At 45.5% G+C, this 288,358-nt stretch overlaps 1 protein-coding gene across 2 annotated transcripts; it reads left to right on the forward strand.

The window, feature by feature from the left end:
• The first annotated feature begins 72,761 nt into the window (after positions 1-72,761).
• TSEN34 (tRNA splicing endonuclease subunit 34) lies at positions 72,762-215,867 on the forward strand. Of its 2 annotated transcripts, none has more exons than XM_085616459.1 (5): positions 72,762-72,914; positions 95,798-96,055; positions 124,237-124,453; positions 140,232-140,513; positions 213,428-215,867. In XM_085616459.1, the coding sequence occupies exons 2-5, from the start codon at positions 95,804-95,806 to the stop codon at positions 213,613-213,615; spliced, it is 939 nt and encodes a 312-aa protein (XP_085472585.1). In that variant the 5' UTR covers positions 72,762-72,914; positions 95,798-95,803; the 3' UTR covers positions 213,616-215,867. The 2 variants fall into 2 exon arrangements, with proteins under 2 accessions (XP_085472585.1, XP_085472586.1); XM_085616460.1 differs by having other exon boundaries at positions 72,845-72,914; positions 95,802-96,055.
• The last annotated feature ends 72,491 nt before the right edge of the window (positions 215,868-288,358 follow it).

Genomic DNA, 288,358 nt, shown 5'->3' on the forward strand with positions numbered 1-288,358 from the left:
TCTATTGATGTTTTAGGTAACAAAACTAAACTAGATTTAGAACAAAAAGGGTGATAGATGAATTAGGACTGAATATATATATCATGAATTTGTATCCTGAATCATATTAGTCAGGCAGACATGTAGCTTAGATAACATAGATCACATCTGTTCAAAGTACATACTTTGGTATTCTCATGTGGCAGGTATGATGTTTACATGGCATTAATTACAATTACCTCTTTAGGTGGTGGTGTTAATGAAATGAGAATTGAAATGCTTTTTTAATCTATATTTATCATTTGTATAATTTTATAGCTTGGCCTTTAAAGACCGAAAACTGGTGACACACCCAGGACTGGACTCAGAGTAAATGTTATGCACAGTAAATAAAACATCATTCACATGATTACAAATCAGGTAGCGCTATGTAGAGAATAAGCATAGCAAAGGACAAAAAAGGTGCTCAAAAAAACATTATATCCCTTATCTGGGATGTTCATTCAGTGAGCAGCATACCTATACTCAGAGGGTATGGTGAAACCGCCTCCTATTCAGCATCAAGCTGAGGTAGCAACATGGGACCATGAACTCAAAAGTCAGCAAATTGGGCTTGTGCCACATGTAAATATAATTCAAAGTCAAAACAGCAAAACCTCTTTTAGAATAAGCACATTCCAACTCAATCTGGACTGTTTCCTAGCCCAGGCTAGTCTAAATATAACAGATCTAAGTGAATCAAATAACACTCGGAGCAGCGAGATAGTGATGTTAAATAAGTATAGCACTGAGGGTAGAGCCACAATTTTCCTAATTTTTATGCAACCCAAACGGAAGCTTATTCCATCCAACAACATGCTCCGACAACCAACTTAGCACAGTTCCATAATTATATTTATATATGTACTCAATATATATATATTTTTTTTTTTTTACCTACTGGCAATTTCTAGTAGGTAGTTCTAGTTAGGTTTGCTTTTCCATAGATGGAAAGTTTTTTGGTTTACTAATAACTTTGGCCCCGTTTGATGCCTCTTCGTAAATCTTTCCAAAAACAAAGGCCATCCACCTCAGCTCCCTCCTGGAAAGTTTTGGGGTGATCTGGCAAACGCGGGGGCCGAGAAAAAAGGGGGGTCCCAAGACGTAAAATCTCCATGCGGTTTCCATAGAAAGGTTACAGCAAAACCACTAAACAGAATTACACCAAATTTCGGCAGGCACCTAGATCTTAGTCCGCAGATTGTGCTTTTTGGATTTGGTGTAAATCCGTTCAGTAGTTTTTGAAATATTACGGGCCAAAAATAATTGTATACTTTGGCAGTTGGGCTCGCAAAAGTCCTATGAGCCTCCCAAGAGAGCACAACATCAAAAATGGAGGCCTGTGATTGGTTGAGAGCCCAATTTTTTCCATGACCCTTCACAGTCAATGAGTCATGCAAGAGCGAACAAACTGATTTGCTGGCAGTTAGAATGTTAAAAGTGAGATGGCCACCATTACAGTTTCTGTAAAAAATTGGAGGTGTTGTGGAAACAAAGAAAAAAAGCTATACAATGGCGCAGCAGAAAGGCATGCTGTACCCTTAGATTTAGAGAGGAGGTGTCTAAGAGATAACTACTGTGAAGATAATAAATATATATTGTTTTTAACAAATGTATACGATCTCGCGGGACTCTCACAGGATTGTGAATAGTAAAAAGGAGTACATGAGTTCTCAATACACTCTATTAGTACAAATGCATATTGTGGTCCATGTTTTTGAGAGAAAGTGTGTAAGAGAAGTATTGTGATCATTAGAAGGTTATGTCATTTAAAAAAAAAATGTTACAATATCGCGAGACTCTTGCGGGATTGTGAAATGTAGGAAGGAGTAGGTGATGTTTGAACACACTCTGCTATGAACACTTGTTATTGTATGAATGAATCTTACTGGAGATGGTGTTTATCAAACTCTACTATTTATGCTCATTGTTTTGAGAAGAGTTCTGAGTAGAGTTTAGGCTCATCTAAACACCGTACCAATTACACCCATCATCTGAGCTTGGGGTCTGAAAGGAGAGCCTAGTACCTCGCCACACCCTACTACACAGACTTATCATTACAGAAAGAGGTCTCAGCAGAGAGGCCAGTCCTTCCACACACCCTACTATGCACAACCGTCATCTGAGACAGAGCTCTGAAAGGAGAGGGCAGTCCCTTCCCACGCCCTACTGCCCACAACTGTCATCTGAGAGCGACAGGTCAAAAAGTCAAGGCCAGTCCCTCTACACACCCAACTACGCACACCCATCATTACAGAGAGAGGTCTCAGCAAAGAGGCCAGTCGCTCTACACACTCAAACTACACACACCCGTTATTGCGAGAGTAATGACACCTCAAAAAAAGATTGCTGGTGACATGTCTTGATATCAGAGTTACAATAACTGAGCAAATAAACAATTTCTATTGAATATTTATCTATTTAATACTCACACACGTTACAAAGATTCTGCAAACTGTAAACAATATCCTGTTTTGTTACAATAAAACAAAATCTGTCAGAATGCAATGTTTTCAGGATTATAGCTGTATAAATTGCTATGGCTTACATGTAGCATAGTTCACATTATTAATCAACCGCAGATATATGGGACATCCTCATTGAATATGGTGTTACATCTGTATACAACTATTCAGAGAAAACCAAAATAGTGAATGCCAATTTGAAAATAACTGTGCTACGACGGACAGCTTTTATCTGCATCAAACCCCTGACACACGAAACCTAAATTAAGAAATGAACTTGATATCAGTAGAGAACTGAGTACTGTAAACAGTGCCTACTCTATAGAGAGAGAGAGAGAGTTTACTTTATACCACACTGTTTGCACATACTGAAACTTTCATAGGAAATATACTACAGACTATTAAAAAATATCTACTAGGAACACTGCACACTCTATGCAAAAGCTGTCAAAAAAGACACTATTTGCAAACAACAACCAAGATTTGAAGGTACTAAACATTCTACTACCTGCACCATTCATACTATGGTGAAAACTTTACAGATAGCCCGTCTTCTGAAGCAAAACAAGCACACGCACATAGGTTAGTACCTGGGCACAGTTTTCGATGTTATATAGAATATGTCATGCTAAGACGATTCTCTTCAATAACTCTAGGCTGCTTACAATACTTAGAATGCTGTATGTATTTGCACTATTAAAGATGGATGCCCACCATACACTTGTTTGGGGCCCCGGGGAGCCAGTGGGGCCCAGCCATCAACCCGCATGCAGCGGGAGACGGTTTTGATCCTGGCCGCATGGAGCAGCTAATAATACTGCTCCCTGTGGGTGAGAGCAATATTTTGATCAGTTTATCTGCCTGCTTCAGTGTGGGCGGGCAAACAGATCAAAAGTCTGCTTCCAGCAGGTTGGAGCATTTTTAAAGCTCCTCTCCTCTGGGAGCAGACTTGGTGTTTGCTCTTGTGAGAATAAACAATGCTTCTACCAAGCGGGAGCAAACACATGTTCCCCTACCAGTGAGGGGTGGGCTTCCCAAGACCTATAATGTGTCAGGGAGGAGGGGCCCACTCCCCTTGTTGAAATCGGCCCCAGGGTGGGCTCCCAAGGGCTCATAATTAATTAATGGGGCCCCGGCCACCATTTGATTATTTTTGTTTGCGGCAATTTGTGCCATTTTTTTGTTTTTGGCTCAAGGGGGGAGGGGTGTAACCCTACCCTGTCCCATTATATCTATGTTTTTCACAAGTTCAGGGCAGGGGACTAAGTCCTCAAAAACTGTAATGGCTGCCAGTTACATTTTCCTGATGTTGCTGGCAGTCAATCAGAGCGCTCACTCATGCGAAGCGTATTGGCCCAAGTCAAAAAAGCTCCCTGGACCAATAAGAATGCTCCATTTTTAAATTGGCACTTCCACAAGAGTCTCTTGAGTCTCTAGTGGGCCCAACTGTCCGGATAGCTTTATATTTTTTTAACTTTCATTTCTCAAAACTACTGAACAGATTTACACCAAATCACAAAAAGAACAATCAGTGTACCAAGATCTAGCTTCCTGCCAAATTTTATGTAATTCCGTTCAGCAATTTTGTTGCTGTAGTCTTGTCCAAAGGTGTCTATGGAAAATGCATGGGGATTTTGCACTTGGGGAACCCCCTTTTTTCTCACCCCCCCTTGCTTGATGGATCACCCTGAAACTTTCCATGTAGAAACTAGTCAAAATTTAGCACACTTTTCAGAAAGTTTTATGGAGATTCGTCAAACAAGGCCAAAGTTATTAGCAACAAACAAGAAAACACCATATACATACATATATATATATATATATATATATATCCAAAAGAAACTGCTCCCAAGTAAGGCGCCTCACACTTCGTGCATGTTTTACCTTTTATTGGATGCTTACAAAGGATTCCGTTTAGTCCGTAAAACATTCTTTCAACATGCCTCAAAATTGTCCATACGCGTTTCGGGGGTCTCTGCTCCCTTGATCACTGGAAAAGGCATCTGGGCGACGGCAACAACATTATCAGCACACCTGCGCAATTTAAATAATCCGCCACAGTGGGCATGGCAACAATTGCATCATGGTAGATTGAGTTCTACTTTGTTAGAAATCCATAGTGGTTATGCCGTCATGCCCCTTTAAACTTTGTTTCACATTCCACAGTGGGCAGTTTTTGCGAACACCACGACAATCCTTGTACATAGATAGCATCCAAAGGAGCACGCAGTACCATCAGCGACTCTCATTATTTCTCGCTTTGGCTCAACTCTTTCGCAGCAGGGCACCTCGCGGTCAGAGCCGACCGCTATAAATCCAAAAGAAACTGCTCCCAAGTAAGGCGCCTCACACTTCGTGCATGTTTTACCTTTTATTGGATGCTTACAAAGGATTCCGTTTAGTCCGTAAAACATTCTTTCAACATGCCTCAAAATTGTCCATACGCGTTTCGGGGGTCTCTGCTCCCTTGATCACTGGAAAAGGCATCTGGGCGACGGCAACAACATTATCAGCACACCTGCGCAATTTAAATAATCCGCCACAGTGGGCGTGGCAACAATTGCATCATGGTAGATTGAGTTCTACTTTGTTAGAAATCCATAGTGGTTATGCCGTCATGCCCCTTTAAACTTTGTTTCACATTCCACAGTGGGCAGTTTTTGCGAACACCACGACAATCCTTGTACATAGATAGCATCCAAAGGAGCACGCAGTACCATCAGCGACTCTCATTATTTCTCGCTTTGGCTCAACTCTTTCGCAGCAGGGCACCTCGCGGTCAGAGCCGACCGCTATAAATCCAAAAGAAACTGCTCCCAAGTAAGGCGCCTCACACTTCGTGCATGTTTTACCTTTTATTGGATGCTTACAAAGGATTCCGTTTAGTCCGTAAAACATTCTTTCAACATGCCTCAAAATTGTCCATACGCGTTTCGGGGGTCTCTGCTCCCTTGATCACTGGAAAAGGCATCTGGGCGACGGCAACAACATTATCAGCACACCTGCGCAATTTAAATAATCCGCCACAGTGGGCGTGGCAACAATTGCATCATGGTAGATTGAGTTCTACTTTGTTAGAAATCCATAGTGGTTATGCCGTCATGCCCCTTTAAACTTTGTTTCACATTCCACAGTGGGCAGTTTTTGCGAACACCACGACAATCCTTGTACATAGATAGCATCCAAAGGAGCACGCAGTACCATCAGCGACTCTCATTATTTCTCGCTTTGGCTCAACTCTTTCGCAGCAGGGCACCTCGCGGTCAGAGCCGACCGCTATAAATCCAAAAGAAACTGCTCCCAAGTAAGGCGCCTCACACTTCGTGCATGTTTTACCTTTTATTGGATGCTTACAAAGGATTCCGTTTAGTCCGTAAAACATTCTTTCAACATGCCTCAAAATTGTCCATACACGTTTCGGGGGTCTCTGCTCCCTTGATCACTGGAAAAGGCATCTGGGCGACGGCAACAACATTATCAGCACACCTGCGCAATTTAAATAATCCGCCACAGTGGGCGTGGCAACAATTGCATCATGGTAGATTGAGTTCTACTTTGTTAGAAATCCATAGTGGTTATGCCGTCATGCCCCTTTAAACTTTGTTTCACATTCCACAGTGGGCAGTTTTTGCGAACACCACGACAATCCTTGTACATAGATAGCATCCAAAGGAGCACGCAGTACCATCAGCGACTCTCATTATTTCTCGCTTTGGCTCAACTCTTTCGCAGCAGGGCACCTCGCGGTCAGAGCCGACCGCTATAAATCCAAAAGAAACTGCTCCCAAGTAAGGCGCCTCACACTTCGTGCATGTTTTACCTTTTATTGGATGCTTACAAAGGATTCCGTTTAGTCCGTAAAACATTCTTTCAACATGCCTCAAAATTGTCCATACGCGTTTCGGGGGTCTCTGCTCCCTTGATCACTGGAAAAGGCATCTGGGCGACGGCAACAACATTATCAGCACACCTGCGCAATTTAAATAATCCGCCACAGTGGGCGTGGCAACAATTGCATCATGGTAGATGGCACTTGGTACAAACGCCCACTGTGGCAAGACTTACCTGTCAAGTACTAAACGATGTCACTTCCTGCCGCTAGCTTTCCCGTAGCCAGGCTAGTGAGCAAGAGCGGACAAGCCCGAAACGCGTATAGCGATTGGCGCACTGAAGCTGACACAGCGGTTGTGAATGCTCTGTGGGGCCTCCAATAAATAAGGGATATAAAGCACGCCGTGTGTGGCGCCTTCATTTGGTGAGCAACCTTTCTATGAATATATATATATATAGATAGATATATAGATAGACAGATAGATATATAGACAGATAGACAGACAGACAGACAGACAGACAGACAGACAGACAGACAGACAGACAGACAGACAGACAGACAGACAGACAGACAGACAGACAGATAGATAGATAGATAGATAGATAGATAGATAGATAGATAGATAGATAGATAGGTATCAAATAGCTTAACAAAAGTAGAAAAGCATTTGAAAGGGTATACACCATATAGTAGTTAAAAGTAGTGGACAATTCCCCTGCGGAACAAATCTCATACTCAACTAAAATACAGTTGAAGCACTCATGGGCATACGTTTAGGATTTCTATTGTAGCGGTATAGTGAAAACTGCCTCATTGAGCTCCTCTTTGGCTACAACCATGGACTACCTCACATATGCACTTGTGACCACAACAGAGACATTATTTGAAATAGACCTCAACCTACAACACTCCCAATATCTGCACCATATTTCCCTGCTATGGCTTTATTATCCAGTCATGCCTTGCCTCTGTTTATTTTATCTACATCCTAAATCACTAACATGTCTTTATACTGCTCTTCTCTTCTGTAACTCCCCCAACCCCTTCGCACTTAACCCAGTTGTCATTGTCATCCTTCTCTCACTCAATTTTAAAGGACATTAATCTCATGCTCAAGACCCCTAGTCATCCTAAATACTGTAAAAACTTTTCATAAAGTCATATTTCCCTCTTACCTCTATTGCTCTCAATTGGCTGAGATTCCTATTTAATATTTGTCCTCGCTCCATGACCTCCATGTTTCAAAACTGTTATCATTCTGACACTACTAAACAAACACACTGTGATTCCCCTGTCCCCTTCCTTCTACAGAAGGGTCTTTCAAATGCCCCTTCCAAGACTTGTATACGTCATGGTAACCCAAATTAAATATTCTACACAATATACTTAACGGCCTCCAATCTAGGTTCTGGGATCCCCACTGAAGAGATGGCCATTTCTCATTAGTCTGTATTACGCACTTCATCACAACCAACTATTCTTTATTTTCTTTCTACTTATCTCTATATGGCCTTCAATAATGTTGGTCACTTAACGCTACCTACAATACTCCATTTTAGACCTGGTGTCCTTGGTGTGGTTTCCTCTGTCTTTTTGCCTCTACCGCCTGTATTTTTTACTGTAGGCTGGACTTCGTTTTTGCTGGTTTGTGTACTCTGGGCACTTTGCCACTGCTTACCAGTGCTAAAGTGCAAGTGCTCCATGTGTAAATTGTGATTATGATTGGTAATCCGTGAATGGCATATTTGATTTACAGGTAGGTCCCTAGTAAAGGGCACTGTGTGTGCCCTTGACCAGTAAATCAAGTGCTACTAGTGGGCCTGCAGCACTGGTTGTCCCACCCACAAGAGTAGCAATTGGATGGATTGCAATTGCCTGCAGGTGAATGCCTCAAAAAGTGAGGTTATCCTCTTCTGCAGCAAACCCTCCCTCTGGACACCAGATTGGTGGCCGCCTGAGCTAAACTCACTGCCCATACCCTCTACTAAGGTAAAGAACCTGGGAGTTGTGCTGGACAGTGAGTTTAAAATTTAAAGAGCAAGTTAACAAAATGACAACTGTTTCATTTTGCTACATAAGAATGTAAAAAAAAATCCAAAAGTATCTACCCCCGATCTTTTAAAAACAGTGACCATGGCTTTGGTCCTCACACGGATAGACTACTGTAATAGTCTCTATCTCACCTTGACATCAGACCTTCTGAACAGACTCCAGATTCTGCAGAATGCAGCGGCTCACTTCATTTTTAAAATACCTAAATATGAATCAGCAAGAGAAGCCATCAGAAGACTACACTGGTTGCAGTTAGACAAAGGTGTAAGTTTGAAGCCCTCTGCTTGGCATTTAAGTCTTTGCATGGACTGGGGCCCGACCGGTTTATAAAAAGATTTAAATGGTATATACCGGCAAGAACAATGCGCTCAGGCTCAGCCAGGAACATGGTGGTCCCTCCATTAAAAAGGTCACGTGGGGGGGAGAAGCATTTACAGGACAACAGCAATGCTTTGGAATGATTTCTGACTTTCTCTAAAAACAGCCACTTGTCTTCTCAGTTTCAGGAAGACACTAAAAACGTGGATTTTTACACAGGATAGATAAAGCGTTTTTGCTCCCGTTTACTACAGTGTTTAGCTCTGCTGTCCTTTGATTAGAAGACTACAGCGCTAAGACGCCTTTCGGCATAAGCCGCCCTTTATAAATTAAATTTACATTACATTACAGTACAGTAGCCCCGTAAACTTGTTTCTGACCTGCCATTGTAGTGTCTGTGAGTGCAGTTTTTAAACTGCCATGTCGACCTAGCAAGTCTAAACCTTCCCTTTTTCTACGTCAAATACCCCTAAGGTAGGCCCATGGTAGCCCTATGGGCAAGGTGCAGTGTATGTGAAAGGTAGGACAAGTACTGTTCTGTCTTCCATGTCCTGATTGAATACTGCCAATTCCTTTTTTCACTATTGCAAGGACTATTTCTCCTATAGGTTATCATGGGAGCTACCTTGTAGCATCTTACAAGTGTAGCTTTCAATTGGGAAGAAATAGAGATTTGGCGTTTGGTCTCTCTGAGCTCAGAATTTAAAAACACATATTTTAGTAAAGGCATTTTTTTTAATTGCGTGTTTGAAAATGCCACTTTTAGAAAGTGATTGAATATAATGGGAAACCCAATCTACCCTTGAGGGCTTGGGCAAATCAAATGAACGGGTAAAAGGCGCCTTCAAGGGACTTATTTGAAATACTCTGTTCTATTGCTTTTGATATATATTTTTAACTGCAAGAATTATTGATAAACTCGTCAGAGAGATATTATTCAAATGTATTTTAACTAAGAAATATTTGTATTCCTTGTGAGGACATAAGAACCAATGAACCAATCACAAAACAATAAATATTCAAAACACGGGTATATATAGAAAAAAGTTTTATCTTTTGAAATTTATCAAGGGTACTACACAGTTATACAAACAATGTAACAAGAGGAAAATAAATACAATTGTATAATCCTTCAATGTCACTATTTTAAACACTTCTTCTCATTGTACATTATTTTCCAGAAGAGAGTGTGAATGTCGACGTTTCAGTCTCTATGCATTTGTCCATGAGACCATCTTCAGGACTATCATAAATTTAACACTTGACCCCTGAATGGTGTTTCCAAAGATTCAAGAATTATAGAATACAATTGATACGTATATGTCACATCGATTGTCGTTCTGTAGCTTTTGTTTAAGGTGATACTAATCCGACTGCAGACTGCCGAATTTTCGCTGCACTACAAAACTTAACAGAATAAACTTCTTCAATTGAGAAGTTGCTGGGGACTGGAAATTTAATTACACCGTCCAAAAAGCACCATCTTTTAACGATTATTCACCTTAAACAAAAGCTACAGAACGACGATCGATTTGACATATACGTATCAATTGTCCAAGGGCTTGTGTGCACTTGCCTTCAGTTAAGAAGTCTCAGGGCCATCAAAGACTTTATCTCTAGCACCCCTGAACTCCACTGCTGGGAGTTCTGACCTGCCAAGTGGTGCCAATTCCAGTTCTGGGCCCTTGATGTTGGTTCTGCTGCTTCTGGACTTGAAAATCTATGCATTGCCCTTCCAGCACCGTTTTCCCCGACACAAGCTTGCTGTGTGGTTGAAAAAACAACCCATCACCAGTGTGCGGTGGAAAAATCTGCCACAACCTGAGTCCAGAGCACCGTGTCTCTGACGTCCGAGACCCCTGCACTGACTCTGACACAGGCCTTGCTGTGCGGCTGAAGATAAGATAAGATAATTTTTTTTATTGCACAGTTAATTAAAACTTACAATTTAAGATACACAGCTTTAAAAGAGATACATATCAAAAGTAAAAATTAATTGCCAGGGGTTAAAGTTATGAAGTTCATGTTAATAGTTTACATTTTTGTTATTGTTCGTTAGAGCTGTGGCCCATAAGTTTATGCTCAGAGGCATTGTCTATCTGTTTCTCAGGTTCCTCGTTTTGTGTCTCCTTAATTCTCTCCGCCACTACGTCAAAGTATTTTGTAAATCTGCAGTTTAATTGGGTCTCCTGCAGATTGAAACATACTTTGACTGCGTGTCTACAGGTTCTAATACTTAATCAAAAAAGGGAGAGGGGGACCAGGAGCTGGTTATGGTCCAATGTCCGTGCTCCACTCATGACAGTTAAATCAATGAGGACATTGTTCCCTGTTGGCGGTTTAACAAAAATAGCGATCACCTGCTCAACACAAGTAGAAAGAGAAGAAAGAGTGTAGAGGGAGGGAGGGAGGTAGAAGGGAGATGAAAAGAGGCAAAGAGAAATTTCCCCAGTCTCAAGGATCCAATCCCGAAGGGGAGGTCTCTATGTAGCCTCTAGTTAGCCCTCACACATCCCGAGGGATGTCTTGCTTCATCATTGGGCTTGTTGTTGCTCCTCGTCGGGCCGGCGCTGCAATGCCCGACGGTCCCCCGAAGGGTCTCTTTATCGGAGGTCTTTTAAAGAGAAAAGCCGTAAGGTGAATGCGGGTATTTGGGCAAAAAAACAATAATGGTGGATCCGAGAGGTAAGTGATTGCGTGCGTGCAGGGTGTGTGAATAAAAATGCCTAGGGGTGTCCAGAAAGTAAGTTTTAATATTATGGGGCCCATGGCAAAGTAAAAAGACCAAAAGGTCACAGGGTCACTAATAAGCGCAAGGTGCTATTGTGACTTTAATAAAAGGTCGACATGTTTCACGCCTAATATGCCCGAGCGGGTCAGTGGCGTTTCATCAGGTACATGGCTTCTTTTGAGAATAACCACATCTTCCCAGATACAAACCCATACAAGGACAACATCATTACATGGAAGCGGTACATAGATGACATCTTGATCTTCTGGAAGGGTACCAGATCATCCTGCGAGACCTTCCTGGAATGGGTGAACGGACTGAACCCACACCTTCGATTCACGGGGACTATGAGTGACACCTCTATCCCTTTTCTGGATCTTAAGATCATCCTAGAGGACGGCGCCCTGAGGACCACACTACACAAGAAACCGACGGACTGTAATAGTCTCCTTGACTTTAACAGTCACCACCCTAAGGCCCTTCGGGAGAATCTCCCGTACGGCCAATTCCTGCGCATACGACGGAATTGCACAACCAGTCAGGATTATGAGACCGAAGCAAATCACCTTGAAAAAAACCTCCTGGACAGACATTATCCCAAGAGGTTAGTCAGACACGCAAGAAAAAGAGCCCGTAATAACCATAGGGACACACTTTTGGAAACGAGAATCAAGACACCCAGTGAGTCCATCACATGCGTGACCACTTTTACACCCCAGTCCAACAAAATCAAACAAATCATAAAACGGAATTGGAAGATTTTGAACACCGACACACTGGATCTGGAACTACCACGATTCGCATTCAAAAGAACAACTAACCTACGTGACAGACTGGTCAACACGCGACCATTACAACGTAGACAGGATCCACCTAACACCACATTGTGGAACCTAGCCCCTGTGACAGGCCACTATCCGTGTGGGAACTGCCACGCTTGCTCCACCACTACTCACAGCAAACAACTTACCCTGGAGAACTTTATATGGGAACAACGAGGACACTCCAATTGTAACACCAAGAACTGCGTCTACCTTATCACATGCCCATGTGGTCTTAGGTATGTCGGCATGACCTCACGTCCCATCAAAGTACGCATAAGCGAACACAAGAGCACCATCCGACGGGGACGAACAGCCACGAAGCTCACTAACCATTTTCTTGACCTTGGGCATAACAGCGAACAACTAACATGGACTATACTAGAGTCCAGACCTTTCTGGAATGCCCAAGCCCTCTTGCGCCAAGAACAACGGTGGGTGTCCCGTCTCCGCACTAACACGAAAGAACTCAATGATGAGATACCTTGGGTGGAACTGTAACCAGCCACTTACACATACCTTCTCTCCGTTGGGCACATATCTCAACACTTGTGTCTCTACATGGTCTCTCTGGCTCTTTAATTAGGAGCATTCCAGGGGGAGGAGGATCTCTGGCTCTCCCCTTATTATTTATTATTCCCCCCCCCTTTTCTTAACACAGACCAGTTTGTATAGGGGTATCCAGATTTTATTGTGCACCACACTCTAGGACACGTCCTGTCCAGCTGACTTGGGCACGCCATTCTGTTAACCTTTAGCCAGACCCGGGGCACCACCAGGGAACACGAGCCCTAACAGTCGCACGAGCGCAGACCATCCCTGAGTAGGGCACTGTGTATAATTGATAACGCATGCGCACTCCGCCTGTTTTCAGTTTCCGTTTTGAGCATGCGCACACCTCGGGACACATTCGCCCACGCATGCGTCAGAACCAACACGCGCACTTCCCCTTGTCCTCTCTCTCGAGCAGGAAGTGGTTCACTCCCTTTCTAACGCCTTATATGGAACCCTGTTTGCTACCGGCACTATCTCCAGGCAGCCGCTGGCAGAGGGTAGGTGCTGACTGAGCCGGCCCCCGACGCAACCGTAAGTACTCTCAGGCAGGATCCACAAGGGAGACGCCTGACGACCCTGTATGCGCAGCCCACCCTTACTTAGGGACCCCATCTTTAATCAATCTATACTCTGTTTGGTTTCTTCAGCAAATAGGGCGCAGGCAGCCTCGGCAATACCTAGGAAGCCCCCGTTCAGATACACGAGGGTAAGGACCTGGGTATACTCTTCCAATTACCGGTTGTATTTGTATTTATGTATTCTTGAATGCCCACTTTACACTTACCATTTGGAAACGGACAGATTGTTCGCTTTTGGTCTGAGCTGTCAGGTTCATCTTGACACGTTCCCCTAGAGTTCAGTGGGTCCGTAACCTTGCTCTGTGGACGATTTATACTTATTGACCTCTGTACTAAGATCCATTTTTTGAAGATTATAACTGGCTATGCTCTCTCTTTGTTCACGCACAACGTGCCGTTCATTCTGGCATTGATAATGCCACTTCACAATGTTTTCCTCTATTCTAGCATGTATTTCAATATATATATTTTTTTAACATGTCTGGTCTCCCTCTTACACCGCCCCACAACCCATGGGCAACACTCCACCATCGGGTTAGAAATGTGTGTCTGACACCGATGCTGTACGTCTGACACGTTATCTGTGTATGTTCCTGCTGACATGGTCACGGGTGTGACTGCACAACTATAATGTGAATGGCATTCGGGGGCACAGACAATCCCTTGCTGTGTTCTCTCGTTAAACTGTGACTGATTTTTTGTACCAGTTCTGTCTAAACCATTCATGTGTGTCTGTCACCCCTCCCTCCTCCCTCTATTCCCCTTCCTTCCAAACCCCAACCTTCCCCTTCCCCTCCCTTTTCCCCCCCCCGTTTATTTCCCCCACAGGTTACACTAGCTTGGTACGCTCTTTCTGTCTCTGCTGACTAGGTCACTGTACCCCGCAGCCCCGTACCTCTCTTCAACCTTCCAAAGACGTAGGTTACCTTTCCAATCTCTGGCACCCTCGTCTTCACCGTGCACAACCTTTCACTCTAATTTGGTCCTGATGAAACGCCACTGACCCGCTCGGGCATATTAGGCGTGAAACATGTCGACCTTTTATTAAAGTCACAATAGCACCTTGCGCTTATTAGTGACCCTGTGACCTTTTGGTCTTTTTACTTTGCCAGGGGCCCCATAATATTAAAACTTACTTTCTGGACACCCCTAGGCATTTTTATTCACACACCCTGCACGCACGCAATCACTTACCTCTCGGATCCACCATTATTGTTTTTTTGCCCACATACCCGCATTCACCTTACGGCTTTTCTCTTTAAAAGACCTCCGATAAAGAGACCCTTCGGGGGACCGTCGGGCATTGCAGCGCCGGCCCGACGAGGAGCAACAACAAGCCCAATGATGAAGCAAGACATCCCTCGGGGTGTGTGAGGGCTAACTTGAGGCTACATAGAGTCCTCCCCTTCGGGATTGGATCCTTGAGACTGGGGAAATTTCTCTTTGCCTCTTTTCATCTCCCTTCTACCTCCCTCCCTCCCTCTACACTCTTTCTTCTCTTTCTACTTGTGTTGAGCAGGTGATCGCTATTTTTGTTTCACCGCCAACAGGGAACAATGTCCTCATTGATTTAACTACAGGTTCTAATACCCTTTTGTTTCCATATTGCACGTAATAAGGATCACCTTTTGTCCATTAAGATTGGGCAGATACATATTATGTGGATTAGATCTTCAGGTCCTGTACTCAGAGACGGCAAGTTTTGTCTTCCTGATTCCTTTTCCATGGAGCCAGGTGAGGGAGAATTGGTAGTATACCGAGTCGCAGTTTTAAAAATTTCTCTTTGGTCTTCTGTTTGAATCCGTGGTCCATATACGCTTGAGGCTTTAATGTTTTATAGTCGTTTAGGACTGTCCATCCGTGTGTCCTTTTTGCTAGAGTTTCCTTGTCCTCTAGTAGCGATGTTATTTTTGTAACCTTTGTTACTAGTTTTTTAAAACTTTTGTGATCTACTGGGGTGTTCCAGAGGTCAGACAGTTCGAGTACTTCTAACGATTCCATCAGATACTTCCTTGCGTATGATCGTTCTCGTCGCTGCAGCTCAATCCAAAGGTGGGCGTTTAAAGTGCCTTGCTCTGCATTTCTAATCTTATGCCAGCATTTTATGAAGCTGCCCCTTCTTTCCACTGTCTGTTTTTGGACACCGAACTCCAAACGGATTTGCGCAGGAGATACATATTTGGGCAGCCAAAAGATGGATCTGTAAGTTTTGCTGATCACTCTGTCGAGGGTAAGAGCATCTTTCCCGAGAGTTGATTCGCTCACGTATATTAGCGTCGGTTGAAGGCGAGCTCTCAATACTTGTAGAAGCGGGTCAAGCGTATAGTCTGGCAATATTTTCTTCAAGGGGATCATCGCGAGACAACTCATGGTGCCTTTAGTTGTAACGGCTCTAATTGCGGTTTGGACGAGCCTCTGCTGTCTACTAGGACTCCCAGGTATTTGTAGCACGCTACATGGTCCAGTTTATGTCCGTCCAGGTACCAGCATTTTTCCTGGCCTTCTTATAATTCACAGCCATAGTTTTTGTTTTCTTTAGGTTGATTTTTAATCCATTACGCTGTGAAAATGTACTGGTAGTGTTTAGAAGTTGCTGAAGGCCAATTGGAGTTCGACTTATTAGAACCAGGTCATCGGCATAGAGGAAGTTGGACAGCGTGATATCCCTAAACCGTGGGGCATGCGATTTGGTGCTGTCCAGTTTCCCTGGTAGGTCAGCCAGGAAAAGAATAAACAAAGTAGGGGCTAGGACGCACCCTTGCTTCAGTCCTTTAGAGGTGTTGATTCGCCTGGAGTGGTGCGTCCCGTCTCCCAGCTTAATCTTAACCCAGGTGTTGGTGTGAAGTAAGATTAGCTGCTTCAGGAGGGGTTGCGGTATCCCCCATTTGTCAAGCTTTCGCCAAAGTTTGCCCCGGTCCACATGGTCGAAGGCTGAGCTGTAGTCGATAAAACATAGAAACAGCGAGTTCTTTCCTACTTTGGCCGCGTCTGTCAGCAGAGTTAGTGCCATAACATTGGTGGTAGTTCCTTGTCCTCTGCAGAACCCTGTTTGATTTGCCAGGATTATGTGGTTTGACGCTGCCCAAGATGTCAATTCGTCCAATAGAATGCCAGCATAATACTTTGCTTCTATGTCAAGTAGAGCGATCAACCGATAATTGCAAGGATCACTCCGGTCTCCTTGCTTATGAATTGGGCTTATGGTCGATCCTTGCCAGGATTCTGGGCAGGTTTCTAATTCTTGTATGCCCACAAAGAGCTGTACTAGTGTGTTGCTCCAGAATTCGATGTCCTGCTTAAATATCATCGGTGGTATCCCATTTGGGCCTGGAGCTCCTTCCCTTTTCCCCTTCTTTATTTGAATTTTTATCCGATCCGCTGTTATGTTGATTTTATTCTCTATGATGCTCGTTAATGTGCTGTTTTGCCCCATCAGTCTTCTTTTGGTTGTATTTTCCCGTTGTCCTTTCCTTGGGATTTCTAGACCCTTTTTCAGTCTTTCCTGTTTCATTGACCTTCTAATTGTCTGTTTCTTGTGTTGTCAGGGCTGTGGGGTTACCTTCGTCGGTTTGGTTAAAGTGATTGTGCAGGTAGTCAGCCCAAGCTGCCTCTGATATGTAGGAGTTTCTTCCTTGATGGCCTGGCCGCTGCAAGCTGTGAATTGTTTGCCAAAATTTGGCACTGTTTTTTAGTTTCGAATCGTACTTTATTTTTGCCCAGAATTTGTCATTCGCCTGTCTTTTGATTTCCCACGTTGCCTTTCTTAGGCTTGCTTTTAAACCGCGTAGAGCGTCTTGCAAAGGCCCTTTTTTAGGCTGTGTACGGAGTTGGTTTAAAGTTTGCTTTATATTCCGTTTAATTCTTTTTATCTCCAGCGTGTTTGTCTTACTCGGTAAAGACTTAGGAGTTTTGCCATTGACTGGCCTTAATTTTGTTGCATATTTGGTCCCCAGAGTCTTTGTATACCACTCCCAGGCCTCTATTGGGTTTGCAACCAAATTGCCCTGATGAATAAGCTCCTTCACGTTTAAAGACAGTTCTTCGATGTTATTTTGTTTACATCTTATGCGTTTGAAGTCTGATGTGTATTCGGATCTAGCGCATGCCCTGACTTCCGTGGGGTTATCTCTGGTTAGCCTTAGAACGATTTCTTGTGGCAAATGGTCACTTTGATCACTAACACCCAGCTTAAATGATTTGATGATGTCAAATAGAGGGAGAGTTGCAAATGCATAGTCTAAGTAGGAGGAAATTGATGCCGAATGGTAGGTTGATGCTGGAGGAGTGTCTTCTTTATACCGGCTGAAGGAATCGAAGAAATCACTCGACTGCAGCTGGAAAAATCGATGCAGTGCCTCTTTTACTGCTCCTGCCGCATTGAATCCAGCGCATCCGAATTTCCACGCGTCGCACCTGTGTGCCAAGTTTTCAACACAACACCCACAGCCCGTAACTGTCTTCGGATTTCAGCACATCACTTCTACTTATAGTAAGGAATTGTCTTAACACTTCTCCTGCGTGCAGCAGAATTGACGCCTTGCTTCCCCTGGGACACCATAACCAAAATATTGCTGTGTTTTCCAGTGCCGCTATTCTTTGCAGCTGTTTTCAGATTTGGATTTTGACGCATTAAAGGTACTTTGTGTTAAAATCACCACATCCATAGCGTTCTATGGACAGAATTGCTTAAGCCTTCCAAAAGGGATATCTTTATTCTGTATGTTGGATGTTTGTCGCTTTAGTCTTGTTTGGCTTAGATAAAGATTCTTTATTTTTCTAAACTGGTATGGTATCCGTTTATAGTGTTTTCATTGTGTTCTCTGACCCTCGGTCACAGATCAGCTCTTACCCCGCAGCACCGCCTGACTGTGCTCGGCTTTGGTCCCATTCAAGGCAGGGGTCGAGTCTTCTCCCTGCTGGGTCCTGCTCTTTTTGGATCTTGGCTTGTTTTTTCGCCTGTTCCCCCGCAGCCCATAACGCTGATCCTGCGTTATTTTCCGCCGCATCCCGCCCCGCTCCTGCCTCCCAGCCACAAGCCCCTCCCCCCTCCCCTACTTATATGGCGACCGCTGCGGGGAGCGCAAGCTAGACCCCTGACCCTCGGTCAGAGATCAGCCCTCCCCCCGCAGCTCCACCTGACTGCGCTCGGCTTTGGTCCGATCCAAGGCAGGGTTCGAGTATTCTCCCTGCTGGGGTCCCCCTCTTTTTGGATCGTGGCTTGTTTTTTTTCGCCTGTTCCCCCGGAACCCATAACGCTGATCCTGCGTTATTTTCCTGCTGCATCCCGCCCCGCTCCAGCCTCCCAGGCGCAAGCCCCTCCCCTACTTAAATGGCGACCAAAGGCGCGCCTAAGGCAAGCCCGTCTGTGCTCGTCCGCGCCTGGACCGCGCCCAGCGCCAGACCCCCTGGTCCTTGCGAGAGCCACGACATCGGAAGACGCTACGACGCCAGCTTCCTCCACGGACTCAACACCGGCCGATCATCAAAGTGCTTCCAGGCCAGCCCGACACTCACCCACGGACCCTTCACCTGCCGTAGCTGCAACTTCTCCAGCCGCCGAACACCCGCACGTCCCACCCCACCCGTCAGAGTAGTACACAACCACCTCAGATGCATATTACTCAACACCCTCTCCTTCCACAAGCACGCCATTGAACTCTGGGACCTACTCGACTAAGCCTTCCCAGATGTCGCCTTCCTAACAGAGACCTGGATGAATTCCTCCTCGGCACCAGACATAGCCATAGCCATCCCGGACGGCTACAAGATCATCAGAAGGGACCGCACCAACAGACCAGGAGGAGGAATCGCCATCGTCTACAGGAATACCCTCAGAGTCTCGACCTGCACAACAGACACTTCCATCACTGCCGAACACCTGCACTTCCAGATCCACAGCGATCTCAACACCACCCTCAGAGGTACTCTCGTTTACAGACACCCTGGACACAGTTCATCGAAGCCATCTCCGACATCGTCAGCACGTACGCTCTTGCGTCCGCAGACTACACCCTCCTCTGAGACCTGAATTTCCAGCTCGAGAACGCCGATGACAGCAACTCCGTCGCCCTGCTCGATAACCTCGCCAACCTCGGACTCAAACAGCTCGGTACGACCCCCACACACACCGCCGGACACACGCTTGACCCCATCCTCTCCACCAGCAACCACGTCACCTTCAGCCACACCACCAAACTCCACTGGACCGACCACGACTGCGTCCACTTCACCTTCAAGAAACCCACCACAAACCACCACCCGCAACGGATCCCCTCCCGCAGCTGGAACAAGGTCTCCAAAGACCAGCTCATCGCCGCCCTCGCCCGAGACCCACCAACAGACACCAATGACACTGATGCAGCCGCCAGCAACCTCAGGCAATGGATCAACGACTGCGCCAACACGCTCGCCTGATCAAAAAACCCTCAAACAGGCGCACCGACAGAAAGGCCAGCCGGTTCACCACCGACCTCCAGGAATCCAAGCCGACCTGCCTAAAACTCAAGAGAAAGTGGCGCCACGAAAAGACACCAGACAACCACGCAGCCCTAAATAACGCTAGCCTCAAGCACCACCAACTCATCCGAGCCCCCAAAAGGACCTCCTTCAAGGAACGCATGGACAACAACGCACATAACAGCAAAGAGCTCTTCAACATTGTGATGGAATCCTCCAACCCCAGATCCAACAACATCCCACCGTCGCAAGACCTTTGCGACTCCCTAGCCACCTTCTTTCACCGCAAGATCGTAGACATCCATGGCAGCTTCAAAACCCAGACCCTCCCTACAGCCACCGACACTGCAGACTCACCGCCCCCCAGTCTCACCAACCGCCTGCTCTCCTGGACCCACGTCAACAACGACAACACCATCAAGACCATGAACACTATCCACTCTGGCTCACCATCCGACCCCTGCCCTCACCACATCTTCAACAAAGCAAACCGCATCATCGCACCCCAACTCTGGAAAATCATCAACAGCTCCTTCGAGACCGCCACCTTCCCAGAAAGCTGGAAGCACGCTGAGTTCAACACCCTTCTCAAGAAACCCAGAGCGGACCCAAAGGACCTCAAAAACTTCCGGCCCATCTCCCTTCTTCCGTTCCTGGCGAAAGTCATTGAAAAGATCATCAACAGGCAACTGACCCACTTCCTTGAGGAGAACAACATCCTGGACCAGTCCCAATCCAGATTCCGCAGCAATCACATCACAGAAAACGGCCTTATCGCTGCCATAGACGACATCAGGACCCTACTGGACAACAGCAAAACCATGGCCCTCATCCTCCTGGACCTCTCGACTGCATTCAACACCGTTTGCCACCACACCGTACGCACACGCCTACACGATGCAGGAATACGTGACAAAGCCCTGGACTATACCACCTCCTTCCTCACCGACAGAACCCAGAGGGTCCGCCTCCCCATTCTGTTCTGAAGTCACCAAGATCATCTGCGGCGTGCCCCAAGTATCATCCCTCAGCCCTACCCTTTTCAACGTCTACATGGCACCGCTCGCCAACATCGTCCGCTCACACAACCTCAACATCATCTCCTACGCTGACGACACTCAACTGATCCTTTCACTCACCAATAACCCCACCACTGCCAAAACCAACCTCCATGAAGGAATGAAAGCTGTCGCCAGCTGGATGCAGACCAGCCGCCTGAAACTCAACTCAGACAAGACAGAGGTCCTCATCCTCGGATCCACACCCTCCACCTGGGATGACTCCTGGTCGCAAGCCACCCTGAGAGCCGCTCCCATACCCACCAACCACGCACACAAACTGGGGTTCATCCTGGACTCATCGCTCTAAGTGACCCAGCAAGTCAACGCCGTCTCCTCCTCCTGCTTTAACACCCTCCGCATGCTCTGTAAGATCTACAGATAGATCCCCACTGGAACCAGAAGGATGGTCACACAGGCCCTCGTCAGCAGCAGGCTGGACTACGGCAATGCCCTCTACGCAGGAACAACGGGTAAACTCCAGAAGAGACTCCAACGCATACAGAACACCTCCACATGCCTCATTCTCGACACACCCCGGCACACCCACCTCACTGCCCACCTGAAAGACCTGCACAGGCTCCAAGTCAACAAGAGGATCACCTTAAAGCTCCTCACCCACGCCCACAAAGCACTAAACAACGCCGGTCCAGCATACCTCAACAAACGTCTCACCTTCTACACCCCGAACCGCCAGCTTCGCTCCTGCGACCTTGCCCATGCCACCGTCCTGCGCATCCACAGAACCTACTCCGGCAGCAGATCCTTCTCCTTCCTCGCCACTAAGACATGGAACACCCTCCCCACACAGCTGCGACAAACCCAGGACCTGCTGACTTTCCGGAGACTTCTCAAAACCTGGCTGTTCGGGCAGTAGCTGCACCCCTCCCCCGCTCTGCACCTTGAGACCCTCACGGGTGACTAGTGACCTCTACAAATGGTTGATTGATTGATTAATTGTGTTACTGTGTGTTTTATGTACAAATGCTTTACACATTCCCTCTGAGATAAGCTTGACTGCACGTGTCAAGCTACCAAGAGGCTGAGCAGGGGATACCTTGGGTGTGTAACTTCGTTACCATGACTAAAAAGAAGTGTTCCTACTTGGACAGTGTCCTAACCACTGCCAACTAGGGACCCCCATTTCCAAAACGCCACATCAGCTCCATAGCACTAAAACAGTTGTTCACAATATACTGGTACTACTCATGTGTAACTATGTCGTCTACATGTTGGTATCCATTTAATCTTATTCTTGGGTCCTTCCTCTTTTCCCTGGCACTTTGATACCTCCCCTTTATGCCTTTGTCAGCGCAGAAACATGTGGCCCTGGTGTTGATCATGTCCAGAATGGATTATTCTATTGTCCTACTTCTGGACTCAAATATTAGTACCCAGGCCAAACTTCAGGTAGCACACAAATGCTCTTGCGAGGGCTATTTTGGACATTCCAAAGCGCCAATCAGCCATTGCTGGTTTGCGAGAGCTGCACTGGCTCCCCATCTGTAAGTAGATTAGGTTTAAGGCTATCTGTATAGTGCCCAAGGCCCTTAACTAAGCAAGTCCAGCTGGGATCAGGAATCCATAGGTACACCTGAGGCAGAAATCTCCAGTCAACCCATCATACTCTGGTTAGCATACCTAGATTCTGAAATGGCAGTGGCGTCACTAGGTGGGTACGGGGGGTGCGAACCGCACCAGGTGACACCATCACATGGGGTGACACCAAAATGCTAAATATTACTGTCTGTCTATGATTCTATGTCACTCTGTGAAATTATTCTTATGCATTGTTTCAGCCCAGCGACAGAATGTATAAAAATATCTCTGTTCTGTTAGTTATAAACACAAAAACGTGTTATAGTTTTGTTTTGCGTCAACCCTAGTGACGCCGCTTCTGAGCCTCTGCGTTAAATCACTACATTAATCAGGAGGAACCCGTTACCCGGCCGCCGGCCAAGATTTTTGTCCAATTAGCTATACGACGTCGGCGTTCGGACTTCGACGACATTCTAAACGTCACTCACGTGGCTCCTGGACCCGCCGTTTTCATCAGCCCACTGCCCACGCCCACTACACGTGCTTAAAAAAACACGCTTTGTTTTTGTCGTTGCTGTTGGTGTTTTTAAAGTCGCTGTTTTTTTGATAATAGTTAGCTCAAGGATATATTATATCAATCATGCCACATGGAATACATAAATCAAAGAGGCCAAGTGGATGCTAGCAAAGAAAAGCAAAAAAGGAAAAAAATGAATCACTCTCAGCACTACGTGGATCCATGCTTCAATATGTCAAGAGACCAGATGATGGCCAGGGTTCATCAAAAGACACAGTTCCTCGGCCACCAGTTGATAACACTGATTCTGATGCTAGTGTTGAAATAGAAAAAAATTAAGCAGAAAAATAAGGAAAGGAAATGGAAATTCAAATGGATGAATTTGAAGCAGAAGAGAGAACTGAAAGTGACTCTAACCATGATACTGTAAATGAGATGATGAATTAGGTTAAGGGGGAAAATTGGAATATTTTAGATGATGCTTCTTTTTGGAATATACCAGTTCCAGATCATTTTCGGGTTGTAATCATCAAAAGAGTAAGTGCTTCTTTCCAGAACAAAGATGGCCCTTTCAGAATTGCGACAAGGCAAGATCCAAAAGCAAAAGGAGATGTTCGCCAGCTATCAAAAGAGTGGTTTTACAAGGTGATGCCAAATGGCAAGAAAGTGTTGCGATCATGGATAGTTTACTCACTCGTCAGTGAGAAATTATATTGTTTTTGCTGCCGACTCTTTGCCGCTAATGCTAAATACACGACATCCAAATTTGTGACTGGGTTTCAGATGTGGTGGAAACTGAGCCAGAAAGTGCACAATCATAAGACATCCAAAGAGCACTTACATTGCCTTGAAAAATGGAAAACATTGGCAGCAGGACTTCACAAAACAATTGACGCCGAAAGTATTGCTTTGATGGACATAGAGAAGAAAAAGTGGAGAGACATCTTGCACAGGTTGCTCGATATCACATTGTTTCTTGCCAAGCAGAATCTGGCATTCTGGGGCCACAATGAAGATGAATCTTCATTGAATAAAGGAAACTTTCTTGAAATGGTTGAGATACTTTCTAAATATGACCCAGTGCTGAAAGAGCACCTAATGAGATTAAAGCGAAGCACATGTAAGCTCAAAGCATCAGTATCTTATCTTGCACCAAAAACTCAGAATGAGTTTATACATGTCCTAGCAAATCATGTGAAGGAGAAGTTTGTCATGGATATAAAATCTGCCAGGTATTTTGGGATCATGTTCGATAGCACACCTGACACATCACACACTGACCAAATGTCCGAAGTGATCAGATATGTGAAAATCCAAAATAGGAAAGTTGAAGTAAAGAAGTGTTTCTGGGATGTTTCCCTTTAAAGGGGAAAAAAGCTGTTGATCTCAGTTTTGATATTCTTAAAAATCTGGAAAGTGATGGACTCAACATTATGATGTGCCGCGCTCAAGGTTACGATAATGCTGCCACTATGGCTGGAATCCATGGGGGTGTACAAGCCATTTTGAAAAGAAAGAACAGGAAAGCTATTTTTAATGGATGTGTGGACCATTCGCTTAACTTGTGCGGCCAACACTCTTTTGCTGAAAATGCTTCGTGTGTGACTTTTTTTGGAACTCTTGAGACAATATTTTCCTTCTTTGCAGCTTCCACTCACCGATGGGATATTTTAATGGACCACACTGGAGAAAGAAAAATTCGATGAATGTGTGGCGGCAATTGAAGCTCTATGTGATCCAGATGAAAATTTTGACACAAGAGGTACAGCCCGAGGTCTTTTGCCTGCTGTCTGCAATTTCACGTTTCTGTGCTACCTCTACTTTTGGTGTGATGTACTTGAAGAAGTTAATCTTACACAGCTGTACCTTCAGACTAAGGGCTTAACTCTTGACAAGGTGGTGACAAAGCTAGAGACGCTAAGACTTTTTCTGTACGAGCAGCACAATCATCTAGTGGAGCAGGCAATTGAACAGGCGCTTTTAAAATCAGACCAATATGGAATTTCAGTAGAGAGCAGACCCAGGTTCAAGAAGAGGATGACAGGTGAGAAGACAAGAGATGCTGGACTAGCTCTGCAAGAAGAAAACAAAAGGGCGATGCTTGAGTGTATTGATCGTTTCCATTCTGAACTCCAGATCAGATCAAGAGCCATCAAGGAAGTAGCAGCCATGTTTGAGGCTGTTCAAGCCAAGAGTTTGATATCTGCCACTGAAGAAGAGTTACTGGTGTCCATTCCAAAATTGTCCACTTTCTATGATGAATTATCCGAGGGAGAGCTTTTATTAGAAATACCAAGGCTGAGAAGGCACCTGAAGGCAGAAGAAATTGATCTCGAAGAAGCCAAAGACTGGTCAGTATTTGATGTTTTGAAATTCATAGCTGAATGGGACTTCCTAGAATCTCTCCCATATCTCTCAGTTAGCCTACAATTATTTCTTACGATCTGAGTGTCTGTGGCTTCATGTGAGAGGAGTTTTTCAAAGCTGAAGAATATAAAGAACTATTTGCGATCTACCATGGGACAGTCAAGGCTTTCTGATCTTGCAATATTATCAATTGAAAGTGATTTGGCGAAAGGAGTTGATTTTGATGAAGTAATTAACAAGTTTGCAGCTTTAAAGGCCAGGAAGGGAAAGTTCTGATTAGTCGAGATTTAATGTGACATTGTAATTTGTACTGTTGCATACTATTCTGGCAGTTGCTGATTGTGCAAACCCAATACAGAACGGTTACAACCTTATCTCCTGTAACAGTAAAATTTAAAGTTTAATGTTAAAATAAAAAAGTAACATATTTTCTATGTAGTTCTTACTTCTTAGTTCTTAACTTCTTACAATCTTTTACCTCCGACCTTGAATTCAATTTTTCTTCTACGGCCTTTGTAAATATAGGACCTACATTTACAAACATTACTAAGGATTCTGTATGGTCCCGTTATTTGGCACTGGCGGACTCGGAGGAGGTCCATCATGGGGTAAGTCGTGAGGGGGTGACTCCATGAGTTACCGCACTGGGTGACACCAACCCTAGTGACGCCGCTGGACGGCAGAGCATTCTCCTTGGCTGCAGACAGACTCTGGAATTCCCTCCCCAGTCTCTGACTGTGTTCTAAGGACATCTGCCTTTCAGAGAGGCACTTAATACCATAGCCAGTCTCTACTGTCAGATAACTGGTTGAGCTGCCTGATGTAATATAGCAATCTGCTGTGACTATAGCACCTTGATGCCTCTGGGCAGTTGTAGCGCTCTATAAATGTTATTCAAATCAAATTCCCCTTCCGCTATCAATCTGGGCATACTGATTAACTTCAGCACACACCTTGAAACGTTCATGTCTATTGCTACCAGAGCAACAATATAACTAGTGCTGGATATGTGCAAGATTGGGCATTTCTCCCCTTTCACATAGCCACCTGGTTAATGATTTGTCAAATGATTATCACAATTGAATATGTAACACTCTCCTTTGTTAGCCCAGCATGCTTTTTCACCCAAAAAACGATCACTTTATACATTTCTGACATTGCTCTTTAAGTCAAAACCTCTCCGACATAATCTGCTGCTACGCACCAGCAGAAATCTGTGATCTGCCAACTGAAACTGATTTACCAATCCAGAACAGCCACACCCCACGTCCAGATTCTTTTCTTTCAAATAATAATAATAATAAAGAAGTTTATATAGCGCTTGGTTATACTATCTAGTATGTCCCCACCCTGCATTGCAACAGATAGACAGGTGAGCATAGAGACTGTGCACAGGCAATTCATGAGAGGTGGTTGTGTGAAACACCCACTATAATCAAAATAGAGCACAAGAAAACCGTGTGCTCTGTAATCATGACCTTTTGCTTTCACAGCTAAGTTACAGTATTGTGCAGTATATACATATATTACTGAATTAAACAAATGTTCTACCTTACAACCAAATGTCGGGGGAGGGAAAGGGGGAAGCCTTCAATGTCCTACCTCACCATATAGCATGAAAGTCAAAGCTTGAAAACAAGGAACATGGCTGATCAGTGCACGTGCAGTAATACCTGGCTCCTTTGGTTCCAAGGGCAATACTTATCACTAGGATTGCCGGGCTGCCATTGAGCTCCTAGAATGCAGAATACTTGCCTCACAGCAGGCCTACTTTTCTTTCAGGTCTCAGTAATTGGTCACTGCAGTGTACCAACCAAAATAAAATGAGTCTGCGCTGACGCTCGATTTACATAATGGCACATGAAAAATCTAATCTAATTCACACCTAATAATATTTTGTACATGAATCCATCAAGGACAAATGTGCTTCAAAATGGTACAGGGACAACACACACAGACGTAAGTTCCAAACTGCTGTTTATTAATAACAAAAACACATGGAAAGAAAAATCAAGATAAAAAAGAAAATTGTAAAGAAGTGGTGCAACCTTGAAATATGGGGGACACAGGATACTAGATTAACTGAAAAACAAGGTTCACAATAGCATGGAAATGGTAGCACTTGAAGGCCACAGAAAAGCACCATTAAAAACATCAACAACTCCCACCACCAAAGCCAGGATGGAGGAGCAAGACGTGAACTATGCCAAGCCAAACATCCTGAAAAAAATAGCTTAAACTTTTCAGCAGTGAAATCCATCTAACACATATAGTCAAGAGGATAGGGTAGGGGAGAGGGAGGACTGGGGAAAACACGCAGGGACCACTCAGATAAAGAATGCACAAAGACATAAATACATAAAGGATATCATGAAAAAACTACTCATCGCATAAAATAAAAACATGCTTCATGACCGAAGCAACCAGCATTGGTAGCATTTATTGCTTAGAGGAAGAAAGCAGCAACCACAGCGATTGTGCTGCCTTGAGGTGTTGCCAGTGCCCACCTATAAATAGTTGTGCAGCCCTGGGAGCATCTGACTCCAGCAACAACCACATTGGCATGCACTGTCTTAGCGGTAGTAGCCATTAACATTGTCAGTGTTCACTGGGCTTGGAACAGCCATCATCAACTATAGATTTATGTGCTTTCATGGAAGCATAAACACCAGCTATGTGCATGCTACCATGGGGGCAGTGGTCAGCAAAAGTATGGGCGGGCCTGGGGGCAATAGCTTTAGTGCAGCTCTGGGTGCACCAAAAGCCAGCTAATGCTGTCTCCCGGAGGCAGCTGAAACCAGCAAGTCACTGCTCCGCTTAGGGTAGCAGAAAAGTATTACAGTGTTATAGGCTGCCTTGGGAGCAGGTGTCATTGGTAATGGCAGTACTTGTTGATCCAAGGCAGCAGAAACCATCCATAACTGATTATGCAGGGAGTGACGCGCTGGAGACAGCACTTTCCAGCCATGAGCCATGGCGCCATGTGCTGTCTGGAGAGCATTTGTAACTAGTGATATCTCTGTGTGCATTTGTGAAAGTAGCAATAATCAACATAGTGGTGTGTACTGCCCAGTATAACGAGCATTTAATACCATTGTGGCTTGTGTTACCTTGGAGAAATAACCATCAGCAAAAGAAGTTTTTTTCTGCTCGGGGTGTGGGTGGTCAGTAACCAACCATTATAGAGGATGCTGTCCTGGAGACAGCAACTAACAACAATAGTAATGTGTGCTTACACAGGAGAGACAGCAGATGTATAAATGTTTCCATTGGGGTAGTAGTAGCCTACCTTAGAAGTGTGTGCTTCTCTGGAGGAAGCAGCTGCCAATAATAAAACTGCACGCTTCCCTGTGGATACCTGTCACAAGAAATAGTGGTGTTTGCTCTATGGGCACCAGGGATCAGCCACAGCTGTGTGTGCTGTCTTGGGGTCAGCAATAATCAAGTCACAGTGGTGTGTGATGCCCTGGGAGCAGCTACACCAGCAATAACAGCAAAGGCTGCTCTTAGGTTAGCAGTAAATAGCCACTGTAGTGTGCACTGGTCCCAGGCATAAGGTATCACGATATGTGCAGCCCTGCGGTCACAACTCTCATCAGTAGTAATCTATACTAGGGGTGTGCTGTGCTCTTGAGGCACATGCCACCAGCGACTGCAGTGCTTGCTGCCCTTGACCAACAGTCCTTATCCTTCAGAAAGCTGCCTTGGATGCAGCATCCTCTTACTATAGCAGACATTCTGTTCTGGGTGTGGAACAAGCCATTACAGTGGATGCTGCCATGTAGCAGCAATCATAAGCATCCATGGAAAAAGGTGGTGAAAAGGAGGAAGCAGTGAACTGCCATAGGTTGCATGTATGCTGAGCGAGATACAGCAATAGTTGTGCAAAGTGGTGTGCACTGCGCAAGGGGAAGCGGCACCAGTAATTATTGTGCTTGAGTCATTGGGTTATTACTTACCAGCCATAACAGTACAATAGTAGGAGCAGAAGAACTTTAAAACAAACAAATCAGCTTGAGATCCTAACCAACCTAAAAAACAAAACCGGCAGGGCCTGAAGCCCTATGCCCTGTAACTCCCTGTCCTATACAAAAGCCAGCCCTCAGGTCCCACCAGCCAGTCTACAAGACCCAAGTGCCTTAACCCAGACATCACCAGCCAACCCTGAGAACCCATCTCTTCTCAACTTGAACAGAGTACTCAAGATGCGACTTTGGGCACTTGACATTGAACTCCAGATGTGGCCTCCAGAACTATACAATAATCCACGTGGCCTACATAAGCAGAAATAATATGAAAGATATGACCTCAAGAATTAGAGACAGTAGTCCAGATGTTGGATCTATTACTGGATACAGTACTCTAGAGGAGACCTCCAAATCTGGACATAGTACAAAGGAGGCCTCCACAACTGAAAACCTTTCAAAATGAGCTTCACAATAAAAAGACCACTCCATGTGATGCTTCACCAGAGATGTTTACAGTTTGAGTGTTAACACAACCTCTCACTTCAGCACTTCGAGGGGACATTGCAGATGATAATCTCCCTTTTATCCTGTATTAGTTCCTCTATCGTCTTATATTAGTTGGGACATATCTAATTTACACAGCCCCTTCAGTGTGGCACTCTACTATGGGGCAAAATTCAGGGTATATGCATTCAGAGGATTGGCACTTTTTTTAATTACCAATTCCCAATGGATTGGAGAGAGGTGCTGTGTGGCCTAATTTATAGGCTGTAGGTCAACATTTCTGATCAGAAACAGTATTGTCGACCTTTTTATTTGTACTCTAGGTTTTCGATGCTTATTGGATCAAAGTGCCTTTCTTTTGGGAGGCAGACTGAGAGAGACTCGTTTTCATACCACAACAAGTATGCTGTTTCATTTGGGTGCTGGTACTAAGTTAATTTAGCATTATTAGAAAAAGTGTGATGCTCATATTTAGGTTTGAAGAATTCTTCCTCCTCGACCTTGACTATGTTTAATAGTTCTTAGTAAAAGGTACAGGGAGCAACGCTACCTGTTTAAATGTGTTGCTCTTCTAGGACTGGGAAGGGCGCATAAGGTATGAATCATTTGAATGGACCACTTTCAAAGGAATAACTCCCCTAGCCACAAGGCCTACTTACAATAATGATAAGGGTCTTGGTATACATGGATTCTGTCTTTGTCTACTGAGGCTGTTAACTAAGCACCCTAGTGTTACAAATGGCACGTCTGAACAGGGCGCGGGGTGGGACAGCTTCAGTGGATCTAAAGTCCAGCGTATAGAAGTTCCTTTCCTCCCCCTCCATACTGCTCTTGTTTAACAGCAACAGGAGTCTTTGATCACTCTATTCCAGTATTGTCGCATCCCCAGGGAAATTCTTCCTGTTGATCTCAAGTGGTAATTCACTTAGAGCTTGTGAGGCCAAGACTCCAGCATAAATCATCATATTATCTTCTTTACCTACTCTGTAGGTTTGAGCACTGAATCTATCAACTCCCAAAGGTCCTACTGGCTATCTTTGCAGAACTTCCTCACTGAGTACAATCAGGGGTATATCGGGGAGGGTATTCAAAATAGCAGCACTTTGAGCCAAACAAAACTTTAGGGTCTTTAGCCAGATCGAGTCCTCAGAAGCCATAGTGTGCATATGTTCATTCGCATTCATGGGCTGTTGCACACTCATGATGACGGATTTGAGCATGCCCTACCCTCTTCTCACTGCTTATGCAGGCTCATGATGCTCCACGGCCATTGAGAGCACCTGAGGCCCACTTGGCTCTTTGGTGCAACACGGAGGCTGTCAATGAAGTCAAAGGAGCTGAGGCTGCACAGGATCTGGTAAGGTGGTAATGGCACTGCTAACAATTGCGGCTGCTGGTCCACCTAATAGCTCTCCTCTGTGGCGGCGTAAAGGCATAACTAAAAGGGAAAGAATGCCACATAAAAGTGAAGGCAAAGCATACAGTCTGCACAGCTGCTACAACTGCCGTCTCTGCCACTCAGCTCACCAGTCGCCTAGCAGTGTGAACATCCACTTGGGTTTGAAGATTCCTTAGGAGCATCTAAATTTAAATTTTACTGCAATCAATTCATCAGAGTCCTTAAGTGAAAACTGTCAAAAACTATAAAGGAAGCCTACATTGTATAGCATGGGTTCAGTACAAAAGAATGTGCACAATATGTATCACAAATGGTAACAAACGCGCTTTAGAGTACAATATAAAAACAATACGACACACCTACCTGTATGGGCATTGTTTCGGGGAGGATATTTGAGGGGAAAAGAGAAATGGAAGGTGGGCATCCAGCATACAGTGACTAGGTAAGACATGTTTTTTCTAACTTGTCAAGTGGGTGAGTTAACTGAAAAAGCTGGATCATGTATCACTTCCTCTTTCTTAACTCTTCTTTCTGAGGTACACAAGTACTCGGTACCTTCACAGCACATGGGGCTAATTAGACACATATTCATGGTAATCAGTTTGATGTATAAAGTTGAGTACGGAGGATTTACAGAGAATCCCACACTGAGCAAGGTAAATCACAAATAATTCAGGGAAAGGTAATAGAACACAGGAGACGACTAAGACATCAGTATGGAGTGCAAGAGGGAAAAATTTAAAACGGGGGGCACTCTCACATGTAAATGCAACAAAAATCTAAAATATCTGTCAGCATGGGGAAATGTATAGTGGTAATGTAAAATGACAAAGACAACGAGCATGTGCACATTCACCTAGAGCAATGTAAGAGAAATGGATGAATGAAAATTGGAAGAGAAACTCAGTGGTAGGCAGTAGGGACAGTCAGTTCAGTTATGAAGATAAAGCATCTCAAACCAACTGCATGGTTATGTTGAAGCTTAGCATATTATTACTGAGAAAGTGAATGAAACTCATCGATGAACAGAAAACCAGCCTTAGGATATTAGATTAAACTAAGGGACAATGATCCTGTGAGGTTAAGAATGGGCGCCACATCGACAGGGTTTAAGGAGTGGGACGAGAAGCAATCCACTGTGGGACACTCCTGCTCTGGTACCAGCTGCCCTACACATTTAAGGGGGCCCACCAGTTACCAAAACCTCTCCCTCCTTTCACTATCCCACTAAACACCATAACTTGGGACTTCTTTAGATGAAGAGAGCCGGCGTATTCTATTACAGGATCAGAGGCTTCGGATTATGATTTCCCTTTCTTTACTGAAAATATACAGCAGCCAAAACGAGGTTTTTAACATATAAAGAAAAACTACATTTCCCAAAATGCCATGGTACTGCATCAATAACCATAGAAACTAGCCCTATGACGCTCTTCTTACGAACACTTCCTCTTTCTTTGCTGCTCGCAGCCGAGTTAAGTGCTTTACTATAATTATTCTCGATGACACACTTTATAGTGATTTGTTTTAACTATTTTGTTGTTGTAATCATTTTTTTTTTGGTGTTCATTCGTTACTATTGTCTATAGTTAATGATATATGTGCCAATAATTAACAAGGAATTGCCTGATTACCTCAGCCGCGTCTCAGCGGCAGTGTGGTGGCGAGCGCCATTAGGGCAGTTTCAGCTCACGCCTTAAAAGCTTTGTGAAAAGGCATGGAATGCATCCCCAAGAGCCGGTAGGACCAGCGCGGCCACCTCAGGGGGAAAAGTTTCAGCTAGGACCAAACTGGCCGCACACACAGGCTCTGGATAAGTTACCCCCATCCTCTTCTGGGAACCATCAGTATTCCGTGAATCCAGACCCAATCCCATCTTCCAATAAAGCTCAGGACACCGACACGGGCACTGACACAGACTCTACGGGGCATACCGCATCCCCCAACAAGAAAAAAACAAAGAGGGTGTACTTAGATTCGCCGACTACATCGTTCTTCCAAGTCGCAACTCCGTTCAATTTTAACCCGCAGGACAATGTCCACCCAAGATCCTCGGACTGGGCCTCACCCCCGGAGATAGCGGATTACTTACATCAAAACCTGAGGAGGAATTTTGACAAGGAGGTGTGGAGTAGGTTGAGGTCCGAATGCCCTTGTCTGGACGTCCCCGATATGGTGGCAGACATGCCTGACATCGATCCCAACATGTTAACCTTTTTGAAAAAATTTGCAAAGGACCCCAAAAAAGGCATTGACCATGTGTGGCGCGGTTGCCAGGATAAGCTCCTGGACATCACTGGCCCCCTAGCGAAGATATTGGAAATGGCCTTAGTGGCCAAGGACACAGGTGCTCCAATAGACCCAGAAATCCTCGCAGGATGGACACAGCGCGCCATTTGTTTCCTGGGAAACGTAAACTGTGCCATCTCGACTGAGAACAGGCTGGCCCCCTGGCGGAGGGACTACTTTTTGGCGATATGTTCGTCAAGGACGGCTCCAAGTACGTCGGGACCTTCACTTCCCTGGACAAGGCACAATCAAATATTAAAAAGGTCTTCCAAGCCGGGCGAGGCAGGGGCCGCTGGCCAGGCCGCCAATACCATCAGGGCCCTCCCAGAGGAGGATGCGGTCGGGGTAGAGGGGAGTACCAAGACAGCATGAGAGGTGGCACTTTCTACCCCACGAGATGCGTTAGTCATCGCCGGTACCACCGTGTAGGACAGAGAGGAAACTTTCAACCCCTGATTACATCAGGTAAGAACGACGATTCTATCTCTATGTCCTCTGGGGGGCCGCATTCACCATTTCCGGTCAGTCATTACTCTGGATGCTTGGGTTTTGCAAACGGTACAGGGGTTTCGCATAGATTTCTTTCAAACCCCTATGCAAAACACTTCTTCTCCGCCTTTATTTTTTTCTCAACAAGACGTAATTTTTATAGATCAAGAATTAGGGGACTTGCTGGAGAAACATGCAATAGCTTATTACGACAACAAACCCGAGGGTTTCTGCAGCAACGTCTTCCTAGTTCAGAAGAGAGGTGGGGGCCACAGACTAGTTCTAAACCTGAAAGATTTCAACAAGTTCGTCCTGTACAGGCATTTAATAATGGAGGGGATACACCTTCTAACAGACATTTTGAGGCAAGGAGACTGGATGGTACGTCTAGATCTTAAGGACGCCTACCTAACGGTTCCGCTCTTCCCCCCTCACCGGCACTTCTTGCAGTTCCAATGGCGAGGCAGATGGCTGGAATATTTGGTCCTGCCTTTCGGTCTTTCCTCAGCTCCTTGGTGTTTTACCAAGCTGATGAAGCCAGTGACCACACACCTCTGGGAGCAGGGTATTCATCTAATAATTTATCTGGACAACATTCTGATAATGGCTCCCTCCGTCACTCTAGCAGTCAAACATCTGCAGATGCCAATGCACATGTTAGAGAATTTGGGTTTTGTGATGAAGACAATATCTGTTCTGGTCCCAGCGCAATCACTGGAGTTCTTAGGTTTTGTAATCAATTCTCAGACAGCTCAACTCCAGTTGCCCAAATCCAAATTGAAAGATCTGAAGAAGTAATTGAAGACAACCCTAATCAAACAGGTCATGGGACGATTGCGAGTTTAGTGGGCCTTCTAGCCTCTTCCATACAAGCAATCTTTCCGGGGCCATACATTAGCGGGCCCTTCAACGTCTGAAAATCCAACACCTGCAGAAGGGTCTTTCTTACTCAGACCAAGTTCCACTCACAGACGAGGTCCGAGAAGAAATCAAATGGTGGCTAGCCCACGTGGATGCGTGGAACGTCCGAGCAGTTTTCTGTTCCTGTCCGGAGTTAGTCATAGAATGTGATGCCAGCCGGTCTGGTTAGGGAGCACGATGCGGGGAGATTGCCACTGGGGGCAGATGGTCTCTCCAGGAGTTATCGTTACACATCAACTGTCTCGAGCTCCCGGCGGTATCATTTGTGATTCGCACTCTCTTGCTCAGGAAGGTATCTTGTTGCATCCTCCTGAGGCTGGACAACATCTCTGCGGTGAGATATATAAACAAGCTGGGGGGGTCAAGTTCCCCGATGTTGGCGGAGATCACCAAGGACTTTTGGCATTACTGCCTGGCTCACCAAATAATGGTGATAGCGGAATACCTTTCGGGGCAAGACAACAGAATAGTGGATTGGAACTCCCATCACTTGAAGGATTACAGGGACTGGAAGCTCCATCCGTCTCTCTTTCAAATGTCTCAAGCGACTTGGGGCCCTTACCACATAGACCACTTTGCCTCCAGGGTAAATCGGCAACTAGAGACATTCTTCAGTTGGAGACTGGATCCTCTGGCCAAAGCCACGGATGTCTTCACGCAGGATTGGTCAGAGACACTCAATTATGCATTTCCTCCATTTGTATTAATTCCCAGAGTAACAAACCAAATTGTTCTGCAGAGAGCAGAGATTGTACTAATCACCCCGGCATGGAGGGCCCAGCCCTGGTTTCCAGTTCTGCTGGAACTGACGTGCGACTTCCCTCTTCAACTTCCGTGGTCCCAGATGATGCTCCAGGGCCCACAGGAATAATTGCACCCTCTAGTTCTCTTGGGGCAGCTGTCCCTGATGGCCGGGAGGCTTTCAGGCAACAATGGTCGTTGCCAGGAATTTCAAAAGAGGCTACAAGCTTCATCCAACAGGCCTGGGCTGCCTCTACTAGAAAACGATACTGTTCAGCATGGCGAGCATGGTTGGGTTGGTGCTTGGAGAAGCACCTGGATCCCGTGAAGGCGGACCTCCCACAAATTGTGAATTTTCTATCCAAGAAAGCCGCAGATGGCTTGTCATATAGATCGGTTAACAATTTCCAATCGGCCATCTCGACTGGACATGCGCAGTTAGATAGATAGCTAACCCACCTAAGGCTAAGTATTCTTCTTGATGGGATGTGTCTAAGGTTCTAAATGTATTTGATAATTGGCCTAGAAATGATCTGCTCTCCAGGAAACAACTGCCTGCTAAATTAGCTATGCTTCTTTGTTTATCTGCATGCCGACGTGTCTCTGATGTTAGAGTCTTAGATTTAGATGGTAGGATATTTTTTCCTGAGGGGGTGTCATTTGTAATTTCTGCATGGACCAAGACCTTTTCGAGGCCCATTGATTACAATGCTTTTCCGTTGAATGATAAATTGAGCGTAGTGAAATGTCTCAAACTTTATGAGGAATGTACCCGACCTATCAGACCGGTCGGATGTTCTAGATTGTTGATTGCTTTATAAAAACCTTTTAAGCCTGGTACCTCTGCTACTATTGCCAGGTGGCTCATATATATAATGAGAGAGGCAGGCATTGACACTGGATTGTTTGGAGCACACTCCGTAAGAGGCGCTATGGCTTCAAAATCCTTTATGTTAGGTACCAGTATACATGATATAATGAGAGCAGCTGATTGGTCGTCTAGCTCTACATTTAAACAATTTTACTATAAACCTGTGGGCGATGTTGCTTCTGTGGTTCTAGATAAGCGTTAAACTAGCATAATCCGAAGCCTCCATTCCTGTAATAGAATAAAGAATTTGCTAGCATTCTCGCCAAGAATATTCAATTCTATTAAGGACACTGAGTAGAGGATTATCCTGCCCAAGGTACATTTATTGTTGATAACTGTCATATTTTTTACCCACCCTGAGATTGCTGATCACAGTTATTAGGAGTATGGTTTCTATTTTCAGGTGCAGAACAGAAGGGCGAATAAAGGATCGTTTTGGTCTTCTTGGAAGGCGTATCATAAAGTCATCACCTGCGAAGTCTGCAGTTGGGTCTGTGTTGTTACGGTTCAGGGCCGGACTGGGAACTGAAAGCAGCCCTGGCAAAATTTGCCAGACCAGCCCCCGTCCGGCGCGTAGCGAGCGAGCGCAGCGAGCGTGCCCGACCGCTAGTAGGGGGGTTTCAGGGGGTTCTCCCCCCAAGAAAATTTTGGAAAACAACCGACCAAAATGGTGAATTTTACAGCACATTTTTCATTACATATTCAATTGTATCAACTTTCAAATCACAGTAAATAGTAGATGATGACCTTCAAGAGCACCAGGTTACCCACCCAGTCATATGTACCCATAGACATTCTTTCAGAGAGCACCAAAAATAGGCACAAGTAGTATATCAGAGAGAAGTAAAAGTGAGACCAGCCCCCACATGGTGTGTAGCGAGCAAGCGCAGTGAGCAACCACTACTAGGGGAAGTTTGGGGGGGTTATCTCCTCCTACTCGTTATCTCCTCCTACTTTCTCCCCCCAAATTTCCATTATTCCCCCCTTTCCTTTCCGTCCTCTCCAACATTTCCTGGCTTTAATGGCGTCACTGGGGATTTCGACATATGACACTGGCCTTGTAACCATAACATACAATTATCTCCTTTATCAGTAAAATTTAGTGAACTTGTGCCGTGGGGGGGTGGAGGGGAGGGGGGGGGGAGTCACAGTGGTGGGCATTTAGTGTGGTATGGTAAATCTGGTCCCATTCTCAACAGATCAGTATTACAATTATTCAGAGATAGCAACAAGATTGTTGAGCAGGCAATGCAATACAAACTGATATAGGAATGTTTTGAAAAGTTAGGTAGAAACTACAACGCGGAAGGCTGGTGTTATTTCTACGAGGCTGCGTGTTTTCTGCTACTGTACGGTAATTGTGCCAATCAATGCCTCTTAAGTGATGATTGTGATCTGGCCTCAGGCTCTCCTCCTTACTGCAGCATGATGTTCTATTTATATAATTTTGTAGTGGCAGGCCAAATGGAGTGAGTCAGTGTAAAATTGCTATAGATTTCGCGTATTTGTGTGATTACATATTTGATTGCCGCCTCAGTGAGGTAGCAGTACTTGTGAGATAAAGAACACAGCGTGGAAATAGAAGCCACTGTTTCGGGGGAGGTCACAGATTATCTTGTTGAATCAATGCACTGCTTCAGAATGTACAACCGCATAAAAAGCTGCACCCTATAGAAGTGCGCGATCCCGGCTACTTGGAGAAGTGTCCAATAGCAATTGGTTTCATCATGACAAAGAAGTAATACCTTTCCTGGAAAGGTATTACTTCTTTCCTCCCCTCCAACACTGAAGCGACCAATTTCGGCTTTAACTTGCTGGTGTAGTCACGCCCTGCCCCCCCCCAAAACCTCCCTCACTGCACCCACCAGCACGTCGCTGCTTCACTGAGTGTATGTCTGTTTATGTGTGCCAGGGTCAGGAGGGAGAGTGTTGTTTGGCACATGGCTGCGAAGTGCTAACTCGCTAGCCAAGCGGAACTGATTGGGGCCGTTTCGGTTTCCTCACATAGCAAAAGAGCAGGCCCTAGCAGCAGGAGGCGACTTTCAAAAGAGACACTAGCACTGAACACGTAAGTGCGCATTTTACCAGCGCAAACTCCTTTCTTGTGAAATCCGGCCTGAAATCCGAAAAAAACAAAAAAGGTGGCTCAGATATATAATGAGAGAGGCAGGCATTGACACTGGATTGTTTGGAGCACACTCCGTAAGAGGCGCTATGGCTTCAAAATCCTTTATGTTAGGTACCAGTATACATGATATAATGAGAGCAGCTGATTGGTCGTCTAGCTCTACATTTAAACAATTTTACTATAAACCTGTGGGCGATGTTGCTTCTGTGGTTCTAGATAAGCGTTAAACTAGCATAATCCGAAGCCTCCATTCCTGTAATAGAATAAAGAATTTGCTAGCATTCTCGCCAAGAATATTCAATTCTATTAAGGACACTGAGTAGAGGATTATCCTGCCCAAGGTACATTTATTGTTGATAACTGTCATATTTTTACCCACCCTGAGATTGCTGATCACAGTTATTAGGAGTATGGTTTCTATTTTCAGGTGCAGAACAGAAGGGCGAATAAAGGATCGTTTTGGTCTTCTTGGAAGGCGTATCATAAACTCATCACCTGCGAAGTCTGCAGTTGGGTCTGTGTTGTTACGGTTCAGGGCCGGACTGGGAACTGAAAGCAGCCCTGGCAAAATTTGCCAGACCAGCCCCCGTCCAGCGCGTAGCGAGCGAGCGCAGCGAGCGTGCCCGACCGCTAGTAGGGGGGTTTCAGGGGGTTCTCCCCCCAAGAAAATTTTGGAAAACAACCGACCAAAATGGTGAATTTTACAGCACATTTTTTATTACATATTCAATTGTATCAACTTTCAAATCACAGTAAATAGTAGATGATGACCTTCAAGAGCACCAGGTTACCCACCCAGTCATATGTACCCATAGACATTCTTTCAGAGAGCACCAAAAATAGGCACAAGTAGTAAATCAGAGAGAAGTAAAAGTGAGACCAGCCCCCACATGGTGTGTAGCGAGCAAGCGCAGTGAGCAACCACTACTAGGGGAAGTTTGGGGGGTTATCTCCTCCTACTCGTTATCTCCTCCTACTTTCTCCCCCCAAATTTCCATTATTCCCCCCTTTCCATTCCGTCCTCTCCAACATTTCCTGGCTTTAATGGCGTCACTGGGGATTTCAACATATGACACTGGCCTTGTAACCATAACATACAATTATCTCCTTTATCAGTAAAATTTAGTGAACTTGTGCCGTGGGGGGGTGGAGGGGAGGGGGGGGGAGTCACAGTGGTGGGCATTTAGGGCCTCATGTAGGTAGCCAAATACCGGTCGGTAACGGCCGATTTTCGGTAATTATACCGTTACCGACCGGTATTTTGGCTATTGGTATGTAGGGGGTCAATTTCTGAAATCGGAATTTACCGATTCGGTAAAACTACCGAATCGGTAAAATTACCGAATCGGTAACGTTACCGATGTGGTAATTTTACCGATTCGGTAATTTTACCGAATCGGTAAATTCCGATTTCAGAAATGATATGTAGGGGGAGTGTGTGTGTGTGTTTAGGAGTCGGTATTTACCACCAACTTATAGTTGGTGGTAAATAATTAATGTATGTGTGTATGCATTTTGAAGCGCGTAGCAGTGTGCAATGTGGCATACATACATGCCCTTAGGGCATGTATGTGTGCCACATGTGCACACATGGCCGAATCAGGGGTGCAACAGGGTGTCAATGTGACACCCTGCCACCCTTGCATTTTCTCCACCATTACCGAATCGGTATTTACCGATTCGGTAATGAGGCATACCTTCCCCTCAATGGGAAGGTATGCCTCATTACCGAATCGGTAAATACCGATTCGGTAATTACCGAATTGTAACGAATCGGTAAAAAATACCGACTCATTACCTACATACGAGTTACCACTTCTAAAATACCGATTCGGTAACGTTCGGTATTTTAGAAGTGGTAACTGGTATGCTACCTACATGAGGCCCCTAGTGTGGTATGGTAAATCTGGTCCCATTCTCAACAGATCAGTATTACAATTATTCAGAGATAGCAACAAGATTGTTGAGCAGGCAATGCAATACAAACTGATATAGGAATGTTTTGAAAAGTTAGGTAGAAACTACAACGCGGAAGGCTGGTGTTATTTCTACGAGGCTGCGTGTTTTCTGCTACTGTACGGTAATTGTGCCAATCAATGCCTCTTAAGTGATGATTGTGATCTGGCCTCAGGCTCTCCTCCTTACTGCAGCATGATGTTCTATTTATATAATTTTGTAGTGGCAGGCCAAATGGAGTGAGTCAGTGTAAAATTGCTATAGATTTCGCGTATTTGTGTGATTACATATTTGATTGCCGCCTCAGTGAGGTAGCAGTACTTGTGAGATAAAGAACACAGCGTGGAAATAGAAGCCACTGTTTCGGGGGAGGTCACAGATTATCTTGTTGAATCAATGCACTGCTTCAGAATGTACAACCGCATAAAAAGCTGCACCCTATAGAAGTGCGCGATCCCGGCTACTTGGAGAAGTGTCCAATAGCAATTGGTTTCATCATGACAAAGAAGTAATACCTTTCCTGGAAAGGTATTACTTCTTTCCTCCCCTCCAACACTGAAGCGACCAATTTCGGCTTTAACTTGCTGGTGTAGTCACGCCCTGCCCCCCCCAAAACCTCCCTCACTGCACCCACCAGCACGTCGCTGCTTCACTGAGTGTATGTCTGTTTATGTGTGCCAGGGTCAGGAGGGAGAGTGTTGTTTGGCACATGGCTGCCAAGTGCTAACTCGCTAGCCAAGCGGAACTGATTGGGGCCGTTTCGGTTTCCTCACATAGCAAAAGAGCAGGCCCTAGCAGCAGGAGGCGACTTTCAAAAGAGACACTAGCACTGAACACGTAAGTGCGCATTTTACCAGCGCAAACTCCTTTCTTGTGAAATCCGGCCTGAAATCCGAAAAAACTAAAAAAAATATAGGTCACGATTCATGAACCAACTGAGCCAGCGCTTAGGGAACGCACCGAGGGCGACCTTCAACAGATGGAACTGATACAAGGGCACAAAGGTCCATTAGAGGTCAAAAGTTACATTGAAGAAGATGGTAGCAGCGCTAAGCCCTTTACTCTATAACCTGCACAATAAGATGTTAAATTACAATCCTATATCAGAATCGCGAATGATCCTCGAGCCCATAAGACACTTTTTGTAGGCTAGCTTCAAATTCTGTTCGCATTAGTTGGTGAAAACTTTATTAATAAGAACGTGCACGAGGGGCACACTTTGGAGTGCTTTAATAAAATGCTGCTCTCCCGAGAGATGTCATTTGTCTAGTACTGTTTTTAGGTCTCGCCTGACCCAGCGCATGCGCTGGTCTGGCGAGACTTATGGAGAGGGCTCCAAAAAGTGCTACCAGGCCAGCCTAGAGCTACAGTGCATGTGCGCGGGCACCACTTTTACCGCGATTACTTTCACTTTAGCGGCCGCACGGCCGCTTTGGTGTCTGATCGCGATCACTTTCATTTTGCGGCCGCTTGGCATAGCCAATAGGTCTCGCATCTGGGACCTTATGAGTGTTTAGTTATGCAACTGTTGCATGGTTAAACACTTATAAGGTCCCAAAGGCGAGACCTATTGGCTATGCCAATGCTTGTTATTTAATGTATCCCCATAATGGTAGCGAGAGGAGAATGTTGCTGCAAGGGTGTGGCCCTAAAATAAAGACCATCTTAAAAGAAAAGCAGCTGCCACCTTTGACTTGCCTATGTCTGTGTTTCAATGCAATGCCCTCTTCTATGTTGAGGTCACTCGCCGATATTGTCGATGCGATGCTGAAATTACTGAGATAAGTAAAGGCATGTAAATATTGTGCGCAGCTCATCATCTTGTATCTGTGTGCCTTGAATACGAAGCACACTTCCTGCAGCGAATACAAAATCAGGCACCGTGTTAGCAGCCGGTTAAGGGTGCTTTCTCTCAGCATACTACATCGGTTACTTAGCGTGAATACCGACTGCACAATCACAATGACATCTAGATACAAGAAAAATCCATGTGCACCACACAATAATTTGACACCGAATTGAAACATCTAACCTAATTCAGGAAACAATGCGGACTACACTACAACAACAACAACCACCCTTATGTAAGGATTGAACGCGGCGCTGACCAGGTTGACTGCCACGTGTTGGCAGTATGTTCTGTTAAACTCGGTAATCCACATGGCTCGGACTCCGTCCCAAAAAACCGACTTCACTTACATGTTCAGGACAAAGCCTTTGTCCTGAACATGAGCAAAAAAAGGCCCCCCACCTTAGCCTATGCGGCGCAAGTGCCAGAGCCCAGTGGCAACACCAGGCAGTGGCCAGTGGAAAACAAAACAAAAGGACTCAGTCGTGAAAAAAAAAACACTAGAAAGCCCTGTTGTCTGCTTCAAATATATTTTTCAGCACAAGCCCCAAGTTGGGGCTTGTGCTGAAATATATATTTTAAGCAGACTTGCTGACCCCAAACTTCGCCCCAGTTACAGCCCCCCAAGAGTCAATCAGCACAACAGCGCCACCAAAGGGAGCACAGTCACACGTATCCACAGTGCTGCACTAGCATAGCCAGACTCTCACAGGCACAGGCAGGCACAAGCAGGCCAGGCAGGCAGGCAGCCACCCACCCACCACCACCTCGCTCCGGCAGCAGTGGACTCCGCCGGTGGAAGGAGAAACCAAAGGGTTGCCTGCAAAAGGGGGGTGTAGGTAGCAGGCCCGGCTACAGGAATTTTTGTTTGGGTGTGCCAAAGGTACATTCAGGTGGGCCTCTGCTGGCCCGATTTATCGCTTATATATCTAGCCAGGCCTGCTTCTGGGCCCTCCTTTGATCTCTCCTTAGTCTTACTAGGTACAGTAAAACACACTCTTTTCCAAGTCTCTTTCTAAATGTTATCACTCTCAAAAAGTGCTTTTCTTCCATGTAATGTCCCTTTGATGGGAAGAGGAGGTTTCTAAGGTGGCAGTATCTAGCAAGTGACTCTAGTCGGGCTCCCTCTGTGCGATCCTTAAGGGAGAAACCCTCTTCATTACTACCTCCACCAGACCCATGACTGTGTAGCGCTCTCCCTTACAGACTTGATTATCCACTTTTCTACCACCCCTCTCCATTACACCTTATCTCACAGCTGACCTTGGGACCCAGCCCCATATCAGCCACCATTCAGTTCCACTTTCATTATTCCCAGTAAAAAACAATAGTAAAATCACCTTCAAACTTGAAATACTGAATATAGCAGTAAATATAATCAGCATGAAAGTTAACGTATGCTCCACAGTTGTCCTAATCACCTGACTGTTAATTAAATAAACAAAAAACAGAAAGGCCATGACAGGGCCGGCTTTAGTGCTGGTACAAAAGTCTTTTTGACCTCTTTTTGGACCTCTTTCTCTGTAGATAACTTACCAACCACCCTCCAACAGTGCCCTTCATCTCTCCGTAGTCACTCCCCATCATGGCCTCCTCCTCAGACTCCCTAACTACCACCCTCCACCAGTGCTCCTCATCGCTCCGTAGTTCCCCCAACCCCATGACCCAATCTTCAGATTCCCTCACTGCCACCCTCCACTTGTGCCCCTCATCTCTCTGTAGTTCCCCCCCACCCCATGACCTCCTCCTCAGCTTCCCTCACTGTCATCCTCCACTAGTGCCCCTCATTTCTCTGTAGCCCCCCCACCCCATGACCTCCTCCTCAGATTCCCTCATTGCTCCCTCCACCAGTGCCCCTCATCTGTCTGTAGTTCCCCCCACCCCATGACCTCCTCCTCGGATTTCCTCACTGCCACCCTCCACCAGTGCCCCTCATCTCTCTGTAGTTTCCCCTCCAACCTGTGACCTCCTCCTCGGATTCCCTCACTGCTCCCTCCACCAGCGCCCCTCATCTCTCTGTAGTTTCCCCCACCACCCCGTGACCTCCTCCTCAGCTTCCCTCACTGTCATCCTCCACTAGTGCCCCTCATCTCTCTGTAGTTCCCCCACCTCATGACCTCCTCCTCGGCTTCCCTCACTGCTACTCTCCAATAGTGCCCCTCAGCTCTCTGTAGTTCCCCCCCACCCCGTGACCTGCTCCTCTAACTCCCACACTGCCACCCGCACCCTTCATCTCTCCGTAGCACTCCCCCACCCCATGGCCTCTTCCTGGGATTCCCTCAGTGTCACCCTCCACTAGTGCCCCTCATCTCTCCGTTGCCCCGCTCTCCTATCCATTCCATTTGTTGTATTGCGCTACTCATATGAGTGTAGGGTGTCACAGTACTTTACATAACAGCACACATTATAGAGAGACAATAAATCAGTTTACGCGGAATGTCACATAAGCTAATGAGGATTACAAGGTGTAGAAATCACTTCATCCATTCTGGTGGGCAATATATTTTACGAGGGTTTGGTTGCGAGAAGCACAAACTCAGGATTTAAAGAGTACTCCAGTGGTCAGGGTTGGCTTTACTGATGAAAATGTATAACTGCACAAAAGAACTATTTTTAGTAACATTAGAATAATGAAAGAATGGAGAAGTTCTAACTACATCACAACACAAAAAAGCGAAGTTTGTATGCAGTTCTTTAATGACAGTTCATAGGTCACTGTCTTATGTTATGATAGTAACTTCTGAACTGCAAGTAACTCAATGCTATCTGTGACAGATGTAGTAACCCCCTGACTTATTCCCACAAAATTCCGTTTATCTGCATTTAAGAACTACCAACAGACAATGGTTGCTCTGCAGCAGGATCGTAAATCACAAGTTATCTGAACAGTTTTTATTGTTGTTGTACATCGGTGGCAGATTCACTGCGAGGGCCAAGGAGGCTCATGTTTGGGTGAGCCTGGCCCACCCTCTAGGACCGGGCCTGGTAGGTAGTGGTACTGCTAGCATAGCCGGACTCCTGCTCGCAGGCACAGGCAGGCCTGGCAGCCTGAGCCAGCCACCACCACCACCTCGCTCCGGCACCAGTCGAAGACGCCGGGTTGGCCACCCCCCTGGCCCCTGCTCACGGGAGGCCTGCTCAGTGCTCTAAATGCCTGACTAAATGTCTAAAAATCCACAATCCAGACTGAGGGGCCGCCCAGGGCGCTAGTGCGCTGCGCAGAACCGGCCGGGCCGGGGATCAACAAAAAGGTATAAGTGATAGGCGTTACGTAGGCCATTACATAGGCCAAGGCCCTGGGCCGGGGGAAAGGCCTATACCCTTTGTTTAATCGCGGCCCGGCCCACAGTAGCCATGTTGAATCTATCGTTTCCATCCTGATGATAAATAATTTGCAAAAGACGTCACTGACTCACCTCTGCGGGCGGCGGGCGAGGACGGACGGACAGTCGGTACTAGTGAGGGAGGTACAGGCAGCAGGCAGAGGTTGGAATTAGAAATAAATTATGGGGTGACCGTGCCTTGTTCCCTCAGTCTCTGTCTTCTTAATGACTGGCTGCTGTTCTGGAATGCTCCTCGTCGGGGTCACGACTCACGCGCACTTTTTATTATTGGAACCCCAATGCGCATGTCACCAGTCACCACACGGCCGCCCCCAGGCCCTAAGGTGGGTGAACTGCGACCGCTGGCGCCTGCAGAGATTTCTGCGACTTCGTGCTACGCGCGAGCGCGACCCGACGACCCACCCTCTATTATTAATGCAGGTCTTGCAGGTAATAATAAATGATTGCCGACAGTGGCACAGCCCAGGCAGTGTAGAATCCAGTCCTGATATAGATATAATTGTGCGCGTCGAACCAAAAAATCGGCCCCAGCAACGAAACCGGCCCCCTGCCTCAAAACCGGCCCCCATCCCTGGCAGCCTACCGGGGGATTGCCCGGTGCCCAGCATTGCCAGTCCGGGCCTGTTACTGTTTGCTGTTTTTCGACAAGTTTTAGTTTCTTGGACAAAGGACAATTAGCTCATGGACAATGCCCGTTGAAAGAAGAAGTGTTCGTAAGAAGAGCCTCATTTATACGGCTCGTCTCTACGGTTATTGATGCAGTACCATGGCATTTTAGGAAATGTCGTTTTTCTTTATATGTTAAAAATGTTTTTATTGGCTGCTGTATATTTTCAGTAAAGAAAGGGAAAGCATAATCCTCGCCTCCATGTCCTTAATAGAATTGAAAATTCTTGGTGCAAATGCTAGCAAATTTTTTATTCATCGGTGTTTAAGAACATTAAATACCTGTGTGTTTCCGCTACTTGACGGGGACAAGTGCACTTTTTCCACATGGTATGGGGATGTCCTTTACACAGTACTGGCAGGGATCTGCTCTCTCAGGGGTTATTGGGGGACTAGTGGACAGTCTCCGCCTATTGCATTGTTGGATATTATAGAAGACTTTATGAGAAGTCAAGGACATCACAACACTCTTATTGGAATTGGAACTATACCGGCCAAAAGAAACATGGCCATAGACTGGAATTTTCCGATCCTGCCATCCATGGCCAGCTGGCAATAGATTGTTATATATATAGCTATATATAGATATATATTACCTACTGGCAGTCGCCAGTAGGTAGTTATAGTTAGGACCTTTTATCCATAAGAAAAGCGTTTTTTGATTTGCCAATATCTTTGGCGCCGTTTGACGAATCTTCACAAAATATTCAAAACTAATGGTTCACTCAGGTCAGCTACTGTCTTGAAAGTTTAGGGGCGATTCGTGAAGCGGGGGCCGAGAAAAAAGGGGGGTCCCAAAATGCATTTTCTCCTTGTTAATTTCCATAGGAATTTTGAAACATGCTACAGCCCGAACTGCTAAACGAAATTACATCAAATTTGGCAAAAAGGTCAGTCTTGGTGTAAGCGTGCTTTTTAGGTCTTGCCTGAGCCAGCGCATGTGCTGTCTGGCGAGACCTTTAGTTAGTGGGCTTTTAAAAGTCCTACCACAGCTTTTTGTGTGGCATTCTGCGTGCGATTACGAGCACAGGCACAAGCAGAGGTGCCATCTGGCTTTCCTCTCGCCCTCCCGCACGCGTGCCTCGCTCTGCCTCTCTGTCTTGCTCGCCCCTCCCCCTCCCCACCACAGAGCGCGCAATCACTTTCACTTTCGTGGCCGCGCGGCCGCGTCACTTTCACGGCCGCGCTGTGATTCGAGGAGGCGAAAGTGGTTTAGTTACAGAAACTTAGTATTGGTGTAAAATTAATTTGGCTGCTGTTGTTTTAAGGTCACATGGGCGTAGCTACATTAGGCGCAGTGCACCGGGGCCCAGAGTCATGAGGGGCCCATTGAACCCTCCTGATTGACTAAGGTATTTTACTACTGCAACGGCGAAGGGGCCATTTCCCTGCTTGCCCCAGGCATCTAAGCTACCCTACTGGTTAAGGGATGGAGCAAACTGTATCTGCATCAGGGCAAACATGATCAAATTTCACTTTGTTTTTGCTCTTTTAAGTGGGAAGGGGAGGAAATGCATTTCTCAACTTCTCAGTAAAACTCTGTTCTATATTCGAAGTCGCTGGCAGTTTGATTATTTTACTTTTATTGCATTAGTAGTAAAAACAGAAGAATCCGCTTGTTTTAAGTGTTGTTCATGGAGTAGGTTCTGATACAAAACTAATTTAACACAAATGAGGTTTGTTATCTGAATGGTTGTAAGACATGTTTTCATGTTTACTATACTGTAGAACTGCTTGGGGCAACATTTGTTTGCTCCATTCCCTATTATGTGAACAGCAACGTAGTAAAAACAGGTTTTTGTCTTGTTCTTTTGTACCTGTCCAAAGTTTATATAACAAGATCCAGGCGTCCCAGATACATACTAGCCCCGAAGAATAAGTATTAAAGCATCTTTCCCTTTTCAGATGTGGCTTCACAGTGCAGCCATCGACAGACATAATTTTTGACAGATTACAATAAAGGGGTGCTTTGGCTCCACCCACAGGTTTGTAAGAAGGAGTACATGTTTTGATTGGGTAGAAGTTGAACTTCCATAGAAAAAAGTACTTCCCCCCCCTCCACACAGCTTTCATGGGCAGACACATGGCATTACCTCCTGACAAGCATCAAAAGAATATTGCAAATAATGAGGAGTTTGGAGTTGACTTGTAATATCCTTATGGAGGCCAGGGGGCACTTTATCCCATATAATACATGGTCACACCATCGCCTTTCCCACCAAACAGGGCTTTCAGAGTACTACTTAGACATGGATGCTCAGGCTCCACCTACGTGTAGGTTTCCCTTAATACGGGATTTGATTAGGCCGACTTTGTGTTTTTCTGCTAAAAAAGACTGCTTGTAATGCACTTTTTGGTTTATGGCAAAGTTTATACTGGATACCATAGGACTGAGTTGGTTATGGTGGCAAACCAGGGATCTTGACTATAGGCTTGATCTATTTATTATGAACTGCTATGATAAGGGCACAAGGCCTGAAATATTTTCTGTGAAAAGTATATTCTATCAATTCACACTTAAATGCTGCTTGATTTGACACTCTATTGTAGTCTACAGATAGGTATTTTGTTACATGGAATCTCACACGTTACTGTAGTAGGCAAGGGTTTTGATGTTGGTTACCCTGTTTGATTAACCAAGGCTATAGAAGGTTTGCTTTGTCAGAATCCTTCTTATGCCCTCTTAGGGGAGATAGTATTATGCTTAACCAACTGTACTTTTGAATACCTTTCAAGTTTGAATGAATGTGTGCCTGATGGGTTGCTTTGTGGAAAGCTTTAGGCTCAACGCGTAAGGCCTGTGTTGGTTATGGTGAGAAACTATAGGCTTCATTGGTGCACTGGAAAATGTTATGTCCAGTGCCATAGGTCTGGTGTGCTTATTATGAAACGTTGAGACAAAGTTAGCTGGTCTAGCCTATTTATTGTGACAAGCATTTGTTAGAGCCAGTAAACCGGTAACAGTTGGTCATAACACATTGTGTCTTGTGCGACAGAATGGTATTTATTACCTGTAAACTCCAATATTATCGTAGTAAGCAAGAGTATTGGCTTTGGCCACACACTAACAAACCTCAGGTTTCCACTGTAACTGCTTTTTGGATCCTGTTGTGAGGGGTTTATATTGTTTTGCAAGCTATATTTTTCCACATTTATAATTCTGTAACTGTATGCATGATGGATGCCACTTTATGTGCACTTGAATAGGCTGGTGTTGGGTAAGGTGTAAAGTCAATCGTAATAGATATAGGCTTAGTCGATTCATTTGGAAAAAGCATGCCAGATTTCATAGGTTTATTATGAAACAATAAGGCAGGCCTACTGCCCTTTTCATAATTGTGAAAAGCATTTGTTAAAGCCAATAGGCCTTGTACGGTGGATATCACGCTTAACTGCTGTAGCCCGGTATTTGGTTATGTGATATCTCACCAAATACCATAGAAGGCAAGGGTTTTGTTGATCACTCCTCTGACAGACCCATGGGTTAGAGGAGTTTCACTGTGATAATTCTTGTTACGCTCTTTATTTTGCCAACTGTGATTGTGTACATATTTGTAATTTTGGAAATGAATTGAAGATGGTTATCAGCTTATGCACAGTCAGTAGGCCTGTATTGCTTAAGGTTTCAATCCAGTGGCAAAAGCTATAGACATTATTAGTTCATTGGGAAAAAATGTGTTTGATCCATTGGTTTGATCTGTTTATTAGGAAACACTGTGAAAACCAGTGGGACTGACTTATCTTCTGTATGTATTAATGGCTGTAGGCGTTTAAACGTGGATTGTTATACTGTTATCACACTGCAGGAAGGTATTTTGTTAAATGCAATCTCTCGTATTACTGTAATTGGCAAGGGTTTTGATGTTAACGACTCTAACATACTGTGAGAATAGAAGATATGCGCTATGATAATTCTCTTTGGCACTTTTAGGAGTCATTTTTATTATGAAGTGTTATAACAAAGGCAGTAGTCCTGATTTATTCATTGCAAAACCCTTATGTTAACACCAAAAAGCCTTTAAGGGTGGATTGTTATTGCACTCTATCAAAGCGTTCAAATGTTCATTTTGTTTAATCAAATCAATCTCACATGTTACCTTTTTGAAGGCAAATATTTCGGTGTTGAATACCCTTTTAACCAATCGTATGGGTAGAATAACCACACTGCAATAATTGTTGCTAGAATCTCTTCAGAAGGCTGGCATTGCTGTTTATTAAATTAATATTTTCACTCATTATACAGCCTGAGCCAAAGGGCCAGCCTACTCCAGCTCCCTGAGATGGGACAGCATTTTGTCTAGTAACATGCACAACTGCCCTAAAATGAGTGTGCCTCAGTGCCAAGGCTGGGTGGGCCAGTCTTGAAGTCTTCCAATATCCCCTCTTTTAGATCACCTGTGATTTAGTTTATTCTTTATTTTAATTTTTTACTCTCCAGACAGTGTTAACCGTCTGCTGGTTTGCTGCCATGGTGGGAGGGTGATTGTGACACACTTAGGAAGTTGTATCAAGGAGACCCTTGCATTACATTTTAAGAAGCCACGGAGTGTTTTGGGATAGGTCGAGGGTGGTTCCTGCAATTTGCGAAGCTTACAAAACCAGCCAGTGGGATCTGGGCAGGCTCCCTGGGCACCCCAGATAAATTTACAGGCGCTCTTGGAGATGCTGGATATGGGGTCCTCCAGACATTTGGTCTCCCGGTTCTATGAGGCGGTAAAGATTGATAGGCAAAGGAAGGAGTTTCTTGTGAGACATAGGTGGGTCAGAGTTCTTCCAGAGCCCATGACAAACAAGAAGTGGGGCGTGGTGATGAGGGGGAGGCCCTTGCTTTGAAGTTCTGAATGGAAATATGGGCCCACTTTATTTCCTTCGCTGATGAGCTTATATGCACACTTAACCACTGTACATGTTTGAACCATGTGATTGCTCTAATTACATATGTATGTTTGTTAATTTTTGTATTCTGAAAATCTAAAATAAACATGCAGTATTCTATCCAGCTTTTGGTTTCAAAGGACTAGAAATAGGTTTTGTCTCCAATAGCTCTTCTAAGGAGACCAGGCCAGGAAAAGGTACCATACCTTTCTTTAGTACATAAAAGTGCAAGCCAGAAATTTGGATAGGTGCTCCCCCCCCCTCCAAAAAAAGAGGCCGATGCTCAGCTCACTAACATCTGTACCTTACTGGTAATAATAACCGCATAAGTAGAGATGCTAATTAACCATTTAAACCAATAGTGTCTCAAAGATCTAACACTCATACTGTTATCTGTATATGACACCTAGGTAATGGGTAGGAGGCATACCAGTATTTGTAGCAAGGGTGTTTGCAGATAGCTAAGTTTTCCTATAATAATAATGACATGAAAACGCTCGTCTTCACATGACTTGAGTGATATCTCAATTTGCCTGTGTTTTCCACAGATTTGTTCAAATGAGCACCAAGTCTTGATTTGATTGAGTGGGGGCCCTTAAAGTCTTAATAGTCAATTGGTGACGGGGGGTGAGGGGCTGTCCTTCAGGAATTTATTTTGTACATTGTTTAACTTTTGTTCTATTTAGCATAGCAAATTGTTTTGCATCAAGTGGTATGCAAAAAGAGTATCTGGCATGGATTTGCAGGTAGCGTATACAACCGACTATAACCTGTTCCTTAAAGCCATTTGAGTCGTACTTTGATAAATAGCCAGGTCTTTATTGCGCTTTTGATGTCTAGATGACTGTTGATGATCCTTTATTCTTTTCTGGACAGTGTTAGAAAGTTTGTATATCTGTATGAGATTACCTTCACTATTGCCTGAGGCTTGAGCCGGGCTGCTAGCTTTTAAAAAACGCTCTGATTCAGATTTTAACTTGTTACTGTGATTATCCTTTGTGTCCTACCCCCCCCTGCAAGCAGTCACGGAATTTCGCGCTGCTCGATCTATTTACCGCTCAGGCGATTTAAAATACTGAGCTTACTCTCTGGAGGGAGCGCTGCACTTTCGCTCACCTGCCTCCTTCCCTGGGTGTACAGCCGATTCAGGGCTGACTCAGGAGGGCCACGCTCGAGCAGACGGCGGCGGCCATTTTGGATAGGGACAGTATAAAAACAGTAGAAGGACTTGCTTCGCGAGGAGATTACCTTCACTATTGCCTGAGGCTTGAGCCGGGCTGCTAGCTTTTAAAAAACGCTCTGATTCAGATTTTAACTTGTTACTGTGATTATCCTTTGTGTCCTATCCCCCCCTGCAAGCAGTCACGGAATTTCGCGCTGCTCGATCTATTTACCGCTCAGGCGATTTAAAATACTGAGCTTACTCTCTGGAGGGAGCGCTGCACTTTCGCTCACCTGCCTCCTTCCCTGGGTGTACAGCCGATTCAGGGCTGACTCAGGAGGGCCACGCTCGAGCAGACGGCGGCGGCCATTTTGGATAGGGACAGTATAAAAACAGACGCCCATTGCTTCGCGCAGCGAACGCGCACAGCGGGCGCGCCATAGTCGCGCCGTCGTCCGCGCTAGGCTGGGCTCTGGGCTCTGGCATACCCTTTATTGGTGAGTAAAGCCACTATACCCATCATGACTCTTACATACTCCTCCGAAGAGTTATTTGCGCTATGTGGTGCTCCCAATAATAACTGCTCTACCTACCCTTTCCCGCCTCACAAGTTCAGCTGTCCTCGCTGCAACTTTTCACTAAAAACCCCTACCACATGCAGATCCCTCCAACATCAAGGCAGACGAAAGAGACAGGTATGCTCTAGGACAACTTCCACTCGCCCCCTCTTAAGATTTTGGAGCATAAATTGCCGATCCTTACCACAACATAGATACAATATCCACGATTTTCTAGATCAAAATCAACCTGATGCTATATTCCTGACCGAGACGTGGCTCAGAGACTGCTCGGGCCCGGATGTGGCAGACGCCATTCCCTCTAACTACGCCATTCTTCGTCAGGATAGAGTTTCCGGTAGGGGTGGAGGAATTGCAATTATTTACAAAAATGTATACACTTGTAAATTGGTAGACACCACTCAAAAAGATTGTGAATCAGCCCTTTTTAAATTATCCATTACCCCCCAATTTACGCTGTCAGGGCTACTGGTATACCGTCCCCCTGGGACAGCGAGCCCTTGGATAACATCGTTACCGGACTTCCTAGCCCCAGTACTGCTTAAAGTGCCTAATTTCACAATCTTAGGGGACCTAAACATACATTTAGACGACCATGAGTGCCCTAATAGGAATCAGCTTCTCCCTATTCTGGAAGCTTTTAACCTTCAACTTCTAAACACAGGTCCCACTCATTGTGCTGGTCACTTACTGGACCCGATCCTATCCAACCTGTCCCTAGATTGTTCTCGTGAAGCCCTACAAATCACCTGGTCCGACCACTTAGCTGTCCCCTTCTCTTATGACATGGCTGATACAGTAATAAGACCTGAGGTGGAAACTACGCGGCCAGTTCGGAATTGGGGGAAGATTAACTTGCCAGAACTCAATAAACTACTGATCAAAACACTTCCATGTGTTGAACTACCAACTGCCGCTCTCAATTGCGCCACTGAACTCTGGCTAACCACTGCAGTCAATACAGCGCATCCAATGACATCAAAGCCCGCATTTTCACACCACCCTCCTGCTCCATGGTATTCGGAACAACTTAAAAGCCTCCGCTCACATTGTAAGACCTTGGAGCGTAAATGGAGACAAGGCTATTCTCCTTCACGTAAAGCCACATATAAAGAAGCCTTAAAAAAATACCACTACAGTTGTAAAACTGCTAAAGCAGACTACACAAGGAAAACTGTGACTGATGCACAAAACTGCCCAAAGGTGCTATTCTCTGTTGTCAAAAAATTGACTGGTGCTAACTCGATCCCTCCTCCCCCGGCACTTGATGGCACTCAGTGTCAGTCCTTAGCGGATTACTTCATAGATAAAGTTGATCTTATCTATGAAAATTTCACTACACCTCCAGGTACTATGTACACTGCCCTTGACATAGTCCAAAAATTGGAAAACAATGACACTGATGCAGTAGTCACTACTTGGCAGCCCTTAGACGCCATTTCTTTCCTCTCCTGTTTAAATAGTGTGAGATCGGGCTCCCCACAGGACGCTCTCCCGGCCAAAATATTAAAACAATTAGACCCCCTCACTCATCCCCCCATCATTAAATTACTTAACGCTTCTCTGAGCGAGGCCCATGTCCCACAACCTTGGAAACACGCCATGGTTGTACCGTTATTAAAAAAACAGGGTGCAGATCCTTCAAATCCTGCTAACTTTCGCCCTATATCTTTGTTGCCAATTTTCTCAAAGATATTGGAGAGACATATAAATTCTCAGCTCTCCAAACTGGTTGAAAACACTGGATTTCTCCATCCTTCTCAGTCGGGCTTTCGGCCTAGGCACTCAACCGAGACAGCCCTCCTGGGGGTGACAGAGAGTCTTAGGCACGGTGTCGATCAGAGAAACACCATGGCGCTCATCCTGCTGGATTTGAGCGCAGCTTTCGACACCGTGTCACATTCCATCCTCATTGACTCTCTGAAATCTCTAGGTGTGGCAGGCCAGGCCTTGGCCTGGCTGGCGTCTTTCCTTAGTGACCGAAGCTTCCAAGTGTTTTCTTCTAAAGCTGCCTCCGCCATTTGTCCATCCACCCGCGGCGTCCCCCAGGGCTCAATTCTTAGCCCTTTATTATTTAATATTTATGTTAAACCCTTGGCAACCATAGTCGAACAAGCTGGGCTAACCCTGTTTTCCTACGCAGATGACACCCAGATTGTCTTCTCCTTGTCAGGGAGAGACTAAAACAACATCTCCGCACTCAAGTCGGGCCTCACTCTTGTGGCCGACTGGATGCGGAGAAATTGTCTCAAGCTGAATGGGGAGAAGACCGAGGTGGTCATTCTGGGACAGAACAAACATCTTTGGTGTCCTCGCCATTGGCCCATCGAACTGGGAAATGCGCCTACACCATCTACTGCAGTTCGCAACCCGGGCGTCATTATTGACGACAGGCTAACTATGAGACAACAGGCTACTAAGGCCTCAGCCATCTGCTTTTCAACCTTGCGATGGCTTCACAAGATTTTGTGGATGCTCCCCCTCTCCTCTCGCAGAACTGTAGTCCAGGCACTTGTAACATCACGCCTGGACTATGGCAACATTCTCTACTTGGGCGCAGATAAAGCTACTATACATGTGCTGCAGGTGGTGCAAAATGCGGCCGCGCGCCTGCTAAAGAATGTCCCCAGACGCACCTCAGCCACTGCCGCTTTGCGTGACCTCCATTGGTTGAGCATCCCAGAACGCGTTAAATTCAAGGCACTCTGCTATATGTTCAAGGCTAAGCAGGGTAGCGCCCCAGTATATGTTCAGGGGCTGGTAAAACCCTATAGACCCCTGCGCTCATTAAGGTCATCGGACATTGGCAATTTCACAGTACCAAGATGGAAGCTGGCAAAAATGGGAGGCCGCTCCTTTTCCACTCTTGGTCCTAAATACTGGAACTCCCTCCCATTGGCATTAAAATCTGAGACCAACTTACTCCGCTTCCGTAAGGCTTTGAAGACCCTGCTCTTTACTAAGCGTGACCAATAGTCGGCAGAGGCCTTAAGTCAAGGTGACATTCTCTTTTCTTCTACAGTCTATCCCTGGCGCCGGGAAACCCATTGTGGGTAGCTGTGCGCGGTACAAGCTTAAATAAATAAAATAAATGAAGAACCAGCTCACACGAATGCAGGCTTGTTGAAACTGGAACGATCGGAGTAGGTCAGTTTGGATGAGGGAATTGTCATTTAACTGTACTAATGGAGTTCGAATAGTAATATAATTGGTCATGTCCCATTTATCACTTGTTGTGCAATACACTGGACTTTGAAGGAGATTCTTAGGGCTTGAGGCCAGGGCTTATGTGGTCCCATATGCTCAGGTATAAGACCAATCTGGCTGCAGCTTTCAGGCATCATTGGTGCTTGTTTATTAGATGTCTAGAGAGAGCAGTACAGAGACCATAATGAACACCTGACGGCATTATAGCTAATCATGCCTTTATCCTGTGGGAAATGCCTCTGTATAAAAGGCATTTCAGAGTCTCTTAACACTCATAAGATGGCAGTGTTAATAGACTTGATTAGTTCATTGATTTCATGCGTTATTTTATGTGCTAATGCATGAAAATCTTTGCATGTACAAATGATGCGATGTAATGCACAAATGCTATTAAACATGCTAAAGTCACAGCTTTTGCCTTTGCCAGTGCTGGGGGAAAAAGTAGCAAAAGAAGTGCCTTCTGTGTAGGTTGTCGCATTCAATTATTTTTCTCCTATTTGCAGTGTGTTAATTGCGCATAGTTTGTAGAAGTAAAAATAGTGCTCTTGCTTTCGAATGCAAGTGCTTCCTGGGACCTAGAATGTCAAATTATACGCCAAACAGCCAATAGCCTGTTGAGAGAGAATTAGTCCCTGGTAGGAGCCAAGTCCCATTCTTTATACCTTTTAAAGTATTAGTCAAACCTAAAACAAAACAAATCTTTGTGAACATTACAAAAACGACGGTTTTCCCTCTAGAGAAAGCTGCAGTCCTCTCATGCTAGTCAGAGAACTGGTTTAAGCGGTTTTAATTTTTGGAGGTATATTGCATAAGCGGTTTGGTTGTGCTTGTTATGACCCAGACACACGAAGACTGTTAATGTGTGGTATAAAATAGTAGAGAGTTTCTCTTTTTCACATAAATTCGAATTAGTAATTTCAAGAAAAGCCCTTTGTGAAAGTATGCCAGAACAAAACAGGGTGACAAATTCAAAAATAACAGTTGATGGACAGAATGCAGAACAATGTCATACATTCACCCCAGTACAGAGATCTGGGCCTAAATCCATCGTGTTTTTGCTCACCATGCCATTCCAGTTTGAACCCAGCCAAATGCAAATCAGTCTTGACCCTGTGCCTCATGGGAACAGTCCAGCCCGAACTGCCTAGCCAGGTCCTCCCTGGACTGGAAACAAGCATTCTAGGACCGGTTTCGGGGTTTCACCCCTCTTCAGCCAGGATATCTTCATTCCAGTGGCATGGAGAGAACGGGACCCATGTCTGAGCATACCCGTCCCACTCGGGTTGACAAATGCAAAAACAACAGCTGATGGACAGAATGCAGAACAATGTCATACATTCACCCCAGTACAGAGATCTGGGCCTAAATCCATCGTTTTTTTGCTCACCATGCCATTCCAGTTTGAACCCAGCCATATGCAAATCAGTCTTGACCCTGTGCCTCATGGGAACAGTCCAGCCCCAACTGCCAATCCAGGTCCTCCCTGGACTGCAAAGAAGCATCCTAGGACTGGTTTTGGGGTTTCACCCCTCTTCAGCCAGGGTAGCTTGATTCCTGTGGCATGGAGAGCACAGGACCCACGTCTGAGCATACCCGTTCCACTTGGGGTGACAAATGGAAAAACAACAGTTGATGGACAGAATGCAGAACAATGTCATACATTCACCCCAGTACAGAGATCTGGGCCTAAATCCATAGTTTTTTTGCTCACCATGCCATTCCAGTTTGAACCCAGCCATATGCAAATCAGTCTTGACCCTGTGCCTCATGGAACAGTCCAGCCCGAACTTGATTCTTTGCCTTGATGTTTTTGAAATCCTAAAACTACAGTCATGAACCTTAAAAGGCAGGAGTGAAGTAAGATGCACTTTTTAGGTCCCTTCTGCAGCGTGTTGTTTGGCTAGCCATATTCTGTTCTACAAGGAGCTTGGAACCTGCCCATTGCTTACCATTTGTTGGTGCTTCATTGTCCTTCTTAGTTCTTGCCTCGCAGTTGTCTTCACTTCCTCTTTATTTGCTTGGCACATGGAGCAAGTACTGATTGCTTTCTCTAAACTAGAGTCCTTCAGCTGCCACCGCTTTGATTCAGGTGCTATTTTTTTTCCTTCTTAATCTTGTGTAGCTTCTTTCCCCCCACTCCCCCCCCTTCCGTTGTCCATGGGGCTTATTTCATCCTACCCCAACCTCCTATTGCCAGTGATTTTTCCGTCTCGTTCCAATTCATCCCGTTGTCCATGTTGCTTATTTTTCTCCACACTCCCTTTATCCGTTTTGTTCACCCGCCACAAGACAAAAAAAAAACCTATAAAGCAGCCGTTCCTTGCAGCATCATAGTATTTCTTTCTCCTAACATTTAGCCATGCTGCTTGTACACCATGGCTAAAATACATTAGAAAAGTACCTCTGGATTCGGCAAGAAATTTTGAATTTGCCAGTGCTTGTTATAATCAACCCACCAGTATATTAAATCTAAATGGGAAGCAGTACTTATAACATAGTACATTTTGGCTATGTATTGTCACCAGAGAATTTAATGCTCGGTGTCATGTGGCTTATTTTAGCCACATAGAATCTATCTCTTTTTTTTATCCTGAAAGCAGCAGATACTTGGAAACTATGACCTACTGCAGCTGCTTTCATTTTTACAAAACTCAGTTTTTAAGCATGGGAGCATTATTTTAGCAACACAGAAAATGGCCAGTGTGTGAGAGGAGTATAGTTACATATCTATGCATCTGGGGCTCAGTGCTCTACCCATAATTTTAATACAGCAGGGATTTTTTGGTCCGCTTTCAAGGTATTTGTGCCAATTTTTATTTTTCGATAAAAGGCTTACTTCAGTGTGGTAAGCAAAACAATTGTTACTACTGTTAGAGGTGAGGTTGGTGTAACCTCAACTCTAACACTTTGCTAATGTGTTTTAGGCAAGTAGCACTGTATGATAACTGTCCGTCATTTTATAGGCACTCCTGTTTAACATGCATGTGGCTACAAAATGACACTTTTGTTTTTATTTACCAATCCGATTAGAATTGGTAAATAATAAGTACATCAAAAGCGTTATTTTTTTCTTTGTTTTTTTAAAGAAAATTGATGGATTAGCAGGTTGTGAAGTTCCATGTCTGGTTTGGATTTTCATACAACACTTAGGGTGCATTTCAAAGAGGCCTACCCTGTCACAGGCAAATGTTGGCTGACACTTAGGCAGGATCTTCTCCCCCCCCTAGATAGTCAGGCCTCAATCAAGGTGGGCCTTTTTTTTTATTTTACATTAATGTCTTAGCCGCTTTGACAATTCTGTTGAGTTTCCATTCAACCTTTTGGGCGCACTTCAAAGAAGGGGAATAGAATGGCAAAACAATGTGTGCATATCCACTGTCTGGTTTTTGAAAAACCATTATTTTTCTGCCATACTTCTGTCTCAGAGGTTTATAACCGAACAAACTCAATTTTATTGTTGTATGTGGGAGGACACTAGGATTACAATAGCACCCACTCCACATGCACCACCGACCCTCAGAGCCCACGTTTAGAGTGGCTGAAGACTTCAACCTTTGTGAATGTGCTCAAAGTGGGTAGGGTTAGTCCTGGGAACCTTTACCCTATTGGGTATGGCATCCCCATGGATCATTCCCATCTGCTAGCTTGTGCCAGGCATAAATGTTGTATCTCGTGGGACCCACTTCAGAACACTTCAGGAGCTGTGGAAGATCAGAAGAGGACTAAACCTACTGTCTTGAGACCTGAGAAGAGGCTAGAAGACTGGGCCTGTTCTCCCTCTTGTGCCCAGAACAAAAGTAGACACCAAAGGTTAAAAGGCTGACCCTTCTGTTGAAGCTATGTAGAAACAACAAGCTACAAGAGGCCCTTCTAGCCACTGCTTTGCTGACGAGTGGCAAATGGACCCTCCTGTTGGCCTCTGCCTGCCATCTTCTAAGTGTCTAACCTGAGTTCCCAGGGGGCTGAAGAAGTGTGGGACTATGGTTGATTGTAATTTAAAGGACTATGTCAGAGGTAAACTCTTTGACCACGATGAACCTGGCTAGTGTAACCAACCTGCACTCCATTGCTGTTAGTGTCAGATTGTGCCTAGGTCATATTCTACTGCAACCAATGACTATAATTGGTACTTAGTGCTTCTTGGTGCGATTTGTACTTAAAACTTCAAAAAATTGTTTCTCCGGTTCTCCTTATTGGGTTTTTGTCAGTTTGATGTTCTTTTGTTAAATTTTACACAATTTTTAGGTCTCGCCTAGCGTTGCTCCGCACATGCGCAGCTCGCTCGGCGACATTTATTACATACAAGGACTTTCAGAAGGGGGCTTTAAGCCCGCCCCTCATTTCCATTGCCTGGCGTCACCGTTTATGCTAAACAGTGGCCTGCCATTGGAAAGTAGGGTTTTCTGTAGACGCCCTTTCACCTGCGAGCCGGACTGGCTCGCCTGCTTTGCTGCTGTTGCAAAGCACTTTCTTATCTTTATGGGGCCATGTGTTTCTAATTAGAAACACATGGCCCCATAAAGACAAGAGATCCCCATGCTCCAGCTGCAGCACTTGTCTTCTGAATCAAAATTATTCTAATTTCTCGACTCAATGCAAGAAACGAAGAGAATAAGAATCGATAACATTATCCATCTACCCGCAAAGCACAGAGTATAAATAAAGACGACACACTAGTGAAGGAGAGAAACACAAACTTACTCGATGCTGGCAAGAGAGCCGGTAATTTTATGGAGAAGAGAACAGAAGAACCAGGTTATCATCTTCCAGTAGTCATTGCTCACTCGTGAGAAAGGATGATATTCTCCTCTTAAATTTAAAAAGTACTCTGAGCACCGAGGGCAGCCCCTGTAGGTTAGTTAAAGGCCACGGGCAGAACCTTCAGCCCCAAAGCACCAGACGCCCTTGCTTCTTCAAGCGTTGGGTGGCGTTAACATGCGCATCACATACATGAATCACTGTTTACCTGTGAAGACCACACTAACACTTCACAGCTGTCAGGAGGCATCACTGTGCAGCCCGGGGAGCGAGGCGTCTGCGCATGTTCCTCTTAGTATCGCACAGTGGTGACCTTCAGCAGACAGTGCGTTTCTGCCCCTCCGAGCCGGTGTCTGAAGTACAGTCAGGGTGTTTGCTCGTTCTGTGCCCTCTTCATTTAACAATGCTTTTTTACTGCTCTCCTACCCGTCATCTCGATGGCTCCATCCTCGGAGGCAGGAGAATGGCCTGCGCCGTGGACTAAACTAAGCAGCAGAATCCACAGCTCCGGTGCAGATGTAGATCGTTGCCAGATGTGTGCTGGGCTCTTAAAGGCATTCAGCTGCACCCTGGGTCTCTGTGGTGTGCCAGAAGTTCAACTCGGAGCTAGCTAGGGTGTAATCAGGGAGGAAAACAAACGAGCTGCCTTTTGGACCTCATTCCTCCATCCCGGGGAAGGCAGACCGCAGTTGAGGTAACAGTGCTTCCACACAGCGGTAAAACCAGCTCACCCATGACGCAATGATCACCCGGAGGGACCGCGTCAACCAGACTGGAGGTGGCATCGCCATCGTACACAAGAACACCATCCGCATCTCGACTAACTCCAACGACACCTTCACCACCGCCGAACACCTCCACTTCCAGATACACACCGACCACAAGACGACCCTCAGAGGCACCCCCATCTACAGACCCCCAGGACCGCGCACACAATTCAGCGAAGACATCGCAGACTTCATCAGCCCGCACACCCTCGCCTCCTCCGACTACATCCTCCTAGGGGACCTCAACTTACACTTGGAGAACAACAAGGACAGCAACACCACCACCCTGCTGGACAACCTCGCCAACCTCGGATTCAAGCAACTGGTGAACACCCCCACCCACTACGCAGGCCACACACGCTTGACCCCGTCTTCTCCTCCAGCATGCACATCTCCTTCAGCCACTCCACCAGACTTCACTGGACTGATCACAGCTGCGTCCATTTCAGCTTCAGGAGAAACACGACCCACCACCACCCACAACAGATCCCTCGCCGGAGCTGGAGCAAGATCACCGCCGAGCAGCTCACCACCTCCCTCCGCCAGAACCCCCCGCCAGCACAACGGACCGCAACGAAGCAGCCAGCAACCTCACACAGTGGCTCACCAACTGCGCCGACGACCTCGCACTACTAAGGAACCCTCCCAGCAGGCCCAGAAGCAAGAAAGCCCCCTGGTTCACCAACGAACTCAAGGACTCCAAGAAGAACTGCCGCACCCTCGAGAAAGCCTGGCGCCACGATCAGACTTCAGACAACATGACCGCCCTCAAGCACGCCACCCGCAAGCACCACCAGCTGATCCGCACCACCAAGAAGACAGCATTCAAAGAACGACTGGAAAACAACGCCCACGACAGCAAGGAACTCTTCAGCATCGTCAAAGAGCTCTCCAACCCCAGCGCCGGAAACAACAACATCACTCCCTCGTAAGACCTCTGCGATTCCCTCGCCTCGTTCTTCCACCGCAAGATCGCCGACATACACAACAGCTTCGGCACACCAACCACGCACCCAACCGCCGAACCAATGCCCCCTACCACCACCCTCTGCAACTGGGCCCCGGTCAGCACCGAAGACACCACCCGCACGATGAACACCATCCACTCCGGATCACCCACCGACCCCTGCCTCCACCACGTCTTCAACAAGGCCGACTCCATCATCGCACCCCAACTGCGGGACATCATCAACACCTCCTTCCACACCGCCACCTTTCCGGAGAGCTGGAAGCACGCCGAGCTCAGCGCCCTCCTGAAGAAACCAACAGCGGACCCCACCGACCTCAAGAACTTCCGCCCCATCTCGCTCCTCCCTTTTCATGCCACTATGTATGTGTGGAGATCTGAGGTTGAACTTAAGGAAGTTAAGGGGGGGTGGTCCACACTAGAGAAAAATCAATTCTTGTACCCCAAAAATCATCAGCAATAGACATTGGATAAGTTTCTCCGATGATGATGGCTGCTTGGGGTTAGAGACCGTTCACTGAATGGCTCCTCTTTAAAAACAAAAAAAACAACAACAAAAACCACTACTGCTACAATTTGGCTTAATTTACAAACAGAAACATACTTGCTTTATTATTATTAATATTGCAGGTTGGAAACAAGGCAAATAGGTTTGCATCGCAAATGAGGAAACTTATTTTGTGGTTAAAATGTCTATTCTTTCACTCTCAGAAAAGGGCGCTAAAGTCCCCCCCCCTCCCCCCGACTGCACACCCTGCCATGTCAAACCGATCGTTATATCTTCAAAAATATGACATATCTATTGACAGGGCAATCTCTTATCGAGAACCCGCGTGAGGTATATATGAGTATGACTACTAACACACAACAGAACTACGGCACTTTATAGTTAAGGCTCCCTGTTTTCCATTTTTACAGATAACTACAGACAGAAAACATTCATTTTCTTGTCTGTATTTATTTTAAAATGTGGATAAAAAGGGAAATTGGGTTGCTTTTTGAGTACTTCTAAACACTGTCTGCCAGGCTAATAGATGTGTGGATTGATAGATAAGGGGGTTAAAAATGAAAGGAATTTTAGTAAAGAGGTTTTAACAGCAGTAAATATGCACAAGGTTGATATTGAAATGTGCATATTTTCATATAAGTGCACTGATTTATCTTCTACGGGTGTTCACAGCACTGAAATCTAACAGACATTCAAGCATGAGCGCATATTTATCGGTTAATTAAATGTGGAAATGCACTCATTTCAGCTTAAGTTTTTCCCCAAAACCCAAAATAAATACGGATAAAATTAGCAAAAAATAAATATGGATATATACAGACGGAAATGGCAAAAAAATAAATACCATAAAACCGGGAGCCTATTTATAATGTACATTTAAACGTTCAATAACAACTCTCAGCTCAAGATTTGAAAAAATTTAGAAATACCATAGGCGTGCAAAGTAATGTTTTCAAGTTGTTACCCGACGCCACCGGACATAGCACTTCGAAACAAACTTTCAAAAATGCGATTTACGAAAAGCCGAATCTTCGGGAATACCACCTGCTCAGGACTGAAATAAATGCAGCTCCTCGCGGGCCTGTGCTCCCTTTCACCTGTAAACGCTATATCGGACTGACCGAACTGCGGGCATTAATTACTCATGTTTGACCGCTCAATGTTTTCTCTGTGCTGGCTGGTGCAATCTGAGAAAATCAAATACAAAAGCTCATTCTAAACAAAGCACTTTAAGCAAGGAGTCCACGTGATTCAATTAGCTATTTCACTTTAAAGTTAAAGAAATGTCCGTACGTTTTAGAATTGTATCACACAACAATTTAGTTTCTGGGACCTAAACTGATTTGAACCCCGCCTCTCCTGGAAATCACAACTGGACGCAAAGTTTCCCCAATTTATGTTTTACTTGCAAAATCGACAGCTTAAGGCTAACACTAGCATCACAGACATTAAAAGCGGCTAAGACTAACTACTTCAAGGCACCAGCCAAGGGGTGAGACTCTTCCTTATTTTACGTTTTAATTTTCAAGTCAAGTCAAGTTCCACTTTATTCGATTAATTAAAATCATAAAAGTATTCTACAGCAAAAGTCATACAATTCATATAAAACAGTATTAAACAATTGATAAATTTAAAAAGCAGATTAAAAAGGCATTATTTACATAAAATACGTTACAAATGCACTCAACTATGCGATAAAGATGGATTCAAATGTCTATTGTTCTTCCAGTCTTAGCCTTAATCTCTTGCATCTGACAGATGCGGCCAAAAAACTAGCAGTACAGTACATAATTAATGGAGAGAGCAACATCTGTAGATATAACAATGCAGGCTTATACTGGATAAAACCCAGGTCCTTCAAAATAGATTTTAAATATCTAGTGCGAGGTTCATGATAGAAGGAACAAAAAAACAGAAAGTGGGCATTATCCTGAATAGAGAAACCATCGCATTTGCATGGAGACGATTCCTCAAGCTTGCACCAGTCTTTCTCATCCCACAGTACCGTATAAATTTGGTTAAACCGAAATTTGGATAAAAGCCATCTGTGAAAAGAATTGGTTACCACTGTTAAATAAGGAGCCAGCATACAAGATGAAGTTATCAATACATGGGCCCTCACAGAGGGTTTACATAAATCGTAAGCTTCGCGCTCGGCCATGCGTATTCTAAAGAAATTTGTTTTCACCCACGGCAAGTCAGCTTTACACAGGGCTTCTGGTCTACTAAAAATTTCAGGGCGTCCCAGGAGTGCTGCCGTGGTTTCAATGTAAGACAGCCACTGAATATCCCTCCTGTGATCAAGTTGGAGACAATCTTTAATGATCCGATGATTAAGGCTAAGGTTCGGGTTAAGCCAGACCTTTATCCACATCAAGAGTGGAGCTAGATTGATTATGTCTAGGATGTAGCCCATCCCCAGCTCAAGGTGTACTGAGTGGGTAGCAGTTGACTGGGGTAGACCCAGCAATGAGCGAAGAAATTTATTTTCCTCAGTCTGGATATCTTTAGAATTAACATAACCCCAGACAGCTGCACCATATCTAGCAATTGCGACTGTCTTAGCTTTATAAACGGCCATAATAGCCTCCATAGGTTTCCCCCCCAATCTCTTAGCAAACCCCAGAATTGCAGCATATGAACTTCTTACCGCATTCATTTTAGATGTTAACTGCGGTGTCCAGGTTCCCCTTTGGTCAAAAATCACACCCAAATAGGTAAAGACTTTGACACTAGTGATCACCTCTCCATCACAAAAAAAGGTTTTTTCTTTACGCTTACCACATCCTACTGACATGGTATGTGATTTGTTTTTGTTGATCACCAGGTCGAGACTAGACATGAAATTGCCAAAGGCATCAAGTAGCTTTTGTAAGGCGACTGGAGTCCTAGCTATAAGTACCGCGTCGTCGGCATAGAGGAGCACCGGAATTGGTGCACCCCCCATGCTCGGGAAATCCTTTGTGGCAGACGTTAGGTAGCCCTCCAAAGAGTTCACGTAAAGCGTGAACAACATTGGCGCCAGGATGCATCCCTGGCGGACCCCTCTAGTGGATCTGAAACTCTCGGTACATTTTCCGTCGGTGGTCATTCTGATGCGGGCCCTCAGATCTTTGTGGAGCTCCGCCAGAAAGTGTACCAAGGAACTGTCGAGGCCCATCTTCAGGAGCATTGCCCACAGCTTAGATCTGTTAACAAGATCAAAAGCTGTGGACAGGTCCATGAAACCAAGGAATAAACTGCCCCCTTTTGCTTTGGTGTATTTAGAGAGTATGAGGTGGAGGTTGAGGCATTGGTCCTCAGTACTCCTCCCTGACCTAAAGCCAAATTGTGCCTCGGACAGGATGTTATTCCCCTTAGCCCACGCGGAAATCCTCGCCAGGACAGCCTTGCCTAAAATTTTTACCGAGGAGTCCAAAAGCGATATTGGTCTATAGCATTTTGGATCTCCTCTCTGCCCTTTTTTAAATATTGGGACAATTGTAGCTAAAGACCAGGACTGAGGGAAACCCACTATTGCAGCAGCATTAAAAACTCTAGTTAAAATATTCGCCCAAAACAGCGGATTAGCCCTGAACATGTCTGCTGGCACTCCATCGGGGCCCGGGGCCTTGCGACCTGCTGTCTCCTCTATGGCTCTAAGTACCTCACTGGTTTCAAATCTCACGGGCTCCATGGGGCTCTCATTAGCAGGGATTGTGAAAGGGTCCGGCTCCCTGTTACTGTCATAAATCTTTTCGAAATGGCATAGCCAATCCTCCTCTGGGATATTTACTTCCTGTACTGAGTTTTGAACGCCTGTAAGTAATGGGGAATTTATTATTGTCCAAAACTCAGCGCTGTTTTTTAGAGTGGCTTTATCCCTTAAGTCCTCCCAAGCTTTGCTTTTTAATTCATTTTTACGCAAAGAAGTGGCCGTGTTATAATCCTTTCTTAATCGCGCCACAAGCTCCTTGTCCCTTGGGCGAGTATTGAGGGCTTTTTTAAGGCGGTTATGTGCTTTACTGCAATTTTTATCAAACCAGCCTTTAGCCGGCTTTTGTTTGGCCCCCTGCCCTTTGGCTGAGAGACTGCTAGACACAAACCGGCAAATAACTTCAAAGGAAGATATAATGTCCTTGTGCCCAGCTGACGGAGTGGCACACACAGTTAATTCTTCCGCGACTGAGTTGGATAAAGTTAAGAAAAAAATTTCCGGTACAACCGTCTCCCATTTAAGTCTTCTCCCCTGATCCTTTTCCTTTACAGGCAATATAGTCCGATGGAGAACAACAGATTTTGACAAGAAGGAACTATTCGTTAACACCAATTCCACAGGATTATGATCACTCATAGGCATAGCAATTGCATTATATGAAATCACATAATTAAGGAAACATCTTGAGACAAAAATAAAATCAATTATCGAATCGCTCGCCCTTCCCGTGTAGGTGGCAACCCGTGTACTATTATCATAAAATTCAGGTTCAAATAGCTCATTTTCCTGCAATACATGTTCAAGTGCCCGACCCTTCTGTGTGTGTTCTAAATGAGGGGGGGACACACTGTCTGGCCTGTCTGTTTCCACCAGAACACAATGTGAGCACAAATGAACATTAAAATCACCCATTAAAATGAATCGACACAGAGTGGATTGCTTGTCTCCGTAGAGAATTAAAAAGTCTGATAGCCATTTAAAATACATGGATTCTGGATTGCTATTAGGAGCACTATAACAGTTAACCAAAAGTAGTTTATAACCATCCTCTAAAGTTAACTCCAGAATAATAAAACTATGGGAGGCACAATCTATCGGGATCAATTTGCCTTTTATATTCACCGAAACCAGCATCATAAGACCTCCTTTATTCCGTCCGGCAGGAGAAGGCAAAGAAGGTACAAAATAGGATGTGAAGCCGTCTAACCAGTAGTCACACTCCAAATCCCAAGTCTCTTGCAAAGCGATAATATCGTAGCGCTTTACGAAATTTGCCCAAATGGGGTCTCCCTTCTTGGACCGCAACCCAGCAATGTTCCAAGATAACAGTCTAACCGTGTCCCCTTTATCGATAATGATCTCTGATGAACTGTTCTTGACCGCCTCAGAAGAAGGTACAAGGACCGCTGGTGTTGGGACCGCTGCGGCGGCGTCCTCTGTACCCTCTCCCTCACCCCGTTAATCACAGAGGTCGAGGCCTGAGAGCGCATTAAATCTATTATACGTTGTAATGGGGGGACCAAATGTACTAGGGTTATCACGGCCCTGCAACGAACTTTGATGAGCCCAACTGGACCCCACCGGGGTAAATGGATTTAGTCTTAGTCTGGGCAAGGAGGGAAAATTGGCCTGGTTGTAAAAATACCCAAGCGGGCGGACTCGGATACCGTTACTGTCCTCCAACAGGGATGCTGCCCGTAGGAGGACTGTGGCCACATGTTGTGGGTATTTAAAGTTCACAACCACGCAATCCCCTCTACATGTTTTCCTCGATGGGCCAATCCAGTTCACTCTCCTCGTCGTAATGATATCTCCAACATGTTTAGAAGGGAAACCACATTTAGCACCTAGCCAAGCCACCACTTTGTTTTTAAGAGAATCATGCGCTTCCTCTTGAGGCTCAGAATTACCTGAGCAAAACGTCGGAACATTAGCAAGTACAATGACATAAGGGGCGCAGTCCGGGGGCAAATTAATGGTATTAATGCGCCTGCCTTGTGCGGCATTAGTGTTATATAAGGGGCCAGATCTCTGAAAGCGCCCAGCCTGATCAACATCCAGATCTACTGGTGGGGGATGGGTGGCTGGGGGAACAGTAGGATTGTTAACCGAACGACTAACCAGATCGATCAAAGAAGGTGGGTTGGGGGCTATTGTGGCACTTTTTCCCATGACTTCGGGGCTCGCTAAACTAATTGGAGGGGGTAAGGGGTTCACCTGAGGTAGTTTAGCCAACTGTTGGTCCAATAGACCTCCTAGTCTTTTAAGCTCCGCGTTCGCGGTATCCAATTTGACTGTAAGGCAGTCAATGGAAGCCTTAAGTTTTAGGTCAACAGCCGCCTCTATACGTTTAATTAGCAAACCAAACTGCTCAGGGCTCAGTGTAATACTGGGTTCCTTTGTGATCTCTACATTTGATTTGGATTTAGGGGAGATGTAGCTATCTGGCAGGTGGTTTTCCCCTCTTCTCCTATGGACGGTCTTACCCCCCCTCTTGCATTGCTGCCTTCTGCATGATCTAAAAGGTCTCTTTCCCTTAATTTCTTCCAATACTTCCGCCTCTTCCTCAGAGTCAGAGCATACCTTATCAAGCATTATAGGGTCCATCGTTACAGTATCAGGCTCCCGGTGGATGGAAGCTACTATAATACTGACTGGCTCGGTAGCGTTATGATCACCTAACGTGCAGTCCACGCTTTTTTCGCCCTCTTGGGAATCCTCCAGTGTAGCAGCTCTAGCTGGAGGGGGGACGTAATCTAGAGCGTCTACTTTACCCAAAGAAGCCCTTCTATCATCGTTAATTTTGTTCACCATTTTAACGAAGAAGTTATTCATGGAACCAGCCCCCGTGACCACCTTGTCTTTCTTAGCGCCAGACATAATAGGATATGGGACGTGGTTAAATGTCAGCTTTAACTACAGTCTTGCTGCCTGCAAGGTCTCACAGCCTTAAACCCAGGCTACTCCAGGTAATAATGCGCGGTTTAACTCTCACGAGATCTTGGAACAATTAATATCTCTACTCTTGCATGGCAGTTGTCAGAGATCAAAGAAGTCGCAAGCAGGCAAGAAGATGTAATGCGGACACCGCGGACAGGATCCAGATTACAGCCAATGAACACTATCACTAGCCGACTCCACAGCATCACACATGGAGCAGGGTGTGGGAAACAACAGCAGTACCTGATAAGGGGCAGATGCCCTGATGTCCAATTTCAGAGGGATGGCCCAGCCCTGCCTCCTCCTGCCCCGGACGGCCACAGACGGCCCGCCCTTTGCCCGGGCTTAGCCCGGCGCGGTCCCGCGCGCGTCCCGCGAAGCGGGTCTCCCCGGTCTTTTGAGGTGTCACCTGGCGCTCACAGCGCGTCAGCTGTACGCGCCGCCGCTGGGGCTGCCGGGAGATTGAGTCCCGGGGCGGCGACGCGGTGATTATGCTCCTCTGCTGCTCCAAAGGTCGTTGGCCCCCAAAATGACTCCTGGCGGTGGCGGCGTGAAGCGGGTAATGATTTCCTGCTTTTTTAATTTTAAATGTGTTAAGTTTTATGTCAGACGTTTGTTCCTGCTTCCAATAGTTCAAAGGAAAAAGTATTTTGAAAAGGAAGAATTCTTTTTATTCATTAGTGATTTCCGATAGTGTTACTTTAATATTTTTTTTGTGGGTGGCGGGTGGGAGGAATACATCACTAATACTCGATTGTTTAAAATACAAGAAGAATAGCCAAACTTTCTCACATCTTAATGGCCCGTGCTTGTTAGTATTACGGATTTATACCTCGCATGTGTTATTCGTATTGTTGCCTTTCATTGTAGCTGATTTTATTGGAGCAAGTCGTTGTCAAGCAAACTTTAATATATGCACAAAAAGGTAAAAACAAAGTGTTTACATAAAAAAGAAATACAGATACCCATTAGGTGGTTGATTTGTACAAAGTGAAACCAGAAAACCTGTACTTGCAGCTTAACTTGTGTGATCTTAGGGAAATATGTTATTTCATCAAAACTCAATTTTCTTCATCATTGGCTAATAAAGCAATTTCAAATAAGTGAGTTCAACATACTAGTTATGCAAAACATGTTGTGTTTAATTTAATAAACTGTAATGTTGCTCTATAACAAGCCATTTACAGGGTTTACATGAAAACAGTGTTGTCTTAGTTCACCAATGATTCATGCTTAAAAAGTATCACTTTTAATAAGCATTTCTCAATGTAGTGCTCTATTGTGAAGTATTAATGCCAAAGCGTCCACGTGTCAAAATACTTTTCTGACTTTTGGAGAGGCGTGATCATATTTTACATGAGGTTTATTATACGATTTACATAGCAAATGATTTCAGGGCTCAGCTTGAAGGAGCTCTAAGATCTGAGCCAGACACTTGGCTGGGCTTTGCCTGTTGTTTTGTAAGCTCGCCACCTCTGCCTCCAGCCAGTGTAATTTTTTTTTCATCAACGGGATTTTTGAGGCCATACTTTGAATGTTAAAAAGAAAACTATAAGCCCCACGATGCAACAGAAGCCTGACGTACGTGCCACGCGATTTGGAGTGTAATTTCAGATATTTATGTTTCCCTTGTTTTCATTGCTCGCGAGACGTTGAAATGTCACTCATAATTACACAGAAATTATCAAAATGTCACACATAGCAATCTGTAAACTTGGCAGCTATGGGAGCCACTTAGCGCATATGTGCCCCTATGCACATAAGGGAAGCTTGTGCTGCTGCTTTCCACATTGAACATGTGCATTGCCTTCAGGAAGCTTTGAAAGCTTATTATTGAGAACCTGAAATGTTTTTTCTCCAGCGCTTTCTCTCATTCCCACATTCTTTCCTCGTTATTTCATTCCATCACTGAAATTGTTCATCTCCGTCTTTCCTTTATATCTCTCAATTTCTTAAAACTCGTGTTTTCCTTTCCCTTGGTTCTCGAGGTCAACGTTTAACTTACATTTTATTACTTGTATTTATGAGCCTCAGCATATAGTCCGAAGTTGAAGGCAAAGTAGACAGACTAAATGAATCCCCTCAACGTGTCAGTCATGGAAATCTTGGCTGACGGGTCCGAATAGGAAAGTCAAAGGCTTATTTCCGAAACAGCAGTAGCTACCATCGAAGCGCTGCTGTTTCGGGCTACGCCTGCCGAGGAAGAGTGGAGCGGCACCTCTCCGAGTGTGCACGTCTACAGAGGAACCTACTGAGCTATCCAATAAGCCATAGCTCCAGAGACTGGGATACAAGTTTTAAGTGGAACACAAAATATTACACAACGGCCTGCACCGCAGAAACAAAAGGGCCGGTCTAGCTTGCAACCGGGAACTAGGTCAAACATTACTATCATCATTTGGGGAGACCTAAGGCGATTTGCTCCCTCCCTCTCTCCTCCCGATCCATATCTGCAGACAACGAATACATTGATCAAAGCTTTCTACAATAACCCCATTCTCTCTAAGATATGCAAGTGCAAAACCCACCGACATAAGAGACCGGGTAAGAGGCTCAACTAGAGCCAAATGTCTACTAACAATTTCGGGGGGTGGGGGGTTAATTCTTCCACCAATAGGCAGAGTGGAGATGGAGGGACTCTACGAAGGGGTGAAAAAACAACAAAGCCTCGTTAGCAAGTAAATGGCCATTTAAAGACCTGCGAAGTACTCGGGTGCGGCTACAATAAACCAGTCGACAGAACAAGAAGCTGACACACACGAGTAGACAGTGGTGGGGGGGGGGGCTGAAGCACGTAAGGACTTCACAGCCAATGGGCACTTCGGAATTTAGAATGGCACATCATAATTGGCTAGTGTGCATCCAATACTAGATCTCCTTACATATTTGCAGTCTTGTCCTACCACAAGGCTAGCAGGATACGTTCGGCCGCCTGATTAGTAGTTATGTGCCCCGGAAGTGTTCGTAATATGGAAAACAACATCCGGTAAAAGCTCAGCACGTATGTGACACATTTAAGCAAGGTTAGTGTACGGAACAGACATCTTTTAGAAAGAAATGTATTTATAAATAATAAATGGTACTGTGTGTAAAATTTACATTTTACTCTCTTTAAAGCCGCTTTCTTTGTGTCTAGGTGCTGTCAGTTATAGTATTCCCTGTCTCTTGATTGTTGCAGAATTGTTGTCCTACTTCTATGTTTTAGGTTTTAAAGGACTTGTCTTCCTAGACCTGAGGTTTTCAAACTTTGGGTCTTCAATCTTTATTTATTTATTTATTTATTTATTTTTTATTTATTTAGTGCATTTTTATAAAGCTCTGACATTACCCAAAGGTGTCAGAGCGCTGTACAATAGAGCTAGTTACGTTACAAGAGAAAAGTGGTACAGAATACAACACAAGCATTTGCAATGCAATAGGTCTCGCATTTACACGAGTTTGAGCTATTGGCATTGTAAATGACAATGCCTTTTATTTATGTTTTGGTTTTTAAAACAAATAAAAGGTCATTGTCATTTACAATGCTAATAGCTTAAACTCTCACAAATATGAGACCTATTGCATTGTAAATTATGTGTGTTATGAAAGCTGTCTTTTCTTTTGCAAACCAAACCCTTAATTTATTCTGCCGCTGTAAAGGCAAAAATATGGAGCCTTTTAGTAAAATAAAAAAATTCCAATTTACTGCGTCAGACATATTGGAAGGGCTGGGACAGTGTCAGTGGCACGGGAAGTCCTGCTTAACGTGCAGCTCACTGCCACTGTAAAATACGAACAAATATGGTGGCTTTTAAAACAAGCTTTCATCGCCCACAGAATAAGTACACTAAGGGTGTAGTAGGTTGCAGACTCAGCTCTAGAGTGTGTGCCTAATCAGTGAGATGAATGTGCAGGTGGATGAGTTAGTGAATGTGTGAGTTAAGACCACATTCTTGGTTTGCTGATATTTCACGTCGGCGTCTGAAGAATCCTGCTGCTGTCACTTGGAAAGCCTCCGTTTCTGGTGAATCTTTGGTGTTCCGTATACTAAGAATTAGCCATCACCTAGTCGGTCATTGCAATTTGAACAGCCTCGCCATAGTGTAACTATGCCCTAGACGTACCGATGGTACAATCGTCTTAGAAAGGTTTTTGCATGCATACCAAGCGTTGTGCAATCCCAGGCTTGTGCTGCACCTGTTCAAAATGTATAGGGCCACCAATGTGTATACATTAGACGAGGTGGGGACAACTAAAGAACGGCACATACAAGACATGTGAAAAAGTCATACCTATCCTGATAGGGAGAATGTAGATTAGTTTACAGTGCGAGCTGACCAAGAGAAGGTACACTGTGAAGGGTGCACCAGGGGTGGAGGATTGTGGGGGCTCACTGGTGACATGCTGCGTCAGATTAGTCCTATGTTGATATCAATGATGCAGGCACGCTAGCTTGAGGAAAACCTGCACAGACCTTTCCGGGCCGAAGCTTGAAAGAAACCTCAAAGCCAAGCATGTTTATTTTTACAAAAAGGAATGATCAAAGGCACACGGTGCGAGCATTTAGGTACGTTTCAAAAGCTCGCTATCTGATCAGGAAAATGCTTAAATGCGTTTAATTATTCACACAGCGTGCTCGGCTGGCTACTGCATGCAAATGAGATATGCGTCACTGTTTCCCTTACCAGATCTTGCAAATCAGTGGGGCTCTCAAAGTCCAGCGCACGCGACACTGAAGCACAGCTAAAGGGTAAAGGAGGGAACTGCCTGGGATCGGGTGGGGTTGCACGAGAGAATGCAAGGCTCGGTGCTGCATACTTCCTCTGAAAGGAAACTGCATGCTGTTGCAAGCCCTAGTGGACGGCTCTGGGCTGCAGATCAACAGAAAGTGATATGGGCGTGCAAACTGCGGAAAACAACAGAAAACAAGACTGAGGCGCAAAAGTGAAAGCAGGCTGGCTGGCGAGTGGTGTGCGATGTGCGCGCACCATGACGAGAGAGGAAAGCCATATGGCGCCTCTGCTCGTCATTGTGCGCGTAACCGCACGCCCGTCGCCAGTGCACGCGCCGGTGGCCTGAAGCGCTTCCCCAAAAGTGGATTGCATGGCGGCACGATGCATGTGATTGTGCGCGTGCTCGCCATGCAATCCGCTTTTGGGAGCCCCTTACTAAAGTCTCGCTGAGCGATCGCTTACGCGATAGCCAGGCGAGACCTAAAAATGAAGGGTATACAAACGCGGGCGCATAGTGCCATGCTATGGCTAAGCAAGGCATCGTGCTGATTACAGTCTTTTGACCGGAATAGTATGTTTAGCAATCATGTATTTGACTGCATTTTTAAAAGGTGGTAACTGAACTTAACTGTAATCTCTAAATATGTTTAGGCATATTTGAATATTGACGATTTAATAATTGTGAAAGCTTCTTGGGGGGGTAAGTGGAGGAGAGCGCAATGATTATTTTTTTTTTCTCACACGGGGGCGTGTAGTGACGACCACACACAGTAGAATATAATTTTGTAATATCATTATAACTGGGGTGCATGCAATCGGGGGTGTAAATTACAACAAACATGCAACATTCAGTACCTCCGATACCATTTTTTGCATCACCGGGTTTTCCTCCTATGAGTGGGAATAGTGGAAAGAAGTGCTTTGAAGCGTATATAGATGCCATTGAAGGTGAGGTATTTACTCAAAGAAAGAAGTTTGCTTTATTACACCACTCTTTGGGCACAGAGGCTAGGAGAGTACTAAAGCATTTACCTCCATCTCCTGTGTTGGGGAGGACGATGATGTGGATGAGTATGCGTCAGCAATGAAACTATTGGATTTACGTTTCAAGAAGAATATAAATATAATGGAACGGCATACATTTTATAGACGGCAGCAGTTACCTGGAGAATCTGTGGAAAATTTTGAACGTGATCTTAAAATTTTGCCATCCAAATGCCATTTTAAAGCATTTGACGAGGAAGTGATTCAAGACTAGGTAGTGGAAAAATCCAGCAGTAAGAAAGTGCAAGAAAAATTGTTATCTGTTGATAATCTCTCTTAGGACAAAGCTGTGGAAATTGCGAGTGGTATTGAAGCTACTGTTACATTTATGGAGCAGATGACTGTAAGCTCGCAGGTACATGTTTTTCAGTCTCAGAATAAGACAAAGGAAAAAGGAAAGAAGAAAGTATCCTCATTTGAAGAGAGGAGAAAACCTGTAGAATGCTATCATTGTCGGAGTAAGAACCATTTAGGGAATTATTCTATGTGTCCAGCCATAGACAAAGTGTAAGTGTAAGTGTAAGTGGACTTCATGAAAGTGTGTAGAGCTAAGTGGGACCATGATGGTAAAAAGTATAAAACGGTGGATACAGTTGGAATCAGGCCGGAGCTGGATTGTTCGTCTGATTCAGATGAAGGGAGTGTTGTATTCATGGTGAATGAAGAGAACCAAGCATTGCTTATAGGCAAGGACATATCATCAATGAGTGGTTGTGCTATTAAGAAACTTCATTGTGTGGTTATAGTCAATGGAATTGGTATGCAAATGATAACAGACTCTGGATCCTTATTCACATTGATAGGTGTGGATGAATTGAAGAGATTTTACAACGTACAATTACGTAAGTCTAAGGTGTGACAAGTATCGTATGGTGGCAAGCTATTGATAAGGTGGCGAGTTTGATGCGAAGTTGAATTTTGAAGGGAACAGTGTGGAAGGCACAGTGTATGTAGCAGCAGGAGGTTCAAACTTACTGGGGTGGATGGACCAGAGGAAAATGCTCATCAAGTTAGATCCCAACAGCCATGATCAAGTTGTATTATGCAAGGATGTGGTGGGATTCATATCTGAAAGTAAGTGTACATGGACAGAAGCTTTTCCAGAAGTCTTTTCTAGTCAGTTGGGAAAAATTAAGGTATTCACCCATCAAATTCAGTTGAAATCGGGTGTGAAGCCTGTGGTTCATAAGTCTAGACATGTTCCTCTTGCCATGAAGGAAGAGTTGAATGAAGAAATGGAGAAGTTACGCAAACAGGACATAATGGAAACCATAGAGAGCTTGGATTGGCTTTCACCCTGTAGTTTTAGCAAGGAAACCCTATGGTACTTTGAGTAATTGTATCGACCTGAGGGATCTTAAAAAAAGGATTTGGGTTGATGGACATCCTCTGCCTAACATTACGGAAATGTTGACCATGCTCAAGGGGGCTAACATTTTTACTACACTTGATATGTCATCTGCATACCATCAGATAGTGTTACATAAAGACTCACATCATTTGACATCCTCTGTCACACCCAAGGGTGCGCTTAGATTCAAGCTAATGCCCTTTGGGTTAGCTTCACCCCCAAATGTGTTTCAACGTGCTATTGAGGCAATGCTTAAGGGTGTTGACAAGGTAAAATGCTTCCAGGACGATATACTGGTCTTTGTTGCAGATCAGGTGGAGCACGATAAAAATTTAGCAGTGGTTTTTAGCTATATTAAAAGACATGGGCGTCACTTTAAGTGCGAGCAAGTGCCGATTTGGAGATTCTAGTTTGGATTACCTAGGTCGCAACTTGTCAGATAATGGTGTGGAACCAAAAGAGAGTTTGGTAAAGGCATTAAAGATTTTCCTACACTCCAGAATAAGGATCAATTACAATAATTTTTTGGGATGATAGAAATGTACGCAAAGTTCAAGTTTTAAGTGTGCGGATAGAACGAAACGTTTGAGGGCATTACTAAAGAACAATGTTAGATTTGAGTGGACGGGTGAGGTTGAGAAGGAGTTTTGTGTGATAAAGGATAAAGTGGCAGATGCCATCCCACTTAAACCATTTGACACACATGATCCCAGCATTGTGGTAACGGATGCAAGCAAGTATGGGTTGGGTGCTGTATTAATGCAGTCAAGAAATGTCAAAGATTAGGTCTTGGCATTTGCATCACGTGCATTTAGAGGAGCCGAAGCAACATACTCTGTCATTGAACGTGAAGCCATAGCGTGTTGGTGGGGTTAATTAATTTAGAAGGTATTTGTTAGGTGTGGAATTCACGTTACGCACGGACCGTAAGCCATTGGTCAATCTGTTTTCTACTCGAGCAGCTTGTAAAGCTACTCCTAGGATTGCCAAGTGGCATTAATGGCTACAGGAATTTCAGTTCAAGTTGGAGTATATTCTTGGTACATTAAATATTTTTACTGACTGCTTGTCACAATTGCCCATGATGGTTAGAGGGGAAGAGAACAATAATGATGATTTTTGTGTGGTGGCAAGTACAGTGATCGATGAGAAAGAGTGTATAAAGGAAGAAGAATGGAAAGATGTAGTGAAGCGGGATAAAGTGCTTCAGGAGTTAGTTTGGTGGTTGAGTAAAGGATGACCAAATGAGAAGGTAGCTGATACCCTTAAGGTGTACACAGAAATATTTGAGGAGTTGAGTGTGTCAGAGAGTATTTTGAGATGGGCTAATTTTTTAGTGGTCCCCCAAGGTACGAGAGGGAAGGTATTGATATTGGCTCATGAAGGACATTTAGGGATGAGAGTTATGAAAAGGAGAATTAGGGATACATTTTGGTGGCCCGGATTGGACAGGGAGGTGGAACACTGGGTGAGGGTGTGTAGCGTGTGCTGTGAACGACAAGTCACAGTTTACCGTGCCCAGTCCTGTTGAAGCAGTGCCAGTGCTAAAGAGACCGTGGGTCAAGTTAGACATGGACATCACTGGACCCATGAATATGTTCAAAGAATGTTATAGGTAGGTCCTTGTAGACTATTATTCTTGTTGCTCAGAGGTGGAGTTTGTAAGGTCTGCGAACACAGGAGAAGTGGTGAAATGTTTATATGAGTTGTTTTTGTTTGAAGGAGCCCGGTAAGAATTGGTTACCGATAATGGCGTGCAATTTACGTCAGAGGATTTTAGTAGGTTCATGAATAACTGGGGGTAAAACATGTAACAGCTTCCTTTTATGCTCCTAGGAGTAATGGCATGGTAGAAAGGTGCAATTGTGTAATCAAGGATAAAGTTTCAGTTGTCTTTGGTGAATGGGTTGGAGTGGAGAAAAGAGTTAGAAGATATATGGAGATTGCGTTCAAAGCACCAGTGTAGTTGCAGGAATGTCGCCTTTTGCTCTGCTCAAAGGAAGGGAGGCGGCCAATGAAGTGGTCTGTCCATGGATGAGTAGTTTGGAAGTATCTGTGGAGAAGGTGTGTGTCGAAAAAAAGCAGGCAGATGCTCAAAGGAGATATGTTTCCGAGAAGAGTGTGCAGCGAATATAAGTTAAAGAACATGATTGGTTTAAGAGTTAAATTACCAGGTATAATTACCAAGGGAAATTCAAAATTGTCAGATCCTAAGAAAGTGGTGTGTGTAAAGAAGCATGTGGTCAGAATGGGGGATGGTAAATAGTGGAATTAAGAGAAGTTGGCCTTACAGAAAAGACCATGAGTCACATGCAACATAGATAACTCGATTATAGGTGAGAAACAGCCCACTGGGAATCGTGTGTGAACCAGAACACTGAGGGAAAGGAAAACAGCTGTGTAGTTGCGGGACTATGTAAGATAAACATTATTTGCTCTAAAAGGATCAACGGGAAGAGGTGGTGGTTTTTGTTCTATATTTTAGCGTATAATTGATATATTCAAGAATCTGTATATTAGAAGTGTAGAATTGTTTTAGCATATCAGAAGTATAGAAAATATTTTAGCCCTCTACCAACTTAGAAAATAGGATTGTATTAATTGTTCTGTGTTGTGTTTGTATAGGGGGAAGATGTGCTGGGTCTTGGCTTTGCTCGGGGGTGGAACCCTGTGGGTGGAATTGGGCTGGTGGGTTTGATCTGGAATATAGGGGTGGAATGTATGGCTTAGAATGTGAGACCGTTGTTCTATCACTGGCTGCCCTGCTGGTTGTATCGACCGAAGTTGGATTAAAATGTACCTCATATAACCATCTGGCTCCTGTCATTTCTGAAGAGGCACTCCCTGCACAATGCTTGTCTTTTAATTTCTCTCCTGCCTCCTTTCTCCCTTCTCTTTCTCTCGCCCTCTCTTTGTACCTCTCATTCATCATCGTTCTCCTCACCAGTTTTTTGTTGTCTCACCCACTTTCTTCACTCGTTGCTCCTGCCTCACCCTCACTTGCTGCTTCTCTGCTCATCTGCGTTTGCCACCCTCCCACCACCAGCCCCTCCACAGCCTCTCCTCACTCATTCACAGACCCTTTCATTACGTCTTTATCAGATGCTTTCCTCACTCCTTAACCACCCAACTCCTCACCCTCTGTATCCCCCTACTCAGTGGCCCCCACCTCATTTTTCTGTTAGTGACTCAGCTTTCTTGTCCTAACCCCTCAATTAGTCCCGCAGGAGAAGGGGGTGGGTTGGGGGTGTGTGTGTGTATATCCATCTGTATGTGTTTTTATGTATTGGAAGAATCTTCTTGTGGTGGTGTTATCTGCATGCATGTTTGTGTGTATGCATGTAAAGATGGCGTTGGGTGTTTGTATAACATACATCTGCCTTAGGTATGCCATGTGAACTTGTGGCCTGTATTGACTGTCCATTCCTCCAATGCAGAACAGAGTCGATTTGTAGCAGTTGCTGTGTATTTTATCAGGTGCTTTTATCTGGGGCTGTGACAGAAACTGAAAGCTTCGTCCATTGTGTGAGGTTGCAGTCTGTATAGCAGGAATAGTATATCACTCAGCGATCTATATAGCAGGAATAGAATATCACATAGCGACTTGATAAATACTGTTAAAGACACTATGGGTATCAAGTCAAGTAAAACTTTATTCGCTTGCTATTTTAGACAATCATAAAAGCACATAACAATACAGTACACAGGTAAGATTAAGAATTTAAAATATATAGTTAATTATAAAATTAATTCATTTGAATTACTATCCCTTTTGTCTTTGTAGGCTAGATGTTTATATTACAATGCATTTCCTGTGTCTGAGTACACTCTTTAAAAACAGTGCTACCCTCCAAATTATGTGTTCGTTTTCCAAAAATTGTAATACAGTAAACACAGTACGACATTGTCTGCTCCCTAAGGATTCTAAAGTTGTAACAATACGTGTTTCCTTAATTCATCATAGAATCTACAAAATCAAACAACATGTATGGTGGATTGTTCTGAGCAGTTGTCGCAAGGACACAAGTGCATTACTCGTGACCAGTCATTCATTTTTGGGAAACTTACAAGTTTGTGGAAAATCCCAAGTCTGAGTCTGGTCAATAAAAACCTTTCATCGCCACCAGGTACCATTGTTAAATATGGTTGAATACTAAAAGTTGTTAAAATAATTTGGTTTGACAGCACAATGGGCTTTGTGATCTCTGCCAATATTCTAAGTGTGTCTAGTAGCATGAGGCCCTCTTTTTTTTTTTTTTAGCTCTTTTCTTGTGATCGTGGACATAGTAATAGGCTTAGTATAATAGTCTAAATGGCTGAGGTCACACATGAAGTCCTGAACATACCTTAGCCATGGGATGGATAGAGCCCCTTCCAATTTTAAACTGTCCTTTAAGATGTCCTGATTAAGCATGTTTTTTGTCGATGACCAACTCCTATGCCATAAAAGAATGGGCTACATTTTTATAAGGTCTGCGATATATGGCATACCCAATTCAAAATGGCAAACATGCGATGATATGCTACTCGGGACTGCCATGATATACCTAAAGAACACACTGTGGGTATCATTTAGAGTTAGTGGGGCTGGAGACTCATTAGAGTGAAGAAAACCCCAGGCTTGCATTGTTAGAGCCTCTGCTTGCATAAACATTTGACATGGTGGCCTATCAGCCACTGAGACACCAGGTCATAGTGATGGTTACGTCTCCCTACTTCCAACCGGGTCTGCATTTCCATGTGCTGGGCAGCTATTCCAGGAATGGCAGCCCAGGGCAGAGTAATCAAGCATTGACTTCTTTGGTGTGGTTTTCAAAAAATAAACTCATACTTTGGGAGCTTTTTTCTTGAAAATATTAATTTCAGAATTGGTGCAACAAACATGGCAGCTGCTCACCAATGTTCAGTGTCTTCGGTCGGTCCAGTGAAGGCACAGATGTCCTCCACCATAGGAGCAGAGGCCAAACCCTCCAATGATCGAATGGACGATTGATTTGCCAGCATGGGTCCATATGGCGCTTACATTTTCATGCATCATGTTATGTTTCCATAATGAAAAATTTCACAGCAGATATATTTTGCAGATCTATATACTTTTGGTAAACTGACATTTAGCTCTAACCTTAAACAATTATCAAGCTAGGTTCCCCTTTTTCCAAATTATAAACTACCTTACATCTTTTGTCTTTGTTTCTTTAATGAAAATCCGGTTGTTCTTTAACATTCCCATTAGTGTAGTGTGAGCTAAGATGAAGTTCTGACTCAATCACTGTGTTTTGACTTATATTTATTACTTAGAACGTTTTGTTTATTCAGAAACAAGTTAATGTAATGCAATTATGCTTGCATTCCTATTCAGTGTTGCTTCACCCCAATGTCTTGTTACGTCAATTGCATCACCCCCATTCCATTCCTAGCCCACACCTGCAACACATTCATTAGTTTTTAAAGCCTGGGCCTTTTTGTAGACATGCGCACGTGTGTTGAATGCACGCCTACAAGCAGCGGCCATTTTATCCATTTTTTTGGGTGGGGAGGTTAGCAGCCACAATGCTTTGCAGCTTGGCTAAAAAACATTGACAAAGCCAAAAGGCCCTATAGGCGAGACCTATTGGCTTTGCCAATGCTTGTCTTTGACAGATGGCAGTGGGACTCCTTCCCACTGGCCTCTCCCTGTGCAACCGATCATCTTAGCCGCATCGTTTTCCTTCAGCGGTATGGTCCACTGACCTCTAGGGAGTGTGAGAAAGAACTACGCTTAATCCCATCGCTATAAGCCCCACATCTGTGCAGTCATCAGAGGAGCTTTGGAACTTTTACCCCTAGGGCTTGAAGGTCTGCACACTCCCGCTCTGCCAGACACTTGATTCACCATTGTATCATTGTGTGTATAGGAGAGCTGCTCCTCAGCTGTTTACTGAGCGTAAATTGCAAACAACATAAGCAATTCGACTTTAAAAATTGAAAGGGGTGAGTTTGTTTTTCATGCCGATCCATAATATTCCTCTCCGGCATAGGTCTGTTGTGTGAAGGCCCACATATATGGAGGAAGAAATCATCCATTTGGATGATGGTCTAACGGAGGCAGTGGATGCCTGAGTCAAGAGGGCATTCTACCTTTAAGAGGATTTAATTCAAATTCATAGTGGATATGGCCCTCTAGTAATAAGTGATCTTTAAACTAGCATAATACTAGCCTCCAGTCCTTACATGGAATATACACATTCTTAGCAATTATGAGGGAAAGTTTCAGTTGTGTTAAGGACATAGAGGTGAGGACAGCCCCACTTTTGAATGTTGATATCCACAAGCCTACCCAGAGAGAATCACCTAAAACAGTATGTAGAATTTGGTTTTGATAAAGTGATTCTGGCTGAAAAACGTATGGCCTGATTTAGATCTTATGTCATGTTATGTTAATTTAGATTTATTAAGCGCTTAATACCAAAAGGTCTCTAAGCGCTGTCGAAGAATAGCGTAGAATCTTAGCAGTGCATTGATCATTAAGCCCAGGCTTCTAAAAACAAGATGGTTTTTAATTGCTTCCTAAAAGGAAGAAGGCAGTTTTCCGCACGGAGTTGGCTGGGTAGCTTGTTCCAGAGAGTAGGGATGACGGAGGAGAAGGCCCTCCCTCCTTTAGAAACGTAATTGAAACTGGGACAGGAAAGCAAACTCCCTGTGGAGGACCTGAGTAAGTGCCTTGGCACGTATTTTGTGAGTCGTTGTTTAATGTAGGTGGGGGCTTGGCCATAAATGGCTTTATGGGCGATACACAGGCCCTTAAATTTAGCCCTTTGTTTCACAGGTAGCCAGTGAAGGCGTTGGAGAAGGGCCGTGGCTCGAGAGTGTCTTGGTAGTTTAAAAATGAGCCTGGCCGTATCGTTCATAACTATCTGAAGTCTTCTGACTAAAAAGTCAGGGAGTCCTATGTACAGGGAGTTGGCGTAGTCAAGGCGAGCCAAGATGATGGCAGATACAATAGTTGTCATGGTAGAGAAAGAGAGGATGGGGGATAGCCTCCTTAATAGTCGGAGAAGTCCCACACAAGTGCCAAAGACCGTGGAGACTTGGTTGGCCAGGGTAAGTTTGTCATCTATTTTGATTCCCAGGCTTTTAACCACCGGGATCGGGACTGGAGCATCACCCAGCTCCTGGGGCCAGTACAGGGAGTTCCACGGATTGTGGTCATCTGACATGGCCAAAACTTCGGTTTTGTCAGGGTTGATTTTAAGTGAGTTGGCCGTCATCCAGTCAACCGTAAAGCGTAGAATCTCTTTTGCCCTGGATTGTGCTTGGGGAGAGTTCTCAATATGGAGAATGAGCTGAGTATCATCTGCATAATTGAAGATCTGGCATTCCATAGCCGATAGAGCCTTGATTAGGGGACTGAGGTAAACATTGAACAGAAGGGGTGAGAGTGCGGATCCTTGCGGGACTCCACAGGTAATAGGGCCTTTCTCCGAGACCCAATCACCCATCTGAATTCTTTGGGTGCGGTCTGTCAGAAAAGAGGTGACCCATTGTAGGACAGATCCCTCGATTCCTCTAGAATGTAGTCTTTCCAGGAGAATGGCGTGGTTGACCGTGTCGAACGCTGCCGATAGGTCAAGAAGGACCAGCACACAAGGCTTCTTATTGTCGGCAATCAATCTGATGTCGTCGAGGACAGATAGCATCACCAATTCAGTGCTATGATGAGCACGAAAGCCGGCTTGCCTGTCCCCCAAGAGCTGGTGATCCTCGAGGAACCTGGAGAGATTTTGCAGCACGTGCTGTTCAAGTATTTTAGCGAGGAAGGGAAGTTGGGAGATGGGGCGGTAGTTCTTCATATTAGATATGTCCGCACCTGATTTTTTAAGGAGGGGGATAATTCTAGCTTCCTTGAAACAGCTAGGAACAATCCCTAACCTTAGGGAGGCGTTAAGAAGTGCCAGGATGTGTGCTCAATTTCTGGAAATGCAAGGTTAAAAATACTAGGCGGGCAAGGGTCGGCTGGGGAGCCTGATTTTATCCTTTTGGCCAGGCCTTGGAGTGAATCTATTCCAAAGGGTGAGAAAGAGGAAAGGGATTCAGCCGAAGTAACCTGCAAGGCATCCGCTGCTTTGGGAAAAGGTGTGCAGGAAGAGTTGCCAATCTCCATCAGAATATCCTGAATTTTATTAGAAAAATATGTGAGGAAATTGTTACATTGTTCTTTGCTAGGTGGGGGGGTCTTGGATTGTTTTTGACTGAGTTCCTTCAGGATTCTGAACGTTTCTTTTTGTTTATTGGAGGCAGACAATATCCTGTTTCCATAGAAGACTGCCTTACTAAGCAGCAGCGCTTTTTTATATGAGGCTAGTTCTCCTTTATAATCTGCCAGGGCCTGAGGGTTGTAGTTTTTCCGCCAGAGTCGTTCGAAATGGCGTAAAACACGTTTGGAAGTTCTGAGTTCTTCCGTAAACCACGGGGCACCTTTACCTTTATTGCCGATTTTTATTTTCTTTTCCGGGGCCACTATATGAATGGCTGCACAGAGTCGGTCGGAAAAGGCAGCGGCCCCACATTCTATGTCATCCGCACATAGTATATCAGCTGACACCCACTTAGTGGGGGGAAGATCGCGGAGGGCGCGGGCTTCGTCATCCCTCTGTGGTGACGGTTACAAGTATTCCGTCAAGCTGACAGAGTCCCGCCCACCGTATTTGGATGTGGGCGGGCTGAACCGCCATCCACATCAACTGACTTTTTACCCTCGTGTAAGGAACACATATCTGTCGATGCGGAGGACTCCTCTGCTGGCTGACAGTAGTCTGTCACTGTCAGGCTGGCGGGTGTGCTCCAAGCCTTTTTAGATTTCCCTGTTGTGATGGCACTGTCCTAGCGGCGGTTTGCTGACTGAGTGAGTCCCTGGTGGAGTGGGGACTGGTAAGTACTACCTATTAATGTGCCACTATACATATATGCTTAGTTTGCTTCAAAAATATATGTAGGTAATGTGTTATGCCCCCTTTTTAGGTCGAGCATTCGAGACCTCTTGCATATACTTTAGTATATACTTGTATGTGTATGTATTTTGTGGGCTCTGGAGATCATCCCTAGGACTTTTTTTTCTGTTCAACTGCCTCTATTTAACTGTCTCGATAGAAAACGACCAGTAGAGGTCAGTAAAATACCAGAATTGCTTTCTGCTGAGGGATATTCTTTTATAAAAGTTTTCTGGCAACTGCCTCTATTTAACTTTCTTGATAGAAAATGACCAGCAGAGGTCAGTAAAATACCAGCATCACTTTAGTATTCTCTAGATTCCAGTCCACAGAAATTGTCTTCAACGAGCACCCGTAGACCATAATATTTTTTTCAAATCTTGTATTTTCAGTGATATGACCACGAAAGGCCCTAATTTTATATTAAAAACAGAGCTTTGGACTATACCATTTCCAGCTGAAAGGCAATATTTCCCTCCATGTGTTCCCTTAGCTGGCGTGTCACGCAGTTTGGTGCTTACTTTCCCTCCATGTTAAAGAACAGTAGATGTTTCAGCACCCAGGCTAATGTGCTGCATAGCTAAATACATATAAGATCCCAAAGGCGAGACCAATTGCATTGCAAATGCTTGTTACATATTGCATACCACAGAAACAACATGCACACACACTATTGAATGCACACCCACAGGCACCACAAGCACAACACACATAAGTACCATAACTATTTATATTTTTTAAAGTGTCAGTACAGATGTGTTCATTTTGCCATAATAAGTTGTGTGATGAACACTAATGCATTTCACATCAGAATTTTTTTTTTTGTAGGAGCAATGTAAAAATACACAAGGCTAAAACTATTGTCAACACACAATTCATAGTAAGACAAGTGTGAAAAAAGCTTATTTTAGATCCGGGCGACAACGGAGTTAATTCGCTTTGTGGTCAAGTAGAAGCCGTACAGGTAGGACCTGGACAATGGTGTTCAAGATGGAAACGGAAGTGGGAAACAGAAAAAAAGGTTTTCCTTCGATTCCGCCAACTCAAAGTAGGAGGTATTGTATTTATTGGGAAGTTATGTTGTTATGTTAAGCCGCACTTTTTGAGCGCACGGCTACCCCAAAAGGGTGTCCCGGCGCTTTGGCAAAGAGGCCCAGAGAAACAGGAAACCAAAGGCAAACCTACTACAGTCACAGCGGGTTACTTGGTAAAAAACAGAGTCTTCAACTCCTTCCTGAAAGCCAGGAGGTTGTTCGCTTTCCGAAGGGAAAGTGGGAGCTCGTTCCACAAGCAAGCTGTCACGTATTGGAAGGAACGACCTCCCATCCGAACACGTTTGACCACAGGCACCTCCATTTTAGCCAGGTCCGCCGATCTCAGCAACCTCCGCGGCAAATAGAAAACAATACGCTTTCTCAAATAGTTAGGGCCAATCGCATGGAGGGCTTTAAATGCCAGAGTGAGGAGCTTAAATCTAATTCTCCCCGAAATTGGGAGCCAGTGCAGCCTAGCCAGGAGCGCAGAGGCGCTAGCTCTCCTGGGCAGCCCATAGATGGCTCTGGCCGCCGAATTCTGAACAATCTGCAGTCTGGATAACAGATACTTAGGTAGGCCTGCAAAGAGTGCATTCGCATAGTCCAGGCGAGAGCCCACAAGCGCCTGGACTACATTCCTACGGTACTGCAGTGAAAGCAGAGGAAGAAATTTCCTGAGCATCTTAAGGATGCTGAAACATTTCCCTGCTAATCCCAGGATGTGTGGACGGAAAGATAAATCATCGTCAAACACCACTCCGAGATTTTTTACCTGAGAAGATGGTTTCTCTGGGGGGGACATGTCCTGGGGCCACCATGTCTTCCAGCCCGGATCAGGGGCACAGCCGAAAAAGAGCAGCTCAGATTTGTCTGAGTTGCATTTCAGGCTGTGCTGCTGAAACCACGCAAAGACTGCGCTCAGACAGTCCTTGATTCTGCCGCCGTTAAAGGCCTCTCCCTTCCTGCAGGTGAACAAGAGCTGGGTGTCATCAGCATATGAGATGACCCGGGCCCCAAACGCCTCCGCTACCTCCGCTAGAGGGGCCATGTATATGTTGAAGATGGTGGGGCTCAGGATGGAACCTTGAGGCACCCCCACCTCCAGTTATAGCATTTGTATTAAAAACACTATGTAGTAAACTAACATTGCTTATTGTTAATTTGCCCTCTTAGCAGGGTCACTCCCAAATGTTTTGCCTTCACCCCTCTAGTTTTCTGAACCTGTTTTTGTTGGCTTTTAGAGCTTTGTGCACATTACTACTTCTAGTCGATGCTAAAGGGCTTGTGCTCTACCCCAAAGCATGGTACAATTGGCTTACCCCTGATTGATAATTTTAAGTTACTTGTAAGTCCCTTGTCTATAATACCACTGGTACACATGGCAAGTAAATGAAATGCCACTAATGCGCAGCAGCACTCATTGGGTCACCCACTTAAAGTAGCTTATTAAAACATGTATATAGGATAACTTTGGGTCACTTTATTACATTTTATAGGAGCTAACGTTTTTGTTTTCGTTTTTTTTAAAACGTATTTTTTATTAAAAACTGCTTCCACTGTATCAAGTACAAAAGGCATGTATATACACTTTGGGCTCAGATAGGCAGAGTACAATTTGTGATATCCATAGATCATATTTAGGTTACAGACAGAATCACCATCACATGAGCGTACTATTTATCCATTATATCAGTGCAACTGCAGTTTATAGTTTTATGTTCGTAAGACCTATACTCTTCATAACAACACTAATAATCCTCCAACTAGGGAATAAGTTCCTGCCCCCCCCCCCCGTTCCCATCCCCCCTCCCCTACCCACGTGACAGCGGCAGACAGGTGGCCCAGTCTAGATAAACTAGTACGAAATTTGGCTGTGCACTCATAACTGCTATGTGAATCATACGTTCATGTTGTGAGAAGGTGCGGGGTGCGGCGAGTCTTTAGGGTGCGTTAAGTCGAGTATGGTGCCCTGTGTGGGCCTATTTCCTTTATTCGAATATCAACATAACAGTCGTCCGGAGCTGGCCTGCTCTGGTCAGTTTGTGGAGGGCCCGCAATTTGGTAGTTAAAATGGGTATTTGATAACTGGCCCAAGTTTCCTCTGATATATGTGAAGAGGTTCCCCTGTGTTGCGGGTGAATGATTGTGTTTACCATTTTCCAGAAGCGGGCACTGTTGTGAAGGAGTTTTGCCCAGGTGTAGTCTTCATAATTTATGTAAATTCCCCATTTCAGCTTCTTTAGTTTGGTTCTTTGCTATCGCAAGGAGGAGAGGAGCAATAGGTTCCCAGGATCAAGACGCAGAGATTTTATGGAGCCGTTTATGGTTCTTTTGAGGCCTTTTATTTGTGCACCTTGTGCTATAGTTAGCATTTTCCCTTGCTCGAGGGCCGGAGGGCGCTTCGTTTTTATTTGCGATGCATGGAGTTCTCTAAAACTGGTTGTAAAGCGTTCCCAGTTTTGTATGTGGTCCATTACAATCGGGTGTGTAAGTATAAGATTTATTGCTGATTCTGACAAGGACTCGATGCTTTCTGCCGTACATTTGATTCTCTTGTAGTCCGACGTATAACTAGAGCCCCAGAGTGGAGCCGGCTGAATGCCAGAAGGAGCAGTTGCAGCTATGGAGATTTCTTGTGGGCGATGGTCGCTGTCCCCCTTGTCACCCAGTCTAAAGCCGGTTATAAATGAGAACAACGAAAGACTGCCGAATGTGTAATGCAGTATTGAGCCAGTTGTTGCAGAGTAATGGCTGGCTACAGAAGGAAAGTCGCCAGAAAATCTTCAGTTGAGGGCCCTAAGGTTGGAGTGTTTCTAGGTCTTCCAGAAGACGTCTATTTTTCTTGTTAATTTTCCCATAGGAAAAGTCCCCTTGTGTTGGTATGTTGCAGTTTGAGGATTGGAGACTTGCTTCGATTCCTTGACTATCCCAATAAATATTGATTCAGATCCTCCGACAGGATACGGTTTGGTGATTCAATGCTGCCTATGTAAGTTGTTATTTGGCCAATAATCTTCGCCGAAACAGTTGCTATACGTTTTGGGTGAATATATGCGTTGGCAATCATTACATCATGAAGTACCCCTGCCAAGGAGAAAGTGAATTTAACTGCTAGGGCGACCTCTGCGACTGACTGCAGCTGCTGTAGGTATGGTGGCTGTGGATATGTAAGTTGCCAGCCCACCTGAGGAATGACCGGCTTTCCCGCCTTTTGTGGCTGGTATTGCAGAGCAAAATAACCCTTGTATGTGTAATGGTTCAGTAAGCCATGTTTCCTGCAGCAGGATTATATCAAACGTGTTGAGATATTGCAGGAAATCAGGGTCAGAAAGTTTTGTAGCCAAGCCATTGACATTCCATGAGCATAGACGAATCTCCATTTATTTCTGTGGTCTATTGCCTGTGTCTAATTAGCTGTAATGTCATTGAGTAGCTGAGGAAAGGGTTATGGTTCTTTTGATTGACTCAGGATATCGAAGGCTACTTCCAGGAGCTGTTTCTTCCCAGGGGGAAGCGTGTTGAGAGCCCTGAATGAGAGGCCTTCGTTGAGGAGAATAACCCAGTGCCCCTTTAAGAAGGGAGATTGGAGGCCTTGGGTGGCTCTTAATGCCAGGCCTAGGGCTGGGAATTAGAAGAGGCGCTGGGTAGGCTGGATTTTGCTGAAAAGTAACATTGATACCCCAGCCTTTAAAGGTATGATACTCATTTAATATGCTCTGAGCAATAGCAACTGATTTCCATGAAGCCCTCGTAGCCTCAGGCATTGCTGGGTTTTCAGGCGTAAAAAACTCTATTGCAAGATCGGTTGTATTCAGGTCTACTAGATTGGAAATGGCTCGTAATAATTTCAAGATGTTGCCCCTGTTCAGGATGTCTTGATGCCCTTTTGAAGTGTACTCAGGTTGGAGCAATGTGACGCTCGAGCCAATTGACAAACCTTTCGGGGCCTGCTCTCGATTTGTGGATTCTCCAACATGCAGTGCAGGACCGTGTTGGTAGTTAAATTGTGTATCCTCCCTCGATTGAGGTGGCACATCCTCTCTGTCGGTGCTGTGATTGGTTACAGTGTTTGTTATTAAGGTTGGTTTGCCAGGTGGCATTAACTGCTGCAGGGGCAGAGAGTCCTGAAGCGGCTGGTCTGGAACCATCCATGGTTGCTTTCCTTCTCTTGATAGTGCAGGTTTTTGAGTAGTGCAGTTCATGTTTATCCGGTCATTATTGTCGTGGTGGTCGATGGTAGTTTGCCAGATTGCGTTCATTCTAGGCACCCAATTCCTTTCTATAACAAGGTCAGTAATGTTTTGGGCTTTTTCTTGTCCTTTTGGCCGAGTTGGATCGATTAGAGGCATTTGGGGTGGTAATAAGGAAGATGAGCTTGGGGCGATGTTATCACATCCACTTTGGGGAGCCGTTGTTACCTGAATCAAATTCTTGTGTCCTATATCTTCTAAGGACTTTTGAATGTTAGGGAGACAAGGAGATGCTGCTGTGTCTCGCTAGGCGCTGGTTTGGACCAGAGCTGTGTTTTGCCTGCCCCCCTCTTTTCGATCAGTGTCTAATTTAGGACCCTGTTTGCTGAAGATTGAATAGATAGCTGCTTGGTTGAGAAGAAGTAGTTTTTGATTACGGCCCTTTCTTTTCTGTTGACGTTGTTTGGCATTTGCCTTTGTAATGATTATATCAGCTTGGTCTGTCTTGGAAAGTTCGCTAACAGTGGAGGGAGACCCCACTCTTTGCTGAGTGCCGGAGTCAGTGCATATGATGTTCTGGCTCATTGGGTTATCAAGATGTCCTCGTTTGTTTCCAGGATCTGAAAGACCTGAGGTTGGGCCGCCAGAGGGGAGCGAACAGAGTTAGATGATTTGTTCTTCACCTCATTAAGCACTGTAGTGAGCATTGATGGAAGGGTCGATAGCTTGTCCACGATCTGACTGCATCCGCAGCGGATGTGTGCTTCTGTTTGTGCTCTTCTTATTAGGCCGTTAAGATCCCCCAGTTTTTCGTCAATGCCTGCTGTGAACACAGCCAGAGTGTTTAGTAGAGAGCGCTGGATGTCCATCTTGTCGGACTGATATTGTAATGCCACCACCGACAGTTGCATGGTGTTTAGGATAGAGACCCAGGCACTTCCATCTTGTTCTCTTGACCCTCCCATCTCCTTTAGCTCCCCTTTGTCCTCTCCCCTGAGGGGCTGCTTGTCATCTGGTGGATTTGGCTGAGTCGTCCTAGCTGGGGATGTGCCCGTATGGCGGTCTGGAGAATAAGCTGCTAGCATATCTTCCGTTTCTTGAGTGCTCAAATAGGGTAAGGCCGCCCTTCTCTCTTCCTGCTTGGAATCGTTAGTGTTGACTGTTGGCGACAGCGTGGTCAGACTGGTAAGGCTAGGATCCGAAGAGGCCGCATTGTTAGCAATGTTAGGGATGGTCGTATCTGGGTACTGGCTGCCAGTGCCTTTTCCATGTGGTGCCGGTAGAGAGTTCTGCCTGCTTATCCCGTCCGCTGAAGGGTTTGAGGGGCTTGAAAAAGCTGTCAAAGATCGTTTTTTCTGGTTGCCCTTTTCCATATGATATTCGCCTGCCTGCTCCTGTTGAAGCGGTTTTATCAGTTTTTGAAGGTACATGTTGAACGTCCCCCGCTGCTAGAGGCGGGAGTATTGCTGTTGCTAAATTGACTGGGTTAATTGAGGCCTGGTCTGCCATTTGCTGGATTTGCTTGGTACCTAGGCTACCCTTTGTAGGCTCCGCTGGATGTGTGGCAGTCGCCGGGGTTCTCATGAGTTGGTCAGGATGACTTGTGGGCAAAGCCTTTGGACTGACTAAGGGGGAAGATGCCCCTGAAATGTTCATGATTGGGTTACTATTAGAGACTGCATTAATATTGTCCATCGTGTCCACCATGAGTGATATGGCCGGCTCATTGGCATTGGATTGGGTGTGGACTATTGCTGTGGTTATCTGTAGAGGTTGAGATGTTTGTACTGGTTGAAGGGGGGACTGAAGGCCTTTAAGTGCAGTGTTGCTTGAATAAAGGGCAGCACCGATCTCTTTTAAGAAGTTGAACTTTGTATAGATTTTAGGCTGGTTTGGAGAAACTTTAAAGTTGAAAGGTACTCCCCTTCCTCTTGGTAACGCACTGTCCATTGGATCAATCTGTCGAAATTAGGGAAGTTTGGCCAATGGATGGAGCTGTGGATAGAGCTGTGAAGGAGCCCGACTTGCGCTTCTTCCCCTTTCTCCCTACTGGTCTGGGCTGGGTAGTCACCCGTACTCGCCTTGATCTCATACTGCCATGGGGTGGCGGTGAGACTCCCACAGGGACCCACTAGGATGCCCAGTTCTGGCGTGATGACTGTTGGCTGCTGTCTGATGACCTTATGGCAGGAGTTGTCCACACTGTTGTCAATCTTTTTCCTAGAGTTGCCCAGAGTTGCTCCCCTAAAGATGTCTGTGTAGTTCCTGTGGTACCCTGAGTCTTCAGGAGCTGCTTCCACTTTGGCGCTGCCAATGGAAAGTGGAGGCGACTATTCAATAAGCTCGCTGGCGCCCTTATTGACTGGGGTATCTGAAGTATCTGAGGTGTAAAGCCCAGCTCCTTGTTGGCTGTTGTTGCACTAGGGGAGTGGCTTGCGTTTTAGCACTGAATCTTGGCTTGATGCTAGTTGCTGGTTGCTTTTGTGCTTTATACAGTGCATAAAACTGCCAGTATGGTTCAGTGATCCGGCTCTTACACTCCTTCATGTGTGTCCAAGCCACTGTCCTACTGCCCTACCCTGCTCCTATGTGGTGTAACTCCTGGGACCTGGGGACTCACGGGTGAGCACTGGGTGGGCCTCCTAGCAATGGCGCTGGCGCTGGCTTGCCGGGCTGCTAGTCTGTCCTCCCAGTCAGGTCACCTCTGGTGCCTGCTGCACCCGCTGCAGCAGCAGCCTCTGTCTGCCTGCAGCCTCTGTGAGCCTGCACACGCCGCCGCACGCCGCGCCCTCCATCCCCCGCTCCTCTCACCTCGCAGCGCTGGTCCAGCAATCCGTAGACTACCCCCGGGGTGTGGACAGACCGTCTCTTGCACAATGGCGCGGCAAGGTAGCACAGTGGTGCGTCAGAGACAAAGGCGGCGCAGCCTGTGCGTGCACGGTAAACGGAGGCCCAGGCTGGAGCCCCGGCTTCAGGCTTTCCCGTGATTCTTCGCCTAGCAGAGGGGTTAATTAATTGTAATTTCATATCCTCTTTAATGGGAAAATCGGATATCAGATTACAATATTGAAATTGGTTCTTTCAGAAAGTTATGTTCAAGAAACAGTGGTCCACTAAGTTATGATTCTCATATAAAATATCTCTATTTTCCATATAGAGAACAATGTCAATTAGTCATGGGTGTGTAATCTAAGTTGTCTCCCTCGAGGAATTCAAAGACTCCAGGTCCATAAGGGGCTTCTGCTTAATGGGACCCTGGTCATGAATAAAATTGCTCCCACCGCTTGCAAAGATCAGGTGGAGTACAGAAGAAAAGAAAAGATTTGCAGATTGATCCTATGTGTGCATTTGTTTGCCACCCGTTCCGATGAGTCAAGTCCAGGTGCTTTCTTTTCTTCTGTACTACACTCAATCTTCTCATCATCCAGTCCTTGACAGCAAACTGTCTGGGCTATGGGGGAAGCTTTCCCTGTGCATTGCTAGATTTCAAAGGGAAGCCCCAATGGAGGATGAGTGGGGTATGGCAGAGTCTAGAACTGCACCTAAGAAACATGGGAGGGTCTATAAATGAATAGAGAAGGCATTACACATTAGCCGTCGGTATATTAGACTTTTTTAGAAAGGAGAATTTTTCCATCATTTCGAAAGATAAGACAGACTAAGCACTACACAGGAAGATATATACGCATTGTCAGATCATTGCCTGAGAAGCCTTGTGGAACATATCTTGTGGAGTAAATAGTGCAGATGCTGGTCCTCTTTGCTGTGTAGATCTCCAGACTCGTGGCAGTTGCCTGCTGGTACCTAGGGTGATATGGCTCATAGATTTGATGGCCAGTCATCATTTTTCTAACAGCATCTCCTTGCTTCGCTAGGGTAGTATCCATTATAGAGTATTAAGTGAAGAAAACAGTTGGTGCTTTAGCCGATAAGGCAGGTCTGCTTCATGTTCTCAGCTTTAAGGGAGGCCTGGTGGTTCTTTTGTAATACCTGTTAGCACAGAATTCCCATACTTCGTTCAGAGGCACCCCACATTAATTGCAGTACTTATATGCTGTAATCCTTGTGTTTGGCCTAAACTAAATGTAAGATTGTTGCAAAGGTATTTCACTTTTATAGCTGCACCGACTGAAAACGTTTGGGATTTCAAGCATTCACTCTTCATCATACTATTCTAACTATCAAGTGCATTGTACCTCTTCCTGAGCTATTTGAACTTATGTTTTTTAGCTTTGTAAATGCAAAGGAGTCCGGTTTATCAACACTCAGTTTCTGTCCCCAAGTTCTGCTGGTGTTTCATTGGCTGTTTTTTATGTTCAGCAACTTTGGTATTTTTAGCAAAGTCTAAATTTACCCACTCTGGTGACAGAGCATTTTTTAAAACCGTGGCCAAACTATCGAAGTCTCTTCTAAATCTTTTAAAAACCAGGAAGACCTACATTAAGTTTTGGTGACTATTAAAAAATCAGATTTTTACTTAGTTCTATCATATTCTCTTTGTGTTCTCTGGTTAGGTCTGGTGTTGTAGCCTGGTGTGTTAAGAATCTTGGGTGTATGGGGTGCTAAATAAATCCATAAAAACATAACCCATTTTTATTTTTATTCCCAGGCAGCTATGATCCGGATTTCTGTGCTTGATGGCAAGGCTCTTGTTTGGAATGCAGATGATGCCAGAGACATCCGAGAATGCCATGGCCTGGCTGGCAATTTAGTTGGCTCTCTAGCTCGCAAACCACGGCAGAATGTGAGGCTGGGACTTCCCTTACAACTGCTTCCAGAAGAGGCCAGGCTCCTGGCAGAAATTGGAGCAGGGACGTTGGTGAATTGGACATCTCCCAGACAGTCCGACTCAGCTGAGTCAACAGAGGTGATTGCATCCACTTTTAAAGGCAGAGCAAGCAAGCTCTGCATCCTAAAATGTTAAGATAGGCAAAATTGTTCATAAACCTAGTTCTAGTGAAAGGATGTTATTAGCTTTTTATGTGCACACTGAAAATGAATTCTTGGCATATGTGGACTGTGGAAGGAGAGCATGAACAAAGGGTCAATTGAGAAGAGAAATCTGGGGATGATGGACAGTTTAGAAATCTTAGAAGTGAGGAAACATCTGGGCCCAAGAGCAAGTACAAAACTGGTGAATGATGGATAAATCGTGGCCTACCACTAGATGGGTTAGCCCTTTAGATGTAGAGAGTGTGCTATATATTAGGTTTACGCTATTGTAAGTAACTGTACTCTTACAAAGTGATAACGTTGTAAATGAATGGAAATTAAAGTTATTTTACACTGGTGCCCTTGGTCATAACACGCAGACTCTCAAATCTGAGTGTAAGGTTGAAATAGAAATCAAGGCGTTGTGGAGACAATCAACAGAATCTGGGCTTGAAAGGGATTTAAGTCAGGTAGGAAAGGATAGTGAAAGGGCTTCTGGATACAAGGGCCAAATAGATTCTAGGAAAGCAATTGATTGCACTCTTTATTTCTAAATAATTTGTAGGCAGATCCTTCCTCCTGCATCACCCACAGTGATTTCACCTGCTATGCCTCATTCCAATGAGAGGTGAATATTGGAAGAGTTCGGATTTGTGTGACACTGACAGGTGTGTGCCTTATTTACATGATTTCTCAGACCATTGGGAGGAAAGAAATATCGGGGCTGACATCATAAAAGGGATGGATAAGGTACTTGGAGATACAGGGACAAACCTCCGTCTTCATTGCTTCAAGAATGACAGATATACCAAGGGGAAGGGAGCTACCCTCCCCATGCTCCTCATGGTCAGGCCCCTGTATTCTCCTTATCTGGGCAGGCGAGCTAACTTACGTTTTTAGAGTTGTAAATCCTGGTTTTCTTCTCTTAGTGGCTGCTCCATTTGAGAGAAATGTGGCTAATGAAAAAATACAACTGTACCCATTTCACTCAATGGCTTCTGGGGTAGTGGTGGAGAAAAGCAGAAATCCATTTCTCTCATACAGTTGTTATAATTGCCTCTTACTTAGTCTTGCAAAGTCCTTTTCCATTCACAACAAATGTCCCCACACCATATCGCTGGCTTTTCTTGTTCCATTCCTCTTATGATTAGCGATTCCCCCATTTTCTCCCCTTCAGCTATAGTAGTGCCCTTCCATAATAATACCACTCACTCATGTTTTAATTCAGTGTGCATTCTCCCTACTGTGATAGTGTTTTCACTGCATCCTACTGCAAAAACCTATTGATTGATGGAAAATTTATTTTAAGCACCTCAATTTATTTTCCATAAAGTCAATCCTTCCTTTTCACTCAACCTCTTCTCATTCATTAGCTTAACCCATACCCCTTATTCTATTAAGAACTGATTGCTTCTTCTATGAATGTTTTTTCCATCTGCCAATTTTCAACTTTTGTTTTCTGTGAATGGAATCTAGCAGGCACACCTCAGGTTTTCCTAAGAATGGGTTCTCCAACATCTCCAATGGCATGGATCAACCTCCTTGTCCCCTTTACTGTGAATGCCATCGTCTAAGCCCCCTTTAATCTGAATGGTCTTTCTTACATCCTCCTTTACAAAAAATGCCTATAACAACTATTTTATATATTAGGGCTGAGTTTTGTGCATTTCCTCACCCTATATGCCTTAAGCGTTTCTATTGACAAAAACCTTTTCCATAAACAGTATTTTGAAAAATATAGTGGCTTTGGGTCAACCCCCTTCATCTGTTAGACGCTTGGCATCATCTCCCTTCAGTCACTACTTTAATAAAGTGTCATTAACTGTTTGAATCTGTCTCACTGCTATAATGCTGCTGTCTCATTGGTATTAGATGTACAATATTCTCATTTAGAGCTCAGTGGACGATGTATATCCACCAAAAGGCAGCAGGTGGATTAGCTGCTAAACTCCCAGTTCTCCCCTCTGTTTAACTGGGAGATGCAACCAGGGGAAGCCTTTCAATCAGGTGTCAGACCTTGGAGGTACACAGAATCTACGCTCCTAAGTAGCAGGGAAGAACGTTTCTATTCACTAGACCAAGGAATATCATATGCCATGCACTCAACTCTGTATCACTCCATTTTACACCAGTGTACTCTATGCCAATCTTTTCTACGCCACCCTAATCTACTCTGCACAGCTATACCCTACCCTGCACCCCTCCACTCTGAAACAGTCTGCCACTGCGCTCGGTGCCATTGCACTCAGCGCCACTCTACTTTGCACCACTCTAAGCCTCTGCACTCTATGCAAATGCACTCTGCACCACTTTCCTCAAAACCAATACACTCCAGTCTACTCTGCACCACTGCACTCTAAGCCATTGTACTTCGTCACTGTAGGAAGCTGGCTCTGTATAAACTATACCAAAGTGAGATTTAGTGTGCACAGAGTCCAGTGGAACCCAAAAGGTAGGCAGAGGTAAAAGTAGATAGAACCTTACTCTCTATTTGGGGTAGTGTGGTCGAGCAGTAAGGCAGTATCAGAGGGCAGTGTTAAGCATTTGTTGCACACACTCAATCAGCAAATGATTTCACACACTCAAAGACTGAACTTCAGACCAATTGTTTTGGTATAAAAATATTCTTTTAGTTATTTTATTTCCTAGAACCAAGCAAACCTGGCACGGGTAAGTGATAAGTACTTTGTAGTAAATATACAGTTGAATCGGTAATTGTATATGCACTTTGTTTTGACTTACAGTATTGTTTCAGAGAAATGCAATGCTTTGTAAATACAGTACATCATAGACTTGAATGGGCTTTTCAGTAAAATACTAGGTAAGTTACTTTTTAGATTACTTTTCTTACTCCGAGTAGTATGTCTGGATACTACTCTGGGACATTTCCTGCAACCAGGTAAGTAAAAGTGTTTTTGGTAAATAGCACAATTTTAAAGAATTTCTTTAGGTTTTCAAACCCCACACTTTAAAACTTTTCCAAGAAAAACAGTCAATGTTATCCTATGGAGGAAAATAGTGTTATCGGTTTTAAGGTAAGTATCTGGTAGTGGGAGTTGAGGTTCTGGGGGTAGACTCTGGGCTCCCCCAGGGTCAGGGATAAACTCTTGTTACGCCCTCAGTGGCACTAGGGTGGCCAGGTGCAGAGTGCTGAGGCCCAATGTTATCTAAGGGGATAGGGGGGCCTCCGGTTGGTGGCAGCTGACGAGCAGGCCACTTGGTTGTGGGAGAAAAGCTCCTAGACTTTAGCTCAGTGCAAATGGGGATACAAAGTAGCACCAAAGGTGCACCCTCAGCAGCACTGGGGCGGCCGGGTGCAGGGTGCTGTTTCGACGTCGGTTGCCCTGTTGTTTGCAATGGGGAACCTCCGGTTTGCAAAGGCACTGCAGACTTGGGGACGAAGGTCTTCTGGGTGCGTCCACCACTTCGAGAGGTAAGTTGGGGGTTGGTTAGGCACCGTCGGTTTGGCCACCCAAGGCTGTGGGGCGTCGGGTGCAGGGTGCCTTTTAGGGTCGGATCGTCTTACCAGCTCTTGGTAGCGGTTGACGGGACCTTCCGGATTTAGGCTGCAGGCGTCGGCTGGAGGCTTGAGGCAAGTCAGGGGTCGCCGGATCACGGGTTAGGATTGCCGGGGGGACCTCCTCGTGGTGTTTGCCCACTCGAGCTTGGGCTGTGTACGGGGGGTGCGGATTCGCGGTGTATGACTGGAGCCAGAGGTTGCAGATGAACAAATCTGGTGTTCGCAGGAGACACACTCTTTGTGGTTGAAGGCAGGCAGGTCCTCCAGGGTTTTCGAGGTTGCTGGCTGCAGGACACACCGGGATTTCGCAGGAGCAGGTTTGAGGTGGAGACAGGCCGGTAGGGCTGGGGCCAAGTCAGTGGGCGTCTTCCTCTTGTTAGCTTCGGCACGGCTGTTCGGTCCTTCTTCTTTTCTTGTAGTTTCTTCTGGTCTGCGGAAGCAAGGTTCAGGGTTGCCCCTAAATACTAGCTTTAGGGGCGTTACGGGTAGGTAAAAAAAGGTTGGGACCAATGGGCCCCTTCCCTGCGGTGGGTACACCCCCTATTATGCCATCCTCCAGTGGGAGGGGGGCATAAGCCTTTCCCTGGTTGGCTGAGTCTGAGAGTTGTGCTTCACCTCTCCTCCCCCACCTGAGGGGTGGAGTTGGAGGGGTGGACACACCTCTCTTCCTCACTTGTTTTTCCTGGCGGTTCTCCCGCCCAAAGTGGGGGTCAGAACCAGTTGTTGAAAGCAGTAAGTGGCCTGGGGAAGCTCACAAAGGTGACAAGCCTTTGAAGCTTCCCCTTCGTGAACCCTGCCCATCCTGGGAGGAGGCTTGGCACCTCGTCCCAGGATGTGCATTGTTTCAGGCCACCAAGAGCAGCAGGCACTCGACCCAGGGTTCCAGAAACATGTCTGGTGGTGGCAGCTGAAAGCAGCCACTCAGCCTAGACACTAGTGGTAGGTTAGTTGGTGTGCATTTTTCATTAAATCCCACACTGGCATCAGTGTGGGTTTAATGTGCTGAGAAGTTTGATACCAAACTTCTCAGTTTTCAGTGTGGCCATTATGTTGCTGTGGAGTTCGTAATGACAAACTCCCAGCACCATATACTCTTAATGGCAGCACTGCATGGACTAAGAATGGACTTAGACACTGTAGGGGTCCAGGGCTCATGCACCTATACCCTCACCACTGGTATAGTGCACCAAGCTAGAAGAGTGACTGATCTATGCCAGGGCAGTGGTTTGTAGGCATGGCGCACAGAGATGTGTGCCATGTCGACTCTTCACTTTGTTCTGCACCAAAACACGCAACCTGCATAGGCGTGATGGTGTGAAGGTACAGGACCTTTAAGGGTGGCACAATAAGTGCTGCAGCCCTCAGAGGCCTTCTCTGGTCCCAGTGCCCTGAGTACCTGTGGTACCATTTACCAGGGGCTGACCTTTGGTCAGAGATGCTAATTGGCTTTAGGCTTCAATGCAGTTTTAGGTAAAAACATAGGCCCTGGGTACCTGGTTGGCAGAAGCCCAAGGCACACTCAGTCAAAGCACATCAGCAATTCAGCAAAAAGTGGTGGCACTTTCTTACAGTCACTGCACTCTACGCCACCCTATTCTATTCCGCATTACTGTACGTAATAGTGGAGGACAGTGGAGCGATTGGAGTGGTGTAAAGTAGAGTTGTGTGGTGTGGAGAGGAGTGAAGTGGCATGGAATAGCACTTCATGACACTCCACCGTAGAGTGGCGGGAGTAGAATGTAGTAGAGTGGAAGGGCGTAGAATTGAGTGGTGTAGAGTGGAGTACAGTGTCAGAGTTGAGTAGAGTGTAGTGAGTGGAGTGGCATAGAGTGTCGTGCAGTGGAATAGAGCGGAGTGGCATAGAGGATGTTTCACAGAGTGGAGTGGAGTAGAGTTGAGTGAAGTCGCATGGAGTATCATAGAGTTGAATGGCATAGAGTGGAGTGGTGTATCATAGACTAGAGTGGAGTAAAGGTGTATGGAGTGGCAGAGGGAGTTGCGTAGGGTGGAGTATGGTCTCTTGGGAAGGAAGGCAGACTCGGCATTAGAGCGCTTCAAGGAATCTCGAGCTCGGTCAGATCCTTGGGCCTCCCGGTAACACCTCGCACCCTGCCTTTTGCCCCTTTTGTGGCAATGCAAGGGGTTTTCAGCCACATCAGCCATACCCCAAGCCACCATCTTGCACATACTCCCCCAAGTTTTGTGCGAAGATGTAGACGCTGTACATTCTGACTTTGTGGGGATGGTAGTCAGAAGTTGTGTGCCACCCAGCCACTGGCAGCTGCAGCCTCCAAGCATTCCTAGTTTGATTCTGTAAGACCATCCAGTCCAGTTGGAGGGAGAATTCAACATCGTCTCCTCCGCTGGCGGTCCATAACATCAGACAAATGGGTCTTGCAGATCATTTGGGGTGGCTATTCTCTTCCTTTTCTAGCTTTTCCTCCCCCTTTACCGCCAACGCAAGAACGGTTGGGTGAGGATCATCTATTATTACCCCAAGAGGAAGTTCCAACTCTCCTGGCTATAGAGAATGTTCTGGTTTCAGCAGTAGGCAGTGGTTGTTACTCCCGATACTTTCTGATAACAAAGAAGAACAAAGGTCTACGTCCTATTCTGGACCTCCAGACATCACTCTCTTCCTCAAAAAGGAGAAATTCGAGATGCTCCTGTTGGCTCAGGTCTTGCCTGACATAGACCAAGGAGGCTGGCTGGTAGTGTTGGACTTGCACGATGCAAATTTTCACATTCCCATCCTGTCGGCCCACAGATGTTACCTACAGTTCAAGATAGGCCACAAGGACTTCCAGTTCTCTGTGCCACCCTTTGGCCTTAACAGCACCCCTCGGGTGTTCACCTAGGTGATGGCGGTGGTTGCAGCTCATCTGCGGAGGTTAGGGGTATCAGTCTTCCCCCTACCTCGATGACTAGCTGTTGAAGACGTCCTCGTGCAGGGCTGTCTCCTCCCAACTCCAGACTAAGGCGGACCTCCTGCATTTGCTGAGGTTTTCTATAAACGTGCTGAAGTCACACCTGACTCCTCAGACGCTCCCATTGGTGCTGATTTGGACACAGTGCAGTTTTGGGCTTATCTTTCCAAATAAGGAGTCCATGATATTCAGGTTATGATACCGATGTTTCAGCCTCTATCCTGGATTTCGATGAGAGTGACTCTAAGGCTACTGGGACTCAAGGCCTCCTGCATCCTGTTGGTAAATCATGCCAGATGGCGTCTGCGAGTTATGCAGTGGGACCTGAAGTTTCAGTGGCCGCAGCATCAGGAAAATCTCTCCGACATGGTTCAGATCTTGGAGGGAAGTGCAAAGGACCTGCACTGGTGGTTAACGAACCACGTTTGGGTCCGAGGCAGGCCCCCCTCCCTTCTCCAATCAGATCTCACAGTAGTGACAGGTAAATCACTCCTGGGATGGGTCGGCCATCTGGGAGAGGTGGCGATCGGGGGACACGAGTCTCCAGCAGAGTTGGGGCTCCACATTAACTTGTTGGAGCTTCGGGCAGTCTGGCTAGCATTAAAAGCATATGTTCCCTCTGTCAAAAGGAATCTGGTGCAAGTGTTCTCCATGTGGTACTGCAACAAGCCGGGCACAGTGGGGTAGTGAACCCTTTGTCAAGAGGCGCTCCTCTCTGGATATGGCTGAAACAGCAGGGCATGACCGTGGTGGTTGATCACCTGGCAGGTTTTTCTAACACCAGGGCAGACAAACTCAGCCGTTGATGCCTAGCGGACCACAAATGATGTCTCCAGTGGGAGGTGGTACAAGGTCTCTTTCAACAATGGGGAGAACCTTGGTTTGATCTGTTCGCCTCCGAAGAGAACGCGCAATGTCAGCAGCATTGCGTGCTGGAGTATCCAAGGCGGCTATCGCTCTGCGACGCTTTTCGACACGATTGGAGCTCAGACTTCCTGTACGCCTTTCCGCCATACCACTTCTGCCCAGAGTTCTAAAGAAGATCAAGAACGACCGGGCCCAAGTCATCCTTGTGGCTCCAGACTGGGCAAGGAGAGTTTGGTATCTAAAGCTTCTTCGAATGAGCATCTATTCTCCGATCAGACTGCCCCTTTGGAAGGATCTTCTGTTGCAGCAGCAAGAGAGCGTCCTCCACCCAAACCTTTCAACTCTCCGCCTCCTTGCATGGAGATTGTGTGGCAACAGTTGATAGCTTTCGGCCTTGCTCCCGAAGAATGTACTGTTTTCTTGGCGGCCAGGCAACCCTCCACTAAGACGGTATACGCCTGCCGTTCGCACAAGTTTGTAAAATATTGTATAGAAAGGTATGTTGACGTGGGAGTTAAAAAAAAAAAAAAAAGGCCAGGCAGTGCAGAAACAAACCATTTCATTCTGGGTCGTTATCCGCATGAAAATATGCTACTTCCTGGCTAGGGAGCAGCCTCCTGAGGGCTTACGAGCCCATTCCACCAGGGGGAAGGCTGCAACCACGGCGTTGGCTTGTGGAGTGCCAGTCCAGGATATCTGCCAGGCTGCAACGTAAGCTTCACTGCACATGTTTGCAAGATACTACTGCAGAGACAGTCAGATCCATAGAGACGGGCATTTCACCCGTTCGGTCCTGCAGGACGTTTTTAGTCTAGTAAATCTGTCCGCAGCCCACCACCAGGAAGTATGGCTTGGGTATCTATTCGAAGATAAGCAATCTGCAGCTTGAAGTCTCTATCGGATGAACAAGTTACTTACCTTCAGTCACTCATTATCTGGTGGAGACAATATCTAGCTGTATATTCCTTACAGACCCACCCATGCCTCCCCGCTCTGGGAACTCATTTATAGGACTTGGGTTGCTCCCCTTTACAAGGCTCTAGTTTTGACACACAATAGTCAGTTCACTTGCACTTCGCTTCTGGCGTGGTAAAAGTAAAAAGGAACTGATGCCACCCGCCTGGGTGGCACCTAAATAGGTGTCAACGACGTCACAACCAATGCCGGTGATGTCATGCGGAGCCAGACAGAGCCACCCGATGGTCCTCAAGGGTACTGCTTACACAAATTTTCCAGGTCTAGTCTGATTCCTGGGAAATTGAAAGATAAGGAATCTACAGCTATTGTCTCTACCAGATAAAGTGTTATCGAAGGTAAGTACCTTGTTCGTTAGTGGCTTATTTATGCAAAATTCTAGGAGATGTCCCATGGCTGGAGGTAAGGATGAGTCAATACTAATGCTCTTATTTCCATATGATGCTGACATCATTTCACTGTCAACAATGTTAGATGCTTTACAGTTATCTTTGTAGGGGATTCTCACTTTCAGTTTGAAAAAAAATACCAATCCTTTCTTTTCGAAAAAGAGGCCTGTTCTTGTATTTACAATTAGGGATGCACAATTATTAATGGTTAGCTCTTTGGATAACTGTTGAATGAAGCACTTGAAACTGGAATAGCTTCTCAGTGGGGTTATTTAAGTAATTCCTGCACCCACGACTGGAGACGTCCAGCTGCTGGGAATCCAACACCAGGAATGGCGCTACCAAGGAACCCACAACAGCCGAGCAGCAACGTTTGAGAATGCAGACAATGCATAACAGCAAGGTTGTGAGTCATGTGGCACCATGCGACTCGCAGAGCAATACAGTAAAATGCATCCACTAAACAACTCCCTCCTTTAAACAGAAAGAAAAATGCAGGAGGAACAAGTGTGAAAATGCAATAAACCATAACAACTAAATCGTGTGTAGATAAGATACAACAAGGTCATTACAAGTGACGGTAAAAATTATTGGCGACAAAAATCACTGCAAAATGTAATCCTTCAATTTGCAAGGAATCTGCTTAAAATGTAAAACTCTTTTGCAAGAAGCTTCACACGAATCATTAGAATCAGTAACTAGATGTTTGGCAGGTTGGACGGTAACCACCTCTGAAGCAGGATTAGAGATGGACTCTTTATCCTGATGCAAATCAAACCAGTCACAATGTTCAGTCTCAGAATCAGTATGCTTATCAATAACATCTGCCTGAGCAGATGAAACCTTGACAAGAGCTCTCTTATTCCACCAACCCTTATTTTCCAAAAGAGCTGAACCTTTACTTACTTGTAGAGCCAAAACAGGTGAAGAGAACCTAGAACAACCTTTGGGAACTTTTTTAGGCTTTTTAATGAGAACCCAGTCCCTCTTTTGTAAAGGTTGGTCAGTAGAATGTTTACCAGTATCAAAACGTGTTTTCATGGACACCTGTTTAACCTTAACAAGCTCTAAAAGGAATATAACCATCATGTGTAGAGAGAGCCATCATTTTGCACACCTTTCTCATACAACCAGCTGGGATTCAAGAGAGTGTGTACTTTCCTCTTTCACAGAAGTGTGAATGGTGCAACACCTGTTGTTGAATGTGGAGTGGTATTATATGCCCACACTTTATCATGTACAAAAACTAATGGGTCTTGTCTGGACGAAATTGCATATTGTATACCCTCCTTAATGATCCGGTTTCCCATCGCAACCAGACCATTAGAAGAGGTTGAATAGAAATAAACTTTCAAATGGGAGATGTCACGCATTTGTGAAAAGAACACATTTTTTGAGAGGCAAAATGTGTGCCATTGTCGGTTACAATAACTCTGGAAAAACCTTTCAACATCATATACATCTTGCAAAAACTTGATTGCGTTTTCAGTTGTGGGCCCCTTGCAAAAGCAATAGTATAGCCATTTGGTGTGATAATCAATTAGTAAGATTAAATACTTGTTCTTACTGGGTAAAATCTCATATGGGCCTGCAAAATCTAACCCCACTTTATCCCAGGGATTCTCAGGAAGAGGAACAGGATGTAGAGGAGTAGAAAGAGTCTCCAATGTTTGTCCAAAAGAGGACACTGGGTACAAGAATAAACCATCTTCTTGACCTTTGCGTCCATGGAGGGCCACCAATCGTTTTTTAAAATTCTTTGACATGTTTTGTTAACACCTAAATGAACTTGATGAGCAGTTTGAATGATGGTACTGCGTAAAACCTCTGGTGGAACGAACAAGTCATGACGCATGACCATGTTATGAACCACAGATAATTCATTAGCTACATTTGGAAAGGACCTCAACTCAGGAGATAAAATCAAGAGTTCAGGCCATTTGTTAGAAATAAATACTTTAACTTTGGAGAGTGTAGTGTCATTATCGTAGGCAGTGTTCCACTCGCTTTCAGAAATGGGTGGACAAACCGAGATGGCATCAATAGCTGCAACCACACACTCAACATGATCAGCTTCCTCAACAACCTCAGTCAAAGACATTCTCGATAAACAGTCAGCCCTGAAGTTTTTTCCACCTGGAATGTGTTTGATATCAAAGTGGAACTCTTGAAGTTTAGAAAGTAGCCGACCAAGTCTGGCAGATGCTTTGTTAGAGGTGCTATTGGAAAGCATATGCATAAGTGGCTAATGATCGGTATAAATCTCAAACCCAGGACCCCAAATGTAAGACTTGAATTTCTGAATGGCCCAAACGCATGCCAGAGCTTTCCGCTCAATGGTACTGTACCTGGTCTCAGCTGATTGAAGTGCACTTGAGGCAAAAGCAACAGTATGTTCTTTGCCTGCCACCCATTGCCCCAACACAGCTCCCAAGCCAGTAAAGCTGGCATCCACAGTGAGAAAACACTCATGACCATCCAAAAATGGATGTAAAGCTGGAGAGTCCTCAATGAGTTTCTTAACCTGTTAAAAAATGTTCTGTAAATCCTCAGACCATGTACATTTTACCCCTTTCCTTAGAAGAGCTCTCAGGTTCTACAATTTGTGCGTAACCATGCATGAATCTAGCATAGTACTCTGCTAGCCCAAGGAACGAGCTCAAAGCGTCTGTCATTGGGAGGTGTAGCATCTCTGATGGCCTTTATAAGAGAGAACTTGGGTTTAATGTCATCCGGTGAAAGAGTATGACCTAAATACTCTAGTTTACACTAATCTTGCCTAACAGTCATTCCTGTGCTTGCAAAACTTTGACCAGAGTTTTATCATGTTCCTTGGGTTCACCAGCATACACCAGACTATCGTCCTGGTAGGCCTGTACTCCAGGAATGTCGAATAATATGGTGTCCATTAACTTTCGAAAGACTCTGCCCGCAGAAGCGAGACCAAAGGGTAACCTAAGATATTTGTAGGCATCAAATAGTGTAACAAATGTGGTCAGCTCTTGAGATTTTAACGAAAGCGGAATCTGGTGATACGCCGATTTTAGGTCAAGTAGAGAGAAGTACCTTGCGCCAACTAAATTAGCTAACAAATCATGGATCTTGGGTAGTGGATGGCAATCCACGATGATATTGTTATTGAGAGAGCGCAAGCCGGCACATAATCTGACCTTTTGCGTGCTAGAACTATTGGAGAAACCCATTCAGAAGAATTGCAAGATGTGATTATCTTTTCATCACATACGTTCTTTAGTACTTTCTTCAATTCATCCCTTGCACTCAAAGGAAGAGAGCAAACCTTATGGATGACAGGTTGAGCATTAGATTTGAGGCAGATTTTATGCTCGAAGCCTAAAACATCACCAACCTTATTCTCGAACACGGAAGGAAATTGGTTAAGAATGGCATCAATATTGGAATCAGAGATAGACAGTTTGGAAACATTGACATTCTCACATTCATGGTAACTGTAATAATCAGATGGAACATCTCCCAAACTGACAGGTTGGTCAGAACCTGGTTTAAGGTACAAGCACATTTTGGCTTGATCAAGCCAACCAAGAATGTTTCGACCTTTAAGCGCTACATATACTTTGGTGAAATTGCATCTACCAAGACATTCCACCCTGGAATGAAAGTAACCTAACATGTCTGTCTCATTTTCACCATAAGCTTTAGGATTTACATCTGATTTGGTTAGAGAAACCTGACTGTCCCAGTTTGTATGAAAAGTAGAGTCCGACAATATGGTGATGGTAGAACCTGAATCAGCTTTGACCTGTAAAGAAATTTTACCAATTAGGAGTTCACACCATGGCCCTTTGACTTTGGGAAGAGCAACTTAGTCAGACTCTACGGATAAAAGTACATTGTAGAGTTTTTCAGAACACAAGTCTAAATTTTCATTGACTTCAATGCTGTTGATACTAGAGTATCTCTTTCCACCTCCAAATACGGATTACAAGTGTCCGATTTTTTGCAATAAAAACATTTTTGCTCGAGGCAGGACAGTTGGGAAAATTGCCTACGTGGCTCTTTGAGCCACATCTGTAGCATATTGTAGGTTTCCTTGACAACTGCCTAGAAGATTTGTTGACGAGATTGACAGAGCAAGTGGAAGAAGAGCATTCATCAATCATATGAACACTTTGTTGACCTTTACTCTCTTGCAAAATATTAGAAAAAATAGTTGCACGGTCTATGCCTTTGGCGATAACAACTGTTTCAGATAAGAAGGGATTTTTACAACTCAAGAGACGCTGTTGAATTTTTTTTGAGAAGCAAGAAAAAATAAATTGATCCCTGATACACGTCTACTCTCACCGAATTCAAAGGTGGAAGCCAAAATGCTGAGCTCAGCAATGTAATCCTCAACACTTTCTTCTAAATTCTGTTTGCGTTTAAAGAAGTTGTGACGTACCAAAACCATGCTAGGCTCATCAGAATACTGTTTGCTTAAACGTGCAAGAGCTTCTTGATAAGTGTGCCAACTGTCCTTGGAATCAATAGGAGCTAGAACTACAGGGAGGTTCTCAAATACCTGTTGTGCTGCTACACCTAGACAACCATATAAAATAGTTACTTTGCGTGCAGGAGCATACTTTACATCGTCAATTGCAACAAGGTAGTTTTCAAAACCTTTCAGCCATTGCTGCCATTCAAGTGCCGGTTTGCCAGGACTTTGTAGAAAAGGAACAGGTGTTTGGAATTGTTGAGAAGAAGCCATGAGTGGAAGTAGTCAATTTACGCACAAGAAAAATAAAATAATAATGATGATGACTTAATGAAAATCTTGATGGCGTGCTAAGCGTTGGTAAGTGGTCGCCCAACAGGCTTAGTGAAAAAGCAGTAATCACATATAAATTAAAGCATACTTATTGCTGATGAAGGAAAGCAATAAGCTTTGTGAATTGAAACATGAGTAATGGAATACGCTGAAGCATAAAAGCGCAATGGGTTGTGCGGCAAAAGCGTGCCTATCGCCGAGGTTCATGAATGTAATAGATTTTATACTGTTGATAATGAAAGCGTGCCTATCGCTGATGACTTCGAAGCGCTTAGGCCGGAAAACATAGTGAGCCGTGAAAATAATGAGAAGTGTGCCTATCGCTATCGGAGGTGTGACGCTGTAGGTCACGAAGTGCAGCTGATTGAGGACGCGATAGGCTTGTGTCCCTGTTATCGCTGTGTAGATAAAGTTGCGAGCTTTGTTTTGAAGGACACTTTTTTTTCTTAAAGATAGCCGCCAGACATGCTTGTGCGTTCTTACCAAGGCTAGACTTGAGTTTCTACTCGGTGGCCTTTTTTTTTATGCTGTGGGCTGGATTCTACTGTTATGTAATAGTAGATGCTGCGTGCGCATGCAGTAAATTGAAGTCCGAGTTGGAGCGTGCCGGAGCTCGAGCCAAACAAACCGCTACACAAGCCAGACAAGTAAAGTAAGTATTTATGCTTTCCCTACTCATCTTGACAACACTATGCAAGCTTAGCGCCATGAAACCCTCCGGTGTCCGTGCGCTCTATAAGTTTTTCATAACATAACATCTTGAGCTTCAACTAAGGGTCAGCAAAGGTCAACTGAAACCTGCTGCCCTGGTTGTGCCTGTAGAGAAAAATAACCTCTGTTATCTCTTCATAGTGGCTCTACAGAACCTTGTATCATAACCCCTCCCAGGCGGCGAGTTGCCTCCCCCTCTTAGTCATTTTCCCATTGCGCCCCTTACACATTTAAACATATCATGGACAACTTGCTTGGTGCCAAAAAAGGTCGCAGTTTATTAAACACACAAACATTTCTACATTTTGTTTCTCATGGTGATACATAACATTTTTGTTGCCTTGTTTTAACTATTTGCCATCGTGGCTCATTCAGTCCATTTTGGTTGATATCTGCTTTTCAGACAGATCACTTTCAGGAAGAGGCCCCAATACCACGACTACTGTTGCCAAGGGGTTAGGCTTCAACTTGCTACCGACTTGGTGGATGTCCGTCCGGACTTGCCCGGGCCGCAAGCGCCGTCCCACATCCCTTCAGTGTCAACTTGGCCCCTCCCTGCTCTACCGGGTCCCTGCCATGTGGCATCCCAAGGACCCCATGTGAGCATCTCATCTATCCAGCCTGTGGCTGAGTTCTACCTCTTGCTCATTTGGTACCCCTGGCGTGAGGCATCCCAAGGGCCCTGCGGAAGCCTTCCATCTACTCTCCCTGTGGCTTCTGGCCTCTGTTTGGTCCCTCAGTGTCCCTGCCGTGAGGCATCCCAAGAACACTGCGTGAGCCTTCCCTCTACCTCTATCAATTTCTCTTCTTTTCCTATCCTTCTAGGTTGTCTTCCGCCACGTTACCTACGGTCTTACCGATCGGAGGGAGCTCCCTCCTTGCTCCCATAGGCCCTCCCTTCGCTTAGGAGAACCCCATTAGCTGGAACACCCCCACAATGTTTAGCAGGAACATATGCATCCCCACCCCTGTTAGGTGCACTCCCTCTTCCAGGTGGTAGCCTGGCGACCTAAGATTTATGAAGCTGTGCCTTACAAATCCCCAGCCGTTGGCCCTACATATCTTTGTCATCGTGATGTTTAGCTTGCGTCTGGATCTCTCTACCGCCCCCAGGTATTTTGCCCCCCTCCAGGACTTCCGCACTATTATCTCCGAGAAGATTATTTCGTCGGGGCGCACCAGTTTTGCCAAGGCAGCGAGGTCCGCCTGCATTTTCATAAGCAGGGCCCTCCTGCCCAATGCAGGTGGACTATTACCGCGTCCGGTTTGCCACCTCTCTCTAGCGCTTCTTGTAATGCGGGTAGCAGTTGGTCCCATTTCAACCCGGACCGGCCCATCCAGACCACCTCGGTGTCCCGCTGCCAGACCCCACCGAATTCGCGTCTGGCCGCTGCCCACTGTTTTGCCCATGTGACGTAGGAATGTCCCACGAACCACACCGGACTGCGCCGCGTGGTCGGACCTATAGGGGGGGGGGGAGAAAATCCGGGCTCAGTATGAGGTGGAGCGTATATACCACTTAAACGCGCCTGATGCCCAACGTCCAATCCCCTTTATTTGCTCGCTGCCCATGCCCAGCCCTGCGCGCCCCGATCCTAAATGAATGGGATCCGAACACCCTGGGCTGGAGCCCCGCCACCCCCACGGCCTTCTGCATTACTGCTATAAAGTGGAAACAGCTGAGGAATGTCCCCCCACCCCCCTCATGTCTAAATAGCAGCCCTTCTCCTGTTTCTGTGGTTGCCATGTATCTCCGTACCAGTAATACCGGGCAGCATGATATCTGCCTTATGCAGTGTAGCCTGGTCCAACTGCCTTTGTCTGCTTGGTCTGTCTTAGACCTCCGCAACAGGACGTCCATGTGGCCCTCCTCGAGCCTAACATCGGTTCGGTGTATGCATGCCATTCCTGCGTCCCTTGTTGCTGGAGCCACCAGTTTGCTCACTCTGTATACCCCAAAGAAAGATAGTGCGAAAGCTGCCCTGAAAAGTATGGCTTCTCTCTCTGATGCGCATAACCTCCCGAGAGCCCCCAACGTTCACTGCAGTAATTGGAAATGAATGAGCCTTCTTGCGTCTCGACTTGCCTTCTGCATTCTGCCCCACCCCTTCAATGCCATCCTGCAGTGGAAACCCCTGGTGGGTTCCTGCCCTGGCGCCATCTTTGAGTAGTACGCCACCGTGCTCAAATGGGTCTGAGCCCAAGATTTTGTCCTACCCGCTCTAAAAGCCCAATCTATGAAACCCAGGACCTCGCTCTGCCCCGCCGGCTGGTCATTTACTAGCCCAGTAGCTGCAATAAACGTTGCCCAGCACTTAGGGTATTGTTGCATTGTCTTTGGGGCCAGTGCATGTTCCAGCATCGCTTCTAAACCGGCTCTACCCATGCCCATACTTACTCCGGCACCAAGTTCATCCTTGGTCTGCATTCAGAGCGAGGTCTTGGAATCTAGCCCACTGAAAACGAGAAATAGCATCCGCAACTGAGATGTCTATTCCTGGGACGTGTCGTGCCTTAAGCGCTATATTCGCCCTTAGTTGGCATTGTACTAGCCGTCTCAACAGGCTGACCACGGACGCGCATTTCACCGTCCCCGTGTTGATTGCCTGCACCACTGCGTGGTTGTTAGACCACAGAGTTATCTGCCTGTCTGATAGTCGTTCTGCCCAAATGTGAAAGGCCACTACTATGGGGAATAGCTCCAGCAGCGAAATGTTTGCTGCGGCCCTGCTTGCTTCCGGCCATGCCCATCTGCAGCATCCGTGTACAGCTCGAACTGACTCGCTGTTATCCATGGCTCGCGCCACATTAGGATGCCATTGAAATCTGACTGGAAAGATTCCTATTGTTCTAGATCTGCTTTCACCCCTTGCGTTACGCTGACTCTGTGGTGTTTTTGCGTCATGCCCCTGGTCAGCCATGCCAGCCATCTTTTAAATGCCCGCCCCGCTGGGATCACCCTTGTGGCAAAGTTCAGTTTCCCCAGCAACTGCTGTACCTCGCCCAGCGTGGCCTTCTTTTGTCGCCTCAGCCTACCCATGATCTCCTTGAGCTCCACCACCTTGCTGGGTGGTAAACTGCATGTCCCTGCGATCATGTCTAGTTCTATCCCTAGGAAGAACAGTTTAGTGGTCGGGCCCTCTATTTTGACTTGAGCCTAGCGGGATGAGATTGGCCAAACCTAGGAGTTTTGTGGTTGTGGGAGGATCGCTTGGGGTAGGGCACAGGTAAGCACTGGCCGGCTTCCCTGTGGGGTCTGCGCCCTCGCCTGCCGCCCCGCCTGCCTTGCTGGCCCCCCTTGTGCAGCCTCCTCTGGAGTTGCCACCTCACCCTGTTGGGCCAGTTGGGTGTTCTGTTTACCTTTGCCTGCTGCCCTTTTCATGCTTCCCCTTATGTCTGGCTCTTGCCCTGGCTCCCTGCTGCCTCCCCGGCTTCCTGAGGCCCATGGTGGACCTGCGCCAAAAGGGGATCCCGCTCCCGGCCACTGCCACCATGGCATCCAAGCTGGTGTACACCAAGCTTCCCCTTGGAAACCCTGCTGGTCCCTCTCCTGTCCTAGCTGCCACGGGGGTGAGTGGGCCAGGACCCGTGCATTGCCAAATTACTCATGCCCTGTTGCATGCACAGGTTTACTATTTACCCTGGGCCCCTTTCCGCTAGGCTATCGCGCTGTGCCCATCCCTGTGCCTCCACTGCTTCTCTTGCGGTGCTTACCCTATCCGCACTGGTCCGGCTGCTGCTCAAGTTCTGAGAGGGCGCTGTGCAGGCTACAGACCCTCGTCCCCACTGCTCTCCTAAGCGTCTGAGCTGGACGCCATCTCGGGGGATGCCGCCCTCCTGCTCCTGGCTCGTGCACCCATGTGTCCTCCTTTCGCCGTCTTCGTGGCCCTTGTGTCTGGGTTCTTTGCGGGGGCCGCCGTTCTGGCTGCATGCCCCCTTGCGCCGGGTTTCTTGGTGGACAGTGCTGGCGGGGATGCCTCTGTTTCTTCCTTTTCCCCTGGGCTCCGTCTCTGGTCTGTTGGTCCACCCATGAGTTCCCTTTCAAAGCTGGCTCTGTCCAGCATTGCTTGTAAATCCTCAACGAGCTCCGGGCCGTTATATCCCTCCCCCCCCGCTGCCTCTTCTGCGCCTTCTGAGGGGGCTGTGTGTCGCCTTCTGTGCCCCTGAAGCATTGGGAAGTCGTGTCACCCTCCCGGCTGTGCCACGCTTGCTGGCCATCCCGCTGGGATCTGGCCGCCTGTAGCTTGCTGCTGCGATGGTGGATCGGGGGCTGAGGCACCACGGTCCTGCGTGCTCTGGCCCGACTGCTTGCTTGTGGTGCTTGTCCCACCGGTGTGAGGGCTGTGTGTGGTGCTCAAAGTAGTTGTTGTAGACTTTGCAATAACTTGCAACCTCAATAATGGAAACCCCTTTCAGTAATCCCCAGTGCAAAAAACCTCAAAATCCCTGTCTCCTATGGTGTTTTGATGGCTCCCACATAGCAGATTTTTGCCTCCCAAATTTTTTGCCCACGTCCGCAATGGAAAAAAGAGCCCCTTGCCACTGCTCCAAAGTGCAGAAGTTCTCCTTTTTTGCTCCTTGCCCCGTTATGTTTTGAGGGCTCCTGCCCCTTTAAGAATGCCTGTTAAAATCGTGCTGCAGCCTGGGTCCTGCCCCTTTAAGGCCGCGTGGTGAAAAAACCGGCAGTTCCCACCGAAGTCAGGTCTCGCGCCCAAAACCAACAAAGCCGGTGCGTGGGATGGCTCGGCGAGCGTGGTGAAAAAAACGGCAGTCCCCACCGAAGTCAGGTCTCGCGCTCAAAACCAACAAAGCCGGTGTGTGGGATGGCTCAGCGAACGGGCCGGGTCCCCCTGATGCTGATTACAGAGGCCCGAGGGCGGGAAAACACTTCCGGCACAGGGAGCCCAGGCGGGAAACATCGCTGCCGTCAGGAAGCCGATAACTGTGCAGCAAGAGACAGTAGGTACCTTTTGCTTGTTGCACTCTGAGTGCCCGCCACCTCCTTTGCTTGCTGCTGCTCCTGGGCACCGTCTGTACTGCTGTCCCCCAGCCACTTCCGCTGCTTCAGGATGCCTCCTCCGCGCACCCGGGGTCCCGTTGAAGGAATCCAGATCCTAGTTGAAGGCAGGTTCTGAGGCCTAGTCCGCATTGCTGCCGCAACGCCGATGCTCCTCCTGCTACGGTACTGCCGATCCGCGATTCCTTGCCGTCGGAAGTGGATTGAATGCTTGAGGGGGCTGCTTGCCCCCTCTTAACCCCTGCGGCTAGCTGTCTGCTCCCCGATTGGGAAGGCTGAGTTTGCTTCGGGCGACCAATCGCAGTCGCCTCTTTTTTCCTGGGCTAGCGCCCCGGTGGGTTGGTGGAGGGGGACGGCTTCCCGCCTCCGGGCGGCGTTTCGCCCGGGCCCCCATTGGGTCCGGCTTTGCCTTCCTCGGTCCGGGCTCCATCCTGGTGCTATTGCACTACCATTTGTTCACTTATTTGAAAATAAATCTGAGATTTCTGGAATTGAGATAATGTTTGGTTAATCTCAATATAACAACCTTCACAGCGTTAAAAAAGAAAATACCAAGTTCTAGATTCCAGATTGAGCAGGGAAGCGATTATCCATTAAGTATTGGATACACTGGTATGAAATCAGTTTGTCTAGATATAGGGCTTTAATTCAAATTATGTAACATTTCATTTATGATTAAAACTGCTGGTATACACAACTCCAAATGGGTTTAGGACAAAAGCAGATGTAGGTTTTTAGCACATTCTAATGTTTGCTATATATAGATGAAACTGCACAAAGCTTTAATGATTTATCTTAATATCAAAAACAGAGCATGTCGTTTGGAACCGATTTAAGGACAATTTAGAGCCTTAATGCCAAACTTGTACTGTGCACTGTGCACCCAATGTGATTGCTGTGTGACAGTATATATGCAATGCATTGGGAATAACCATATGAAATTTGGACATTCAGATGGCCTATTTTAGTATTATATAACTGTATTGTAAATCTCCTGTTTTACTTACGCTTTTAAATCTAAGTATTGCATCTTTAAATAATTCAATGAATATTTTTCAGAAAATATAAATTGAGAAACCAACAATTTATGGATTGATTTATAAACAATATGGTTTAAGTGATAAAGGATATATGCTAATAACGGCTTTGTTTTGGGCTAGTGAACACCTATGCCCCATTCACAAACTGCATTGTGTGTTTAGTAGTATTACAGCAATACTACTAAAATATTAAAATATGAATTTCACAAGCATTTGAGTGTACATTTCCCCCTCTCCTAACTTTACGGGTAGATCCTCCCACTTGAAAGTTTACTACCTCCATAATAGTAAATGTGGGAGGGACTGGGGGAGTGGTTGAAAAATTAGGTATACCTCCTACAAAATAGGTGGCGTTTACTGAGGAGTAAAGACGGATTTAGGGCAGTACAGACACCCATCCCAAAAAAAAGTCTTTGCCTATTCACAAACTCCATGAGTAAATATACTATGGCTCAAAGTAGGAGTGAGTCCAGCACCGCACATGGCCAAACACTGGTACTTAAACAACCTCTCATAGAAATCAGTGGAGACAGCAACTTAATATAAGACCCATAGGAAATGATTTTAAATTAAATCATTTATACTACTTAAAATATAAATACATTTAATATTAAAAATATGTTTTTAAATAATTGAATAACCTTTCATTCATTAAAAAATGACGTAACATTTTATTAAAATGTAATGAAATTACTTGTAATTAATTCAATACATCACTTTTAATAATCATTAATAAATAGTATACTTGTTTAAACGTGTTTTTTTTTATTTCAACTTCAAAAAAGTATTTATTAGATAAGAATTCGAATTTGGTAGATCTTTCTATATTAAAGCACAGGGAAAAGTAAAAAAGTTTATTGAACTTGAAAAATTGTTGAAATATTTCTGTTAAATGTTAATGTAGAGTCATTTTACAAAGTTATTTCAAATGTATCAAAAATAAGAAAAATGCTACAACACGATTAACCTTTTGAATTAATGTTTGATACCAATATATTAAATAAAAATTCATTTTTAAAGATCTACTGAAAAAAAATCATGTTTAAATTAATCTATCCTCATATGCGCCTCACCCGCACTGTGATGCGATCATGACCTGGGGGCTCCTCCTAAATAAATTTAATGGAGACGGTGGCACTAGCTCGGAAGAAGGCTCGGACAATGAGTCGTATTGAAAAAAAAGAGAAAAACCCCCTGTTTTTTCGATCTTTTTGCTAATTTGTGAGGAATGTGACTGCCAAGTGTGATAGTATGTATGTATGTTCTCACTGTATCTTTGGGGTTGTCTTGGACTCAGCATGCTACTTTTTGGAATCAATACCTTCTGCCATCTATGTACTGTGGTACAACATATCACCCTGTTATTCACAACAATGACTTGCTATAAGGTAGTGGTATTCCTTTTGATCTGTAGCCTGTATTGTGCACTGCTTGTTCTTTTTATTTTTTATGATAAAATCAATAAAAATGTAATCTGTTTACTCATTGTGTTACAAATTACAAAACATATGTTTAGAATTAATTGAAATTAATGTTCTCTGTTTAAAAAAAGTTAGATTTATTTTGAGCTAAAATATTTTTTATTACATTGTTGACTATATATGTTTAACATTTAATTTCTATTTTAAAAAAAAATCTAAACATTTTAAGTTCCTGCCTCCATTATTTTCTTTGGGAAGGTGTTGCAGTATCAGTGGTTGACTAGGTGTGGTGCTGGACTTATTACTGCTGCTTTTTGGCTGTAGTAACATTACACTTATAAATGTGGTTCCACCCACTATTTCGGGGTGTGGAGACACGCAAATATACATTCAGATGGATAAATCTGCCTGTGGATTCCTCACCTTATGAATATTCCCTGCGCCAGCATTCCTCAGAAACTTTTTTGTCCCCCTAGCTCTCCACGCCCACAAGGTCGTCACAATGCCATGGCTCCGCACGCGGCTCCGTGTTACGTCACTAGAGCCATAAGGGGGCCACGTCGGGGTGATGGCGTCAGTTCCCTTTTTTCCACTCTGTCGACGCTAGCGGTTGTCAACGGACTCTCCAATACTTTCTCTTGTATACTTTGTATTTTTCTGGTTTCCTTCTGTGGTTTTGACCAGTCTGCTCCAAGGAAGTCGGGCTTCAAGCCCTGTAAGGAGTGCGGGGGGCATATGTCGATCACTGACCCCCATGAGGACTGCCTGTGGTGTCTATTGTCTGTTCACGATGTTGAGGGCTGTCCTTGCTGTAGGAAGATGAACCCGAAGGCCCTGAAGGAACGAGAAGCCAAGCTGTACATGGCTAAAGTGAGAAACGAAAAAAGGGGCAGAAAACGTTCGAAGTCGAGGTCGTCAACGTCACATAATTTGAGGAGGAAACACAAGAAGAAGAAGAGGCATGGATCTCGACGCCGCTCGTCGAAGCCTGTGGCTTCGAGGTCGCCTTCTCCGGCTCCTTGACGTTGTGTTAAGGACTTCGTCTCTCCTTCTCCTTCAGTGTCTCCTCAGGTGACTCCGGCCCATTCTCCTTCGTATCAGGGGACTCCGGTGCAGTCTCCGACGCCGAGATTCTCTCCTGCTCCGAATGGTTCATCGAATCTGGCTGATGCTGAGACGCCTTCGGCTCCTGTGGCCCCGGTGGTTCCGACTCCGGAGGCTCCTCGATCGGATCTTGAACCGGCGCAAAATCCTTAATTCCCGGCACCGGGTTCGGATCTCTTGCATTTTTTAAATGCGATGTATGGTGTGTTTAACAGGGCCTTTTACCCTTCTGGTGCACATTTGGGTCCCTGGCATTTAATTTGGGTGTGCCTCACCATTATCCTCAGGCCCCCTTCGTGCCGATGACGCCGTCCCCGGCTCCATCCGGCGAACCTTCTTTACGGATTCATTTGACGCAGGTTGCTGCTACGGATCCGTCTTCGACGCCGTGTGTGGCGCCGCCGACGTCGCAGCCGAAGATGCGCTCGAGGAGAGAAGCGCAGAGGTTGCTAAAGGAGGAACAGTACCACGCTGAAGATATGGAGGAAGGTGAAATTTATGAGCCAAAAGATGTTTTTTGATGTCTGTGTGAGGCACGTAGTCTTGACACCTCCCCGGAGTGGTACTTTGCTTCTCAGAAAGCTTCTCCTTCGAAGGAAGTTGCACCTTACCATACTGTAATAAGGAAGGCTGCAGAGCTCTTGGATATGCAGCTCCCTTTGGCTGAGTATAAGCCTAATTTGCTTACAGAGGTGCTTCGTTCTCCATCCTCTGTGGTTGAACCACTCTTGCCTTTCAATGATGCCCTTACGAAACCAATCCTTGAGGTTTAGCGCAATCCTCTTTATTCTCCTGCATTTCAAGATCTGTGTCCAGAAGGTACAGGCCTGCTCCAGGAGATCCTGCGTTCCTTTCTTCCCATCCTTCGCCTGAGAGTTTGGTGGTGCAGGCTTTATGTTCAAAGCAACCTACGGGTACCTTTCTACAAGCTACTGCTGACAGGGATTACAAGAAGCTTGAACAATCTGCAAAGAAGGTTTTCTCGTCAGCGAGTATGGCTTTGAAATCCACCAACGCTACCTGTTTGTTGGGTAGATACATTCACGCCCTTATGGACTCTGCCAAGCAGCTTCTTCCAAAATTATCTGAGGAAGACCGGGGTAATTTGAGTGTTGTTCTGGCAGACTCTCAGGCTGCTGCTCGCCAAGTCATCCAGTCTTGCCTGGACACAGCAGATTCAGTGGCCAGGGTGATGGGCTCATCCATTGTTACTAAAAGAAATGCATGGCTGAGGTCTTCTGGGTTCTCACCTGATGTACAAGCTGCCCTTCTAGATCTTCCCTTTGACGGATCTAGGCTTTTTGGGGAAAAAGCTGACTCTGCTTTGCAAAGGTTCAAGGACAGTTAGGCCACAGTGAAATCCTTGGGCCTACAGTCTCAGGCAAGGGGTTATGTATTTAGAAGATACCGTGGCTTTGGGAAATCGGGCTTTGGGAAATCTTCCTTTCGTGATTCCCGTCAGCCGCAGCAGCAGCAACAGCAACAAAACCCCTTGTACAAGTCCTACAGGGGTAAGGGCAGAGGTCGCCTTCATGGAGCGGGTCGTCAACCTTCCTCCTCCTCCTCCACCTCCCCTACCCCTCCTGGTAATGCAGGCAAGCAGGCCTAGAGTTGCCATCCTGGATCATGCAGGTCCTGTGGGGGGGGGGGGGCAGCTTACCCATTTTCTACGGGATTGGAAATTGGTCACTTTGGACCTTTGGGTTCTAGATCTGGTAGAAAATGGGTACGCCCTTCCCTTCAGGGAATTCTCTCATCCTTACCCTCCTTGCCAAGGGTTTTGCACGGAGGAACATTTGCTTCTTCAGAAGGAGGTTCTTGTCCTGTTACAAAAAGGTGCGATAGAGGTGGTTCTGGAGCAGGAAAGGGGTCAGGGATGCTACTCCCGGTATTTTCTGATTCCCTAAAAGGATAGCAGGTTACGACCCATCCTAGATCTCAGAATTTTGAATCTATTTCTCAAGCAGGAGCGGTTCAAGATGCTCATCCTAGCGCAGGTTCTTCAGGCGCTGCAACAAGAGGACTGGATGGTGTCCATCGACTTGCAGGATGCGTATTTTCACATCCCAATCCTGAAGTCGCACAGGAAGTATCTCCAGTTTACGGTTGGTTCGCAGCATTACCAGTTTGCGGTCCTTCCGTTTGGTTTTACTACTGCACCCTGAGTCTATACCAAGGTGATGGCGGTGGTGGCTGCCCATCACAAAAGGTCAGGGATCCCGGTTTTCCCCTACCTGGATGACTGGCTTCTGAAGGCAGAGTCGCCAGAGATGGTGCGTTGTCATCTGCAGGTAACAACTCAGCTGTTGTTCAGATTGGGTTTTTCGATAAATGTGACCAAGTCTAACCTGGTGCCCTCTCAGCGCAACCTGTTCATAGGGGCAGTACTGGATACCGCTGTGTGTCGAACTTTGCCTCCTCCGCAAAGGATTATCGACATTCAGGAAATGATTCCTTTGTTTCACAATGGAGCGGTTGTTCTAGTTCTGAAGGTCCTACGCCTGCTCGGTCTGTTGGCCTCCTGCATTCTGTTGGTCAACCATGCACGCTGGCACATGAGGGCGCTCCAGTGGTGCCTCCACAGGCAGTGGTATCCGCACAACGGAGATCTCAGGGAGTCTGTCAGGATCTCCAGAGAAGCTTGATGGAGTGTGGAGGGCAATCTGTCTCAAGAAAAGCCATTTCATCTTCCTTTATCGGTTACCACAGTGATAACGGATGCCTCTACCCTAGGGTGGGGTGCTCATCTGGGGGATCTGGAGGTCAAGGGTCTTTGGTCTCCAGAGGAAAGGTTGTCTCATATCAATCTTCTGGAATTGTGGGCGATACGTTTGGCGCTCAAGGCTCCTTCCTGGTCAGTCAGTTCAAGTCCTGACTGACAACACTACCACAATGTGGTATGTCAACAAGCAGGGAGGAGTAGGGTCGTACCGCCTCTGCAGGTAGGCGTTGCGGCTTTGGTCCTGAACTCAGGACCATCGGATTTGCTTGATGGCGAATCATCTAGCCGGGGTGCTAAATGTTCGTGCGGACAGTCCCAGTCGGCACTTCTCCGCCGACCACGAGTGGAGGCTTCATCCGGAGGTAGTTCGACACATCTTCCGGATGTGGGGGACTCCTCGGGTGGACCTGTTTGCCACTCTCGAGAACGTGCATTGCCCGTCATTCTGCAGTCTCCAGTTTCCGTTGCAGGGACCGTTGGGGGACGCTGGAGCTCACATCTCCTTTACGCGTTTCCTCCCATAACCCTTGATTCCTCGGGTTCTGAGGAAGATTCGCCAAGACCGGACCCAAGTCATATCGATCGCCCCGGATTGGCCATGAAGGGTGTGGTACACAGATCTACTTCACCTCTCATCGCACCCTCCGCTACGTCTCCCTCTTAGAGTAGACCTCCTCTCGCAGTCGCAGGGGCCGGTTCTTCATCCCCACCTCCAGAGCTTGCACCTTCATGCCTGGAGATTGAACGGGGCAACCTGAGGCCCTTCTCTCCCCCTCCTGACGTGGTGGACGTTATCTTATTGGCCAGGCGACACTCCACTAAGTCCATTTACTCCTACAGGTAGTCAAGATTTGTTAAATGGTGTGGAGAGAGGTCTATTGATCCTTAAAGGCTCCTCTTTCTGATGTTCTTTGTTTTTCGTTACATTTGGCCCAGCAGGATTGTGCTGTGGCTACTGTTAAAGGTTATTTGTTGGCTTTATCAAATCTCCGGTTGTTTTAAGGTTTATTAAGGACCTTAATAATATGTTTCTGCCTGCTCCCTTCATTATGCCCCAGTGGGATTTGAATCTAGTTTTAACTTTCTTAATGGGTTCCCCATTCGAACCTATGCATAGTTGTCCCTTGATACTGCTGTCATTGAAAACGGTCTTCCTTGTGACTATCATTTCAGCCAGGAGGGTGAGTGAGCTTCAGGCTTTGAGTTCTAAGCCTCCGTTTCTGTCTATTAATGCTGAAAGGATGGTTCTCAGGACCAGAACTGCTTTTCTGCCTAAGGTGTTAACTCCCTTCCATCTAGGGCAGTCCCTTACCCTCCCTACTTTCTATCCTTCCCCTCACCCTTCCAAGGAGGAGGAGAGGCTGCACCTCTTGGATCCTAAGAGGGCAGTTAGTTTCTATCTGGATAGATTGAAGGACCTGCGATTGGACGATCAGCTCTTTGTGGGCTACGTTGGACACATGAGGGGCAAGGCGGTGCACAAGCGCACTCTATCCAGGTGGATCATCTTGTGCATCAAGATCTGCTATGCTTTGGCTGGTAAGGAGCCTCCTGAAGGCAATAGAGCTCATTCCACCAGGGCTAAGTCATCTACATCTGCCTTGTCCAGAGGTGTTCCTGTGCTGGACATCTGTAAGGCCGCAACTTGGACCTCCCTCCACACTTTCGCGAAGCATTACTGCTTAGATTCCGAAGTGAGGAGGGACGTCCATTTTGCGCGCTCTGTATTGCAGGACCTTTTGGTACCTTTTGGTATAGAAGGGTGGACACCCTCCTCCAGCAGTGGGACTGCAGTGGGATTCTATTCATTAGGTGAGGAATCCACAGGCAGATGTATCCATCAGAAGACCAAGTTTCTTACCTTCGGTAACGCTTTTTCTGGTGGATACAGTATCTGCCTGTGGATTCCTCACTGACCCATCCGCCTCCCCGTTGTCCACCCTTTTATACCTTAAAACAGGTATTCGTTAATATGTTGTTCCATATTATCATTCTGTATTGCCTCTGTTTAGGTTTATAGGAAATGCTTGCTTTCTTTTGTTTTCCTTTTTCACTTTACACTGTGTGTATTTGTGTGAATACTGTGTACTATGTATGCGTTGTCTATATGGTCGGTACGCCCGTTTTGCCTCGGTGGCAAGGGAAAAAATGGGTGGAACTGACCTCATCACGCCGAAGTGGCCCTCTTATGGCTCCAGTGACGTCACGCGGAGACATGTGCGGAGCCATGGCAGTGTGACGACCTCGTCGGCATGGAGACCTAGGAAAAAGAAAAAGTTTCAAAGGAATGCTGGCGCAAGGGGATATTCATAAGGTGAGGAATCCACAGGCAGATCCTGAATACACCAGAAAAAACGTTACCAAAAGGTAAGTAACTTGTTTGTTATGAGTAACTTTAGTGAATAGCCAAAAGTAATAAAGCTACTCAGATGTGTAAGAGAAAACTTACACGTGTGGATTTACTCATGTGTAAGTTTCCTTTTGTGAATGGGCCCCCTATTGTAGGCCTCGTGTTGGCTGACAAGTTACTGCCGTTCTGAAACTGTGTTCGTATTTTTTGATGCTTTCAATTTAAGCAATGAAACCTGATGCATAACTATAAGCTCTCATGGAGTATTATGTTTGGTTCCTCTCCAGGAGGAAACTGAATCAGACGGTCCCAGTGATTCTGAAACCTGTGAAGAAGATGAGCCCCCACGTCCAGAGGTGGAAGCGTACCAGAAGAGCCAACAGGAATCATATCATGAACAGCGGAGCCTTGCCATGGAGGAGCGGCGCCGTTTACTCGAGGGTCTGTCTGAACGGATCACCCGAGGGCGAGCCAAGAAAAAGCAGGAACACAATGAGTCAGCAGGTCAGTGCCTTATACTTAAGCTTTAAAGTGCTTGGGCTTGTTGAAACATTAGATAAGTATTGTTTTGTGCAAACCACTTTATGCTACTGGGCCTCTGTTTTGATATACTTTCAAAACTGAGAAAGTTTAGAAACAGTCTAACCCCCTCTACTAAGTGCTATATACAACAAGCATTGGCGAAGCCAACATTTCTACCTTACAGCTAAACATGCCCTTTAAGTAGTGAATTTAGGCACTGAATAAGCAATCATACATGCACTCTTTCTTGAATCCTTGCACTCATCTATTCATCCACCTACTGACTCGTTTTTGCATTCACCTGCTTACCCAACGGAACTAAAGTAAACACACAAACTGAACAAGGATCTGCAAGATCAATTTTCGAGACAATTGTAAATGCAGTCATCTATTCCTCTATTTACACCTTGTGGATGATAAAAAAAAAAATCCTCCCCTACATCCTATTGGATGCACGAAAAAGAGTGATACCAGCGTTGGTTCTCCCAAAACTAGATTATTGCAACGGTTTGTATCTAATCGTGCAGCAACAACATCTGAACAAACTCCAAACCTTACAAATGCTGCCATTAGGTATCACGTAATGTAAAAAGACAAAGGTTCCAGTGGATAATAAGGAATTAATATAAATGATAATACTGCACAGTCGCAATAGCACTGTAAGGACTATGGTGTCAGGGGGCAAAATAAATTCTCTACACAGTACATTCAAATAGTTATTTATGAAAAACAGCAATCAGTATATACACTTCATTAAATCAAAAACGCAAAACTTGTGCGTAGTGTCCCCAAGTGAAACATGGAACCAAAAAAGTGACTGTATATTGTGAAACGAATTTTATAATACAAGGTTTCCATAAAATTATGTAGAACGGCCAATTTGATACAGTTTGAGGACAATCCACATATACAATGATGCAGACTGGGCAATGGTCCGTCCTATACACTAGTCGACGGCGTTTCGACCCTTCTGCAAATGTAGGGTCTCTTCAGGACTGTCAATACAGGGACATCTAGAATGAATTGAATAAAAATTAGCAAAAGGCCCATATACCGGCACTGATGCGAGAAACTGTGAAAAGGGTTTGAATGTGCACTCATTACCTGAGTTACGAATTTATTCTTAGTGACGTTGTGGTGCCTCGTGTAAAAGTGAAAAAGGAGAGAAAATGAACTCACGCGAGTAGCCAGCCGGGTTCTTGGTTCATATAATAAGGGAAAGAAAAAGATAATCATACTGCATGTCCCTGTATTGACATCATTGTATATGTGTTTTTCATAAATAACTATTTGAATGTACTGTGTAGAGAATTTATTTTGCCCCCTGACACCATAGTCCTTACAGTGCTATTGCGACTGTGCAGTATTATCATTTATATTAATTCCTTATTATCCACTGGAACCTTTGTCTTTTTACATTACGTAATACCCTGGTTCCTTGTGAGTAGGGTTCCCCTGTTGTTAGTAGTGGCCATTAGGTATCAGTCATAGATCCCCAAATTGAAACCTGTTTCTCAAGCGATTCATAATCTACACTGGCTTCCAGTTAAGCAATGAATCAAGTTTAAGGCTCTTTGCATTGCCTACAAGTCATTGCACGACATTGACTCTGAGTACTTGAAAGAGTCCTTTAAATGGTATGAGCCTAGCAGAAACCTATGCTTTTCTGGGTCTAAGAGAATGGTGTTTCCCATGTTCAAACATGTTATCTGGGGAGGTAGAAGTTTTGTAATCATCACTGCTAAAGCTTGGAATCTTCTTCCCTCTCATATCAGATCCCTGCCCAGTTTGCTATCATTTAGGAAAGAGCTGAAAACCTGGCTTTTCTGTAATTAGTGGTCTTCCCTATCCTTTCTCAGCAGAGTTAGCGCCAAGACACCTCCGGGTAATCGTTCGCTCAATAAATGTTTTTAACATAACATAATATAACATAGAGCAGGTTGTGTTGATCCTGTTGATCTGACCCTATGTCTGAGAGCTTGAATGTTCAATCCTTGCTTAGTATGGTCAATTTGAATTCTTGTTGCCATGGCTCTATTGCAGTCGGCATGAGACTTTCACTTTGACCTGGTCATGCTTGAGGCGACGTTCCAGAGTAGCGCTGTAGGCATTGAAGCACTATAGAGTGGTAATTCTTTAAAAAATTATATCTCCTGTTCCCTACTTTGGGTTTCTGTCGTTTTGGTGTCATTTTAAAGATAAATATATTTTCTATTTTTATAAATTGTTGTGGAACTTTTATTTTGTGTTTGTAGCTTCATTATTTACTGAATTGGTGTTTTTAAATGCTTTTCATACCGGTCTCCTAAGTTAATCCTGCCTGCTCGCAGCCAAGCTACTCAGAGTTGAGCACAGGAATAATTTATAGAAACCTATACTGAGCCCTAGACCTTTTGGTGGCCTTCTTGCCAGTGGTAGATGCATGTTTAACACTACTAATAACCCACTTTCCAACATTCACCATCAAGAAGTCCAATTCCCACCTGAGCCCCATGCAAAAAGGCTTCCATCTTTGCCTGACTTATGATCAGCATTATGGCCATCAATTGTTCTCTTTGCATTTGTCACCCTGAGTGGGAATGGTATGCCTGGCTGATGAGGGGTGAAACCCTGAAACCGGTACTAGGATGCTTGTTTCTGGTCAAAGGAGAACCTGGCCTGTCAGTTTGGGCTGGACTGTTCCCATGGGGAACATGGTCAAGACTGATTTGCACATGGCTGGGTTTAAACTGGAATGGCATGGGGAGCAAAATAAACAATGGATTTAGGCCCATATCTCTGTACTGGATGTTTGACATTGATCATCATTATGTCCATCAATTGTTCTTTTTGCATTTATCACTCCGAGTGGGACGAGTATGCCCAGACGAGGGTCTCGTCCTCTCCATGCCACTGGAGTCAAGCTAGCCTGACTGATGAGGGGTGAAACCCCAAAACCAGTCCAAGGATTCTAGTTTCCGGTCCTGGGACAGCCTGGCCTGGCAGTTCGGGCTGGACTGTTCTCATGGAGAACAGGGTCAAGACTGATTTGCATATGGCTGGGTTTAGACTGGAATGGCATGGGTAGCAAACAAAAACGATGGATCTCTGTACTGGGGTGAATCTTTGACATTGATCAGCATTCTGTCCATCAATTGTTCTTTTTGCATTTGTCTTATGCTGCAGCACGTTCGGGACCAGTCCTGGGTTTGGTTAGGGTGGTTCTGTGGCTTCTTGGTCTCCTGGCCTAGTGTATCTTCATCATCCTGAATGTCAAGTTGCAAATGCTGGCCCTGCAGTGGACCCTCCGATCTCAAAGTGTTCATAATCAAGGATGCCTCTCCCAACTACATTCAGATTCCAAATCAGATGGTGCAGGATCTGCAGTGGTGGTGCCAGGTGCCAACCTGAACTGCAGCAGGTCACTCTCCTTCCCCCACCCAGAGTTCACGATGGTGAGGGACGCTTTGCTGATGGTTTGGGGAGAAGCATGTGAAAGAACTGGAGATTAGAATCCTCTGGTCTCTGGCAGAGAGCCAACTGCATATCAACCTGCTGGAACTTCAAGCAGTCCATCTGCTTTTCAAAGCCTTCCTGCCATCCATCTAAGAGAAGCTGGTGCACTACTGACCTATAATACTGCAACAAGTCCTGGAGAGACTTTGAGCTTTAAGTACACCACACAGTAGAGAACACAAAATTGTGAGCAGGATGGGGAACACTTTAGTTTCCTTATCAGACTTCAATTGAAACATGCTCTTTTAACTCGCAGCATTTAAAGCAAGTTTAATCTGGAAAGGATTCTTACCCTTGATAAATGCATACGGGCAGTAAAAGTGAAGTTTATATACAGATGCTATGATCAAATGTGATAGAATGAACATCGATATTTTGTACAGTTTGTATGAAATACCTTGCAGGGTCCATAATTGACAGAGTAGACTAACTAAATAGGGATTGTCTGGCAGATTGTGAGTGGCATCTCCATGCTTATGTGGTGCAGGAAGACTTTGATCAGTGGGGAATGCCATAGCTAGATCTATTCACTACTGTTGAAAGCACAGTACCGTCAATTTTGTGCACCAGAGTTTCCTCTAAGGCATTCATTAAAATGAAACATCCGCCTGGACTGGATGAAGGGGCTGCTGTACACCCCACTGCGCTTTCTCTTACCTCCGGTTATAACAAAGACCAGGATAGACCTTGCCCAGATAATTCTGATTGTCCTGAACTAGGCCAGGAGAGTGTGGTACTGAGAGCTCCTGAGCATTTGACCTCCGATCATGCTACCACTTCAGGACAACTTCTTTTTCAGCAGCTGGGCACGGTGCTGCATCCGAGTCTCTGCTTTCTACAACTCCATGCATGGAGATTGAACAGACGGCACCAGAATACGACTGATTTGTTGACTGAGGTGGCTCATAGCATTCTTGCAGCCATATGGCCTTCAACAAAGTCCATCTATGTGTGCCGCTGGGAAACATTTGTCGCAAGATGTGGTGCTTGAAATAGCCCCCCCCCCCCTCCTTTTTAGAGGCCAGACTTTCTGATGTTTGTTTGCTCTTTTGTTAAATAAGTAAGGTACAGTGAAGAGTTTGTTATAGGCCCTTTCGCTCCTCTTGTATTTACCAAACCTACTGTCCTTGTTTAAGTTGTTGGAAAGTGAGTTATTAGCAGTGGCAAAAATGCATCTACCACTGACAATAAGGCTACTAACACAGTCTAGGGCTCATTATACGTCTCAATAAATTATTCCCATGTTCAACCCTGGGTAGCATGGCCGCGAGCAGGCAGGCTTAACTTAGTAGACAGGTATGTAAAGCATTTAAAAACACAAATTCAGTAAATAATTAAGACACAATAAAAGTCCAAAAATAGGAAATGTTTTTATCTTTAAAATGACACCAAACGACAAAGATCCAATATAGTGAACCGGAGACATCAATTATTAGAGAGTAAACACTTTCTAGCACTTTGTCACCTTATGGAGTTTTTCCCCAAAAGTTTCTCCAAATTCCTCCAAACTTCTGGAAAGTCTTCCTGAAGTTCCTCTTGATTGTCCAAATGGTCCAACACACAATCCAAGGGTCTGGAAGCTCCCAGATGGTCCTGGAAAGTTTGGGACCACAATTCCCACTATGCACCAGGCCAAAACCCTTAAATGTCCACTGGATGCACTCCAGCCAGGGTACTCTTGGTGGAGTTGATGCAGGTGAGCTGTGTTAACCTGTAGCTTGCAGGGAGTCCACTCTTTATTCCTCTTGAAGCAAGGTACACCCAAAGGGCTGTTGTTCCAGATAATTCACCAAGTGCAGTCTTTCAGAATGCAGGGCTTAATGGTGCAAATCAAGGATCCAGTTTGGCAGTCCTCCTCCTTCTCTTGGTTTCAAGCAGCAGAGCTGAGAGGCTCTGCACCTCTCAGATATTCATTCAGTGTCTTCTAGGGTCAAGAAGGAGAGCAGGGCAATACCCCAGAGCATGACCACTTCCTCCAAATTGTGGCATAATCTTCTCCCAGAAAGCACTATTCCTCCAAAATTCAGTATGGCTGAAGTCTCAGCAGAGGAGCAAGAACTAGTTAAACCAACCTCCAGTATTGCTCCTTTCCATAGCTCTCCTCCTTCTACCATCTGCAAAATCCTGCCTAAAGCTTGCCATCTGTCTGGGTCAGGGGGCTGGCAGGTAGATGGACCTGGCCTTCCTGCCTGTGCTATCTCTCCTTTGAAGCTCGTGCTTTACCAACCAGATATTCTGGCATTCCTGTGTAGCAGAGCTCTCTCCAACAGATAGCCTCCCTTTGGGGGATCCACATATCACTTCATCAAAGCAGAATGGCTAATCCTGTTAACTGTGAAGGCTGAATTTTGGCTTATAGATAAGAAAGTCTTATAACTTACTTTTTATGTCTTTTAGGATAAATTCAACAATTTCATATTGTTGGGTTTATCAATACCATTCTCTTAAGTCCTTCAATGAAATTTGCTTTAATTCCTAGCAATAGGTATGCTTTTGTGTAGTATTGCAATGTTATCCTATGTGGATGGGGCTCTACAATGGGGAAAATGAATTGTGCAATTTCTCCAACACTAGGGCCTATAAAACATGTTTATGAGGACCCTGCTTTTACCTACATTATCCCCCACCCCTGAGACTCGTAGGGGAAACTTTAGGGGTCTTGAATATGCAAAAAGCGTAGATCCGTACTCCTAGCTCCAAAGTTTATTTTGGGATGCACTTTACTACAATAGGGAAACTGAAATGGACAATTTCTCTATCCCAACGGAAAATAAAATATGTTTTATAAGGGACCTCCCTATAATGACATCACCCCACACCCATACCCCTGGGACACCTAGGGGAGATCCTGTGGGTACCTAAAATGCCAAACTATTGTAGTTTATCACTTTCTAAGTGCCCCTACCACCAAAGTCGAATTTGGGAACAATGTGCTTTTAAAAGTAGTGCTGCAAAACACGGCTGCTTAAATGACCACAGGCTCTCAGCAGTGTACACATGCAGGTGCAGAAAAGGCTGCTTGCGTCTAAACTGCCATGCCATATTATGTACTAGGGACTTAAAGGGTAGGTCATGCCAAACATAGATGTACCCTAACACGTAGTGTACCCTAATGCAAGTGTGTGTTTTCAACATAGTATTGGCCTTGGGCCGATCCAGAGCAAAGCCCAGGGCATTCTCACAGTCAGAAAACCAGCATCCAGAGGCCTCAAATAGGGCAAAATGTGGGGGAACACTGCAAACAGGTCCTGATTTCCAGCATACGTCACCTGTTGTGATGTGCTATATTAAAGGTTTGACTCATGTTCTTTTGCTAAATCAGTAAGGTACCGTGAAGAGTTAGCCAGAAGCCCTTTTGCTCCTCTTGTGTTTATCAGATCAACTGTCCTTGTTTAAGTCACCTGTTGTGATGTGTTTTATTAAAGGTTTGTCTCTCATGATGCCTCCTTCAACGCCCCCACCCCAATCAACTGTGATGTATCTGGTGGCCCTAGCCTTGGTCTTGGCATTTCTTATGCGCAGGCTCTTCGAGCTTCAGCACAACTTCTCCTTAAGACTCTTAGCATTGAAAACAGTTTTTCTTATTGGCATCATGTTGGCACGTCGTGTGAGTCAGCTGCATAGATAGTCCGTACAACCATTCTACACCATCTTCTCTGTAGATAAGTAGGTGCCAAGGACACAGGTAGCGTTCCTCTCCAAACTCATAACACCCTTTCATGTTGGCCAGTCGCTCACTCTGCCAAAGTTTTTTGCTCAATAGTGAAGAGACTCAATCGTTTTGATCCTAAGAGTGTGATACGTTTTTACATCAGACAGAAAAAAAAACATCAGGGAGAAGGTTGAGGATGAGCTCTGGTTGTCTAGGCGTGAAGAAGGCTGAGGTGGCTAGTCCTCTGTAGCAAGAACAGCTACGTCACGGCCTACAAATAACCCCTTGGAGGTCTGTGAGCCCATTCCAACGTTAACAAGTGCCAGCTGTGTTGGCGCAAGGATTACACCTACTGGACAGCTGCTGGGTTGAGACACAGGCTTGGTGCATTAGTTGACGAAACACTTCTCCCTTGAGGGTCAGGTCTGACAGGAAGGTCACTTCAGAACTTTTTGGTCTGAGTCCACTCCCCAGGCCCACCACTTAGAGGAGGCACTGCAGTGGTAGCTATGTAAAGGTAGTAAATCTCCTGTTAGAAGTAACCATCAGACAAATAAGTTACTTCAGTATCACTCTTTCTGGTGGATACTCTGTTTAACCAATTATTCCTTAGTACCTTACCGCCTCCCTTTTCTGTGGAGTGGCGTCTTTTACATCTAAAAGGGATCCAGTTTAGAGATTGACAATGCTGTCACTAAAACTTTGTTCAACGCTTCGTGTATGGAGGAGAGGAATGACACTGATAAATGAAACTTACATCAGCGTGCAGGAGTGGCACTTATATGTGACTCTGCCATGTCATTTCCGGGATGGTAAGGAGTCACTGTGAAGCCGCTTGACGTCCCCTAACGGCATGCAGGATCACTTATAAGAAAAATCTTCTAATCCAGTCTGGCGCCTGGGGATATTATAAATGCGAGGAATCTGAGGTTAGAAACATTTTTTATCTGAAAGAGTTACTGAAGGTAAGTAATGTGTTTATCAGGCTCTTCTTTTTAGAGGATTATCACAGTGCAAACCTTCAACCCTAAAGTTTGTCCACCAGGAGTGACCTAAACCCTTGTCTACTAAGGTGATCTGTGAGAGTACCTGTCTACTGTCATAACACAACTTAAGAGCATTCCACCCTTAAAGGCCTTTTGGCTTTACCATGTGCTTTCCCTATGAATAGGTCAGACCTACCGCCTTAGCTATAATTTTTCATAATAAATAGATTAGACCTGAGGGGAGGTAACCAACACCCTTAACTATTACCGTAATCTGTGATATTATATGTAACAAAATGTAAGTCTATCACTCTTGCTTTTAACAAATGTTTTTCACAATAAATAAGCCAGACCTGCTGTCTTTGTTGTAACTTTTCGTAACTGACAGATGAAACTTCTAAACATAACGTTTATTTATAAAGTGCACATTCACCCAGAAGGGTATCTTGGTGCTAACTAACAGATGTTTATTGTTACGCAACTCAATGGTACTCATATTATTGACCTCAGAAAGATGAAAGGCTGAGTGGACCTGCCTTAATTTGAACCTGTGACCATGAGGTCGAACACTGGCCCCTACAGTGAACGCATTAGTCCACTGAAACATCAACCCGGCTAATGGCCTCTGATATACCTTTCCACTGATGAAGTAATCAGTTACATTTTTAGGTCTGGCAGTAGACAAGGCTTTTTGATTTTACTATAATTATATGTAGAATATACTTAAAGGGTCTTTCAGCCAGCTCACTTCATCCATTGGTCTGCTGTTGTTATTCACATTCTGCTTCCACTTGCTATAGAAGATAGAATGAGGCAGTAGGTCAGCCTACTTTGGCCACTGGCTAACTTCACTTTCAGTGATTGCATTATGCTCTTTCACAAGGAGCACATCCGCGCAGAAGCTAACTCTCTTCAGTGCCAGTGTTTTTGTTTGCACGTGATTATTACTTTAGTGTTGCCTTTGTGGTTAGATCCTGATATGATAGTGATATGATAGCAGTATGTTTTCTACCAGCTGCTAATAAGGTCATCAATTTGTTTAAAGTGGCCTTTTTTTTTTTTTATAAATCTTTTTTATTGAAAACAAAGAAAAACAATACAACAAAAAACAAACCAAAATGGAGAGCAATCGCCAGACCGAGCGTTGCACTTAAAACATATACATCACATATATTCAAAGCAGGAGCAAAGTAACGCATGAGAGTCACAAATAAACACAAAATAATATCACATCCCTAGAGGGACTCTCCATCGACATGATATGTGGTGTCCTCCGACAAGGGGAGCATAGAAGCCCTCTATACTCGTTCCATGGACCCCATATTTTAGTCCATTTGCCTGGGCAGCCTCTGCCTTCATATATCACCCTTTCGGCCTGCATGCACCACTCCATGTCTCTAGCCCAATCTGCACTGCGAGGCACGACTCCTCCCTTCCGTGTTCTGGCGATGTTACGCTTAGCTATGATACAGCCCGAAGTGACCCACAACTGTTCCGTGTGAATGAGGTCAGTAGCTTCCCAAATATTCAAAAGGCAGAGCCTGGGCGAGTGATCTATCGATTTCTGACATATTTGGGACATCGTGTCCATAATCCCGTTCCAATAGTGTTGGAGAATCGGGCTGTCCCACCACTGATGTAGGAATGTGCCCAAGGAGCCACTGCCACGGGGGCAAAGTGATGAGGTCATTAATCCCATTTTAACCAAAGCCGTGGAACTATAGTAGGCTCTGTGTAATACTTTTAGTTGTATTTGAGCCGGGATCTAATTGCCACCTCCCTGGGAGATGCTAAGGCCTCCCTCCAGTCCTCATCCGTCAAGTCACCCACGTCCTCCACCCATTTCATGCGGATTTTATCGAGTGGTTCCGGAAGGTTATTGAGTATCTTACGATATGTTAAGGAGATAACCTTGTCTGGGAGATAGTCGTCTGGGAGTCTGTCCTCTAGGGGAGAAGAGAAGGGGAGATCAGAACCTTTAGGGATGGCTCTGGTAAGAACGCTACGCGCTTGTAGGTAGCGGAATGTTTCCCCTTTATGTAGTTGGTACTTTGCCCTCAATTCAACAAACGGAACTACCACACCCCTCGCCCACATGTCCCCAACTGCGGAAAGGCCAATAAGATCCCATTTATCAAACCCAGGGAAATTTGACAGCATCCCCAGATGATGAGATTCCAGTAGTGGAGTCACTTGTGTGATTTTGCCCTTCCAACCCAGCGCGGCTGTAGCCCCGTGCCAGATCGAGACAGTGGTAGAAGTGGGTGGAAATAAAGGTGTCCCCATATAACGCCCTCAAGTAGTTGCCCGCCTTCATATTGAGGCGATCCATCCTGTACGCTGGATCAATGATGGGGCGGTGGGCCCAATGGTTAAGGACCACCAATTGTGAGGCCCAATAATACGTTTCGATTGCAGGAAGTGCAATACCCCCATCGTACCAACTATGTAGGAGTTTATTCAAGACGATCCGGGGAGTGCCGCCGTTCCATAATAGAGTTCGGACCTCGGAATCGATCATTAAAAAATATTGTGGTGAGATACGATAAGGTGTGTTTTGTAAAACATATAAGAAACGGGGCAACGCCATCATCTTGATGAGGGCAGCTCTACCAATTAAGGTGAGGGGGAGTGTCCTCCAATGCCGCACGTCTGCCCGGAGGCGATGCAAAGGGGGGAGGAGATTTCTTCCGTGGAAGACATCCATCTCTCTCGTGGCGGAAAATACCTAAGTACCGGAAGCCCTCAGTGACTATTCTGGCCGTGCAGCCCGCGGGAAGTCGTGGTGGACCACCATGGAGAACAAATACCACAGACTTGTCCCAGTTGATGGTATAACCCGAGTAGTTCCTAAAAAGAGTGAGGATATGAAGCACAGCATGTGGAGAAGACCAGGGCTTGGCCAAATATAAAAGAATATCATCGGCGTAGAGGGATATTCTATCCGACCAATCTGGAGCCCAATTCAGCCCACGGATAGACGGGTCGTCTCTAATCCACACCGTCAAGGGTTCCAGAGCCAACGCGAAGAGCAATAGTGACAGGGGGCAGCCCTGTCTCGTGCCTTTCCCAAGCTCAAAAATCGCTGATCGCCCACCATTAACCGAGACTCGGGCCAAGGGGCTAGTGTATAATAGACGCACCCAGGCTATAAATCTTGGGCCAAAGCCGTATCTCTCCAGAAATGCAAATAGAAAGGGCCATTCCATCATGTCGAACGCCATTTTAGCGTCTAAGGACACGATAATTGCATCCTCCCTTATAGTGGAAGCTCTACCCAGTACTCCGAAAAGGTTGAGGTTGAGCGCCGTATTCTTATTTGGCATAAAGCCAGATTGGTCCGGGTGGATTACTTTATGGAGGTGGGGTGACAGGCGGAGGGCCAGGATTTTAGCTAAAATTTTAACCTCCGGATCTAGGAAGGAAATCAGTCAAAAGGAACTACATTGATCTCGGGGTTTCCCTTCCTTATATATGACTACAATGTTTGTCAGGCATTGTGTCTCAGGCAGACTCCCAAGCTTTATGCTTTCATCATACATTCGTATCAGGTGGGGGGCTAGGACCGTGGAGACCGTTTTGTACAACTCAATTGGTAAACCACTAGGCCCCATGGCCTTCCCGGAGCGCAATGCCCCAATAGCTTTAGACACCTCCTCAGAATCAAGAGGAGTGTCAAGGTCTGTCACGTCTTGTGGGTCTAACCTTGGTAGAGGAGGGTAGAAAGAAGGTCGGCGGCCTCTTTCTGCGTGGAAGTAGAGGAAGGGACGTAGAGACGTTCAAAATGGTCGGCGAAGGTTTTCGCAATCCGTCTTGGTCAGTACGTCTCAAAGTGGCCTTTTCGTATCTGACTGCTGCTAATTTCACTGTGTACCAGATGATGTCCAATTCAAACTGTTCTCTATTAAGTTTTCCTCTTTCTAGTATGCATGCAATGAAGTGGATTTATAACTGTGCTCTTGTATGTCATATTGGTATGTATTTTAATTGAGGACTACAGTTATACTTGTGAACACATTTATTCAGTATGTCCTGCTTGTATGGCTTTCTAGTTTGCTTTCAGTGCTCTTGAATGTTATGCTTAAAGAAACATTTCAATGTTGTGTTCTATCTATCTATCTATCTATCTATCTATCTATCTATCTATCTATCTATCTATCTATCTATCTATCTATCTATCTATCTATCTATCTATCTATCTATCTATCTATCTATCTATCTATCTATCTATCTATCTATCTATCTATCTATCTATCTATCTATCTATCTATCTATCTATCTATCTATCTATCTATCTATCTAACCCTATTAGCCTATCTACCTGTCTGGTTTTTCAGTCTGTTTACTAGTCTTTCTGTTTACCATTCTAACTACCTGTCTGTCTGTCTACCTACATGTCTGCCTGCCTGCCTTCTTGTCTGACGATCTACTATCTATTTATCTTTACAGCCCTATGTGTTGGTATGTGTGTCTACCTATCTACTATGCTGTTTGTCTGTCCGTTAACCTTTCTATCTACTTATTTGTTTGCCTATCTACTATCTATCTTTACAACCCTATTTATTGGTCTGTGTGTCTGCCTATCTACCAGTCTCTCTCGTTGTCTGCCTGCTTCTCTTTGCCTGTTTATCCACCTATCTATCTTTGCTTATCTATCTGTCTATCTTCGCAACTCTATTGGTTTATCTGTTTGTATATCTATCGATACAATTCTGTGCAACCAATTTGATGTCCTATCTCTCTGTCTCAATCTTTACAGCTTTTTATCTATCTATTGATCTGTCTGGGCAACCTTCTCTATGTATGCAGGCTTGTCTATGTATGCAAACTTCCCTGTATACAACTATTTGTATATATGCAACAAACTTTATTTGTACATCTATCTAGCTATCTATCTTGCTATGCAGGCCTATCCATCTATCTGTACGATCCTCTCAACCTACTTGTCTCTGCAAGGCTTTCTATTTTTCTATCTTTTCAACAAGCATTATTTAAAAAAACATTAACAAAGATAAAAGGCTGGCTGCTAATTCCAGACAGAGTAGCCTGTTAAGGTCATCTTTTTTGCTAAAATTCTGTGTATAACTTAAATGTTATAGGGATTTTCAGCCAGACATCATCCGTCTGTTGTTTCATTTGTTTTCTCTTTCGCCCACTTCAGCATGCATCATGAGGCACTGATCAGCCCACTTCAGCTACTGGCTGACTTCTCTGTGAGTTACGGCAGGCTGCACTTTCAAAAGAAGCACATCCACTCACAGGGTACTTCCCTTCAGTGCCAGGAACTACTTTGATAATGTGTGCTTTTTTGAAGCCCCAAATTATTTTTGCCTTTAGCGATTGCTCTTTTGTTTTGGAATGATGTGGACCCAGCATCTTCATCAATAATGACGTTTTGGAAAAACCTGACTGAACAAAATAAGAATTGTCAAACACAAAAAGCTGCGTCCAATGCAAGACCTGTTGGTTATGCCAATGCTTGTTTATCACCGGCTTGCCACCTTTAACCAACTCAGACCTATTGTGCTGAGCATAAGCTTTCCCACAAGATAGTCACCAAATATCCAGTTATAAAAGTACAAAATTACAGTTGGCAAAACGATATGCAAATCCAATTAATTGGACCTATCAAGAATTATTACAATAACAAATCTTCTGCCCCAAGTGTTTGTCAGAGGGAGTAGCCATCAAAGTAGTGTGTAAGATTCCATGTAACAAAATTAAGGTCTACAGTCTTTATTACAGTGTTATAACGATTCACGCTTAAAGACAAATTAGCTTTAACAAATGGTTCTCATATTACAAAAGTTAGGCCTGCTGCCTTTTTTGCAAAATTTCACAACAAACATATAAGGCCTATATCCTAGATCACTGGTTTGTCACTGCTGCCAGTTCAGTCCTCCTGCATTGAGCATATGCTTTCTCACATCATTTAAATGGCTGTACAAACACCACTTTTCAGCCAAAAAAACACAAATTTGGCCCAGTCGAATGCTGTACTCAAGATAATTAACTTGCGTGGAGCCAAAGCCCCTCTTACAGTGGTGCATCTTACAGCTGTTTTCTGTTGATCACCAAAGGTGTGCCACAGCTGTGTTGCCAAATCAGACCTACATTAATTGTTCATCAGGTTTGTATAGCGAAGTGTCTTATCCAAGTCCAGATAGATATGCTCACCCAGTGCTTAATTTGTGCATGTCGAGAGCACTGACATTCTGATCAGGACTTTTTTCATCATCAGACTTTAACCAAGGTGAAAAGATATAAAGGTATAAAAGGGCAAAAAAAAAAGGATAAAGAGAAAGATAGGAAAAGTGGCAAGGATGGAAAGGGGTGCAAAAAAAACCAAACATTACAAGAGTTAACTCAGTAGATGGGTATCGTAGGCTAATTTTTAAAATGAAGCACTAAGTGTGATCAAGTTAGGCAACATGACAATAAGCAGTGTCAGCAACTGGTTACCAGAAAGACACTGGACCTCCAAACTTACTTTTACACTACAATGACCTCTCTATTTTTAAGAACTTAGACACTTAACCATCATTTTGTAGAAGAAAGCAAAAGTGATTTAGCCTCAATATTACTGCGACAAGCCAAAAGTTGGCACATCAAGGTCTCACAGCAGCAGGCAGGGGCAGTATCAATCTGCTGCAAGTGAAATGGAAGGCTCATTAACAGAGCTGTTTGTGGATCCTGGTACTGAAATAAAAATGTGTGTCATCCAAAACAGAAGCTAATTGGCTGGGCTTAATCAGGGCCCTGATAAATGTTTGTCAAAAACTCCAGACTTGGACTCCAATAAGTTGGCAGAGAGCAGTGCGAGTTCCATTCTCTGGCAAGAACTAGGAATATTTCCTGGCCAGGACTGAGGTGAGTGGGCAGTCACTCGTGGAGGTCCCAGCACCTGTTGGACATTAGGTTATGGGTGAATTGTCCAACAAGCGAACGAGTCCCAGTGAGCCATCACTCAGAGTCGCCAGCCAAGACTGAAATGAATGGGCAGAGAGCTGTGAATGTGCTCTGCGTAGCTGGGTTGAAATGCATCATCAAGCACTTCTGCCTTGGTAATGCAATAGGACTTGTAGCAGTTAATAAGAGTTGAAACTGCTATTTTATTTGTAGATTAAGCATTTCAGCCACAAGCCTATTACGTGCTTTAGCTATACGTTGCATCTTAGTCTCTGGAATGGCTACATAGACGAGTAGTGAAGGTGTTTGCTGATGAAGTAAATAATTCACTCAAGTACAATACAAATAATCCACATTACAAATGTAAATGTTATTACATTGCATACATTTGCATATTCTGGCAGACAGTTTTGGACAATGTTCATAGCTGGAATAAGAACCCAGGTTTCCAGGTCCATCTGGTAAGCCACTAGACCACCTGTTGCACAGCTGTAAGCGAACTGTAATAAACATACACTGATTTAAATTTTTTACCCGTGGATGACTGAATGTTGTTCATGTTGGGAGGATACATCAACTGATGACATGGCAGTGGTGCAGGGGAGATTAAATACCATCAGACAATTGCAAAACCACCCAAATACACAATAAGCTTTGGTTCTATGCCATACAGCTACACGTTCCAAGCCGTTAATAAGTTGTACGTGATCTTTTGCAGATGATGGAATTGAATCTCCGCCGCAGGGCCACTTAAAAGAGCTGCAGAACTTGGAGGAGACATTTAACTTCCCACAGAATGCCATGATGGTACAGATTCCCACAGCACGATTGCCTCCTGGGCAAGAAGCCGAGGTGGATTGGCGTCAGCCATCCAAGGAATGGCCACATACTGGACAGCATAAACACGAGGCGCGCTACAGGGTATTCAGAGACCTCTGGGAGAGGGGATACTTCCTCACCAGTGGCAGCAAGTTTGGTGGAGATTTCCTTGTGTACCCAGGTAAGTTTGGCTGAGCTATTTCCCCTCTATCATGATGTTGTATGTCGGTCCGAGAAATATTTGTGCAATCCCTAGAAAATTGAAGTTCCAGGTGTGGATGATGTTTGAACTGAGATAGCTTGTTGGCTATGGTAATATGGGGGAAGACTTTGGATAAATTGAGATCCTGCATGAGAAGACAAGGCCTATAATGTCCGTTTTCCTTAAGAAGGGCAATCTTGGGTAGGTAGGTAGATCTGTCCATCTGAATATGGTATCCACTGTCTATATTTAGTTTTGGTAGATACACAACAGCTTATGTTAAAGCATCCTTTTCAGTGTGCATTGCAGTCTCAGCTCCGACCTCCATTATTAGCAGATGAGCACACCAGCCTCTGCAGGATCTTGCATAACCCGGAAGAGACAACACTGTTGCTGCCTCAGAAGAGCCTGTCCAATCTAGGCGAAGAGCACTGTATTCTGAGCTGGGAGGGACCAGCTCTTGTTGACACTAGGAGACCAGCACTGCAGCCTGAGCAGGGCCTCGCATAGCTTGGAAGAGAGAAAACACCGCTGCTTCAGGAAAGCCACTCCTTCCTAGTGTGAGATACCGCAGCTTCAGTGGGGTCATTCATATCTAAGAGGAGACTAGCACAGATGCTTCATCACTAGGAAGAAACAAGTACTGCAGTCTCGGTGGGTTGGGGGCTGCATAGCTAGTAGGCATCTTCTAGAGTCGCAGACTAACCTCCAGTCGCTAGTGGAAGCCTCACCAGGTCCTTGCATTGATAAGTCTTGTATCATTGGCAACCAGTAGGGGCTCCTGGAGGGAGTGGTGCGGGGCAGGGCGTGGGAGGGGCAGGGGGTAGTAAACTACGGCATACGGCTGAACGGAGGTAAGTAAAGAAATAAATAAACAAATTATATTGCGCACGCTGCAACGCCAAATGGCGATGCAGCGTGCGCAATGTAATTTGTTTTATTTATTTATTTATTTACTCACCTCCGTTCGGCCGTATGCTGTAGTTTACTACCCCCACACTGACCCGCCCCACCCCACTGCCTGCAGCACTCCCTCCAGGAGCTGCTACTGTTGGGAACTACGTGGCCAACTGACCCAGTGTGAGAGCAGCATTTTCAACTACTTGACAGGAAGGAGTATCATTTTATTTCTCTGGCTGTTACGCTGCAAAGTGAGAAACCTGGGCATTAAGTAACTACTTTTGCTATCAAATACTTCATAGGGTTAATAAATGTTCTCGCGAGAGACACCCAAGGATGGACAAATCAGGAGGTCTGTTCCACTTAGATCACACTAGCAAAAACATTTTGATACAGATGCATGTTTGCACTGCTTCCAATTTAGTGGGATTATTTTTACTCCAAGGCATTATATATAGCACCAACAAGTCATCTTATACCTACATCAGGGCACTCTTTTAAAAGGTGAAAAGACTGCATAGGAATGATTGGCTCATACAAACCTACAATGGTGCACGTGTGCCATGCACCAGTGGGAGAGTCACCCCTTTAAAGGAAGAAATCAAAGCCCCCATACAAATTGCAAAGTATCAGACCTGTTACTCCAGTATTGCAACTTTCATAGATTCATATGCTTGAATCATTCTACGTCATCGAGATGGGAGCCCCCGGTATTATGAAAAGAAATATCTTATTAGACATAGAATATATGGCCCTAGGCCTTAAAACTTTGGTAACATATCTCTGTCCTTTAATAACAAACATTTGCAATGCATTAGGTCTCGCATTTGCAAGAGTTAGAGCTATTGGTGTTGTAAATGACAATGTCTTTTCAACACCAATAGCTCTAACTCTTGCAATGCAAGAGGGTACTGATAAGTAATTGGGGGACTGAAGAAGGAAGGGAAGGGTTAAAGAAGCGAGGGAACAGAACGCCGTACCTTGCTAGGGGTTGTATAGTGTTTACCCATATCCTGCTGTCTCAAAGCGCTGCGTGGTACAGGAGCGGCAAGGGAGGGAGGAAATCAGCCAGGAAAGGAGGAGCTTGTACAGGGCATCAGACCCCCTATCAGCATGAAGTTAGAAGAACGAGGGACAGAAACAAAACAAAAAATTAAATCTCCACCCATTATTTTCAAAGTAAAAAAAAACGATTCTCATGTTTTTTTTATACAAGAAGTGGCTGACCTTAAATCACGGAGGTGGGTGTTCTAAGTGCTTGAAAGCCAGTCGCTTCTGCTGCTAGAAGGAAGCCATGTGAGACCTCTCCTACCCCTGTGACTTCTCTGAGGAGCTGGCTCCGGGATCAAGGCACCAACAGCATAGGGTAAACTTCCATACAGCCCAGTGGTAACACAAAATGACAGGGCCCTGTTTGCCATGTGATGTGGCCCCTGTGAGTCTCCTGTATTTTGGAGTTATTCATCGGCCTTTGGCAGATTAGGACCGCAGAGTCCAGTCTCTCCGTCTGCTGCCCTCTTGCACTGCTGGTGCACACTGTTGTTAATAGAGTGCAGTGGGTGAACCAAGGGCACACGGGGGCTTTAAGGGCGCTTTCTGGGAGACCTGCTCTCCACCTGGGTCCGTGCAGTGCAGAGCGAACTGCCCTGCTACTACTGAAAGGAAAGCCATGTTTAAGCAAGTAGAGGGGCTGGTAAACTGTCTCTAATTCACTGGGAGATATTATAAAAGTGTGATTAGAAATATGAGCATGGGAAGAGGATTTCTGTTGGTAGAATGCAATAAAAATAAATTGCATGTGCAATGCTTGACAGCGTGCATTACAGAGCACAATATTTGCGTAGCATGTGATCAAAGCCCTGCAGGGACATAAGTACATTAACCTGGCACTCTGGTGCCATGGTAACCGAGAGCACGTGCCCCCAGGGGAGGCTGGCTGTGACCTGATAGCCTGTGTTTACATGGAGAATAGCCAGGGAGTTTCTGCTAGCAGGCGTGGCCCTGCAGAGGATCACATGGTGCGTTCCTACGAGGAGTCTCTATTTATTCCTAAGATTTCTGGGCTTATCTCCCTTATCTGCTTATCTCATTCAGGAAGAGAGAGTAAACCTCAAGTTTTTGGAGGTTGGGGCCACGCCCAGCGACTGCCCTGAAACACTCGGCACTTGTCCCGGAACAAAAGCCACGTAAAGTAAACCTATGATAAAGGCTCTTTATAATTTAAGATAGGATTATTGCTTTACCGTGTGTGCTAACAACTAGTGACGCTTTTGTCTAGCGCGCGTCCCCAGCTGAATGAATTTTAACTGTCTTCAAACTGGCAGGTGAAGGAAAACGAGAAAATTAATATGAAATTATTTACCTGAAGTAATTAAAAGAATAACAGCAAACGAGAGAGCACTATTGTATATCCAATACATACAGAAATCGCGTTAAATGACGGGTAAACAATGGTGTCACAGACAGCGCGGTACGGTGGATCAGCTGATCAGAGCTTGGCAACTACACGCTTGAGCCAGCAAAAAGATCTGCCATACTTAAGCACTCAAGACTGGGAGAACATGGTGACTTTATATGCTAATCATAATGCTGGCAATGCCCCTTCACACAGCAAAGCTAACACTACAGGAAATAGCATTCAGAGAAACTCGGCAGATGGAATTCGAGCTGAAAGACACATCGTGGGGCCGGCAACAAAAGTGAAAGCAACTGCGAGCAGGCAAACAAACAGCATGAACGCAGAGCGAGCGGCTGAGCTGTAATAAATCAAGCGCGCGGTGGGTGACGCCATGTGTGTGCACATGGTTTGTCTCCCTTCGCGAACAAAAGCGACCACAATAGAGTCTCGCCAAGGCGAAGCAGCTCATGAGCTGCGTTCACTAGGCGAGACCTAAAAAAGGACCAAACTTAGAAATAGCCAATCAGTAGACACCACCCTGTAGAACCTTCCTGAGAGAAGCTCCAGTTCCTCAGATTTTCTACTGCATGTCTTGCTAAGGGAATCTCCACTGAGCTCTGCTCAGTCTTCTTCTATTTCTCTATTTTTGATTTTTTTTCTTCATGTCAGATTTACTACCAACTCAGTAGATCTGTTTCAAGGTGATTTGAACTGACGACCAACATGTCAGATACACCTAAAAAAGGTCTTTTCAGAGCTTGTGGTGCTTGTAGGAAAAAAAGACAACATATTGACGATCAACACTAGGACTGCCTATCCTGAGCATAAACCTAAGGATTGCGAGGTATGTCGGACTTTCTCTACTAAGACTCTGAAAGATCATGAAGGAAGGCTTATTTTGTGGCTTCAGAAAACAGGGACACTGTGGTCTCTGATGAGGAAAGTGATACTTCTTCTAAATCTTCCTCTAAAACACCTCAAAAACGACCTCTAGATGACCCTGCTGGTTCATCGTCACAGCCTCCTAAGAAAGCGTCAAAAATGTCATCTGATTCTTCTTAAAAGCAGGCTCGGTCTGTTAACAAACGTTCTCACAAAGAAAAGGAGACTTTGTCTGCTAAAAAGCCAGCTTCAGAACCTTCAACTCCACCTATGAAGCTAAAACATACCTTCAAGAAGCCTACTTCAGCTCTGCTGATGATCAGATCGTCTCTGACACCTCTGTTCGTTGAGAAAATCCTCTCCTGAGGTGATTCTAGTCACATTGACAGTGTCTTCAGTCGGTACTGTCGGTGTGTCTTCAACGGCGATTTCATCATCAACAGGTAATGCTCCTCTATTGTCAACAAAGCAGATGGTTTCTTCTAAATCTTCGTCGTCAAAAAGCCAATTCCCAAGGACGGTCCACCCGTCGACGATACAGCTCTCGTCACCTGTCCCGTCGACGGGGATCTTGACTTCACCTTCGTCGTCGACTTTGGATTTTAACCAGACGTGCAGTAGAACAGTCTTCAACATGCAGGTTTCATCATGCCTGTGAGTACCACTAAGGTTTCCAGTGCAATATCCTGCAGAGAATTGTCGTAGAGCCACCACGCTTCCGTATGTATTTTCTTGAACCTACAAGCCCTGGTGAAGTTCTCCTAGCGGGATCGAAATGCGTTGGCTGAGCTTAGTTTTTCTACTGCACATTTGAAAAAAACAATTTGAAATAAAGGATTTTTTTGACATCACACTGAGTCTATTGGACTTCATTGAACTGGCGCACCCCCACTTGTAGCAATTTGTCTGGATCTGGAACACAGAGGCATCACACAACGGCTGGCGCTGGGGAGCATTGCGCAGGACCAGGATTTGTTGGAACGAGCGTGAGGTACAGAGCTAAAAGTCCGCCGTTGAAACTGTGGAATGGTTCGCCGTTTAAGACGGAAGTACCATTGGCGTTACTGTCGATGAAGATCCATGTCTCCGACGGTTCCTCGTTGACGAAGACAATTCCGTCGACGGACCAAGAGAAGCAGCCCTCGTCGATAAAGGTGACTCCATGGACTAACCAAGACTTGGCCGTGAAGCAACAATCGTCGACGGGCACGTCGACAACACCGTCGACGAGGAAGGAAAAACATAAAATTGCAAAAACCCAATTGACTCTAGCTTTAACCTCACCTAGTGAGGTTCAGTCATTTTTGCCATCCCAGTTTCTGGAGGAAGATGATGAAGAAAAGGGATCTGATAATGATAGCCTTTTTGGGGCAGCTTTAAGCCCATCAGACCTCAACGTCAAATACCAGGAGGATTCTGAGGAGGATGTTGATGATTATGGTCATCAATATTACTATTCACGACAACAACAATATCAACAGCAGATGATGTATCTCCCTTCAAATCTAATGACTGATCTACAATTTATGCTGGCAGACTATAAGAGGAGATTTCCTCCAGAGCAGAGTCTCCAACAGGCTCCTCCTCCTCCTCCTTCTCCGCCTTCCCTTCCACAGGCAAAGGTGCGCTCCCCTCGTCTCCAGCAGGGGTCTCCAATTGTACAGCCTCCTCCTCAACAACTGTGCAACAGTTGTCGTCCTCTGACGAGGAAATAGAGAGAGGAGAAGAAAAGATTCATCAGGATGAATGGGATACTTACATCATTCCCACTCAGGCATCTCCATCTCTCCCACAAGCGGATTAACCTCCAGAAGATATTGGGGGTTTCCATAATCATCTGGAGAGAGCAGCAGAGTGTTTTGACTTGCCGATGCCTGTGCATCAGCAGGATTGTTTCCTGTACATTTTAAAGACCCTTACAGAAAATCAGTAATGTCTATGCCTATTATTGATTATATTTGGAAAGAAGGTTTGTGAATCATACTAAACCCAGCTATGTTGCCAAGGCTGGACAAAAAATATAAAGATTCGGAGTACGCTCCTGCTTGCTTAATAGTTCACCCAAAACCAGATCCAGATTCAGTGATCTCGCAAGCAGTGCAGCGACAATCTAAGAACCCTTAGCTCCTCTGACTGCTCCTCCTGATAAAGAAGGCAGAATACTTGACAACATGGGGGAAGCGTTTTTTGACTATGTCAGCCTTGACGGCAAGAGCTGCAAATTCTCTGGCTTTACTGGGCTGTTATAAGAGGCAAATGTGGTCAGGTTTGGCACTATTCTTGGACAGACTTCCACCAGAACACAAGGAGGAAGCTAAGAAAATTCTTCTTGAGGGCGAGCGGACCGCCTCTGAAGTAATAGACTGCGCTATGGATGTAGCGTTCACTGGCTTCCGGCAGGTAGCGGGAGCAGTCGTCTTGAGGCGTCAAGGTTGGCTGAAAGCCACTTCATTCAGGCCTGAGGTACAGACGAAGATTCTTGATCTACGTTATAACGGAGAAGAATTATTTACAAGCTATTAAAAAAGACACGGATATGGTTAAGTCTTTGGGTACTTTACGATACAGAAAAATGCCTTTTCGTGGCTCTCGAGGAAGAGATTACCAATCTTAGAAAGGAGGGTACCAGCAATCTCGCTATCCAGCCTATTCTTGCATCGCTCAACAATACAGGCCCCAGTTTACCAACCCCCAACCACCTGCAGCGGCTTACAACACGTCTTCCTTTAGGGGAAAATCAGGATGCCAGGGTAAGGAGACCGGTGGCCGCCAATGACTTCTCCCAGCTGTCGGCCTCTATCCCGCCTTTTCCATCCTCGGTGGGCGGCAAAATATCCGATTATTTCCAGCAGTGGCAGGACATAACATCGGACCAATGGGTCCTAAACCTAATCCAATTCAGCCACTCATTGCAATTTATAAAGATCCCTCCACCAACTCCTCCTCTGCCCCATTTTTAAAAACACCTGCATCTCTTAAAGATGGAGGTTTCCAACATGTTACAGAAAGGAGCAATAGAACGAGTTCCCATCAAACAAAAAGGAAAAGGTTTCTACTCCCGTTTCTTCTTGATCCGAAAGAAGTTAAAGAAGTGGAGACTGATCTTGGATTTAAGGAACCTAAACAAATTCCTCAAAAAGCAATCGTTCAGCATGATCTCTATTCAGGATGTGCTACACCTCCTCAACGGAAACAATTCTATGATGTAAGAAAGTGGTTCTGTGTATACTGTTCCCAAATAGGTACAGTGTGCACAGAGTCCACAGTCCCCAGAGGTTTGGCAGAGGCTAATGTTAGATATAACCTTACTATCTAAAGTGGTAGCTTGGTCGAGCAGTAAGGCAGTATCAGAGGACAGTGTAAAGCATTTGTTGTACACACTCAGTCAGCAAATTGTCTCACACTCATGAACTGAACACTAGGGCCAATGTTTTTGTATCCAAATATATAGTTGTTTTATTTTAGAACCAACAATCGGTACCAAAATGTACTTGCTCAGAATGAGATGCTTTAGATAAATACTTTTCAAAAGGCAATAGACTTTTGGATGCTATAGATACAGTTGTTGCAATAGGCAACACAATTTCAAACACAATATAACATTGAGCTCAATGGGAATTTCTAGTTAAATGCAATTGATTACTTTTTGGATTACTTTTCTTACCACAGGACTGGATCCTAGATTCAGTCCTGGGACATCTCCTGTAAACAGTTGGGTAAAAACGTTTTGGTTACAGTGTGATTTTTAAGGAATATTATTGCATTTTAAAAGTTGGCACAAAATCTTTTTCACATACAATCACCAATGTTATCCTATGGGAGGAAATTCACTTAGCAGTTAAGTGGGGTTATTGTTACTTTTTCTAACTCCATGTTAGATCCTGGATCCAGCACTGGGGCATCTCCTGTAAACAGTTGAAAGACTGTGTTTTTGTTATACAGGCGATTTTTAACGAATATTTGTAAGTTTGCAAAATCAACACTTAGAAGAATTTCTTGCAAAAACCAGGCAATGTTATCCCATGGAGGAAAATTAAGTTATAGGTAAGTACGGTTGTAATTACTTTTCAGGGTCAGTGCTGGGCACCAAGATCCAGCACTGGGATCTCTCCTGATAACAGCTGAGTAAATTCGTTTTCGTAATTCGGCTGATTTTAGATGAATATTTTAAAGTTTCAAAGCTCGACACTTAGAAGAATTTCCAAGTGAAACCAGTCAATGTTACCCTATGGAAGAAAAGTGAGTTATCGGCTTTTGGGTAAGTACTCGACTGGCAGAGTTAAGGTTCTGGGCATAGACTCAGGGGTCTCCCAGGGTCAGGTAAGTACTGTTGTTACACCCTCAGCGGCACAGGGGCAGCCGGGTGCAGAGTGAGTTAGGCCCAATGTTATCCTATGGGAGGCAGGGGGCCTTTGGTTGGTGGCTGCGGGCTAGCAGGCCACACGGCTGTGGGAGCTGGGCTCCTGGTCACTTGCTCAGGGCAAATGGGGAAGTAGATTAGAGTAGAGGTTGCACTGCCAGGGGCACTCGGGCGGCTGGGTGCAGGGTGCTTTTGAGCCGTCGGGCGCTCAATGGATTTCAGTGGAGAAGCTCAAGAACGAACAAAGGCTGCAAGCTCGGGGACGAAGATTCTTCAGGTGCGACCACCACTTCAAGAGGTAAGTTGGGTCATTGGAGGATAGGTAGGCACCCAGGAGTCGGGCACAGGGGGCCGCAGGGCGCCAGGTGCAGGGGTGCCTTTTGGTGTTTGGAAATCTTACCCTTGCTGGTCGCGGTTGGAGGGGTCCATGGTTCTGAGGCTGCAGGCATCGTCCGGAGCGTTGAGGTGGGTCCTTGGGTGCTGGATTCGGGGTCACAGTCGCCGGGGGGACGTCCTCGTGGTCTTTGTTCACTCCGGCACAGGCTAGGCTTGGCGAGTGCAGAGTGTGCAGGGTTCACGGTTCCTGGCTGATGCCAGGGGCTTGTTACTTGCTTTGAGCAGTACCACTGCTTGTGGGAGTCACAAGGCAGTCCGGTCCTCCGGGGTTTTTGGAGGTTGCTGACCACTGGCGACACCGGGGTTTAGCAGGAGCAGGTTCAAGGGTCGACATGCCTGTAGGGCTGAGGCCAAATCAGTTGGTGTCTTCCTCTTGTTAGCAGCTGCACGGCAGGTCTTGTTTCTTGATCTTCTTTCTTGTTTTGGAATCTGGAGCTGAGGAAGGAATGTTCAGGGTGCCCCTAAATACCACATTTAGGGGTGTTACAAGTAGGTAAAGGGCAGGGACCAATGGGTCCCTTCCCTGGGGTGGGTACACCCCCTATCCTGCCACTCTCCTGTGGGAGGGGGGCAGTAGCCTAGTCCTGATTGGGCAGGGCTTCCCATCTTCAAGATGGCGAGAGCCCCGAGATGTGCTTTACCTCGCCTCCCCCACCTTAGGGGTGGGGTTAGCAGAGGCTGGCACACCCCCTTTCATTCCTTGGAGTTTCCGGCCAGTCTTCCCACCAGAATGGGGGTCAGAACCGGTAGGGGCCAGTTGCTGAGTACAGCAAGTGACCTGGAGAAGCCCACAAAGGCGGCATGCCTTTGAATCTTCCCCTGCCCATCCTGGGGGAGGAGACCTAGCACCTCTCCCAGGATGTGCATTGTTGCAGGCCCAGAAGAGTGGATGGCTCTCTACCCAGGGGTCCAGCAACATGTCTGCTGTGTGGCAGCCTAGGCAGCCCCTCAGACAAGACGTGGATTGTAGGTTAGGTTCAGGCGTCATGTCTAAGATGCCCTCTGTCGTGCATTGTACATTAAATCCCACACTGGCATCAGTGCAGGTTTAATGTGCTGAGAAGTTGGATACCAAACTTCTCAGTCTTCAGTGTAGCCATCATGGTGCTGTGGAGTTCGTGTCGACGATCTCCCAGCACCATATACTCTTAAATGGCAGCACTGCACTTACAGTGCCCAGGAATGGACCTGGGTACTGTAGGGGCACAGGGCTCATGCAACTTTCCCCACACCACTGGCATAGGGCACCCAGCTAGAGGGGTGGCTGATGTATGCCAGGGCAGTGTGTATTTTGGGCATGGCACACAGGGATGTGTGCCATGTTGACTCTGTTTTGTTCTGCACCCAGACACTCAGCCTGCAAGGGCAGTGTGTGTGTGTCAGGGTACAGGACCTCTAAGGGTGGCACAATAAGTGCTGCAGCCCTTAGGGGCCTTCTCTGGTCTCAAGGCCCTGGGTACCTAGTGTACCATTTACCAGGGGCTGACATGTGGCCAGAGATGCCAATTGGGTTTAGGCTTCAACACAGTTTTAGGGAAGGAACATAGGCCCTGGGTACCTCATTGGCAGGAGCCCAGGGTACACTCAGTCAAAGTACATCAGCAATTCAGCAAAAAGTGGGGGCATACCATGCAAGAAAGATGGCACTTTCTCACATATGACATCTCTGGACCTCCAGGACGCATATTTTCATATACCCATATGCCAAAAGCACAACAAATTTCTAAGATTCACGGTGGCCGACAGTCATCACCAATTCCGCTTCCTACCTTTCGGTCTAAAATCTGCTCCCCGCATTTTCACGAAGTGTCTAGCACCAGTCGCAGCATATCTAAGGCAACAACATCATCACATTTTTCTCTACATAGACGAATAGCTTCTCAAAACCCCCACGTACGAAGCAGCTAAAACATCCACTAGAGCCTGTCTGCAACTATTCAGAAAATTAGGCCTCACTTTAAATGTAGAGAAGTCAATTCTGCAACCATCCTGTCGACTGGTTTTTCTAGGTGCTATTCTGGACACCACGGAAAACAAGGTGTACCACACTCTGGAGAAACAACAAAAACTAATATCCTTGGCAAAAGGGGTCAAAAAAAGAAACCACTTTCTTTCTGTACGGCTTTTCAAATCTCTCCTAGGGAGGATGTCTTCTTGTATTCCCCCATACCTCATTGTCGTCTCCACATGCGTCCTCTTCAAGCGGCTTTAAATGAACAATGGGTGCGGATAGAGGGCACATTCAACGATCTGATCCAAATCACTCCTCCCATGATAGTGGCTTTGGACTGGTGGATGCAACCTCGCCAATTATCACAGGGTCTGCTGTTCCTGTCTCAGACTGCTCCTCTCGTGATCACAACAGATGCATCTCTAGAGGGCTGGGGAGCTTTCCTTCAAGACTTGCAAGTCAGCAGAAGATGGCCACCTTCACACCGGGCCTTCATATCAATCTTCTTGAGTTGAGAGCGGTTTTTCTGGTACTCCAAGCGTTCCTGTCAAGAATACAAAACACACATTGGTGCTTGTCAGAACCGACAACACCACGACAATGCACTACCTCAAAAAACAAGGGGGGACAAGATCTCTCCTGCTCTCTCAGGAAGCCCAGTTTATCTGGCACTGGGCGATTCATCACAAAGTGACATTTATCAGCGGAGTACGTCCCAGGGAAACAGAACGTCAGGGCAGATACGTTGAGCAGACTGAGGACAACCTGCCATGAGTGGAAACTGGACCAATGCCCTCTTGACAATATCTTCTCCCAATGGGGCAAACCGAACATAGATCTGTTTGCATCTCCAGACAACGCAAACTGACAGTACTTTGCAAGTTGGCATCACCATCGGGGCTCATGAGGGAATCCCTTTTTTATAGCCTGGTCCGGCATATTTGCCTACGCCTTTCCCCCCATTCCTTTCCTTTCTCGAGTACCATAAAAAGTTAAAGACGGAACTGTGCACAATCAATCTAATAGCAGCAGCCTGGCCTCGCCAGCACTGGTACACAGAACTTCACCTGCTTTCAGTCAAGCCTCTGATCCATCTCAGGCCATTCCCGTCCCTTCTGACGATGAACCAGGGACAAGTATGCCATCCAAATCCCAGTTCACTGAAATTGTCAGCCTGGCTCCTGAGTTCCAGGAATTTCAACACTTAAAGATCTCACAGGAATGTAGACAGGTGCTGGCTAGAGCAAGAGCAGACAGCACTAACAGCACTTACTCCCTTAAATGGAAAAGATTCAGCATGTGGTGTGCATCTTCTAAAATCAATCCTCTCCACTCACCTCCAGAGGAGGTTCTACCGTATCTACTTCTCCTGGCTCGCTCGGGCCTAGCTCATGCATCAATTAAAGTACATTTAGCTACCATCTCCAGTTTCCGCAGATCAGCTAATGTTCCATCTCTATGTTCCTGCAGGCTGTTCAAACAGTTTCTTATTGGTCTGTTCAGGATGTTCCCGCCAGTAAGGGCACCTCCTCCTACATGGCAACTGAATACAGTGCTGAGCCAATTAATGAAACATCCTTTCGAACCTATTCAAAAGATGGACATGAAGTTCCTATCCTGGAAAGTGGCTCTCCTCCCAGCGGTCACATCAGCGAGAAGGGTCGGTGAACTTCAGGCTTTTACTACTCAAGAACCTTTCTTACAATTCAACCATGACAAATTTATTCTACGAACAAACCCTAAGCTCATCCCCAAGCTTCCTTCGGACTTTCACCTTAATGAGCCAGTTGTTTTGAAATAATTTTTCCAAACCGACAGACTGCAGCGGAGTGTGCTCTGCACTCTCTAGATGTTAAACGGTGCCTTAAATTTTACCTGCACAGGACAAAATCTTTTGGGAAGTCAAATCAACTTCTTATAGCGTACAGTGCACCTATGTAACGTCCTGGCTTTCTCGGGGTTGGGACAAACAGACGACGGACCAGAGAAATGGAAGTTTAAGGATGATTTAATAAACAGATAAACAACTACAGACAACAAAGAATACCGGTACTGGAATCACCAGTTAAAGTACGATACCCATTCACAGCTCTTCTAACCGTCCTCCGCATGCACACCGGGCCCGGTATGCTCCAACGGAGGGCACAGTGCTAAGCAGTGGCCGACAATGCCACTCGACCGCTGTGAAGGGTAGTTCCAAGGTTGTGGAATCTACGGGGGGCACGTGGGAGTCACCCGGCCGGGCTCTCTACCACCTGGGAACAGCCGCTCTACCAGTATCCCCCCAGAGTACTGCCACAACACAAAGACGCTGGGAACACCTCCTAGTGTGCGTCTCTTGTATCCGGGTTTAAGTGATGATACCCAAGGTGGCTCAGAGAATGGATGGGAGCAGCCGCTCTACCTATCCCAGTTCTCCTACGAGTGTCGATGGCTAAGACGCGGAAACACCTCCTGGATAGCGTCTTAGCTCTAAGCGTGTGTTTACCCAAGGAACGAGGGTTGGGAGCTTCGGCTCGCACCAACCTCGTTTTCTCCAAATTGTCAGGCCGTTGGGAGCTTCGGCTCTACCAACGGGACTTGTGCCCAATGACGTTGAATACGGCTCTCAGAACGGGACAGGACACGGGCAGGAAGCACATGCCAGCACCTCTCCTCCGCTCCTTAGAATGTTCCTTCCGCCGCTCAACTCACCAACGGGTCCGTGTACCTCAACCAGGTACTCCTGCAAAGATCAGAATATCCGACGCCGAGTCCCAGTGATCTTCTCCTTAAGTAGTACTCTCGGCGTTGTATAACCATGACTCTTGAGTTGCATAACATGAAAACTAGGCGTTACCCTTGGTGTTATGCAACCAGAACTCTTGAGTTGCATAACATGAAAACTAGGCGTTACCCTTGGTGTTTTGTAACCAGAACTCTTGAGTTGCATAAGGCAATTGTTGCCGGAGGGCATTCTGGGAGTTGTAGTCCGCTCTCCTCCAAGCGCACCAGGTTCACGGAAGTGGCATCGTGGGAGGGAATCCATGTGCGGGAGGGGATTCCTGACAGTACATCCCCCTCCCATCAGCGCCCCCCATCAGGACCAGCACAGGAAGGATATCGACGATGGAACGATGATACCAGACGAGGAGCGTGAACCCCCGCCGCAGGTTCCCATGACTGCTCCTCGGGTCCGTACCCCTTCCATGCCACCAGATGCCATAGTTTGCCCCTGCGCCACTTGGAATCCAAGATACCGGCCACCTCGTACTCCACCTCCGAATCCACAGTCACCGACACCGGCGTACGAGGCCTCACCGCGTTCGCGGGTTTCAAGAGGGAAACGTGGAACACGGTATGGATCCGCAGGGACTGGGGCAGGCACACTTTCACGTTCACCGGGCTGATGCATCGAAGGATCCTATATGGGCCCATGAAGCGGGGATGGAACACGCTACTTTTCTTGAATCTCATGTGCCGTGTAGAGACCCAGACGTAATCTCCAGGTCTGTAGACCGGTCCAGGCCTTCTCCTCCTATCAGAAAAGGCTTTATACGTGGCTTTAGCCCCCTCCAGGGCAACTCGAGAACTCATCAAGGCCTCCTTGATGCGGGCCACCCTCTTGGCTGTTGTCGGCAATCTGTCTTCCCTGACCGGGTGCAGAAACGGCAAGAACCGGGGATGATGGCCGTAGTTACTATAAAAAGGGGAGGCCTTGGTGGAACAATGTGTGGCGTTGTTGTACGCGATTTCCGCAATCCAAAGTAGGTCCACCCACTCATCCTTCCCTTGCTCTACAAAACAACGTAGATATTGTTTGAGCGACTGGTTCAGGCGCTCCGTCTGGCCGTCCGTCTGCGGTTGATAACTCGTGGACATGGCAGACTTGACGTGTAACGCCGAACACCAAGTTTTTCAGAAGTGCGACGTGAACTGAGACCCCCTGTCCGACACGATCACGTTGGGTAGGCCATGTAGTCTCACTACATTCTTCAATAACAACGACACCAGCTTTCCTGCCGAAGGTACCTGTTTGCAAGCAAGGAAGTGCCCCATCTTCGTGAGATAGTCCACCACCACCAGTATGGCCGTCTTTCCTTGATCCTTTGGTAGCCCGACAATGAAGTCTAAGGATATGTTTTCCCAGGGTTTGGTCGGTGTAGGAAGGGGTTGGAGGAGTCCTTGCGATCTTCTGTGGTCCGATTTCATGGATGCGCAAACGGTACATGATGAACACCAATTCCGAACGTCTGTTCTCATGGCAGGCCACCAGAACTGCCGTCCTAGGCTCGCTACCGTCTTTTCGACACCCAGATGGCCGGCACAGGGAGACACGTGGCACCAGGTGAAGGCCTGTTTTCGAAGCCTAGGCGTGGGTAACAACATACATCGTCCTTTCACCGGAATCCCGTCCTTCATTTGCCACTCCTTGTGACTGTGAAGCCACCTCCGCCACATGAAGGTATGGGTCCCCTTCTGGACCCCCCTGAGGAACGTCTGTGGTTGAATCACCCCTATCACAACTCCTGGAGGGATGATGGAATGTTCGGCAACCGGCTGCGGATGCCTGGCGTTCGATTGCCTCGAAAGCGCGTCCGCTTTCCTGTTCTCCGTACCGGGTCGGTATGTGATGTGGAAATTGAAACCGGAGAAAAAGATCATCCACCTCATTTGACGGGGAGACAAATGCCGCGCCGCCGTCAGAAACTGGAGGTTTCTGTGGTCCGTATACACTGTAACCACGTGTCTGGCCCCCATTAACAAATGCCTCCACTCAGCAAATGCGTCCTTTATTGCGAGTAGTTCCTTCTCCGCAACATGGTAATTGCGTTCCGTGTCGTTCAATTTACGAGACATGTACGCCACAGGATGGAGCAAACCCGACACCTCATTCCTCTGAGATAGAATGGCACCCAGCGCCACATCAGAGGCGTCCGCTTCTACCACATAGGGTAATTCCGGATTCGAGTGAGCTAGCACCGGGGCGGTGCTGAAGGCCTTCTTGAGGGCATAAATGCTTTTTGTGCTTCCGGTCCCCACACAAACTCCTGAGACTTCCTTAGTAGTTGCGTGATCGGGGCAACCAAGCCAGAAAACCCCTCAGTAAAACGCCTATAAAAGTTGGCGAAGCCTATGAAGCTCTGGACTTCCTTTACTCCTCGGGGCACCGGCCACTCCTCCACCGTTCTGATCTTGCGTTCCGCCATCTCCTGTCTGTTGGGGCTCAGCATCACCCCAAGGAATTCCACTGATGTGACGTGGAAGTCACATTTGCTGAGTTTGCAGTATAGCATGTTTTCCCTCAGTTTTTTGAGAACCGCGGATACGTGCTGTACGTGTTCTTCCTCTGAGTTGGAGTAGATGAGTATGTCGTCTATGTAAACGACCACATAGATATCCAATACCTCCCGGAACACCTCATTGAGGAAGTATTGGAATGCGGCAGGGGCATTGCATAGTCCGAACGGCATGACGAGGTACTCAAAGAGCCCGAACCTGGTCTTAAAGGCGGTTTTCCATTCGTCGCCATCCCTCATGCGCACAAGATGGTATGCCCCCTTGAGATCAAGCTTTGTGTATATTTGGGCCTTTTTTACCTGTTCCAGGAGAATGCTTATGAGAGGCAGGGGGTACCGGTTTTTTATGGTTATCGCGTTCAAGGCCCTAAAGTCCACGCAGGCCCTCAATTCGCCATTCGCTTTCGGAATGAAAAAGAGAGGCGATGCGGCAGGGGATTTCGATGGCCTGATGAACCCCAGCCCTAGTAACTTATCCAAATATCCCCGTAGATGTACGTTTTCGGGTTCTGTGAGCGCATACAGTCTGCCCCTGGGAACGCTAGCCCCCGGAACCAGGTCGATTTGGCAGTCGAACGGTCTATGTGGAGGGAGCACCTCCACTCGGATTTCATCGAATACGTCCCCGAAACTGTGATACACTCTGGGCAGCTTTACGTCCTTTTCTGCTGCCGTGGCGACCGTGTGACCTTCGCCTACCTCACCTTCGTGGGGGTCCTGCCGCATGCCGCACCATTGTTCACAAAACGGGGAAGTCATCTCAATGTGATGCGTAGGCCAATCCACCGTTGGTTTATGTTTTTGGAGCCAGGGTAGACCCAATATGACCCCGTACTGCGGGGCTCTGATTATGCTAAAATCGATACGTTCGTTATGCAGTTTTCCGAACCTCACCGGTATTTCTCCTGTGTGCTGTCCGATAGGTCCGGTCACCAGACTTCTCCCATCCACTGCATACACCTCCTCTGGTATCTGTTTGGGAAGGAGAGTGAGACCCAGTCTCCGTGCTTCATTGTAGTCCATGAACATGCCCATGGCTCCTGAATCAATCATGGCTACCACAGGTATCCACTGGTCCTGCACTCCTACGTGTAAGGTAATAAACAAATGTCTTCGCCCTTCTTGATTCGGGCTCAACATGGAAGGGATGTGGGTGTGACTCCAAGATGCCCCTTCCCTAGACCCGGAGTCCCTCAGTTTTCCGCCGGTGCGTCCACCACTGCTGTCACCGTTTTGTTCGCTCGGTATCGTGAGGTTTTTGGCCTGGCTGGACACTCGCGTACATAGTGCCCCTTTTTTCCGCAGTAAAGGCAAAGGCCTTGCTTGCGGCGTGATTCTTTTTCAGTGGCTGTAAGGCTCGTCCTTATAGCTCCTATGTCCATGGGTTCCGTCCTGGTGGAGGAGTTGGTCTCAGGGCCACCCATCGAAACATACGATGGCAGCGCTTTCCCTTTCCTCTTGTGATCGCCCTTTCTTTCGTTCAATCTATGGTCCAGCCGTAGCACCAGGTTGATCAAGCCCTCACATGTCTTGGGTTGGGGGTCGATTTGTGCTACCTCATCTTTGAGCTCTTCGCTCAAGCCCTGGTGAAACAGCGCGGTTTGTTTGGCTATGGGCCACTTGGTTTCGGCCACTAGCCTTCGAAAAGCATTAAGGTACTGCACCAGATCATTGTTGCCTTGCCTCAGCTCCAACATCTCTCGTTCGGCAGTATACGAGTCTGCCCTTCGATCAAACACCTTCAAGAATTCCTCGCGGAAGGCTCCCCAATCACATAGGATAGGGTCGTCCCTGCTCACCAGTGGGACTGCCCAGTGCGCCGCGTTCCCAGCAAGATACGAGATCAGAAAGGCCACTCTGGCTTGGCTGGTAGGAAAGGCCTTTGGTTTGCAGGACAGATGCAGTGCTACTTGAGTGAGGAATACCTGCACTGAGTTGGGGTCTCCGCTGTACCTCTCTGGTGTCGCCAAAGGAATGGCTACGGGCATCTCTACCACAACCCCAGGAGCCGTGGCCGTGTGAGAGGCACCCGCCTGTAGCGGATCGTTCTGCAGAGCGTCCATTCTAGCCTTAACGTCTGCTGTTTCCTGTCTGGAAGCGGTGAGCTCGATTCGCATCGCGGCTAAGACGGCCATCACATCCTCAATCGTGGCCATGTCGTTCGCCCAACCAGGAGATGGTTATGGAAGAGGTCGGATATTATGTAACGTCCTGGCTTTCTCAGGGTTGGGACAAACAGACGACGGACCAGAGAAATTGAAGTTTAAGGCTGATTTAATAAACAGATAAACAACTACAGACAACAAAGAATACCGGTACTGGAATCACCAGTTAAAGTACGATACCCATTCACAGCTCTTCTAACCGTCCTCCGCATGCACACCGGGCCCGGTATGCTCCAACGGAGGGCACAGTGCTAAGCAGTGGCCGACAATGCCACTCGACCGCTGTGAAGGGTAGTTCCAAGGTTGTGGAATCTACGGGGGGGGCACGTGGGAGTCACCCGGCCGGGCTCTCTACCACCTGGGAACAGCCGCTCTACCAGTATCCCCCCAGAGTACTGCCACAACACAAAGACGCTGGGAACACCTCCTAGTGTGCGTCTCTTGTATCCGGGTTTAAGTGATGATACCCAAGGTGGCTCAGAGAATGGATGGGAGCAGCCGCTCTACCTATCCCAGTTCTCCTACGAGTGTCGATGGCTAAGACGCGGAAACACCTCCTGGATAGCGTCTTAGCTCTAAGCGTGTGTTTACCCAAGGAACAAGGGTTGGGAGCTTCGGCTCGCACCAACCTCGTTTTCTCCAAATTGTCAGGCCGTTGGGAGCTTCGGCTCTACCAACGGGACTTGTGCCCAATGATGTTGAATACGGCTCTCAGAACGGGACAGGACACGGGCAGGAAGCACACGCCAGCACCTCTCCTCCGCTCCTTAGAATGTTCCTTCCGCCGCTCAACTCACCAACGGGTCCGTGTACCTCAACCAGGTACTCCTGCAAAGATCAGAATATCCGACGCCGAGTCCCAGTGATCTTCTCCTTAAGTAGTACTCTTGGCGTTGTATAACCATGACTCTTGAGTTGCATAACATGAAAACTAGGCGTTACCCTTGGTGTTATGTAACCAGAACTCTTGAGTTGCATAACATGAAAACTAGGCATTACCCTTGGTGTTATGCAACCAGAACTATTGAGTTGCATAACATGAAAACTAGGCGTTACCCTTGGTGTTATGTAACCAGAACTCTTGAGTTGCATAAGGCAATTGTTGCCGGAGGGCATTCTGGGAGTTGTAGTCCGCTCTCCTCCAAGCGCACCAGGTTCACGGAAGTGGCATCGTGGGAGGGAATCCATGTGCGGGAGGGGATTCCTGACAACCTAGAAAAGGCTTCCCTATCACTAAACAGAGAATTTCCACATGGATATCAAGTGTCATTGTTTTCTGTCATCAGCAAGCGGGACACCCTCTGACGTCAAGGGTCCGTGCTCACTCTGCTAGAGCAATATCCACATCTACAGTGCTGTTTGGAGGTGTGTCCCTAGAGCAGCAACTTGGAGGACGCCGCACACATTCACCAAGCACTACTGCTTGGATGCTAAGAATAAGCGAGATGCGGCAGTGGTACAAGCGGTTCTCAGGCATCTTTTTCAATAAGGTGAGCCTTCTTTTTTTTTGTTTCCTTCCCACCATCCTAAACTGTCTCACATTTTCGATGACTTCTTGTATATATATATACGTATATATAGATATCTTTGTTTTTATGTACATTTTGAATGATATTACTTATGTATTTCTATGAGTATATTACTGTACGCAGGCAAAACTATTTTGTGTTACTATATGACACGAAAATGTGTTACTCACTGCTCGCTACTCTGATTCAAGCATGTGAATCTATGAAAGTTCCAATCCTGGAGTAAGAAACAAGTTACTTACCTGTAACTGTAGTTCTCCAGTATTGGAATCTTTCATAGATTCACATGCGACCCGCCCGCCTCCCCTGGAGAAGGCTCACTTTGATATCTCAGTCTTTTCTATCTGTACGCACTTGTGCTTGGAAAATCAGAGGGACTGAAGCTTCTCTCAGGAAGGTTCTACAGGGTGGTGTCTACTGATTGGCTGGTTCTAAGTTTGGTCCTTTTTTATTAAAGGACAGAGATATGTTACAAACGTTTTAAGGCCTAGGGCCATATACTCTATGTCTAATAGGACATTTCTTTTAATAATACTGGGGCTCCTATCTCGGCGACTGGTAATTATTCAAGCATGTGAATCTATGAAATATTCCAATACAGGAGTACTATAGTTACAGGTAAGTAACTTGTTTCATGCCCATCCTTCCCGCCCTCCCTTGTGATAACTTGCAAGGACTTTGTGAGAGGGGTGGCCCTTCACTGAGGCAAAGCTTTCTTAGCTGGCCTGAGCAGCTGGTCATGTATGCACCAGGTCGCCATTGCTTACTTTCTGACCGATTACCTCAGTCGTCAGTGATGTGCTCTCGTCATTTAGCCGTTCCTGTGAGGATGGGGAGAGCGAATCGAAGGACAAGGAGAGCGAAGAAGGAGCTTCTTATGGTCCGCAGTGTCAACTTCCTGTTCGGGACCAGGAGGTGTACACTACATGTGAGGCGGGCCAGGGTGTGAGCAGGGGCTCCTCCTTGTTCCGACACATTAAGGAGAAATCGAATGTCCAAGTTTTCCTGCCTGATAAAAAATCTATTTTACTGATGGATTTTAATGGAATCTTCTGGGTGTATCAGTTTTTTTCCGTGAGGTTAATAAAGTTAGCATTATAATGAGATTTTGAGCTTTTCCTGCCTGTGATCGCAAGGTGGGTGGGTGTGTCTGTATATAAGTGCATAGTGAGGTGAATGTAGGGTGAGGGCCTTGTCTGCATGAGTGTAAGGTGAGAGTACCACATGTATGGGTGCAAGTTGTGAGGAGTGTCCCTGAGGGCAAGGTGAGCGAAGTGTCCATAAATGTAGGGCCTTGGGGTAAAGGTTGTCTGGAGTGCCTCTCTGAGTGCAGCGTGAGTGGAGTGTAATTACAAAGGCATGCTGGGGGAGAGCCTTTATGAGTATATGCTGAGGAGAGTGTCTCTGAGTGGAGTGTATGCGTGCAACATTTCGGGAGTGTCTATGCAGAGTGGACTGTCTGTGAGTGCAGGAGGGGGGGTCTGTTTGAGTATCGAGTGAGTTGTGCCTGTGTGAGTGAAGAATGAGTGGAATACTGTATGAATGCAGGGTTTCAGTGAGTATTGTGATTTGAGTGTCTGTGCACTGTGAGCAGTGTGCCTAAGTGCATTGTTTCACTGTGTATTGTGAAGTACTGGTCTGGAGGCAGGATGAATGGAGCAACTGTGGGTGCAAAGCAAGAGGAGTGTCCTGTTAGTGCAAGGTGAGGGGAGTGTCGGTATGCTTGCAGAGTGAGGGGGGAGTGTCGGCATGAGTGCCTAGGAGGGTTTGTCTGTATGAGTATCGAGTGAGTTTTGTCTGTATGACTTCAGAGTGTGAGTAAAACCAGATCAATTGCATTGCTTATTCTTGTTTTAATAGGACAGGTACTGTGACCTGTGTGATGGGAAATGCCTTGATGAGTCTATGGTGATTATTGAAAAGTTTTGAAGTCCTTCTGTTTGCCTTTTCCCTTAAACTTGGACTATATTCCTGATTTGATTACATTAAGGATAAGAAATGTAATCACTATATGCCTTAAATTTAATGTGAAGGCATGTTTTGTTCCTGTATTTTGCATTATATTCTAAATGTTATTAAAATACTTTGAAATGTAAAATACTGTTTGGCTTCATTCACCATGCTGGCAATGGGAATTGCTTTCTAAATATTTGGAGAAAATCAAAACATAGTGAGGCGTGGCAAAAATTTATAAATATTGTAAAAGGGCTTAGCATGTGCACCTTGCAGCCTATTTTTTTCAAACCATTGGTTTCATAAGGACTCCAGAAGTTCGGGTTCATACACAAAAGTTGTAGAATTAAAAACTTGTTTAAATTTGTTACCGTCGTTTTGGCATTCCTTAATTTGTATATACCCCTGAAAACACAACCGTCTTGCCCACGAGGCATGAAGGCACAACTGACTGATATAAATAAATGACAGAATAATCAACATAAATGCTTATTTGAAGAAACAGAGAAATGTCATGCTGTAAACGTGAGGGTAGAAAATTAATAGATGGTAAAGTTAAATAGATAAGACTGGCAAGAAATGTAGAGCATCGGGGTTTTGCAGTGTGAATCTTTTCTGGATTCATATACAGTGGCGGTGCGTCCGTTGGGGTGTTGCCCCACTAAGCCACATGGACAGCACCATCACGCCTAAAATTTTATTTGTGCCACAGTAAAAGTCTCATAGTCTGACCAGTCCGGTAGCGTTTAATTTCAGCGAGACTGCCAGTCTCACTGAAATTAAACGCTACCGGGACACGCCCGGCCCGAGGCAATCGGAAGGCGCTGAAGGGGGTGGGGCTGCGGCAGCTTGAGTGGCAGATTGTCACTGACCGCGCGACTGCAGCAGCAATAGTAGTGCGCATGTCCATTTTTGGGCTGGTCATTTTTAGGACCAGCCCGAACATGCGCACTCTACTCCACTGCTACCTTTCCCCTTAGGAGAGCGACTGTCTGGCGAGGGACCTGAGGGTGCTTCATGCAGCAGCCCCCGGGTCTCAAAATGGGCGGGGATTAACCCTGCTCTAGCCAATCCGGTCACTGCTAATGCAGTGCTTGATTGGCTGAGACTCCACCGCACAGCCTGGTGTATTTCAAACTGGAACAACACTGGCCGCTTCCGTGCAATGCCGGGGGACTGCAGCCTTTTGCCATTGTGCCACATTCAAGCCCAGTCCCGGTGCCTCATAGTGCCACTCCCAGTTGCTCTCTTCGCTTTCGCTACTACACGAGAAACCAGTATACACCTGTTCTCCACTAGGACGATGGGTAAGAGATGTTAGCGCTAATTCCTTGTCTATCTTTAGGTTGTGTTTTTTTAGACTGTGTTTGCACTTCTGCTGATTTTCCTAGTACCAATTCAAATTATGGAGCCAGCAGTGAAAGGGATGAACCTTTGCTCAAAAGGGGCATGCCCGGTGGGGGGGGGGGTGGCTGTAGGGGGGGTGGTAGTGTCTTGCTTGCAGTATACACTGACTCCACTTGAGCTTTCAAAATGGGTAGTGTATACAGCACTGAAGGTAGTACTGCCAGGTGGAACTCTACCCAACTAAGTAACGGGTGCCACGATCCTTGTTGTTGACTACATCAAGAGGCTATCATTTGCGACACAATCTTGAAAATTGCGAATGAGGGAGGACCTGGAAGTAAAATCTCCAGTTAACTCCTCTGGAATAGTATCCTACAAATAGGCCTCTTGACTTCGCCACTGTAATTTAGGAAGGACTGAAAGGCTCCTCTTCTTTTGAAGAGTATTTGCTTTCGTGCATTTAACAAATATCACTTGAGATTGTACAAAATCTCCTCCCATCGGTCTAGCATTTGGCAAAGGTTCCTTCGTCCACTTGCCAGTATTACTGACATCAGAGGAAAGTCAGCTCTGTAGTGGACCTTTGAGGTGGTCCTAAACACACTGGTAACATCACCTCTTGGGACTTCCAGCTGTGGGAACATTTAATTCTGTATGTATGGTAAGGGCAAGTTCCACGCATAATTGCAGGCACATCATTACACTGAAGACGACTCTCCACAGTCTAGGCTTCACAATAAACATGGAGAAGTCTTCAACCACACCAGAGCAGGAGAAGCTCTTCCTGGGAGTGAACATAAACACATTTCTATGTGTACATATGAGAAAAGAGTCCTGGCTATAACACGAGAAGCTCTCCGTTACCGGAAAGGTAAATCTTTGACAACGAGGACTGTGGGGAAATTACTAGCAATGATGGCTTCCTGCATACCATTAATACCACGTGCGAAGCTACACAAGAGACCCATCCATGAAGGGGTCCAAAACCAATGGTCACAGGTGACTTGATTGATTGCTTTGATTTGGCAATTTATAAAGCGCGAACAAATGCCCGATGGCGTCAAGGCGCTAAAGCGGTTAGTCTACTGGAGGGCGAGAGCATCATACCTGAGCTAAAGGGACAATACAAAGCAAAAAGCCAGGTCTTCAAGGCCTTATGGAAGAAAATGGCCTTCCAGGCAGGAGATGGATTGAGGGAGAGTATTATAAAGCTTAGATACAGCCACAGCAAAAGCTCTCCCTCTCCATCTTGCCCTCATAAAGCTATGAATAACCAACAGCTAGCATAATGCAACTATCTAGAAGGAACATACCGTTAAAAGAGATGCTTAACTCCCTCAGGGCCTGACTTGTGAAATGCCTTATGGACAATGCATAAGAGAAACAAAGCAGTTTCCGAATAGCAGCAGAGACTGAATGATATTTAGGAAGATCCAAAACGAGTCTTGCTGCAGCATTCTGGACAAGCTGCAACTTGTCAATGGCTGTATTCTTTATGTTCAAATAGAGCACATTGCAATGATACATCCTGGACATAATCAGCGCAACAGCCGCTTATTTACGCACAAGAAAAAAAGAAATGGAAACTCCTTCATAGGGTCCTAATCACCCAAAAAGAGGTTGATACTGTCCTATTGACCTGAAGATTAAAGGACAGATTGTTGTCAACCAGGACGCCAAGATTGTTTGCAGAGTCAGCAGGGCTAGGACATAACCCCAGCATTTCTGGCCCATTTTAGGACTTTTTGACTCCCACACGTGTTAAATGGTAGCGGCAGTTTCAGTCGATAATCTTTCAAGTATTTGCCCGGCGGTAATCGCCTCTCATACCACTCGATAATTTACCAATAAAAGAGGCAGGCGCCGGAGACTGGAAGGCAGGAAACAAAGTTTTATTCCGTCGGAGCAGAACACATCAGATCTGACAGCAAGGTATCGTCACGAGGTGCTCTAACTGCATCTCTGAGACCTGGTCTCTTATACACTGGTTTATTGCTTTATTACACATAGTATATTCTTGAGATTCCCTTGATGTGCGGGGAAATATCCCCTGAAGCCCCGGCTCAGATCCGATCCCACACATGGTTACAGTAGAGGTTCCCACCCTACCCGCAGTGGGAGATGGCTATCGCGCAGCAGGGAATTCCGCTAATTCCCGGGGGTGTGTGCAACCGGCCGGGTCTCAGGGGGTAGGGGCTTTGATTCTACTGTAATCCCTTTGATGTGGGGTGTTTCCCTTACAGTAGGGGCAATAAACTGCATCCGCAGGGCTAGGCGATGGCCTGGGACCAGTTCAGACAATGGGGCACAGAGGAAGGGGGTTATCAAAGGAGAGGCATGACCATGTATGGGTTGTCGGTCGGAAGTGGTTCCGTAGCAGGGTCGCGCAGAAGGAGAGGGTTTATGGCCTGTATGAGAGAGCGGGGGTGGCCAGCGCGCGGGGGATGCTTGCAGCGCCAGGGGAAAGCGCTGGCGGTCGAGAGTGAGCGGGGAGAGAGTGGGGTGCCTAAAATGGCGGCCGTGCGTTCGCTTGTGCGTGGTGCTGGGGAGGGGCAAGATGGCGCAGATAATGTTCAGTTTGCGAGCTAAATTTCCACAGTCCTCCCTTTTAACATATCTCGCCAGCTTGTCCGGCCAATATTCGCCTTTGTTAGCCTTTCAGTTACAGTATCGTCAATGTTCGTCACACATTTAAAGATACAGAGTCTTTAGGGTAGGCAGGAGTAATCTGACACATTTGTACATTGTCTCATACAGTTTGATGAAGTAGGCGAGGAGGAAGTACATTCAAAGTTGCAGTATACTCGTGTACATGGCTGGTGTTGTATGAATGTTACTATACAAAGTTACATTTTCTTAACTTCTCAGTGTACAGTCGGAAGTGATTGATGCAACATCATGAAAACTTGATAAGAAGATAGTTAATATAATAAGGTGGTTGGGAGAGGATTTTCAACTTTGACATGGGTTCTTCTTTCCAGTGTCCTTGTTTTATAAAGAGCTATCACTGGTAAGCTCTCATTGTGGTTCTTCTTTCGTTGGCACTGTTGAGCACCGGCGGTGGAACTAAGGTCCAGCTCAAATCCGATTTCTTCACGTGGCAGGGTGTGACCACTCACTGTTCTTTGATCACAGTCCTGTTCCTTAACACAGTTCACCACAGGTACTTTTGAGACAGGGTGCCGGCCTTTTGTTCCTCGGTAGTAGGTCAAAGTCATAGTCCAAATGAAAGAGGAAGAGAGAATGGGGTGGCATGGGATCGGATCAAAAATGCGGACCAAAGGGGGGGGGGGCAGAATCTTTTCAGCACTGGGCCCATCAATCGGGCCCGACGGGTTGAGACTTCAGGCACGCTGGTCAGTGAGCAGGGGCCTCGATGTAGCCCTTCGCGCTCATCGTTCTGATAATGGTGTCTCGTCTCACACCCTCGTTGCTTCGTCGCTTCCCCCTTGGTCGATGTCATAGATGCTTTATGATCCGCAGCCAGACTGGGCGTCACGTCCGACCCCTCTCTTCCGATGGCTGCAGGTTATCCTTGAATAGGTTATAAGAAACGAAAGTCTTAGAGATTTTGGCAGGGAAGACATTTACATACTTCATTCTCTCTCCCAACCACTGAGTAGTTGCGGAAATGCTCTTATCTGTTACTATATGATTGGTGTCTATTAACTCTGATGTTAATGTGCGTGTTACTAATCTATTAATTACTGCTGTGGTGCAGGGTTCTGTGGGTGTCCCTGTCCATCGTCTGGCCTTCTAGGTGTCAGTTTCTGCGACCTATAATGCAAGGTTTGGTAATACCCGTAAGTGCGAGGTGCTATGGTCATGCGTTCACGAGTATCCTTTTCATACAGTAGGTGACCCTTTATCAGTTTAAAACAGGGGCCATCAGCTGTTTTGTTCGGGATACTCTGAGACGGCTAGTATAGGGCTGGAGTTATCTTTGGGAGAACAGGGTGCTTTAGACATTCTATTTCGGGCTAATTGGTCAGGGGTAATTCTGGGTGGTGGAGATGGTGTCCTTTAAGAACAAAAACCACTGACATATAGTCCCCGTGTTGTGGGTCAGATTGGGAGACATCAGTCGTCTTACCTGTCCTTTCCTTCTCAGCCGATTAGGCTTAATGTTTGTAAAAAGGAGAGGTAGTAACGTGGTAAAGTATGGTCGTTTTTGTTTCTGTCAATTTGTTCGAACACCACTGTGTTCAGGCCAATTATACACTTACCAAAGGGGTGTATGTCGTTAATTTATTCAAGAAGAAAAGAGGGCAAGAGAGAGCCTTTTGCGAGGGAGGGGGAGAGAGAGAGAGAGAGAGAGAGAGAGAGAGAGAGAGAGAGAGACGTGTGCATCAAGTAGGCTATTTTGGCATACATACGACACAAAACGAGAGAGAGAGAGATGGGTAAGATAATAGGCCACTTGGTGCACACACAACATGGAGTAGCATGGGTCTGTTCCATGTAAGAAAACACAAGCGGGGAAAAGACATAAATTCGGTGATCACGTACACACAAATGCCGGATAGGGTGTGACAGTACATGCATCAAGACGGAGACTCAGGGCTGCGTCGAGCACGGGGACCTCTCCTTTCCTGTCCTCTATTCCTATGCATGCTGCGTACCTTCAGTATTTTGTAGTTCATCTTATGGGTTGTCTGACCCTTTATTCTCCTCCCTTTGATCGGTGGACGCACACTTCAATCATACAATGACGCTCTCTTCAAGTGATCCGAACATGAAATGCATACACATTCATATCGTATAATCGTAGTACACACGCACAATCATATCATACAGTTTTTCATGTTCCCAATGGTGGTCTGTAATTTTACACACTATCTCACAACGTTTGTCTATGTTTTCCCTGATATTGAACTTGGTGCGGTCCATGTCCACTCCACTCTTCAGTCGGAACTTCGTCGTGACCTATAGAGGGGAAATAAGAGGGGAGGGGAGGTGCAGTATTCAAAATACCCCAGCGCGCGCAGACACGAAAGGTTCTACTTACCATGTACCAGGCTAGCCGCAGGGGTGGGTAATACCACGGACCCATTATTCTTTAGTTCGAGGCAAAGATGCTCTAGTTCATTCATCTCCTAAATTCGCGTTCCCTGGTCGTGCATGTATTTCTCAATTGGTCGTGTATTATGGTGCAGGATACCATACCTTGCATGCGACATATACCTTAAGTTATAGTTCATTATTGATTTGACAATTCTTGGAAAAAGGGCAGGCGGGATGGGTACAAATTCCGTTAAACAAAAAGATTTTTAGGCAAATTGTGTCTGTATTATCTGTATGCTTTCGCTTAGGAGTAACAATCATTTATTCAAAAGAAAAACCTTCAACAACCTAGATGATTAGTCATGACACTGATTTCGTAATTCCTGTTTAAGAAGCCCTTTATTTAAAACAATGTCAGTATGGAAATACGGGCCTACAGCCGCCATAGACCGGCCACGGTGTGAGAGGCGTCGAGCAACATGAGCAACACTAGATTAACATAAAAATCGGTTCCCCCCTTTCCCCCACCATCATGTGTGAAAGCATCGCATACATATATATATATATATGTCTTTTTAACACAAATGTCACGTGGCTGGAACGCCACAAGGAGTTATAGGCCACTCCTACATCAGCGCCATCTTGGGGCGGGGTCGGGCCAGTGCACAGTCTAAGTCTTTCCATGAATTAGCAGTTGAACCAGAATTCCCTTCGGTAGTTCGAGAACTTTCGTTAGCGTCAACTTTGCGTCAGCATGGCGTCACTGCAACCTTGTAGCAAAGCCACGGTTTGTTCTTAGGGCGGGGCAGCAGGCGGGTTCTTCCGCCGACGCTTTACTTTCTCACTGCACCAAGCGGAGGCAAGGCGGCTGCCGCCCGGGGGCAAAGGAGCAATGGCGGTGGTTTTGTCCTTACCGGAAGTCCGCAGGAGTCGAATGTCAAATGACTCCAACCAATTCTGCAAGGCTGAGGGGAGCGTTCTGTCAAGGGTGGGGCCCATGCCCTAGCAAACAAGCTTTCGAGTCCAGAATTGTCTCACGGTGGGCCAGGCCTGGAACCGGAGGGGTCGACCGCCGGAGTTCAAGGGCAGCAGTAGCAGCAGCTCTTCGGTACAGTCACCGGAGAGGAGCCAGCAGCAGTAACAGCGGCAGTTCGGATGGTACTGCCACCGGGGTGATTCCAGTAGCAGTGACGACAGCAGTTTGGATGGTATCACCACCGGGGTGGGTCCCCGATTACCTTGCTGCGGGGGCCCACTCCTCACGTCGGGTGCTAGCGGCAGTCCTGGTGAACCCGGTGCTTGGGTGGTTGCCTGGCGGCCGCGTGCAGGGGTGCCGGCTCAGCCGAACGGCGAATGAAGTGGCAGGGCGCAACTCAGCTGGCTGACGTGTGAAAGATGCGGTTGGGGTGCCCTCATCTGCTGGCGAGCCTCCACCTGGGGAGGTGGGGGAGGCCCGTCCGCGTCGCCTCCCCCCGCCAGGGCACCCTCCGTTATTGAAGGAAGAAGTGACTGGGAAGATCCGCACAGCGTGCCAGGGTGAAATTCAGCAGGCCGATGAAAAAGATGGCTGGGGCAGCTTAGCTGGCCGGCGAGTAAAAGACGGTTGGGGTGCCTGGCAAGCCTCCACCTGGGGAGGTGGGGGAGGTCCGTCCGCGGCGCCTCCCCCCGCCAGGGCATCAGCCCTTATTGAAGAAAGAAGAAGAGAAAGCGGAAAGGCCCGCACAGCGTGGCGGGCTCCGCCTTGGTGTTGCCAGAACTTCGGCGCTTCGTATAGCCTCCGGCCTATTCGCACAATCGCTCGCCACTGATGTCAATGGATTTTTGCATGGCTTTTATAGCCCAAAGTCAACTAAGAGGGACCGCCCAAAACAGGCCAATGTTGCAATTTCGAGGAAGGAGAGGCGAGGACGGTGTCACGTGGACGTTAAGGCTTTGGGATGGAGGTTGCAGCAGACTGTCATGTAAATAGTTGTTTTAAAACGTGTTTTATCCTGTTCATTTTGCCGGAATGTTGTTATACTTGTAATTTATTAAAAATGTTTGACCATACTATTTTGCTGGAGCGTTGTACGTATCAGCGATCTGGTTAGCGTATTCGGAAAAAAATGGCGTTTGCTCGATTGCACGTGATCCTAATCAAGTGTGGTGACGTTGATGGTGGGTATCAACAAACTTCCGGTTGTGTCTATTGGGGTCCCTATTTTTGTTCAGTTCCAAAAGGACCGGGCACTGGGATTTCCAGTGTCCGAACCCTCTACAGAATGCACATTGATTTCCATCTAAGTCTCTCCGTCCGTTGTAGGGTGTAGGTGTATGGTCTCTAGGGGGTAGTTTTCTAGGGGCGGTTGGTTGGTAATTCTCTTTTGGGGGTTCCCTTCCTATGGTCACCCCTTGTAACTGTGCTATCATCACCCTCTCCTTTAATTCCTTTTTCTTCTTCTCTGACGCCCTATCGTTCTCGTTTTTCTGGTTTTCGTAGTATTGGGCCATCTGGAGAATTGCTGCGGGTTTGGAGGCTGCCCAACTACTCTCGCTGGTCTGTAGCTTCTGGGAAACTTCTTGAGACAGACCCTTTACATAATTCTGGACAAAGAGGTGGTGTCCGGTTACGGTGGTCATGTCTTGGCCACTGTAATCGGAAAACACAGTCTCGAATCGGGAGAAGTATTCAGACACATCTTCCTGGGGTTTCTGGCGGCAAGCCGTCACTATCGACCAGTCTACCTTTCTTTCTGGGATTAGAGTCTTCAGCTTTTGTACAATCTTGTCTGGGAGCTCTAAGATGGCTTTCGGGGGTTTCTGTCCTGGCTCTCGCTGTTTATCTATGGTATCGAGTTGTACCCAGGTATATCCGAACGGCTCAGCGTGGTCAGCTTTCCGGATTTGTTTCCACACATCAGCCGGCAGGCATAGCCCAAAGAACAAGTCGATATCTGCTAACGTCATTATCGTTGAGCCTAAGGCTGTGCCTAATTCAGTGTAGAAGGCAGTCGGGTTCTTTCTCAAGTCGGGTAGGGTCTTTCTAAAGGTCAAAATATCTTGCCGGTCCCACGGCTGGTAGACCCAGTTATATACAACCCTTCCCTTCGCATCTTGGTGGTTGATGTCGTCGTGTGTTCCCTGACCCCGTGGGGGGACCCAGTAGGGGGCAGCTTCTTTAATGGGCATCATGGCATCGGCCCTTCCTTCCTGGGGCTTAGTTGCTATGGGGGTTTCTGTTTTGGTGGTCTGTCCATGTTCTTTAAGGTGTCGGTAGACCTCGAGTGTACGAGTGAAGAGGTTCGTTACATCGCCCTCTCCTTCTTCCCCAATGTCTACCTTCCTATATAGGGCCGCTAAGCCTTCGGGACCTTTATCGTGGTATCTGTCCTCATATGCATTCAGGGCGTGATAACAGAGCCGTACGACGAAGTGTCGTCTGCGGCTGTCGGCATACGAGCTATACACGTCTGTTATATACTCCTCACTTTCTTTTCGCTCCACCAGCGTCCCTACTATCCTATCGATTCCTGCTCGTTCATCCTTAGTTAATCGATTCATTCTGGTGGACTCTTTCTTTCCCATCTCATGGTCATCTAGCGTTGTAGTCGACATTGGGTTCAGTACAAGAGGCTCAGCCGGCGCGGAGGCCGTGAGGGCCGAGGCCCCTGTACTGCTTTCGTTCGTGTTCGGGGGTTGTGGGTGTTGCACTACCGATTGGGAGGGTGCATACGGAGGGGGCATGTAAATGGTCGGGGGACCTAACAGTAATTCGTCATTCGTTTGCTGCTTGGAGGACAATACAGGGTAGAGCAAAGAAGGGGTCCTAACAGTGTACTGGCCTGAGGTTTCGGGCTCCTGTCTTAGTTTAGTTTCCCTTCTCTCCTTTATGTCTTCTTCTAACTTTTTAGCGGCTAGGTGAGCTGCCTTTCGTAATTCCTTTTCTGCCTTTACTTCTTCCCTCTTTTTCCGTTGCGTCGCTTCTTTGCGCCACATGCCAATACTGTCAAGCATAGTAGGTGTCGTCTTATTGCTACGCAGAGCTACTTCTAGCGCTTCTATCTTGCGGTCGTCGAAGGATCCCATCAGTGGCCACTGACTTTCGGGGTCCTTCTTGGTATATTTATGCCACAGCTTGCTATAAGCTACGGCGACTAGTCCATATTTAGTGAACATGTCCTTATTAGGGGTGCCTTCCAGTGGAGCCGGATGGTTCACCTCTAATAAGCGGTCCGGGCAGAACCAACTACCAATCAGTGGGGAGAAGATAGGCATGACGGGTTTCAACGGGGACAAAAGTCAGCACTACCTATCTTTTCACTGCTTGCAAAGACTAGACAGAATATCTCTATTCTTCGTTATTTGTAAGCAGAGAATACCTCCAAAGAACCAATATCGAACAACTAGTGTTCGGACAATCAATCAATCAATCAATGGGGAGATAAAGATAGGCACGACGGGTTTCAACGGGGACAAAAGTCTGCGTTACCTACCCTTCACTATTTGCAAAGACTAGACAGAATATTCCTATTCTACGTTATTTGCAAACAGAGAATATCTCAAAAAGCACTATTCTTCAAAACAATCAATGTTCGGACAATCAATCAATGGGGAGATAAAGATAGGCACGACGGGTTTCAACGGGGACAAAAGTCTGCGTTACCTACCCTTCACTATCTGCAAAGGGAGAGAGAGAGAGTATTCCTACTCCTCCCCGTTTGTAGACAGCGAATATCTCAAAAAGAACAATCAATGAGCAATACTAGTATTCAAACAATCAATCAATTATTTCGCACTTTTGTCGTATTTCACGACCTTACCCGGACCGCGTGGACAGTTTCTCGTCTTCCGCCTCCAGCGCCCGATCGTCCTCTATTCTCCGTATTTGCCGCGGCACTCCTGATGGTTCCCAGTCAGGACCGTAGATCACTCGAGAGAGGTCTGCTCGGAACCAGTGAAGTTCGGATGATCGGCTGCCAGACGAGGGTCTATTGGGCAGGAGCTCTCCCGATCGTTGCAGTCGTTCACTCTGTCGTCGGGACCTCTCCCACTGGATCCACGTGTCGCTGATGGGCCCCACGTTTGGGACGCCAATTGTTAAATGGTAGCGGCAGTTTCAGTCGATAATCTTTCAAGTATTTGCCCGGCGGTAATCGCCTCTCATACCACTCGATAATTTACCAATAAAAGAGGCAGGCGCCGGAGACTGGAAGGCAGGAAACAAAGTTTTATTCCGTCGGAGCAGAACACATCAGATCTGACAGCAAGGTATCGTCACGAGGTGCTCTAACTGCATCTCTGAGACCTGGTCTCTTATACACTGGTTTATTGCTTTATTACACATAGTATATTCTTGAGATTCCCTTGATGTGCGGGGAAATATCCCCTGAAGCCCCGGCTCAGATCCGATCCCACACATGGTTACAGTAGAGGTTCCCACCCTACCCGCAGTGGGAGATGGCTATCGCGCAGCAGGGAATTCCGCTAATTCCCGGGGGTGTGTGCAACCGGCCGGGTCTCAGGGGGTAGGGGCTTTGATTCTACTGTAATCCCTTTGATGTGGGGTGTTTCCCTTACAGTAGGGGCAATAAACTGCATCCGCAGGGCTAGGCGATGGCCTGGGACCAGTTCAGACAATGGGGCGCAGAGGAAGGGGGTTATCAAAGGAGAGGCATGACCATGTATGGGTTGTCGGTCGGAAGTGGTTCCGTAGCAGGGTCGCGCAGAAGGAGAGGGTTTATGGCCTGTATGAGAGAGCGGGGGTGGCCAGCGCGCGGGGGATGCTTGCAGCGCCAGGGGAAAGCGCTGGCGGTCGAGAGTGAGCGGGGAGAGAGTGGGGTGCCTAAAATGGCGGCCGTGCGTTCGCTTGTGCGTGGTGCTGGGGAGGGGCAAGATGGCGCAGATAATGTTCAGTTTGCGAGCTAAATTTCCACACACGCGCCATATGATAATGCAATTCACCATATTGTCCAGGTTAGACTGTTGCAATGCGCTGCTCCTTGGGTCTAACAAGACTGTGATTAAAAGGCTCCAGCGAGCCCAGAACTCTGCGGCTCAGCTTCTCTTCGCTGTTCAGAAGCACTGCTCTGTCTCTGGCCTTATTCACCGGCTGCACTGGCTCCCAGTAGAGCAAAGAATACACTTTAAGGCCCTATGTATTTCTTATAAAATCTGGTCCCCCCATCCTGGGTTAGCTGTGCCTCCCCTATGTTCATGCCCATGCCTTGCGCTCGGCGGACCTCCACTTAGCCCGGGTGCCCTGGGTGTGTAGGGCTAGAGCAGGCTGGTGCTCCTTTCGGGCGATAGCCCCCGCCCTTTGGAACTCCCTGCCCATCTCCTCTCGGCGCATCCTGGTTCACTGGGCGTTTAGAAGGGCCGTGAAGGTCTGGCTATTTTCTGACTATTAGCTTTTTCTGGCCTGCCCTGCTTTGCTAATTCTAGCCCTGGGACGCACCGTTGCTGGGGCAGCCATGACCTTTATAAATATTTTTTAACTGTTAACTAACTGGCCACCAAGAATGGGTCCAAATAGATTGTTGGCTACCAAAGATAAAAACCTCAGGTTTATCCCCATTCAGTCCGAAGTAGTTTGTTACCAACCAGCTGGCCACAGCCTGCATGCAGTTGTTAAAATTAGTTGCGGAGGCCTCAATGTCCTTTGTGATAGACACAATTATTTGTGTGTCGTCAGCATAGGATAATGCCTGTAGCCCAAAAGATCAAATCAGTTTGGCCAGCGGGAAGACATATATATTAAACAAAGTGGGGCTCAGGGATGAGCCCTGCAAAACCCCACACAGAGTGGCTATGGGTTCAGAGTTGAATTGGTCCACCACCACCGTCTGTGACCTATCCGTCCAGAAGGATGACAGAAGCTTCAAGGCTAAGTCTGTGAACCCAATTTCCATTTCTTGTAGGCAGTCAATCATCCTGGTGGGAGAGATGGTGTTGAAAGGCTGCGGATAGACCCAACAGTATCAGCACCGCAGCCTGTCCAGCATCAACCATGGTACGGATGTTATTGACTTCGGATAGTAGTGCAGTCTCGGGTCCGTGGTTACTCCAAAATCCATACTGGGAAATGGCCAGCAAATGCTGTTGTTCCAAGTAAGTCATCAACTGGATATTTAGATGTTTCTCCAGGATCTTGGCGGGGACGGGTAGCAAAGAAATGGGGCGATAGTTTTTCAATTCAGAGGGGTCCCAATTGGATCTTTTAAGCAGAGACTTAACAAACACAGTTGCCCAGCTTTGGGGATAGCATCCAGAGGAGATAACCTGATTAATAGTTGCTGCAAGGTGGGGACTTTGTTCCCTCTAGGCTGTGTGCCCGCGCATGCAGCCTTACTTCTTACAGCGCTCAGACACTCTGTGGGAGCGCGCTCTTCCCTCGAGAAGCAAAATACATAACAAAAGGGCAGTGTGAAAACCTCCCTTTTCTAAGCAGGTGGCACTCCAGGAGGCCCAGTAAATCAATTAAATGATAAAGGGGCTGCTTCCAGTGTTCCAAGAGGCCTCAGACAGGCAGCATGAAACAAAACGTATATGAATGTGTTTCACACTGCAATGAGATAGTGTGGATGTGTCATTACGGCCAGTACTGCTGACATTGGAACTGGGGGAACATTGCAAGGCCGGCTCTAGGGCAAGTATAATAAAGTTTAAAAAGCACCTGCTGCCTCCTTCCTGGCCATTATAAAAATGCTAAGATCTCTCCAGTGATTAATGTTCTTCCTGGAGTGAGATCGGAGATTTGTCGAGTGAAGGTTTGGACTCCTCGTAAGGCAGCACTGAGGGTCAATATGCCTGATGTAAAGGACGTGTACAATGCAAAGCACAGAACTGTATTCATGAAGATAGCTCAGTTGGTTACTGCTTTTTTAGAGAGATTCTTTAGTTACTTGCAGTTTATAAGTTAAAATCCTAAAATAGAACAGGGAGCTATTAACTGTTATCAGAGAGCTGCATGCAAACTGCATGGTATATATTAGTGTTATGATTTTTTCCCCAGTCTTTCATAATCCTAATGTTGCAAAAAATATATTTTGGGGTACAAAACAATTGTTATTATTAAAGAAAAACCCCACTCATTTTAAATCCTATTAAAGGGTGGTACTAAGGGAATCTGTGGCAGAGGTGGTCATTGGGGTGTGCTAACAAACTGTGTCACACTGGGCACCATCTGCGCCAAAGCCGGCCCTGGAAACCGGTTCCAGTCTTGATGCTCAAGTAAAGAGCTCCCATAATATCCAGTTAAGGTTGCTCAAAAAACTGTAAAAAAAAACATTAAACTTTCATCTTAAAGAAATGGCAAATACTTTTAAACAATCCTCCTTTTTATTCATCATCACAAAGAAGGCACCTTCAAAAAAATGAATTTAGGCTTTGTACTCTACAAAAAAAGTTGCTCCATCTATAATTTTAACATATGCCACATATGGGTACTAATGACCCCTGACTTAAATACTTTGCACATAATCTGATGTTCTAAGATGGGGTGCTTCCGGTAGTTTACTATAGTCTAATGTAATCTGTGCTGCATGATTGACACGCCACATATTTTAAAACCTTGGCTTGGTATTCTTAGGAGCCAGAGCAGACCCTTGGCTCAGCTGTCCCTGTTAATTTGTTGTCTCGCCCACCTTTGCCTTTTGCCATAGTCCGGGCAACTGGAACTATGCATCAGGTGTGGACCAAATTATGTAGCAGGGTTGATTTATGCGGCAAGAAAAGGCAAGTTAGGCAGCATAATGCTGCATATTTTGTGTTAGTATTACTTTATTATTTTGACATTTCAAACATGCTAACACTAACTGGGCAAATGTTTCACCTCATTAGTACCAATTTAACACCCAAATACAACAATAAGCAAAAGAAAGGTGCCCAGTAAACGTTTGCGAAGGGTCTTCCACTTGACAGCAAGACGGGTAGACCCGGTTTTAGTAACTGTTTATTCATTAAAGCTGGAAGCAATTTTTGGGAATTAAAATCTGCAAATTATACAGCTGATGATGGATCATGTGGCACATGTGGCAAATCCATACTCTTGTAGAAAATTCCACGGACAGAAAATCTTATAATTCCAGTGCTTGACCTTGCAACAAGGATGTGAGCATTCTGTCAAGCATAGGTTTTGTACTGGAATGGGATCCTTCCATTACAAAAAATATCCAGTAAGACATCTCTCACTGTATGTGTGCTGTAAAGTGCACCAGACTTGTAAAGTTTGAAAAATATGACAAGGATGTGAGCATTCTGTCAAGCATAGGTTTTGTACTGGAATGGGATCCTTCCATTACAAAAAATATCCATTAAGACATCTCTCACTGTATGTGTGCTGTAAAGTGCACCAGCCTTGAAAAGTTTGAAAAATATGGAGACTTTTAAAAGTTACTCTACTGTTACGCCTGCCTTGAGGGGACATCATTTTTTGGCTCAATTTCCCATCTTTAAGGGATTTGCCTCAAAACCCATGGGTGGTTGCATGGGAATGCCCATGTACCAGCTATGGTATGCCCCCCACCCGCTGCAAAGTAGCACAATTTAGTGCACAGTGCTACTTTGTGTTACTGTAGGAAGCGTTCTTACACAAATCATGATGTCATTGAAAAGTAAATCTAACCACAGCACCAGGTGCTGGGTTTGCGTCACTTTGGTGATGCAAACCAAGCGCAAGGAGTTCATAAATCTGGATAAGAATCTCTAAACAGGTACTTGTCTATATTATGAGGTTGATTTGTGTTCTTACCACAAGCTAATATAAGGTTACCAAATGACCAATGTAGAGCAAATGTTGTTGTACTGTGAAAAATCAGAAGGCAATGAAGATGCCACAGAGAAGGGGCCACTGAAGCATGAGACAAAAATGATTTGTGTCTGGCATTGAGGAAAGAGAACGGGATTGGGAAGTAAGAAAAGGTACTGGATAGGAAATTAGAAAAGTAGGAAGGACAGAAATAATAGAGAGATGGAGAAGAAAGACGATTTGCGAGTGTTAGGGAGAGGGTAGATTTGAGTGTAGAGAGAAAAGGAAACCTGTATAGAGAGGATGAGATATGGAAGTGAGATAGAAAGGGAGAGGAAAAGTAAGAAAGGGGAGGGAAACAGAAAGGAAAGGAAAAAGATAGGAACAGAAAGAAGAAAAGGATGATAAAACAAACTAAAGGGGATAGGTAGACTAAGAGGTGGCATACAAGGAGAATGGTGACAAGGAGAGGAACAAGATGAGAGAGAAGCATAGTCAAGATATAGATTTGACAGAGTAAGGGTGGAATAAGCGATAACATGGAGATTAGAGAGACTTTGAGAGAGAGAGAAGAGTAGGACATTGATTGAAGAGAGGAGACAAAAAGAGAGAATAGTGGAGCAGAGAGGAAATAGAGAGAGAAAAGTGGGATTGTAAGGAAGAGCAAGGAGAGAAAAAAGCTTTAAAAAAAGGGAGGGAGGTGGTAAGGACAAGTTGGAAGATCAAGTGGAAGTGGACAGAGATAAGAAAGGGTGCAAGGAGGAGATAATAGTGGCATGGAGATAGCAAATAGAGAGGGATTATAGGTAGAATGATTAGGACACAAGATGCAGTGACACCCATGCCCAGGGGTGCAAGGAGCCCTCTGAGCACCAGTAATGGGCGTCTTTTAATACCAACCCAGAGGTGTGTGTGGGGTGTTCTTATTTTTTTTTAACTGATTTGCATTAGGGCCCATGGTACCCTTACTATGCCACTGATTTTGATAGCGTGCACACTGCATATGCTTGTATATTACTTTATTGCTTATCTTCAGTACACGCAGCCTTAGCTGAAGTGCACAAAGCACCTTTAATGCTGCAGATAGAGAAAAAAATAGAGGTGGGTGGGGAATAATGATATCCCCTCCCAATTGCATCAATTTGGGGGAGCAGGGTTAAAGTGGGGAGCCTGATTTAACTCTTCGAGGAAACTGTATGGTATGGGGGAGGAGCAGAAAGACCATAATCCTTACTCTTAGTCTGTGGAGGGCTAGAGGCTGTGTAATTATTCTTTTGGGCAGAGATGGTGGAGGGCTCTGAATTGAGACTGTCCAGGGAAGAGTAAATGTAAAAAGAATTGGAATGAAAAAAGAGGGAGCTGGGAAGATCTAGTGGTTGTCATGAAAAGAGTGCATGAGGAAATGATGTGGTGGAACAAGACAAATGTAACAGCAAGAAGACCATTTATACCACCAGCTCCAACCGTGCCCATCACCATGGACTCCTCACATATGGGGATGGGGAACTCAAATGGGAAATCTCAACTTACGAGGGGAATGAAAACCAAAGGAAGCGTATACAGCTGCTAGATTTAAGGACAGTGTTCCTAGCGTTGAAAGCCTTTCAGAAGCAGTTGTGGAACAAATTCAAACTACAAGTTCAAAAAGAGAATACTACAACAATGTTCTTCCAAGGGGGAACAAAGTACTTCACCTCGTCAAGATTAGCACAGGAGATATGGGAAATGGGCAATCCAGAGACCGATAATTATAACCACAATACATCTACCAGGAGTAGACAACGTGGAAGCGGACAAACTGAGCAGGCAAACATCTGCCTCACACGAGTGGGAGTTGAATCAAGCAGTGATAGAGAAGGTGTTCAAAGAAAAGAAATAAACCTGTTTGCAACGCCAGAAAATGCAAAATGCCCGTTCTTCGCAATCCGACATCCATATCCCCATGCTCTAGGGAATCCGCTGTTGATAGACAGGTCAGCGAAATTTGCTTATATTTTTCCACGATCCAGAGGGCAAGGCAAACTTGCTTCTCGGATCTGATAGAGATGTCACACAATGTACAGAGACTGCCAGTGTCACAGGACCTGCTTTCTATGTAGAGGGAAGGTTCTTCACTCCGAAACAAGCACACTGAGTATAACAGCATGGTTCCTGATGACATACAATCCAGTCATCTGGGACTGCCAGAGAAAGCGATGAAAGTCCTCAGGGAGGCAAGAAGACTGACAACTAGGATATGTTAATCATCCAAATAGAGAGTTACACAATGGTGCCAGATATCAGGTCTGTTTCAGGTCAGGACGTATGAAACTGTAGTCATCAGATATCTTACACATCTGTTAGGAAAAAACTTAACGTATGCATCATAAAAGTACATCTAGCAGCGATAGTGGCTACACAACGGCATGCATAGGAAGAAGCTTCTTCACTGCACCAGTGGTCAAAAAGGTTTCTGGAAACAGCAAAAAGGATAGCCCCACCAAGGGGTGCGCCTATACCCAGGTCTAACGTTAACGTGGCACTGACACCACTGATGAAATAACCATTGGAACCACTCCACATGGGCCACCTTGAAGTTCATCACGCTAAAAAATGTGTTTCTAATTGCTATGATGTCTGTTCACAAAGTAAGCGAACTACAAGCACTCCCCATACATGCAAATTCACAAGGACAGAGGGCCGACCCATACTTCCTTCTGAAGTTTATATCCCATTTCCACATAAACCAAGCTATCCGGGTACCAAGCGTTTTCCAAGAGCCAAAGACTCGAGCAGAAAGAGCACTGCACACACTGAATGCCTTGCAGGGCGATAATGTATTCTAAGGAGAGAAGGGGAAGAAACTCTTCATATAATTCACAGAAATTACAAAGGAGAACATGTCACCAAGAACACCATCTTAAGGTGGATAACTCAGACAATTCAAATGTATCACAAGAGACCCGACATACAGCTATAGCCAAAACCAAGAGCACATCCACCCTTCCTGGACAACATTCAGATTAAAGACATATGTATGGCAGACACATGGTTGTCAGTACACACATCACAAAACCCTACTCCATTGACGTACAGATGAACAGAGAGTCACACATGGGACAGAGAGTACTGAAGCATCTGTTTACTCTCCAGCTCTTGAGCTCAACCTCCTCTCCAGTCCAGCCAACACAATGGGGAAACCGCTCCAAAGTCAGTGCACAGCATGTGAATCCAGAGAAGGTTCACGCTGCCAAACCAACTGGTTATTTACCTGTAGGAGTAGTTTTGCAAACTTTTGAAAAACGAATCCGAAGCTAGCAACCACGCAGGGATGCATCCGGAGATGACGTCTGACTTCAAGAGAGCCTGGACTAAGCACCAAATGGTGAGGTAGGTCGATCCTCAAATTTTTTTTAAAAGAGAGATGAAACTACTATACAAGGTGAGAGTTCCGGACCCAATCGCTAGATGGCGGAATAATGTGCAGCCTGTGATTCCAGAAAATTCTTCGAGCTGTAAAACTACTCCTAAAGGTAAGTAACCATTCCGTTACTCAGCCAGAGTAAATGCAAGGCATGAGCCATGGCCCAGTCAATGCACGATTCACGCCCTAAAGCCGGCCAGTGGGTAGATTATTCGTTGAAACAGTGCTGCCTAATATAGTGAGTTCAAATGCACAATAAAAGTGGTGTAGAAGACTCCAGGCAGTGGACTGCTCGCACACGTGTGCCTTTTTCCCCAGTTAGCAGATTTGTGCTTCAGATCCATACTGTGTATCTGCCAGAGCTTTTGAAGGCTGCTTTGACTGTGCTGGGTGTACGCTAGGCTAAGCTTATCCAGCGAGATCCATCCTACTCCTCGGTAGTAGTGAAGGTAAAAGAAAGTTGTATTCGTTTTCTAACAGTCCTCTGGTTCAAGTCAGTGCTTTGCAGTCAAAAGACGTGCCTACCTGGGGGGTAGGGGGGTTGAATCCAGTATTATTGGGCCTTTAAACTCTTGTGTGCAGTAGGGTGAGTTTGTAAAGACCATTGCTGATTCCGCCTAGCTGACATAGACACCTCATCTTCATGAAGCAATCATTGTGAAGGCAAAATTCTGTGCAGCACGGAACCTGGTGCCTCCTCTGTCCCAGAAGGCACACTTAATTTGAGGAGCAAAAGTGACTATCACGTGCTGCAGTCTGCTGTCCCTACTTGCTATATAATAGTGAATGAATGAAATGACACCCCTTTAGTAGATTTTGGTCCAGATAGCCTATACTTTCTCAGATGTAGGCACAGGTTGATTTTTATAACTGTTATGTTGTGGTTGAATAAATCCCCCAAATTTTGAAACATCTGTCGTAAGCTGCTGCATCTTCAGTAGCCCAGATATCTGTGATGTACATTCTGTTGCTGGTTTGGTGGTCAGCTTTAGTTCAGGGGAAGGATCATATGTGCAGGATTTCCTCTACCTTTTCTGCACTCTAGAGCAGCAGGCAACCCGCAGCATGGATAGTAGTTTAGGAACTGTCCACTGCTTGTGTTGAGTCACATAAATATCTAGGGTTCCTAATCCAGCATGTTACATAAGTACTTTTAAACATATTTAATTAAGTTTATTTAGATGTGTAAGACAATAGCAAACTGATTGTATATAAACATCAAAAAACAAACAGGCTATTGATGTTTTCGGTTCTCTTGTTTAATTTTGTATTGCATATGTGCAAAAACGTAGAGACTCAGACTGTTGTGGAGTGAAAATTGGTCAGAAAACTATTTTAACCCCCATATAGTATCTTTCCTGGGAATGGCTACTAAACTAAATTTAGCAAGTGCCTCATCAAGAACCCGGATAAAGAACGTAATATGGAACACATAATTTAGCTGGGAGCTACAAAGCCTGGATGGCTGATTTACACCACAACCCTTCCATTTTCCTACGACATCAAGAAAAGGGACGTAGATAATACAACAAGGGTGTACAATCTTCTTAGGTTTGTGTTCATCGGAAAAGTACAATATTCAGATAACATCACATGTCCAATAACAGACACAAACTTGGACCAAGAAACGTTTGAAGGTAAATATAAAATAGTTGTCCTCCTTTGTAGACCAGGTAGATTGCGTTTTTCAGTCCATAATTAAACCCTGACTTCGTCGTGTGGGGTTAATTCAGCAAGCTTTCATATATAAATAACAATCCCACCTTACAGTTCAGTTGTTAAGTAATTATCTCATCATAGATTTAACTCGTCTGACCTTCGCTGAGCAGAGGGCAATTCAGAGCAGAGAGCTGGGATTGGAATAACATTCCTTATTGCTAATGCATCATCTTTTATGAGGAAGCTTTCAATAAAGTCTAACCAAGCAAACTTTGTCTGAGTCCTTGTAACAGTGTCATATAGTAGAAATGTTATTACTTTGGCTGTTGCAGTCGGTTAAACATTGATAATGTATACCTAATAAAGCCATTAAGCATGGAATTTTAATTTTTATTTTGGTTATGTATAATCACAAGTAATTATATTCAGACAACGTTTCAAGCTGTAACTCTATAGTGATCCAGGTACATTTTATATTAAACTTAGCAAACCTCATTACCCTACTTTTTGTTTACAAATAAAATGAAGGAAATGAAAGTCACAATACTCTTTTAGCAGATGTCGCATCTTCGTTGATGTGTGGCCAAGGGGAAGCATGCAAACAGGGCTGGGATTCAAAGACTGGCAACCTTGGGTGGCACACCATTTACCTCGACAATGGACCAATTAAGGACTGAAATAAATACATTGCTTAAAAGAGGAGCCAATCAGCACATTTGAGGTTAATAGACAGTATAGAAGTGAAATACGGTTCCTGAGGGCAGCGGTGGATAAAAACATTTAAAACAATGTGAGACGGTTGACTTGGGGGGGGAGGGGGGGGGGGGGGGAATCCAGTGTGCGTCATATGAGGCATGGATTAGGTGATGCCGAGTTCTGGGGGAAATGAGTATATATCTGATAGATACTTCTAATTGTAGATTTTCCACATTTAGAATATCCTCAGACAGACTGGATCTGGAAAATGTTTCAGCGTAACCCTTGCACAATGGTTGGTAGTGTCATACGACTCAAATAGACTCCCTGGAAGTGACGGCTCGGACCGCATATAAGCGCCATCCAAGTGTGCTGACATAAATACTTTTCTTTCAGCATATATATATATATATATATATATATATATCTATATCTCAAAAGAAGCACCCTTGTGGCAGGCACTCACGGGCAGTTAGGTTCAAGGCCCTTGTCAGGCTCACGGCTCTCATGCAAACTACCCCCTCAGTAGCATTGGTTGACGCGTTTCGGGAAACAATCCCTTCATCATGAACCATTCCAAACAGCAAGCGGCAGGCAAACGGGCTACAGCAAGTCCTTCTTTTACTTCAGTTAGTACAGGAAGTCTGTCTCAAGTGAGGCGCATTGTACACTGGGGCATGTAGTCCAAAATATAATTCCCAAGTGGGGTGTCTGCCGCTTCGTTTCTGCATAAAAAGTTCTTAAAAGAAGGGGCCAATGAGTTCCGCTGACAGCCATAACACAAGGCAACCTCCAGGCCACCCATACCGCACTCCTGCCAAGTGTAACAGGGGCGATTCCACAAGGATTTCGTAGCGGTGCCAAGCCGTGACCGGGTTAAGGCCACATATTTACCAATCAAAAGAAGCACCCTTGTGGCAGGCACTCACGGGCAGTTAGGTTCAAGGCCCTTGTCAGGCTCACGGCTCTCATGCAAACTACCCCCTCAGTAGCATTGGTTGACGCGTTTCGGGAAACAGTCCCTTCATCATGAACCAGTTTCCCGAAACGCGTCAACCAATGCTACTGAGGGGGTAGTTTGCATGAGAGCCGTGAGCCTGACAAGGGCCTTGAACCTAACTGCCCGTGAGTGCCTGCCACAGGGGTGCTTCTTTTTTGATTGATATATATTTGATTTATTTTTACAAAAATTGCTTTTTCCAGTGTGCAAGGGAATATGTCTCCTCCTAAAACCACAGTGTTTAAAGTTTGTAATGGCTGTCCTAAGCAGATATCTGTTACAGATCCCCACAAGGTGTGCCTCTTGTTTTTTGGTTCGGGCCGTGACTCCGAAGTCGTGCAAGAAGTCTGTTCTTATGCATCTGTAGGCAATTCAGGATCGCAAATCCAAGCTGTATGTGACCAAACACCACAAGAAGTCTCATAAGCCCTGTTCATAGTCGAAAGTGTGGAGTTGTTCCTCCTCTCGGGCCACTCCTGCGTCAGACCTTTTACATGATCCAAGTCGTTGGGCAAGTCAAAGGCCAAGCAAGACTTGTCCCAGTCTCATCACGCCCCCTCTGAGAAGTCGCAAGGATGTCAAAATAGCCCTCAATCTAGCTCATGGTCACGTGCAGAGGAGCCGATCTTACAGCTGACCCAGTTGCACCCCAAATTTCCAAGGTCATCGGCAACATCATACCAGATTCATGCTTTCATAGAAGACACATTGCACATCTTTGGCACCGTGCCGGCTCCCTCTGATGCGTCTTCGGCCCTATGAATCCGCAGAGGCCTCCAATTGCGTTACTACCGGCAGAGCACTCCTCTGCACCGTCTATGCTCCTGAATCCATTTCAGGCTCAGCTTCAATTCCATAGCTGAGTCCACATCCAGCACCCCAATCTACGCAGATTCCTGCCATGCTGATGCCAGCCCGATGCCAAAAGACACCAATGGACACTGATCCTAATGTCCTGTCAGATTGTGAACCGTATCGGTATCAACCTCAACTGAACTTGTGTACTGGAACAGTACCACTGTTCACTGTGACTCAGACTTCTGCATAGGAACCTCCCTCCAGCGGTCCAACAACTTTTTTGGATGGCTATGTTTCACCTCTGGTCCTTCAACAGAAGAAACAGCCTCATTTGCTTTGATCATTAGATGAGTAGTTGAAGCCCTGGACTTAGAGTGGCCACTTGTAGAGATGAAAACCAATGTCCTCACTGAATATTTGCAGCATGGATAGACCTCATCTGAGCTTTTGCTGCCATTCACCGAATCCCCGACTGACACGCTTATGAGCATCTGGGTTAAACCTTCTTCCTGCCAACCTGTATAGAGACAGGCAGCATAGCACCATAGACCGGCTGTGGGTGACCGTGCTTTTTTGACACACATACCCTGTGACCTTGGTAGTTCAGACGTCCACTACCAGGATTAACTCAAACTCTTTCTCTACAAAGCCCCAGATAGAGAGTCAAAGAGAATTGTGCCATTCGGGAAATGGTTGTTCTCCGAGGCTAACTTTCGGTCAGTCAATGCCAGCTGCTTGCTGTGCAGGTACTCCCACACATTATGGGACATGGTTGCTGACATCTTGCCAAAAGTAATAGAGGAACTCTGCACAAACCTAGCATAGACCATTCAGATGGCCATGTACGTCATACTATCAAGCTTGACTGCATAGGCAGAGCAATCAGTACTAGCATAGTGCTCTGGTGCCATACAGTGATGGAATCCACAGGCTTCTTGGGTGTCATTTATAGATATGCCTTTTGATGGGTGTCGCCTATTTGATAAAAGGCCTATTCTGACCTAGAGCAATTTTGAGAAAGTAGAGCCACAGTGTGCTCCCTCGATCTCTCCACACCCACAAGGCAGTATGTTTAACAGTTTCACCCCTTGCAAGGCGCTACAGAGGTGTTTCATACCGACAGTGCCAAGGTCCACCACCCCAGGAACAGGTACCCTAGTCCTTTTGGGTTCGGGGTAGGGGATCCGGCAGACAGTGCCCAGACCCACAGGGCCAGCAAACCTCACAATTTCCCACTACCTCCATAGCTTAGTGGGTCACAACCATCCTGTGGGAGGCATAAAGGTAATTTGATGCAAGCTAGGCCCTGCCATTCCTAGCTGACATGCTGTATCTTCCACCCACATCTGAGCATTTTGGTAAGAGCACTTATCGATTTAGCTGCTGGAAGTTGAGGTCCCTTTGGTGAAATGTGCCACAATGAGTCCCAGCCTCGAACATTGGAACTAAATGCTACTCCTGGTATTTCTCAGTGCTGAAAAAGGACTGAGGTCTTTATCTTGTTTTAGATCTCTGATCTCTCAATTTTTTCCTGCAGCAGGACAAATTAATGATGCTTATGCTGGATCAGGTTCTATCTGCCCTGGACCCAGGAGACTGGATGGTAGCGTTGCATCAGTATGGCACCTATTTCCATGTTCCTTTTCCTGAAGGCTCACTGGTGCTATTTTCTGTTCAAGGTGGGTCTCAAAAATGTTCAGTTTGTCATGCTCTCTTTTGGCCTCACCAGTGCTCCTTGAGGTGATGGCGGTGGCCCCAGCATACCTTCAGAGGTAGAGTGTACCATTTTTCAACTATCTCAACGACTGGCTGTTGAGGAAGGGCTTGTCACAATCTGTCGTTGACCACCTTCAGACAACCGGCAATCCAACTGATATTGTTGGGGTTCACTATCAATATGCTGAAGTCACACCTGACTCCTTTGCAGAGGCTCCAATTAAGCTGAGTCATTCTGGATATGGAGCGTTTTCAGGCCTTCCCTCCAGATCAGAGTGACCAGGACATTCTGACTATGATGCCGATATTTCAGCCTCAGCCATGGGTCTCAGTGAGGGTGGCTCTAAATCTTCTTGGACTGCTCCATAATGCTAGTCAACAGTGGCAGGTGGCATATGCAGGCTCTACAGCGGGGTCTGAATTTTCTGCGGGCCATGCACCAAAAGAACCTGTCAGATTCAATTCAGGTTTCGTAATAGACTGCAAAAGACTTCAGTGGTGGCTGGTTGATTGCAATTGGACCAGCGGCAGTAGTATAAGTAGTGGATGTCATTCTTGCAGCCAAGGTACTTTTACAATATCTGTGTACGCCGAACGCTGGGACAAAGTTATGGCTTTGTGTGGGACCCATAATAGAAAATAGTTTCAGGCTAAACTGCTGCATACATTGTTTGCTTTTTCTGTGGCCCAGCAATGGCTTTCAGAGGGCACTGTTGTCGGTTATTTGTCAGCCCTTTCAGCCTTGTGTTTGCCTGGCCAACTGTGCTTATTCATATCACTTGTTGTGATGCAGTATTTCTAAGGTATAATCCACATGTTACAAAGAAGGGGGGAACCAAGAGCTTTTTATATATATGAGGTCCTGCACAGTGCTCCAGACGTATAGTGAACAAAACCAGGAGTACAGTTCCTCTGGGAGGGGAGGGAAGGGGAGAGAGCGATTAGTCTCTATAAAGTGCCCTCACACACCTAGCAAGGTGTCATGCTTCATCATAGGGCTGTGCTCCTCGTCGGGCCGGCGCTGTAATGCCCGACGGGCTCCCGCGGAGGGGCTCTTTATCGGAGATCTTTTTAGAGACATCCGTATGGGTGCGTGGGGGTAGGTGCAACAAGTGTAGTGAGTAGTGGTGAGGTGAATTAAAAATAGGTATGGTATTGCCAATCGAGGAACAATTTTATTCTGGTGGTATACCAGCCTAATTAAAATAGGTGACCCCGGAGGGGATTATAATGCTCCCCCGGGAAGTAGAAAGGTCGACATGTTTCTTGCCGTGTGCCCAGAACGGGTCGGTGGCAATTCCTCAGGACCAGGTGAGAAAAGTGCTCAAAAAAAAAAAAAATTATTCTCTACTACATAATAGGTGATAGTAAAAATGGTACTTCACCAAGCGCGTCCATTGGGTCCCACGGGGGAATGGACCCACTGTTGCGAAACCCCCTGGGGACAGCAATTAGCTTTACGGGTTCGCCTCAAAGCCGGAAAAACGGGGCTCGCCGAAATTAGGGCGTGCTCACAGCCGAGATCCTATCGAGGCTTGGGCTTCCGTGAAGGAGCATTATAATCCCCTCGGGGTCACCTATTTTAATTAGGCTGGTATACCACCAGAATAAAATTGTTCCTCGATTGGCAATACCATACCTATTTTTAATTCACCTCACCACTACTCACTACACTTGTTGCACCTACCCCCACGCACCCATACGGCTGTCTCTAAAAAGATCTCCGATAAAGAGCCCCTCTGCGGGAGCCCGTTGGGCATTGCAGCGCCGGCCCGACGAGGAGCACAGCCCTATGATGAAGCATGACACCTTGCTAGGTGTGTGAGGGCACTTTATAGAGACTAATCGCTCTCTCCCCTTCCCTCCCCTCCCAGAGGAACTGTACTCCTGGTTTTGTTCACTATAATCCACATGTTCTCACCTAAACCCTCCATGATGCTACAGTGGGGCCTTAATTTGCTCTTTGCTTTTCTTATGTGCACCCTTTTTGAGCCGTTGCACAGTTGTTCTCTACATCGTTAGACCATCTACATAGACAATCTTTCTCATGGTGATAACTTCAGTTCCTCATGTGAGTGTGCTTCAAGTACTTTCAGTCCAGCTGCCCTACACCACCCTCCTTCACGACACACTGTTGTAGTGTTTCTACCAAAGGTTTTAACTCCCTTTCACTTTAGACAAAGCATCGCTTTTCTGACATTTTTTGCCACACCTCACCCCTCGAAAGAAGAGTAGAGACTATTGTTTGGACCTCAAAAAAGCACTGAGCACTTACATCGATCATCGGGTGGAACATCAGCTCTTTGTGGTGTTTTCTGGCAGAAAAAGGCAAGGCCGGGCAAAAAAGGACTTTATCCAGGTGGATAGTCCTCTGCATTCGGATTGAGGGCCTGTTCTACAAGGGTTAAGATTGCTACTGCTGCATTGAGATGCGGAATGCCTGTCCTGGACATTTTGCAGGTCACAACGTGGACATCAGTGCGCTCATTTACAAAGCATTACTGCCTTGACACCCAGGCCCAACAGGAAGGGCATTGTGGCTGTTTTGTTTTGCAGAACGTTTTGGATTGAATCATTTTACAGACCTACTACCGGGGAGGTACTGCTTTGGTTTCTGTTATAATGTGAGGAACGTTCAGTTAAAAGTACCCTCCAGAAGAAGAAGTTACTTCCCTTTGGTAATGCTCTTTCTGGCGAATACTATATATAACACTGCCCTTCCACCTCCCCGCTCTGTGGAATGGCCTGTTTTCTACCTAAAATGGTCCCAAATTAGAGGTTTGCACGCTGACACAGTTATTGTTTTTTGGGTGCTGAGTGCACAGGCTGTATCACAAAAGAAAATTATATCACCATGCTTGAGTTATATGGAACTCCAGCTATCTCTTGCAGGGTGGGACAGAGTTAATGCAGCGCTACACAACACCACCTACTGGTGCACAGGGGCCATGTTGGTGTAGAGTAGAGTAGAGTGGAGCGCTGTGGATTGGAGTTTGTTAGAGTGTAATAGTGTACAGTGGAGTAGCGCAGAGTGGAGTGCCATACAATGGAGCGTTGTACAGTGGAGTGAGGTACAGTGTCGTGGCATACATTACAATAGCTTAGACTGGAGTGGCGTAGAGTGAAATAGCTTAGAGTGTAATAGCGAGAGAAGAGTTGCATACAGTGGAATGGTGAAAAGTGGAGTAGTGCAGACAGGACTAGCGTAGAGTGGAATAGCATAGAATGGAGTGAGGTACAATAGAGTGGCGTAGACTGCAGTGACGTACAGTATAGTGGTGTACATTGAAGTGGCATATAGTGGAATAGTGTACACTGGAGTGGCGTAGAGTGTAGTGGTGTGCAGTGTAGTGTTACAGAGTGGAGTGTTGTACAGTGGAGCAGAGTAGAGTATGGTGGTGTAGACTGTAGTGGCTTATGGTGTAATAGTGTACTGTAGAGTGGAGTGATATACAGTGAGTGGAGTGGCTTAGACTGGAGTGACATACAGTGTAGAATGGGGTGATGTACAATTTAATAGCATACAGTGAATTGTTGTGGAGTGGCATAGAGTGAAATGGCATAGCGTGGAGTTTCGTATACTGGAATACTGTAGATTGTATTGCCATATAGTGTAGTAGCTTACAGTGGAGTGGTGTAGGCATTTAAGGGGGCAGGGGAGGGGTACCCTGGCCATTCTGAGGTGTCACGCGGTAGGTGACGAAGACGCAACAGCCAGCCCATTGCTATTTGCCTGGCCCGGAAGTCAGGCATCTGGGCGGAGTTCGCTGTCACGTACGGCCCGGAAGCACAAGAAGCCGGAAGATTACGCTGACCGTTATCGGAAAGGGAAGCCGAAGACGGAGAGCCAAGACGCGCGACCGAAGGGAGCCGATCCGAAGAGGAACCCCGGGAGGAAGAGAGAAGAGGAGCAACGCCGAGCAATCCTGTCCTGTCCAGAGGGGAACAAGATGGCCGGACCAAAGAAGAACTGGCACGCCACCAGCTGACGAGGGATACCCGCCGCGTCCCAGGAGGGGCGTGGCTTTGTTAGGTGCTGGCGGGGAGAGCCTCCGGTGAACCTGAAAGAGAGGAAGACGCATAAGGACGTCAAGAAGGGCCGGAGTGTTTCACACAGAAATAGTTGTCAATACTGAATAAAAGAATGTAAATTCATCTTGAGATCACTGTGGACTTTCTCTTAACGCCAAACCTAATAAGTGGTCACAAAGTGGTGGAGAATGCAGGCAGAGTAGTGTTGTGTTTCGATTTAGATGCCCGTACATAGGTTTCCATGAATCATGTCCATATATAGGCACAATTTGCATTGCCCTTATTTAGGCATAGAATCCCAGTCCTTATTTAGGTATTTGCCATGCTATCCAAATACAGGCATGGTCTCCTACATCCGTCCATCCCACATCACGACGAGTTCTTAGAAACCAGACCCTTAAGCCACCGGGACTTTCCCTAGCTAGGATTATTGATTTCTCCAAGAACTCATCTATTATGTTTGAACTGCTATTCTTTAGGGGTTCATCCATGACGACTTCCTTTGCCCGACTTTACGTCAATGCTAGCATTCCTAAGCACCTTCCAGGTATAAATATGCCTTCCCTTACCATGGCAAACCACGGCACAGCTCGGCACGACTTGACTGCACGGTTCGCCATGGCAAGTTTGGAAGAGACCATATCCCGGTCTGACGCACTGACCAGACGCTGTCATCCCTGCTCGCAGAGAATCCAGCCTCCAGTGTTCTGACTCCCTTCGCGGGGTGTTGGAGTTTGAGACCCGGAAAGAGATTCCAACCTATCTCATTGTAAGGTATGGAGTTGACAAGAACCTAGAGGGACTCTTGGCATACTAAACTTAGTATATACCATATTATAGAAAACAGCACCTACTCTTACCTCGTACTACACTTAGGTTAGGTACATTGGGCTAGAACTATTTCAAAGCATCAGACGAGTATTCACTTTTTAGCCTGCTTTTTATGTATGTATATATGAATATATGTCATAGCTAAAAGACAATGCTAGTGCAGTATTATTTCTTCTTACTGCTTACGCTGTGCATATTATATCTTGCTTACTGTCTAATGATTGTAACAGCGCTCACATCTCTTACACGAGAAACAAGACTGTTCAATAAACCCTTTTATTGAAACGCCCGTCTATTTCTGTGTAACTCTGAAGAAACTAAGCATGCACGATTGACTGAGTGAAACTGTTATCTTTTGTTTCCACGATTCTGAGATGCGTTCCGATTCTAAGGGAAACAAAGTTGTCATGTGTATGCGATTGTCAGAAACCAATCCCTTCTTGTTCATTCGAGAAGTTTCTAGTGACCTCTGAGTTAGCTGGCACACACAAGTAATTAAGTTTAATATACTCAATAGGAGCACACTGACCTTAGTCCTAAACTATATAGTGTATATTATTCCAATGCACAGAGCCTATAAGGGAAATGGGAACTACACCACATGGCGCCCGACGTTTGGTAAGGCACTAATTTAACGCTAAATACTGAAGTAACTCAGTCGTGCTTTTCTCAGAGACCCCTACTCATAATACTCCATAAAACGTCTGAAGTGGGTTGGGATAATATCCGCCATAGCTGAGTAGGGCGAGAATCCTATGTATTAGCTGTTTGGTTTGTTCAACGTTGAAGGATACAGTGTTCCAAAATATTGTGCACCTTATCTTTGTTTCCTTGAAACTTGTTCTACAGTTTTCAAAAACAATGTCCCAAAACAGGGAAAATAATGAAGCTGCGGCTGACCACGTCGCAACAGCTTTTAATGCTACAGGTTTAAATGAAACCGATGAGGGTGTTATAAACATCCCTCCAAACTTAAGGAGAGCCATCACTCTAAAACTTATAAAACATGGCCTAACACCAAGAGGTGGTAGAGCAGTTTTAGTGATAGAGACACATGAATCTTTTCGGACCGAGGTATTCTATTCGTGGATTACATTCCCAGAAATAAATCCAGTAACACATGTGTTTCACTTCTTCAAAGAAGATGAACCACCTGAGGAAAACATTCCGTTTGTGGATATTGAAATGTCACTCACATACCAGGAGCATCAGCTCTGGTTTAAAGGCGCCCTAAAACATTTCAATCGCATTACCAGGCTCGGTCCACTAGGTAGACCAGGAGCAACATGGCCGATTTTAGCCGGCTACATACCTAATCCTGACATTGAAGCAATGTCCGAAAAGGAATTACTTAATCAAATACCCAGAATAAATGAAAAATCCTATGAAGAATTAGGCAGAGACAGTTTGGGTAGAAAACCAGTTAAACCCCAACTGGGTAGAAAACCAGTTAAACCACAACTGTCTGAGGGTCCTGAAAAGAACTCAATTAAACACAACCCCTTCATCTTCTAAAAAGAAGTGGGAAAACAACAAACAACATTCAAAAGAGAAACATTCTCAATCCCGAGGTAGGTCTCCTCAAAAGGAGCCCTCTGACAGGAGGTATAACCTCAGGAATAGGGATAATTTGAAAAAACCTGACCGGTATCAAGATACTGATACACGTTCCTCTCGTACCTTTCAGACATCTTCACAGACATCCGAAAGAAGAGGACGGTCAGATCACAAGGAAGAACGCGTGAAGTCCAGAGACAATCAACACGTTCAGAAAAACAAACCAAAACCTCAATTCACTAAGAAAAAGGTAGCAGGTTTGAAGATCAGACATGCCGAGAATTCTGAGAACACAACTCAAGAACGGAGAATGGGCTCAGACAATGCTGGGCAGTGCAGCAGAAGTAACAATAGCTCGCCAGAACCTGAAGGAACTTCTGGAGATAGTGGACTTGAATGAGTATATCACAGTTGAGACTGTAGACACCAGGGTTAGTTCTCCACAAAAGTTGTATGAAATAACACTCCGGATGGAGGGAGACATACCAAGAAAAGTGAAAGCACTCTTTTGGGAAAAACTTTCAAGGAGTTATGACATTCTTCTAGCAGAACAAGACTGGCCACCAAAATTTGTCAGGGAGTGCCCACATGGCGAAGACATCATTATGCCAGCCTTCTCCAACCATGTTCCTATAAATGTAAAATATATTTATGCCAGGAAATGGGCAGTTGCCCAGGCTCCAGCATTATACAAAAATCATGTAGGATGGGATGAGGACTCACCTCACCATAAAATCCAATTAAAATGTCAACCTACTGCACAAAGACAGTACCCAATTAAGCAAGAAGCTAAAAAACAGGTCAGGGAGATCTTAGATCAACTTGAATACCAAGGGGTGATTGAAACATGCACCTCATCAATGAACAATCCTTTGTTTCCTGTTTCCAAACCAGACAACACATATCGTCTAGTTTTGGATTACAGACACCTGAACACTTGTTCTAAAACTTTTGCAGTACAAAATGCACACAGTACAGCACTAATAAATAACATTGTGCGTAAAAAATATAAAACCACATTGGATATTTCAAATGGTTTCTTTTGTCAAAACATAGCACCTGAAAGTAGGTACTTGACAGCTTTCTCAATAATGGGGACACAGCGTCACTTTCGTCGACTCCCACAAGGGTTCAAGAACAGCCCGAGGTTATTCTCAGCAAGAGTAACAGAGTTACTACAAATTTATGATGACGAGGCATTGTCATATGTCGATGATATCTATCTGACAGACGATGACCTGCATAGGCACTTGAACAGGGTAAATACCATTATACTGGGCTTTGCCTCTGAGGGCTACAAATTCAATTTAAAAAAATCAAGAATTGCCCATCTCAATGTCCTATTCCTAGGATATGAGATTTCAAGTGAAGGCAAAAGCCTGGCAGCTAACTTTTTAGAAAAGTGTGCGCTGCTCCAACCTCCAAAAACGCTGAAAAACGTAGTCAATTCTAGGTTTCCTGAATTTTGGAAGAACTTGCATTCTAAATTACGCAGAAAGGGTTAAACCTCTCTATGAATTAATCAAAGCTGATTTCAAAAACAAAGATTGGACACAGGAACACACAGAAATCCTGCGTTCACTTCAAGCAGACGTGTTAGCAACCAATCATTTACAAACACGCATAAATGCAACCAACTTAGTGAACCGAATAATTTCGGGTCAATGCGGATTCACCTACTCAACTTTTAATGAAGGTGAAAAAGTACCAATTGCATACAAATCACATTTGTATACACAAGCGGAAATGCACTTCACTTTGACAGAAAAAATTCTGACAGTGGTTCAAACTGCTGTAGCAAAAGAAAGAGCTCTAGCTCAGGGGAAACGCATTATTGTCGTGACTCTGGTACCAGCCTTAGAGGCAGTTACAAAAGCGAGCATTCCAAATGCAAAAGCTTAACATTCAAGATGGATACAATGGGTTAATTCTCTTGCTGCAACAGATGTTTAATATGTTTTTGATCCTAATTTAAAAACACAAGCATTCCTGCAATACGAACACGAATGTCCTCTGCCTATTGAGATTCTCCCTCTTGATCAGTATGAATTTATAATTTATACTGAAGGATCAGCACAACCCGCTATGGAAAGTAAGCAAGCTAACAGTGCAGCATGCGCAATCGTTAAAGGTCACTAAAACATAATCTCTAGGAGATTGTACAGCTAAGCGAGCTGAACTACAAGCATTCGAATTGGCACTTGAAAATACGGATCGCAAATTCCCCACACTTTTAGTGTGCGATTCTTTTTACTGTGTACAATCATTTAATGAATATTTACAAAATTGGCTTCAAAATGGTTTCAAAGATGCAAAAGGTGGCACAATCAAGCATAAAACGCTTTGGGAACAAGTAGTTGACTTGCAAAACGGACTACAAAAAACTCATGTGATACACACGCTGAGTCATCAACGTGATGGCGTTCACGTTGCAGGGAATTTATTGGCTAACGAAGCCGCAAAGGGGGCTTTGCAAACGGCTTCCGTAGCTGCGATCACTCGTTCAAAAACGAAAATAGACAGTGAGATATTGTTGGCTGTCAATGCTTCAAGCAAAAGCAGTGGTGCAGCGTTACCTGAAAATATTCTACTCAAATACTCGTATATAATTGATGCGAACAACGTTCCGTTTGCTCGAATCCCTGGAGTGGGGGATAGGGTAATTCCAAACATGGAACGTAGATTAGGACTAATCCTAGCAGCACATGAAGGGATAGCCTCTGCCCATGCAGGTGTTTCCGCCACAGTATCGTTATTAAAACAGAGATATTGGTGGCCGGGCATTAGGAAACAGACCAAAAACTATGTTTTGGAATGTGAAATATGCCAAAAGATGAGTCTCTACAGTGAAACGTCCTGCGCAGACGCCCCTGTTAATTTAAGATAAACCATTAGCTTTTGTTTACGTGAATCACTGCGGTCCCTTGCAAAGGGATGGTAACTATAAATATTTCATGGTCGCAGTGGATTAGTGCTCAAGGTTCCTATGGATGTGGCCTCAGAGCTCGGCTTACGCTCGAACTGTTATAAAAGAGTTGCGAGTCTTTATCAGCACATACTCAATAGGCACGCTACACTCTGACCAGGGCCCTGCATTTAGCTCTCGGGTTTACAAAGAAGCCATGGCCAGTTTGGGCATTGCATTGTGGTACTCCTCTCCGTTCCATCCTGAAGGAAATTCTGTTGTGGAAAGGAAAAACCGGGACATAAAGCGGCCTATAACAGCTAGGGTATTAGGTTCGGGTGATGGGTAAGTCAAACATCTTTATGGGGTCCAACACTCATTAAACAATTTGCCAAGAAGTTCTCTAGGAGGGGTCACTCCATATGAGGTCCTATTTGGGACAAGAATGTGGGTTCCTGATCTCGAATGTAAAGGCACAGTGGTGGAAAATAAACCATTTGATATCAAAGATAGTTTGTCTGTTTTACAGGACTTAAATGAACTAAGATCGCAAAAAAGCAAGTTGTTCCTGAAACAAACCACCACTGGGGATAATGCATCTGTCTGGATCCCAAAGCTTGGGGATCTAATCACAGAGAAGATCGCGAACAAGAAGGAATTTGGGCCTTCTTACAGACAACCGGTACCTGTCCTAGCAATCCACGGATCAAGAATAGTACTTCTGCCGCCCCTTGCTGGTAAAAAGGAGAAGAGATTTGTGTCCATAGACCTCATCAAACCACACTATGTGGCCAATACCAAACAGTAGGCTTTGTGGACTCAGACCTCAGCAAACCACACTATGTGGCCAATACCAAACAGTAGGCTTTGTGGACTCCGACCAAGTAGCAGACACACTCCTCTAGCTACTATCCAAGAGGTTCAAACTGAAAGACTCATCACCATTGAGAATCCAACAGTAAGAAATGAAGGACTAAGCAACAATGCTATGGTACCCATTCCTCTTGAAACCCAAATAACAGTTCGTCCTGAATCACCTGTCTACACCAATGTAGGAAGTAATCAACTGGTTCCAGCGATTTCCACGAATCCTGATGCAATTTCAACCATTGACATAACTGCCTCTGGCTATTTCATTAACTTTGATACGTTTTCTGAGGATCCCAGCGAACCTGAAACAACGCCAGCCAAAAGAACTTTCAAAGAACAAGCACAAGACTTTTCATCACATGAAAAAGACTTACCTGGTTTCACCATGGATTGAACTATGGATTATTTCTGGAATATTTTTCTTTCTGCTTTGGCTAGCCTTAGTAATGACTCTGAGCATGCTGATAAATGGAAGATATATTCACTTGGACACAGAAAGTAAAAATGTGAACTTACTTTTGAAACCACACAAATCATCTCATCGTGAAGCAAGAGACTTGTCAGCAGTGAACATCACAGCCGTTCCTATACATGATGGTATAGTTTGGGACAATACGGATTATGATATATTCGGTCCGTCGGAACTTTTGAAGATTCCATACTTATTTAAGATATCATTAAGTGACTTTATTACCTCTAGTATCTATTCTGATGATTGGGACTTTGAAACTGTTAATAACATGATGTCTGATCTAGAAAGGTCTGCTGCATTCTCTAACCATGAATACTTAGAGGGTTCAACTGACTATGACCAACTTTTTTGTTATAACCACTATGGTCATCATTTCTTGCATAAATCTGCAACTCCTAGAAATGTATTTATGTATAACCAATGGGAACATTGTCCTACACCACCAAGGGGTAGCTCAAAAATGTTTGAAATGAAGTTTCCATATTTTTCAGGGTACAATATATCCAATCCAGAAACATTTTACTTAAAAAATGTGAACAAAACAGGAACGAAAACTATGTTAACTAATACTGCAGCCTTTATTGCCCAACTGTCTAGACAGGGTTTTGAGTTTTGGAAAAACACAATCGACACGAAAACTGTCTGGGGTACAAAAGATTGGCAAGTACAGGGGATAGAAGCTTTGTTTAGAGCCTGCATCATTCCTCAGCAGATAATGTTTTTGAATGACACTGTCCAACAGACGTCTTGCCTTGGGTTAGCCAAGATCAAAGACATGAACACACCGTCACACCTGCACCTGCAAGTAATAGCACTACCCAGGGGGTGGTCGACGTACATATTATCTTACACAACAACAGATCAGATTCCAAATGGAAAAAATGGTTGCTCTGACACAAATATCTGTCAAGAAAGATTCCTGAACAAAAAACAAGGTTTAACAATCAATAGGCCAGACCCACGATATGTTCAAAGACAGCATGCAGGGATAGTAACAACATACAGTGTAGGAAAACTATGCCTTGACTGGCTACAGACATCTACACTAGAGGATGTGAAACAACACTTATCTTTACTTAAAGAAGACGCCAACCTTAGGAAATTCTTGCTAGGTCCAAGAAAACCGTGTAAAAAATGTTTCATATATGCCGGCATCTATGCTGCTTATAATGAAATATGGAAGGTTACCCAAGCAGACGTTGCAGAAAGAATACGAGAAATTGATCGTATTAATTTAGAGAAATCTCTTGCTGTGGTCGTCAATGGGTTAACGACTCTGTCAGAAAGGATATATTCATTGGGCAACATTGTATCCTCTGCTGTAGACATTGTGGAACAAGATTTGGTCCTGCTGCGTCATGGCCAGTCTCAATTACGTTCTATTCTGTTATTAGGCTGGACGCTACAAAACTTGCGTGCAGGCTATGTGCCTTGGCTTTTCTGATTACAATCTCACTGATAAACAGATCGAACTGGCACAAAGGGGAGCAAAGTATTCAGTGTTGAGCTTGAAAAACTGGAAAAATTGCCATTTATGGTAGCAGAAAAACCAGCTACAGAATGGATCATACATGGCAAAATATCTCTGCCTGTTACAAATATTCCATTTTCAGTATTGCCTTAGACACATGCCAGTAGGCAAACATGAAAGGTTGGGTAAAGAATACATCAGGACATCCTTACACACACAGATGTTAGAATGGGGGGCGTGAAGTGTTTATTAGCGGTACACACTGTGAAAATGCACTAAGCGGTTCACTCATATGTCGGGATACTAGTTTACTCGGGGCCTGTTGCGGTTCCACTGCAAATTTATCCTGCCACCTGCAAGGTTCACCAGCCGCAGTGATTAATCCAACGTTTGGACAACTTTCAAATGGGAGTTAACTCATGTTAAATGATCAGAGCTGTTGTGGCATGTTGCCAGGTATCCCATATCTAGTAACAGTTACTTCCAGGGTCACTTGCTGTATGCAAGTCTTGTTCCCCCAAATAGACACAGTCAGGGAGTCGCCTTTGTGGCCTTCACTGAACATCTCTTCTATATAAATTGATACTTTAAGCAGAATGAAAGCCATTCTTTTACAACAAACCGTGCCTTTGACCTCGACCAAAGAAACCTATGATCTGCAAGTCACAAGGACTTCAGCTGAGATACAGGCTCTTTTAAGAACAAATTGCCCTACACATTTCACAGAAATGTTGGGACGTATCTTAAACATATCTGATACGAGCGGTATTGTGCATTTATTTAAGACCATATGTTCGGGACTGGTAACACCCTTTCAAGCAGTCCTCGGAATCATTCCAAACTTCATGCACTCGGTGTTTGGAGGTCTGCCGCTTATTCTAGCACTCGTTGCAGGAATCCTGTTTTTATTCCTACTCCTACGCTATGGCAAGCCACTCCACCAGCATCACTCTCAGCACCTTGGAGAATGCTCTCCTGGAAAGGAAGTGTCGTGAACGCATAGTGCAACTATTGGGTTCACCCCATCTACGAAAACTAAACAGCACATGGTTTCTGTCGTTCAGACCAATCTGGCAAGATTGCATCTTACCTGTTCTACGCTGCCAGCTTTGCGGTGAAAAATGCGTGCTAGACATCTGTCTAACACTGCCATCAGTCATGCCAACGGATATCGATACTCTGCTGGATCCGATAACGCCCCATGCTCTGTGTTGTCCCCAGAGGCTAACGATCATGATGACGGCATTCATTGAGATCTCACAGACGCAACATGCTACTGCTGAGGTACGAGATGGACTAACAGGCACATAGGTAACAAACGCTGCTACTGATGATGCTTCACATCTATGTGCAGTTAGTCTTCTAAACAAGGTAATCGACCTATCACTGACCACGGTAGACGCATTTTTTTCTACAGGATTAGAGGATTTCATGTTTTCCCCAGCATCTTCAAATAACTTTTGATTTGGCTCACAGTGTACCAAATAATCTAGGAATTCGACCTTCATTTTTTCAAAACAAAAGACAAAACGTGGAACTTTCCTACGATCACTTTTTGTGAATATTGACTTGTTTTTATGGCTAACAAACTCTGCTTACAGTAGAACTATTCATAGAGAACAGACTTCTTTGAAATACTTCCAGGGACACATTGTCACCTTTCTTCGCATTAATGTGATCATGGCATGAAATGGCTCTGAAATTTTTTCCCTTCTGTACAACTAGACCATTTCTTTGCATATGTGTATATGTTTCGGTTAATTCGCTTAGCATTCACTGTAAATATATGCTTAGAACGAAACATTGCTTTCATACGTACAGCACCTTTGCATTTCATGTCTAGCAAAGTTTTTTAACGAGCAACTTCATTTAATATGCTTTTACAAATGTTTTTAATGAACATGTGATACTCAATTTTATATGGTTAGCATTTAGTAGTATCGATCATTCATCAATGGAGTGGGTGTTGTGTTTCAATTTAGATGCCCGTACATAGGTTTCCATAAATCATGTCCTTATATAGGCACAATTCGCATTGCCCTTATTTAGGCATAGAATCCCAGTCCTTATTTAGGCATTTGCCATGCTATCCAAATACAGGCATGGTCACCTACATCCGTCCATCCCACGTTACAACGAGTTCTTAGAAACCGGACCCTTAAGCCATCGGGACTTTTCCTACCTAGGATTATTGATTTCTCCAAGAATTCATCTATTATGTATGAACTGCTATTCCTTAGGGGTTCATCCATGACGTCTTCCTCTGCCCGACTTTACGTCAATGCTAGCATTCCTAAGCACCTTCCAGGTATAAATATGCCTTCCTTTACCATGGCAAACCACGGCACGGCTCGGCACGACTTGACTGCACGGTTCGCCATGGCAAGTTCGGAAGAGACCATATCCCGGTCTGACGCACTGACCAGACGCTGTCATCCCTGCTCGCGGAAAATCCAGCTTCCAGTGTTCTGACTCCCTTCGCGAATTGTTGGAGTTTGAGACCCGGAAAGAGATTCCCACCTCTCTCATTGTAAGGTATGGAGTTGACAAGAACCTAGAGGGACTCTTGGCATACTTAACTTAGTATATACCATACTATAGAAAACAGCACCTACTCTTGCCTCGTACTACACTTAGGTTAGGTACACTGGGATAGAACTATTTAGAAGCATCAGACGAGTATTCACTTTTTAGCCCGTGTTATTTATGTGTGTATATATGAATATATGTCATAGCTAAAAGACAATGCTAGTACAGTATTATTTCTTCTTACTGCTTACGCTGTGCGTATTATATCTTGATTACTGTCTAATGATTGTAACAGCTCACATCTCTTACACGAGAAACAAGACTGTTCAATAAACCCTTTTATTGAAACGCCCGTTTATCTACTTCTGTGTAACTCTGAAGACACTAAGCATGCACGATTGACTGACTGAAACTGTTATCTATTGTTTCCACGATTCTGAGAAGCGTTCCGATTCTAAGGGAAACAAAGTTGTCATGTTTATGCGGTTGTCAGAAACTAGTCCCTTCTCGTTCATTCGAGAAGTTTCTAGTGACCTTAGAGTTAGCTGGCACACACAAGTAATTAAGTTTAATCTACTCGATAGGAGCATACTGACCTTAGTCCTATGCAAAAACTATAGTGTATATTATTCCAATGCGCAGAGCCTATAAGGGAAATAGGAACTACACTACAGTAGCCCTCCATTGAAACAAATGGAAGCCCTAATTTACCATATCCTGCAAGGACATCGAAAACTCGAGTGGGCTGTGGAATTGCAAATGACTTCCGCACAGGCTGACCGAGAGCTACTGCGGGATACACTAAAAGCCCAGACAGACCAGTTGGCTAAACTAGCTCAGGAACAGGTACAAGCCACCACAGGCCCAACGACATACAAAACCATCCCACCCAACGCCCCGATGGTAACCCTACAAAAATGATTGCCTAGTGACAACCTTGATGCTTTCTTAACGAATTTCGAGCGTACGGCGAGAGCGTGTGCATGACCCCTAGAAAGATGGCCTTTTTATCTCGCTCCCTTGTTGTCCGGAGACGCCCAGGCAGCTTATCAAACTGCCAACCCTCAGGGAACTGCTACTTACGAAGAAGTAAAGAGGATACTGCTAGACCGAGCGGGTCTGGATGAAGAAGCATATTGATTGCGGTTTAGACAAGAGAGGGGCAAGCCAGGAGATACCCCTAAAGGTCTATATTTCAAGTTGCGAACGGCTGTTGATAAGTGGCTAAAACCGCATGACCACACAAAAGAGGAAATCGTGGATAAAATATGTCTATAACAGTTTATAGAGGCTCTCCCTCACCAGACTCAACGATGGCTTCGACAGCATTTGGGACTCAATAGCGAACAGGCTGTTGAAATGGCCACCTGATTCTCACAGGTTCAGCCCCGTTTATCCTCCCGCGAGGTAGAAAAACCCCACAAAACTAACCCTAGAGCTAACCAGAATAAAGCAGATCTCCAACTTCCATCTGGTCCCCAATGCTTTGAATGTGCGAGTGGGGCCACATTGCCAGTTTTTGTAAAAATAAAAAAGCATCAGAAGAACCAATGGAGATTAATTATGCCCCGAACCCCGTTTACTATACCCAGGAGATGGTTCCTGCGTTCCTTGTAAGTGTAAGGATTAATTAAAAAACAACAATTGCGTTGTTATATTCCGGCTGTAAACAACCGTTGTAAGGGCAGACCTTATAGAACAATGCCAGCTCTTACCTGAAAAAAGCGTACATATAAGATGTGTTCATCGGGATGTTAAACAATATCCCATGGCCAGATTGGAAATTTCCACACCTTCGAAGTCCACCATCGTAGAAGATGTACTTCCGAGTTTACCTGAAGATCTGATCATAGGGACTGATAATCCTCAATTCATAGACATGTTTTATACCGTATTGTTCAATGAATATAATAGCTGTGCGCACAGCCTGTGGTAATTGGATTTTTGAGTGAGTTTACTCTTTTCTGAGGTGCTCCTGGGGTGACGTTACTGTCCTGAGGTACGTCAAAGTTTCACTGTAATATCTGTGCTTCCAACTAAGTTTGGTTGCATCCCCCTTTGGGCACTCTCTTTGTACCTCCGTTGAGGTTGGAAAATTAATCGAATCCAAATCAAATAATGTTTTCTTGAATAAGTTCCTTTTTATTTGAAATTATTTTCATTTCAGTTTTCCTTCTTGTACATTGTTAATTCATTCATATATTCATGAGTCTCCAATGCATTTCAAGCATTACTCGCTCTTCATCAGGGAGCAATTCTACAATAAAGACATTATCCACTGTTTATGTCGCTTTGTACTTGCATTCAATCAAACTGTGCATTGTGTACATTTAGTAAGTGAAAAAATGCCCTCGTGTTTATAAACTCATGTGCCCATTCTTTACTGTGCTTAGTGTGCACGCAGTGAATACGACGTGTGTGTACCCAACTCGCCGTCTTGTAAAGTTGGGCTACAAATTTAAACTCTATACTCACGAGTGTGTTGCGTGTTTGTTCGAATATTCTCGGCTAAAAGTTATCTGTATAAATAAACAAAAAACATGATCCTCACTAGAAGGTTATCGGCGTTCAAAACATTGTCGCATCTGATTTTTAACCCCTTCCATGCTCATGACGGAACGGTTCTGTCATGAGCATCGGTTGAGCTGTGCTCATGACGGAACCGTTCCGTCATGGCCCCGCCCGCGCTCGAACCCTTCAGCACCGCGGGGGAATCCGCGCAGCGCTGAAGGGGTTAAATAAAGTACTAACCGTGATCTACTGCTCGCGCTAACACGCGAGATACATTTACTCGGGAATTGATCTTCGACAGCTGTGGGCAGTCTCCTGCAGCATGTTCGTGTTGCTTAGTGCAGCTCCGATTATTATTCACCAAACGCTATGTTTTCCTCGCGTTCTGTGTACGCGACGTCAGGCTGCGCGAGATTAAAAAACTGACTATTTTGTGTATGCACTCTAAGCACAGTAAAGAATGGGCACATGAGTTTATAAACACAAGGGCATTTTTTCACTCACTAAATGTACACAATGCACAGTTTGATTGAATGCAAGTATAAAGTGACATAAACAGTGCATAAGGTCTTTATACCGTGTTGTCTCATTTACAAGAAAAACAAAAAGCAGTACCTAAGGACGACCTTTTAGCCCCTGAACCATGGGTGACCGACTGTAACTTCCACTTCACTCAGGTGACCGATATGCTCCTACAACCAATATGGGAAAAAGCCCAACAAAATAGTACCCAAGTGTTTCCCCATTTTCAGATAAAGAATGGGCTTTTCTATCGGATCCCGGGACCCACGGATCCTCTTCAGTTACTAGTACCCATAGAGTTCCAAGAGCAGATAATGTTCTATGCTCACTCCCATTTACTAGCCGGACACCGGGGTCCCGAGAAAACAACCAAAGAAATACTTGCAAACTTCTACTGGCCTGGTATTTTTGCTCATATAAAGAAATATTGTTCAGAATGTGATGTCTGTCAAAAGAAAAGCCTATACTTACCTCCTAAGGCACTCCTTCAACCTCTACCAATAATAGGTACCCCTTTTGAGAGGATAGGGCTAGATCTTGTAGGTCCATTGCCAAAAACTAACAATGGATGTCAATATGCTCTCATCATAGCTGATTATGCCACCTGTTATCCAGAAGCCTTCCCTCTTCGCACCCCTGACAGCAAAACCATCGCAAGACATCTGATCGCGCTGGCCGTTTTCGGAGAGGGAAGCGGAAGACCGAGAGCCAAGACGCGTGACTGAAGGGAGCCGATCCAAAGAGGAACCCCCGGGAGGAAGAGAGAAGAGGAGCAACGTCGAGCAATCCTGTCCTGTCCAGAGGGGAACAAGAAACCCGGACCAAAGAAGAACCGGCTCGCTGCCAGCTGATGAGGGATGCCCGCTGCGTCCTAGGAGGGGCGTGGCTTCATCAGGTGCTGGCAGAGAGAGGCTCCGGTGAACCTGAAAGAGAGGAAGACACATAAGGACGTCAAGAAGGACTGGAGTTTTTCCCACAGAAATAGTTGTCAATACTGACTAAAAGAATGTAAATTCACCTTGAGACCACTGTGGACTTTCTCTTAATGCCAAACCTAATAAGTGGTCATATGAGAGAGCTACAAAAATGTGGTGTGGGTGTCCATGGGGGATTGGCCTCCCACAGTGGTTGGGCTGAGGGCCTGTAGTTGCGCACGGCCGTGGGCTGAGCTCGCTAGAACTTGTGCCCCCACCATGCTCTGCTGATGACCTCACAGATTGCATCACTCATGGCCTGTTCAATGACGTCATTGATGACATCAACAGGCATGGTGAGGCACAAGTTCCAGTCAGGTCAGCAAACTATAATTTGTGATTTCCAGTGTTTAGCTTTGAGTTTAAAATGTTATGTTTTGCCTGACATTTTCACCAAACTATAACGTCACTTTATCCTTTGTTTTTCAGTGAATTTCTGATTTAGAAAAAAATGTGAAATAGGATTTTATTACCAAACATAACTAGAACGTCACTAACTTTTTGTGTGTGTGTGTTTAGTACATCAGTTGATGATTGCCATTTCCATGTGCCTTTTGAACTATTTACTAATTTATGAACAAGATTTAAAAAAAAAAAAAAATTCACCTGATCGAGATGTTTGCCTTATGTCTTGGATTTATTGTTACCTGCATGCTTTGTACATTGCATTTTCACATTTAGGCAGTAACATCAAATACTGGAGCATACAGTCATACACCCAATGACCTTGGACACAAAGAATTAACCTCTTCCATGCGCATGACGGCCGTGAGGCAAGGACGACTCCCGGCCTCGAACATGGCACCGGAAATCCCTCTGGTGCAGGCACCAGAGGGATTTTCATTCCTCCCCAACAGCCTGAGTAGCTGGGGAAGAGCTTCCCTAGCTCCAGAGGCTCTCCCCCCTGGTTTCTGTGAAATGATGATCAGTGCGCACGTCGCGTTGACGTCATTTAATAGAAACCGAAACTGAAATGTGCCTTTAGGATATCTCAGCCCCCCGAGCACGTTGAAAGACGGGAGAGGTATCATTGGAAAGGGGAGAATCGAATAGTGATGTAGGGGTGGGGGCTGCCCCAAATGGGCATGACGAAGCTCCACCCCCCAGAAAAATTCCAGTCTTTTTGCCGCCCTGGGTGTGCAGACAGAGGCAGTTGCCCCCAGTCTGACCCCCGGGGGTGCAGAAAGCCCACTAGGCACCATGTTTTTTTTTTTATACGTAGGGGTGGGGGTTTCCCAGAATGCACCCCAAAAACAATTACAACAATCTTTCTGCCCCCCCCCCACCCCCAGGAGGCATATGTGGGCAATAGCCCCTTATCTGCCCCCCCTCCAGGGGGCAGAAAGCCCACTATGCATTAGGAAATATATATTTTTTTAAATTCAGTGGTGAGGTCAGCCCAGAATGGGCATGAAAATGCCCCCCACATCCCACCCAAAAATGCCAGTCTTTCTGCCCCCCCCCCCCCCCTTGGGGGCAGATGGGGGCAGTGGCCCCTGATCTGCCTCCGGGGGGGGGGCAGAAAGCCCACTAGGCACCAGGGACTATTATTTTCCTTTCTACGTAGGGGTGGGAGCTGCCCAGAATGGGCATGCCAATGCCCCCACCCCAAAACAAAATTGCTACAGTCTTTCTGCCTCCCGGGGGAGGGAGGCAGAAAGCCCAATAGGCATCGGGGAATATATATTTTTTTTAAAGCAGGGATGTGGGCTGCCCAGAATTGGCATGCCAATGCCCCCACCACCCCCCCAAAAATGCCTCAGTCTTTCTGCCCCCCCCAGGAGACAGATGGGGGCAGTAGCCCCAGATCTACCCCCTCAGGGGGCCGCAGAGAGCCCACTAGGCGCCAGCGAGTACGCAGGCTTTTTTTTTTCATGGGGGCTGCCCAGAATGGGCATACCAAAGTGGGATGTGGGCAGCTAGACACTTAGCAAAAAAAGGGCCAGTTTTCACTGTAAAAATGTGGTGTGTCCATGTTGCGATTTGCGCAGGTTCCTGTCGTGGGCACCGAGCCTACCCACACAAGTGAGGTAGGCACTTTGCAAAAATGGGGTCAGTTTTCACTGTAAAAATGTGATGTGTCCATGTTGCATTTTGCGGGGTTTTCTCGCACGGACACCGGTTCTACCCACACAAGTGAGGTATCATTTTTATCTGAAGACTTTGGGGAATGCAGGGTGTGTGGAATTTTGTGGATCCATGCAGATTCTAGAACTTTTCATCACAGAAATGTGAGGAACATGTGTTTTTCTTTACAAAGTTTGAGGTTTGCAAGGGATTCTGGGTAAGAGAACCTGGTGAGAGCCACACATGTCACCCAATCCTGGATTTCCCTGGGTGTCTAGTTTTCATAAATGTATAGGTTTGCTAGGTTTCTTTAGGTGCCAGCAAAGCTAGGGCTCAAAATCTACAGCTAGGCACTTTGCAAAAAAGGGTCAGTTTTCACAGTAAAAATGTGGAGTGTCCATGTTGCGTTTTAGGCCGTTTCCTGTTGCAGGCGCTAGGCCTACCGACACAAGCGAGGTACCATTTGTATTGGGAGACTTTGGGGATCACAGAATTGTAGAGCAACTGTTATTACCTATTGAGTTTCGATGCATTTCTGCCTTCCAAATGTAAGACAATGTGTAAAAAATAAATCACTTTGAAAAATGTCCTATAATTCACATGCTAGTATGGGTAACCACAATTTCGGGGATGTGCAAATAGATACTGTTTCTAAACTTGATATTTTGTTTCCATTTCAGAAATAAATAGTTGTCTTTCATACCGATTTTTCACTGTTTATATTTTCCCAAATGAATTGCTATATACCCGGTACACAATAAAAAACCATTGCAAGACGCTGCTCTGTTATTGGCTCCGGGTTCTTGGTGAACCTACAAGTCCTATATATCTCTCCACAACCAGAAGGGTCCAGTGGATGCAACGGTATATTGATTTTAAAATTCTGTCATACTTAGAAGTTACATTTGAAAACGTTGGCACAAATGGCTGTTTTTTTCAACTCATTTTCAATTTTTCCTATTTTCAACTGTTAGTTTCTATTATACAAAACCTTGCTGAATTCAGAATTTTGTCTACTTTTTTGAAATGTATAGCTTTCCAGGATCCATTATTGCAAAAGGCAAAAATAGGCTATGTCCCAGTAAAATACCAAAACTGTGTAAATGATTTTGGTTTTCTGGTTAAAGTCAGTCTCGCCCCTGAAAGCTGGGATGATGGTGATTTCAGCACCAGAAACCCTTTGTTGATACCATTTGCAGGGAAAAAAACAGACGCTTTCATCTTCAGCACTTTTTTCCAATTTTTCTTCAAAAAAACAAACTTTAGCTGTGTTTTGGCTAATTTCTGGGACCCCTCCAAGGGAATCCCAGAAATCCCAATGATGTTGGAAGAAAATCAGACAAATTTGGCATGGATACATTATGTGGTCAAAATGTTACAGGGGCCTAAGCACGAACCACCCCAAATAGCCAAAACAAGGCTTAGTACAGGGGAGGGGCAAGGCCTAGCAGCGAAGGGGCTAACAATTGTTTTTAACTTTGCAAAGCCATCTTTCCGCACAGTGGCAGGGTGAACAATTACAACGGAATGCATTAAAAAATTAAACCGGATTGTAAATGTCTTTGAGATCCACAGTGTCAATATTGTGATTCCTTGTGAAATGCAAGGAAAATGGGGCAAAAAAGAGTCATGCTTCCTTTCTTGCTTTCATAAGTAAATATATAAATGGTTTGCTATTGCAAAACACAGTTTAAAACCGTTTGCTCTGCGACATTCTGCCAACAAAGCACTGCAATGCAAGCTGGCCGCTGCTGCATTTGGAGCTTTATTTTTAGTGAATGGAAATGGGCTATGCTAAAGTATTATTCAATAAAAATACTGACTTCCAGTAGCATTTTGAGGACTTATTAGCCCATTTATAAAACCTATTGTCATTGTTATGTGTCGTATTGTTTTCATCAATATACATCCTCTGTTAACTAATACCTTTGCTGCTTTATTAATCAAAGTTTTCAGCTCCATCAGTTTCTCATATTGATTTATTAAGGTGGAGCACATTGGAGGTCTTCCAATGTGCACCTTCTTATAGCCCCAGGACAAGCTCAAGTTTCTAAAATGTAGCTTGTTGCTGCCCGTCACACTTGAATGTAGATGTTGCGTTTATACTAGCAGCTATTGTAAATGATTTTTGCTCTTATTGGGTTTATCATGTTCCTAATTAATGCTGCATGAAGTGCTGATAATTATATTAATCGGAATTCAAATAAATTATCTTAAAATGATAATATAACTGGTAATTCCATTTATAAAACCACAATAATGACATTACAGTCGGACATGCAGAAGAAAACGTGGTCTCCGCATAGTTATTAAAAGAAATCCAGGAGTTTCAAAAGTCCATACAAAGCCTAGGTCAACTGTGTGAATCTGTAGGCCAGCCCTAGCATCAGTTCAGACATCAAACAAATTCATTTTTCTGGGGATTGATTTATATTTCGAAGTTTGAATTGGTATTTTTCAAACAAAACCCTTTCTAGAAACATTGTGGTGATGAGTCGCAGATTCTGGACAAAAGGTTTGATAGCTAAGGGCATGTGACTTTCTTCGCAGTTGATAACTGATTGATAGACAAAGCCCCCTACAAGGATTGGTGCAGTGCTTGTTAAGGAGTTGTCTTCAGTTCTTTCTAATATGTATGAATAAAGGTGCAGACCTTCATTGCAACAATGAGTCATTAATGACTGGAGGATAAGAATTGTGATGCTCCTACCAATTGTGAAGAATATTGGTCCATCAGACTTCATCTCCGGTTTTGATTAGCAACATTTCATCAAAGGATTCTTAGTGCAGGTGTCATAATGTCTTGGCATGCATGTAGAGTTGTTTGTTAGTTTCCTTTCTCTATAATAGAATTAATCAAGCCCTTCTGGAGCGAATTTACAGCTGCACCACTACGTCTCTCTTTTGTTTGATCTTCTATTCTTCCCAAACCTGAAAGTGTTGCCGTAGTAATGTCTTCTCCATTTGTAGGGTCTTGACCTAGAGAATTCTCTGACGTGACATAGAATATGACATATTGTCTTCATCTGACATTTGGTGGACATGGAGAGCACAGCTGAATCAGAGAGAGGCTGAATAAAAGAAGTTTGTTTACCTTGTGGCCCTACAACTTGCCTCTGCATTCCTTAACAGCAGTTTTAGGGCATATCATTGTGAGTTTATAGGGTTCGAGGCTGTTAACAATGGGGGTCTCTAGTTGGCAGAGGTAGGTACCTTTGTCCAAATAGGGACCCTTGCTTCTAGTCAGGGTAAGGGGGATACACTCATAAAATAACCCCTGCTCACCACCTTGGTAGCTTTGGCACGAGCAGACAGGCTTATCTCAGAGGCAGTGTGTAAAGCATTTGTGAACACATACAGTAATACAGTGAAAACACTACAAATGGAGACCACACCAGTTTAGAAAAATAAGTAATCTTTATCTAAACCGAACAAGACTAAACTGCAAAAATCCACAATACAGTAATAAAAATATGACTTTCAAATGGTAGAAATAGTTCAGTTCAAAGCAATTTGCAGATGCAACACTTTTCACACAAAGTACCTTGGATGTGTCACGCACACAAACAAAAATGGTCACAGGGAATGTGATGCGTCGGTTCCTTACACTCAGGGACGGTGATGCCTCTGTTCCTGGCTCCGTGGGAAGTCACCGTCCTTGGACCTCGATTGAAGAAATCTAATCCCATGAACAATAAGACTGCATAAACACACCCCCTCTCACTGTGGTGCCAAACCGGGCCCCACTCTCAGTACTCCTTTTTGGCTTTCACACGCGAGTCTTGAGCCACTAAAATCCCTAGGTGTTTTTCTGCACTGTTCACATTGGCAGTTCATTGGCTTAACTCAGATGAAACCCCCTCATTGCTTGTGGGGTCGAAACATCGTCGACACACAAATTAACCACCTTCACAGACCTCTAGTATTGTCCTAGAGGACTGATTGATGATTTGAACATATTGTATTGTGGTCTTTTGTTGTATATAGAAACCTTTTTACTTATTGTCCACACCCCCTTTCTCTCTACAAGGTTCTTTTTCACTTGGGACACTGCGCACTTATATGTGTATATTTTTTGTGAAAATTATCACTCAGTAAAAATGTTCGTCTTGATAACTAGATCTAGTGTGTGGTTCTGATTCTTCTTCTGACATTCAGTGCCCACACATCAGTTTGCCATTTGGCGTTTTTACTTATCAAGTATCCAGACACATAGGCCACAGGATCCGTTGTTCTGTGTTACAATGAGTTACATTTACTGGCTGCTTATGTGGGTGGCACAATCAGGGATTGACTAGTAAATCAAATCAGACAAATATGTAAACACCAACAAATACATACAATTTACAGGGAGAGCATATGCACTTTAGCACTGATTAGCAGTGGTAAAGTGACCAGAGTCATAAAACCAACAAAAGCAGGTCAGAAACAAAGGCCACAAAGCAAACAATCTGGGGATAACCCCGCTGTAAAAAGCCAGGTCTAACAGAGGCCATCTAAAGAATACTTACATACTCTTATCTGGTGGATGGTGTCAAATGTTATCCTCCTTCTGATTTACAACCCAGACAACTGTTTAAATAGTGAGGATTATGTCAGTTCTCTTGGTCATACGACTGCATTATAGTCTTATGTAAAGAGTTTCAATGTCTTTCCGTTCGTTAGTAGTGGATAATAAAGCATCAAGGAAGTAGGTCATCCTTCATATATTACATTTTCCACTTCACTTAATGCACTGCTACATGTACCTTACAGTACTTTAGTTACTCATCTGCAAATGCGCACACACACACCACAATCTTTAAAAATACACTGATATTGCATGTTCTCCTTTTATACTACAATGGCATAATTTGTGATTTGACCTACCACTTGCAGATGCCTACAGAAGGCTATAGAATATTTCCTGTATCCCTAGGCAAAAAAGGAGACAGTTTAAAACAATGAATTGTTAATTCACAGGGTACTAACATTCATTGTTTCTTCTCTTAGGTGACCCCATGAGGTTTCACGCTCACTTTATCGCCCTTTGTTTCACCCAAGAAGAGGAGATACCATTTAGCGACATCATCAGTGCTGGGCGCCTGGGTACGAATGTGAAGAAGACGGTCCTACTGTGCTCAGTCAATGTTGAAGGAACGGTTAACTACATGTCCCTTCAATGGGCTGGCCTGCAGTAATCCTCAAGACCCGATGGAGTATTACATTGCCATAGGGCTTTTCCGTTGGTGGGTTTACTCAATATCATCAACATGGTACATCCTTCAGCCTTCACTGTTGCTACGGACTAGTGTCTCGTCAGCCATCAACAGAAAAGTGCCAATAAATCACTCCGAGAAACACATCATTGATGTGAGGCACGCCCTCCATCAAGGAGTGTGAAGTGAAAGGTGTTATCAATCTGGGACAGGCATTCTGTTGCGGAAATGTATGATGTCATCACTTTCAAATCGACATTAAACTGTGAAAGAGTTGCATTGTGTTATTACTATTTTCTGAAGAATATTGACTGAACCGATACAGTTCGTTCACAGATGGAGTAATGAAACCGGATTGGGTGCAGTCCACAGGATTCACAAAAAGATTACAAATGTTTGTTTATGCATTTAGCATGTTTAAGTACCAAAGAACAATAACACATTGCTTCTGGATTTTGTTTAGTGAGGATACTTAAAATGTCAAATACTTGCAAAGGAAAATTACATTCAGCAATTAAAGCCACTTATACAGTAGTCTGATGTTCCCCTCCTGCCCACAGCACTGCAGTAGCAAATGGTATTTCAATAAAAATGTCACAACACAGAGTAGCTAATTGTGTAGAATTGAACTAACACTGCCACCCAACCAGAGCAAATGCACATTGTCTCAACTAGAGCATCCTAAATTCCAGTTTGTCTTGTTAAGTGTTTTATAATGTATTTCTAGCTTCACTAAGCAGTGGAACATTTTACACAGCAAACTGTTTAGAAACAAGTTAGCTTACTATCTACAGGCACCTCTTCACGAGCACTTATGTGCACAAGTACCCTCGGGTTACGCATATTCAGTGTAAATTGTGTTGATACTGTTCCTCTGGCCTTAACTGGCTTTAAATATAGGCCACTGCTGCATTTTTCAAACCACTCCTTCAGTCTCCCTGTCTCTGCTTTTTTGTACCTAAATGTGCATGCTTTATTAAAGGTCTTCCTAATATTACCTGTTGAGACCTTGTTACTTGTTACATATAATTTACACCAGGTCTCATCTGGGTATACAGGGTGTCTCCTGTTTGCTTCCAGTCTGCAATAGTGAGGCATATCTAAGACACTGAGGCATAACCAAGAGTTCTGGGAGGCCATATTCCGACTCTTCTGAACCCTTCTCATTCTCTCTGTACGCCTGCTTTCCCCAAGGAGCTACAAGGCCCTCCATCTGGGATACCGCCAGCAGGTTCACCCTCAGCGCCTGTAGATCCATCAAAGGACATGTCCATAGGGATGAATAGACACTGCCAGAAAAGCCTGTTTACCTCATGCAAGGATGACAACAGATTGCAAGAGTCTGTGGTGTCCAGGCTGCAGCAAATTGTAAACTTAACAGTGTGCCAGCCATCCTGAATGGCCTGGGTTAGTATTGGGCAAAGGTCTTCCAGTATACATGGGAGGACTTGAGAAGCCACATCACAGAAGGTGTGAGAGTATCGGCACAGCAGGCACCTAACAATAAAAGACCGGTGAGCCAATGTTAGAAATTACACACGAAGCTTGACCAATTCTGGAACCATAAAATAGCAGGGAGCAAGACCATTGGGCTGAGGTTACAGTCAGACACATATGCCTTGAGTTGTTCAAACATTTGAAAGTGGACATGTTGTTTTGCTTGCTTTAGTTTATTTTATTTTATATGCTTAATAACATTGGTGTATTGTGAACAAATTATTCAGGTGATAAATAATTATTTGTAAGCATGACTAAAGCCTTCAGATTTTCTCCACGTGTGCTGTCACACCAGTTTTTCAATGTGCAGCACTCTGCCGGTTGATGATGAGTCATACACCCTGCACGAGTAAACCCCACCCGTCCCAGGGCTATAAAAGGAGTTTCTCTATAGCAGAAGCGCTTGGCCTCATTATTTCTCCCGCTTACCTGCATTCCAGCGTGTTGATCCGACTCCGGTTCCTGGGCTCATCTTCCCCGTCCAGAATGCCTGTGCGTCATTCCCACTGCAACTCCGGTTGCCCTGGTAATCTTCCGGAGTCCTGCATCGCTTCCAGATTCCCTCAGCAGCTAAAAAAATTAAAAAGGACAAAGTCAGGATAAGGTATTTCCCTGTGTTCGCATCTTGCGAATTTGGTTTCAAGTGTTATCAGGTATTTTTTATCTATACTTTTAATAGCGAACTTCGATCGGAGAACATTGAATTCCAAGACAATAAAGAATTACGTTCAGACTCATTGGAATACGATTGTTGTTTCTTTTGTTTTTTTAAAGAAGGAGGCTTATTTGAATAAGAACATTGTTGTTAAAAAGTAAGTTATTGACAATTAACCTTCGGATTATTATGAGAAACTGTTATACCAAGTAATTATGCTTGTGTAAAAGTTGACATGCTTTTAAATATCAAATGGAGAGTGGATCACAGGTCCTGAAAGAACCAGGGTTAGCAACAGCAGTACTAGGTACTGTTAAGAAACCCTCAATCACGTGTTAATTTTCAGGTGGAATTTAGCGGTATGTTCGATTATCCGCTACTTGCTTAACAGCGTGACAGCATCATCATCGGGTTAATGAGTGCTTCCTCCACCCGGAGGTAATTCCTCTGGTTTTTTCAATTGTGATCAGAGAACCGTGTTAGGTGTATAGTGAAGTGCTATATAGTGAGTGAAAAAGAATTTAAAAAACTCAAAAAACCAGTTTGTAATTTTAATGAAACTGGGTTCGAGTTGGGTTTAAAACTGCTTATCGTGCACAGAACAGACTATTTAGGGTCTGGTGCACTAAAAAAATGTGTCCAGAAAATAGGTCGACATATTTCAGCCTTATCTCATGCCCAGGAGGGTCATATAGGCTTTCATCAGGACCCTAGTGTATGTGTAGGAGACTCTATTATTAGAAAGGATCTCCCTCGTGAGATAGGTGAGTACTGTTCTTCACCAGTCAATCTGTGTTCAATTTGAACGTGTTTCAACAAATGGAAATAGGGGGTGAAAGGAAAAAAAAAAGGAAATAAAATAAGAAGACATATTGAATTCAGTCCGTGTGTATGCTGTCAGGATGTTCAAAATTCGAGACATCAACTGTCGTAGCAATTTATAAAAATGGCAATACTTTTTACATGTAATGTAGGCAATTTGGCCACTCATACTCATTCATATGCAGTAACGGCAAAATAAGCCCTCCTTTCTAAAAGATTGCAATTTACAAGAAAAGACAATGTTACACATACACAGCAACCAGTTTGTTATAAAATTGCGAGCAGGTAATGTGTCCCTGGTGGGGCACTAGGTTCTTGGCACTGAAAGATCAATAACGTGGGTAGTATCTTATGGCGTCCAGGCTAAACACCTACAGGCTAGTCTCATTAGTAATGCTATCAAGTCTACCTCTTAGGGAAAAGATAGGGTACAAAAAATGTACAGAGGGCAGTGCATTCGGTAGAGTAGGAACTAGAAATGTCAGTTAACTAGCGTGCCAAATCTCCCTGGGATAACGGAGGAGGTGACGTTATGGGAAGAGAGTGTTGTTAGTATAAAGGCAAACGCTGCCTAAACGTTAGTCAATGTGAAAAAGACGGACCGTAAAGCCGAACATTAGTGGTTACTTCCATTTTTACAAATAGAGTTACCAAACGACTTTCTTAGCGTTTGCCTTTATACTAACAACACTCTCTTCCCATAACGTCACCTCCTCCGTTATCCCAGGGAGATTTGGCACGCTAGTTAACTGACATTTCTAGTTCCTACTCTACCGAATGCACTGCCCTCTGTACATTTTTTGTACCCTATCTTTTCCCTAAGAGGTAGACTTGATAGCATTACTAATGAGACTAGCCTGTAGGCGTTTAGCCTGGACGCCATAAGATACTACCCACGTTATTGATCTTTCAGTGCCAAGAACCTAGTGCCCCACCAGGGACACATTACCTGCTCGCAATTTTATAACAAACTGGTTGCTGTGTATGTGTAACATTGTCTTTTCTTGTAAATTGCAATCTTTTAGAAAGGAGGGCTTATTTTGCCGTTACTGCATATGAATGAGTATGAGTGGCCAAATTGCCTACATTACATGTAAAAAGTATTGCCATTTTTATAAATTGCTACGACAGTTGATGTCTCGAATTTTGAACATCCTGACAGCATACACACGGACTGAATTCAATATGTCTTCTTATTTTATTTCCTTTTTTTTTTCCTTTCACCCCCTATTTCCATTTGTTGAAACACGTTCAAATTGAACACAGATTGACTGGTGAAGAACAGTACTCACCTATCTCACGAGGGAGATCCTTTCTAATAATAGAGTCTCCTACACATACACTAGGGTCCTGATGAAAGCCTATATGACCCTCCTGGGCATGAGATAAGGCTGAAATATGTCGACCTATTTTCTGGACACATTTTTTTAGTGCACCAGACCCTAAATAGTCTGTTCTGTGCACGATAAGCAGTTTTAAACCCAACTCGAACCCAGTTTCATTAAAATTACAAACTGGTTTTTCGAGTTTTTTAAATTCTTTTTCACTCACTATATAGCACTTCACTATACACCTAACACGGTTCTCTGATCACAATTGAAAAAACCAGAGGAATTACCTCCGGGTGGAGGAAGCACTCATTAACCCGATGATGATGCTGTCACGCTGTTAAGGAATACCTTAATCGTTCGATTGGAGGGTTACATCTGGTAGGGTAAGCTGTGCCCGCTCTTTAAAGGGAAAACAAAAGGTATTAGAAGTTTAAATACATTACGTCTCTTCATCGGTGGCAATACGCGACTTGTTCTGTCACTGCTTCTCTCCACCCGGTGTAGTTCACAAAGTAACCGGGTCGAGATAAAGGGAGTGTTCATGGAAAACAAAATAGGACTCGCGTCACAGTTAACTAACCTGTCTCGCTGCTGATAGTATATATGTAATTATTACTCCAATCTTTCGATTATTGGGAGATGTCATCATTTTGTTAGCAGTTAGTTGTTACTCATGAATATTTACCGCATGATAAAGTTTCACTTGTGTTAATAAAGTTTGTCAAGAAAATGAAGACTAGATGAATGCTTCGTTTATCTCGAACGATGTTTGTCCACAGAACAGTACTTTGCAGGACAGCATTTTACTTGCACCAATGAGGTTATAACTTTAGTTGGAAATAAAAAGAGGAGTTCCCGTTCTTTAACACAACAATAGGGCAAGAGATGGTCAAATCGTAAAATGTACCGCAATTTTGTAGACGAAGTACATTTTCTATGAAAGGTGTCGAGAGAGGTAAATATCTCAGGAGCATAGCACCATGGTACTTAACATAAAGGGTATCATTTGCCATCATCAGTCTCTTTTAACACTGGAGTTCAAAAGTAATGGGCCCATATTTAGATTATGATGCAACATACTTAGTGATGACTGATTTCGCTGTGATATGGATATAGATGTCTCTTTGAGGATGTTGTTGCATCAAGTTGAAATTCTGTCACGTTCATCTCTAATGTGGTTTCCAGTTTCAAATTCTTATCTCTTAATGCTGAGCCACGGGATATTGTCATTTAATCCGTGAGTATGTGTGCGTAAGCGGTAAACCCACCTTTGTTCTTTTTCGATCAGAATGCTTTCTGCATTATCATTTTTCGTTGTTAGTGTCTCTAAAACCACCCATTGAAGGTGATTAACTGTGTGACCTTTCTCAAGGTAGTGACTGCTCATCTTGGTTGTACTTTTCTTACACTTAACGTTACTCTTGTGTTCGCAAAGTTGTTGCTTGACTTTGCGGCAGGTCATCCCTATGTAACGTAATCCGCAAGGGCTAGTGATCATGTAGATTACATGGGTAGTGTTGCAGTTGGTATGGTTTCTTATGGTCCATTTCAAGTCTGGTAGTAGTTGTAAGGTCTTGGTTGCTTTAGTGAGGTAACAGACAGAACAGGAGCCACAGGGGTAGTGTCCAGTTACTGGTGTATAGTTCCAGAGGCTAGAAGTAATTGCCAAGCTTGGTTTTGGAGGTGGTCTTGTGTGTACTAACATATCTTTCAAATTTCTGGTTCGTTTGTTTGCCTTAGCATATTGTGTAATTAAGAAACGCTACTAAAGAATGTCTTCACAAATTATTGGACGAACAGCAAAGATCTGTAAGAGTTGCAAACTTTATTAGAGAGTTATAAATAATTAAAGGCATTGGTTGTATCTTGATATTATTCACTAGTTGATATATTGGTAATCAGAATGTTTTACTTAATAGCTATATATTGTTTGTTGTTTAAAGATAAAAGCACAGTGCTAAAACGAAGCTGAAGGTAGAAGCTTGTCAGTGCACCAGAAGTGCTACGAACCAGAAATTGCAGTGTTTTTTCTCTCTTTTTTTATTTTCTCCAATTCCCCTTTCCCCTTGGATTCTCCATTGGCATAGAGTGCTTTAATCACTTTTTCAGAGGCAGTGTCTTGGGGTATTGGGATTCAGCATCATATCTCCCCAAAGGAACAACCTGGTTTTCAGGTGAGTGGTAACCTAACAGAAGGCCAAGCCACAAAAACTATACTCTTTTGGGAGATATGGACCTAGATCAGATCACATTGATCAAGACCACATTGACAATTGAGACATGGCCTAAGCTCTACTGAGCGATGTTAACAAGCAACAAGATGTAGAAGGAGCATTACAGGCTTTACATTTAGAAATGCTAAAATGAAAGGAAGAAAATGCAGAGTTACTTAGTGAGTTAATACGCTATAGACCCAGAAAGAGGCCTTGGGGATACTCCTATGTACAAACCTTTAAGAATCCCTTTGAATTGGGTGCAAAAATAAAAAATCCAACTATATACACGACTTCAGAACCTTCCTCAACCCCAGTACAGGTTACAGTAGCCGTTCCTAGTCCTGTGACTTTAGCAGCCCCAGAAGGGTTTTTCTGAGATAGTTCCAAATTCAATATTTTTATTAGTCAATGTCTGTTACACTTTGTTAGACGGCGACCTCAGAGGAGCCCGGAAAGGGGTCCTGACTACCCTGAGACCCACCCTCGGAGTATCGTAGCCGGGCACTGGCGGGAGACTCCCCAGGGGGAGGAATCTCGTCCCTAGGATCGTACTTCTGGCACCACACTACACAAAGTGACCACACCGTGTGTCCTTAGAAATCAATCTTTATCAAGTAGGTTATCACTGCAAATATGTACAAGGAGAGCACGGGCTCAATGAGTCTCGGAAGGGGTAGGGGGTAGCGGGACAGTCTCTGGCAAAGGTTCAGGGCAGGGACGTCTCCAGCGCACAGCTCACAATCCTCGAGCTGGGGGATACGTTGTTGTAGTCGGGGTCCGGCGGGACCGTGAGAGTCTGTCAGAGCCGCGAGTCACTCAGCGGGCTCAGGTACAAGTTCGGAGGTCTTACGATCTTCAAGGAGCCGCGAGTCACTCAGCAGGCTCAGATACAAGTTCGGAGGTCTTACGATCTTCAAGGAGCCGCGAGTCACTCAGCAGGCTCAGGTACAGGTTCGGAGGTCTTACGATCTTCAGGGAGCCGCGAGTCACTCAGCAGGCTCAGGTACAGGTTCGGAGGTCTTACGATCTTCAGGGAGCCGCGAGTCACTCAGCAGGGCTCAAGAGGGTCCAAGTTCCAGGAGCCGCGACCACGTCAGCAGGGCTCTCGTTGTTTCAGCGTCGAATCTGCCGGACAGGCCCAGAGCACCCCTTGTTATAGGTCGACCCCTCTTTGATGTCCGGAGTCTGTGCAGGCAGGGGTCTTGTCACTTGGGGTGCTTGTCGGGGTTTCCTGTCATTGTCTTTTGATCCTTTCAGGGCCGGGTCGGGAGGAGCCCCAGACACCCAGCAGGCATGGAGCCAGCCCTCAGGGAGGCCGGAGGGCCGATCGAAACCCATCGTCCCAGGGGAGTTCAGAGGTGCGATAGAAACTGCTCCTCCCTCTCTCATCCCCTGGAAGCGTGATGTCCACCAGCCGGAGTGGCGCCTCTAGGCCCGGGTCGCGCTGGGGGCCGGGCGGCCATCTTGGTGCATGAAGTGGGCACGCGGGCCCGGGGTGGCCGAAAGGAGAGAGGCCATGGACGGGGATGTCCGGGTCGGGTGCGTGTGTCCTGGTGGGGAGGGTCGGCTGGGCCGTGTGCTTGGGGCTGCAGGTACCAGGTTTTGGTGGTGCGGGGGCACGTAGGGCCATACTACGAGGCCGGGTCCAACACGCGTCCCCCCCCAGCTGAAAGCCGGAGAGAACTGCCCATCATCTTGGGGGGTTCTCTTCGCTGAGGCGGAAGAACCGGGAGAGGCCGTCAGCGTTGGCGTGGTCCGTACCAGGGCGATGTTCTACGGTGAAATCCATCCCCTGGAGGGAGATTGACCACCGCAGTAGCTTGGGGTTTTCTCCTCGCATCTGCATGAGCCATCGCAAGGGCCGATGGTCAGTTTGGACTCTGAAATGGGTGCCGAACAGGTAGGGTCGTAGTTTTTTGAGTGCCCAGACCACGGCAAAGGCTTCGCGCTCTATGGTGCTCCATCTCTGTTCTCGGGGCAACAGCCGCCGACTGAGGAAGGCGACGGGCTGGTCTAGGCCTTGGTCATTCACTTGGGACAGGACGGCCCCAATGCCATGCTCGGAGGCATCAGTCTGGACTATAAACTCCTTGGAGTAGTCGGGAGCCTGGAGGACGGGGGCAGTACACATGGCTTTCTTTAGGGCATCGAAAGCTTCCTGGCAGGCAGCCGTCCACTGTACTTTCTTTGGCTGTTTTTTAGACGTGAGTTCTGTGAGGGGGCCGACCAGGCTGCCATACCCCCGAATGAATCTGCGGTAGTAGCCAGTGAGTCCCAGAAAGGCTCGGACCTCCGTTTGGGTGATGGGTGGTTCCCAGGCCAGGATGGCGTCGATCTTTGGCTGTAGAGGGGCGACCTGGCCGCTCCCGACCTGGTGCCCCAGGTAGACTACGGAGCCTTGTCCGATCTGGCACTTGCTGGCTTTTACTGTGAGGCCTGCCTGGCGCAGGGCGGTTAGCACCCTCCGGAGGTGCTGGAGGTGCTCACTCCATTCTGAACTGAAAACAGCGATGTCGTCCAGATATGCCGCGCTGAACTGCTCTAGCCCGGCCAGGACTCTATTCACCAGTCGCTGGAAAGTGGCCGGGGCATTTTTCATTCCGAAGGGCATTACGCGGAAGCGGTAGTGCCTATCGGGGGTGGAGAAAGCGGACCGCTCCTTGGCCCCCTCGGTGAGCGCAATCTGCCAGTATCCGCAGGTGAGGTCGAATGTGCTGAGGAACCGGGCTGCCCCTAGTCGGTCAATGAGTTCGTCGGCTCGTGGAATGGGGTGGGCATCGGCTCGGGTAACGTCATTGAGCCCCCGGTAGTCCACGCAGAATCGGAGCTCGGGGGCGACACCGGGGGCCGCTGCCTTCGGGACCAGGACCACGGGGCTGGCCCAGGGACTGTCAGATGGCTCGATCACCCCCAGGGTCAACATCTTCGAGACTTCCGCTTGAATGCAGGACCGGACCCGATCAGGAACTCGGTAGGCTCGGTGTCTCACCGGCGGGCTGTCCCCGGTGTCCACGTCATGAACACACCAGTCGGTGACCCGGGGGGTCAGGGAGAAGAGGTCGGAAAATTTTCTTAGGAGCTGGCGGCAGTCCGCTTGTTGCTGGGCAGTGAGGGCTGGGGAGAGGTTCACTCCTTCCACGGAGCCATCCTGCTCCTTGACACACAGGAGGTCCGGGAGGGGATCCGACTCATCTTCGGCCCCCCCTTCGGTGGCCAGCAGGAGGCTCAGTTCTGTCCGCACGAAGTGAGGCTTGAGGCGGTTCACGTGAAGGACCCGGAGGGGATCCCGAGGCGACTGGACGTCCACCAAGTATGTGACTTGACTCTTCCGCTCAACCACCTTGTAGGGCCCAGTCCACCTGTCCTGGAGGGCGCCAGGCTTCACGGGGGCCATGACCCACACCTGCTGGCCCGGCTGGAACTCGACCAGAGTGGCATTCTGGTCGTACCAGCGCTTCATCTCTTCTTGGCTCGCCTCCAGGTTGGCCTCGGCCAGTTCTCGGAACTTCCTGGTCTGGTTCCGGAGGGCCAGGACGTACTGGAACACTTCTCGGGGGGTGGTCTGGGGTGCTGCCTCCCACCCTTCCTTAACCAAACTGAGGGGACCTCGGACGGGGTGTCCATAGAGTAATTCAAACGGGCTGAACCCTAAGGACTTCTGGGGGACCTCCCGGTAAGCAAACAAGAGGCAGGGGAGCAGGACGTCCCACTTACGCCGGAGGGGCTCTTCTAGGCCAGCGATCATCCCTTTCAAAGTCCTATTAAACCTTTCTACTAGGCCGTTCCCTTGGGGATGGTACGGGGTGGTGAACTTATAGGACACCCCACATTGTTGCCACAGGGACGTCATATATTTCGAGATAAAATTAGTGCCGCGATCGCTCACGACCTCGCGGGGAAAACCCACCCTGGAAAAGATCCCCATCAGGGCCCGGCCCACCACAGGGGCTGTGATGGTGCGTAGGGGAATAGCCTCAGGATAGCGGGTGGCGTGATCCACTAGGACCAAGATGAAACGGTGACCTTGGGAGGTGGGGGGGTCCAGTGGTCCCACGATGTCGATTCCAACTCGTTCGAAAGGGGTACTGATGACCGGGAAGGGTTGAAGGGGAGCCTTGCGCTTCCCCCCACTCTTCCCACTAGCCTGGCACGTGGGGCAGGACTTGCAGTGGGCTTCTACCGCTGCTCTCATTCTAGGCCAGTAAAAATGGGTCACGAGACGGCTGTAGGTCTTGTCCTGACCCAGGTGGTCGGCGAGGGGGACGTCGTGGGCTAAGCCCAGGAGGAAGTCTCGTAAGCGGAGGGGTACCACCAGTACCCGTCCGGATCCCAGCTCCACCGACTTCTGCTCACTGTACAAGATGTTATTTTCCCAATAGATTCAGTGCGTCCCGGTCTGGTCACCTGCGGCTTGGCCCTCGGCCTGGCGCCGCAGCCCGACCAGGGAAGGACAAGTGGCTTGCTCCCGGCAAAATTCTTCCCGGGTGGGCCCGCCCTCGTGGCGCCACTGGGCCAATTCGGGTAGGTCTCCCAACTCGGGGACCGGGGCGGGGTCGGATGGTGCGGGTTCGTCGCTGGTGACGGACCCTTCTGATGGGGGGACGGGAGGACCCTCGGCAGGGACTGTTCTGGTTTCTTCGATCGGGGTGCTTTCGACTTCTCTCCGGGGAGTGAGTCGGGCTGACATAGATCGGGTGGTGGCGCACACCCACTCGGGGAGTCCCATCATTCCTAGGTGGGCCTTGCGCTCGACGTGCTTCCAGGGAGAACTCTCCAGGTCGTTCCCCAAGAGGCAGTCGACCGGCTGGGAGGTTCTTACGGCAACCTTGAGTTTACCTATCACCCCTCCCCACTCAAACGGCACCAGGGCTACCTGACACATACTTTCTCTATTGTCTGCGGAAATTACGGGGCAAAAGACGTTGGGGAGGATCTGCTCCTCGGGGACTAGGTGCCTGAGGACACCGGTGATACTGGCCCCGGTGTCCCGCAGGGCCTCTACTTGGTGGCCATTGATCTTGACTACCTGCCCGTATTTCTTTGTGTTGGAGGGTAGGAGGCTACCAGGGATCATCTCCCTATCTCCCAGGGATACTAGGGCCATCGCTGCGGGTTCCCACTCCTCGGTTTCCTCAACCTCCTCCCCCAGGGCTACGTTGGCTATCTGTCTCGCAGGGGTGGTAGGGGAGACTTGGGTGGCCATGGGGCACTCTGGGTCATTGGCGTAGTGCCCGGGTTTCTGGCAACGGAAACACGTGACGGTCACCCGGTGTCCCCGTCTCCCAGGGGGCCCTGTCACTGGTGGGGGGGGGCGCCGGGAAAGGTGGAGGTTGTGTTTTCGGGGGGCTAGGCTGGGACTCTCTCGGCCCTCCCTGGTTCCCTCCCCCTCTCTGGCGGGGTGGTCCCTGACTGGCTCGGGGGTACTCTCCTACCATGCCCCGGGAGACCCAGGTGTTGGTCCAGCGGTCGGCCTCCACAGCCAGCTTCCTGGGATCTGTGAGCTTGCTGTCAAGCAGATGCTGACGTAGTTCTATGAAGCAGTTCGCAGCCAGGTGTTCCCACAACATGAGGTCGGTGAGTTCGGCCAGGGTGGTGACTTTGCTGCCCTTGATCCACCCATCGAAGGCCCGACTGAAAAAGTTTACATACTCCACCCAGGTGGTGCCCGGGATCTTCCTGCAGTCCCGGAATCGCTGCCGGTACATTTCTGGGGTGAGGCCGTATCATGTGGCTGTAGGAGGTCTGCAGGGAGAGGGGTAGGTCGAGCAGGGTGTCCCTTCCTTCGCTCAGAAACCGCCCCCACAACCCCGCCCCCCAGTCCTTCTGCGGGACCCGATGGGAGGTCATGGCGACCTCGTAGGCCCTGAACCATTGTTGAATGTCATCGTTTTTATAATATTCTTTGACCACGTCCTTGGGGATGTGGACCTTCTGTTCCGCTGGGGAGGCCGTCTCTCGGTTTCCCGGGGGCCTCCCTTCCTCGTTTCTGGCCTTGAGCTCGAGTTCCTTCAAGCTGCGTTCGTGCTCCAGTTGGAGTTTCCTTCCTTCGTCCTCCCGTTGGAGCTTCTTTTCTTCCAGTTCGCCTTGTACACGCATTTGCTCTACTGCTAGTTATTTTTCCGCTAACTTCAATTCGCCTTCGATTTTGAGTTTGGCTAACTCGAGTTCATAATTGCGACTTCTCTCTCTGTCCGCGAGTTCTTCCGGGGATAGGCCCCCGTCTGGTATGATGCCTCGCACCTGATTGCTGCTGCTTTCACTTTGGGGGGGTTCGGCTTCGTCGGGGCGCTCCCCCGTGCCTTCCGGGCGGGAGGCCCCGGTATCCACCCAAGTTTTCAGTGCTTTCTGCAAATCTTCTTTAGTGTTGAGACCGGTGGTAGCGATTTTAAGTTCTTTGCAAAATTGCTTTAGCTCTTTGTGTGTGTATTCTTCTAGGTGCTCCACCTGGAACACCCTGTTGGCGTTGGTTTCTGCGGGGCTCATGGCGCTTCCTTCTGCCATCTTTGTCGGTAGTGCGTCCGTCGTTCACGGTACGATCTCTAGGTGATGGGCCCGAATCCCGTCGCTTGCCACCAATGTTAGACGGCGACCTCAGAGGAGCCCGGAAAGGGGTCCTGACTACCCTGAGACCCACCCTCGGAGTATCGTAGCCGGGCACTGGCGGGAGACTCCCCAGGGGGAGGAATCTCGTCCCTAGGATCGTACTTCTGGCACCACACTACACAAAGTGACCACACCGTGTGTCCTTAGAAATCAATCTTTATCAAGTAGGTTATCACTGCAAATATGTACAAGGAGAGCACGGGCTCAATGAGTCTCGGAAGGGGTAGGGGGTAGCGGGACAGTCTCTGGCAAAGGTTCAGGGCAGGGACGTCTCCGGCGCACAGCTCACAACTTGAGCTGGGGGATACGTTGTTGTAGTCGGGGTCCGGCGGGACCGTGAGAGTCTGTCAGAGCCGCGAGTCACTCAGCGGGCTCAGGTACAAGTTCGGAGGTCTTACGATCTTCAAGGAGCCGCGAGTCACTCAGCAGGCTCAGATACAAGTTCGGAGGTCTTACGATCTTCAAGGAGCCGCGAGTCACTCAGCAGGCTCAGGTACAGGTTCGGAGGTCTTACGATCTTCAGGGAGCCGCGAGTCACTCAGCAGGCTCAGGTACAGGTTCGGAGGTCTTACGATCTTCAGGGAGCCGCGAGTCACTCAGCAGGGCTCAAGAGGGTCCAAGTTCCAGGAGCCGCGACCACGTCAGCAGGGCTCTCGTTGTTCCAGCGTCGAATCTGCCGGACAGGCCCAGAGCACCCCTTGTTATAGGTCGACCCCTCTTTGATGTCCGGAGTCTGTGCAGGCAGGGGTCTTGTCACCTGGGGTGCTTGTCGGGGTTTCCTGTCATTGTCTTTTGATCCTTTCAGGGCCGGGTCGGGAGGAGCCCCAGACACCCAGCAGGCATGGAGCCAGCCCTCAGGGAGGCCGGAGGGCCGATCGAAACCCATCGTCCCAGGGGAGTTCAGAGGTGCGATAGAAACTGCTCCTCCCTCTCTCATCCCCTGGAAGCGTGATGTCCTCCAGCCGGAGTGGCGCCTCTAGGCCCGGGTCGCGCTGGGGGCCGAGCGGCCATCTTGGTGCATGAAGTGGGCACGCGGGCCCGGGGTGGCCGAAAGGAGAGAGGCCATGGACGGGGATGTCCGGGTCGGGTGCGTGTGTCCTGGTGGGGAGGGTCGGCTGGGCCGTGTGCTTGGGGCTGCAGGTACCAGGTTTTGGTGGTGCGGGGGCACGTAGGGCCATACTACGAGGCCGGGTCCAACACACTTTCTTTGCAAACCTCAAACATTCCCTACTGATGCAAGTAAAGTGGCTTTTGTTCTTTCTTATTCAGGAGTGGTAGCTGCTAATTTGTCAAGCTCACTAATTGATAAACCTGATTCCATTATATATAATTGGCCAGCATTTAAATTAACCATGACGAAATTATTCACTTAACACACTTTCGTACAAGTGAGTGATAAGGAGTTTTTGAATCTCAGACAAGGTAACAAAGATTTATTGAGTTATATTACAACTTTTAATCATTTATTAACAGAAACTCAGTGGCCTGAGGAGGAAAGTACCTCTTTATTTTATAGAGGCTTACGTGACGGGTTGAAGGACACCCTTGCTCATATTGTTGAATTGTCGGATGATTGTTCTGAGTTTATAGATCTTGTTGTGAAGCTGGATCACCGTTTAGGAGAACGTAAGGGTGAAAGGTCACCTTTTGAGGGTAAAATCATTACAATAAAGACAGAAAGAAAAGAGGCCGAAGTTAAAATGCCTGAACCCATGCAAATAGGGGGCATAAAAGGTCCTTTTATCTTGTGAGGAAAAAGAGCGTAGACAAAAATTAAATTTGTGCTTGTATTGTGGAAAGTCTGCAAATTTTGCCCAAGATTGCTCCATAAAGCCAAAGGATTTTAAAAAGGTCAATGTGATGGCTGCCATGACTCCGGAAAATGAGAAGTCTCGTCAGGAAACGAGGTCGCCCTGTCGAGAGGAATAGATTTAAAGATCTCCCAACATTTGACCAATACTGTAGCAGGTATACCACAGCATTTCACAATTCAGGTTACTCTCATTTTGACGGTTCAACTAAGATACAAAATTTCAGTCCTTTTAGATTCTAGGGCTGCAGGCAATTCTTTTGATAATTAATTAGCCAAAACATTGGGTATTTCTACGGTCCTGAAGACATAACCAGAACCAGTCCGTGCTCTGGATGGTTCTGAGTTATCATCCGGTTTAATTACCAATCACACGAGTCCCATTACATTAGTTTGTCAGAACGGTCACACGGAACAAATCCGTTTTGATTTAATTGACACACCCACATTTGGAGTCATTCTTGGAGTTCCATGGTTAATTTCCCACAACCCTAAAATAGATTGGGAAGCAAGAACTGTTACTGTGGACTCATTATATTGTCGTACACATTGCTATCAAGAAGCACATTGAGAGGCCACAACCTTACTTCATTTTGCTGATTCCACAACTCCTTTAAATACAATACCTGACTAATATCAAGATTTTATGGATATTTTTGTTCCTGTGAAGGCAACTACACTACCTCCAGATAGGTCGTACGATTACCGCATCGATTTATTTCCAGGTGCCAATTTACCTAATTGTCGAGTGTATGTACTCACTAAAGCCGAGACGCGATATTTTAAAAAGTACTTAGACAAACTATTAGAACTAGGCTTCATTCGTCATCCCACCTCGCCTGTCTCCATTCCTCTCTTCTTTGTCCCAAAACAGGATAGCGGCTTGAGGGCTTGTAATGACTATTACGGACTGAATAAGGCAACAATTAAAAATAAATATCCATTACCACTGATTCCTGTACTCTTGGATGAGTTACGAAATTCAACTACCGACACAAAATTGCATCTGTGTGGGGCATACCACCTAATACGGGTCAAGGAAGGCAACGAGTGGAAAACTGCATTTAGAACTAAATTTGGATTATTTGAGTACACTGTCATGCCCTTTGGCCTGTGTAACACCCCTGCAGGGTTCCAATACTTCATAAATGAAGTATTAAGTGACTTTCTTGACATTTGTCTAGTGGTCTACATCGATGATATCCTTATTTATTCTAAAACTAGAGAGGAACATACTCAGCAAGTCAGAGCAGTGTTAAAACGTTTACAAGAACATCATCTATTTGTTAAATTGGAAAAATGTACTTTCAACACTGACACTGTAGAATTCTTAGGATACCTCCTGTCTCCAACAGGAATAATGATGGACCTCAAGAAAATAACTGCAATACTTGACTGGCTGGAACCTAGTTCAATTAAAGAAATTCAAAAAGTATTAGGTTTTGCAAATTTCTATAGACATTTCATTTATAATTTTTCAGAAATCGTCTCTCTATCGCAAAACTCCTACGAAAAGGACAAACGTTTCTTTGGTCAGAGGAAGCTGCACAAGCCTTTCAGAAATTAAAACAGAAGTTTACATCTGCATCTACACTGAGACATCCCGACCCAGATCTTCCTTTTTTGTTCAAGCTGATGCTTCTCAGGTTGCCGTAGGAGGTGTTCTCTCCCAATAGAAATCCAATCAATGGACAAATACACCCAGTAGCCTTTTACTCAAGAAATTGCTCCCCGCTGAGCAAAATTATACTATGGCAGAGAGAGAGTTGTTAGCCAAAAAATTGGTCCTCACAGAATGGCGCCATCATTTAATGGGAACTAAAAGTCCAGTAACCATATTTACTGATCATAAAAACCTACAATTCTTCAGTTCAGCCAAAGCATTAACACCTTGACAGATGAGATGGTTACATTTCTTTAGTGGTTTTGATTTTGTGAGAACTTATCGACCAGGCTCCAAACAAATACAGGCAGATATCCTCTCACGTTTTGGTCATACAGCAGACTCTAAACATGAGGGTTCTATTCCTCTGATTATACCTGCTGACAAAATGATTGCACCAATATATCAACAAGACTTCCTACTTTTATTAAAACAAGAACGTCTAAAAGAGAGGTCTTCAAACTTTTTGATGCCAAGACCCACCTGTCAAAAATTTGTAGGCGTGAGGACCCCCTCCTGACAAACATTTCAAGAACCAGGTACTCCTCATCCTCGACAACAATAAACATCCCCAATCCCCACGGTAAATCATTTCTATGGTGGGGAAACAATATTAAACATTGTTTAGCAAACCAAAAGGTTTTAGGTGACTGTGGTTTGGAATCAGAGGATTACTACAGAGTTCAAACAAAAAGTCTCCAAAAAGAATCATCCAAAAATTCACAATGGTACTTTTTCACAAATAAAACATATTTTGGCAAAACTTATTTGGATGATAACACCTTTCTGAACTAATGTGATGGGTGTGCCTGCTTTTTTCCAGAGAGACGGTCAATCTGTGGTTGCACCTTATAAATATCAGTTTAACACCCAAATATAGCAATAAGCAACAAAACAGTGACCATTCCAGCTTTGCAAAGGGCACTCTACGGCGCAGCAACATATTGCTGCTTTATAGTAACTAGTGAACCGGTTTAGCTATAAACACATTTTTTTTAAATCATCAGTTTATGTGGCAGATGGTTGACAAATCTATAATTATGTGAAAATCGCTGCAGTTGTACAATCGCATAATCCTAGTGGCCCTGGGTATTATGGCTGTAATGCATGGGCTGCAACTTGAGCGCACGGCATTCGAGGAAAACCATACTATATTTTTTGGGATGCTGATGGCCTGGTTTTTACAGCTACATGGAACTAGATGTTGCTGAACATCATTCATCATGCTCAAAACATACCATTTACAATCATTAATGATGAACTGTAAGGTCTAAGTAACACGCTTTCCTTAATTCCAGGGGAGGAAGTGGTCCCTTAATCTTCTTTCACACTGTTTTCCTAAAAAGGTTTTATTTTTACTATTATGAAAACACCTGCTTCTATTTTATCAAAATCTGGATCTGGTTATATTGGTTTGCTGCTGTTGACTTCAGTCATGTTTGGGGGGGCTGTAGGGCCTTGAGAGTGTGAGCGCTTGGGTGGGTCAAAGGTGTGGCTAAAAACAAAATATTCTGTACGTTTTGTTAGGTCCTTCACCGTCAGGTATCTACATATAAATTTAGGCTCGGCTTCCAAAATATAGATTTTAGTAATACCCAGGCCATACGCAATGCAATTTTTGTACATAGGTGTCCCTTCAACACCCTCCTCAGGGATAGTAAGCACAATGTAAATACAATTACAATTAAAAGCACGCACTTCAGAGTTCAGTTGTCCAATCAGAAACTGCTTTTCTAATAAGGTCTTTCAGTACATTAATATTTTCTGTGAAAATTAATTTGAAAATGAAACTGAAGCACCCCAACATTTTAACTTATTGTCAGCTCCCATAAAATGCATCAGGGCTACTGATTAGCTGATAAAAAGTCAGCTACAGGAAAGTCAGAATAGGAATTAGCAATGTGCCTCCAGGTAAATTAAAGTTTTCAGCAGCAATCTGTAATGAATATTACCAGGTGTTTTGGCACTTCACAGCTCATCACAAAGCTTCCAGTGATTCCATCAATGAAATCCAGTACTGGCTCTCAAGCATTCCTTACAGCTGCAATTTGCCCTTTACATATTCAGATTAACTCGTAGCGCATATTTCCATTCCTTTCAGGCAAGTATGCATCCTGGAAGGAAACCTTGTTGAACTGTCTGAGCAGCTCCGGTTTTACAGCACAAGAGGAGACTCCCTGAATGACACTGCAGCTTGAAGTATTTTTTAACTTGCATCATGAACCGCCCGGGGACGGTTTTCTTTTTGATGATTCCAGGCAGCAGTGAAAACTTGGGAATGCGCGACCCCATTGCCAGGACTCCACGCCCCACAGATTGAAGACCTCTGGTCTAAAACAAGATATACACAAATGGTTATCACATACAAAGAACACAATCAAAGATGGAATACTATATCATGAGAATTGTGTATTTGTACACACTCCAGAATTACAAAAACAAGTTCTGAGTTGGAATTGCAATTCTGCTTTAGCAGAACATCCTGGAAATCAAAAAACTTTAGGAAATTGTAAATATCTATTTTGGTGGCCATCAATAACTAAGGATGTCAAAGCATATGTTGAAACATGTCCAATCTGTGCCAGAAATAAAGTCTCACATAAAGCCCCGGCAAGTTTTTTACAACCTTTGGCTACCCCTCCCAATCCCTGGTACACTATTAGTTTAGACTTTATTACAAACTTATCACCTGCTAATGGTCACACTACTATCCTTGTAGTAGTAGATCATCTGTCTAAAATGGCACATTGTGTTCCACTACATAAATTACCTACATCACTTGAATTTAGCAATGTTTTTATAAATCACATTGTGCGACTACACGGCTTACCATCTAAAATTATATCAGACTGTGGTAGTCAATTTACGTCAAAGTTTTGGAAGGAATTGTGCAAAAACGTAAGCATGGAAGTAGCATTATCTACTGCTTTCCATCCAGAAACAGATGGACAGACGGAACGGATGAATCATACTCTTATACATATTCTTTGTTGTCTTCTGTCGACTATCACGAGTGATTGGGCTAAAGCTTTACCAATTGCAGAGTTTATTTACAAGCTACTCAGTACACTCCATTTTACTTTTTAAATGGACATCGTCCTAAGGCCCTACCAATTTCCATTGATACTTCTTTCATTCCTGCAGTCACTGAGCGATTACAACAATTTGAAGATAGAAGGAAGCTAAAATCTATTTAAATAAATATAAGTAAGGTATGAAAAAACAAGCAGATAAGAAAAGAGAATCCACCCCGAAATTTAGATAGGAGATAAGGTCTGGCTTTGCACAAAACATTTGTAAATAGAAGGCCCAAGAAAATTACAACCTCGATATATTGGACCCGTTTCCATAATTAAAATTCTCAATCCAGTCACAGTTCAATTGGAATTACCCCCGAATACCCCGTACATCCATGTATCCTTATTAAAATTCTTTAACCCTGAAACAAGAAAAGAACCCCCTCCACCACCAATTCCAGTAAAAGGTCCTTTAGAATATGAATTCCAACGTATTCTTGATTCAAAGAGACTAAAGGGTTGCTTTTATTAATTAATAGCCTGGAAAGGTTATGATGCTAGTGAGAATTCATGGGAACCAGCATCTTTTGTTAATGCACCAATATTGATACACCAGTTTAATCTTAAATGTGCCCATAAACCACGTCCTGTGGGACGCTCTTTGAGAGGGGTGACTGTTAGGAATTACATACGAAGCTTAACCAGTTCTGGAACCATAGAGTAGCAGGAAGCAATACCTTTGGGCTGAGGTTGCGGTCAGACACGTATGCCTTGAGTTGTTCAAACATTAGAAAGTGGATATGTTGTTTTGCTTGCTTTATTTTATTTTATGTGCTTAATAACATTGGTTTATTGGAAATGAATTATTCATGTGATAAAAAATATTTTGGAAGCATGACTAAAGCCTTGAGTATTGTAAAACTGATTGTTCACGTGTCAAATAATTATTTGTAACCATAACTAAAGCCTTCAGGTTTTCGCCACATGTGCTGTCACACCCGTTTTTCCATTTGCAGCACTCTTCCTGTTGATGATGAGTCATACACCCTGCATGAGTAAACCCCATTGTACCAGAGCTATAAAAATGAGCATCTCTCCAGCAGAAGCGCTTTGCCTCGTTATTTCTCCCGCTTACCTGCATTCCAGCGTGTTTATCCGGCTCTGTTTCTTGGGCTCGTCTTCTCCGTCCAGACTTCCTGTGCGCCATTCACTCTTCGGCACTGGTTGCCCTGGTAATCTTCCAGAGTCCTGCATCGCTTCTGCATTCACTCAGAAGCTAAACAAAAAGAAAGAGGAGAAAGTCAGGATAAGGTATTTCCCTGTGTTCGCATCTTGCGAATTCGGTTTCAAGATTTATCAGTTACTTTTTATCTATACATTTAATAGCAAACTTCAATCAGAGAACATTGAATTCCAGGACAATCAATAATTACGGTCAGACTCCTTGGAATACGACAATTGTTGTTTCTTTTGTTTTTTAAAGCAGGAGGCTTATTTGAATAAGAACATTGTTGTTAAAAAGTTATTGACAATTAACCTTCAGATTATTATGAGAGAGAGTTATACCAAGTAATTATGCTTGTGTAAACGTTGACATGCTTTGTTTCTCCCCATAGCACATTGTCTTATTAAGAAATGCTACCAAAGAATGTCTTCACAAATTATTGGAAGAACAACAAAGATCTATAAGAGTTGCAAACTTTATTAGAGAGGTATAAATCATTAAGGGTATTGGATATATCTTGATATTATTCAATAATTGATATATTAGTAATCAAAATGTTGTACTTATTAGCTATATATTGTTTTTTGTTTAAAGATAAAAGCACAGTGCCACAAAATAGTGCCAAAACGAAGCTGAAGGTAGAAGCTTGTCAGTGCACCAGAAGTGCTACGAACCAGAGGTCACAGTATTTTTTCTCTCTTTTTTTTATTTTGTCACATTCTCATTTCCCCTGGGATTCTCCCTTGGCATAGAGTGCTTTAATCACTTTTACGGAGGCAGTGTCTTGGGGGTATTGGGATCCAGCCTCGTATCTCCCCAAGGGAACAACCTGGTTATCAGGTGAGTGGTAACCTAACAGCCAACCTTGTAGAGAAAAATACTCTCTTCCTGAAGATCTCTACTCTCTTGCAATCCCTATTTGGAGAAAGGGTTCATCTGACTAGTAGAAGCTTACACCACTAAACGTTTGGGAGTGGGATGTTTAGACAAAATGCTGGGTCACATGGGGTAGGGCAGTGGCACCTCGCAATTCGGCAATTTACTGGAGCCCAGGCACCTAAGAGGGTGTTAGTCAGTGCTTTTCTGAAAGGCAGCAGGGGCTCAGTGTTGGTTTGCCCTGGCTGAAGGACTTCTGTTAGAATATTAGTATGGCCTTGCAGAACTCTTGGATATGCCTCAGTGTTGCAGACAGCACTAGAAACTCAAGTTGTAAGGTAGGCTCCAACGTTGACCGACTTCACAAGCAAGATTAAGAGGCACGGACGCCCGCACGCCTTCTCAGGTATTCGAGAGTTGCGGGAATGGGCGGCCAACAGGCTTTTCTGGCAGTGTCCATTCATCCCTTCTAGACATGCCCTTTGACATGACCCTTCTTTTTGGTGATGAAGCCGGTTCCATGTTTGAGTGCTTCAAAGACTGCAATACTATAAATATTAGCACTTCTATAAAAAATGGATTATATATCAGATTCCTGGACTCCACATCTTCAGCAAGTATCATTTGCCAGGAGACTTGGCTTGTACAGTCTCAATGGGGACCAATGCCAAAAATGCACTCTTTGACATACGTACATTTCAGTCTCACTTCCCTAATAATGCTGTCATTAGAAAGCATCAAAATGGACCAGTCCTCTTCAGCATAGTCTTTTTGAACTGCATTCTGCCACCTAGGTTTAGTTTCTAATTCTTTTAGCTTAGAATGTAATGAATTTATTAGGGAACTCTTTATTCCTGACACTAGTCCCTTGGCTTGCTCAAAGGGTGGAGGTCTGAGATGTCCCTGAAGGCAGCTGCATAGTTGCCTGTAGTACTGTTGGTTCCCACTTAGATTTTGGACATTTTTAAACTGTCCATTTAAAAAGATATGACCAATAGACACAGTGCTGCTTGCCTTCCATTTGGTCTATATTGGAGATTTACTGCCAATTTCAAGGCCAGCATTATTCTGTAAGGTGCAGTAGCATGCATATACAGGTCAATTTTCAATAGTTGGTGGCTTTATTTCCAGATAGAAAATATATGTTTTATTATGGGGTTATCTTGGTCAGTAGCAGAGATATTTCCGAGGTTTGCATGGTGTTATGTTTCTGGGCATTATTATATGCGGCCTCCAAGTATTACCCACATGAGTGCTTGGAATGTATATGAAAAAAGGTATGAACGATATATCTTAATATTCAGTAGACACAACCCTCCTCATGTAGTGTGAGCCCATTGTGCTTGTAGTATCAGCCTAGGCCTAGCTGGTCCCCAGATGTAAACTTTGATACCTGCTTCTTTGTTTCATCCATTTGTGTTTTGAATATTTTATTCGGGATTGAGCATCTAATGATCATTGCAAACCAACATCGATTGGATAATGAGTGTGAAGTTGAAGGTGTACCTTATTTGTCTACCTTGCTGTAACTATCCTAGTTCTCTTCCAGGGGATCCTCATCAATAGTCATAAGCAATGAATATTCCCGCCCATGTGCGGGGACCCCTGAAATAATAAAAAATATATATGAAAAACATATATATATATATACAGCTCTCTCTCTCTATATATATATATATTACCTACTGGCGGTCGCCAGTAGAAAGTTATAGTTAGGACCACGTTTCCATAGGAAATCCGCAACATTCTATTTTGAATAACTTTGGCGCCGGTCGATGAATCCTCGCAAATTTTTCAAAATAGGTGGGGCGCTACGCTCCGCTCCTACCCTGAAAGTCTCGGGGGGATTCGTCAAGCGGGGGCTGAGATAAAAGGGGGGTCCCAAAACGCGTTTTTCCCATGCATTTTTCCATAGGACCTTTAGACAGGGCTACAGCCCGAACGGCTGAACAGAATTTAATGAAATTTGGCAGAGAGGTAGTCCCCAGGTCAAGGAAGTGCCTTTTGTAGGTTTGGTGTAAATCTGTTCAGTAGATTCTGAGAAAATAGCCTTTAAATCAATATATATATCTGTGGCAGCTTACGGTGCGCTTACCGTAAGCTTACCGTACGCGTACGGTGGCGTGCGCGAGCGCGATTCTGATTGGCTCTTAGATCTTAGTAAACATTCGAGTCGGTCGAAACCAGGAAGCGGCGGCCGCCATTTTCTCTCTCGCCTACTGAGTTGGGCAGCAAAAACGTACCCCAAATATATGTAAAGAGGCAGTTTCATGAGATCCTAACCACCCAGCATTGATACAGGGGTCCCCAAACCACCCCAAGCCCAAAAAAATAAAAATAAATTTTTTTCGGAAAATCGCCGATTACGCTTACCGTACGCGCACGGTAACAAATTATAAAAAAAAAAAACTATCCACATTCTCCCCACCCCGTGTGCAAATGGTGCCCGAAGAATACATTTCACAAAGATGCGCAAAACATGTCCCCCATGTGCGCACGGTGCGCGAAGCGCATCGTGCGTACATGGCCCATCCCGCTTAACGTGGGCACGCGGTGCGCGCAGCGCACCGCGTGACCACTGTGCGTGCACGGCACTAACTGCGTAAAGTGGGCGCGCACGGTGCGCGAAGCGCACCGTGCGCGCACGGAACGAACTGCGTTAACTGGGCGCGCACGCCACGAATGGCGTAAAGTAACTTAGCATTTAAAAAACCTTGCAAATTCACTGAAAAAACCATAGGTTTCACACATGTTATAGTTAGCTGGACATTTTACTGATAAAAAACCAATGAAATTCCCCCGTTATAGTTACTGCAGGCAACTATAACTCACGCGACCGCAATCTTCTGCTGATGACATATGTGTCTTTATGAAAAAAAATATTTGTAATATATGTATAGCTAAAAATGTATGGAAGAAGACATGGGCAAATAAGTGTCTAAATACAGTATTAGCATCAGCAGAGGATTGCGGTCGCGTGAGTTATAGTTGCCTGCAGTAACTATAACGGGGAAATTTCATTGGTTTTTTATCAGTAAAATGTCCAGCTAACTATAACATGTGTGAAACCTATGGTTTTTTCAGTGAATATATATATAGATATATATCATTTTTTCCATACCAATGCAGCCCACATATAGTAGGCTAAACAATGTAATAACAAATCACTGTTTTTATAAACAGATAATGAATATATAGACCACAGGAGGGCAAGTGACACTTAAATTCTTTTTAATGAGTTAGACTCATAATAAAACTGCAAAACAGCAGACATTGTTAGCCTACAGGCTGCATTGTAAACCAATAACATAGAAAATGAAAGCAATTATACAACAATTTGGCACCGTGGCTTGACCCCTAGCTTCCCATCATGCCTCGGGGATGACAGTTAGGTCAGTTTTTCTTTCCGGCTCCTTCAATCAGGACACTGGAATTCACAGCTCTGACTTTTTGACTTATTTGGTCAGAATGTTTTATTTAAAATCTACTTTTCTACTCTTCACTCGATGTCTTTTTTGCCTTAGAGTGAAGTACTATCTTTTTTTTAGACAGAAAAAGCTTTATTTTCTGTCAGAATGCTTTCTCTTTTTGACCCAGTCCCTTCCTGTGGCAAAAAGAAGGCTAGGACTCACACGCATTCGGTGTGTATTCTCTGCCTCCCCGACTCTCACTCTCCAGAGACCTGTCAGCATTGTGAAAAGCTGTCCAGGATAGCCATCAAGGAAAAGGAGAGGATCAGAGTTTATGGGCTCTCTGAAAGAGGTAGGTCTCCAGTGAGACAGAAGAAGAAGAGAGCGCGATCGACGTCAAGAAGCAAGATTCCACTCAGCTCGGCATCCGAATCAGCAGCGAACCTACCAGCGGCGAAGAGGAAGGCGACGTCGAAGTCTTCGACGATGCAGGCGCACCGATCGACATCAAGACCAAAGACCGTCCCAATGTCGAGTCAAGTATCGGAACCTCCATTGGCGTGAACCCGGCGACGTTCAACGTCGAGCAACAGATCTCTGCCGATGTTGGAGGAACGTTTGGCGTCAAGACATAATGCTCCATCTGCGACCTCTCACAGGCAATCGACGTTGAAGCAGGGACACTCCTCGACATCGAAGCAAAAGTCTCCGTGGTCGCATTCCCAGAGGCGATCGATGTCGAGGCAAAAGATCCTTCTGTCTTCATCCAGGAGATCGACATCTAGGCAGAAAACTCCATCTTCCTCTCATAAGTCGATGTCGAGACATGGCTCGTAGACGAAGAGGCATTCAGCGTTGAGGCACAGGTCTCTGCTGGCGTCTTCTTGTAATCATCCGACGTCGAGGCACAGGACTCCATCAGCATCGCCACACAGGCGATCGCCGTCGAGACTATCACCGCCTCCAGACAAGAGACGATCGACATCGACTCACAGACCTCGTTCGACGTCGAAGCACAGATCTTTGGTGACCATTTCGCCCTCACCTTCACCGGCACCGAGGGCAGAATCTTCAGCACTGGGTCATACGGAGTCCCCTTATTCAACATCGAGACATCAAGGCATTCTCGCCATTCGGCGTTGACCCACCGTTCTGTCTCAAGATTCTCATCGGCTTTACCCTCAGGATTACCGGAGGTGGGTATCTCAACTTCAAGCAGTCCAGCTCCTTCTCCAGTGCAATCCCGCACAGCTGTATCTCCTGCATGGGAGGAAAGGCAAAAGACTCCATCGGTTCATCTATCTCCTAGATGGATGCTACCCCTGCATCACGGGCAGAAAGGTCAAGCAAGGAGAGATCAGGACTATTCCAGCCCTTTGCATAGGTCTCCGCTGGCCTGGCTGGTGCAAGCAGCGGATCTCTCCCCTACTGCTTCACCAAGGGTTCGTGAGCACACTCATACTCCTGCATCTTCCTCCAGAAGAAGATCCAGTTCTAGACAACACAGGAGAAGACACAGATCTCTGGCAATTTCCCCCTTTTCCACTCGTTCTTCGAAGAGGGATTACTCAATGACTTTGACTGACAGTCCTCCTACGAGGATCTCTCCGGTGGATGACATCAGTACTTTTCAGGACGTTCTGGCCAGAGGAGCAAATAAGTTGAACATTGTTATGCCCACTCAACAGTCTTCATCCTCTGTGATATTCGAAACGCTGCGGCAGAAAGCAGCTTCCATACCACTGTTGCCCATGGTGCCGGGCCTACTTCAACCAGTTATGGATGTCTTCCTGATGCCTGCAACACTCAAAACTGCACCAGCGAGGATTTTAAAGAAGTATAGACCCCCGCAGGAGGATCCTTTGTTCCTCAGATCTGATCCTCCACCTGACTCAGTGATTATAGCGGCTGCAAAAAAGACCCATGCGGTGGCCCGCTTCATCATCTGTCCCTTCCGATAAGGACAGCAGGGCACAGGACTCGGGCAGGAAGGTCTGTGGCACGTCAGCCTCCATGATGAAAGTCTCCAGCCCCTCAGTGCTCTTAGGGCGCTATGATAGATCCCTGTGGGACTTGCTTCAGAGGTTCACGGAAAAACTCCCAAAGGAGGACCTCAAGGACTTTGAAGAGGTGTTACAAGAGGGAAGTCTGGTGGCAAATCAGGTGATCAGCACCCCAGCTGATGGAGCTACGCTATCGGCGCATGCCTGTACACATGGGATATGTGCCAGAAGATCTTCATGGCACAAGTTGACTGCGCTAAAGCCAGAAGCGCAATCTCACATCCTCAATTCGCCATTCTCGGGGACATCTTTATTCGGTACGCACACCGATGAAGAGATGTCGAGGATGAAAACAGAGCTGGATACTTTGAAGGCGGTTTGTCTTGAAAAAAGAAAAGAATTCAAGTACCGTTACAGGCCGTACGATAAGCGACCGTCCACCAGAGGGTTCAAAACCCTCATTGGCAGAGGCAGCAACATCAACAGACCCAGTCCAAGTCACACTATCAGTCGTCGCACCCCCAGAGGGAAAGGAACCCTCCTACAGTCTACTACCTCAGCAAGAACACCTGCCAAACAATGAGTCTGCTTCCCCCATCGCCGTCATCCACTCCGGTGGGGAGAAGTGTTGCAAAGCATCTACTAGAGTGGCATGCAATCACACAAGATCAGTGGGTGTTGACTACACTAAGGAATGGATACTCGCTTCTTTTCAAGCATCGACCTCCTGCAATCCCTCCAATAAAAACAACGTGTCATCAGATAAAAATACTCCGACGGGAAGTTGCCACCCTCCTGCGAAAAAGGTTGGAAGGCAGAATACAGGCCCATTGTTGATCTTCGGGCCCTAAACAAGTCTATCGAAAAGGAAAAGTTTTGCATGCTGGCTCTCCATCAAATATATCCACATCTGCGAAGGGGAGATTGGATGTGCTCGTTGGATCTGCAAGATGCATACTTCCATGTCCCGGTCAGTCCACTGCACAGGAAGTTCCTGCGTTTTCTGGTGGGATAGACGCATTACCAATTCAAAGTTCTACCCTTCGGATTGAAGTCAGCTCCTCGGGTGTTCACAAAGTGCATGGCAGTAGTGGCAGCCGCTCTATGTCGCAGAGGCATCTTTGTGTATCCCTATCTCGACGACTGGCTTCTGAAGGGTCCATCCCCTCCAGAGCTTGGGAAACGATTTCCAACAATGTCTGAAACTATGCCAGCAGCTAGGTCTCCAAATCAACTTCGAGAAATCGACGCAGCAGCCCACACAAAGAATCCAGTATCTGGGGGCAACAATAGACTTCGCAATTGGAAAAGTGTTTCCTTCGGAGGAGAGACTGTCATCTATCATGCTGAAGGGCAAACAGATTTTACACAACGGCTTGCCTTCGGTTTGTCAGGTTGCCTCTCTCCTGTGGTCGATGGCATCCTGTATTTTTCTGGTCCCAAATGCCAGGCTCAGAATGCGTCCTCTGCAGCAAGACCTAGAGGACAAGTGGGATCAACGCTCTGCTCGGTGGGACGACAGAATACAGCTGTCAGAGGCAGCCAGGGCATCAATCGCTTGGTGGATGTTTAAGGAGAATCTGCTGGTAGGGATTCCATTCCATCAAACTCCTCCCTCAGTCATTGATCACGGATACCTCCCTCCACGGTTGGGGGGCCCACATGGGGTCTCTTCGGACTCAGGGTCGTTGGTCATCAAAAGAACAGTTGTACCACATCAACATGTTAGAGCTGAGAGCGGTACATCTTGCTCTCAAAGCCTTCCTGCCTTCGATCCAGACCAACTCCATCTTGGTTCAGATGGACAAAACGACTTCCATGTACTATCTGAACAAGCAGGGAGTAACTCGATCGAGGTCCTTGTCTCTGGAAGCGCAAGCTATCTGGCACTGGCTCCTGGCGAGGAATCTCTCCATAACGGCAATCCATCTACCAGGAGAGCAGAATTCACAAGCAGATGCTCACAGCCGGCACTTCGAAGACCAGCAGGACTGGGCTCTAAACAACGAAAGCATTTTCCAAGAATGGGGTCGTCCAACTATCGACCTTTTCGCAGACAACGCAAACAAGAAATGCCGAGACTGCGCCTCAAGGTACTACCAACCAGGTTCGAAAGGGAATGCCCTTTTGATCAGTTGCAAATGACACACAAGTGATTGGACGGAATAGAGAACAAATCAAAGCATTCACCCCCGTCAAGAGATCTGGGTTAAATCCATCATTCTTTTGCTCACCATGCCACCCCAGTTTAGACCTGGCCATATGCAAATCAGTCTTGACCCTGTGCCTCATGGGAGCAGTCTAGCCCGAACTGCCAAGCCAGGTCCTCCCTGGACCGGAAAAAAGCATCCTAGGACCAGTTTTGGGGTTTCACCCTCTTCAGCCAGGACTTCCTCAGGACTGCATGTGTCAGGATTGTAGCGTAGCGGCGCCTACGTAGCCCGCACTACAATACCCAGAAGTCTATGGGCGAAGGAAGTACTTCAGACGCCGACGCGTGGGCGTCGGCGTGCGTAATTTTGATTTCCATAGCAGCGTTTCTCGCCCGGCTGGGTGTGAGGAGTTCCCGTCTTTCCAGGAAGCCGTTGCTTCGTTTGTGGTCCGGATACTTGCTGCTGAGAGAGAGCGGCTCACCGACGCTGGACTGCACCGTCTGTAGGTAGGAAGAGGATACTGTGAGGTTTTAAACCTGGGCTCTTAGAGCGGAGGGCAGCGGCGTAATTGTTGGAGCTGAGCCTTGCCGTTTCCGGAGCTGGGGAGGGGCCAATCTTGAACACTGCTCGTGACAGAACGAGCTGAAGAGGTCCAGGGGCTCATCGCGGAATGTGGTGGGAGTCCTACCCGCTGTACCGTGTCTGGTGGCCCCAACACTCGTTGTAGTCCAGGAACTGTGGTGATTGCTAACCACGCCTGGGCTCACATGACACTTGGAAAAGTTCTTTCATTATTTTTTGTTGAGAATACGAGACTCTTTGAATGTTTTAGGGAGGAGGTGATTTACAACCGCATCTACAACTGCGCTTACTCATGACTCTGTGTGGAGTTCTTTTGGCTTTGGTTTATGATTTGCACTTGGAGTTAGGAGAAGGACACGTGCTGATTCCTGGCTTGTTCTTTACGGCCGTTGAGACTCATGATATTGGGGGTATGGATGGATGTCGCAGGAGATGAATGACGGTTTTCTGGAGTGCTTGGTGTAACCAGTATTTAATCGAGTTATGTATTGTAGATGGTGAACCAGAAGTACACAAGGCTTTGAGGTACTCGAGGAATTCCCATCCTTCAGTACAGGTACGCTTTCCCTTAGTGAGACTTAATGAGGGTGGTCCATGAGTAAGGTTCCTTGTTTATGCTGTGTCTTTGTCGTTTCAGATCCTTACAAATCCCTTGCTGCTCCTCCCTTATTCCCTTCCCTCACCTGATCCCTCGAACACCCTGTGCCCTCGGGTATTTCTGGGGTGTTGGTGATATCAGGAGGTGGACCATTGCTCAACGCTTCCGGACCCCGCGAGGTTCGATCTTGATAGCATGACCATCCTGAAAGAGGCTAGGAGACCTTCCACAAGGCACTCCTATGCTTGTAAATGGAAACGCTTTTATATTTGGTGTATGCAGAATAATTGTAGTCCAACCAACAGACAGGAAGAAGTAATTTTGCCCTACCTGCTTCATCTAGCTAGGGCAGGCCTGAAATTCTCTTTCATTAAGGTACACCTAGCTGACATTACGGCATATAGGCATTCCCCTTCTCAGCCTTCGTTTTTCCAACTACGGGTCGTTAAGGATTTCTTACAGGGTCTGAAGAAAGTCTATCCTCCTGTTCGGCCTTCTTCACCACCCTGGGAACTGAACCTGGTTCTTTCTAAATTGATGGCTCCCCACTTTGAACCGATCCACAAGGCGACACTACAGAACCTGACATGGAAGGGGGCCTTCCTTGTGGCAATTACTTCAGCTCGCAGGGTGAGCAAAATTCAAGCCCTCTGCTCAAAAGAGCCTTACACTGTTTTTCATCTTAATAGGGTTGTTATGAGAACCCACCCCGCCTTTCTTCCGAAGACGGTGTCGGACTTTCATGCAAATCAGACCATTTCGCTACCAACGTTCTTTTTCCAAATCCCTCTACCCTAGCTGAGAGGGCTCTTCATTCATTAGACCTGAAGAGGGTTCTGAAATTTTACTTGAGCAGGTCTCAGTCAATTAGGAAAACTGATCAGCTGTTCATCAATTACGGTTCGATCAGGATAGGTTTTCGGGCTTAAAAACTTTCCATCTCCAGGTGGATAGTTTCATGCAGCAAACTGGCTTATCAGAATGCGCAGAAGCCTCTTTGGTCTAGACCAAAAGCACATTCCGCTAGGGAGAAAAGCAGCAACTGCTGCATTCCTTAACAATATTACGATTTCCGAGATCTGTAAAGCAGCCACTTGGAGATGTATACATACATTTACAAGACATTATTGTCTTGATTCTGATACCAGGGCAGATACCCAAGTAGGTCAGGCCTCCTTGAGGAATCTGTTCCACAAATGATTTGGTCTGCTTGTTGATTTGGGTCATTCTTTCTCATTTGCCTGCAGGTGGAGGATGGGCTTGCTATTCTATTCAGTGCTTATGACTATTGATGAGGATCCCCTGGAAGAGAAGGATAAGTTACTTACCTGTGATCCTAGTTTTTTTCCAGGGTATCCTCATCAAAGTCATAAGCAACCCACCCGCCTCCCCAGGCAGATGAGACTGTTGTGTTGTTAAGATATATCTTTGTGCCCTGACCTTCGGTCTCCCCAAAGAACAACTGACCTAACTGTCATCCCTGAAGCATAATGGGAAGCTAGGGGTCATGGCTGCCTTAAAGGCATGGTGACAGTTTTTTGTACAATTGCTTTCATTTTCTGTGTTATGAGTCTTACTCATTAAAAAGAATTCAAGTGTCACTTGCCCTCCTGTGGTCTATATATTCATTATGTGTTTATAAAAATAGTGATTTGTTATTACATTATTTAGCCTACTATATGTGGGCTGCATTGGTATAGAAAGAATGATTATATATATATGAGCAAGGTAGCGTGAGGCTATCGAAACGCGTTGACAAAGCGTCTCGTTGGAATAAAGGAGACCCGTTTGAAAAGAATCCTTTGGTGTGCTGCGTGATTTTTCTGGAAAGAAACAATCGGATATCTAATATATATATATATATATATACATATATATATGTATGTATATATATATATATATATATGTTTTTCATATATATTTTTTACTATTTCCGGGGTCCCCGCACATGGGTGTGAATATTCAGTGCTTATGACTTTGATGAGGATACCCCTGGAAGAGAACTAGGATTACAGGTAAATAGCTTATCCAACTGAGCCCACTGCTCTTTTTAATTTAGCACATTACTAGTCAATCAATCAATATTCTTTATTCGATTTTAACAAATAAAATCATAACAGTTAGGCATTACTAGTCTGACATGTGCGTCTCTTGTAATAAAGCTAGGTCGGCGTGTTTATTGTCTAGATATTGTAGGATCTTTTTGTGTTTAAAATAATGAGACAGTCCTTTTCCTTTGAAAGCGATTGTATGTCTGCAGAATCTGAGTGTGTCTGCAGAGTGTGTGTGTATAGCTCTGCAGTGTATGTCTCTACTAGATGTGTGTGTGCATCTGCTGTGTGTCTACAGCAGGCAGGTCCAGAAGGCCCTAGCATATGCTAGATTGCCATCATCAGTACAGTGGTAAATTTGCATACATTTATTTCAGATCATACTCATTTACATAGTGATTATCCTGAAAATTCGAAGTGGATCTAGCCCTGCTGGACCCACTTAAGAAACCCTTGGTCTTCAGTATGCCTTCAGGATAGCCCAGGGAAATGATTGGTTCCGGCTAAAAAAACCAAAAAAAATGCCATCAAGTTTTAATCCCAGCAAACCCGATTATATTTCATCCTTGCGAGTCCATTAAATTAGGTACCACTAAATTGGGTTATAGTAACATCTGTATTCACAGTGTTGAGAATTACAGATGTGCTTTATGAACCGTAATATGTTGTTAATGTTCTGCTTAAATTTGTTGTGCCTGTTCCGAGGTGCATGTTTGTGTGTTGTGCAGTACTGTGGTTTGCACTGGGGGTTGTATATGCCTACAGGAAGTGTGTGTGTCGCAGCACAGGGGGTGTGCACCCATTCCCAGTCTAATACCTGTACATGGGACTGTCGGGCCAGAGCACACCAACTTTCCAGTTCTTAGCTCAGAAACAACTGCTCAATTTCCACCTTACCTCAAGTTCCAGCTCCAACCTGTAGATGCATTTCGTGTGATATGAATTCTTTTAGTTAGCAAAGGTTGGACCAAGTACGTTTTAAATTTTTATTTAAATCTGTGTTTCAATCTATATACGTAAAAGACTCCTAGATCTCTGTACTCCTACAGCGTAAAAAGTGGTTGTTGTGGGGATTAAAGATATAGCTAATTTTGGGTAGGTGGATTGCAGGAGGAGCAAAATCTCACTCTCCAGTATTTGTGAAAATTCCAGTTGCTTCATTGGAATTGACGACTGCCTTTCCTCAGGAGGGAGGAGGGGGTGTGTAATATCGCCCATAGAGGACTTCTTCCTATCCCCTGGTTCTGTTTTGGCTCATCTGGGCTATCATTCCTTTTGTTTGTCAGGTCCCTTAAAACAAAATACCAACAAAAATAATCCTTTTTTTTTTTCTGTAACAGTCCAAATAATTGATTCTTGAAGAGAATGTGGATTTCTTTACCGGAGATGTACAATTCTGTAAGCCTTTGTCCCTTGGACAAGTAGATTTAAGAAAATGGATCCACACCCGATATCGGAGGCTCAACAATAGAAGAGTGCTCGAAATTGCTTTAAGCTTCCATGCCAAGTCTATCTCCTAAAATGCATTTTTTTCCTGAAGGGACGAAAAAGTGTACTATGAGGTAAAGATTCCACAAGTGTTGCTGTGCCGGAATCTCAGAGAATTATAACCACTAAACTTTGGAAAAGGCTCTTGTGTTGCATCCACGGTGAAATGACTATCCAATCACCCATAGCTACAAAGCCAAACCCAGTGTCGCAAAATGACTGCTATGAGCATTAGAATATGGACGATCATAAGAGCATTGTGTTTACCACACTAGGCACTGAAATTGCAATCTAATGCCACAAGACTGCCACTAGGAACATGTAAAACATGACAAGGCATGCACCTTCAGTGTCTGACAAGTGAAAAAACAGAAGAGGCTTTATGTCTTCACAATTGAGCGTGTCAGCCTACTGTAACTGTCCATCTCAAGTTCTTCTCCAGCCAATTTCTGCAGGTGAAGGACTGGGGCACTGACAACTATCAAGTTTACCCATGTCAGCTACTATTTGCCCTCGTCTTGAATTGCCATATCCCAGTCTCCAGATCGTTAGGAGAAGGAGCCTGGTGTATCTTGGTGACACTCTGGCCCAAGGCCGGAGCTCGAGGGCTTGATATTCATACCCTGCAGTGAGCAGGACAGAGATGTTGGTACATGGCACCATTGGCTTTCCTCCCTAGCTTGAGAGTAGATGCAGTGCAAAACATTCCTCTAAAGTCCTTGTCCAAGGCCAGGAGTAACAAAGCAAGTGGCAATTTGATCCGTGGCCCCTCGGTAATGCTAGGCGAGTGAGGTGGCAACTCATTCCTCCAGGGTAAGGTCTGGTTGAAGATTGGTAATGCGCCATGCACTTCCCTCACCAGAACCTTGGACATGGGGCAATGCAGAGAGGATTAGACCATTTCACACAGGCCCTTGGGCTAAGCTGATGTTCCTAATTAAACGTCCATAGGCAATGGCAAGCCAGGGAGATTGGGTGTGCATTATACTGCTTATTATCAACAGCCCATAAAGGCATTTTAGTTCAGGGAGAGTGGTGACAAAAGTGGTTGTCAACATCAAGGGATTTTTATATATGAAGGCGTCCCCTCCCATTAACCCTCTCCCCAAAAATAATAAAATACTATATCCTATCTAGTATTTTTGCGGTGAAATCAGCTACTTGCTCTGTTTCTGAACACTGGAAAAAGTAGTCAATTCATGGTCTATTTTTTTTCCAAAAGTCTGACTTAAAAACAGCTATAGCTGTCTGGCCAGTCCCACGGTTTCCCCAAAAACAATTATAATAAGCATTGGCATAGCCAATAGGTCTCGCTTTTGGGACCTTCTAAGTATTTAGTTATGCAGCACAATATCCTTGGTGCAACCACATCAACTGCTGTGTGGCTAAACACTTATAAGGTCCCAAAGGTGTGTGTGTGTGTGGCCACGCAGTGGAAGGCCCTTAGCAAAGGTTGACTGCTTACCTTTCCATTGCTTATTGCTAAATTTGAGTGTTAAACTGCTACTCAGGAAGTGCAACCTATGCCCAGAGTGCTAAGAAGTGTAAAAATCACAAAATAATTAAATAATACTATCCCAAAATGTGCCCCATTATGCCACATGTACCGCAAAATGTAGTCAAATCTGCCGCATAATGTGGCCCTCCCTCCCATGCCGCATTATTGTGACCCTGAAAATACCTTTGTTCAGTCGGTGAAGATTAAATTCAGGTAATAACTGAACAAAAGAAATAGGATTGTTATTATGACATCACGCACGAAACTGACAAGGCTGGTCTGATCTTCATGAGACGGGACTCACTCAAAGCAGAACGACTCCCAGATATAAAGACTGGCGGCTGACAGCAGGGACCCACTCGCGGAGCCGGGCATGTTTCATGTAAACTAACAGCTTTAAAATAAGCCTCGCCTGAGTGCCTTTGTGCGACACTATTTAAGCCTTGAAACCAGTTTTATAGCATCTCACAACAAAGCCCGGACAGATGAATGGAAGAATTTCAGCGGGTCCAGAGGATAAAAGATGAAATGTCTCGTGATTTTAAAGAAACATTGTCTGTGACCTTAACTTATGAATGCTGCGCCACACGGACCGCAGCTAATCGGGCGGATGACCTTGAAAACCAGAAATATTTAAAATGGGGGCGCTTATGCAATCGTTGGCTGGCACTCCAAAAAGAGGGAGGGAAGAGACATCCCAGAAGTTGAACATTGTAGTTCTCCTCCTTCCGTCTCGGAAGATACAAGCTCTCGGAGGGATCAAACGGCGCTGCCCAGGGGCACGGGCGGGATCTCGGGAACGGCAAAAGTCATTGCGATCACAATTGCTGTGAAAGCGAAAGTGATTGCGATGACGCAGAGTTCATGAGTGCTGCTGGGTGGCCTAGCGCATGGCGGCTGCGCGCGTGCACGCTCACGTGCAAGCAAGCGCTAGGCCAGCCAGCAGCACTTAAAAAACTCATATACAAAATGTCTCTCCGAGCCAGCGCATTCGCTGGGCTCAGCGAGACCTAACCTATCATAAGAACGATGCATTAACCTATGATGTCAAATATACCCATCGAGTCACTGAATTACACATTGTTGAAAAGAATTCGCTGATCAATCTAGGCTTCCTGCTTTATCAAATTGTGTGATCTTGGGCAAATACTTTATTTCACTGAGGCTCCTTTTTTGAAACTATTACTTTTTTCACCCTGCCAGTGTGTAGCTGCCCTCTGCTTACCAGGCTTAGGCTCCCGAAGGGAAATGTTGGCCACACACAGGAGTGAGCAGGCTGTCAAGTGCTCCGTGTCCCCTCTCCCATCCAGTTACTTCCCTATAACTGGAAAATACATGTACTAGGGGTGTCGAGGAGAGGCTGTGGAAGTAATATTAGAAGGAACCAGTGCGGCTCGGGGGAAAATGCAGTATGAGTGGTGTGCCTGTATGAGTGCAGTGTGAGCAATATGCCAAAGTGCAGGGTATGTCTGTTTAAGTGCAGGGTGAGCAGTGCATCTTAATGAGCGCACTCACCTGTGTGAGTGCATCGTGAGCAAAGTACCTGAGTTGCATGCCTTTCCTGTACATGTGCAAGAAGAGCTTGGTGCACTGTGAGTGCGGAGTGAGGCCTGTACTGGTGTGGGTTCAGGGTGATGAGGTGTCTGTCAGTACAGGATGAGATGAGAGCTTGTGAGTTCAGGGTGCACTGTGAGCTATTTCAGTCTAGTGGGACGGTGCGCCCTTGTGAGTTCAGGGTAAGCAGTGTGGCTCTGCTAGTGTAGGGTAAACAACTTGTAGTTTGAGTGGCAGTTTGTATGAGAGGAGGATGAGTAGTGTACCTGAGAGAATACAGCCAATAAAAGCCAGTTCTCTTTGACAGTGCTCGTTCTGGTAATAGTATTAAAGCTGAAGACCGGCGTAGGAGCGTTGATCATCTAGATAGCGCATGCACGCACGCACGCACACGGGTGTATTGCTCGGCATGCATTAGGTTTATATTTCAGGGTATGCTTGCTCTAAAGCCCTCATCAGAAGGTAGCACTTCTAATTTTTTCTAGGTCAGGGGTTTGGCTGCGCAACAGTCATGTAGTCCTATTGCAAAAAATATATTCAGAGTGGGCTTTGGATCCACCCCTTTCAACTGTGCTCTTTCGGCAGCCAGTCCCTTTCAGCCATTGCATTGAGACTTTGCCAGTCAAGTCTTGGCACAGACCAGTGGAGTATTCATCCCTTACCTAATGGTACTGGCTGGGGGTATCCTGCTGCCTGCACTTGAGTACTTGCTTTCAACTTCATTAGGACTACTTTATAACTACAGCCCATTCTAGTTGCCCCTGGTGGCTTCCACCCACGAGTCTCGCTCTGTTGTGCTAATGCTGCATGTGTTAGCACATTAAACCAAGACCTATTGGCTTTGTCAATGCTTGTTTTCCCCCAGGGAGCTAATAAAACTGGTGAGGAACTGGTGCCGTGTAAATCCTAGAAGAGATAAAGGGGAGTGGAGAGTGCCTACATAAATAGTTTGGTATAACAAGACACGAGAAAATAATCTGCTTATTTCAGTCTCTCATTGACTAGCAGCATATTATGAATTAGTTTTAAGATTCTGAATTCCAAATATAAAATAATAAGACTATCAGGTCTGCTTCAGTAATAAGGCTTTGGTTTTGAGATTTGGCTTGCAGTAGCTCATAAGCACAACTGCTGTTTTATGGCTGAGTCTAGTTTGCTTCAGTGTGTCCTGTCCTCTCTCACTGCTGAGCTAAGTGCCGCAGAAGTAGCGTGCCACACAACATATCTTATTATTTAATGGTGCTGCTGGTTAGTGGAAAACCTACACTGTGGCATCCAAAGAGGACTGCGCACACGGACTGGATCGGAAAACGAACTACAGGCTTGGTTCTCGGTTCAAAGTGGTCTTCAATCTTCCCACATGTCTGCGTGTCCTGCCTCTCACTCTCACCCCTTGTTTCCCTTATACCTTACAGCCTCTCCGCTCGGAAGCCCTTCTCTCTCACCCGCCCTGCCATGGTAAAGATACACCCCTGCCCAGCCACTTGGATCCATGGAGCGAAACTGAAAGTAGGGCCGATGTCTGAACTTATTTTCTCCCTCACACCGCATGCGCTCCGCAAAGTGACACATATTGAGAGCAACAAACACTAACCTGCACTAACCAAAATGACATTACAGATCGCCAGTACCTTTGCCACTCACATTCTCAACACAGTAATCCTTTGTGAAATGCAAAACAAATGAGGCCCGAAGGCGGCGTTCCCGCTTTTTAGCGCATTCCAAATACATTTCCCATTGTTTGCATGCCTTTGACAACTGCAATTTGGAAAACTAATAAGCTGCCATTGCCAGAAGATAAGCACATTCGCACAGTGGACGCTATTCATAAGGAACGACTGCTACACTACAATGTAGGTGGCAGCTGTGGACGACTCTTGGCTGTCGCCCTAATTGTCTCTTTCATAATGTGCCACATTTTTGGCACTGCAACCCTTGGCACTTTAAATATGGGAATGCAATACCAAGACTTAGACAAGTAACCAGCAGCATATTATTACTACTAATAAACATTTACACAGCACACAGTAAAACGAGTGAATTTTCTCTTGCTTTTGAAGAATAAGTGCATGCGCGCTAAAAGTAAAACGAGCATTGGCCGCGCAATCGTAAACGCTTTTGCAAAAGTGAAAGTGATTGCGTTCGCGATCAAGCGCGGCGGGCGATGCGTTTAATGAGCATGACGAGGAAAGCCTCTGCTCGTAAGCCTGCGCGCGCCCGCGCACATGCACTGTAGCTCTAGGCTGGCCATGGCAGCGTTTTTTTAAGCCCCCTCAAATAAAGTCTCGCCAGACCAGCGCATGCTCTGGGTCAGGCGAGACCTAAAAATATATACGTTCAGGGACTTTCCGGCAGCCCTTTTCTCCCATTAGTCTGCTCAAATGAAATTCATATTTTGCTCCCATCCATCACAACAAACAGCAAGGGGCAATTAATTTAATTTTTCAAAGCTGTCCGCCAGGGCTGGGGAATTCATACTAAATGAAAAAAATATCAGGCTTCATCTCAGTAGGAGAAGTGCATGTCAGCATTAAAAGCCAACTACTAATTAAGAGAGTATATCCTGAAAGGTTGAGTTTTAAGTGTCTGCAGAATGACATACGGCTGTCCTTTAGCCCCAAACTGCTTGTTGGTGAGCCTCACGTGCCTGCACAGAATACCCTTATAGGTGATAGAGCACTATACAAATATAGATAACATAAGTTCCATACAGTGGTAGCTCCACCTGAAAATGGATGATGTTGAGCATGTGATGTTCTGAAATGAATGCTTTCTAACAGTAGTGTGTTCTTTTGCACAAATCTCTTTTATCACCAGAGAAGTCAGTGAGGTAGGGTAGAGTGTTAAAATGCAGTGCTTTGTATGCGAGACATTCCAGTTTGAATTCACTTCTAACTACAATTGGGAACCAATCAAGAGCACAAAGGACGGGCGTAACATGGTTTTACTTTCTCTAAGATGATAAAGAGTTGGGCAGTAGAATGGACTGTGGCTTTCAGGGTGTTAAGTGATGATTGAAGTATACTTGCCAGGATTGCATTACCAAAGTAGAGCTACAATACATTTTAAGTGTGCTTACAAATCTTTAGTTGGTCAGATGTCAACAAAGGCTTTGTATGTGAAAGTGTGTCACTTTAGCAAGTTTACTAATGTTGGGTTCCACTGAGAAGAGGGAATCCCGTGTGAAACCTAAAAAGTCCCAGTGGGTGAGAGAGACAGAAGTTTGAAGTTGACAGCTCTTTGAATAGATCAAAATGGTTTTCGAGTTTTAGGGAGAATAAAGTAAACTTTATTAAAAAAAACATTTTTGGGATTGATTTTAAGAAAGTTGTTGGTCATAAAACCTTTGCAGCCTAATCGAGGATGTTTTGATGTAATATTGTGGAACATCAGCATACTTATGTTTGCGATTTGACATGGCCCATAGGCATCAGAGTGCTTTACAATAAAGCAGAACATATTAATAACAAACAGAAAATATACATGGAAGTTAAATGTGGAGAGAACACTAGGTTTGCCTCCCTGTGAGATGGAGCATTTCAAATGTATTTATTGTAAAACATAGTAACAGGCAGGTGATGCGGTACCAGGAACTGGACAACAATTGTTTAACCTGGTTGAGGTTAGTCTGCACTTGACGTAAGGGGTTAGGCCAGGTGCTCTTTCGCAAGAAGAGCTTTGAGTTGTTTTTTTAAGGTGACAAGACGTGGCAAGGCAAAGGCTTGGTGGTAGAGAGTTCCATAATCTTGTGACACTTCCAGGGAAAGATTGGCTCATGTATCGCTCATGCTTGAAGGTGGGTGGGTGGGGGAGTTAGAGGAGGAGCAATTTAGCCTTTCATGAGTCTCGGCAAGCTCCTGAAATTCTCAAAGAGGTAGGAGGGTAAAGAGGAGTGCAAAGCTTTGAGTGAGGCAGACATTTTCAAATTGATCTCTTGCTTCTATGGGAAGACACAGAAGGGAGCATAGAATGCGGTAGATGTGGTCGAATTACCTGTGTTCTCAAATATTGTATCTTTTATAGATTCACATGCTTGAATCTTCCCCATCGTCATGGTGGAAGTCCCACGGTAACAGTAGAAATATCAGTACTGAATAAATTACCATTGAAAAGAAAAGTCAATTTAGTAATCTTTCAACATCCTTTTATAACATCCAAAGTCCAGCCAATCACAGCACAGACCTCAGAGTAACCCTCCCCACAGAGCCACCACACCTCAGATTTCTTACTGCACGTTGTGTCATAGGGAGTCTCTCTGAGCTCTGCTCTGTGACAGTTTGTCTCTTCAACTTTTCACCTCCAGCTACAGACAAGGTACTTTGAATTTAGTGTCTTTATTGCCTTTACCCTGACCACAAACCCAGGGAATGCAAATATTGCTGTACGTTTTCGGCCAAGACCCTTAACCCCTTCGACGCGCTTGACGGAACGGTTCCGTCATGCACGTCGGTTGGGCTGTGCTTATGACGGAACCGTTCCGTCATGGCCCCGCCCGCGCATGGAATCTTCAGCGTGGCGCGGAAATCCGCGCCGCGCTGAAGGGGTTAAGGACAGAGAGGGTAGGCTGCTTCTCTGGCTTCAGAAGAAGGCTGGTTCAGAGTCTGGATCGGAATCACAGGACAGAGCTCATTCTTGCTCCAGAAAAAGAAAGGAAGCTCCTCTTCTCATCATGGGAACTCAAAAAGATCTAAGTCCCAAGAACAACAGAAATCTGAGGTAAAATGGCAAAAAAAAACTCAAGCGGTGGCCTCAAATTCATCCTCAGCACCAGTTTCTGCTTCTTTGACTCCTGTGAGGATCAGTCATCTCGTCCTTCGACAGCTTAGTCATCGAGAGCTATCACCGCTGGTAAATCTGATGATAGTTCTACACCGTCGACCATCTCTTCAGCCACGACCACGAGGGTCTGCAGTTAACTTTGACAACGGCATCATCGTCGACGAGACCTTCACCGTCGATGAGATTTCTCCATCGACCACCGTCCGTCGACGGCGTGGACCACGATTCTGCTGAGGATGGTGGTATCAGCGACAGCACTGCTGACGGCCCCGTCAACGAAAGGAAAAATCATCCTTGTACATTCTAAGCAGGATTTTTCAAACATTTCTCCTTTACCTCCAGTGTGTCTATTGGATTTTCAGGAGTCTGAGGATGAGAGTATGTTTGGCCCTGCTTATAGTCCTTCTCAGTTAAAGGTCAAATGTCAGGACTCTGATCATGAGGACATTGAGGACAATGACCCTTCCTCCTACTTGGCAGGAGAATATTTGTTTGCAGATACTTCTTCTGTGCTGCAGCTTGAATCCTTTCAGGAACGTTACCCCTAAGGTGACAGAGGAAGAACCTTGTCACTTTAGGGAACTATCTGTGAATGTTTCTGTTTAGTTTGTGGCGGACTTGTGTCATATGATCAATGGTATTACAGGCATTTTCCAGAGGCGAATGCTCCTCAATGTCCTCCGCCTCCTCAGCAGACCCCTGTTGATCTAGCAGGACAAACCACACCTAAATCCACCAGGGAAAAGGTTTTGCCTCCTTCATTTGTCATCACAGAGCAAATTCAGAATGTGGATCAGCAACAGGTAGAGGAAGGAAAGATCAATACTGATTATGGGTGGGTGAAGTTGGCGGAGTACCACAACGCGGAATTCTGCGGAGTTGAACAAAACTCTGTGAAACTCTGCTCCGCAACTCCATTCCATCTCATCCCAATTAATAAAATAGAAACCTCGCATACCTTTGGTAAAACAACAAGTAACTCTATCTTTACATGCTAAAATGCATATAGTCATCTCACAAAAGTGAAAATGAAAATATAGCAAGCAGTGAGAGAGGTGATGATTATGGGGTACTCCCTAACCTAGGGAGGGAACCAAGCAGATGCCTTGAACACAAAGAGCACATCATACTGAACGATTCGGTGGTGGTCCCATCCTCCTAGGACCACCCCAAGCACAGTTATGGGCAAAAATACGATCCCAACCAAAGGCCCTGCAAAGCATTATGGGACGAGATTCTAGAATGCAGTGAATATTATAGTATCCAATATCAAAACGTTCTTCAAGGGGCAGCCTCTCCTGGCTCAGGTGAGAGCTAATACTATAATATTCACTACACTCAGGGTTTTTAGTCTCGTTTCTTCCTTATCAAGAACGAAACAGGAAAATGGAGACCGGTCATGGATCACCGGTTGCTGAACAAGTTCATCAAAAATCAGTCCTTCAGGATGCTTTCTCTACAGGAAATCCTTCTCATGGAAAAAGGGAATTATCTGTCTTCCCTCAACCTTCTTGATGCTTATTCCCACATTCCCATCACCCCAAGCATCGAAAATTTCTCAGGTTTGAGGTGGCAGGGTGCCATTATCAATCCAGGGTGTTATTTCCAGAGCTTTGTGGGTTTGCTTTATTATCTGCACATCTATTGATGAAACTAAGTCTAAATAATTCAATTCAACAGTATTTGTTTGAGGTGCTCATATGATGTTACTGTATCCCACCCACCAGGGTATGTCTTTGCTAGGTACACACAACCTAGAACAATATTGAATCACAAAACACCAGAGCACACCCGATCATTATATCACTAATCCAACACAGGAGTCAAAGGAGAGTAGAGAGAGAAAAAAAAAACATTCCCACACAAAACATTTCAGTTATGCCAATGATCAAATGTCCTTTCAATTGAGAGCCAGGCACAGTCTTGAATCAGGTCTTTCAGTTAATTTTTATTTCCACTTTTCAGAATACGAAGAACAACAGCAGCCGACGCACGTTTCGCCCCCTGGGCTTTATCAAGGCTCTAATTCAAAAGTAGTCAGGTCCGATTCTTCTCGAACTTGCTTTGTATATATTGGCCTCCGTAATAAGAAGTTTTTCCGAATATTTTATGAATTTGGTGTCACCCTAATCGGGTAAAGAAGTAACCTGCCTGCAAAATACTTGATCTTTTTCCGTGCGTTGCCCCACAGAGCACTTCAATCCTTTTGTCGCTAGTAAAATCAATCGGACCTTGATAAGTCCATTCTGTGTCTTCTCGCATGTGTGTAGAGTTGTGACCGGCAGCTAAGCGGAGGCCAATATATACAAAGCAAGTTCGAGAAGAATCAGACCTGACTACTGTTGAATTAGAGCCTTGATAAAGCCCAGGGGGCGAAACGTGTGTCGGCTGCTGTTGTTCATCAATTCAGGGTGATTCCCTTCGGTTTGAAATCGGCTCACAGGGTTTTCACCAAATGCATAGCCCGATAGCCACCTTTCTAAGATGTTCAGGTCACCGAGCAGCTGATAAAGGCTCCTGCGTTTCAGGTGGCCAGAACCTCCACCCAAGCATGCCGGGATCTTTTCCAGTGTCTAGGCCTTTGCATAAATCTAGAAAAATCATCTCTCAGCCCTTCCAATTCACTTACTTTCCTGGGGACACGCAATCTTGGTAAAGCCATTCCCACTCACAAAAGAGTTTGTCTGCAAGATATGACCCAGCTTCTCTCATCAAAAAGGTCAATTTTTGTGAGAAAATACAAATCTATGCTGGGGATGATGTCCTTGTGCATTCAGCTGATTCCCAACTGTCGTCTCTGTATGTGAATGCTGCAGGAGCAGCTGAATATGCAATGTGTTCAATCCAAAGGTTCGCTCAACGACATGATTTATATCTCAACTGTCATGAAAATGGCGACGTCTTGGTGGAAGACCAGGGAAAACCTTACGCAAGGTCTTTGCTTCAATCACACTGCACTTCAGTCTTCGGACACATCAATGGAGGGATGGGGGCTCATCTCCAGGAAGCAGGAGTTGAAATGCCACATAAATCGTCTCGAGCTCAGGGTGGTGTTCTTAGACCTGAAAGCGCTCTTGCCTCGGATCCGGGGATCTTCAGTCCTTGTCTAGACGGACAACACTACCACCATGTTCTATCTCCAGAAGCATGCAGCACGAGATCTCAAGCACTCTCCCTCCAAGCTCCACAGATTTCGGAGTGGCTTCTTGTCAATCACATCTCCTTACAAGTGAAACGTGCCAGGACTCCACAACCAGTGGGATAACTCTCTCAGCAGGGTGTCCAAGCAGTGCCACGAAGGGGAACTGAACTACCGGAAGTTCCAGGTGGTCTTCCAATCCTCGGGCTACCCAACATTAGATCTGTTTGTTACGTTCCTCAACAAAAAGTGCACCTTTTATGCAAGCAGAACTACTCAGCTGGGGTCGTGGGGAGACGCTTTTCTGTTCTCTTGGGCAGGGAAATTCGCCTATGCCTTCCCTCCATTTCCCCTCAATCCTCGAGTCCTTCAAAAGATGAAACAGGAGCTGTGCTTGCTCATTCTCATTGCCCCCAGGTGGGCAAGGCAATTTTGGTACACCAAACTGCATAGCCTTTCTGAATGCGCACTGATTCTCTGTCCTCCGAAGGAGGACCTTCTCTACATGGACAAGGGCCAAGCGATTCATCCTCAAATTCTCTCTCTTCATTTGTCGGATTGGCTCCTCACTTCGCTGATTTTGGAAACTTAAACATACCCAAAGACTGCAAAGCAATATTGCAAAACTCTCGAGCTCCTTCCACGCTACTCTGCAAAATGGAAGAGATTTTGTGCATGGTGTATTGCTCATTCAGTGCATCCACTTTCGTCTTCATTGGAGCAAGTACTGCCCTATCTCTTGCACTTAGCCAAAACGGGGCTCTTGCATTCTTCCATAAAAGTTAACCTTGCATCAATATCTAGATATACACACAGTCTCAATCAATCTTCCATGTGGTCTCCTAGACTCATTAAAGAATTTATGAAGGGCCTGTTCAGGGCATATCCACCAGTTAAAACTCCACCAGTTCTGGGGCAACTAAAAACAGTTCTGTCACAGTTGTTACGACCTCTATTTGTACCTGTGCACAAATGTGGCTTTTCTCTTGGCCATTACGTCAGCTAGGCGTATCAGCAAAATCCAAGCATTTACCATTAAAGAGCCATATCTTCAGTTTCTGGCAGACAGGGTTATACTGTGTACTAATCCTACCTTCACACCTAAAGTGGCCCTCCACGTATCTCAATGAACCAATAATCTTGCCTACGTTTGTTCCAAATCCGTCCTTGGTGGCAGAGAGGGCTCTCCATTCTTTGGACATCTAACGCTGCTCTTGAAGTTTTATCTGCAAAGAACAAGAACCTTAATCCTCTCAATTGCTGATTTCCTTCTCTGCACCCAGGAAGGGACACGCCTTAACTAGGGCCAGCACTGCTGGTTGGGTTACTTCAACTATTGTCTTCTGTCATGAAAAGGCTAGCCTTCCGTTGCCTGCAAAGGTGCAGGCTCATTCACTTCATCAGCCCTATTTGCGGGAGCATCTGTACCTGATATATGCAGGGCAGCAATGTGGGTGAGGACGCACCCGTTCACAAAGCATTACTGCCTAGATGGTTGGAGAAAGGCAGATATAGCTGTTGCACAGGCTGCACTTTGTCGCCTCTTTGCTTAAGGTATGCAGCTAGTAGCCTTTTTATTTGTGTATGCATATCTGGATTTTTATTACTTGCATTATGTGAACTGTTATGTATGCATATTTTTTCATTGTTTTTTTCTTCGTGCATTATGATTGTTTCTTCTAATGTCATGGTGGGATAGTTTGCCCACCCACTGTCAAGGTTAGTTATTAATTGTTGGTATACTGCTAACTAGTCGGATCCAAGCATGTGAAACTACAAAAGATACAATAGCCCACAAAGCCATCCATGGTCGGGCGCCAGTTTACATTAAGGAGCGCCTCAAAAACTATGTGCCAGGACCTACCCTTCAATCGTCTGAAGTAGGCCTATTGGCCTGCCCGCGCTTCAATACGATCTCTAAAGGGGGCAGAGCCTTTTCTGTAGTGATTCTGCAACTGTGGAACGGGCTGCCGGAAAGCCTTCGTAGGGAACCTATCCTCCTCCCATTTAGGAAAAAACGCTTCTTTTTACTGAAGCCTGGGGCACAACCTAGGCCAAGTTCGTTGCATGTACATGCTGATCATGGTGAGGTTTAGTCTCTCTCTCATAGCGCTAAGAGACCTGTCGGTGAACATGCACTCTATAAGTCCCAGTTAACAATAGCAATACTGGAGAAAAAAACAAGTTACACTGTGGTTCTCCAGTATTGATATCTTTTATAGATTCACATGCGACCATCCCTCCTCCCTGATTAGGCTCACCATTACACCGAGTAGTGTATGTGTATGTATGTATGTGTGTGTGTATATATATATATATATATATATATATATATATATATATATATATATATATATATTCACTGAAAAAAACATAGGTTTCAGGGGCGTTATAGTTAGCTGGACATTTTACTTGTACAAAACCATAGAAATTCCCCCATTATAGTTAGTTCACCTATCTATAACTGACGCGCCCACATTGCACTGCTGATGACGTCACATATTACATCACTCGTCACCACGGGTTGCGTTTGCACACCGGTAAAGGGAGGGGGGCCTGAGATGACGTGTTCAAACACAACCTGTGGCCGTTTTAAGTTGGGAGATTCAATCCTGAGGCTCCCTAGGGTCCAACTAGCCCACCAGGTACTTCCAGTAAGCGCCACAGAGCTGCGTTGCAGAGAGATGTAAAAAGGGGCATGGCCTAGTCCACCTCTCTGCAACGCAGCGCAGTGGCGCTAACTGGAAGCACCTGGTGGGCTAGTAGGCCCCCAGAGAACCTCAGGATTGAAGGGGAATTATTTCCCCAACTTAAAACGCACCACAGGGCGTGTTTGCACACGTCACATCAGGCCCCGTCCCCTCCCTTCCCCACTGTGTAAACACGCCCTGTGGCCGTTTTAAGTTGGGAGATTAAGTCCCCTTGAATCCTGAGGGTCCCTAGGGTCCAACTAGCCCACTAGGTACCTCCAGTAAGCGCCACAGAGCTGCGTTGCAGAGAGATGTAAAAAGGGGCATGGCCTAGTCCACCTCTCTGCAACGCAGAGCAGTGGCGCTTACTGGAAGAACCTGGTGGGCTAGTAGGCCCCCAGGGACCCTCAGGATTGAAGGAGAATTATTTCCCCAATTTAAAACGCGCCACAGTGATGAGTACAGGCCCCAGCTAGGCCCGCAGAATACAAGGGTTCGCTCTCCTGTAACAAAAGCTAGAAGGAAGTTGGCACGGAAACTGCAAATACAAAGACAGAGTTTATTAACCCTTAAGGGTGGTCCTACAACCTACACAACACTCTTCAGTATTGCATAGAGTAGCACAAAGAACTTGCGTACGTGGTCCCCTTTTATACACAACAGAGGGGCTCATAAGTGGGTGGATACAACATAGAGCAAAATTCATTACCATTTATGGACATTTTCGATACAGGATCAATATGTGGGCGGAGTTAACAATTTCCTGAGCCCGCGAAAACATGGTCAAACAAGGACTAACTGATAACAGATGTGGTCAAATCTGGACATGCGCCAGACGGACAAAGGAGCTATTTATAGACTGTTACTAGGCAGATTACAAGAGCAACTAGCACAAAGGTAGGACTCTTCTCGTGCAAAGCACGTGGAGACATGACAATACAAAAGGGAGTCCGGACATTAGGCAACATAAGACAAGAAACACATTTTAACTGAAGAGAATCTATGTCTTTAGTGAATGCTTAATCATATCGCTGTTTTAGTTTTCAACAGACGACCCTTTCAGCATTTACTGAAGACATTCGGTTTGTTGGGATAATCATCATATATGTCAATTTTCATCATCTCTTCCACCTCTTTGTTTAAATGTTTCTGATAGGTGACATTGGCAATAGCTTTCTTATCAGGAATACAGAATGACACACATAAAGAACAGAGTAAAGGACCACACTGAACACAGATGCAACAGGAAAACAGAATTGCTACAATAATACAAAGACCAGTTAAAACTTTCCATCCCCATGTAGTAATCAATGCCCAAAACCATCCAGAAAAGGTCCAAGTGCCATTTTCTGTATGGATCTCAGCTGCGATTTTATGCAATTTATTAATAGCGTTATAGACTGATGGCGTGTGGTCAGGAATAAATACACAACAGCTACTTCCGATAATCCTACATGCTCCACCTCTCTCTGCTAACATAACATCTAATACCATATGGTTCTGTAACGCAACAATTCTAGTGATTTGCAATTCTTCCGTAAGATTCCCAAGAGCAGCAGCAGCTTGATTCGTTACAGCCTCTACAACTCTTGTTAATCGTCGAACCTTCCTACTATTTAGGGCAGCTCCAACAAAGAAAAACAATCCTAAGTTAAAATCAACATACTGCTGTAAGCTAGTGTCAGTTTGATCAACATCATCAATAGATAAAGTACGTTTATACCTATTTACAGTTACATTGTTCAATAACTTCAAATCTGTATGATAGGATGCAGGCGCTAAGAATACAGGGGGCAATAAAAACGCTACATAACATACTCCGGACCAGCCGGCTGGTAAGCGATAATAACCCTTATTCCCACATACGAAATATGTATTATGGGAAGCTAAGAAAGTACTATTATTTAATCCGTCTATATTCAACACAATAATACAGTCACTAACACCAACAGGAATATGACCCACACTCTGAACACACAGGTCCGCTTGAGCTTGTGCCACTTGAATCACAAATTGTTCGTTTCCAGCAGTGTCTCTGGTGTTCGTGAAGATATAGGGGATTGATTCATTGTCTGGTCGATATTCTTCCCACTCCCATATTGTCCCATTGGCTTGTGCATAGCCTTCTTTATCTTGATGACATTCCCTATTAAGTCTAAAAAGTAATCGTCCCACTGTAGGTTTCCGTGTGGCAAAAAGCAACGTATACCATGCTCTACAAGAGCCATTATGAGAGAAAGGAAGAGGTATGAACGGCGTTCCTCCTTTCTTCTGATGAGCTGGCATCATACCACATATCCAACAGTTCGTAGCATTTGTGGCAACATGGGTATGATGCAACATCTGGATGAAAGTATTATTCAAATAAGACTGACGATGCTTCAGTTCTTGATACGGAAGGGTGTAAAAGTAGTGCTCCTCAGGCACTGGAGTAGTCAAAACAAGCAACTCACGGGCAGGAGTCACATCCTCAACAAACCACGTGGTTATACCAACAATGGCTACAATGATAATAAAACTTGTCGCACAAAAAATCTTCTTCTTCTCCATTTTATAGTAAAAGTCAATATCTTCCTGAAACTAAAAGGTTGTCAGAACTCTTCCCCTTAGGCAGCCGTTGATTTCTTCACCAGCAGGCCAAGACGGGTGTCACTACACTAATGCAGGGCTGATCCCCCCCCCTTGCCTCAGTGGCTCTCTGTTTCACTAACCTAAGGGCCGTTCTGACAACGTGCCCTGATACAGAAAGAAATCACTTCCTCGGTCTGAGATGATATCTTCTGCCTCCAGGAATCGCTTGGTCCGGGAAGAGCTCCTCAGTGTCGTTCGGTTCCACAGCACGGCTTGTCTCTGCCGTCAGGATTTCTCGATGGTCGGTCAATACAGCAGGCTCCACTAATCCAGGCGGCACTTTGCGACAGTGCAAGGAGTGGATCCAGTTCTTCCGATTGGAGACTCGCACAGCTGTCCTCGTTGTGAGCAAGACCTGCTCAGGACCAACCCATCTCGGCTCCAGACTGTTCGTCCTTTCAAACACCTTGATCATGACATGGTCTCCAGGCCGGAGGTTATGTCCTTCACCTGTGGACCGATCAGGGAGCGCTTCTCGAACCTGTTGATGAATAGAAACCAAATTATCTGTTAACTGTGCCAGATAATCATTCATCATCACACAAGGTACATCATACACTGACTTCGGTTTCGGTGGACCCCAAATATTCATTGGGCGTCCAAACACGATCTCATAGGGTGTGAGACCGGTCCGAGAATGCGGTATCGATCTAATTGACAATAATGCCAGCGGTAAAGCGTCTGGCCAAGTTAAAGAAGTCAAAGCTTGGATCTTAGCGATCTTAAGCTTCAAAGTACCGTTATATTTCTTAACCAATCCCGCAGACTGAGGGTGAAACACTGCATGGAATTTTTGGGTAATTCCCAGTCCTTTCAGGACATACTTGATAACGTCTGCTATAAAATGAGGTCCGTTATCACTCCACAACAATCTACAAACACCATATCGAGGGAAGAACTCTTTCAATAGCATCTTGGCTGTAGTCATTGCAGTATTGTCTTTCGTAGGGTATGCCTCAACCCATTTGCTGAAGGCACAAACCACTACTAGAACATACTTCAAATTGTTACAGCGCTCAAGCTGAATGTAATCCATCTGCAAAACCTCAATGGGTGCAGTAGGTGTTGCAAATCCTCCTGCTGGAGTTCGTGTACCCTTTCCTGGGTTGTACCTCAGGCAAATCATGCAGGTCTGCACTACCCTCTTTGCCGTACTAGCGATCTCCGGATGCTCCCAAACTCGTGTGAGTAATTTTACAATTGCGGAAGTTCCGACATGCGCTAGTCCATGTGCCATCTGAACCATAGGTTGTACAAAAGCTGTGGGTAACTTCCATTTATCCATCTGCTTATTTCTCCAACACCCTTCGTCATCTAATTCTCCATCATTGGACCACTGCTCCCGTTCCTTATCGGAAGCGGTCCTCTGTATCTCCAGCACTTCTCTCCTAGCATCGTGCCATCTTTCTGCCTGTGACTTCACAACATACATTGCAGTAGAGCCAGGCTGCATCGCCGTCTCTCGTGCCACCCGGTCTACAAAAGCATTCCCTTCTCCAACTTTATCAACCACCTTTTTATGGGCACTACATTTAACTATAGCAATCTTCTTTGGATATGTTAATGCCGTCAAAAGGTTATGAACTAACTCCCCATACATTATCTGTGCTCCATGTGACGTTAGAAACCCTCTCTCCTTCCAGAGTAGGCCAAAATCGTGCGCTACTCCGAAGGCATAGCGGCTATCTGTATAAACATTCACACACAATCCTGTACTGAGCTCACATGCTCGTGTTAATGCTATCAGTTCCGCTGCTTGAGCTGATTTCTGCGGTATGCGTGCTGTCTCCACTATTGTTTGTAATGTGGTAATTGCATACGCTGCTGAAGTCGTACCATCTGGTAGCTTCAGGCATGATCCGTCCACCCACAGTTCTCCATCTACATCTGTAAAGGGCGTATCCTGGAGATCAATACGACCCTTTGTCTGTTCCTCAGTCACAAGAATACAGTCATGTGCTTTTTGTGCTTCAGACTGAGTTTCCGGGAACGGCAACAATGTGGCTGGATTTAACGTTGCACACCTCTTTAACGTAATATGAGGAGCCAAATGTGTCAACTCATATCCCGTTAAACGAGCACTGGTCAAATGCTGCATCTTTGTCTGATTAAGCAGGGCATCAACAGCATGGGGGACTAATACCAACAACTTATGAGATAACACAATTCCTTCGCTTTGGCGTATTGACACAGCTGTCGCCGCAACCGAGCGAAAACAACCAGGCAATGCTCGGGCAACAGGATCAAGTACAGCCGAAAAATATGCACAAGGGCGCTGCTTGTCGCCGTGCATCTGCACTAAAACTGATAATGCACATCCATCTTTCTCATGCACGTACAGTGTAAAAGGCTTCGTATAATCAGGGGTCCCCAACACTGGTGCTGAGCAAAGGGCTTGTCGCAATTGCTGAAAGGCAAGTTCACACTCATTCGACCAGGGAAGAGGAATTGGGGTATCTTTTGTCAAAAGTGCTAACAATGGCTTAGCTATGTGTGAAAACCCCAATATCCATTGCCTACAAAAAGAAGCAAGACCCAAAAATGCACGCACGTCCTTCTGTGTGGAAGGTACTGGCGTGTCCAAAATTGCTTGAATACGATCTGGTGTGAGTGCACGCCCCTCCTTAGACAAAAGGTGACCCAAATAAGTCACCTTTGGTCTACAGAATTGCAATTTCTTCCTCGACACTTTGTGATTGTGAGACGCCAAAAAGGAAAGCAAGGATAACGTACACTTCTCACACAGCTCAGGAGTGTCGGCCGCCAACAAGATGTCGTCGACATATTGTATAAGGGCGACACCATCAGGCAGAACAAAAGAATCCAATTGTCTTTTCAATGCTTGACTGTAAATACTAGGACTCTCTGTATAACCCTGAGGGACTCTACAAAATCTATAAGACTTATTATTTAAAGTAAAGCCGAAGAGGTACCGGCTATCAGGATGAATAGGAATCGAAAAGAAAGCATTTTTCAAATCGATAACCGAAAATGTGGTCGCCGTTGGCGGGACCAGAGTAAGTAATGTCGTAATATCAGAAACCACTGGATACTGAGGTATCACTATCTTATTCACTTCCCTTAAGTCAATGATAAAACGATAAACCCTAGTATCGGTATCTTTCTTCAAAATGGGTAAAATAGGACTGTTGCAGACGTTGTAGGGAACTTCCTCCACTACTCCCACCTTAATCAAATCCTGCACAATCTGTATGAGTGCCTCCTCCCCCTCCTGGGAAATACGATACTGAGGGAGGCGTGGTAACACCGCACCCTCCTGGACACTAACGTGGACAGGCGGAATCACCATCTGTCCCACATCAGTATCCGAAGTGGCCCACAAAGTACGAGGGAGAGAAGCTAATACAGTATCCTCTGCAACCACACACATCCGTTCCGTCATAGGGTGATGTAACCATTAAGCCAGATGGGGGAGCCCTCGGAACCAATTGTTTGGACAGCGCACTGCGAGTAGCTCCTGTATCAACTAGGAACTGATCAGTAGAACCCAGAACATTTGCTGAAACATAAGGACCACTCTGATCAACCGGCACTTCAACTGATTCCAACCCCCATCCAACGCAATCCTACGCATGCTGCGAATCATGGTACCCAGAAACGGTCATTCCCAGACATTTGATACTGATTTTGCCGATCAAACACATTAGGTCTATCTCGTTGCTGCACGGTAGGCTCAAAGCGAGCACGATCATTGGAATTCCCTCTAGAATTCGAAAAGCCCCCTCTACCTCTTGACGGTCCCTGAGCACGTCCCTGACGGGGTGCATATAGTACCGGACAATCCCTGGCCCAATGACCCAGCTGTTTACAATACGCACATTGATTTCTATTAACATCTGACCGACCCGAAGGGGGACCATAGAATCCTCCTCTACCTCTTTCGACACCCCGACGAGGCGGACCATACACTTGTGCTAACATCACCTTAGTTTTCAAATCTTTCGATTTTTTCTCCTCATTCCCCTTCGCTTCTTGTTCCTGACGCTCATAATACTGAGCCATAGTCAGGAGGGATGCCGGAGACGAGGTGGACCAAGAACTTTCACTCGCCTTTAATCGAGCTGCTATTCCCGGTAATAAATTCGCCACATATTTATCAACAAAAAGATGTCGACCCGTATCATCCGTAAGCGACTGACCACTGAAATCATGAAATGTTTCCTCAAAGCGCGTAAAGAAGTCTGAAACTGATTCATCAGGCTTCTGTTTACACGAGGCTAACATATTCCAGTCAATCTTTTTAGGGGGAATAATCGTTTTCAACTTAGTCAAGATAGCAGCAGGAAGATCTAAAATAAGCTGGGGCGGTTTTTCGCGGGTTTTCTCTCCCTATCCTCATCCTCAATCTCAGACCACTTAGCCTTAAAAGCGGCTTGATCATCCACCTTCCGCACAGATCGCCACATATCCGGTGGTAAAATGAGCCCAAAGAACAAATCTATATCTGCTAAAGTCATAGTACAAGAATTCAAGGCCCCTTCGACCTCTTCGTAAAAGGCCGCTGGATTCTTGCGGGGGTCAGGCAATGCATTCTTTAATGCCATAACATCAGTCCTATGCCAGGGAGTATAAACCCAATTATACACAAAATATCCCCTAGCATCGGGGGAAGACATGTCTAGACTAGTTCCTGCTCCTTTAGGAGGAACATACAAAGGTGCCGCCTCTCGCATCGGTTTAGCATGCACCAGTTCGCTCTTATCTGAATGGGAGGTAGACGATTGTTTTCCGCCGACGTGTGAATCCGATTTCTCCTTCTCCCCTGTCTTTTGGCGCGCTCTTTCTTTAAGTTCAAACGCCGCGTCCCGCAATGCAAACAGCCGTCGGACCGCATCGGGTACCTTAGAGGGAGAAAAGACACCGTTACGTAATGCTTTAGAATCTGATACTACATCATCAGGCTCAAAAACATCAGAATATTTCCGAAAGGCAGTAATCACCTCATCAGAAAAAGTTTCAACAAAATACAGCTTCTCTCTATCCTGCCAACTTTCCAAAAATTCCAATAATTCAGTAAGAGATAGCTTGCCCTTAAGCGCACGAAGAGAAATTTTCCGAAGCTCACCCATACGCTCAGTTGATAACATGGACCGCGTGTCTACCTTATCCAAAACCGATCCAGAATCCTGTGACCTCGGGGCAGACGCGCCAACATAAGGGGGCGGAGAGCGATCTAATAAATGAAAATCATCTTCGAGACCCGAGACTTGCAACCTCCTCTCTTTCTCTTGTCTCTCCGCCAGTTCTCTGTCCTCCCGACGCTTCGCTTCCTGTGCTCTCACATGATCATTTTTCCGTTGCTCTTTATCAATCAGCGCTTTCTCACGTTTCTCTCGCTCACGCACTTCCTTCACCCATAACCGTACACATTCAAACATATCTTGCCGAGCACGCCGTTTACACATACACTGTTCCACATACTCAATCTTACGCATATCAAACGATCCATACAAAGGCCATCGTAACTCAGGATCCTTTTTGGTATATTTCCTCCACACTGTGCTGTACATTATAGAGGAAAGACCATGCTTCACATACATATCCCTATTAGGAGTCCCCTCTGGGGGGGCTGGAGCAGATTCCTCAAGATTTAACCGGTTTCCAAAGCAGCAGCACCACTTAAGGAGTGCGCTAAAAGCAGGCATGCTCAAAAATAAAGCAAAATATGCAGTATTATCAAAAATGGCACTTAAACTTTGCGCCGTTCAGATTTAAACAACTCCGGAGAAATATCTCCACATTACCTGCCTATATGTGTTGCAACGCATATATTTTAACAGTAATCAATACAAAATATGACCGGTCATCACAAATCAAACTCAAATAGCCAACCCAGGCTTCAAAACTCGGAGCAAGTAGCGTACAACGGTTCTTACCAATCAAGAGTGTCCAGATTCCAACTGCCAAGTTCCAAAATTCGCCCAAACGGCTGTCACACGGCAAACCGACAGAAGAGGTCTCAGTCGAGGACCGGCGCCACCCAGATGGTCAGCTCGGAAGGGAAGGAAGAAAACCTCGGGATGCCAGGACTAAAAGACGCCGCTGGCAGTGATCACATCCCCGGCCAAATTCCTCACCTTCGTCACGACCAGTCCTTCGAGCATCCGAGTCGCCGATGAGCCCCACGTGACGGGCGCCAATTGATGAGTACAGGCCCCAGCTAGGCCCGCAGAATACAAGGGTTCGCTCTTCTGTAACAAAAGCTAGAAGGAAGTTGGCACGGAAACTGCAAATACAAAGACAGAGTTTATTAACCCTTAAGGGTGGTCCTACAACCTACACAACACTCTTCAGTATTGCATAGAGTAGCACAAAGAACTTGCGTACGTGGTCCCCTTTTATACACAACAGAGGGGCTCATAAGTGGGTGGATACAACATGAGGCAAAGAGTATTACCTTTTATGGTCATTTTCGATACAGAATCAATATGTGGGCGGAGGAACTAATTTCCTGAGCCCGCGAAAACATGGTCAAGCAAGGACTAACTAATAACAGATGTGGTCAAGTGTGGGCATGCGCCAGACGGACAAAGGGGCTATTTATAGACTGTTACTAGGCAGATTACAAGAGCAACTAGCACAAAGGTAGGACTCTTCTCGTGCAAAGCACGTGGAGACATGACAATACAAAATGGAGTCCGGACATTAGGCAACATAAGACAAGAAACACATTTTAACTGAAGAGAATCTATGTCTTTAGTGAATGCTTAATCATATCGCTGTTTTAGTTTTCAACAACAGGGCGTGTTTGCACACGTCACCTCAGGCCCTGTCCCCTCCCTTCACCACTGTGTAAACGTGCCCTGTGGCCTTTCTAAGTTGAGAGATTAAGTCCCCTTGAATCCTAAGGATCCCTAGGGTCAAACTAGCCCACTAGGTACCTCCAGTAAGCGCCACAGAGCTGCGTTGCAGAGAGGTGTAGAAAGGGGCGAGGCCTCTGAACACCTGTCTGCAACGCAGCTCCCTGGCGCATACTGGAGATACCTGTTGGGCTAGTTGGCCCTTTTTTTTGTTAATATTTTTGGAGCGGGCTGCCTTGCCTTTTTTTTTTTTATTTTTAATCGGCAGGATCCGCGCACACTGCACGGATTTGCCGATTTTTTGGGCCCTGGGGATCCTTGTGGGACCACTCTAAGCAGGCTTAGGGGGTCAGGGTATTTCTACCCTGCCCCCTTTTTGCGTTTTGTGCATTTGTTTTACTGTTTTCTTGTGCCTCGGTTCTACTGAGGCACAAGATGGCTGCTAACACTTCCTGATTTGGAGTGTTGACAGCCAATTAGCATACAGCTCGTGATCGGAAGGGTGCGCGGATCCAGTGCGGCTATATATATATATATATATATATATATATATTTACTTTTGCTGAACGGATTTACACCATTTAACTAAAAGGCACGACTCTGAACCAAGGGCTACCTCTTTGCCAAATTTGGAGTAATTCCGTTCAGCAGTTCGGGCTGTAGCTCCCTGGCGCATACTGGAGATACCTGTTGGGATAGTTGGCCCTTTTTTTTGTTAATATTTTTGGAGTGGGGCTGCCTTGCCCCCCTCCTTAGGCCATCCCCAGGGCCGGCCTTGCCGGGGCGTGTGGGGGGGCTCGAGGCCCCCACACATTTTTTTTTTAAGTTAAAAAAAACAAGCCCTGTGGGTGACGGTCCCCGGGGCTGCGGGGGGCTATGAGCCCTCCCCCGCATATATTGTGATAAAGCCCCGGGAGCTGGTGGTCCCCGGGGCTTGGGGGGGCCCTTGAGCCCCCCACCCTGTTATTTTCAAAGCCCCGGGGTGGCGGTCCCCGGGGCTGGGGGGCCTCTCTGTGCTCCCCTGTACATTATCAATATCAATATTGCCCCCGGGATTTCCCCCCCCCCCCCCGGGGCTAAATAGCAAGGAAGCGCATATATATATGAATTTACTTTTGCTGAATGGATTTACACCATTTAACTAAAAGGCACGACTCTGAACCAAGGGCTACCTCTTTGCCAAATTTGGAGTAATTCGGTTCAGCAGTTCGGGCTGTAGCTGCGACTAAAGGTTCCTATGGAAAATTGCATGGGGAAAACTAATTTTTGGAACCCCCCTTTTCTCAGCCCCCGTTTGACGAATCACCCCGAGACTTTCGGGATAGGAGCGGACCGGAGCGCCCCATCAGTTTTGAAAATTTCACGAAGATTCGTTGACCGGCGCCAAAGTTATTGGGAATAGAATGTTGCGGATTTCTTATGGAAAATAGGTCCTAACTATAACTACCTACTGGCAACCGCCAGTAGATTATATATATATATAATATATATATATATATATATATATATATATATATATATATATATATATTCACTGAAAAAACCATAGGTTTCAGGGGTGTTATAGTTAGCTGGACTTTTCACTTGTGCAAAACCATTGAAATTCCCCCGTTATAGTTAGTTCAGCTAACTATAACTCGCGCGCCCCCAATGCACTGCTGATGACGTCACATATTACATCACTCACGACATGGTCAGTGACATCACTCATGACATCACTGATGACATCTCAAATGACATCACTGATGACATCATCCAGTGAATGTGTGTTTTTCTGAAAATTAAATATGTTTTATATATGTATATCTCAAGGTCGATGGAAGAATAAATGGGTATATAAGTGTCTAAATGGATGATTTGTTTTTGAAAAATTGATTGTGTAACTGACTGATTAAGTGTATCATAGTGAATACATGGCTTGGTGAGTAATGTTTAAATATGTAAATATCTGTATCAGTCTCTCACTTTGTGTATAAGTGGCTGCATGGGTTGGTGAGTAGCTACATGGGTGTCTATATAGGTTATTAGTTGGTTTTTTGATTATCAGTCTGAGTGTCTGCATGGTTCGGTGGGGGGTATTACGTAGTGCATAGGTGCATGAATGAGTGACTCACTGTTTGTATGTGTTGAAGACAACATGTGTGCAGGACTATGGGTGGATGAGTGTGTGTATGGGTGTGTTAGTGAGTAAATGACTGTCTCAATAGTGTCTTTATGAGTAACTACATATGTTTTAAACTAGTATATGTGACTATTGGGTGTATATAAGTGAGTATACGTGAGAGTGAGAGATTGAAAGAGTTCCTGTATGAATAAGTATGTGTTTCTATAAGTGATTGTTTAAAAGACTAAGTATGTGTAAGTTTCCGTAGAAGTAAGTGTGGTGGTGTGTGTATAACTGTATATGCAAGTAAATGTATGTTTGATTCTTTATTAGCATGAGTGACTATGTGTGTGAGTAACTCTATGGATGAGTGGCATTGTGTAACAGGATGTATAGGTGTATGAGTACATATGATGAGTGAGTACATGTATGAGTGACTGTATAGGACTGTTGGTGAATGAGTGGATGTGTATGTGGATCTTAGAATTACTGAAGAGGTTGTTGTAACTGGTATTGGTATGTCCATTGTTTTGAAAATGTTAGTCTCTATTTTTGAATGTGTGTATCAAAGGTTATATTATGGTGAGAGGAGGTCTGTCACTCTATCACAAGGATGATGTCATCAGTGATGTCATTTGAGATGTCATCAGTGATGTCATGAGTGATGTCGCTGACCATGTCATGAGTGATGTAATATGTGACGTCATCAGCAGTGCATTGCGGGCGCGCGAGTTATAGTCAGCTGAACTAACTATAACGGGGGAATTTCAATGGTTTTGTACAAGTGAAAAGTCCAGCTAACTATAACACCCCTGAAACCTATGGTTTTTTCAGTGAATTTCTGAGGTTTTTTAAATGCTAATTCCTAACTATAACGTGCCTGAAACCTATGGTATTTTCTGTGAATGTCAAAGGTTTTTTAAATGCTAATTTCTAACGATGCCTACAGAGATAGGACATGTGAAGAAAGAAGAAAAAATGGACAGAAAGAAAAAAAAGAAGTGCAGAAAGAAGCAACAGAAGTCCTCAAAGACGAAGAAAAGTGCAGGAAGAAGGATAACGTGCAGAAAGAACAAAAAGAAGAGCAGAAAGAAGCCTTGTTGCAAAATCATCCTGTACCCTCAACTTATTCAGACGGATACTGGTGGTAACTGAGTCTGACTAAAACCAGTCCTAGAGCAAGTGCTATGTTAAAAGACACTTAGAATACAGTGAAAACACCTACATACACTAGGGAACATTATGCGTTGGGGTCCCCCTGTGATTAGCATGACCTCCTCTGTAAGCCCCTAGTATATAATAGGGCAGGGGGATTAAAACTACCTCTTAAAACAGGCCACAGGGCGTTTTTGCACACGTTATCTCAGGCCCCGTCCCCTCCCTTCACCACTGTGTAAACACGCCCAGTGTCCGTTTTGAGTTGGGAGATTAAGTTCATTTGAATCCTGAGGGTCCCTAGGGTCCAACTAGCCCACTAGGTACCTCCAGTAAGTGCCACAGAGCTGCGTTGCAGAGAGGTGTAAAAAGTGGCACGGCCTGGACCACCTCTCTGCAATGCAGCTCAGTGGCGCTTACTGGAAGCACTTGGTGGGCTAGTTAGCCCCCAGGTGCCCTCAGTATTGAAGGGAAATTATATCCCCAATTTAAAACGTGCCATAGTGCGTGTTTGCACACGTCACCTCAGGCCCCGTCCCCTCCCTTCACCACTGTGTAAATGCGCCCTGTGGTTGTTCTAAGTTGAGAGATTAAGTCCCCTTGAATCCTAAGGGTGTCTAGGGTCAAACTAGACCACTAGGTACCTCCAGTAAGCGCCACAGAGCTGCGTTGCAGAGAGGTGTAAAAAGGGGCTTGGCTCAGAACACCTGTCTGCAGCGCAGCTCCCTGGCGCATACTGGAGATGCCCGTTGGGCTAGTTGGCCCTCAGGGACCCTCAGTATTGAAGAGGAATTAATTCCCCAACTTACAACTCGCCAGGGGGCGCGTTTGCAGAGTGCTGCAAGGAGGGGGCGTGGCCTCCGGCACGATGCCAGTCTTTTATTTATTTTAATTTTTTAAGAAGGGGGGCTGTGTGGTTCCCCTTCTTATTCTAATTGATTGGCCCTGATGACCCCATCCCCCAGGGCCTGTCTCCTAATTATATTTTTTTGACCCAATCCCCAGGGCCGGCCACTGTTTTTTATTATTTTTTAAAAAATATATATTTATAGACACACCTAGGACATGCTGGACAAACCGTACGTACCTATCACCATGACGATTTGCGTGATATTCATTAAAAGGCGACTATGCATACAATGAATCCACGTGGAATGTATTTACACCACTAGTGAAGCTCTGACATGTCTGATGCCCTACCGTGCCTAATCCCGGTAGACACCCTTGTCGTTTATTTATACAAACATGGGTAGCTATTGACGGGCACATTTAATACACATGCACACCAAGCCATTCAAAGGGGATTCGACAAAAATTCGACCAAAACAATGCAAGAAACCCCCCTCACGGTTAATAAAACACACATCCACTGCCAGATGTGTAATACTTTTTATTTTACTCTCTGGAAAGGGGACGAACATCACTTGAGAGTCACAGCGCGCTCCTGGCAGAGCCCAATGCTGTGTTACACTGACCATTGCCTGCAGAGTGCCACACACCTCTGTGTTGTATTCTACTAGCTAGTGCATATGCTATGACACTCTCTAGCCCATGTGCACTGTAACACCACCCCGTGAATATGTCATGCCACACTTGTCTTCGCACGGGTTATATTGCCCCATCTAACGTGCCTTCCTCGATGCCTATGTTATAACGCACAGTGCTATGCCATACATATTACAATCTGGGATCCATATCTTTGTCACAGTGCATATGCAACGTTACACTCCCCAGCACATATTTTATATTACAACTTTAGAGACTAGTTAGGTTACACAAAACCGCCCTGTGCATATTACACTCCAAGGCGCATATCGCATAGCACGCGCTAGAGCCTGTGCTATCTCGCGCTCTCCAATGAATCTGTCTTTGCGCACAATGTATTGCATATTATATTTCACGCCCGGTTCATCTTATATCACACTTTTTGGTGCATAGTTTATACCATACACTATATCTAGTTTTCATTTTCAATCGTGCTCTCAGGACTATGTTCTATATAACACTGTGTTCACCTACCCTTTTCACTGGCATTACATTTTGCGATAGGGGGTGGAGGGTCAGGGGGTGTTTCTGCCAAGTGAGCCCGGAGTCACAGTCACAAACGTCCTCTTCTTCCTGAATAAAAGTGAGATTATGCTGCATACTTGTTCATATTTTAAGTAGTTTGCACAGACACACGTTTTAAAAACAATAAAGTTCCTAATACCCGCCTTCTCTGAACAGTTAGCGTGCTGCCCCATCCCCCTCCTCCCTATCCTCTGTTGTGTGAATCCATGGACTAGCCTCCTCCCTCCTGCCATGCATGGTCTGATGTGCTGCCACTGCCCTCAATTTAGTATGATGTACCAGTCCACTCCTCCTGCCCTCCATTGCCCAATTCTATGCCCCATCATTGACCTCCTGCTTAAACTCTGTGCTTAGCTTGCTGCCCCTATTCTCCTTCCCCCTGCCCTCCGATGTCTTTGTGCATGCCCCTGTTCCATCCTTTTTGCCCACCATGTTCCATGGACTTGCCACTCCTATCTACTCTGAGTGTTCTGTTGAGCTGCCACTCCCCTCCCACCTGCCTAGCATTGTCAGATGACTGTAACCTGTCCCTGCCACCTCCACCCTGCCTGTCCACATGCCATGCCCCTATCCTCTTCCTCCTGTCCTACATGGTCCATTGTACTGCCACACCCTTCTGCCCTCCCTGGTCTGTTGTGCTGCAACTGCTCCTCCTGCCTGCCCCGTGCGGTCTGTTGTGAGGCCCCTTCCCCTGAACTTTCGTGTCTGTGCACAGGTCCTGACCCTCCCTTCTATCCTCCATCGTCCTTTGTGCATGCCCCTGCACCCTCCTTCTTGCCCATCATAGCCATTGTGCTGCCACTAACCCTCCCACTTGCCATGCATGGTCTTCTGTGCTGCCATGGCCCCTCCCACCTTCCCTGTGTGGTCAGTTAGCTGCCCCTGACCCCCTCCCACCTTCCCTCCATGGTCTGTGTGTATGCCATCACAGTCTCACTGTTGCTCTTCATGGTGTGTCTTGCTTCTAGTGCCCATCCTGCCTGACCTCCATGGCTATCTTGCTGCTCCTGCCCTGCCCCCTTGCCCCCAGCCCTCTGTTTACATGTGCAGACCCCTACTCCCTCCCTCCTGGCTTGTCTGTTCCATTGTAATGCCCCTGATCCATCCCTCCTGCCCTTTATGGTCTGTTATGCTGCAGCTTTCTCTCCTGTCTGTCCATTATGGTCAGCTAGCTACCATTGCCTCTTGCCCCTCTGTTCTCTGTTGTCCATGGGCATGGTCCTGTCCCCTCCCTCTTGCTTTCTATGGATTGTTGTGCTGCACTCCTGTCCTGCATGCCCTGTGTGGTGTATTGTGCTGCTGCAAACCCTGATGCCTGCCCTGCAGGGTCAGTTTGGTGCACCTCTCCATGTCCCTCCTGTCCTCTGTTATCCAAGTCCATGTCCCTACCCCATTTCCTTCCATGATCCAATGTACCATACTTGCGAACATTTTGAACTTGGTAAGAGGGAGATTTTGAAAAAAAACTGGGGTATTGAGTTTCCCCTTTGAGTTACATTGAAAAAGAGGAGATTGTAGACAGGAAACAGATCAAATAAAGCCCATTTGAGCTTAAAAACATTGGACGTTTCCTGGCTGAATCGGGTCTGTTGGCATGTATGGTTGTACTACCATTGCCTCTTCCTTCTGCCCACAATGGTCTATTACATTGCCACAGCCTCTCTCGCAAGTCCTGTATTGTTGGTTTGTTGCCCCTGCCCCCCTTTCCACTGCCCTCCATAGTCTGTTGTGCTGCCACTGCCCTTCCTGCCTGCTCAGTGTGGTTAAATTGTTGCCTTTGCACCCTCCTACCTGCCTTCAATTTTCAGAGTCCGTGCCCCTGGCCTCTGCCTCTCAACAGTATCCTAATGAACAACTAGATTGCTAACATTCTATATTCATTACAAAAGTGTGGAACGCCTGACGTCATCTTGATGTAATCAAAACTGTAATACCTAGAGCATTTCCTTTAGAAATTACATATATGAGAGGGTCTTATTGGCATCAAAATTATGGTTAGTGCTCTAAAAGACTAAAATAAGGACATATTTTCTGAGTTTTCAAATAGCGACAAAGCACTTTTAAATTATTTGTAATCTTTATGTTTTTTTATCCAGTTGACCACTTGATTAAATGTTGCACTTAGGAGAGAGGATGTGGTGTTACTTCCAGAACTGCAGAATTTGCAACTGGGGAACCAGGTTGGAGTTTCTGCTTCAGCTCGACATTCTGTGATTCTGGTCAAATCACTTAGTCTCCCCATGTCTACAACCAAAATGAATTTGTTCTTGTGTGATGTAACCAATGCTCATGTAAAGCACTCCAATACCTGACAAGTCTGCACTATATAACACTGCAAAAACACAAAATAATAAGTGTTTTGCACACTTCTGTCATTGGGCTATATTTGGGCTACATCTGGGTGATTTTGGGCTACATTTGGGCTCTTTTGTCTCCAGTGGCCATCTTGGGAGATTTATTTGTTATGAAGTTTCCTAATTTCCTCATGTACTGCAGTCTCCTCAGTAGGAAATGCTTTCAGTTTTTTACTTTGATTCCATCATGAAGGTATTCAGATATGTCACACATTTGCCATAAATTCTGAATGTTAGCCCTCTAGTTGCTCATTAGATCACTTTAGTAAAACTACTGTTCACCATGGAAGTCTGCTCCTGGTATTAAAAGTGCATGTTTCAGTCTGCATGTCAGAATTTTTTAATGAAATAGAAGAGGATTTGAGAAGTCACTCAAAATGTGCCCTCATTTTCTTTCTTCAGCATTAATCATAATTTCTATGGCAAAATGAACCCCCTCATTGTGTTCCTTTTTAAATTAAATGTTTTAAGTGTTACCAGTTTATTCCAATCAAGATGGCTTCAGGTGTGCCATACTTTTGTCATAATGAAGACAGTAAGCGCTCTAGTTGTTTTTAAGAACATTCTGGGACATCCTGTCTGGGTGATATTTGGGCTACATTTGGGCTCTTTTGTCTCTGGCGCCATCTTGGGAGGCTTATTTGTTATGAAGTTTCCTAATTTCCTCATTTACTGCAGTCTCCTCAGTAGGAAATACTTTCAGTTTTTTACTTTGATTCCATCAAGAAGGCATTCAGATGTGTCACACATTTGCCATAAATTCAGAATGTTAGCACTCTTTTTGCTCATTAGATCACTGTAGTAAAGCTACTGCTCACCAGGGAAAACTGCTGCTGGTATTGAAAGTGCATGTTTCAGTCTGCATGTCAGAATTTTTTAATGAAATAGAAGAGGATTTGAGAAGTCACTCAAAATGTGCCCTAATTTTTCTTTCTGCAGCACTAATCATACTTTTTATGGAAAAATGAACCCCCTCATTTTGTTCCTTTTTAAATAAATATTTTAAGAGTTACCACTTTAATCCAAGCAAGATGGCTTCAGGTGTGCCATACGTTTATCATAAGTAGGACTGTTAGCGCTCTAGTTGTTCTTTGGAACACTCTGGGAAGCTGCAGTAGAACACAAAGGAATCAACTGACAGTCTCTGCCCTTGTTGGATGTACATGTTTTACTGAGAATGTCAGACTTCATTCTCACATGACTGAGAAAGATAATGTAAATTTACAGAAAATAAGCTCTCAGTTTAGCTTATAGATCACCTTCCAAACCTATGTGGGAAAAGCATGAGAAAATATTTTTCTCTCAATCATGATATCCCAGCAGAAGGCTTTTTCACATGGTGAAATCACCTTAGAACATACCACATTTTCTAAAATGAGTATGGTACCATCAACAAATGATTTATAATGTAACTAAAGTCTTAAAACCTTCTATTAACTGCAATGCTTTTTAATGAGGTGCTATCATGTATATTGGTCCCAAGATGGCTGCCAACACTTCTTGGATGAAGTGCTGACAGCCAATCAGATCTCAGGATGAGATGTGTGGTTAGGCTCCGCCCACATATATATATGATTTTGCTTTTGATTTTCTCAGGAACTACTGAACAGATTGACACCAGGCAAAGGGCACTTCCCTGACCTGAGGACTACCTCTCTGCCAAATTTCAAGTAATTCTGTTCAGCCGTTCGGGCTGTACCTTGGACTAAAGGTCCCTATGGAAAATTGCATGGGGAAAACGCGTTTTGGGACCCCTTTTTTCTCAGCCCCCGCTTGACGAATCCCCCCGTGACTTTCAGGGTAGGAGCGGAGCCGAGCGCCCCACCTATTTTGAAAATTTCGCGAGGATTCGTCAACCGGCGCCAAAGTTATTCCAAATAGAATGTTGCGGATTTCCTATGGAAACACAGTCCTAACTATAACTATCTACTGGCGACCGCCAGTAGATAATATATATATATCTATATATATATACATATATATATATATATATATCTACACACACGCGCGCTCGAAATCTGAGGTGTGGTGGCTCTGTGGAGAGGGTTACTCTGAGGTCTCTGCTGTGATTGGCTGGACTTTAGATGTTATAAAAGGAGGTTGAAAGATTACCAAATTGACTTTTCTTTTCTATGGAGGTCTATGGAAATGTATTCAGTACTGCTATTTCTATTGTTAACATGGGATTCCCACCATGACTACGGGGAAGATTCAAGCATGTGAATCTATAAAAGATATCAATACTGGAAAACCACAGTTTACAGGTACGTAACTTGTTTTTTCTGTCTGCCGCATGTAGGACTGCTTGGAGGGGGCCTAGCTGAACTCTGGGAATACCAGAAAGTAGTGAAATTCTGTATTTGAGTCTGGAGAGCACTGGTGCCTGGACAACAGATTTAATGTCATGTGCGGGGATGAGGTTCCTTATTCCCCAAAGAAGCCTTAGCTGGAAACAGGCAGTCTTAGCCATGGAGGAGATATGGCTCTGGAGATTCAGACACCTGTTGAGGGTGAATCCCAGAGATTTGCCATTCTGAATGGTGGCAGGGTGGCTGTTCAGGTCCAGGAGTAGATCCATCCAGTCTTGGATCCGTGGCTATCTTTCTCTGGAAAGATGAGAAGAAATTCTGTTTTTGCATGGTTTAGTATGAGGTGGTTGTGAAGCAAGACTCCAGTACTATCAAAGATCAAACTTACTGACTCACGGTAAAGAATGAAAATCATAGATACTAATACTAGGCTATGGTGCATGCCTTACACTACTCTGGATGAGGCCAAGTTCTGACGACAGATCTTTATCATTTGATTGTTGATTAGAGAAGTATGAGACAAACCAGTTCAACACCAAGCCTCTGAAGCCCATACGATGTCCGAGAACTGATAGCAATGCCATGCCCTTTAGGTCAGTCCCATCACGTACATACTTTGTGTCCCATCCACATGACATAACGGTCTTACACAGGTGACCTTTTACCTTGTAGCTTAGTTCTGTCTCTCCGACATTAGGCTCTTGGTACCATATCTTAATCCCTGTACCTGACGTAAACAAACATGCCCCCAGGCACTGTAAATTTATTCTGTACAAGGGTCACCACTTTTTTCATCCATGGCCAACAGCCAACTGTGCATGATCATGTTTCTTTAGAAAAGGATTAGCGAATGTTTTCAAAACATATCGATCCTTGGAAAACCCTGGAGTGACCACTTTAGTATAAAAGACCCTCATTCCCCCTTACAGAGCAGAGGAGAATTCCTTCCAAGCTGAGACGAGGCTCTGCCAGCTGATCCTTCAACAAGCAGAGATCTGACATCCCTTACAGGGTGCCATCCTTGACGAAGAAACGGGGTCCTTTATTCAGAACCATCAGGTGAGGGATTAGCACTCCCCCGGGGGATTCTTGGCTCCACTAGGATCTATCATGACATTTACATACACCTGCTTAACCCACATACCTAGACTAGGTACTGTTAGGTAGGCTATGCATCGTAAGAGTACACCAACGCTATTGTTTTATGTAATATGCTTGTATTCATCTTATTAGCACTATGGTAGAAATGTATCTACTTTTCACGATATTGGTTCTAGCGATTACATTTGTCTGCTCCTGTCTTTTGATTGTCGCAGCTCATATGTTTCATATTGGACTGACGCTTGACTAAAAAAATGATTATTGAAACCGTTCCAATCATCATTCTATGTATTCTGAGAAAAGCGAGCATGAGTGACTAAACGAAAGATACCGTATTGTTTCCACGATCCCTAAGGAATCAGGGTTGTCATGTTCAGTAGTTGCCAGAAACTACTTGCCACACTGTATACTACGTGGGGTGGTAGTGGCACTGTAGAGCTAGCAGGTCTAATGCCTGACTCATCCTGTGGGGGTGTCCAGAGTCTGTCTGCACACCAAGCCCCCAGTTTAGGCTGTCCAAAATGCACAGGTTTTGGGGGTCCTAGGAACTACACGACATGGCGCAGCCAACGTTGGTTTGATTCTTATATTAACAGTAAAATCTGAGTAGTTCAGTCGTGCTTTCTCAGACAAACCTACTCACATTTTCCAGCGACGTCTGAAGTGGGAAGGTTAATCCACCTCAGCTCAGCAGGCACACCCTGTGTATTGGCTGAAGGTTTTAAACAAGCTTGTACGGACTAAAAGTTACCATATTGTGCAAAACCATATCATAACCAAACCTTTACTTTCTTCTCATTCCAAAATGACTGAACCCACAAGTAGTGGTGGAAGCGAGGAAGGAGATGAATTTGCTAATGCCCTTAACATTACAGAAAACTGCTGACAGGCAGTAACTCTGAAATTGTTAGAACATGGATTACCTGCAACAGGTGGCCATGTTACCTTCGTGATTGAGGTACACAAGGTGTTCGGATCAGGGGTATTCTATTCCTAGGTGAAACTCCCACCTGCAGATCCAGAGACACACTTATTCCATGAATATATTGAAGTGGATCCACCAGAAGAATACATCCCATACGAGGACATTGAAGTTCCGATAACTTACCAGAAAAATCAAAACTGGTTTAAAGGCGCCCTAAAACACACAACTTCAGTCGTAAGACTAGGTCCGCTCAGCATAAGAGGAGCGACGTGGCCAGTCTTAACTGCTTATACTCCACATCCTGGGATAGACACACTCCCAGTAGGGGAAGTGCGTACACTTTACAAAGAAGTAGTCAGGCTATACAGACATATTGTCCAGTTCGTTATGTGAACACTCCAATTACAACCTCAAGAGCTGCTCCACATGTTGCAGTCCAGTCCCAAAACACACCAATAATTAGTCCACAAACACTAAAAGCAGTAATGGGTGAGTTCCCATCAAAAAGGGATCAAGTACCATTCTAGATTGTCCAAAAATAGCACAGTTGGAAGCAGTATTTCCCCAAACGGATCCACAGGAAAAAACACAATTTGCTTGCCAATGGCTCCCTCAATTGCTGATTGTAGAACATGGGGAACAATCTGTTCGAGGCATATGAGCTGCAGATCACACACTTGCATTAGATCGCCATTTGGTGTTGGCCTCGGATGCTTGCACCTTGTTGTTGTCTTGGAAGAAGTCTTTGTAGTCACGAGATAGGTGACTCCTCCCTTGGACGATGGTGCGCATGGGCATCGACTCCATCCTTTGATTGTATTTTTTCGCCATTTGGTTTGGATGCAATTTTTGCGCTCCGGTTTGAAATCTCCATTTCAAACTTTTGCGACGCGCAAAACTTACACAAACTCTTCAGATTCACTTCAAACATCTTCATCTTAGACGCACCTTTCACCGGTTCGATTCCGGTCGTCGACGCGGGCCGCTGGGCCTATCCACGCCGTAAGGCCTACGGCTCATGGAAAGGACGCCATTCAAAAAATGCCCCCAGTGTGGAGCAAAATTCCCACACAGTGACCATCACAAGGTCTGCAACCTGTGCCTCTCACCTGAACATGACGAGTCCAGCTGCCCAGCCTGCGCATCCTTTCGATTGAAGAAAACTATTCGAGATCGAAGGGCTCGACATCACATCATGGCGCAGGGATCAGCTCCGGAACCAGAGGACATCGTCGACGAAGGCCCGGATGTCCCAGAAGAAGATTCCGAAGCTCTCGAAATCGTGTCAGAGGCAGACGACTCAGACGACCCCATCACTCCTGGTCAACGTGTGAGTGCTACTGCCACTACCCCAACCCCACCACCAAAACAGAAGGCACTGGTCAAAACTTCGCCTGTTGGCCCAAGTCGCGACCGAAAACACACTTCAGAAGCTCCACCTCCAGGTCCGGCTCTGAAGAAAAAAGACAAGCCTTCCGGTAGCTCGGCACCGAGCAAACCTCACGTAATCGTCCCAAAGGAACACTTGGCTCCGAAATCGATTCCGACGCCTTCCACCTCCAATGGCAAATCGACCCCGAAAATCTCGAATCCCGTAGATAAGCTGGTTTCCAACGCTTCCAAGCCTAAAAATCCCACTTCGGCTCCGAAACCAAGACCCTCGGAACCAAAAGACAAGCCTAAGGACTCTACCATGCCTCCTAAGGCCAAAGACAATAAAACTCAACACCAGCCACGCTCAGAACCAAAAAAATCTGCTCCGAAGGCAGTTCCCGAGGAAGAGGAACTATTTCACCTGGATCCTGTCGATCCTAGGCAGAAAAAGATTTATATTAATCCTAAAACAGGACATGTCACAGCTGTGCCATGTAAGAAGAGGAAGTTAGACACAGCACCTGCCATTCCAGTGCCTGTGAAAAAGAAGGACTCTGCTACATCACCTATGCCTCCTTCTTCTCCTGTACTTCCTTCTAACCCACCTCCTCTCCCTAAATCTATTACACCACCTCTGCCTGTAACTTCTCACATACACCACCTCCAGATGATGATGATGATGATGGCGACCAAGGGGTGGGGGGTGACCCAAATGACCCGTTCACAGATCCAGACGACCCACCACAAGATGATTGGGAGTACCCTGTCCCAACAGATCTGCCAGACCTCCCAAGCCCCCAGCCATACCGCTCAAAACCATCTCCCCCAGACGATAACATTGGTTTTGGGCAACTGCTTAATAGGGCTGCCATTTATCACGGCGTCACAATGCACTCAGACACACCAGAAGAGGACTTCCCAAAAGACAGTGAAAATATTGCCAATGATCAAGGGAGTCATTAAGCATGCCCCTGAAGTGTTCAAAGATCCCGTACGTGCCAGGATTCTTAACCCTAGAATCAATAAGAAATATAGACCTGCCCCTGGAGACCCTGTTTACATTAAAGGACAGCTGCCTTTGGATTCTCTAGTAGTTTCCAACGCTAGAAAGTGCGCCAACTCACAAACCTCTGGGGATGCACCACCCCTGAATAAAGAATCCAAATTACTGGTTGCTTCTGGCAAAAGGGTAGTTGCGCAGGCAGCCAATCACTGGCACATAGCCAACACGCAACCACTGCTGGCTAGGTATGATAGGACCCACTATGACCAACTGGAAACCCTATTGCAACATTTGCCTGACCAATTTAAAACCCAAGCAAATGATCTCATCCAAGAGAGCAAGCTAATTTCAAACGCGTCAATTAAATGCGCACTTGACGCGGCAGACACTGCCTCTAGATCCATCAATACCAGTGTACTCCTTAGACGACATGCCAGGCTGCGCATTTCAGGCTTTAAGCAGGAGGTCCAGACTACCATCCTCAACCAGCCGTTCAACCAAGAACAACTTTTTGGCCCGGGTGTAGACCCTGCACTTGAAAAGATGAAGAAAGACACTGAGAGTGCTAAGTCCATGGGAGCGTTAATGCCTCCACAAACACGTGGCTCCTTTCGTCGCTCCTTCTATAGAGGAGCCTCCAAAAACATGGGCGCAGCCACCTCATCTTCGTTTAAAGCTACTACACAAACATCCCCCAACAGAGGATATTTTAGAGGCGGATACAGAGGGCATAACAATAAAGGAAGAGGCCGAGGTAATAACAACACTCGCACCTCCCCCACTACAAAACAGTGACTTCCCTCCGCTCCCCCCAGACCATTCCACTCCGGTCGGGGGAAGATTATCACAATTCCTACCTGTCTGGAATTCCATCACAACAGACAAGAGGGTAAGACAGATTATCCAGTATGGTTACTGCCTGGAACTTACAGCTACCCCCCCACACATACCACCCAAGCAGCATCCAATGTCCACAGATCATCTCACGCTCCTAAAACAAGAGGTTCTCTTGCTGCTTCAAAAGCACGCAATAGAGCCTGTTCCCTTACAACATCAAGGAACAGGGGTTTACTCGTAGTACTTCCTAATACCCAACAAGCATTGGCATAGACAATAGGTCTCGCCTTTGGGATCTTATAAGTGTTTAGCCATGCAACAGTTGATGCTGTTGTACCAATGATATTGTGCTGCATAACTAAATACTTAAAGGTCCCAAAGGCGAGACCTATTGGCTATGCCAATGCTTGTTACTCTTCTGCTTCTTCCTTTCCAGATGGACACCCAAGGCAGTGTACTGACTGCTACATTGTAGTGGAGCAACACTCCTTCCTCGCTCCCATCTTGTTTTGTTTACTCCTTTCTACTCTGTTTTATCTTACACTGAGGATAGCTTTAGAGCTGCGTTGAGTGCTACACATGCAGCCAACATAACTCATGTCTTTAAGCCTGTGTTTGGGTGCATGTAGCAGGTCTGTGCGCTTGGGAGCCTGTTTACTAGGTTGTGCTCATGTGTAGTTGTTGCTGGGCTGTGTGCATGGATTCCTGTAAGTATTTTGCGTTTTCTGCGCTTGTATCTGTCATCTGGCAGGGTGCAGATGTATATTGTGTGCCTGTTTTAGGATGGTTGCCTCACTTCATATCATCACGGACACTGTTTCCAGGTCTGGGTTTTTGGCCTGTAAATGATTATACTCGGGTATATTTAATGGGTTGGATGGAAGCAAACCAAAACTATAACACAGATAACGCATTAGTTGTCCTTTGAAGTCCCATCACTCAAAACATTGTCTATTTTTTTTTCTTCTAGATTTAGTTCTCTCTGTACCTTTTCCTTGAAACTCCAGATCCAAAAGTGTTTTGTTGATTTGATTGGATCTGATCTTTAGGACAACAGCAAAACCTAAAAACATTCAATGGAAGAAAAGCGAATAAAAGCTCAAAGGAAACTACGAGTGCTTTCCAAAAGGGGCGCAGTCGGAACTAAACAACAAAATCTTTTGTAAAGTACATAAAACTATGGTTATCGTTTCCATGTGTAAAATTCAGATATTATTGCCCATATATGTATTGAATAGTTGCCGCTGCTGGCCTGGACTGCAGCTCACTGCTTGAAAGCAGCAGGTACACGCATGTCATGAGGCAATATTCCGCAGTGTCTGTCACACACAAAGCAGTTTCCATATCGGCCAACTGCAAATGCAAAACTCTGGTCCTCACGCAGGACCTTGAAACGTTGCCTGAATACGCCATATGACACCAGGCTTCCATCGCACTCGCACAAAGTAGCTGCTGCATACACACAAATGCATTTAGGCACCCTGCATATGAATCTCTTTGTAAATGCAATTTGTCCATCAGCTAAACACACTTTCGATTAAAAAAAATCCTCAAACTTATTGGTTTCACGAATCTTGTTTAATTTTGATTTTGCATTTTATTTTTCTGCATTTTGTTAGCAGTATTGAAGGACCCTACACTTGCATTCAGGTAAAAAAATCTCTTCAGATTACAAGCCAACAGTTAGGACTCTTATTTACTTTGGACAGGTCACCCGTTGGTCAAAGGACATGGCATTACCCAAGTCAGTCACGGTTACGTGGCTACACTCATTCGAAGGGCTGAATTATTGCTGTAAATATGTATTGCAAGTTTTATTTGTAACTCTTGCTGCAAATCTCACGTAATATATCCGTGTGTCTGTGTGCATCTGAAACCCGAAGTTAGTTGCCTTAAGAATTATTCTTAGCCTTCCCATTTGAGTAAGGTCAAAGGTTGTATATGCAGTCTATTTCCTGGCCTTCCCTCCCTTTCTGCCCAAGGTGTATCGATTACGACACATTGAGGAAAAAATTAAATCCTTCACAACCTGATGTTCGCCAGAGCAGATCCCTGGTCAACTGTGGAGTTCTGCCGTCAGATTATAGGCAGGGTGCAGATGAGGGTTGGCGTAGTCACATCTCCAGAGGACATACTGAGGAATGGTTGCTAATACGCCATTTTTGCGCCAATGCTCCCTTACTTGAAATTACATAATAATTATTAGGCAATGTGTATTTATTTTGAGTTTTCTGTTTTCCTGAGTCATGTAGTTTGGTCCCCGAGTCTTTCAGGTTCATTGAGATCTACTGACTAGGACATTGTACCCCACGGATCCGTCCGAAGAATCGTTGGCAGACGTGATTTTCCTTTACTGATTGCAGGTTTCAGTTTGGTACATA

This window comes from Triturus cristatus, chromosome 7 (genome assembly GCF_964204655.1).
Source record: "Triturus cristatus chromosome 7, aTriCri1.1, whole genome shotgun sequence".
In the NCBI taxonomy this organism is placed as follows: domain Eukaryota; kingdom Metazoa; phylum Chordata; class Amphibia; order Caudata; family Salamandridae; genus Triturus; species Triturus cristatus.

What these genes read in the sequence shown, in the direction of transcription:
- TSEN34 (XM_085616459.1), top strand. Translation starts at nt 95,804, where the DNA reads ATGATCCGGATTTCTGTGCTTGATGGCAAGGCTCTTGTTTGGAATGCA. An exon ending in GGAACACAATGAGTCAGCAG is followed by an intron (nt 124,454 to 140,231) that starts GTCAGTGCCTTA and finishes GATCTTTTGCAG; the next exon opens with ATGATGGAATTGAATCTCCG. An exon ending in AGATTTCCTTGTGTACCCAG is followed by an intron (nt 140,514 to 213,427) that starts GTAAGTTTGGCT and finishes TTCTTCTCTTAG; the next exon opens with GTGACCCCATGAGGTTTCAC.